The sequence below is a fragment of the Podarcis gaigeae genome, assembly GCF_964106915.1.
Source record: "Podarcis gaigeae genome assembly, chromosome: 6".
Lineage (NCBI taxonomy): Eukaryota > Metazoa > Chordata > Lepidosauria > Squamata > Lacertidae > Podarcis > Podarcis gaigeae.
This window is the reverse complement of record NC_139682.1, coordinates 77,138,120-77,381,912: the sequence shown is the minus strand read 5'-3', so window position 1 is coordinate 77,381,912 and position 243,793 is coordinate 77,138,120. Positions and strand designations below refer to the sequence as shown.

Below are 243,793 nucleotides of genomic sequence, written 5' to 3'. Positions count from 1 at the left end.
GGATATCTTTGGAGTAAATCGGAATCTTTTCATTGCACACTGTGCAAATAATTATCTGTCTTTTTGGAAAGTTGTCTATGAGTTCTCTATGCATTGAGACACCTCTTAAGAGATCCTAACCAAATCTGGCATGGTGGTTCCTGAGACTAAGGAGCAGGTTTTGGTCTATGTCTGGATAGAATCACGCACCATTTTGAATCAAGGTGGTGGGCCAAATCTGTCAAAGGAGCATTGATTTGGACACCTGTTAAGATGCCGTAACCCAATTCTGTATTGTGATTCCTGAGATGAAGAAGCAGGTTTTGGAATATGTTCACCTACCATTGGATACCATTTTGAATCAATATGGAAGACAAAATCTTTCAAAACGGCAGTGATTTTGACACCTGATTTCTGCACTGTTATAACAGGAATGCAAAATCTGGTAATATTAACCAATATAGGTAAAGGTGAAAGGACCCCTGACCGTTAGGTCCAGTCACAGACGACTCTGGGGTTGCGGCGCTCATATCGCTTTACTGGCCAAGGGAGTCGGTGTACAGCTTCCAGGTCATGTGGCCAGCATGACTAAGCTGCTTCTGGAGAACCAGAGCAGCACACGGAAATGCCGTTTAGCTTCCCGCTGGAGTGGTACCTATTTATCTACTTGCACTTTGATGTGCTTTCGAACTGCTAGGTTGGCAGGAGCTGGGACTGAGCAATGGCAGCTCACCCATTGCTGACCTTCTGATCAGCAAGCCCTAGGCTCAGTGGCTTATACCACAGCACCATCCGCGTCCCATTAACCAATATAGAATAGGTCAAATAAGTTCATGTAGAGTTAGATAAATATGTGTTTTGAGTTTTTTAAAAAAGTTCTTTTTGTAAATAAATAATCTATTATTCTGATTTAAATATTTACTTTAAAAAATAGTTGAAAAAACAACTGCATATTTTCCCAGCATTTCTGTGATTGAAAAAGAAAAGAAAAAGAAACCGTTATAACCAAACGCATTTGTATGATCTGAAACTTGGAAAGGTGGAAACTGCTGTCCCAGGATCCCCCAACGTTACCCTTGTTCTCTGCTGCTTCCTTGATAGCACTGTAATTGTATTTGTATAACTGGAACAATTTTGGAATGGCGGGCCAGATCCACATCTGCCCTCGATCTCACTGTCAATCAGCTGGCATCATTCTTGCACCCGGTGATTGACAGGCACCTCATCCACCAGTCAAAGTCCCTTCTACAGTGCTTCCCAATGTTTCAGAAGCATTGTATAAAATGCTGTGCAAGCCCTATGCTCGGTGCTTCCTCAATGCTGAGCATAGGGCTGGCCAAACTGCTTTCTGCAGGGACTGGTTGCCCAATCGAGTTCCCCATGGGGGACTCTGTCACACAGCTGATCTGGTAGCCTTGAAGACATTGCCCATCAGCTGGTGAGTGGTGACTTCAACCCTGCTTCCCGCACAGATCTGTTATGTGATCTGTCATGGTAAACATGAAGCCCAACCCTTAATTTCCAGTCAAGCAAAAAGAGATGCTATCCCTGGCAAAATGTGGAAAGGTTTCCTGTTGGAGGATACTGCAAAACACACAGACAAGACAACCCATTCAATTCCTATCTGAATAAAGTTTGCATAAATTTGGCGTCCTGTTCATGGATAAACAAAGAACCATTCCAGAGATGTCAGTCAATAGTCTTTAAAAATGTTCTTTTATATATGAGAAAGGATCTGTTCTGTCTAGCGAAGGTGAAGATTTGCTTTGTGCCAAGTACTTTTGAGTCAGAGCTTCACCCCATATGACAGGTAGAATTTTCCATCTTATTATCCTCAGCATTATAGAATCCATCAGAGAGAAAGAGATTTGACCTTCACCTCAAATGTGACAAACCCTCAGCCGAATGGGATAAAATGTTATGTAATCTGAATATATATCTTCATTTTTGCTCGACAGATAAATGCCTTTTGTCCTTCCATCCAAGAATAATAATACTACAATCCATGTAAAATAAGATACAGGACTCCACTTTTTGTATTTTTCAACTATTTTTGAGTGCCATTCTTCTGCCGGGAAATATGATAAGTTAATGCCCTGGCAATTACTTATCAACCATGCAATCGTAACTGAATTGATGCCTAGATATTGCTAGACTTCAGCACTCATCAGCACCTGCTAGCATGACCAATGGTCAGGGATGATGGGAGTTGTACTCCACAAACTAAAGAACTCTGTATGTGGTTTACAAAAATTCATTAACAGCAATGTACAAAAATTCAACACCTTCTGATACTTTAGTGTCTGAAATGATATTTACAATGCCAAAATAATGACAAACACAACTCCATATCTCAAAGCCAAACAGTCCAGATATTCCTGCAATGAGTCCAAGAGAATAACTTCCTATGTGTATAATGGAAAAGGTAAACGACCCCTGGATGGTTAAGTCCAGTCAAAGGCGACTATGGTTGTGGCACTCATCTCGTTTCCAGGCTGAGGGAGCCAGCGTTTGTCCATAGACAGCTTTCTGGGTTATGTGGCCAGCATGACTAAACCGCTTCTGGCACAACAGAACACTGTGAGAGAAACCAGAGCACATGGAAATACCGTTTACCTTCCTGCTGCAGTGGTACCTATTTATCTACTCAAAGTAGCATGCTTTCGAACTGCTAGGTTGGCAGGAGATGGGACAGAGCAATGGGAGCTCACCCTGTTGAAGGGATTCGAACCACCAACCTTGTGATCGGCTAAGCCCAAGAGGCTCAGTGGTTTAGACCACAGCTTGTTGCTGGTGCGATTCTGATGGAACTCTGACAATGAGATAACTGGATTTCAATCTCTGTTTCGTGAATCTTCTTCTGGTTGGCCCCTGAACGAACCATGCACTGACAATTCAATGCTCAACCAAATAGGTCAGCTCCAACCATGAAAAGGCACTTCACTCTTTTTGAAAAGGCTTGTGGTCAGGGATGATGGGAATTGTACTCCAGCAGCTGCTGGAAGACCAGAAGTCTCCCATCTCTGGCTATCTCATCACCAGATTTGATTTTGGTCTGTGTTTGGAAACTATGGGACACCATTTTGAATCAATATAGTAGGCCAAACTGTTTCAAGCTCTGCTAGTTTGGATACCTCTTAAGATACTGTAACTGTCATGCCCCTGCTGGAGGGATCATCTTCAAAGGAGGAAAGTAAGACAGAACAGGGGGATTCAGAGCATTTGGGGGTCATGGCACCTCAATCTCCTTCGCAAGACACAGATGGCTTCTGTATGGAATTTTAGGTAGAGGCAGAGAAACACCAGAGTCCGAGGGAGCAGCAGTGCAGGTCCAGTCAACTGCCTGATGATGAAATGTCAATCTGAAGAAAAAGAACTCATTGGGAGTAAGAGGAACCTGCTCATGTGTAGACTAAACTCAGGCAATCCAGCTAGCTTGCAGCTAAGCTCTGAAGGCTCATAGGTAAAACATCAGTTTGGGGAGTGATTTTGAAAATGGCATGGTGGGAAAGGGTGTCCCTCACCAGTGGCGAAGCTGCATGCTCCAGCACTGGGGGCAGAGAGCAGGTGGGGGTATGGCTGGCATGCATCCCGGGGGTGCGGCATGCCGCCCATGGGGCATGGTGAGCATCCCGTGGGCATGGTGTGCCTGTGTGTGTGCGACGCATGTCCAGGGAGGCAGCTGTGATGGTACCCCCCCCCCCGATGGTGCCAGGGGCGATGTGCTCCCCCGCCCCCTGTTCCTCCGCCAGTATCCCTCACTTTCTCTTTCTCTCCCTCACACACACCAAGAGCTTCTTTTTTTAAAAAATGGAAGCCCTCCATCACTGCATTTCATTAAAAGAAAAAAAAGAAAGCATCAATCAATCCTGTCACAGATCTCCCATGTAATGTGTAATCAATGCCTGTATTTGAGCAGAGGTAGATACCTCACAACTCCAATATTTAGTATGGAGTACATCGTAGAATTTATTACTCACTGTCACATCAACTGATCTGTGATCTTTTTACTTAATCTATTTTAGCTGGCTTATGCCCGAAAGATAATAGAATTATAATATACTGAAAAAGGTCAAAGCTAATAAATATTGAATTTAAGTTCTCCAGAAGTGGAAATTCTTAAGTACAAAACACCCAAGCATTGTTTGTTTGTTCACCAGATTTATAGACTGCCCTTCATTGCATAGTCATTGCAAAGTGCTTTCCAACGTAAACATACGAAACGTAATTCAGCCTGAAACCAAGCAATTGCAAATACCAAAGGGGAATCAAATATTAAACCTTTAGACGCAAAAAGGCAGCAGATCAGACACAGCTCAAACTTTAAGCATTGTTTAGAACCAGCGCAGGTTCCATTCAGTGTTGACATACAAGTGTTCTGTACCACTGCACAATGAGTCGTGCCTGATGGTGGGACCATAATAAGGATAGGCCATCCAAATAGATATGCTTTATTTATCCAGAAATGAAGTCAATTTCATGTTCAAAATGGATTAGATTCCACATCAGGTTCATTCCGTGCATTTTCCTGCCGTCCTTTTACCCCTTCCTTGGCATTTTTTAAAAAACCCAACATTCAAATCAACAGAGCCGTATTTCTGAAGGCCTGTAGCAGCTTTCTTGCCAAAAGTTTTTAAGTCTAATGGCTGTTTCCCAGCTGCTGAAAGAATTATCCCACCCCCTGTATTTATAGCCTTGTAAATATGCAGCCCTCTAGCAGACACACACCAAAGAACAATGAAGAGCAATTCACAAGGGCAGATCTACTCATCCTACCAGCCCCATAGGAATTCTTGTTGATGGATTTATCGCAACCATTTGTTAGTGTTGTTTTTGTATAACAACTGCATCTTCATACTAAAGAAACCCTGGAGAACAATACTGTACTGAAGACTACAGAATGAATGTTAATTGAGAGCTACTTATGAAGGTAGGTGTTTTTAATAGATCGGCTCTTTGAACATTTACTATCAATATGTCACATTAGGGGAAAGAATCAACTATAAGAAACATCTTATCATGAAGATCAATATTTCAGCATTTCCCCTCATCAGACTAGGCTTTTGTGATAATTAACATTCCATATGAGAATCTGCTCACTTTTTAGACTGCTGGGGTAGTAAATGAAAGTTGCTCACAAAATTTTGTACATAGGTTATATTTTTGTTGCCTTCTTCAATATGTATTATCCATCTCCTTCGAGTACGCAGACCAGCCAACTATTTGCATCTTGCCTGGTGGTAATGAAGCTACACTCTCTTAAAGCTGTCAAACTACAATTTATTAACAGGCTTGTGACAAAAGATTCCTAATTATCCAGGCTGAGTTAATTAAGAACGATGTGCTGCCCCGTATATCTTTATCTTTGTTCCACCTGTAAGTCAAAAATGAGTTATTTAATCTCGATAATATATGGTTTGAAACTGAGGGAGTTGTAATCCATGTTGAGATGATATAGAAAACAAGGGATCTACAATGTGGCGGGTAGGATAGGAGATGGATGGACTGTTATTGACTGTCGTGCTTTCCCCAACACTGGGATAATCACAATGGGATAAAACTGAGCAGTGGCATGTGGTGAAATCTTTCATAGGGAAATAGGGCTAGAGGCACCAGCTTGCAAGGCTAATTGGACGGGAGAAGCTGGTGTGAGCATCGTGCCCCCCCCAAGCTGGGCAGACCTTCCCTAGCTTAGGAAAGAAGATGCTAGGGGAACATTTAGGGTTCTAGCCTAGTCTGCCTAGTCCACTGACTGCACACCACTGAAACTGAGCATGAAAAACAAATGAGTGTCACTGGTACCTAACTCCTACTAAACTAGCAAAATGTAGAGAACTGTTACAGATACATGTTGGAAGCGTAAAGAGAAGGAAGGCACATTTTACCACATGTGGTGGAAGTGCAAAAAAAAAAGCATATTGGGAAATGATTTATAATGAGTTGAAAACAATGTTTAAAATAACTTTTGTAAAAAAACCTGAAGCTTTCTTACTAGGAATTTTAGGTCCAGAAATACCTAAGGATCAGAAGAGACTATTTATGTATGCTACAACAGCTGCGCGGATGCTACGTGCCCAAAGATGGAAGGAGAACAATTTACCTACAAAAGAAGAATGGCTGATAAAGATGATGGACCATGCCGAACTGGCGAAAATGACTGGGGAAATCAGAGATCAAGAGGACAATAAATTTAATAAAGAATGGGGAAATTTGTTAAGTTACTTGAAAGAACACTGTACTGTAAACAATTGAAAACATTGGCAGGATTTTAAAAACACTTGTAATGAAGTGAGAATTATGATAAAAATTGAGATTTAAGAAAATATGGAGAATATGATACAATGCGGTTTGAAAAGAATATCTGGAGAAACCATGGAGAGGTAGAGGGAAGTTTGGCGATTCCGAGAATGAATTTTTAAAAATTAAAAAGGAAAGGAAAACAAATGAGTGTCTTTTTCCAGTGACACAGTAGTAGTAAATTTGGCAGTGCATGAACACTTCATGACAACATCCCCGCTACCCCGCCAAACAGCCATGCCCCGTTTAAGGCTGCACAGCAATGGGCAGATATGTATAATGCTTTGCCTTCTGTGGATCTGAAGCTGATAGAATTCTAGGCCAGTTTTGCTGGGTTAGGGCAACTAAAGTCATGTGTATACTTCATTACTCTCCACACACATGGCCCAATTTAACAATCTCTGTTTTCATAATGGCTGCCTTTTCCAAATGCTGAGGAAAGAAAGAAAGAAAGAAAGAAAGAAAGAAAGAAAGAAAGAAAGAAAGAAAATGTATTTCTCTCTGTTGCTGCTTTCGAGATGTCACCTACAATCATCGTCCCCTAACTTTGACTTTGCTTTTACAAAATCTTCATAAATAACTAATACCCTTCTGCACATGTTTGCATTGCCTGAAGAAACTTTGTAACTGAAAGCGACACCGCCTTTGTTATGGATTCCTGATAATTATTTTATCAAAGTGCTTCGTCTTTATAATATCGGCTTCTCGCACAATGGAGCACTGCTTGTTGTTTAACATAAATGAGTTCATGAGAGAGGCTGCGGAACAGTGAATGTTCCTCATTCGAAATTCTCTGGCTTGATATGAAAACACTGCAAACTAGTTGAAGACAAAATGAAAAATGCAGATCAGCAGAAGCTGCAGATTACAAAGATCAGGTTAAATAAGAACAATTAAAAAAAACGCTATAAAATTGAAATGTATAAAACTTTGATCTAAGACCCTTGGAATTGTAATTCCCTTTTCACCTGTGGTTCACCCTTCTCCCTTTCACACAAGCACCCCCACGTCAGTGTTTGCCAGCATCTATGATGATTTCACAGCTCTCTCACACAGGTGGGTTGCCCCTTTCACTTCTGCAAGGAGAGGAAGAGCAGTGCCCACATCCCTTCCCACAATTATGATGTCCTCTTCCATGCTGCCATGGAAGCATAGCCCAAGTTGCATAAGGGTGCAATTGCAAGCCCAGGTTGGGTACACTCAGGATTGAGAAAAGCAGGGTGTGCATGGTCAGAATCACAAGAATCAGGTGGGGGGGGGGGAACAGCTCAAAGTCTGGAGGACTGCAAGGGAAAGAGCCCAGCAAATAGGTTCAGAGTTCCCTGGGCTCCTCATCAGGAAGATGAGACACGGAAGGCTTTGACAGGAGAGAAAGAAGGACATCATCAAATTGGATGATACATTCATCACCTCTTCAAAATTCCATGCAGAGTTAGCAAGAACACATTGCATCCTTTGGCAGCTCCTGGTGACCTAAGATCCCAATATAGTCCACCACTCTGTGGAGGCCCACCTGCTTCCCTCCATGTTGGAACAATCATGTTAACTTTCCCAGAATGCCCCAGAACACCACTATACTTGACACATTCTTGGAAATGTAAAAGGTTGCACTGATTGTAATGCTGGCTACTAACTGCTGGAGGACCATCAGAGGATTGTCTCAAACCTGGAGTAGGCCCTGATCCATGCATGGGATTTCCCACTTCCTCACTTGTTTAAACTAACCAGCCCTAGGGAGGGAACCCCCCTCCTCCATTTATGGAACAAAGAAAGATTTTCCTGCTGAAAATCACCCCCCACCACCACCAATTACTTATCCCTGTTATTTGCTGCAAATTCTTCATTGTAAGATTAAATTCAGACTTAGAATAGACCTGTTTGAAATCAGTGGGAATTAATTTATCCCCAGCTAAGTCCAATTCATTTCAGTGGGTCTCGTCTGTATATGAATGCTTGGATCCAAACCATGAAAAATAAATATAGGAAGTCTCTTATATTTCTATGATTATATTGTATATATTAAATAAGTAACTTCAAAGATGCAGTTAGATAGATAGATAGATAGATAGATAGATAGATATGAATCCTCGATACAGGTGCATTTAGCATCATTGCTTAGTGTGACTCTTGGTCCTTGTCCTTGGTTCTTGAGACCCTGGAACGCTGTATATCCTGCCAAACTGGCCTCAGCCTCCATATTCCTTCTGCTCCAGAGTTGTCCTCACATTTCCAATGGGTTTTATTAATTTTTTTAAGGTTTGATTTTGAAGCTGTGTCAACACGTGCACTTTTATTTCTTCTAAAGCAGAAGGGCAACACTAAGTGAACAAATGAGGACACACAGGCCAGATGTGAAGTGGAAGTGAAGGGCAGAGGGAGAGAGCAGAATATTCATTGCGGGTCAAAGCAAGGGACGAGGAGAATTTGTCAAACTGGCCACAGCACGCAGCGGCATAAAACAAATGTGCTCCATCCAGCTGGTCTTTAGAAGAGCCACAAGTGTCGAGTGACAGCTGCTCTTCTGATTGAAGTGCTCGCTTAAAAACGCCAGCTTCCACGCAATCATCCAGAAAAGAGTGGCCGTCAGGACAGAACGAGCCAGGAACTGCCAAACGCTAAACCTAAACTGGTGCCAGCCTGTAAACCCTTTACAGTAATTCCAAAAGGTCTAGTTCAAAACGGAATGTTCCACCTGGAAGCGTTTAGCATCACCTGGGCTGGCGTAATCCCATTGACTGCGCAAGTCGTTAGCTTTTTAAGTAGCGCTGCAGGTGGAAAGTCCGCTGTTTCTTGGACTCCCAGCTAATCAATCACTATAAAGGAAAGGCAATAAATACTGAAAGAGAAATCTTCTTCCCCGGCCCTTACCTACAGTTGAGTAGACGACGGCACACGATCCCTAGGCCTGAAGACAAATGAAGGGGCTGCTTTGACAGAATTACAGCAATACCTCTTTGAAATGGATTTTTCTCTGACCTTGAGAATTTTGGCGTGACTATGTTTTCTTTGTGTGTGTTTTTATTCCATATCAAGACAGGCTTGTCTTAAACCTGTGATACTGAAAGGGGAGGAGAGATAAAAGGCAGTATGAGGCATATTTGAACATTAGAAGTGCGGGGGTGGGGGGAAGCCATTTCTCATGGAAGGAAGGAAGACTGCCAGGATGCGGAACAATCTGGCATCTCTTTGTTTAAATTTTGATGGCATTTGGCACCTTGGGGGGATGTCATCTGCTTTCCTGTGATGATGGCGAAACTGCCTCTCAAAGCTGGGGAGGGTTGTGACTCTTTTTGAAGCTTCTTTCCGCCATGTCCACTCGTTTGAATGGCATCTTGGCATTTAATTATCTTCAGAAGTCGAAATCTCACACCTTGCCTCATTAATCAACAACCTGTGGTGGGTGATAAGAGCTCAGTTCTCCAAAAAGAAGCACCTCTGAGCCCAAGACAAGATCAATAGGTATCCTCCCCTCCCTTGGAAAGCTTTCAGAAGTTATTATGAAAAGTTATCAGCTTTAGCTTCTCATATTAGCAGTTAATTACAACTCACTGGGTGCGGCCTAGGGTTGCCATATTTCAAAAGGCAAAAAGCTGGACACAAAAAGCTGGTGAGCTTTTTTAGGGCAATTGTCTGATAGCCGTGCCGCTGCCACAAAGCCTGAGCCTGAGCCACAGCGTTAGTCACCAGAGCCTGAACCAGAGCCGCCTGTGTGCACGCACACACACACAAATTATAAACCCCAAACCCAGGACATTTGCTTGTAAAATTCCCCCCAGACGGGCATGTAGTACTCCCAAAAGAGGACATGTCCGGGAATTCCCAGACATATGGCGACTCCTAGCAGAATCACTATGCTAGCTTCCCAACAGGTGGGTGTCAAGTACGGGAGTTCGCCTCTCCCTTCTGGTAGCTCACCAAAAAGAATTTTGGTAGATTTATAGTCTTTTTATTACAGTATGATGTTGCGAACACAGATTGGCATCTCTCTCCAAGGATCGGGGTTCCTCACTCTGACTCCTCCCCCCACAGCAAGTAGCACGCCAATGGGATGTCTCTCCTCCCCTGCGTCTCTTTTGTTCTCTGACATGCTCAGACCTCCTAGTTCGGGAGGAGAGGGTTCCCCCCCCACTCTATTGATGTATCGCCCAGCTGCTCCCTCCCTTCTGGTTGCTCAGGAACTATCTCAAAGCTGGGTAACTCTGTGTCTGCCTGCCTCTCTGCTTCTGGAAATGCTGAAAGCAAGGGGGGCGAATAGTCCCCCTCCTCTTCTGTTAGAAGCTGATCTCCCTGCCTTCCCCAATCCCCATCTTCATAGTATTCTCTGACAGCGGGTCACTGTTGCTTACTGGGAAAGATGGGGAGGATTGGTAAGGTGGGTGGGGGAGTTTGGCATGGTGCAAACACTCCAGTGGCACCAATGTGGTGTTCCTGCTGGTTCGTTTGCACCACACTGACCTGCCTGCTACCTGTTAGAATTCCTTCTCCATGATTGCAGTCATGGGATTGTTGTCTTTCACATGACAGTGTATGTTTTGACATAGTGGGAAGTGATGGAGACAGGATGTTTGTGTTGCTGTGTTCTGTGAAGTGGGACTATTGTCCTTTGTCCTTTCTCTTTGCTGTCTGATGCTAGAGAGAGAGGGAGCCATGTTGCAGTGCTCTGTGTGTATTTATATGTGTCAGGGAACTGCCATCAGAGCGAGAAACGGAGGCAGGGCTACCCAGCGATGCCGGAGAGGGGACTAGCAGGGGGGAAGGATTTCAGCGTAACACCCATAGAGAAGAGAGGGAGATGGAGGAATTGGTGACAGGGCTCCAAGACCCTTCACCCGAAACTAGTGGAGAGAGCGCTGGGACGCCCCTGCCTTCCCCTTACTTGCGCAGACGCGTTCCGCGCAGGGAACAGAGGAGGAGACTCGGGGTCAAACAGCTTTTATGCTGGAAGAGGTTCAAGAGACGCCCACTCTCGGATTCTGCAAGTGACTAACAGGTCACGGAGGGCGAGCTCTGACCCTAAGCATGGTTGGGCAAGCAAACTAACTAAACTGAAGGCAATTTACGCACAAGTAACCCCTCACAACCATTACAATATGTAAATAAAGTAGATTAGCCAAAATGCTGAGTTGCTGAGGTCTGTTATGCAAGCTGCAAAGACTCTGCAGATCCCTAAGTGTGCTGATATCAGTTGGCATCGGTCGCTGTGATGTTCGGGCGGAAGAAAGCTTTTGAAGCTCCCAAAAGACCAGGAGGGAGAGAACATGCCAGCCAGCCATGTGACTCTACCAGGGTCCTACTCGGGTGTAGGATGAGCTCCTTGCCCCTCACCCTCCCAATAAGCAACAGCAACCAACCTACCAGGCAACTAGTCTTGTGCAGCCCACCACCTGCTGAGCCTCTTCTGCTTCCATATTTGAAGCAAGTGCAGAGGCAATGGGTTGGATCCAGACTCAATAACACCAAATGTGAAATCAATGGGGCCTAACTTAGTCTAAAACTGTATATATGAGGGGAAAGTGAGCACACAAATGCAAATATTACTGAAAATCGCATGCAAAAGTGCATTATATTAGAGGAAGTTGCTTTCGAAAAATATATTGTGTATGCCAAAGTGCATACACAAATATGCTAGGAGAAATGTGCATTTTTTTCAAAAAATGCTGATTGGTTTTCTTTTCCCCAATCTGTATCTATGTTGAATTTCAAACTGTTTTATACGTTTGCATTGTTGCTTTTTTATGGTTGTTGCATGGGAAGCAATAAATGAATATATATATATATATATATATATATATATATGCAGGTTTTGGTGTCCTCGGGTGTCTTCCCGTGTAAAAGTTGGGGTGTCTAGGCGACGTTTCGACGAGGTCTCACTCGTCATCTTCAGGCTGGTGCTTTCGGCTTCTTGTTACTGGAACAGAGCGGGATCTCAATGTTTGAGTTCCTATAAATACTGTAGAGGGGGTGTGGTGTCTAGCCTCCAATGTTCTGGGCAGAGAGGAAGTTCCCAGGCTAGTGTGCCTTTTCTTCTTTTGTTCCTTAATTACTTGAGAGATACCTTGAGTGATTTCTTGAGTGATATCCTGAGTACCACTTAGGTGGGTCATTAGGTGTGGATTAGTTGCTAAAGTCTTTGTGTCTTGACCTCTTGAACTTTGTGAAGAGTTTTCCTGAGAAGATGGCTGTATTGCACTTAGTTGTGCTTTGGCTTGGCTTCGTGTATAGGGGCGAGCTGTGGTTTTGTGGCTTGTGTCAGCCAGATCTGTGTAGGGATTGCAGGGGGGTGCAGCATCCGGAGGTGCCACCATGGATTGGCTACTGGATGGTGTCAGTAATTCATCTGTGGAGAGGGTCTGGGTTTGGGTCTGGTGTGGTTGATTGGTGTTGGCGTTCTGTGTGCCTCTGGATCTGGTGTCAGTTTTTGTGGGGAGGGCTAATTTCCAGATGTCTGGCAAGCGGGATGTGTCGTCACGCTTGTTCATGTTGTGAGGGTGTTTCTCTATCTCGATGGCTTCCATGATTATTCTCTTGTGGTGATGTTCCGTGTTAAAGAGCAATTTGGAATCTGCAAAATTAATTTCGTGTCCTGTTTCTTTCATGTGTTGGAAAAGAGAGGAAGTTTTTTCTTCTTTTTTGACGGCATTCTTGTGTTCTGCGATACGTGCATTTATTCGTCTGTTTGTTTGTCCAATGTACGTGGCTGGGCAGACTTTGCAGGGTATTTCATAGATCCCTTGGTTTTCCAACTGGATTTTATCCTTGGGGTTTCTGAGGATATTGGCTATTTTTTGGTTGGTGCAAAAGGCTGTTTTGATATTGTGTTTATGGAGGATTTTGCTAATTTTATCTGTAGTGCCCTTGATATAAGGAAGGAGGGCCATGCCATTGTTTTCTTCTGTGTCTTGGTTTTTGGGGGGTGTTTCCTTTTGGATTAGCTTCGTAATCCTGTTTTGCTGGTATCCATTGGCAATTAACACATTTGAGAGATTCTGTAACTCAGTTGTCAAGTGGTCTTTGTCAGCCAGGCGTTTGGTTCTGGAGATGAGAGTCTTGGCTGCGGAGTTTATTTGTGCAGGGTGGTGGTGTGATTGTGCATGTAAGTAGCGGTTGGTGTGTGTTTTTTTCTGGTAGATAGTGTGTCCTAGGGAGCCATCAGGTTTTTTGTAGATTAGGACGTCAAGGAAGGGAAGTTGGTTGTTGGCTTCTATTTCCATAGTGAATTGTATTTTGGGGTGTAAGTTGTTGAGATGTGTGAGGAAGCTATCCAGTTTTTCCTTCCCGTGTGGCCAAATTACAAAGGTGTCGTCAACATATCTGAGCCAAAGTTTGGGTTTGTGTTCTGACTTGTCTAAAGCATTGGTTTCAAAGTGTTCCATGTACAGGTTTGCGATGACCGGTGAGAGGGGTGATCCCATAGGTGCTCCTTCTATCTGTTTGTATCTTTGTCCATTGTGGATGAAGTACGTGTTGGTTAGGCAGTGGTTGGTCAGGTCCAAGATGTATTCGGGGGGATTGTATTTGTTTTGAATAGCTGTCAAGGCTTCATTAATGGGCACTTGTGTGAAGAGAGATACAACATCGAAGCTCACAAGTAGGTCATTAGGATGTAGGTTTTGCTTCTTTATTGTTTCTATGAACTGGAAGGAGTTTGGTACGTGTGAAGAGATGGATTCTGCATAGGGCTGAAGTTGCTTGGCGAGAAATTTAGCGAGATTTTGTAGAGGTGAGCCTATGGAGCTGACTATTGGTCTGAGTGGTGTTCCTTCTTTGTGTATCTTGGGGAGGCCGTAGAGTTTGGGGCATCTGGATGATTTTTCTCTGGGGATGATTCTTAGCTGGATTTCTTCACTGATAGGAGAGGCTTTTATTTTGGATTTGGTGGTTTTTTCCAGATAGGTGGTGGGATCTGTTTTTATAGGTTTGTAGGCAGGATCTTGGAGTAGCTTTGATAGTTTTGCTTGGTAGTCCGATGTGTTCATCACCACTGTGGCATTACCTTTGTCTGCTGGGAGAATGATTATGTTGTTGTCTTTCCTCAGGTTGGTGAGTGCTTTCTGTTCTTCTTTGTGTAAATTGCTTCTGGGTGGTTTGCTGGAGCAGAGGATGTTGGTGACTTCAAGTCTGATTTTATTGGCTTCATCTGGGTTGAATTTGGTTAGGCTAGCTTCGACTCCGCATATGATGTTTTCCGTGGGGATGCGTCTCGGGGCGACTGCAAAGTTGAAACCTTTGGAGAGTACTTTGGTTTCAGTTGTGGTGAGGATCCTGTCTGATATGTTATGTACTGTTTGTTTCATGGGTTGCTGTGGAGGGTGGCCGGGCTTCTGGCGTTTCTCTAGTTTGTGGAGTTTGTTGGTGTGTGTGTCTGTCTTATGTGAGGTCTCCGTTTCAGCTCTCCAGACGGCTAGTTGTTTGCATTTGTCCCAGAGTGCAGGGTGGATTTTGTTACAGAGTTTGAGGTGAAGAGTGAGTAGATCTTTGTTGGTTTGGTCTAGTAGGTATCTTTTCTTGTGTAGTTCGTTTCTGATTAGGGATAGTTCAGTTCGTTTCAGGATCCCTCTACAGTATTTATAGGAACTCAAACATTGAGATCCCGCTCTGTTCCAGTAACAAGAAGCCGAAAGCACCAGCCTGAAGATGACGAGTGAGACCTCATCGAAACGTCGCCTAGACACCCCAACTTTTACACGGGAAGACACCCGAGGACACCAAAACCTGCATTCCTGTACCCGTGAAAATCTACGAAAGCAAATATCTTACCTCTACGGGGAGGAAACCTTCCAGCTGACAAGAACCTACGAGAAACTAGAAGTCCGAAGAGCCACCATCTTATGTGATCTCTTGTTCCTACGCAACTGCCGAGACAACAAATTAATTCCCACATGCTTCCAACTTAAATTCCATTCTAAAACCCCAGCCACCGAAAGGATCCCCGCGTCGCCGGCACAGTAGGACCCAGCCCCTGCCGAGCAGGCTCCCTCCGGAGCTTGGAGGGAGTCCGCCATTCGGCGATGGCGCCAACCCGGAAGTCCCTGGCAGCCTCAAATATATTTAGTCCACCTACTTTATTGGGAGTAAGGCAAGAGGCTAAGGTGGAAACTCCTCTCTGATTCAGCAGGCTGTGGAGTGTGGGAAAGGAAGAGGAGGTTCGGCTTAATAATTTTCTTTCCCCCTCCTCCTCTCTCAAGACTGTTGACTTATCTGGGATCTCCTGAGGGAATTTCAAAGGTGGCTGCCATGACATGTAACTTGAGAATGATACAGATTCACAACACAACTGTCGGTACCATAGCAAGACTGTTGACTGAATCCTTATTTTACTTTCCTTTTTAAAAAAGAAATGCTTAGAAAGTTCTTAACAAAAAGTTCAAAAATCTTCATAAAGCAAACACAAACAAAAATATATCTATCTTTTCTGAAAACTGGACAGTTTTATCAGCCTTAATATTTTGGGTGCACAGCAAGATGATTTATTGGCATACAATGCTAGGAAAGATATGATCTGAATCCTTTTCATTTTGATGAAATTTACTTCCTCGTTGTTTCCTTTTCCATTTGTAAACTTAAATCTGTTTGCTTCCTGCTTACATTGTACAGAAAACATTCCTCACCATTGATACTGCTCATTTATGGTATATACAATCTTTCTCCCCCAAAAAAACCCAAAACAGTTTGATGCAACAATCTCTTAGTTGCATGACTTTTCACTACTCAGACCCTGTAAACTTTTGCGCGTAAACTTTTGCAAAGCTGAAATAGATTGTAACTTCACAGAATTCCCTTCCTCCACCTTCCTTAACAGCAATATTACCAGAGACTTGCAGGGTAGATGAACGATTCCATTTCTTTCATGAGATTGCTTCACCGCAGAGGTAAATTTCCATTTTCAAGCATATGAAGACTTCCTATGCCACTGCCAGAGCTTGCAAAGGTCACTAGTGACACAGGAAAATCCCCAAATGCAGTTAGAAACAATGACTTACCATGAATTAAATGAGAACAAGTGTAGTTCATGTTTAGGGGTGCAAGAAGGAATCCATTTCCATTCCAACCCATGTTCGCTGCATGTAGTGCTGTTTCTGTTCTGCTGCAGTTCTGCTTCCAACAAAAAACCCTGTTATTTGTACTGATGTTTGCTGTGGCAGAATCTTACATAATTAGTTACATAATAACTTTATTACTGTGCATTTCTAGGCAGAGCTGAGTTGACATGAGGCACAAAATGTTGAAGTGGAACCAGCATTTCCTTCCACGTGTTCTATCACCTGAAAAACAGGACTTAAATGTGGACCCAATTACTGTATAGATCAGGGTTTCCCAAACTCCAGCAGTATTTGGGCTACAGTTCCCATTATTCCTGACTACTGGTCCTGTTAGCTAGGGGTGATGGAAGTTATAGTCCAAAAACAGCTGGAGGGCCACCCAAGTTTGGGAACACTGGTCTCAATGGAGATCAGAAAAGGATGACAACATTATCATGTTTGGATAGGAGTCAAGAAAGGAGTAATGAAGACCTTCAAATACCACAATATATTTTCAATACAGTGGTACCCCAGGTTACATATGCTTCAGGTTACATACGCTTCAGGTTACAGACTCCGCTAATCCAGAAATAGTGCTTAAGGTTAAGAACTTTGCTTCAGGATGAGAACAGAAATCGTGCTCCAGCAGCGCGGCAGCAGCAGGAGGCCCCATTAGCTAAAGTGGTGCTTCAGGTTAAGAACAGTTTCAGGTTAAGTACGGACCTCCGGAACGAATTATGTACTTAACCTGAGGTACCACTGTACTGCAAAAGAATGGTTGGCTATCTGCTACCTAGCAAAAAACATAACAAAACAAACATTCCAAACTATCAACCAACACCATCCCAAAACAGACAATACAACCATCTGGTAGTTATTCCTTCCCTGAATCTTAACTGCACTGTTGTGGGGAATCTCTTCATGATACAAAAAGTTCTGCAAGCTTCATAAACAAGACTCAACAGCCCTTGGGAGTGACCCCAAGAGCTAAGCAATAGGTGTTTGTAACCATCAGCAGGCCGGCTATCGAACGCCAGCTCCCTAATTGACACACAGATGTTTTTGCCATCATACTGCCGAATGCCTTATTTCCGGGATCTGCTGAAACAAACGCAATGTTCTGCAGTCACATAGGCAGTAGATACAGGAAGCTTTTTAATGAGGCTCCATTGGACCCTGGGCTTGCTGGTCATTAGGACCAAAATCCCTCATGATCAATACTCTCTCTTCCAGTGTTTGCCTGGAGCTCTCTTGGTGAAGCTTGAGACACAGAAGTCTACTGCAGGACTGAGAAATTTTCATTTGTACATCAAGGGATATTGCCTAAGGATGTGCTTTTCAGTATATGAAGAAAGGCTGAAGACGTAGGGAGGCCTTGTACCAGCAGGAGAGGATACTTGGGACAACAGTTGAACTAAAACCTTCTTAAGAAAACCTGCATCCATTAAATTTATCTCACTGATGTTTCCAGAACGAAGGAAACAATGTGTTGATTTGCTTGCGTTTGGAATTACTTGACTGTTGCTTTCCCTCTTATTTTCAGGTCTATATAATCTATGTGAAACACAAAGAGGCTTCCTTTATACTTCAAGGCAATTATTTTACAACGGAACTACAGAGGAACTGGTCACAGTTATTTATTTCCCCCCACCACATGATGCTTCAAACCGTATTTTGCCACTCCAAAGGGAGATAGCTATATTTAAAATTGTGGCAACCACAGCTAGGAAGTTCCTGCTGCTATTCAAAAGAGCTGCATCCACTATTTCCTTTATTATTACAATACTTGTTGCTACACAGGGCCAGGGATGATTCTCAGGTCCACTTTGATACTGACAACCCCAAAGATTTCATCCAAATATTTGATGCTGGTGAATTTTGATGGCCATGCTAATATCAAAATTAAGAAACTAAACTAATTTACACACTTTCCCCCTCAAAGGTTTCCAGCCAGGGTCATACCTTAACAGAAACTATACCTAGAATTGCCATGTTCTTTACTGCTCTTTACTGCTCTTTACTGCTGCTATTAATCCCTGTGGAAATGAATGGAATTTATGGAAGGGGCAGAAGGAGCTTATCGGCAAAAAGTCTCTAACCAAACCCGATTTATAATTGCAAGCAGGTCTACCCTTGCAGCCATCTAAAGAATATTATTTATTAATTAAGAAATTAATTTTATCTTCCATTCAAAAGGCAATATCATGTTTCTAGATCTAATGAGCATTTTCTTTGCTACTGGCTACACTTTTATATTTCTTTGATGTCCACGTTGCCACTCTCCCACCTCTTCTCCACCTCTGGCAGGTAAATTAAACTTCTTTTTCTGTGTGCTAATCATTTTCATTTCCCTGGTACGAAGATTTCTTTCTCATTGTGTGCTTATTTTAACTACTGACATGTCTCCTTCTACTCATAAACCTCAAGATATTAGCTCTTCCTTGTCCTATCTGCTCCATTTCTCTATCCTTTTAGCTGGTCTAATAAGATTTCCAGTCTATCCGTGCAATAGTTATTTTTCCGTCTCTCTCTCTTTCTCCTCTAGAGATCTCACCCACTTCCTTTTGCCCAAGTTTATGATGAACCTGCTTGCTAGTCATGTGGTCTGCTGTCTTGTCACTAAGCCTTAGTTCCTGTTTTCTTTGTAAAAAAGGATTTCTTATCACGGTTTCAACTTCACTTTGATTTCTTCTTCTTTATGATAAAACTCCCCAAAATAATTTCCTGCTCCCTGCTCATCTTAAAACAAAATGCATAAAGAAACAAGTTCAAAGATATTACAGTGGTACCTTGGGTTACAAACACTTCGGGTTGCAAACTCTGCTAACCAGGAAGTGGTTGCTCCAGGTTAAGAACTTTGCTCCAGGATAAGAATGGAAATTGTGCGCCAGCGGTGCAGCAGCAGCAGGAGGCCCCATTAGCGAAAGCACGCCTCAGGTTAAGAACGGACCTTTGGAATGAATTAAGTTCATAACCCGAGGTACCACTGTAATAGAATAGATTCACTTAGAGCAGGGATGGAAACGCTCTGTGAGCCTATAGATATTGCTGGACTCCAAGCCCCATCAGCCCCTGCCAGCAGAGCAAATAGGAAGAGGTCATGTGACTTCCTATCCAGCTGCATCTGAAGATCCACAACTTCCTCACCCCAAACTGAGATCTTATGCAGTAGGCATTTACACAAATTCTAGTTCTACAGGGCAATGTGCCAAGTGCACATTATGCTAACAATACCATTCACTGTGATTTACTTCCCTATATTAGAGCTTGTTTTCCTCTTAGCGGCCCATGTTCATCCACATCATGGACAGGAACCACATATCTTGACTGGTAGTGACAGCTCCAGGAGTGGCAAGAGTGGCTGGCACAGGGGGTCTCTGCCATGCTGATGGTCCCTGACGGCGGTGGCACCGCCACTAACTGAGATGGGGCAAGATGGTAGCAACATCAAGGCCGTGTGGTCTCCCAATGTGGTATTCCTGCCCATGTGACCACGCAGCTGCAACCCTGTCTCCACCCTGCCCCCTCTATCCTGATAAGTGGCAGCATCGCCACTGTGAGGAGGGCATGTCGCAATGGAGGACATGACCCCGTTACTTTAGCTATATTGCTTAACAATTGGCATTGTTCCCCTTAACATTCATTTTTCAAATATATCTTTCAGTGATTTAAGTGGTTTTATTCAATTTATTTAGAAAAGATCTAGAGCTGGCTTCACCCTGCATTTCTGGACAAGACAGGAAACACCTTGCAAACACACACACTTTTCAACATGGCAGGGTCACCAAGGGAAAACACTTCTGGCCTAGACTATGACTGCTTCCTTCCCCCCCCCCACTTAATAGTTAAAAATAACCCCTCTCAACACCCTGTAGTAATCTGTACAGTGTTATGATGGACCACCCAAGCATATTATTATTATTATTATTATTATTATTATTATTATTATTATTAAAATTGTATACTGACATCTATCTGTAGATCTCAGAAGGGTTCACAACACAAAAATACAAGATAAAAACAACACAAAATACATAACAACAACAACAAGAAACCAGTTATCTGCTCCTAGTGCATGTCTTTCTTTGACACATGTGGATTTTAGGAGTTTTGTGAGCGTTCAAGTAAATATGCTTGCAAAAGTGATGGTCCACACTTGAATGCTTGTGAGCAGGACTGAGATAAGTGGGCTATGTGCTTGCATGCTCCTCAGAATGCCACCAGAAGTGCTTCTTCCTTTCCCTTCCCCAGGGTTCAGTAGCTTACCTTGAGGCATGGGGAAGAGGCAAGGAGGCCCCAGCAGAGCATCATTCCCTTCCGAGGATGCAAATGGGACAACAACTCCCACAGTCCCTCATAGGGAACTGTGTTGCATGTGTCACTTTTACTAGGAGGAGAAAACCAGGGGCCCAATTCTTCACCAGTATTCCAAAAATCCAAAATAACAGTAAACCAGAAGGAGTCTAATTTGACAGACTACTCAGATGGTGTCTATAAAAAGTCTACAATCTATCTTTAAAATATAGGAATACAGTCTGAGACTGGGAATTGTTACAGAATGCCTTTCCTATGGAACGCTCTTGCTTTCTCTTGATAAGATAGAAACTTGCCTTCTTCTGAGACAGGTGGCTCACTCACCTTGAGCTTTTACTTTTCTCCATGTTTCGCTTCTGTGATATTTCAATGCACAGGGGCATCTCAGGGCTTGCAGTTGAAGCAGCTAATCACAGTAGTGTTAAATCCGTTTGGCTTAGATCCTCCAGGTTATATGGAAGAGCCATGGCTCAGGTTCATCCTGTAGCTGTTCCAGGTAGAGCTGATGTCTGAAATCCTGGGAGCTCCTCTAGTCTGTGTAAACAATTTTGCATTGTTTATTCCATCTTGGCATGAAGTAGTGTCTTATGTAGAATAAGTAACCAATACTTTCATCGTTCCCTTAGAAGAAATACTTTATTTCCAGCAGCATTTATACTTTAATCTCCCTTGGCTTTCTTATTCTTTCTTTTTTCCTTACAATTTCTTATATCCCCCCCCCCCCCTTTACAAGGAGATGGTGAGAATTCACATTTAATTTGATTGATATGTGATTTTACTACTTGGGGGTATTTTTTTTTAAAAAAACACAACATTTTTTCAATCCATCATGTGACTCTTCTGGCAAATACAAAGTTAGATAAAACTATATTAGATAATAAGAAACTCACATTCATCATACAGACTGATTTTTCAAAACACTGAGCTCTAACAAAAGCAAGCGCTATCCATCTTTGCCTGCTCTATAAATCTTCTCCCAAACATTGCCTCTCCCAGAGTAATTTTAAATGGAATCTAGCTAATTTCTCTTTCCTATCATCGTAGTGCTCTTATTGTCATGGCAACTAATAAGTGCTCAAACTTCAGGTCAAGGTTGATTGCTGAAGATGCTGTTTTGCAACCTGCTGAGCTGCTTTCCAACAGACTTCAAGTACAGACTCTCCATCTTGTTAATGATGTATGCATTCATTAACCAATATTTGGCAATATTAGTTAATCAAGGAACACATTACCCATGATTAAAGGAGTATCTGAATGTGTTATTATTGATGTGCAGAGTCAAGCCTGTATATCTAAGTTTTATGGAAAACCTTGAGCTAGACTAGACAGACCGCTTCTAAGTACTTAAGATCTTTTCCTTCCCCTCAGGGAAATAATTTGGGTTGCCTTGCCTAGCTAACTCCTAACCAAACTTCTTTCCAGGCTCTGATTTAATCCCTATCTGGCAGTCAAGCCCTGTTTGACAGTTTAACTTGAAATTCTCCACTCTAATTGGATGTTGCACCACCCAGCTATGGTTGGCTTCAGGAGGCTGAGCCAAGGCCCGTCCATCACACCTCAGCTTTTCCTGAGCCCACTTCACTCCTACTTGTTATGTGAATTGGTTACAAGAAGGGGCCAAACTGTGGGTTAAAGGAAGCTCTTGGAAATGGGTCTTGGAGACAGAATAAAGCAATTCTATAAGAACCTCTCCTTGTACCAAGACTGGGTATAATTCACAATTGCTGGGGCAATTCACTAAACAACTATTGATCCACTATTGGGGGGAGGGGTGTCAGTTGAACTGACAGAACAATCTGAACCACCCTGAGACCTTTGGGTATAGGGCAGTATAGAAAACAAACAAACAAACAAACAAACAAACAAACAAACCACAAATAGCGTTTTTTTTAAAAAAAAAATCTTGAAAATTCAAAAAGTACATAATTATATGTTCATTAAACATGGTGAGATGTAAATAAAAGAGAGAGAAAGAAAAGGGGAAACAGAACCAATGTAGAAGGGAAAATAAAGGGGGAAACCCCAAAACTATATTTTACAAGGTTGATGTGACAGGTGTGTGTGTGTGTGTGTGTGTGTGTAGGCTCTGCTTACTCATATTTCATATTAATTTGAGGACAGCGATATTCATTCAATGATAAGTGGTTTCCTAACGCTGCAAAGACAGTTTCTCGGAAGATCACAAACTCAATCATAAAAGCACCTTCTAATGGTCCCTTGTCATGTATCTAGTTGGTGTTTAACGGCCCCAGGAGTGGCCAAAGGAGAAAATACAGAAATAGTGCATTGAAAACAGTCTTGTGGAACAAATTATCTTTTAATTTACTAAGCAAGAGAGATCACAAACAGATAAAGTGGTTTGTAACTGACAGAAAGAAGTTCAAGGCAACTGACTGAGAATTGAGAATAAAAGGAAGTTAGGGTGGGGGAGGACAGAACAGCAAAGGACAAAAAGAACACATCACGTTTCCTTTGGCATCTATCCTTTCCACACTGTTGGTTTTTCTACTCTGTTTAACCTGTACAGACCCAGGAAAATACAAGATAAGATCTCCTTAGCTCTGCGATCATTCTGGCACTGGGGAAGTTTCACTCAGGCTCAGCTTTCCAATCCACACGTAGCTCTGCTGGTGGCTGCTAAGTCTGAAGGCCAATTTGGCCTTAGCCAAAAGCATTTTTGCATTGAACTGTGCAAATTGCTGAAGATGCAAATGGCATCAGCTGAGAAGCTTATCTCTACTGGAATCAGAACAAGTGTGGTAGGAGAATTTAATCCATTCCTCCCCTGTTGTGGTCCTGAAGGAAATCGCTCCCCTGCAGCTGGAATTTGCACTGGAAGCAAATCCCTTGTTGGTACCAGTAGATGATTTTCTTCCAAGGCAAATAACTAGTTTCAGAGGAACAGTTTACCTCAGGACCACACCTGGAAGAGAAAAGGTTAATTTTAGGGTTGCTTTGGGGAGGGGGCAAAGTTGTTGAGTTGTGTTTTTTTTTTAGTTATGGGTTGCTATAAGCCTGGATTTTCCCAGTTATTTCAGTGGCCCGGACACTGTTTTCAACTGTCGTTTCTGGCAACCCTGGTTAATTTACTCCTCCATACCCACTGTGAGCCTCATAATTATCAGCTGGTGCTCTCTGACTTTTCAAAAACTTGAATGTTAAAAGCAAGGATGCATTTTACGTTGTATCTCATTTGGCCCATATTAGCTACAGTTAAACTTTGCCTAAATGATAAATCCATAGGGATTAAAGTGATCTATTTATGGGAAGGGCTAGTGTGAAAATTTGAGCAATTTCATGCTCTAAATTTTATGCATGAACAGTGAACGTGTGGGTGGGGACAGGGGTACAGATGCAAGCCAAACCCACAACATCCTCTTAGGTGTTGCATCTGCCTCCGTTTGTGACCTTTCCTGTGTGGTGCTAGAAAGGTCTGCAGGGGAACTGCATGTGTTTCCTTCCATGTGTAAAGAACTCTAATCTCATTTATGTGAACGTAAGTAGAAGCTGCCTGCAGACCTCCCCTCATTTGCGCTGCACGTCCCTGACCTTTCTTGTGTTGTGCAAGAATGGTCTGCAAGGTGCTTACTCAACACAGGAGAGGAAGAGGACTGAGGTGTGCATGCAGTGTAGATCAGGACATAAGGGGTGGATCCTGCTTGAGCACCCCTGCCCCAGCCCACATTTCCTGCATTCATCTGAAGACATCTAAAGTTTGATGCTAGAATGTGGCTGTCACCAAACTTAGAAAGAATCTCTGAGAGCCCCCCTGACCTGGTTGAGTAGCTTTGGGATTGCAAGCTAGCCACATGCCCCCATACTGAAGCAAAGTTCTTTGGCCATAACTGGCTAGAATACCCTTTTTAAAAAAGGTGCCCATTTATTTCTGTATATTCGTTGCAAAGTTATATTTATACCCATTTTAAGGACTTGAAACACTGCCTTCTTATTCCTCAACCGGCAAATTCTCTGCCCCCACCAGGAGTACATCGTACCAGGGTTTGTTTCAGGGGTCAGCAAACTTTTTCAGCAGGGGGCTGGTCCACTGTCCCTCAGACCTTGTGGGAGGCTGGACTATATTTCTTTTTTTGGGGGGGGGGGAATGAATGAATTCCTATGCCCCACAAATAACCCAGAGATGCATTTTAAATAAAAGGACACATTCTACTCATGTGAAAACACGCTGATTCCCAGACCACCCACGGGCCGGATTTAGAAGGCAATTGGGCCGGATCCGGCCCCCGGGCCTTAGTTTGCCTGCCCATGGTTTATTTCATGAATCCCAGGGCTGAAACTGAAACTAGAGTCCGTCTCCTCCATAAAGGGTTGTGTTCTTTGCAGAATCCCTTGACTTTTTGCTCTTCAGCTATCTGTTGGAGGGAACCAACTCCACAGAAACAGGATATTTACACTGCATTCTTAAACACACTTAGCTGGCGATAACTCTCTCTAAACTCAAGAAGACTTCTGAACAGACAGACATAGGATCATGTTATTAAAGATGGTAAAGGTAAAGGATCCCTGGATGGTTAAGTCCAGTCAAAGGTGACTATGGGGTTGCAGCGCTCATCTCACTTTCAGCCGAGGGAGCCGGCATTTGTCCACAGACAGCTTTCCAAGTCATGTGGCCAGAATGACTAAACCACTTCTGGTGCAACGAAACACCATGACAGAAACCAGAGCGCACGGAAATGCTGTTTACCTTCCCGCAGCAGTACCTATTTATCTACTTGCACTGGTGTGCTTTCAAACTGCTAGGTTGGGACAGAGCAATGGGAGCTCACCCCATCACAGAATTCAAACCACCGACCTGATTAGCAAGCTCAAGAGGCTCAGTGGTTTAGACCACAGTGCCACCCACATCATCAGCATTTCATTCTGTATGGGACAATGACAATAAAGATTATCATATCGTATCATCATCATTATTATAAATGGCACCACACTGGCCACCCCATACACATATACGCAGACACACATTCTGTTTTTCTCTCCATCATGAGCTGTTGGTAGGTGGTTCTCTTGTGAATGCAATACAATATTTTGCAAGTGCTACAAAAACTAAATGGAACTTGGGGATCCCTTGTTTTAGGGTGGTGGCTCCAGGATCTGCTGCAGCTCCTTCCAAAGCTACATGAAGAGTGTTATGATAAAATTGCAGGTTGCAATGCTGACAAGCTAATGCCAACTGGAAGAAAACAAAACCAAGCAAAACTCCGTCCAACTGTGCGGGGGAAATATGTTGCAAAAATAACATCTGGCAACTTGATCTGGCAGGTGTTATGCATGGAGGCGTGAAGCCTTCCAGCTGCTCTACCTCCTGAAATACAACTCAAGACAATTTCTAGCACTGTTTTTAAAAGAAATGTTTGGGTAGTAATTTATGACCCAAGTGTAACAGGAGGGATACTAATTCCGAGATACCCAGGTCATACTTTATTTCCCTCAGGAAAGCAAAACTACTTGGGACATTTTTATGGTATGTCATAATAACTAGTCCGCAACATTAATACATTCTACCTGGCTGGCTTCAAATCATGTTCAATGCTTCATGATTGCGTCTTTATACTGGGCTAAGCCTATTGTTGGCCTCAAAAGGCATACAAAACAGTAAGTAGATTTACCTGGGACTTTTTATTGTGCTGTACTTCACCTAGATCCATTTTTTCTATTTGTGGGCAGTTCCTTATGTGGACGTCAGTCAACTTGACACCCATAATAATACTTGATACTTTGTTAAATTCTCACACGATCCTTTGATTTCTTGCCCACGTCATTCTTCAGACACCTCACCATAATCTTCTTTGCTTGTTTCTGTAACTGCCGTAAGTGGGACTGACTACATATCTTCTGCACTCTGCTTGCAACAGTTAGGACTCAATTGATATTCAAGGGGTTTGCTTTCTTTCACTGCACTGAAATATCGCTATTTAACTATGACATGTGGGAACTGGCTCGTTTTTATTTTTTACTTTACAAAAGCAGGGAACCACCATGCTAATTTACACTGCCTTAACACAAGTTCTTTTTTAAAAAAACTTCGCTCTATTTCTTTGCCATGATAAGTTATTAAAAGCAAGCAAACTCATTTCTCTTCTGTGGCAGAGAAACATGTTAATGTGAAGCTATACTTCATTTGGCTTAAAAGATAATAAGAAACTCACTTCCAAAGCATTTTCTTTCTTTATGTCACAAAACTTCTACGCTCTAACTATGTCATCTTTGTCCTAAAACATCATTAGGCATCCGAGCTAACAGAATGAAAAGAAAGAAAGATGAATTGTTGGGCTGGCATTTTTTGGTGGGTGTGTGTGTGACTAAAAACTAGATTGATTATTCTCAGTAGCAGAAGGCATGGTGTGGCATTCACCTGACCTCCTGACAGCTGAGTCACTGCTACTGAACAGGAAGGAGAGGGGGCGGGTTGAGATAGCAAGGAGCTCAACACAGTGAAAACACATTGCAGGACCACCAGATTGGCTCTACCAGTGTGTTTGCACCATCCTGACTTCCCTGCTGCCCCCTCACTCCCCATCTCCTTCCAGGTCAGCAGCAGTGACTCAGCTATCAGGAGCACTGCCACATCATCATGTCATCTAATACTGGTTCTTCTATCAATGCTAATATGTGAACATAGCCTCTGACCTCGTTGATATACGTAGTTGCTATTTTAGGCCTTCATTCTACATACATCTAACTGACCCGATCAGTGACCACAGAGATTTTAGCAAGGCTTTAAGGTTTATTTTTGGTGTGTATTGGGAGCTAGGTCTAAAACAGTGGCAGAAAACTTAATTAGCATGACTTTCTGAGTTGCCTCGTGCTGCCTGACTGGAATAGGACAAAATCCCCCTTGAATTTCCACAGAAGTCTTTTTAAAAAAATTAAAAAAATGCTATTGCAGGACAAGAGAAGGATCAGTAGCAGCATATTATCTCAAGAACACACTGTAATATTGTCAGATAGGAGTAATGAATTAAACAAATGCATTTGTGACAGCCATACGAAACCCCTGTGGAATGCTGAAAAGTCGTGACTGTATTTAGAGCCTCAGAGAACCCCTCTGCAAATTGCTCATCGTCTTATCCAACTTCTGCTTGCTTTCTGTGAAATTGTTTGGCTAAACTGTAAGAGGCAGTGGAAGACAGGAGTGCCTGGCGTGCTCTGGTTCATGGGGTCACGAAGAGTCGGACACGACTAAACGACTAAACAGCAACAACAAAATTTCACTCAAAGCGAAGCCTCCAGTTTGGAGTTGTGAGGTTTCACTTTTGAGAACAGATATTGTTCCAGGCATCTTCAGCTTTGTCCATCACTTGAGTAGTTTTTGGGGGGAGCTGAATCCCAACATACATTGGAAGGAGGTGTGTTGGAGGTATTTATTCATCTATTTTATTTATAAAAGGTAAAGGTAAAGGGACTCCTGACCATTAGTTCCAGTTGTGACAGACTCTGGGATTGCGGTGCTCATCTCGCTTTATTGGCCAAGGGAGCCGGCGTACAGCTTTCGGGTCATGTGGCCAGCATGACTAAGCCGCTTCTGGCGAACCAGAGCAGTGCACGGAAACACAGTTTACCTTCCCGCCGGAGCGGTACCTATTTATCTACTTGCACTTTGAGGTGCTTTCGAACTGCTAGGTCGGCAGGAGCTCACCCTGTCGCGGGGATTTGAACCGCCGACCTTCTGATTGGCAAGTCCTAGGCTCTGTGGTTTAACCCACAGTGCCACCCGTGTCCCATTTTATTTATATGCTGCCCTTTATCCAAGGTAGTGGGGTTCCACAGACAAACCTTGGCCCTGCACTGACCATGTCCCCCACAACATAACCCAATATCAGGGTCCTGAATGTCCCGCTCCTGCCACACATTGCTTTGGATTACTTAAAAAGGTAAAGGTAAAGGACCCCTGACAGTTAAGTCCAGTCGCGAACGACTCTGGGGTTGCAGCGCTCATCTCATTTTACTGGCTGAGGGAGCCGATGTTTGTCTGCAGACAGTTTTTTCCAGGTCATGTGGCCAGCATGACTAAGCCGCTTCTGGCGAAACCAGAGCAGCACACGGAAATGCCGTCTACCTTCCCGCTGGAGTGGTACCTATTTATCTACTTGCACTTTGACGTGCTTTCGAACTGCTAGGTTGGCAGGAGCTGGATTACTTACACCACTGTAAATTCCACCAGCCTAAGTTCCACCCACTGAGCCCTGATTGAGATAGGGTCAGAAACTTATGCCACCATATTTCTGGCTCATTCAGGGTGAGGGGCTTACATAGGCATAGAATAAATCAGGAAAGCACAAGATCCACCCAATCCAAACTCTCTCATACTCGAAAATCTTGGCTTTGCATTGTGCTGCTGTCCACAGCTGAGAACCACCACTCTGTTTTCACATTGTTTTTGGGAAAGGTTTGTGCAATCAATCTGTTTAATGTGCAAAGCAATGTAGAAAAAGAAACAAAAACGTGTTGATACTGTTCCAGTGCTTAGGCATTTCAATATTCAGTGTTGGCACACAATTGAGATTATCCCAGAATACAATATTTAGTCACAGGATTCCAAAATACATTAATATGAAGATTAACTGAGTTTTCCCAGGCTATTTTCAGAGGGCTGACTTAATTTCTAATGAATTCCTTAAAAGAGCCTTTGTCCACAAGCAAAAATGATCTAAAATGAACTTGGGTGGGGAATGAAGGAGGGAGAATCAAGTTTTGTTTTTGCTTTTTTTTTAAAAAAAAAATCATGATCATTTTTTTGGAGGGAGGCATTTTGAAATGATTTTAAAATAGAGCAGATTTTCATCTATGTTTGGATGGCTCCTAACTCTCTAAACTCTTGTTGTAGAAAGAGACTGCTAAAGAGGTCAAACTGGTGTAACAAGCAGGCTCATGAATGCCCCTTTGTTGGGCCTTTGCATAACTAACATGATGGCCTAGGACAGATGAAGTATTGTCGTAGGAGCTAATGGTTGGAGAGCCTTCTGAAAGACAATATGTCATTCTCCCCACTCCATTCCCTGGCTGGAAGTGATGTCATCAAAGGGGGTCTCTGTGTGAAAGAGGATGAATGAATGACTGGTCGTGTTGGAGCTTGAATCTGAAAGAGACAATTAGGCCTTACTTGCTCTATGGTACTGTTGGTTTTCCATATACAGTGGTACCTCGGGTTACAGACGCTTCAGGTTACAGACTCCGCTAACCCAGAAATAGTACCTCAGGTTAAGAATTTTGCTTCAGGATGAGAACAGAAATCGGGTGGCACGGTGGCAGCAGGAGGCGCCATTAGCTAAAGTGGTACCTCAGGTTAAAAACGGTTCCTAACCCGAGGTACCACTGTGTGTGTGTGTACACATATATACATGGGACAACCTATTAAAACTACTCAGCCTGACAGTGAAAATGTCTGCTAGACCTTCTGCCATGTGTCTTAACCACACGGCAGAAAGTCAAGGAAGAAGGGGCAACTGCGTAGGAAAGTGAATTCCATTCTTTGGACACGTCTAGAGAGAAAACCCTCTCCTGCATCCCAACCAATCATTCCCCCAAGACCGTCAAGCCTCCTCTGAAGATCCTCTGAAGTGAAGTCTCCTCTAAGTGGAGCAAAACATAAAAACAAAATTGTAGCTCTGTATAGCATTTCAAAGTAGCAGCCACCAAGCTTTGCTGCGGCCATCATGATACATGGCGGAAAATTTATTTCAGTTGCACCATTAAAGATATTGAATCTTTTTTATCCCTAATTCAACAAATCCTGGCTGATTCCCCTGGGAAGGAGATAACAGAGTAGCGTGTGAACCTAGAACATGGCACCTAATTAAAAGACCACTGCTCTCAATTCAGCATTAACTGTCAACTTCAGAATGTAATTGGAACCACTGCAGTGTTGACATTATTAAACACAGGCACTTTGATTCCTTTCCTCTGCCCGCTTTAAAAATCAAAGAGAAGAATTAAGCACTAAGACCCACATGAATGTTTAATAGATGGTGTTAATGGTCTTAAGAGTCAGCCAAGGAAAGTGCAGATTGCTCTGAGATGTCAATCCAGGCACCATTATTTAACAGGTTTATTCACAATAAACAGGTTTATTGTTATTTAGCATATTTATTAAGGATCGGGAACAGAGGGACATAGGTGCCTTTATGGGGACAAGTCATAATGTGGACTGCATAGCCAGTTTAAAGGGGTTGTAAAAAGAAGCTCAGGAAAGATGAGGAAGAACTAAGGGAGCAAGGAACAGTCAAACAGACAAGTTGGATTCGGGGACTGTATATTTTTAGGGAAGGTTGGGGCAGAGGAAGGAAAGGAAAGAGAAGACCAAACCTGCAGGTTCAAAGTACACCGTTAAGGTGAAGCACAGCTAATGAGTTCTAAACTGATGCTGTTGACCAACCTGTAAATAGTTACCATATTTTTTGCTCTAGAAGATGCACCAGACCACAAGACGCACCTAATTTTTGGAGGAGGAATACAAGAAAAAAATATATTCTGAATCTCAGAAGCCAGAACAGCAAGAGGGATCGCTTGTGAAAGCAGCAATCCCTCTTGCTGTTCTGGCTTCTGTGATAGCTGCACAGCCTGCATTCGCTCCATAAGATGCACACACATTTCCCCTTAATTTTTAGGAGGGAAAAAGTGAGTCTTACAGAGCAAAAAAATACGGTATTTCCTGTTTCCTTCTGGAGGGTCTGCGGGGAGACTGAAACATAAGAGAGAGCACATTGTCTCAATTACTGCAGGTGTTCTTTCACTGAATACATACCTGGAGACTTCAGGTAGTCTTTGTGTCAGCCAGTAAGAAGTCATGAAGTCATATATCCTTGAGATGAACCATACAGAAAAGCTAAGGGCTGCATCTCACATGGTTGCAATCTCTGCCTACAGATTAGGATGGCTTGACCTAGGCAGACCATTTTAATGGTCAGTTTTTTAAAGGTATTTCACCAGTTGTGCTGGGCCTGGACTCAACATTTGTCATTTCATGTTAGGGATGGAGTTTGATGGTTCATTTTTTATCGTATTATTGTAACGGAAACCCAGTTGCCGTTCGCATTTCATTAAACTTACACGATCTCCACCTGATTACCATTTGTGAAAATAGTGTTATTGTTTTCAATCCTCCTGACAGTGCTGCACTTACCCAGTGGATATGGCTCTTTAAAATACTGCCACTTTTAATCACTGCCCATCACCAAGTTCCTATTTGCATGCCTCCAGGGGTACTGTAATTCGTATGTCTTGTGGTGTCACATTAATGAGGCTTGCATATGCAGCTGAACAAAGTACTGTGTTTTACTGTTTTGCTATTACTCAATCACTACTCCTCAATTGTTTAATAGACATGATAATATCATGACAGTCCCTGCTTCCATGGACAGTCCTGGATTAACAGAAGTCATCCCAGTTTCTGAGTTGATCACAGAATGTCCCTCTTTTCCTTAAAGGTAAAGGGACCCCTGACCGTTAGGTCCAGTTGTGGACGACTCTGGGGTTGCGGCGCTCATCTCGCTTTATTGGCTGAGGGAACCAGCATATAGCTTCCGGGTCATGTGGCCAGCATGACTAAGCTGCTTCTGGCGAACCAGAGCAGCACACGAAACGCTGTTTACCTTCCCGCTGGAGCGGTACCTATTTATCTACTTGCACTTTGACGTGCTTTAAAACTGCTAGGTTGGCAGGAGCAGGGACCGAGCAATGGGAGCTCACCCTGTTGCGGGGATTCGAACCGCCGACCTTCTGATCGGCAAGCCCTAGGCTCTGTGGTTTAGACATCCTTAGAATGTCCCCATTTTCATGGTAGAAATGTTGAACAGTATGGAGTTATGTGACCTCCAAGCCAAGGAGATAACTAACTATATAACCTTTAGAAGACATCTGAAGGCAGCCCTGTATAGTGATGTTCTTTAATATTTAATGTTTTATTATGTTTTATATATGTTGGAAGCTGCCCAGTCAGATGGGTGGGGTATAGATAGATAGATAGATAGATAGATAGATAGATAGATAGATAATTGAATAGGATGTCCCTATTTTCATCGGAAAATTGTTGGAGTGTATAGCATACCGGTGTTAATTAGGAACCAAGGTGAAATTTTGAGAGGAATGCAGATCAGTTTGTTTCTGAACTGGCGGACTTTGTTTCTGAAGCATCACCATGCCCAATTACAAACTTATTCTGCATCCCCGTAAGAATAACACAGAGGTATCTTCCAAGGTTGTTCTGAAGGCAAGAACAATAATTGTTCCAGATGAATGACAGAAATCCTGGAAACAGGTTTCCACATCTGAATTTCCCTGGCCGGAGGCAGTTTCAAAATGTATCTTTGTGATGACTGTATTGAGTGAAGTGGCCATGAGATTATGCTGTTAACCATGGATGAAACAGCCTTAGATGGACAGCTTCAATTTCATGATGGCATTTATAAAATGTAAAACATCAGCTGAAAACACTAGCCATATACTCACGTTAATGTTTTCATTTTCTAGCATGTGGTTTATATTTTAAGAGCCTGGGGGTTTTTTTTAGTGCAGTCAGTTGACTTCTTTTATTCAAAATATATCCCCCACCCATTTGTGTGTGTGTGATGAACTGAAAAATTATTACAAGTCTGTCACAGACTTTACAAAAGGAACCTGCTTTGTGGCATTTAGAAGGAGAAAAAAATATCACCCAGAGATCATTACTGAAGGTGTAAGGCTAGAATCAAGCCGTCTCTTGTCAGATCATTTCAAAACGTGTTTCAAAGTGGCAAAGGGCACTTTCCGCAGGCTTAATGGTACATTATGCAAGAATAAATAATTTAAGAAGAAAATTGGCATTCTATTCTGTAACTAGAAAGTAAAGTTTGAAATGCTGCTAATTTAGACATTAGAGACATGACGGATTCATAAAATAATACTGAAGCGAGTTGGGATGGGAATGTGTTATCTAGATAGCCAGACTTTTCTGATGAAGCCCATTAAAAAAAGGCAGAGCCTATAGGGAGTTTTCTCATTATTATTCCTTTATTTCATATACCAACCCCCTTTTCTTGTTTAAAGATGTTCATTGGGTTTGAGTGAAGATGATTGCGCTTCACTTTTGCTAGCCTCTTTATCTCCCAAACCTATCCCTCATTCTGTGCCGGTGTAATTTAGTCAGGGTCTGTTCTCATGTGAATGAGCTTAGACTCCCTCCCAATGCTTTGTCTAAATAACTCACATGGGGACTGGCAACTTCTTCAATGGGAGGAAATACTTACTGACCTCCAGTCCCCTCTTTAATTAAAAGACATTAATTTTTAGATCTTAGTGGCAGATGGAACAAGCTGGGCTGTTGTTAGGCCAGAAATATATTAATAGACTTGGGGCTTACTGGTTTACTTTTCTGCCTGAATTAAATCCCACAGCTAAGCAAAGCCTAGTTGTTGATTTGGTCTTGTATTAACATGTTTAGTGCTTTAGAAGCCTTTCTTGGCAGAAAAAAAACGGGAGGGACTCCTCAGATTATCACTATCAGTGACTGGAAAATTGCCTGGTTTATTCTTTTAAGTAATGGTTATTTATAGTACACTTCTGTGGTCTGCTAAGAGGGAATCCTAGGACAGGGGAAAACACTCCTCTTCAAATTTGGAGACAGAACTCCTACACTGGAGAAGAGATGTGATGTAAGGTTCTTCACTGAAGCTTCTGTACTCCTTGCCCAACTAATGTTGCAAATCTAGCATTTGTATGGCAAATAACAGGTGTGCACTGGGTGCAATTGGGAAATGTGCCAGGGTGGACCACAAAATGGGGAAAGATCTAAATCAGGAAGAAATTTAGATATGCTTCTTAGCATGTCTAACCCTTTTTCTTCCATTTTCTCCCCATGGTTTCCATTAGGAGGTAAAATGTGTTGTTGTTTATGAATCACTTTCCATGAGGCCTCCTGAAGCATTTTGCAATATAATAGAAGCATATCAACAACCTCAGATACGCAGATGACACAACCTTGATGGCAGAAAGTGAGGAAGAATGAAAGAACCTTTTAATGAGGGTGAAAGAGGAGAGCACAAAATATAGTCTGAAGCTCAACATCAAAAAAACTAAGATCGTAGCCACTGGTCCCATTACCTCCTGGCAAATAGAAGGGGAAGAAATGGAGGCAGTGAGAGGTTTTACTTTCTTGGGTTCCATGATCATTGCAGATGGGGACAGCAGTCACGAAATTAAAAGACGCCTGCTTCTTGGGAGAAAAGCAATGACAAATCTAGACAGCATCTTAAAAAGCAGAGACATCACCTTGCCAACAAAGGTCCGTATAGTTAAAGCTATGGCTCTTCCCGTAGTGATGTATGGAAGTGAGAGCTGGACCATAAAGAAGGCTGATCACTGAAGAATTGATGCTTTTGAATTATGGTGCTAGAGGAGACTCTTGAGAGTGCCATGGACTGCAAGAAGATCAAACCTATCCATTCTTAAGAAAATCAGCCCTGAGTCCTCATTGGAAGGACAGTTCTTGAAGCTGAGGCTCCAATACTTTGGCCACCTCATGAGAAGAGAAGACTCCTTGGAAAAGACCCTGATGTTGGGAAAGATTGAGGGCACAAGGAGAAGGGGATGACAGAGGACGAGATGGTTGGACAGTGTTCTCGAAGCTACCAACATGAGTTTGACCAAGCTGTGGGAGGCAGTGGAAGACAGGAGTGCCTGGCGTGCTCTGGTCCATGGGGTCACAAAGAGTCGGACACGACTAAACGACAGCATGAGCATATGTTTAAAATTTACACACATACTTGTATATAAAAAACAATACACACACATACACATATATACACACATACACAAAAGTGCACACATAAAACCAGTTCAAATCTGATGCAGATGTCAACTGGGATAAAGATCTCCATTTATATGGCTTACTGAAAGAAGACCATCTTTAGCAGGTGCCGGGGGGGGGGGGGGAGAAGGTGTCCATATGTTATGCGGTGGTGGCAGTAGAAGTGGTAACAACAAAACAACAACAGCAAGGAAATGGAAGAAGTCAAGATAGTTTCCTAGCCCTCACTTCTGCACTGCTTGCTGTGCTGGAATTGTGTTGGAAAGTGGAGGCACTCTGGTCAAGAGAAATAAGCTAAAGCAGAAACAATTGTTTCTTTTCTCGCTTTAAGAAAGCACCTTAGGCTAAATCTAGGACCTATTTCTAGGAAATGCAGTAATGTTTGCTTGTAAGCTGCCAGCAGTTTTATCTCTGAACACCTCGTTCCGGGCGACAACAGGACACTTGCTTAACCACAAGGTAAGGGATCAAGCTTGCGGGTGAGCTAGGCATTAAGTAGATTGTGCTAATGACAAGTTACAAGAACAAAAGAAGATAGGGAAAACTAAGTGGGAGCAGAGAGGAGTAATGGAAAGTCCCCCGAATGCATAGGTAAGGTTACTTATAACTACTACAAGTTGGGGGTGGGGACACTTGCCATGGGGTGAAATGGGGGCTGCTAGAATAAGTGACGCAGCTATCAGGCGGCTTGTAGAGAACTATGAAAGTATCTTCTTAACCTGGCTCTTCTCTGCACCATGAGGTGAATAAGACATCAGTCTTTACAAAAATAAATCCTTTTCTTGCTTTGCTACCTGTTGCCTGGTTATTGTTTTCCACTACACAACAAATGTCAAAGTGGCGAGTTCCACAACATTGCTCAAGCCAACGAGGGCTTTGAATCTGATGATTAAACCACCTCCACCTTACCTTACCTCATGACTGCAGCCTTTAGTATTTAACTATACAGTGGTACCTCTGGTTGTGGAAGGGATCTGTTCCAGAGGTCCGGCCGGATCTTGAGATTTTTGCAACTGAAGAGACCACTTCTGCACATGCACGTGTGGCAAAAACCCAGAAAAATACATCCGGTATTTGCAGCTTATGTATCCCAAAGTTTCCATAAGCGGAGGTACCACTGTATCTTGATTGCTTTGAATGGCTTTTTAAAAACAAACAAACAGAAAACAACAGCAGCAACAACTCCAGGTACTGTATTCCTTTTTCATGGAAAGGTGGGATATAAATGTTTTAGGTAAGTAAATAATAAATGAAATAAAGAACTGGGGTCGGCTTGTTCCGGGGCTCTTCACCTCATCAAGAAAGTGGCCCAGCTTGGAAGGTGGCGGGGAAGACTTTTTCAGCAACAGCAGAATCCGAGTGGGCCTTGAAGGCTGCACACTCCTCCCAAGAGCAGTGTTGTCAAAATCTCCCTGCAAAGGTATTGACATTTTTATGTATTCACTCTGATTTGAGCTGTTAGGTCTGCTGTGCTCTTGTACGAAAGCCTGCGGCAGGCGATTTCCCCCCTCTCTTCTCCTCCAACCTGTGTTCAGTTGAATAATTTATTCAAACAGGGACTTGCCCTATTTGGGGGTTCAGATTACTTATGTCCAAACACTCACACCAGGGAGGGTGTGTGTGTTGCCAGTTAGAAACATTTAACATGAAGAATACTGAAAGACATGAAGGAAAAGGCTCTCTTAGCATAAAAGGCTATATCCCCATATCTCCACTAAGACTACCAGACACAATGTACAGGGAAAAAATATGGCTGCCAGCATAAGTAAAGGGGAACAGCCAACTTGTTATCTGTAAAGTTCCTAGGAACAGACTGCAGACCCACCAAGTGTCCCTATTTTCAAGGGACAGTCTCAAATTTACAGAAGCCATCCTGGTTTCTCATTTGATCCTGGAAAGTCCCGCTTTTCCTTAGGACATCCCTATTTTCATCGGAGAAATGTTGGAGGGCATAGAGTTATGTGACCCCCGAGCCAAGGAAATAAGTAACTATACAACTTTTAGAAGACATCTGAAGTCAGCCCTGTACAGGGAAGTTTTTAAAAAAATGTTGCATGTTTTCTTATGATTTTATATATGTTGGAAGCTGTGTAGAGTCGCTGGGGCAACCCAGTTGGGTGGGGTATATAATTACGATGGTGGTGGTAGTGGTGGAATAGGACTCCCCTGTTAACATTAGAGAAATATTGGAGGGTGTGGGACCATAAAGAAGAGAGGTGGACCATAAAGAAGGCTGACTGCCAAAGAATTGATTCTTTTGAATTATGGTGCTGGAGGAGACTCTTGAGAGTCCCATGGACTGCAAGAAGATCAAACCTATCCATTCTGAAGGAAACCAGCCCCGAGTGCTCACTGGAATGACAGATCCTGAAGTTGAGGTTCCAATACTTTGGCCACCTCATGAGAAGAGAAGACTCCCTGAAAAAGACCCTGGTGGTGGGAAAGATTGAGGGCACAAGGAGAAGGAGACGACAGAAGACAAGATGGTTGGACAGTGTTCTCGAAGCTACGAACATGAGTTTGACCAAACTGCGGGAGGCAGTGGAAGACAGGAGTGCCTGGCGTGCTCTGGTCCATGGGGTAACGAAGAGTCGGACATGACTAAACAACAACAACATGGGACTACAGCATACAATCACTTTCTGGTGTATCTTGAAAGAGATTTATTTTTATTTATTTTTTACTGGGTGGCCATGGAGCTGCTCTAAGGAGCTTAACATCTTTAAAGCAAGAAAGAGCTAGCCCTCTGACCACCTCATAAGCACAGTTAATGTGCATCAGTTATTGATCATGCATTTCACCCTGCAGATTTGCATTCTAATCTGTGCATGGCTCGGGGATGGGGAGGGATGCGATGGTTTGTTCCAAAATACAGAGCAGAGTGGAATCCTCCCCAACCCTAAACAATGGAATCACGTTTCACAAAGGGAAAGCATGAGAAACTGAAGGGCCCGTTTCAGCACAACAATAGTGGAAAGCGGGGGTCATATCCTTCTGCAATTCTTCTTTTTCTGCGATTTACAGCTAACTAACTGCTCGCCTTTTGGCTTCTTTACTGCAAACATCCATTAGCTCAAGAGTGGGGAACCTCAGGACTGAATATGCACACCCTCCAGGTGAAACCTGGACTGCCATTTTCCAGGACCACACTCCTGCATGAGTCATGTGACCCGTGTGTGAGAGTGTAACCCCGAAAAAGCACTTTTGGGGGGCACAGCACCCAAAACCACACACTATTGGGTACCGTGTGAGATCATAACCCCCTCCAGCTCTTCTTACAGGGCGAGTGCACGTCTTGAAACCGTGTGAGAGCACAGCATCCAAAATAGTTGCTGTGATCTCACAAGGGAAAACCGGGATGTCCCAGTTTTTCTAGGACAGTTGCAAGGTATGAATATGGCCTCCCATATGTCTCTGTATGGCCCTTGCTAGTCTCCCCAGTCTCTTCATCAGCTTTGCTTCACACCCAAAATGTTTTTGCTTGAATGGAATGTTTCCTTGAACTCCAATAAGAACTTTTGCTCCCCTCAGTAGAGAATACTGAGGCGTGTATGTGTGTATGTGTAGAAACTAGCCTATGGAACGTAAGTAACATTTAGCTACTTCTGCCCATATTGGACTCTGGTCCACCCACTATTGGCATGTGGCCCTCAGAAGGTTCCCTAGAAAGGAATGTTGCCCTCAAGCTGGGACATGTTCCTCATGCCTGCATTAGCAGATAAAACTCCTGGCGTGTCATTGGCAGCGTCAAAGATTCCTGACATGACAGAGAAGATCAGAAAGCAGCTGTCTTTACTGTCTTGGGTAAATGACATCTGATTTTATTTTTATTTATTTTTTAAAAAAATGGGTTTCTGACGGCTGCTGCCTGTTATATTGTGGTTGTATTCTGCCCTTATGTACAGTAATTGTATCTGCATCTGCAACATTCCTAATCTTGGTCTATAGACTGCTGCAGCAGGTCAAACAACCTGTGTTTTGGGCATTGCTTTTAAGAACGTGATTTCAGTCTATGTCAAAAGCCACAGTAGGACATCAACCTGCTCCTTGAACTACAGCAATAGTTCAAATTGAAGGAATGGGTTTCCAAAACCCAAAAACTGACTGTGCAGGCAGTTTTTAACTGCACCAAAATCCCCATTTCTCCTTAGCTAAAATGCATAAACTTCAGCCGTTGAGCAAATGCAAAACAAGAACACAGCTCTCTCCCTTATCAGTTTGACGGCAAGACTGGCCTTGACTCTACCAGTAGAACAGACACAGACATATCTTATGTTCTGAACACAAATGATGCAGAGACCCAAGTCTGGGACTAACGCCAGAGCATGTTCTCGGAAGTAGTGACCTCTTGCTCCAATATAGGAGTAGGAACAGGAATATCCTTTTATGGTCAGGAGTGCAGGAAGGAAGATCCCTTTATGGTTGAGAGTACCAGAGCAGGAACATATGTGATGTCAACCTGTGTACGTACGCCGACGTGGTTGGGCTCCTAGGGGAGGAGTGAGAGGGTGCCTGGAGGATATATAAACTGCATGAAACCTGTCATTTCTTTGTACTTGCTGTGGACTCACCACGCAAGTGCCGTCTGCTATCCGGAGAGCAGAATAAACTCTTTCTTTGAACCAACCTCGGTGTCATTTTGACTTCCTTCCTCCTGTCCCGGAGCAACGCAGACCCAATCGGTGAACTCCAATAAGGCTACAAAATGTCTAGTAATCAGACCAGTATTAAAATAAATGAAAATGTGTTTTAGAAATCCCAGTATTTATGGAAATATCCATATCAGGAGGGCTCAATGTACAACTCAGCAAATTACTACTTTTTAGTTCAAAATCAAACAGCATATTTTTAAGGTCTCTGGGAAATGTCTAAAGCAAACTTCAGACTTCATTTGGGCTGCTTTCTTTCAGTATCAACATCATGATTGTTATGGCTAAGTTAGTTTTGTCCTTGGAAACACCTTACCCTTAGGGCCGTTAGTTTTTCAGGAAGGAGTGTGCTAGACGTCAACGATATTTACATCAATCTAGTGAGTATTTCACTAATACAATAGAAAGGGTGTGGCCTCTCACAAATGTTGGCCTTTCACAAATATAGCCTTGCATGTGGCTACAACGGTTACTTTTAAAAAGCTCCCATCTAGTCTAACCCCCTCTAATGTGGGAATCTCAACCAAGGCATTCATGAGAGATGGCCATCCAACCTTTGCTTAAAAATCTCCAAGTAAGGAGAGTCCACAGCTTCCTGGGGGAGTCCATTCCATTGTCAAACTCTCACTGTCAAAAAGTTCTTCCTGATTTTTAGTTGGAATCTCTTTTCCTTGTAACTTGAATCCATTGGTTCGGGTCCTACCCTCTGGAGCAGGAGAAAACAAACTTGCTCCATCTTCCATGTGAGAGCTCTTTAGATATCTGAGTATGGTTATCATTTCTCCTCTTAGTCTTCTCTTTTCCAGGCTAAACATTCCCAAGTCCCTCAACTGTTCCTCATAAGGTTGGGTTTCCAGATTCTTGATCATCTTGATCACCCTCCTCAACACATGTTCCAGCTTATCAAAATCCTTCTTAAACTGTGGTGCCAGAACTGGACACAGTACTCCAGATGTGGTCTAACCAAGGCAGAATAGAGTAGTACTATGACTTCCCTTGATCTGGACCCTGTACTTCTGTTGTTGCAGCCTTGAATAGCATTAGCTATTTCTGCTGCTGCATCACATTGTTGACTCATGTTTCCTTTTCATATGTACTACTGGCAAGCCAGGTGTCCTCTGTTTTATATTTGTGCAGCTGGTCATTCCTGCCCAAGGAATTTGTCTCTATTTAAATTCATTTTGTTGGTTTGGGCCCAGTTCTCCATCCTGTTACATTCTGTCTTCTGCAGCATTAGCTACCCCTACCAGTTTGATGTCATCTGCAGATTTGATGAGCATCCCCTCAATTCCTTCTTCCTTGTTGTTTATAAAGACTTTGAACAACAGTCTGGCTTGAAAGTCTATAGCAGACACCCACAATAAGGTCACTGTTCTTTCCCTATTCTACAGTTTTCATCCATATACTCTCAATCTGCCCTCCATGATCCAAGTCATGGATCTCCTGACATATTATGCTACTTCTCCCCCATTCCTATTTGGTCTATCCCTCAGTTTCTACATTCTAGTCAGGAGTCTCATCCTACCAGGTTTCAGTAATGCCTATTACATCATATTTGTCACCCTGTATTAAGAGCTCCAATTCATATTGCTTGTTTCCCATACTGTGCGCATTAGTTTAGAGACAACTGAAACCTCCAGCTGCTTTCTTCTTGTAGTTTCTGCCCTTTAGCAGGTTTCCGTAGCACTACCTCAGTTTCCTGTGCATCAATGAAGCTATTATCCCCAGTATCAGGGAGTGAAAAGTAGCGCATATTGTCCCCCCCCCAAAAAAAAAATGTGGCCAGGATGTGATGCACCCATAAGACAAAACAATTTTGCCACAATCCTTAGTACTTTGTCAAGAGTCTGACTGATCAAGACTCAACTGGGCTAAACTTCAGAAACTTGCCTCTTATCCTTGGCCTTATTCAGTTGTCCATTTTGCCCTCTATTCTGTCTTCCTTATCTTATTTACACCGTCACCATCTACTATATACAGTACCAATACACAACTGCATTTTGACTTCACCGTAAGTTTCTTTTGTAGGGATTAAAGTTTGCTTTTGGCTGTAGTGTCCTTATATCCAACGACTTCAAAGAAGATGTCAAAAATGAGCACTGCAACAGGAGGGGAAGATGTGCAATATATATCTATCAGGGAAAGCACGTCATTCAGGAGAGAACCTACTTAAGGTAAGCTGGCTTTTTATTTTTGTCACTCTTAAGACGCTTTTGCAGCATAAAACCTACACCACTAAGACTTGAGGTGGAGAAAGCTCAGATTTCACCTTTATCTAATCCTATTGTCTGCATCATTCAGAGAAACTTGGTTTTCAGTTAAATCATATATTCTCCGACTTCTTTAAATCTTCAGGTATAGATGAATGCCAAAATATTCTTAGCGATTTGCACTGCTGTCCTGCCCACAGTCAGACTGCTTAAATCTCTTTGGACTGAATGGGGATTTAAAAAAAACAGATCAAAGGTGCATAGAAAAAGGGCATCTTTTGTCGAAACAAAAAACTGCAATTGTTGCTCTCCTACCACAAATGATCGATTTTTCTTGTTTGTCATAATGGTATTTCTTAATGAGAATTAAAATTGGACTCAGAAGTATATATTTGTTTTTAGAAGGGCATGTTAGCAAGTCAATTAATTAAGTCCTTCCTCCAATGTATCTTCTATACATATGCAGCATAATAAGGTCTGATATTGAACTATGTGCCCAATTTCAGAAGCATTGCCAGGAATCAACCTTTGAAAAATAGCCTCATGTATTCTTGGGGTTCAAATCTGAATCATGCAATTAACAAAACAAAAGGAGAAGGTTAAGCCAAAAATAATGTACTTTGAGCTTAAAATATGAAACTTGACACACTCCTATATTAATCCATGCTGGACATTTTATATATATATATATATATATATATATATTTGCTTTCGTAGATTATATATATATATATAGATCCCAGTAAGCAATGCCCCCTGGTGGGCATGAGACTAGTAAATATTTGTGGCATACACTTTTGTACCATTCTAATCATAGAATTAATCATAGAATCATAGTTGGAAGGAACCACAAAGGTTATCTAGTCCATTCCTCTGCAATGCAGGAATCTTTTACCCAACATAGGGCTCAAACTCATCAGCCTGAGATTAAGAGTTTCATGCTCTACCAACTGAGAATTCCTCTGTGCTGTGGTTAGTATACAGGAGCTATGTGAGCTGCACAAGCATGATTTACATGAGGATGCTGTGAAGTGGGAGTGTCAATCCAAATTTCAAACTCTGTGTTTATATGTAGCTAGGATTGCAGACTTTATGGTTCAGGGATATGCAACATACCCTCCAACATTTCTCCAATGGAAATAGGGACGTCCCATTCCATTAATGATATTTTTACTACAGTATCTATACCCTACACTTTTTACTGGGATGCCCCAGTCACTCTGGGCAGCTTCCAAAATATATAAAACCATAATAAAACATTAAACATTTTTAAAAAACTTACCTATACAGGATTGCCTTCTGACGGCACGGGGGTTGGAGAACACCATACCCTCCAACATTTCTACAATGAAAATAGGGACATCCTAAGGAACAGCGGCACATTCTGGGATCAAATCAGAAACCAGGATAGTTTCTCTAAAATAGGGACATCTCTGGAAAATAGGGACACTTGGAGGATCTGTTGCAAGCACCCTTCCTGGTCTGCAGAGGCTGTAGCACACTGTCCAGAAAGGACCACCCATTCTACCTCTCATCCCTCTCATCAACCAGTGTTCTGTCCAGCATCACGTCCTGTGGTAGCGGCAGGAGGAGGAGGAGAGTCCAATTGTGGAGTTGAGCAGAGTATAATAATAATAATAATAATAATAATAATTTTATTTATACCCTGCCTGGTGGCTAACGCCATAAAAACATAATGGGGGGGAGGGGGAAAAAATTTAAAATACGGGTTAAATTTAAAATGCAACCTCACTTTAATAGTAGCCCATAGAGCAAAACCATAAGGGGAGAGAAACATAAGGGTCAGACTGAGTCGAAACCAAAGGCCAGGCAGAACAGCTCTGTCTTGCATGCCCTGCGGAAAGATGTCAAGTCCCGCAGGGCCCTAGTCTCTTGTGACAGAGCGTTCCACCAAGCTGGGGCCAGTACTGAAAAGGCCCTGGCCCTAGTTGAGACCAATCTAACCACCTTGGGACCTCCAAAGTGTTGTCATTTGACACAGTTTCAGCAGCCAATGGCTCCTCTGCCTCCTGCTGTGTAAGGGAGGAAGCTGAGCACCAGAGAGAGGGAACCAACAGCCATTGAAGCCACACTGCCACCAGTCCTCATGGCCATTTGTGATTCTTCCTGTTAGTGCCAGTGACCTTCAGGTAATGGGGAGAAATCAGATGATGAGCAGCTCTTTCAAGTTCCTGTTTACAGTATGGACACATTGAACATAAAGAGATAAGAGCCCTGGTGGATGAAGAAGAAGAAGAAGGAGGAGGAGGAGGAGGAGGAGGAGTAGTAGTAGTAGTAGTAGTAGTTTGGATTTGATATCCCGCTTTATCACTACCCTAAGGAGTCTCAAAGCGGCTAACATTCTCCTTTCCCTTCCTCCCCCACAACAAACACTCTGTGAGGTGAGTGGGGCTGAGAGACTTCAGAGAAGTGTGACTGGCCCAAGGTCACCCAGCAGCTGCATGTGGAGGAGTGGAGACGCGAACCCGGTTCACCAGATTACGAGTCTGCTGCTCTTAACCACTACACCACACCGGCTCATCAAGACAAAGGCCGATCCAGTTTAGCGTCCTGTTCTCACAGTGGCCATCCTGATGCCTATGGAAGCCATAATAATAATAATAATAATAATAATAATAATAATAATAATATGCCACCCCAGCCACTCTGGGCAGCTCCCAACAGAATATTAAAACACAATATAACACCAAACGCTAAAAGCCTCCCTATACAGAGTTGCCTTCAGATGTCTTCTAAAAGTCAGATAGCTGTTTATTTCCTTGACATCTGATGGGAGGGTGTTCCACAGGGCGGGTGCCACTACTGAGAAGTCCCTCTGCCTGGTTCCCTGTAACCTCACTTCTCACAGCGAGGGAACCACCAGAAGGCCTTTGGAACTGGACCTCAGAGTCCACTAAACTGAAGCACTTCTAGTGGCCTCAAACATGCAGGTTAGAACATGAGAATGGGATAGAAGGCCACGCTGTCATAGTGTGCCGAGTTTTTGATTTCTGGAAGAAAGACACCATTCCAATCTCTAGCAAATACTTTCAGAGTTGTGTGGCAGTCATTTGACAAACACTTCTGGTTTCAAGTTAGTGCTTGCAGAAACAAGTGGCGATCTAATTAGAAGTCCAGTGTGGTTTTCCATTCTGAATGCTGGGGGGAGGGGCGGCAGTGCATTTTGGACAAGAAAGAACTGGTGGTGTGAAAATAATGTGCCGTACGTCTAGCTTGACGGGATACAAAGAAGTCATAGCAACAGGGTGCCTCTCTTTCTCTTATGAGAAATCTAGATAGTAAACATGCCACACATACTACTATTTCCCTTTTATCTTTGACATATCCCTTCTACTTCTTGCCATCTTCATGACAATGGGATGATTTACTCATTAACTGCTACAGCAACTAGAAACAATGGCAACCCTGTAAGGTGCCTGAACTCTTTTTCTCCTTGCAGATTTTACTTAGAGGCGTCATACTGATTTCCTCCACAAAATGGGAGGTGCCATTGCCTATATGGCAGCTTGAAAAACTGAGCCATTCAAACAGTTGTGGGTCTTTTGTGTCCTTTGCTATGAAACGTTTTCTTTATTCTCATCAAACTGATTTTTGTGCTCAGTTAGATATTGCAACTCTACTGTGTAAACGTAAATTTTGTCTATTCACAGATGAACACATAGATCGTATACACTAGGAACATGTGGCCTTCCAGATGTTGACGAACTACAATACCCAGCATCCCTACCCACTAGACATGCTGGCTTGGGTGGATGGTGGAGTCCAACAACAGCTAAAGGTAAAGGGACCCCTGACCATTAGGTCCAGTCGTGACCAACTCTGGGGTTGCATGCTCATCTCGGTCTATAGGCCGAGGGAGCCGGCGTTTGTCTGCAGACAGCTTCTGGGTCATGTGGCCAGCATGACTAAGCCGCTTCTGGCGAACCAGAGCAGCACACGGAAATGCCGTTTACCTTCCCGCCAGAGTGGTCCCTATTTATCTACTTGCACTTTGACGTGCTTTCAAACTGTTGGTGGGCAGGAGCTGGGACCAAGCAACGGGAGCTCACCCTCTGTGGGTTTAACCCACAGCGCCACCCGCGTCCCTCCAACAACAGCTAGAAGACCACAAATTCACAACCCCAATATACACAGCCCTCAGCTCTTTGGAGAAGACCTCCATCATGATTTGATGGTGTGGTGTGCACAGCAGCCTGACACTCCTTTATAGATGGAAAAGAATTCATTTGGGTTGCATTTTAATACAAACCCACCTAAAGTGCATTTCCTCAATTAACCCATCAATAAAAATTCAGCCATCATTTGCCATTTGTACTCCTATGCATTTCACATTTTAAAAGGTATGTATTAGGAGAAAGGGTATATACCAGTGAAAACAACATACAAAAAGGCACTGTATTATGGACATTAGTTTGGCAAAGAAGAAATTATAGGCTATGAAGGCATACTAATTGTATATATTAGGAGAAATGTTCGCAGAGATGCATGCAAATATTCATGTGGGCTTTTAATCCTCATCCCCACAAGCTGATGTGGAAATGAGGCCAACTGAATGAAAAACTGGGGAAGCAAGTGAGAGATCCCAAAATTTACCTTTTTGTCCCTCCCTACTCTTAATGGGCATATTCTTCCACTCTGAAAGCCAGAGGTTTCCACAGCAACCATAATATGTCTGAATCTTCTCTTTCTCCGCCCATATTTTCAATGGGTACCTATCAATGATTGTGGCTTTTCAGCACTGGGGAAATTCTTCCTCTTACTCCCTAGCTATAATTTGGTCTCAGCGTTCGATGCCAATATAATTTGTTTCCCCCATTGAAAAGGCAGTTGTTGTTTTCTGCCTGATGCATTTATTCTTAAAGGACATGCCTGCAGTAATTGAGAGCCACTGTGTGATGTTAGGCATTTGTAGCATTGTTGAAGATATTTGAAGCAAACACAGCTTCCAATGTTAAATTATGCTGTTATGTGTCCAAGAAAGACTTGCCAGGATGAGGCTATGGTTGTCATCCGTCTGTCTTGGGAGGCAATGGAAGAATATACCTTCAAGAGTGATGTTAAACCTTTGGAGAGTGACAATGTCTGCTGTGGTGTAGAGACTGGACCATGGTGTTTCCTCTTTCTGCCCTCCTCCCAGTGGTCATTCGTCCTCTGATCACTGCTGTGGATACACAGCCTGACTGATTGTCTTCAAGCACTGCAGTCATCTGCAAGGGATTCCCACAGCTTTGTAATGCAGAGTTGGTCTGCCAATGACTCTGGTGCCTGAAGCCAGCTCCCCATAGAGCTCCTTGGCAACATAATGAACCAGGATGTTAGTCTTTATCTGGCTGATGCTAAGGCCAAACTCCATGCAGACTTGGGCAAAATGGCTGATGAGTCTCTGTAGTTTCCTTGGAGTACGCTGTCAATACTACATCATCTGCAAACAACATCTCACACACTTTTTTTCTTGGCGTGGAAAAGTGTCAGGTTGAATAGACCCCATACAACATGATCAACTGCTTTCTCCACCCCATAAACACCTCAGTCATTGCTCCCAAACCATTCTGAAGAGCCCAGTATCCCATTCAAAACTCTACGTTTCAGTTTGAAAATGGACAGTAGCAACACAAAGACAATGTCACTAAGTCCCAAAGCTTTCCTTAGGCATGTGATCTGCCTTGCTATTCCCACATGAGCCAAAACCAAAAGACCCATTAAGCACAATTCACAATTCAAACTGACTTACTCCTGGCAAGCACCCAGCCACATGTATACTTTTATTCCGACTACTCCAGCCCCAGCCAATCACACTGTCTAACTGAATATTCTAAAACTGCACCCACGAATCAAAATATGCATACCTTCTATCTTCCTTTTGCATACTGAGAATTCTAACTCACCTCCACCAGTTAAAGCTCCGCATGACAGTTAAACCGACTTTTGCCTGACCAGAGAGAAAACTTTGCCCATCAAATACACCATGATATACATTACAACACAGGTGTCAGAATGCGTTACCCATTACCCATTAAAGCTCAGTTCAAATAAGCAGGATGTCTTCACTGGGAGTTTCATTAAACTCAAAAGTGGGGGCAACTTTGAGTTTAATGGAACTCCCAGCATACTCAGGCAAAGTGGGGGCACTTGAATAGGCATGTATAAAATTTGCCCTGTATGGAATTATACTGGCGGGCACTAGTAAAAGGAGGGCAGAACTTATCCTCTACCCTTGGGACGCTTCACTATCCCTGGCAAGAGATTTCACAGTGGGTATTAGTACATAGCATCTTTCCAAGGGATGCCTCAATGTAGGATGGTTCAATCTCTGGCAAATTAAGTTTTAAAAGATACTGCAGCAAATGATGCAAAAAAACAACAACAACCCTAAAACAAACTCCTCCTTGCAATTCTGGCGTGCCTCTGATAGCCTGGCCTCAAACTGGACAGTTTCCCATTTTCCCTTCCAATATGCAACTCCTCTTTCCTGACACAGTCTACCTGTCGTAACGGCTGGCATTTTGCCGTGTCACAATAAAATATGCTTCTGAATGCCAGTGCCAAACATTTGAACATATCACTGTTTAAATGCAGGTGCGCCTGCCTCTCCTGATATTCGGGTTTTTATTACTTGGCTGTAAAAACGTCTAGTAAACAAAATCCCATTTTATCAGCAGAAAGGTATATTGACATTGGAGGCTTCTGAAAGCCCTAAAATAGAAAAATACAACAACTTTTAAATAAAGATAAGTATTCTCTTCCTTAATTTGACCTCCCCCCACAAATAAACCCAGCCACTCAAGCATCAAGAAAGATATGTGTTTCTAGAAGGAAAAATCGACAAAACAGGATATATATATAGGGGTTCTGCATGTGGAAAGCAAATGCTAATTTTAATTGAGGGCTGGAAAAATGATAATGAGTTTTGAACTTTGACTTGTGTTTTCTTCCCGTGATGATATTTTCAAGTCTTATTTGCTAAATTATGATGACCAGATAAAAATGTAATTACATGCATAATTTATTTGTGGTTTTTTCATTGCAGTTCATTTTACTGGGACGCTAAAGGGCGGGGGAGAGAGATTTATTGCACATTTAAATGGAACATCGCATAGCAGTTTCTGGCAAATGTATTAGGACATGATTCAGCCAAGGTTAAGCACTTTTAAGTTGCATTGATTTCAGCAGAAAAGATTTAAACATGTACTTAATTCTCCCATTGGAATCAATGGGACTGAAAAGTGCTTAAATTCAGTGAGTTCATCCCCTTAATTTTCATTCTCTCATCAATGCAAAGTTGGAAGACCTTGGAAGATGTTTCCACTATTCTACAGATTTCCCCTTGTAATACATTAGAAGCAGCTCACCAAGTGTGGCAGAGCTCCTATGCTAGTTTTCCAGCAATTCGGTCACTGTTGCTTACTGGTAGGAAGGGGGAAAGGGGCGAGGGGGTGGGAAGGTTGTCATTGGCAGGAATGCCGGATCAGGTGTCTGGTGTGTTTACACCATGCCAACTTCCCCATCACTTTACTCTCCTGGTAAATTAGAGGTTCCACCTGCCAGAAAGCTAGTGCAGCAGCTCTGCCCAACCTGGTAAGAAGAGTTTGGATTTGATATCCCGCTTTATCACTACCCGAAGGAGTCTCAAAGCGGCTAACGTTCTCCTTTCCCTTCCTCCCCCACAACAAACACTCTGTGAGGTGAGTGGGGCTGAGAGACTTCACAGAAGTGTGACTAGCCCAAGGTCACCCAGCAGCTGCATGTGGAGGAGCGGAGATGCGAACCTGGTTCCCCAGATTACGAGTCTAGCGCTCTTAACCACTACACCACACTGGCTCTGGTAAACCACTTTTGTATATCATGTAGGTTTGAAATAGATTGCTTGGAACTACAAGTGGCTGTTGTGATTTGGAGTTGGCTTACAGAGTGTATTATTCATTCTTTCATTTAAAAGATTTATAATACTGGACAAGGCATAACAAAAAGTAAACTACGAAGTAAAAGAACCAACTTTGTACATAAAGAGTAATGCCACACATAAATAAACAGAAATAGAGGCAGCTAAAAAAAAACCCAGTTGGCTCTAACCATTTCAAAGGTGTGGTGTTGCTCTTAATATGCTTGCCCTTGTGCTTGATCACACACCCTGTGATAATCATTTGTAAATAAGCAGATTTTTGCAAAGGCAATACAGTGCCCTGATGGTCCTCTTCCAAAGAAACCACAGTGGTGCCTCGCAAGACGCAAATAATCTGTTCTGTGAGTTTCTTCATCTAGCGGTTTTTTCATCTTGCGAAGCAACCCTATTAGTGGATTAGCGGCTTAGCACTATTAGCGGCTTAGCGGCTATTAAAGGCTTAGCGGCTTAGCGGCCAAAAGGCTATTAGCGGCTTAGAAAAGGGGGGGGGGAGCGAAAAAAATCGCAAGACTCGCAAGGTGTTTTCGTCTTGCAAAGCAAGCCCATAGGGAAATTCATCTTGCGAAGCGCATCGAAAAACGGAAAACCCTTTTGTCTAGCGGGTTTTTCGTCTTGCGAGGCATTCGTCTTGCAGGGCACCACTGTAACACCATAAGGCTGTTGGAGTTTCTTATGTGAGGAATCTGAAAATGTGAAAAAGAAATAATCACTGGGAAAGCCAGGAGATGCCTAACAGTCAGAACCTTCCAAGAGCTTCAAAAGCTGTCCTTTCACACATGCAAAGGCTTACCTGGACACAGAGCATCTTGAATGTGTAATGGCTACGCAATTAAACTGAGGAAAAACTCTGTTCTCACAGATGTTGAAAAACTCCAGGCGAACAATGTTGGTAGAGTAGCTAAATCGTAGTTGGGAAGCCAAATCATGTGCAATGCTGACTCTTTTCTTGAAATTAAAAGAATGTCCAAACACTTGTTAAGATATTCAGAAAGCTTTTGCTTGCGGAACATATAGATAAAGAAGAATATATGCAAAGTCTTTACATCCACATGCTCATCCAAGCATGGGCTTAGCTGAAGATTACAGCTTCTTCCTTAAACATTCAAACAAACTGTGTTTTTCTCTCAGTACTTGCACTCAGCCTTCTGTGAAATACCCAGCTGGGCCATGCAATTCTTTCGGAGAGGTTTCCTTCTCCTTACTGCTTCTTTTGGAGATCATCGACTTTTGTGCTTTTTTCTGCCACATACATTCACACAGAAACATTAGCACTCCTCTCCTCTATTGCATTTAGAGAGAGACTTAACTAACACCGTCTCTTCATCAGTGCTTGTGGAGATGCAGCCATTATGGCCAAGTCACTCACACACAAAACAAAATGGAGAATGTAATAAGATACTTGTCATGTGACCAAAGCTAACCAATCGCGTGAGAGTTACTGGAGAACATTACAGAATTAAACACACAGTAATGCATTTCAGCATTCCCAATTTCAGTAAATTAAATCACTATACTTAACAAGTACTGGAAGCCTTTGGATCATGGCCAGTATGCTACCCAAATGAAAACCATAAGGTGTTTGTGCTTTTCTCTCGCAGGCCCTTGGGCTTTAGGCTCCTCGAGGAACTTTCCTCATTGCATTATGAAACTCCTAATCTCTTCAATTATTAACTGTCACTCCCCTCGCTGAGCATCCTCTTCTACAGATACAGAAGACCTTCCTCGTCACATTCCTTCCCCCTGTCCTTGCTTTTAAATCATTAATCTTTCATCCTCGTTCTGCTGAGTTGGTATAAAATCCCAGCCGTCCGCTCACAGTCGCTTCACCTACTTTATTTTGCCTCTTTGATGCAGAGGACTTGTTTTCCCACGGCTGTTCCCAGAGATGTGTCACCAAGCAGTTGAACCAAACCAGTTCCCCCCCTCAAGCTGTCCTTCGATCTTCCTTCATCAGTGAATGCTCTCTCGAGTCAGTCAATGACCTTGAATGTGCAACATTTCTCTTATGCTGGACCAGCTTTCTCTGTGTGTTCCCATTTCCTGTTGTCTCTGACATGTGTGTGAGTCCCAGGGCTTCCCAGTACCATAGCTGTCAGCTTACAGATTTGAAAATAAGGGACCAGCAGCCTCGAAAATACGGGATCAGCAGCCAAAAGAAGGGATCAACAATTACTTTGATAAAATACATATTTTGTTGTGTGCAAATGGCTTTATATACCTATTAGGTCCATAAATTACCATATAGCATATATTCAACACAAAAAAGCAACAATTTGTTGTTGACAAAGGACAGCTGGACAAAGAAAGGGCCCATTACCTTCAGTAGCTTATTTAAGGGACATCATCAATAAGGGACAGCAGCGGGACATGGCGCTGGGATAAGGGACTGTCCCGCCAAATAAGGGATGCTTGACAGCTATGCCCAGTACTCCCTTTGCTGGTGAATGTAGATCAAGTGTACTTTTGCGATGATGCCACAGAAGTGGGGCTCATTTCCTTGCATCTGATAGTTTTCATAACCTCTTCTTTTGTCCCAACAAGCAAAAAGATATATTCCTCTGAGCCTCCCATTTTTAGAATTAAAGAAGACAGCAGTTATTTCTCCACAATATACCGAAAGTGACATTTCCACTCCTAAGTTTTATAGCAGTACACATTTCTTTCTGATGGCAGTGATAATTTCTGTTTATGTTTTGCTGCTACATCTTACCTAACACCATTGTCTTTGATGTAGTAATGGAAACGATAAGATACATTTAAAAAAAAAAAAAAAAGAAAGAAGATAAAATACTATTATCAGGCAAGCACAAGGTAAGCACACTTAAAGCTGCAGCTTGGAAGTAGTGTTGTACTGATCCCTGTCTGTCAGTTTTCCAACATTTCCCCTCATAAAGGAACATTTTGTTTTTCTGCCTCATTCACAAGGAGCTCTAGAATTTATTTAGAATTTCTGAGGGTGCAGGATTCAGCTTAACTTGTGATGTGGCCAAGGGTTTACGGGCGTTTTTGTTTAATTCTCAGTCATGAATGGAGAGATGGGTGGATTCTGACCTGAACTGGCAACCCTATGAAGATGCTCTAACACATGAGTAGGCAAACTAAGGCCTGGGGGCCAGATCCGGCCCAATCACCTTCTAAATCTGGCCCACGGATGGTCCAGGAATCAGCATGTTTTTACATGAGTAGAATGTGTCCTTTTATTTAAAATGAATCTCTGGGTTATTTGTGGGGCATAGGAATTCGTTCTTTTTATTTTTTCCCCAAAATATAGTCTGGCCCCCCACAAGGTCTGAGGGACAGTGGACCGGCCCCCTGCTGAAAAGGTTTGCTGACCCCTGTTCTAACATCCAAGGTGTTGTGGCTTTAAGTTGTCACAACACTTTCCTATTGCTTCAGCAAGTGTATTATCTTCATAGAGATTGTTACTGAAACAAAAAGAAAATTAAGAAGAAAAGAAAAATAATTCTCATCTTCCTTCTTACAAAGGCACCCCTCCAAAATTTTCTTGAATCAGAGAACTGCCTCCTTTTTATCCAAGTAGTGAGTTTCTCACTGGCCTCACATTAATTCTCCCTCAGCAGAGGACATTTGCTCAGCTGAATTATCTGATGAAGTTACATACATCATACAAATAACATGGTTTATGTATGCCACCTTTCCATAATGGAAACCATGCTCAAGGCGGCAGATAACATGAAAAATACTTAATTAGAAACATAACAGAAGTAGTCGTGAACAATAAATTAAACAACAAATAGTACACAACCAAACTGAACAATATCCACCCTCCCAGGCCAGATGGGAAAGGCCTAAAAAACAGGAAGCAGGACTCACAGTCAAGAAGTTGTGTCCATCCTCTGGTCACCAGGTCTTGGATACTTTGATTTCTGGTTCCTTCTTGGAAGCCAAGGGATAGACTTTGCATTGCCTGTAGCATATCCTGAACTGACTGTGTATCCTTTTCAACCAAAGATAGAATGGGGAAAAGTTTTTTTAAAAAAACTGGATTTAGGGCCCCTGACACTTCCAAGATAAAGATGAATTTGTTGCCATAAGCATCTTGTGGACAGGAGTAGGTCTCAACAAGAAAATCTTGCCAAAAGACCCTTCAAAACATGGAGATGGCCTTGCTGTAATTATAGCCACAAAGTAAAAAGGCAAGTCTGAAGCATTTAAACTGTCCCAGAGCACAATCATTTGGGGATAATCCAGCCATGACTGGAGGGTTCTAAATCTTGATGGTTAATTATAGAACTGAATCCTATAACCCCTAACCAATAAAATGTCTCCCTAGCTAATAAAACAGACTTTTCTTACTTTCCTTCTCTCATCTCCCTCTCTCTCCTTGTCTTACACTTCCCACAAATACTTGCACTTGCCAAAGTTCCCTGGTAACTAACCCAGCAGGGGGACGTGTCACAATGCCAGGCATGTCACTGTTACCATAGCAGTTTTGGTCAACAGTGCACATTGTTCTTCTTCATGCTAATTTTTATAGCTCTCAATAAATTAAATTTTTAAATTATGATTTAAACACATTCTAGAACACTTCATCTAAAGACTTCCAGTGTATTGTCTGTTACAAAAACGCAATGTAACAATGCAGTATCGTTAAGATGACAACAAAATTGAGAGGCAACAACAATACGAAATATTGAAGCAGGCCAGAGGCCGCACAATTCCTGTGCAATTTTTTTAAGTGTAACTTATTGTCAGAAGGAGTGTTGTATATTTGTAATGGATGAGAGGGTAGATTTGAATTACTTAGGATAACTGAAAACACAAAACTGGGCATGAGCCCGGGTTGGAAGTTAAAAACAAACAAACCATGAACAGTAAAGAATTTCCAATGCTTTGATTGCGCTTTGGAAACTGGATAATTAGGCACACTGAAATCTCCAGGGACGGAGAATTTTTTAGAGGGAAATCTTTATCTATAGATGACCATAGGAAGTTTGGAGGGGGTGGGAAGAAGGGTAGGGTGGCGAAACAATTCCGTAAATCTATTCCTTGAGATACCAGGTCATACTAGATATAAAATGTCAAAAGTTTTCTCACTATCACACATTAAAAGAAAGCAATTTTAGCAGGCTCTGAAGAAACACCCGTCAGTAACAGCACTGCAGAGAAAATAGGATTGTGATGCAGTCAGGCTGCAGTAATAATACCCTTGATCTGAAGGATGCAGGTTTGCTAAGCACGCAGCCTTGTTTTTTAATATGGCTAAGTATCTTTGTGAAGGAGCACATTAGAAATAGGGGAATGATAGAAAGTGCAAATGCTTTGCATTCTAGAACATATACATTATAATAAAGGGTTGCCTAAGAGTAATATCAAAACTAGTCAAGGTTGTGTGGATTGGAGTGGGGGGATATTATCAGATAGAAAGTTGGACTAGTAAAGGGTTCCCTGGATTGTAGGGAGAAGCAAATTTAAACTCAACACATATTAAATAAGTGAAAAGGTCAACAGGTTGCACTGAGAACCCAGCATTTTAAAATGAAAATTGTCAACTCGATAAGAATACACCAGACATGTAGCTAGACTAAGGGCGCCTCAACAGTTTTATGTTGCAAATGGATCATTCATCTCTGTTTTTTCTCTGCGCACGATTCATACTCAGTCATCCACAAACTCTGTTTATTAGCTTTAGATTTTTCAGAGGTACTCCAGTTATTCCCCATCCACATCACTGGACAGTCCTTGATGGAATGTTCCTGTCCTGTGTTTTCTGCCTCTCCCATCAATCACTACTCAACTGCCCTCCACTCCCTTTCCCCCAATCTGGACCAAGCACACAGGTATTTCTATACGTCTGCAGGCACATCTTTTAAAATGTTTTCTTCTTCCCCCACAGGAAGGGATACAAGAGTTCAAAAGCATATGTTACCACTACCAGTGTCTAATTATCATGTATCACAAGGGGCAAACAGAGCTTTGTGCTTTTGGAGAGGCTTTTTGAAAACGCCGCCACCAGAAAGTTGTGAAACGTTGATATATAGGCTATTGTGCAAAAATGTATGGGTTTTCCCCCCAACAACCTGGAGCCATTTGTACTCATCCTCAGCATATTCCTTTTAGTCCAGATCCTGCTATCCAGAAGGCTGGGTGTACTTACTTGATACACATTGAAAAACCTCTCCTTGCTTAGGTTATCCCTGCCTTTCCCCTGCCTCCCCCCCCCCTTCACATGCCCCAGGTGAATGATTATTGTGATCTTGGTATATGACCACCCACATCTTTGGTCAGGTATGGATACTGTTAGAATTCCTGCTCCGTGATTGCAGTCATGGGATTTTTGTCTATCACATGATGGTGTATGTTTTGACTCCACAGAGTGGGAAGTGACAAAGACAGAATGTTTGTGTTACTGTGTTCTGTGAAGTGGGACTATTGTCCTTTGTTCTTTCTCTTTGCTGTCTGATGCTAGAGAGAGAGGGAGCCATTTGCAGTGTTCCATGTGTGTTTATATGTAAATAAAGTGGATTGGCCAAAATGCTGAGTTGCTGAGGTCTGTTACACAAGCTGCGCAAACTCTGTGGATCCCTAAGTGTGCCGATGTCTGTTGGAATTGGTCGCTGTAATGTTCGGGCTGAAGAAAGCTTTTGAAGCTCCCGAACGATCGACCAGGAGGGAGGGGACATGCCAGTCAGGCATGTGTCTCTGCCAGGGTCCTACTCAAGAGTAGGATGAGCTCCTGACAGATACAGCCATCATTGCTAGGACCACCTACACCAGTTTTCATCTGTTTTTAAAGAGACACACTGTGGGGTAATGCAGAATCAATCAGCAAAGATCTTTTGCTTTTTGAATGAACCCAGTTTCTCAAGAAGCACTTTTCAGGGGCAGAAAAAAAATGCAATAGATTGAGCTTCTGTGTGGATAACATAGGCTCCATTGGCTCTAGAATAAAATGTTATGTGTGCACAACCTTAGGTATACCAAAATTAAAATAAAGAGGTATTGTGAAAGCCTTTTGCATTTTTATTTCAGTCTGGATGGAATTTCATGGTAATTCTCCACATGCTTTGAGATCTTAAGGGAAAATCTGCTCCATACTGGCTTGTTGAAATCACCTCCCCCCCCCCAAAAAAAAAGTGTTATTGAGCTTCCACACAGCAATGACTCCAGAGGCTTAAGAGTTTTATTTTTACTTAATAGATTTTCTGTAGTAAGAGGAAATCAGGATTTTAAAATTATTATTTAAATTAAGTGTGAGTAGGCATTTTGATGATCACGACATCATGTGGCTGGTATGAAAGGCTTTCCTGCAAGAGCAGCACTGATTCCACAATAAACCTCCATCTGGAAGTACTCCTGTGGTTCACAGCGGATAGCTACCATCGTGTTAGCACCATGATGCTATGATGTGCAAATTTGTTTTGATTTTTACAATTCTCCATCTGTGAAAAGAGGAGGGCCGCTTTGGCATTGTTTGAACACTGGGCAGGTGCAGCACTGAAGTCCATGGGGTGTTCTGGATCAAAATGCTCTAGCAGCTGAAGAACAAGAGTTCTGAAGAAGGTTCCAAATAAGGGCAAAGGGGGGAGAAATTGGCTCCTCTCTTTCCCAGCGTCATCTGATGATTGTGGGTTGGAGAGTGGCATCAGCAATGCTCTAGGACATGCAGATGTAGCTTGTTCAAGTGTCAGGGGCTGGACTGAGGAGGAATGGTGGGGACCGCCTTCCCCCTTCTCCTGAACCTTCCTGAGAACAGGAGAACAGTATAGATTTAGAACAGTGGTTTGCAGAAGGTCATAGTTCAGAAGCTGCAGAGGGGAGAAGCTGGGAAATATTGGGAGAGGAACAGCAGGAAGAAGAATCACCAGGAGAGAGACAGCTGACATTCTCAGTGTCTTTGGAAAGCATTCCTGACCCGCCCCCCTCCCAGGACCAGGCAGGCATTGAAAGTAGTAGAACAGAGAGCTCAGAAGCAGAAAGCTCAGATCAGCCAATGCAGGGATGACCTAGAATACAAGAGACAGAGGGGATGGGACTTTACTCAGAGCAACGCCATTATTTCGTCTCTGTGAATTCCTTCGTCTCTGTGAATACTGAATAAACTCCTTGGTAAGAACTCTTCTTGATTATCTACTTCTTGGCTGTCACCATGGGAGGGATCGGATTCTTTGAATCCTGACATCAAGAGGCAGATCCTGAGCTACTAAACATGCACTTCTCCACTGTTGAGCTAAATTGGCCTGTTGTGTTGGCAGCATTCTGAGAGCTCAGGAACGATCTGGTTCCTGGTCTTCATATTCAAGACTAGCAGTGGCACATGTGGTTGGGCACAGCTGCAGAGCCACCCCCTCACCACTGGTGACACTGTTGCTTACCTGTGTCCATAGCATTATTTGTGTTTGCATGCCATTACCAGTGGGAGTGCTGGATTGATGGTGGTGGTCCTATAGGTAAGTTAAAAAAAAGGTAAAGGACCCCTGGACGGTTAAGTCCAGCTAAAGGCGACTATGGGGTTGTGGCACTCATCTCGCTTCCAGGCCAAGGAGACGGCGTTTGTCCACAGATAGCTTTTCCGGGTCATGTGGCCAGCATGACTAAACCGCTTCGGGCACAACGGAACACTGTGACGGGAACCAGAGTGCATGGAAATGCCGTTTACCTTCCCACCACAGTGGTACCTAATTATCTACTTGCACTGGTGTGCTTTCAAACTGCTAGGTTGGCAGGAGCTGCAACAGGAGATCACCCCATCACGTGGATTTGAAGCACCGGCCTTCTGATCAGCAAGCCACTGAGCCACCTGCTCCCCTAGGTCCTATAGGTACATCCACACTGCTCAGGCTTCTTACCATCCAGGTAAGAAACAATGGCGCCAGGATTGGGAGAGCAGCTCTGTTCTACCACACATGCTGCTGTCATGTTATTGAACCCATGTTACTGAGAAATAGTACAGTGGTACCTCAGGTAAAGAACTTAATTCGTTCTGGAGGTCTGTTCTTAACCTGAAACTGTTCTTAACCTGACGTACCACTTTAGCTAATGGGGCCTCCCACTGCCGCTGCCCAATTTCTGTTCTCATCCTGAAACAAAGTTCTTAACCTGAGGTACTATTTCTGGGTTAGCAGAGTCTGTAACCTGAAGCATCTGTAACCCAAGGTATCATTGTAGATGGTAACCAATGATGCCCCCTCTACTGAATGAAGGCACCCATCAGGGAAACTGGAAGAAGGGCCATTTTCAGGAACATATCCTCCCCGCTGCAGCTCACCAAGCCACCAATCTTTTCCACTATGTGTGTGTAGATACAGTAATGCACATATGTGTATATTGAAATGAATAAGTGGTGTGATGAGTGCCGATGAGTCACACCGAAATACAAACTCCAACTCTTCCATTAGTGCAATGAATATTATTACTGCCACACCAGACTCTTTACAGTCATGCTCTCTCGACAGCTGTAAAGATGACATGTGGGGTCATTCCAGCTGATAAGTTCTTTCATTCAACAATCAAATGGGTATTGCATTCTCTGGGACATTATTGGCCATCAGTCCTTCAGCTATCAATTTCTACGGGGAATGATTGCTAATTGAAGAAGCAGAAATTCTATAGCATGGTGAGAAGCATACAGAACATCCAGAACATTAGCCTTTTCAACCGAATTTTCTTGCTTTAATGATGGCTGCTTGTGAATGTGAATCCTGTATGGATTACAGGAAAAGACCTGTTATTTTGAATAGGAAGGAACATATCCCCTGGGTAGCTGCAGTGGAAGAATCTACTGTAGCTTTTACTTTGCAAAAGCAATACTGGGGAGAGAGAAGAGAAAAACATACACAAGAGTGCAATTTAAAAAAGCATTAGGCGAATTTTCATGCACCCAGAGAATATTCAGAAAATATTTGTCCACTAATTTTTAAAAAGGGGGATTTTGTGGTGAATGTTTTAGGAACTTCAGTTTGAACAGGAAGCACATCTACAGCCTTTGCTAAGTCCAACAGGAAAACCACCCAGTACCATAGATTTCCCACTAGTACTGCTTTGAGTCTAAGGCTAAGATGAGGAAACTATGGCCTTCCCGATCTTTATAGACTCCAACTGCTATCATCCCCAGCCAGCCTGGCCTGTGGTCAGAGAAGATGGGAGCTGTAGTCCAGTAACATCTGAAGGGCAACAGTTTATCCATCCCTTGCTTTCATTGCAGAAGACCTCTCCATGTGATATACCCCCATCTGAAACCCAGGTGGGCTTTTAAGATAGGCAACACGGCATTGGATGGACTAATGACTGGTTCTTGTGTTTTCCTATGAGGAAAAATATTCTGCAATATTTTTTTCCAAGTTGCTGATCTGATATTTCTAAGCTTGTAACTGTGAAAAGAATCCTGTTTACCTGAATTACATCGTAATGGGTATTGTGCAATGTGTTGTGACATGAATTATAATGTACATTGCAATGTGTTTGACGAGGGACATTTTCTGTTGGGTTTGTTGAGAGGTAGTTTAACTGTTACTGTGGGGCAGAGGTGAGTTAGAATTCTCAGTATGCGAAAGAGAGACAGATAATATGCATATTTTGATTGGTGGATGCAGGTTTAGAATGCTCGGTTAGACAATGTGATTGGCTATAGCTGGATTAGTGGGGCCAGAAGAAGTGATGCTGATTGGGTGCTGGTCATCAGAGGAGTATTGGAGTTGGCTAGTTAATTGGAATGAATTAGAGTTGTTGGTTCTTGGTATCTATGGAGTCAGCCAGAAGAAGATGACAGCAGAATACCAGAAGGAAGATTTCCAGGCCAGGACAGGAAGGCAAACTTGCACTGCAGTGGGCCAGCAAAGGGTTGGAACAAGGGGCTTCCAGCATAGTTCTCAGTTATAGCGTTGATGAAACTTAACTGAGACAGAAAGAATAAAAAAGGCAATTTGGTTAAAGGGTTTTAATTAACTGCTTCATTAAAGCTCCTTTAGTATAATAGTATATGCAGATGTTGATGTGTTTTAGTATTGTTTACTGTTAATATTATTATTTTTTGCTATTTTTATTGCCAATTTCAATATATCTTTTAAACCACCTAAACAGTTTACTACCATCAAGCAGTATATAAATTTTGTTAAATAATAAACAGTGACAGTCACAAGTTGATAAAGTGCACACTCATTTAAGGATATATTGCTATTTTAAAGTAGCCAGATAAGCTTACACACTTAATTATCTTGTCATAAATAAATGTAAGCACCATTATTATATATAATATCTGTATCTGACTGACTTTGTACCACTTCTATACCCCACAGTTACCGGGATATTGGAAAGTTAGTGTTTTAAAAGGAAAAAGTGAGATTTAAAGATGGCCCTGACATGGGTTTAGGAAAAGCAGTGGCGTGGAAGTTGGATTTTCTTATTATAGATACTGTAAGTAAATACCTCCCTTACCTTCACATTAGCAGAAGGAATATTTGATTGTATATTTCAGGCTACATTCACACAGCTTCAAAGCAAATGCAACTCAGGATCTGGGAAGAATCAAGCTCTAGTGAGTAACTCTATAAAGAAGAGGTAGCCATTGAGAGGTATTGCTCTCTCTTTTTTAAAATAGTATTTATTAAAGTTTCAAAGGTTGTGGTTTGAGGACCCGACCCCCGCAATGTGGAAAGAATACACAAGGACACGTGATATAAGGTTAATGGGCAAGGAAAGGCCACAACTTTATTGATTACAGCAGTGAAAAGGTATTGGCTTAGGCATTGGATTTCTCAAACAAGTGGGTTTATTCACCAGAAGGTGGAGCCTGTTGATGCTAATCCAACTATAGGCTCTCCCCTGATGTCACCGCGGGTCGTGCCATGGCCTCCCGCCAAGCAGGCATTGGAGAGAATACACGACCGCCAGATTCCTTTAACGGAATACCCAAAAATTGAAGGCATAGGCGATGGCCACACCTAGCCCTTCGACACACCACAACACATTATTCCAATGCCTAACCGCCACCCGAGCCAAAAGGCTCGCCGCCAATACCCTCATGGCTGTAACCAATCCCTAATGCTTACAAAAATAAAAAGGTTATAAATTAAGGTTAAAAAATAAAAAGGTTACAAAAATAAAAAGAAGAAAAAGAAAAAGAAACAAAAAATACAAAATACAGAAAAATAAGAACAATTAAAAACAAATCAGTCTTTCCATGTCTTGTCTTTCATTTGCTTGTTTCCCTGACCTCCTCATACCTCCCTTTTTTGTATTCTAGTTCAATAGTTGTTTCAGCAAGTCCTTACCATTTTTGCTTTTATCTTGATATTTTATCTTAATATATTGTAACTTTACATTTTCACCTGTTAACAATCCATTTTTACATACCCCTTTGTAACATTATTGCTAAAACCACATAACTTCATTCCAGCATCCTTCTAACATTCCTTAATTTTACAGTGTTTCTGTAGATAGTCTTTAAATTTCTTCCAATCTTCTACCGACTCTTCTCCCTGGTCTCGGATTCTGCCAGTCATTTCCGCCAGTTCCATGTAGTCCATCAACTTCATCTGCCATTCTTCCCGGGTGGGTAGATCTTGTGTCTTCCAATACTTTGCGATGAGTATTCTTGCTGCTGTTGTAGCATACATAAAGAATGTTCTATCCTTCTTTGGCACCAATTGACCGACTATGCCCAGGAGAAAGGCCTCTGGTTTCTTCAGGAAGGTATATATAAATACCTTTTTCATTTCATTATAGATCATCTCCCAGAAAGCCTTAATCCTTGGGCACATCCACCAAAGGTGAAAGAATGTACCTTCATTTTCTTTACATTTCCAACACTTATTATCGGGCAAATGATCTATTTTTGCAAGCTTGACCGGTGTCATGTACCACCTGTATATCATTTTCATAATATTCTCTCTTAAGGCATTACATGCCGTAAATTTCATACCTGTGGTCCATAACTGTTCCCAGTCAGCCAGCATAATGTTATGTCCGAGAGGTATTGCTCTCTCAGTGTTGTTGGACTACAACTCCCACTGCCCCTGGCCATTAGTCATGCTGACTGGGGCTGATGGAAGTCCAACAACGTCTTGGGGACACCATGTTGACTATGCCTGCTATAATATATTTACCAGAATGTGTAAGTGAAGTTATTATCTATTCACCCTGATGGAGCTAGGGGGCAATATGCAATTATTATCCACAATCATAAGTAGGCCTTGTGTATACAAAATGGCTGCTGTCACTGAGATTCTCAGCAGTGTGGTGCAAATATACTCCCAGTCAGAGCCTCTGAGTAGCACCAATCAGCTGTCTGAAAGAGGGTGCTGCATTTATTCCTTACCTGCTGCCCCCTGCCTGTCAAACAGCTGGTGTGCTCAGTAGGTGCTCCAGGCAAGGCTTAGCTATGTAGCTTTGAACCAAGGCCATTGGCTGCAGAAGGAGTAAGACGTCCTATCAAGCAGCAAACCAATCATTTGAGAATGCACTGCGCTACCTTTTAATGTAATGAAGCACCATATAACTCTTTCAAAATCTGCTTTGTAGTTGATTCGAGTGCTTCACCCCCCTCCTCATTAAGGCTATCAGTGCGATTTTCTGGGTTTTCCATCAAAACTGCCGAATATGCTTTTAGAAGTATTTGCCTTTCAGAGCCTCACAGGCAAAAACTTCAAGGCGAACTTTAAAAAACCTGATCATAGCAGCAGATGAAGCGATGCAGAAAAGCCCTGGAGCAATCTGCAGGGTTTTGCTGTCAGCAACCTGAGAGAGTGTCAGCAGTGTCCGAGGGGACTTCTAACAAAGCTTTAGTCAAGTTCATGCAGGCTCAAATGGAGGAGCTCCCACTGTAGGAGGAAAGGTTTACTTAGGATAGATGAATTCCCTCGTCAGATCCGGAGTTGAAATGTCAGGTCCAACTACGTTCCATCTGCAGGCTTTTTTTATTCTGCCTTAATCATTAGGAGCACACAAAGCACAACAAGCTGGCTTGCAGGGCTTCCAAGTGTCTAAAGGGCAAATATGAGCAATGCAAAAAAGAAAAAGAGAGAAATCCCCCAAGGGAAATAATTTAAAATGTATTTGCTTTGTAGTTGGCTTAGGCTGCTGTGCCATGCATGCATTGGATGGAACAGACATTAAGGAGATTGTGAGGCCGCTGCTGAAAGTATCTCCCTCCTCCCCCAGTAGTATCTACCGTATTTTTCACTCTATAGGACACACTTTTTCCCCTCCGAAAATGAAGGGGAAATGTGTGTGCATCCTATGGAGCGAATGCAGGCTTCAAGCAGCTATCCGCAAGCCTTCGGAGCGCAGCAGGAGGCCCCGCCGGGCTCCGAAGGCTTGCGAATAGCAGCCTGCAGCCTGAATCCCGGGGAGCACAGCGCCAACTCCCACTGCACACCCCGGGCTTCAGGCAGCTATCCGCAAGCCTTTGGAGCCCAGCGGGAGTTCCCGCCAGGTTCAGAAGGCTTGCGGATAGAAGCAACCTCGCCGCCGCTCCCGGACCCGTTCTGGGGGCTAGGGGCGGGGAAAGCTTCCCTTGCCCCAGCCCCGTGGCTAAAAACGAAGCCAAAACAGCGAGTGGGATCCATCCCGCTTGCTGTCTTGGCTTCTGCCAAAGCCGCACGCAGCCTCTCTCGGCTGGAGAGGTTGCGCGCGGATAAAGAAGAAGCCAAGACAGCCAGCGGGATGGATCTCGCTCGCTGTCTTGGCTTCTTTGCTCTTTAGGGCTGGGGGGGGGAATAATTTTTTTCTTTATTCCCCCCCCTAAAAACTAGGTGCGCCCTATGGTCCGGTGCGCCCTATGGAGCGAAAAATACAGTAATAGAGGGAAATATTGGATACTGTTGCACATGGTAGCCAATGGAGTGGAACTGAGTCAGATTACTTGATACTGGAGGGGCTGGGAGGGAAGAGGAGAAGATATGAAGCTGCTGCTTTTGGTGCAAACCAGTGTATCCCAGACTTAGGTCTCCAGCTGTTTTTGGACTACAATTCCCATCATCCCTGACCACTGGTCTTGCTTAAGTAGGGATGAAGGGAGTTGTAGTCAAAAAAAAACAGCTGGAGACCCAAGTTTGGGAAACACTGGTGTTTGACCAAAACACCTTGTTTCAGCCTTACTTGGAAGAGGGTTTTAATGAAACAAATGCTCTCTCCCCGTCCCCCAATTGCAGATTTCACTATTGGCTAAACCATGTTACGTTTGAGGTCTTGAATCCCCAATGAACCTGTGCTAATTCTCATGATGAAAAAATGTTTCCAGCAAGCACTGTTGCCTTGTCAACAGTAAACGTTCTAAGTAATTGGAACTTTGTTTATTGATTTATTCAGTACATTCAAGGACATAAGACGAGCCCTGCCAGAGCATACCCAAGGCCCATCAGATTTAGCATTCGAACCTTGCAATAGCCAAGTAGTTCAACAGAAGAAATGAATTCAACAGCACCCTTCGTGCTTGAAATCCCCAGGAATTGGTATTCAGAGGCATGTGGATATTGGAGGTAATACAGTGGTACCTCAGGTTAAGTACTTAATTTGTTCTGGAGGTCCATTCCTAACCTGAAACTGTTCTTAACCTGAAGCACCACTTTAGCTAATGGGGCCTCCTGCTGCCACCGCGCCACCAGAGCACGATTTCTGTTCTCATCCTGAAGCAAAGTTCTTAACCCGAGGTACTATTTCTGGGTTAGCGGAGTCTGTAACCTGAAGCGTCTGTAACCCGAAGCGTATGTAACCCGAGGTACCACTGTACAGCCATCATGACTGTAAGCCATTGCTTGCCTTTTCCTCCTAATTAGTCTAATTCCCTCCAAAAGCCATTCAGTTTGGTGGTCATCCTTACATCTTGTGGGAATGAATTCTATAGTTCAGCTATAAAATTGAAGAAGCACTTTCTTTTGCCTTTCCTGAAACTTCCAACATTCAGATTCATTGGATAAGTCCAGATTCTAGTATTTTGAGAGGGAGGAACGCATTTATTTATCCACTTTCGGAGTTACTTTATACGGCTCTACTTTCATCCTCTTCTTTGCCTTTTTAAAAACTGAAACACCCTATACATCTGAATTAGAAATCCTCAAATGTTTCTGGCCAAGCTTTGTAGGAGAGGTTCTCCATTTCAGTCAATTCCCTCCTCCCCATGTTATATGGTGTGTCTTGATCACGTGTGGCAAGCCCTACAATCAGTTTTAAGAAGGGCATTGCAACGCTGAGGTCTGGGCTAAAGATGGATAAATCTGTCCATTTTTGGCTTCCCTCCATTTCTCACTTTTCTAGTCTTCTGTTTGTTCCATTTTTAGATCATGTAGTAGAAATGTTTAATGACTTTCAAAGTCCCCGTAAAAATTCACATACATGTTTGTTTGCATTTCTCCAAACATGCATTTTCACAAACAATTTCCCCTAATATAATGGATTTGCGTACATTATTTTCACTATGCATATTTTGTGCACACTGTCTCCCTAACATATGCTTTTCCTACACTTTTTTTTGTCGGAGAACTGCATTGCAAAATTCATGCAAAGTGCAAATTTCAAATAATACCTGAATTTTCAGTTCGCATACTCATTAAAGAACTAAGTATGTCTGCATTAAAGTGAAGTAAACAAATCTCTCCCTCATCCTTACTCTGAGCTTTGCCCAATCATCTGCTTTTTACTAATGCACATGTTCATTCTACTACAGGCTTATAAATACCACTTACAAAGTTTTATTTTTTATTTTTGTTGTTGCAGGTAAGTGCTTCATTCCTGAAGAAGTCACAGCATCAAAAGAAAAACCCACATTATTAGCGTTATTAACTATGGCAATTAGCAGAATTCAGCCAATTAAGGTTCATGCACTTTCCTGGGGTAAATGAGCCTCGCCATGTGGTAGATAGCATGCTCACAAAATGTCTATAATTGTCTTTTGAGATTTCAGTGCATATTGTCCATTAGAAGGTGCTTTCAGTGTTTGTTTGTTTTTAGTATTGAAGGTCAGGCCAAGGGCTGCCAATGAGATCAATAGGTTGCTTGCTTGTTTAACTTCACTCCAAAATTTGCATTTGTTGCTGACAGACAGCCCTTCCTTACATGATCAGAAAACCAAGGAGAATCTCACTTCATAGTGAACTGAGCACAGCTGAGGTTTCTAGAGAAAATGCAGAATTGTTTTGGAAGAGAATTTCAACATAATAACACAAGAGATGGAAAATTGTTGCCATGCATGTAATTTAAACAAGCTGGCAAGAGGAGCAGGGGCTCACTTAATGCTTTCTTAGATTTAAATCTGCTGTCCTGAACAATTTTAAACAATGTAAATCATGGCTTATGATCCAAGTAAACTCTTTTAACAAAGGATTCCATTAACACTGTTCCCACTGAAAGAACCTGGCGCCACTAAATCAGTTCATAAGTATCAATGCCAACAAGTAATATTTTGTTTCAGCACATCCCATTTTTAATTAGTGTATTTTAATAAATGTATGCCATTTTCCAGAGCAGGTACTGAAGCTCTGGAAAAATGTCAAAAAGCATTGAAGAAAGCCTCCTCAGGGCCTGTTTCTGCAAGAGTTTCCTGTCCTCCCACCCATAGGGGGAGCTGCCATCAACTGTCCTGTGGGATGGATTCCAGGAGAAAATGGGAGGCAAGCAGAGACCATCTCAGAGTCTGCACTACTGGGACTATCCCTTCCCCACCAGAGTGTTATTATTCCACCAACTGCCTTGTGTAAAGGATCCCGGTGGCTTTATTTATGTGGGAAGAGTTTAGAAAATGTGGTTTAGTGTTTCTTGTAAGGTACCATGGAGCTATTTGTATCCTGAAAGGCAGGTTAAAAAGAAGTTTAAGGAATAAATAATAAAATAAGCACGGTCCTGAAACTGCTCACAGTTTTTCACAAATGCTTTTGGCAACACCGATACCTCAGTGCCTTCAAGTTATTAAAATACACTCGTAAAAATATTGATACTCACGAACTGATCTACGGCAATTTAGTGGTGCTATGCTCCTTCTTTTTGACAATTTCCCAGCATTTCACATCTATTCAGGTGCAGAGGTCCCTTCCTGAATTAGCCAATTCATCTTACTGCTGTATGTAGGTTATATATTTTGTCCGATTTTAGCAGCAACCCTTATAAGCATGTACGGTGGAATGAAATGAATTATTTTAAATGATAAACATTATTTTAAAGGTATAAAAATGAGGTTCCATTTTTATAGGTTCTGAAGCAGGGGACTTTTTTCCAGTTTGAAAGCTGTGTTCCCTCGTGGGGAACCAACCAGGGCCACAGGGCAGTGTTGGATCAGGCCACAGGCAAAAGTGGGTGGAATAACTGCAGACCCTCCAAGTGTCCCTGTCTTCCAAGGACACCCCCGGATTTACAGAAGCCACCCCTGTTTCTGATTTGATCCCGGAATTTCCACTTTTCCTTAGGCTGTCCCTATTTTCATCGGATAAATGTTGGAGGGTATGGAGTTATGCTACCCCTGATCCAAAAAGATAACTAACTATACAGACATCTGAAGGCTGCCCTGTATAGGAAAGGTTTTTTATGTTTAACATTTTTTAAATGTTTTTATATAGGCTAAAAGCTGCCCAGAGTCAGATGGGCAGGGTATAAATAATAAAACGGTGATGATGGAATAGGATGTCTCTATTTTCATTGAAGAAATGTTGGAGGGTATGCAATTGCTATGATTCTTACCTTTGCACATTCCAGCCACAGACAAATCTTTGTGTGTGAAAGAGATGGTACAGTACCATCACCTCTCTTTTTTTCTGGCGGCCATTTTGTGCTGGAACCCATGGCAGTTTTAGCACATTATGAGTCCTGGCACCTCATCTTCTTACCATTTCTTTATCTCATACACCCCATACATGCAAACATCTCTCTATCTTTCAGGTCACTTTTCATCAGGCAACAGCACTCAAGGAGAGCGTGGACAAATGTGGCCTGGAGAGACCTAGTACAGCCTGGGAAGAGAGTGTGGTTTAGTGAGGGACCTGAGGGACTAACTGGGAGGTCTGAAGATCCACATTTCACCACGGGAGCTGAGGATCACCGCCCATGTCAGTACGTTGTACAACGAAATTACTTCTAGGAAAAATGTCTTGTAATAATATTGGTAGATAGTTCCATGCAGAAGGCATTTGAAAACTCATAATATGCACGTTCCATTTCTAATTTTGCTTGCCTTTTCTTGTGTGTTCTATAGAATAGTTTTGAAATGTTCTAATTATGTGTTGAATATGTATATAATGGAAATAGGCTAATCAGAAGGCATGTTGGTTCCCACAATTTTATAAGGAAGGAATTCAAAATGGAGCCACAGATGTGCTAAAGGCTTAGCAGCGCTGATAATAATAAAAACCCATATTTATTCTTTGCAGAGACTTTGTGCTTAATTGCACTGACATGAGTTCATTAGAAATGATGTTTTAAATATTTCAACAGTTATGTAAATCTGAATGTTTATGATTTAACCTTGTCTCCTCAGAATTGTTCTTGACTTACTTTATCATTTATTAATTTTTTTGAAGTTAATCAAAAGCCAAAAAAGAATAAAGTGGATATTATGGGCATGAATGACCTGAACATGAATATTAGATTAGGGTATAACCCACCCGCTCTGATTTATGAGGCTATGATCCTAAGCATGTGAAGCTACTGAAAAATAAGCATGTATTCATCACTCCCTTTAGTGGTGAACTCAGGTGGAGAGAGGAAGGGTGGAAATGGTGCCAGCAAAAAGCAAGGGAAAGGAATCAGCATGCCTGGGGGATTACCAAGGTTTGCAAAAGTACTGTCATAGGATTGAGGGGTTGATTTGTATGATGCCTATAGCTTCCAGCCAAGCCTGTGATTTAGTATCTGTAAAATTGTAGTGTGCAGTAAAAGGAGCTGCTGAAATGGTCAGATCACTTTCTTTGTTAAATTAATGGACCCAGCTGGGCCTGTTAAGCACCCTATTTACATGTCTAAAAGGTTGGCCGATGTCAGGGGGTGGGCAGAGGAGGAATGGTGGAGACTGCCTCCCCATCCTGACCCTTCCAGGGAGGAGGAAGAGGAAGGCAGTATAGATTTACAACAGGGCTTTGAGGGAGGTCGCAGCTCAGAGGCAGATGAGGGGGAAAGCTGGGAAATCATGGAAGAGCCAGAGCGACACCTGACTGATACATTGTCATTAGAAAGCATTCCGGACCCTCCACCTCCCAGAACCTGGTGAGCATTAAAAGTAGGAGAGCAAAGAGCTTGAAGACAGAGGACACCTAGCAGCACCTGTAGAGGAGACAAATGAGGAAGTGGGAGAGGCGGGGGGGTGGGATTCACTTGGGACAACACCATTACCCAAGAGGCTGAGTTCTATAGCCTCCCTCTGTAAATATTGAAATAAAAAAGGACTGTAAGAAACTTTTGTCTTTTTAATTTCCTGGGCAACCAGATGGAAGCCTCTGACAGCATCCTGACAACCAATTGGTTGGTGGCTGGTGAGAACAACTGGCTGGTGACCACATCATCTTGTAGGTAGGTAGAGCTAGTCTTGGTTTTTAGTATGGGATGAAGCTGGAAGGGGACACCGAGGCTTGAATCCAAAGCAATTGAAGGACCACCCCATTAGAAACCTAATGGGAAGCAAAAGCTGTTGGAGTGTTAATGCTGTGAGCCCTTCCATCCTGTGCTGTGGTTTATAGTGCATAAAGCCCTATATCCAAAAGACACCACAGTCTCCAATGACCTTCATTCCAAGAAAAGTGAACCCTGGGTAAGCGCTGGTACCCCTGGAGTCTCTTATGGCTTGGAGGTTGGGGTGCATACGACACTACATTAAAAAACAACACACACCTTAAAAATAAAAATAAAGAACAGCCCAATGAGGATAAAAAAAATGGAAAACTCTTGGCTATATCCAACACTGCAGCTCCACTCACTCAGCAGACTTCTATGTGTACAACTTCCTTTCCCCTTCCTTCTCTCCTTTCCCCTCTAGCCCCCTACTGCACCCTCAAAACTAAGCCCTGGGGGACCCTCTAGAGAAGATTTTTGGGGTGTGAGGGGAGAAGAAGTCCCATTACACAAATAGAATTCTGTTTTTGCAGTGTTGGATACAACGCTTTGTGTTTGTGCTCCTTTTAAAGGGATCTTGAGAATCTTTCGGGACTTGACTTCTTTCCACAAGACCTGCAAGACAGAGCTGTTCCACCAGGCCTTTGGTCAGGGCACAGCCTGACTCCCTCCTTTGGCAATCTTCACAGAACTTTAGACTAATGGTTGCCATCAATTTGAGATGAATTAATTTTATAATGAAATGATTTTAGAATATTGTACTATTTTATTGTTGTTAGCCGCCCTGAGCCTGGCTTCGGCTGGGGAGGGTGGGATATAAATAAATTATTATTATTATTATTATTATTATTATTATTATTATTATTATTATTATGCTGTATATGAGATCCCTCAGGCCTTCCCTGTACCACTCCCGGTAACATTTGTAAACTTCCATTCATAGGATTAAGTTAGATTGTTTGTTTAGGTACCATGATAACTGACTACCCCATTTGGAAATGTGTCACTGACATGAGTGCAAAGTGGGGAGTGAGAGAAGGATGGAATGTTGCTGTGTGTCTTATGTGTTGTATGCTGATTGGCTGAGGGTGGAATGTGACACCTGTTTTGTGTGTGTGTGTGTGTGTGTGTGTGTGTGCAATGTGACAGCTGGGTTCTGGAGGGTGATGCTATTTTCCCATGGTAAACTCTGCTCTGTTTGACTCACAATAAAAGTTTATATATAATTCACTGACATAACAAAAAGTCATACAAACCATAGGTGAATGACAACATCTCTTAATAAATGTACAATAGAATGAAGCCATCTACTGATGATGAGGAAGATGATGATAATGAGAAAAATAACAATATTGCCATCTTCGTTGGTGGATTGCATATTTATTAACAAGTGATGTTTTCTTTATACTATTATTTTCATTCTTATAAGTTAGATTCCCTGCCACCCTTCACAACACCACTCCAGGGTGGTTTACAACAATTTAAAAATGCAGTATCAAAAATAAGCAAAACAGGTCTAACCATACAAGAACATATTCGAGGTATCAGAGAAAAAAATACTGCATCTCTGAAACTAAATCTTGATATCAGGATTTCTTGAATGAAGCCAAGCTTCTGTCAATTGACCGCACTGCAAAAGGGAGAATGTGTTTCAAAGCATGACCCAGCCATCATTCAATGGATGAAAAGACAGTACAGTTAAGGTTTAAAGAAAAAGCACTTCTTAGGCCATGAATCTTCCCAGAACTACATTCCATCATCCCGACAAAAAGAAGGATCTGGCTTCCAATTTCAAAACATTCTGCTCTTTGTTATTTAACTTTAAAAAGGTAAAGCAGCCCTGACAGTTAAGTCCAGTTGAGAACGACTCTGGGGTTGCGGCACTCATCTCACTTTACTGGCTGAGGGAGCAGACGTTTGTCCGCAGACAGTTTTTCTGGGTCATGTGGCCAGCATGACTAAGCCGCTTCTGGCGAAACCAGAGCAGCGCACAGAAACGCCGTTTACCTTCCCGCTGGAGCGGTACCTATTTATCTACTTGCACTTTGCTGTGCTTTCGAACTGCTAGGTTGGCAGTAGCTGGGACTGAGCAATGGGAGCTCACTCTATTGTGGGGATTTGAATCACTGACCTTCCGATCAGCAAGCCCTAGGCTCAGTGGTTTAGACCACAGCACCACCCACGCTTTACGTGAACCAAATTGTCATACTTTTTTCTTCTATCACCTTGCCCACAGGGTATTTTACTGTAGCCACCATTACATTTGACTGCTGCTTTTATTCACTACAGTCAATGAGATGTTCTCCCCTGGCTTTAATGTCCTGGTGCAGACATAACATTGCTCAGTTGCTTAACCATCCATGGTTAAGGGATAGGGAGTATCCCATGGGAATGGAGCCTCCCTGGGAACACAAAATGGCCGCTGAAGATGTGGCACAGAAATCGTGCAAGGAATAAATTGTGTGGGCATTTCTCACTCTTTTTCAGTTTTGGAGCTAACTATGGTTACTATAGACAGCATCTTTAAAAGCAGAGACATCACCTTTTAAGATACTAGACAGCATCTTAAAAAGCAGAGATCACCTTGCCAACAAAGGTCCGTATAGTTACTGGTTTTCCCAGTAGTGATGTATGAAAGTGAGAGCTGGACCATAAAGAAGGCTGATCACCAAAGAATTGATGCTTTTGAATTATGGTGCTGGAAGAGACTCTTGAGAGTCCCATGGACTGCAAGAAGATCAAACCTCTCCATTCTTAAGGAAATCAGCTCTGGGTGCTCACTGGAAGGTCAGATCCTGAAGCTGAGGCTCCAATAATTTGGCCACCTCATGAGAAGAGAAGACTGCCTGGAAAAGATCCTGATGTTGGGAAAGATGGAGGGCACAAGGAGAAGGGGACGACAGAGGACGAGATGGTTGGACAGTGTTCTCGAAGCTACGAACATGAGTCTGACCAAACTGTGGGAGGCAGTGGAAGACAGGAGTGCCTGGCGTGCTCTGGTCCATGGGGTCACGAAGTCGGACACGACTAAACGACTAAACAACAACAATGGTTACTATAACACGTGGGCCATTTAACCCCCAAGCAAGGCACAATAGGCAAACCCATTTCAAACCATGGTAGCAGTCTTTCATCTGATCCCAAGGACGCTTGGTGAAAACACAGTGGCACATGTAGTACTAACCCTAGTTTGTTTTCAAACTATTTTGAAATACCTGTGTGACATGATGGGGTGGGGAAACACGTAAGCTCACTGATACCCACAGTCTTATGCATGGTTATCTAAGAAGAAGAAGAAGAAGAAGAAGAAGAAGTTTGGATTTGATATCCCGCTTTATCACTAACTGAAGGAGTCTCAAAGCGGCTAACAATCTCCTTTCCCTTCCTCCCCCACAACAAACACTCTGTGAGGTGAGTGGGGCTGAGAGACTTCAAAGAAGTGGGACTAGCCCAAGGTCACCCAGCGGCTGCATGTGGAGGAGCGGGGAAGCGAACCCTGTTCACCAGATTATGAGTCTACCGCTCTTAACCACTGCACCACACTGGCCTTCTGAAGTGAATGAGAGGCAGGTGGAAGGGATGGTGAGATAATGGCAGAGAGGAAAGGTCGCCACAGGACAGCCACCCTTCCCTACTAAAACAAACAAACATGGAGCGAAGTCAAGAAAGGTGATCTCCAATTAGCACAGAATATTCCTTCTCTCTCTATCTGACCCAACAAAAGGCACAAAACTATGGTTTAAATATGAACGTACAGTGTGTCAGTGTGTGGTGCTGAAAGAGCAGGTGCTTCACTCCTCCCCTGTTTCTTCTGTCACTGCACTGCTAGGGACCAAACCATGGTCTGACACAGCATTAAGTCCAAGCCAAGACTTGTGGATCATTCCCCCCCCAACCAAACCATAGCGATGAGCCAGTGCTCTAAGCTTGTAGTTCATTGGTGACAGAAATAAGCCAGGGGCCAGAGTTAGGACATAATGCAGCAGCAGGAGCAGGGGAGGGGTGAAGCATTCACAAATTAACAGCTAACCCATGGTTAACCATGGTATTTATGGTCTAAAATACACATGACTGTATGAATCACCACGGGAAAATCCACAGGTGTTAAGATGCCCAGTTGGTAGGCTGGGTTGCCTGTAGATGTGGTGGCACAGATGACCTGTTTGCTCTCTCTGACATTAAGTTCTGCACCCCTTGCCCATTCTGGTACCTTAACGTGGCACTGAATTTAAATTAAGGTGCATATCTGACTGTGCTTAGGCCACCTTACTTAAGAGGTCATTAGATGATTAGATGCATAATGCATGAAATGCATAATACATACAATCTAGTTGGGGCTGTATATATTAGACTTTAACTTATCATAAACCGCATTGAAAACTCTTTCAGAATTGAACAATTAATTTAATAACACATGAAGCTCCCTTATACTGAATCAAGAAAGGGATATAAAAGAGGTAGCACCAAAAGACCAGAGGGAACAGAAGAACAGGCAAAACCTCAGAAAGGTGCTGAAAGATATCTCTGTCCGTATCTATAGTCTAAGTGGGAGAAAAGTGCTCAGTACATTTTGGTTGATCAAAACCTGCACCGGAGGCACAAGATTCAGGTTTCTCCTAAGGTTGCAGGACTGTGCTTCCTGCTGTTCTCCAAGCCTCCATCAGGTCTTGGCTGAAGGTGGGGCCCGAATTGCACTATACACTTAAAGCAGCATCAAACAGTTATGGCTTCCCCCAAAGAATCCTGGGAACTATAGCCTGTTAAGGGTGCTGAAAGTTGTTAAGCAGACATAGGCAAACTCAGCCCTCCAGATGTTTTGGGACTACAACTCCCATCACCCCTAGCTAACAGGACCAGTGGTCAGGGATAATGGGAGTTGTAGTCCCTAAACATCCGGAGGTCCGAGTTTGCCTATGCCTGTTGTTGAGAAACCTCTATTCCCCCCCACACACACTGAGCTAAAATTATTACAGTAGTTTAACAATCAATCCCTCTTTCCAGGGAACTCTGATCAGGGGTGTAGCGTGGGGGATGCCAGCGGGCAACCCAGCCAGATGGGCAGGATATTATTATTATTATTATTATTATTATTATTATTATTATTATTATTATACACTTCAATCTCTAATCCTCCTGACCCACAGAATCATGCAGCTCATATGTTCTCATTAGGTAATATTATATTGCATTATTTTCAAGTTTTATACTGGGCCAATATGTTCTAGGTTAACTCTGCCCTAAATATAATTTATTTCAGGTTTGAGAATGAATTTCAGCCAGAGGTCTGAATTCCCTTGTGGCCAGTATCCTAGGGAGAGGGGGGCACATTTCAGTGGTTGGCAGGGCCAGATGCAAAAAAAGTAGATGGAACCAATTGGTGTTGCTCTTACTTTTTTATTCCATCTACTTTTTTTTGCCTCTGGCCCTGCCAGCCACTGACAAAGCAGATGGAACCAATAGGTGTTGCTCTTACCTTTTTATAGTGGTCTACCTTCAGAAATGGATTTTTAACTAAATGAATATTTAATTTTGGCAAAATTAACTGCTATGGTAAGGAATCAGTATAAATCAATTCAAGATTTTGGTCAAGTGGCAGGATTTAAATTGAACAAAACTAAAACTAAGGTTTTAGAGAAAAATTTAAAACCTATTGAAAGGGAGAAGTTTCAGAATGTGACAGGTTTAACTGTGGTTAAGAAAGTGAAATATTTGGGGATTAATATGACAGCTAAAAATCTGAATCTATTTAAAGATAATTATGAAAAATGTTGGACAGAAGTGAAAAAAGATTTAGAAATTTGGTCAAAGTTGAAGCTTTCTTTGTTGGGTCGAATTGCAGCTATAAAGATGAATGTATTGCCGAGAATGTTGTTTTTGTTCCAAACACTGCAAATTATGGATAAGGTGGACTGTTTCAAGAAGTGTCAAAAAGATATTCTTTCTGCTGGTTGAAAGATTGGCTACTTCTTGAGAATACAGACATTTTGGATTTAGAAGGGTTCAACAATACCTTTGGGTGGCATGCATATTTGTGGCATGACAAGGTTAAAGCTCATAAAGCTTTTAAAAATCATATTGTCAGGAAAGCATTGTACAATGTCTGGATCAGGTATAAAGATCTGCTGGAAAATAAAACTCCTAGGTGGTTATCCCCAATGGAGGCAAAGGCTGTGAAAAAACTAAATATGGAGTCTAAATGGCCGAAATATTGGGAAATTGTGGAACAGGAGGGGGATAAATTGAATTTGCAGAGTTATGAGAAATTGAAAGATAAAGTGCGAGATTGGCTTCATTATTATCAAATAATGGAGGTGTTTAAGTCCGATAGGAAAAATGTTTTCAGGTGGAGAAATCGAAATTGGAGACAGAACTGTTAGAACCCAAAACTAAGAACTTGTCAAAAATGTATAACTTGCTGTTGGAATGGAATACACAGGATGAAACAGTTAAATCAGCTATGATCAAGTGGGCACAAGATATTGGTCATAACATTATGTTTGAAGACTGGGAACGGTTATGGACCACCGGTATAAAATTTACGGCATGTAATGCCTTAAAAGAAAATATTATGAAAATGATTTATAGGTGGTACATGACCCCAGTCAAGCTTGCAAAAATATACCACTTGTCTGACAATAAATGTTGGAAATGTAAAGAGACTGAAGGTACTTTTTTTCACCTTTGGTGGACATGCCCAAGGATTAAGGCTTTCTGGGAGAAGATTTATAATGAAATGAAAAAGGTATTTAAATATACCTTCTTAAAGAAACCAGAGGCCTTTCTCCTGGGCATGGTCGGCCAATTGGTGTTAAAGAAGGACAGGACTTTTTTTATGTATGCTACAACAGCAGCAAGAACACTTATCGCAAAGAATTGGAAGACAGAAGAACTACCCACCGTGGAAGAATGGCAGATGAAAGTTATAGACTATATGGGACTGGCAGAGATGACCGGCAGAATCCGAGACCAGGGGAAAGAGAAAGTGGAAGAAGATTGGAAGAAAGTTAAAGATTATCTTAAGAAACATTGTAAAATTACTGAATGTTAAGATGATGCTGATTCTGAAATTAAGGGGTTGCTAGCTGTAATTATTATGTAATATGAAAAGAAATTTTAAGAAATTTAATTAAAATTAAGGGAAGGATTTGTTGAAGATAAATTAATTAGAGAATGGAATGCAGTAAGGAGAGGTATGAGGAGGTCGGGAAAGTTATTTTCACGAATATAAGGGAATGAAGTTATACATGTGATTTTTGTTTGTTGTTTCGATTTTTTCTTTTTTTATATGTATTTTTGATTTTACTTTTTGTGTCTTTTTTGTGTGATTTTTGTGTTTTATAAAACTTGTGAAAATGCTAATAAATATCTTATAAAAAAAAGGAATCAGTATAAATCAAAAATTTAAAAAGGAGTGGAAATGTTTTGATGAATATATGGCAAAATATTGCTCAAAAAACGATACGCTGATATGCCTAGATTAAAATGTGAAGTACTGGATGGAAGAAAATTAGTAAGGAAAGCTAATAAGAACATATAGATGATTTGAGAAGATTGTGGAATGCAAAGATTATTGTAAATTGTATAATGTCGAGGAAATCGAGTGGGGGCGGAGGGAAGTGGGAGAGAGGAGAAAAGAATAATATGATGGATTGAGAAAATATAAATGTAAACGTATGCAGGGATGGGGAAGAAATGGTGTTGGCTTTGGTACATCTGTATTGTCATGTAATATGTGAAAACCAACCAACCAACCAACCAACCAACCAACCAACAAACAAATAAATAAAGAAAGAAAGAAAGAAAGAAAGTGGTCTACCTTCCACCCATGTGAAATTCAGAGGTTCCTGCGTGCGCACACACACATAGCTCTGTATATTCCATCTAGGAAAGCATTATCTCAAAGACATGTTCCAGCCAGATGAAAGCAGCTAAGAAGGGTGGAGACAGGATGAATAAGGGGTGTAGTCTGGAGAGGGGGCTTCACCTAGTGAAAGTCTCAAGCACCAAATACAGAGGTTTGTGGTTGTGGGGCTCACTGGTCCCCCATGCTAGAGTGTCCTGGATTCATTTCTTTATAGATGTTTTGTGATGCCTTTGGATGTTTCAGCGAAGAACTGCCTCCATCGATTAACGCTTCTGTAATGTTCCGAGGGGATCTAGCTTTTATTGGGAAACCACAACACAGAAGAAAACCTAATGGCTTCTTTTAGTGATGCCCATTTCTACTGGTCCTGAAGGACGAACTTAAGTGATGGGAGGAAGACATTTTGGCGGGGGTATATGCTAAAGAATATGATTACTTAATTAGCGGCATCTATTAACTCCCTGCTATATGTAAGCTGATGTGGAGCTTAACAGCGGTGTTATTAATCATGTCTTAATGTAAAAGCGTAACGTACATGCTGCTTTGTAATGTTCTTTCCAAATAGTCCCTGTGGGAATCACAACTTTATTTCATTAAAATGCCTCCCTGCTGTTAATTGATCTTAGGAAAATGTGAACAAATTAACTATGCTTTGAGAGGCTCGGGTGTAAATTTTCTAAGCTCGCGCACTTTGGTGCTGCGGATTAAGAATGCTATGGATCACTCTTCCCCACTGCGATGAACAGCGGGCAGTGCTCTGGCGTTGCTGACCTGGTTTAATTGATAACACTTGGGTAATACGTTTTGCGTGCCAAAGGTTAAAGAAAGGGAAAAGATTGTTTGCAAACCGTAGTGTTTTTCATGCCAGCTGGGACACAGTAGGAATTTGGGTCACGGGCAATTAATTGCAAGTTTTAATGACTCCTCTTGTGTGAAACAAATGCTATTCTTTAGCAGGGATGATTGATGAATATTAAGCTCAGTTGATTTTGGAAAGATTAAAGTGCTCAGTATTTTGTTTAAAAGTGCACAAAAGACCCAGGGTAGTAATATATATAATTTTCTCTCTATATTAACAGATATTATGGGGGGAGGGAACCATATATTTTCTCCCCTTCATGTGGTTTTCTGTGAGTAAGTACATTAAAGAAAGCATCATCAATAAAAGGAGGAAAAAAGATTTGGTCGCATTAAGTAGTTATCGCTATCCTCAGCGAAGTGCATTTGCGTAGTCTGAGAGTACACTTTTTAAACACCTTTTAAGAAACCTCTAACTAGTATAATTATTGGTCAGTTGACACAAAGCAATAAAGTTCACCAATGTAACAAAATAGTATCTAAATTTAAACCCATGACCCTGATTCAGCTATGCTGAGCCTGTTCCTTAGATACCGTAAATGAAAAACGCCATGTGTGGGTCATGCTCAGCCCTGTCTGGCTGTTGGGGCTATGCATATAGAAACCCAGTTATAAAATTAATCATAGCTTCAACCAGCTTTCAGAGGAGAGAATGGGGAAGCAGCACTAATCATTCCTCCCAATTCTTTCCGCCTCCAAGAAGTAGACATGCTATTTGCGTGGGGGGCCAGGGGGCAATGGCCTTGAGCACAAAATTCTGAGGTTGTGCAACCAGGCACCCCCATGCAGGAGCCAGCTTCCATGGCGATGCCTGCCCCACCCTGGCAAAGGTGGCAGAACAGCCCAGGCCCACAGTGAACAAGCGTATACAGAGGTAAGTGGGCAAGGAGCAACCCCAGCACAGCATGGAACAGTGTTCCTCTTTGTGGGCATGGCGGGGATTTGCCCACCAAGGGCTGTGTCAGCTGGCCAGGCTCCCCCCTGCACAGGCAGGCAGGCAGCTGGTGCAGCATGGCCTCACTTGGCTCTTGTGGTGGTGGGGTGCTCCAGTCATGTCAGCAGCCTGCCTGCCCCGGGCACCAGCAACCCATGCTACACTACTGAACATACCCCCCAAATATCCTCAGGTGAAAATAGGGACATTTCTCATCCCCCCCAACTAACCCTCCTTGACTCCCCATTTTTTGCTTCCCCCCTCCACAGAGCATCTCCTATGGAAAGAAGGGTAAGTGCCACGACCACTTCACCAATGGGACACGGCCTGAGAAAACCTCTTAATCCCAAACTTCTTCTATTTTATTCTTTGGTAGAAATACAAAAAAGAAAAACACACACCAAGAAATAAATTGTAGAAAAGGGCAAGATTAGACACAGATGAACAAAGTATTATTTTTTCCCCCATAACCAAGACCCCTTGCACTCTGCTACCCCTTTCCTCCTGCCCCTCAGAGCCAGCGTATCACATAGGGCTGGGTCTTGGTGGCAGGAACCTCTCTTCCTCCTTACCCACTCTCCAGCAGCGGCAGCCATGGAGAGGCAATGGGATGCTTCTTAGCAGTCACATCTGCAGCTCAGAACAAGCACCTCCTCCTCCTCGAGGTTAGTAGTGGCAGCCCTGGCAGGGGAAATAGGGACATTTCAGGATCAAATCAGAAGCTGGGATAGCTTTCATAATTCCAGGACTGTTCCTGGAAAGTCGGGACACTTGGAGAGTATGCAAGTATCTTACTGAGGTTATAAGCATGCAGCTCTTTCTGTTCTTTGCCCTGGAATGGGCATTCCAGTTCTTACCATATGGATGCTAATATAAATCCCAAAAGTGAACAGAGACCATTTCATATAGATTAGATAATGTATCTTTCATACTTCTCTAAATCTAATTAAATTTGTCAATTTCTTTTGTACATAACTGATTCATTTTTATTATTTTTAATTTTTTTGGATTCAAATATGACTCCTGTCCAGACTTCCCCATTTACTAGTCATTTCAATCCTGGCAATCTTATGGTAATAAAACCTGCTACAAGCCCGTGCTTTTCTCCTTTAAGCAATCCCTCATTCCAGTTAAGCAATGCTCAGTTGGTAGAGCGTGAGACTCTTAATCTCAAAGTCATGAGTTCAAGCCCCACGTTGGGCAAAAAGATTTTTGCATGGCAGGGGGTTAGACCAGATGACCCTCACAGTACCTTCAACTCTCCAGTTCTGTGATTCTATGAATGATAGCTCTGGATTTAACAGCATATCATATGACCCAAGGTTAGATTAAACTACGGTGGTTCCTTCCAGAAGATCACAACCTTTACACGTAAGAAATACTTACATATGGGTGTATTAATCACAGAGCTGAAAGAAAAACCTGGGAAAGAAATGCACACACATTCAAATTCACAAACATTCAGCCACAGCATCTCTTTCTCTGAAATAGTCAATTGGAACTGAGTCTTGGCCTTGGTCCAGTGAAACCCAAATCCAACTGTGTGGCTCTAGGCATGTCAGATCAGAATATGATCCCTCCTCCCAATTGTGGCCTCCACCTTTCTAAATTAATTACTTATTACACATCTGTATCTAATCCATCACAAGACACCCCTAAAGACCACAGGGTTGAGTATATCAGCTTATTTAGATTTTTCTTTTTGAGAAGCTGACTGTGCTGTGCAGGTGGCAGGCAAACATTTGCATGGGATGTGCAGGTTGGAAGTGGTACCCTGCTTTCAGTTTAACAGCTAGACCGCTAGATGAAGCAGAGCTGGACAGCCTGTGGCTCTAGGGCCTTCAGCAACCGTCAGCCTAATTTTCTGTAGCCTGCAGCTTAATTTCAAAAGCCTTCTACACGTGATCAGTTCAGACTTGAGGCCAGAGCAGCCTGTGCCTCCTATGGCAAGCTACTGGAAAGGGAAAGAGAGAGAAAGAGAAAGGTGGAGCTGATGGGAACCGTAATCTAACATCATCTGAAAGGCCCTCTATGATTGCTTTACCTGGAATGAAAGCATACTCAAAAGGGTCTTCCATTTTCTGAGAGGCCTCTCAGGTCTGTTCTCACTTCCTGTGCACTCTCAAAACTGCAGTCTGAAGCTCCACACCAGACTCACAGTTCTGACTTTATCTTTCAATGCTCTACAGAATTTTAAAGTCTGCTTTCCTTTCTGTCCATTGCCGACAAGCATACTGCTGCAGGAGTTTCAGTGAAAAAAACAACAATCAATTATGAAGGCCATGGATAAAAGGGTTTTGCATGGTGACAGAACAAACAGATTGGAATAGTTTGCTTTAGACGGAGGGAGGAGAGGAGGAGGAGATGTGATCAAAGTGCACACAAAGCAGCAAATGACATTAAGAAGGTGGATCGGGAACTTTTGATATCGGGGAAAAGCCAACATTAAATAATGTCAAAAGTGTCAGATTCAAAACAGATGAAAGGACATTTTGATTTGAGCCTGTTGTGGCAGTCATCGCCATTGGCCATCCTTTCTGTTTCCCTGACTTCACAGAGCAGAGGGTAAGTCGCGTATTGTTATATGTGTTGTACCTTTTTCAAAAGGTGTTTCAATGGGAACATCACGAAGGCTGATCGTGTTTTGCTGTGGATCTGTCTGTGTCAGTTATGACTACCAATGAACTCATGGGATTTCTTCAGTAAACATGCCACGTGTTTTCACCCTGGTGATATTAACCAACCAATCAAAATTGGGGTAATAAAACCAACCAATACTTCCTCACCTTTACTCTTCTGAAGCCCGGCCTGGTCAGCTGTGTTGTGAGCTTTGCAGAGGGATGAAGAAATCATGCTCTGAGACTTGTTGAATCTGTGACCACTTTAGACTGGGATATGTGTGCTAGAGAATGGAGAACAGAGAATTATGTGGAGCGGTTCATGGGTCTGTTAAAAGAGAAGTATCAAATGCAGCATGAAATAACTCATTCCATCAGCTTGTACAATGGAGCCGGCCCCTCCTGTCCCTGTGTATTCCCCTCTTCAAATCTGCTCTAGAGGACTGGAGCAGGATGGGGGGAATGGACCCAGAACAGATTATGTGGGTGTGCATAGGGAGGAGAAGGGTAAAAAGTGGGTGGATGATGCCCTAACAATCCAGTCTTCACAGACAGTGGCCTTATGAGGATAGTCACTGCAGTCATTCAAGTGGCTAAATTGGCATAGGGTTAAAGCTGCACACCTTCTGACTATTCATGTACGCGACGACAGCAACGAGGATACTACTGGCCCAGAGATGGAAAGAAGACAAGGTTCCAACCAGAGACGAATGGCTAATGAAGATGATGGACTATGCCGAAATGGTGAAATCGACTGCAAAAATCGGAGACCAGGAAGAGAAGAATTTTAAGCAGGAATGGGGGAAATTTATAATGTATTTAAGAGAACACTGTAAACAACTAATAACTTTGGCAGGATTTGAGTCATGCTTGTAATGTATGAAAAACCATGGGAAAATGGATTACTTTTTCTTTCTTTTTTTACAGATTAGCGAAAATAAGATAAGCTGCTGGGGGAAAAGATTGATAATGGTAACTATGGAAGGGCAGAGGGAGGTCAAAGGATTCAGAGAATCCTAAATGAAGAAGTGAATGGTGTGTTTGAATTTAAATTTGTTATGTAAAATTTACACACACACACACACACACACACACACACACATATATATATATATATATATATAAGCTGCACACCTTCCCCCAAAACCTTTCGAAAGCCCTTATTCTTAACTATTCTGGTTCCTGGCACTCAAAGCCCATTCCTGCAAACTGTTCATACCCTTCAACATATGCAAGGCTGGGAGAGAGAAATGATGGCTGCAACAGAACCCCCAGTTTGGCATTGGTTGGATCTCTATGCAAGTGCATGGCTTTCAGTCTTTATGGTCCTCAACCATAAGATCTGCTGTTTCAAAATGGAGGAAGATAAGAATGAGACCATATCTGGGGAGCAGGACAAGGACAAGTAGAGAAGTTGACACCGGGCTGCTTCAACATCCAATGAATATCCAAAGTTTCTCCCAAGATAGTGAGAAGAGGCCAAGAGAAGAAAAACCAACAACAAAAGTAAGTGTGCATAGATTTGCAGATAAATAAAGCCATTGGAATTTTTGGCTGGCTCATGCCTACAAGCAGTAGAAGACTCATGGCAAAGCTGGGAGCAGTGTCTGTATAGAACACCCACCACAGCAATTTCAGAGAAAACACAATAATTAATGTATAATGTCAATGTTACAAGTTTCTTGGGGGGAAATGATGGAAAGCAAAATTAATCTGCTTTCCATGGGTGGTGGGGGGGAATAAACAGAAAGGAGGCAAGTTAGCTCTGTTAGTTTATATTTTCTTCTTTTTTTATCAAACTGCACAAAGTTTGAGGGATTTCTCTCTCTCTTAAAATTAAGTTTGCCATTCTGGGCATCTTCCTATCTGTGGCACATGCTGTTCCTTCTACGGAGAAGCTGGCTCTTTGACTAAAAGAAGGAAGAAGGAAGCCAGGCGGGCTAGCCAAGAGCTTGCAAAGAGCTCTGGCACCTCCAGGCTTTCCACAGCACCGTTAATGTCTTGCTTTCCGCCCAAAAGTGCACTGTAGAGGAAATAAATGTGTAATTATATTTCCAAGACAATCCACTTGTAGGTGAATTTATTGGGTGCAATATAAATCAAAGTGAGCGTCTTTAACAAGCGTTTTCGTTACCGACTTGTGGCTAAAAGAGATAAACAAATATGCTAATGGCCCTTCTGACGTGCATTTTGATCAAATGTTTCTGGAAGCAAAGCATGCGCTCCTCGGATATTGAGCGATCGGCTCCCGTCCTCCATGTGTGGCTGCTGCATTGAAAGGGGTTCAGGAGAAGGTCACGAGACATTCCTGGTGGAGGAAAATGAGGGGGTTTGCCATCTTTTGCTATCCCCTGCAGCAAAACTACTCTGGAAGGTTGTGGGACCATCCAGAAGGGAGGGGCTATAGGGAAAAGGAGGAACTGATTAAAATCACCCCTCCTTCCCTATGACAGGGGCCTCTGCAGGATTTCAGTTCCTTCTCTGAATGAAAGGAACACTGGATCCATCCCATTATCTGTAATAATAATAATAATAATAATAATAATAATAATTTTTTATTTATACCGCGCCCTCCCCAGCCAAGGCCGGGCTCAGAGCGGCTTACAAGCAATAATAAAAACAAGATGAATAATTACAACTTAAAAACAAAAATAAAATACAACATTAAAATAATGGAACATTAAAATATTAAAATGTAGCCTCATCGCAGGAGGAGAAGGAAAAGAAAAAAGAAAGAGAGGGAGGGAGGGAATCAAATTGGCTCCAAGCCAAAGGCCAGGCGGAACAACTCTGTCTTACAGGCCCTGCGGAAAGAAATCAGATCCTACAGGGCCCTGGTCTCATGAGACAGAGCGTTCCACCAGGCCGGAGCCAGAGTTGAAAAGGCCCTGGCTCTGGCTGAAGCCAATCTAACTTCCTTATCTGTAGGAAGGTATTGTTAGCTATTTGTGAGGAACCTTGTTAGGGACACGTCCAGCAGAGAGGAATCTCCAGAGGAAGAGGAATTGGCTGCACCTGAGTCTCCATCTCCAGAGGAGGAGAAATTGGCTGCTGTCAGGTGTGCGTGCAGGAGCCAGGCCCTGTGACCAATAGGACTTTGCAGGACTTTGCAGGAGCTAACTCTTAGGGGCTGAGAGGACTTCAGCCCCCCAATAAAATATCTGAGGGGCCTGGGCTCCCCAAAGTTGGTGGGCATTGCTATTTAAATGGTGTGTGTGCACTGTGTCATGTGATCAGTTATGTGTGGTGGGGCTTACCTGGCCCTACAGAGGGGATGTGGATGGCGCTGAGCTTCTTGGGATTGCCAATCGGAAGGTCGGTGATTCGAATCCATGTGATGGGGTGAGCTCCTGTTGCTCTGTCCCAACTCCTGCCAACCGAGCAGTTCGAAAGCACACCAGTGCAAGTAGATAATTAGGCACCGCTGTGGTGGGAAGGTAAACAGCATTTCCGTGTGCTCTGGTTTCCGTTACAGTGTTCCGTTGTGCCAGAAGCCGTTTAGTCATGCTGGCCACATGAGTCATGCTGGCCACATGACCTGGAAAGCTGTCTGTGGACAAACGCTGGCTCCCTTGGCCTGAAAGCGAGATGAGCACCACAACCCCATAGTCACCTTTGACTGGACATAACCGTCCAGGCGCCCTTTACCTTTTTTTTTAACCTGGGCCTCCCCAATATTTTATTCCTGTTGGCACCCCTGCAACCAACTCCTAAGTGCCAATTGCCAACTGCCCCCTCTTTTCCCTAATGCCATCTATTCTACAGATACTAACAGGTACATGTAGTACTGTTCCTTACGTTTGCCCTCCCAGCATTCTACCTGGTTTCTTAGAGTATTTTTTATTCAGAAAATTTCTCAAAGTTCCTTCCTGCTCCCTCGAGATGTTTGTGCATATTGTATATGTAAGACAACCTACACTGGGGCTCCAATTCATCATTCGTGGCATTCATGTGATGTAGGTATAATTGGTTTAATTAAGGCTAATGATCATCTACCATTGCTGAATAGGTACCCCAGATGGTATATGCCATATGGCATGCCCACACTGAGAGGTGCCTTCAGAAAAACACTAGAGCAGGGACGGAATGGGTTGCCAGGGTGGGGGGAGGTGGCCAAACAAGCCAGAAAACAATTGTGGATTAAACTGGAAAATCCTCGATTCAGAGCAATTGTTGATTATCATAAAACTGGGACGCATGTTGGAAAATAAGAGAGAAGCAACATTTGCTTTGTTTGTTGCATTGCCATTAGTCTCCTATTTTTCGGCTTTCCCTGAAGAGGTTGACAGGGCATTTGGAGCCCCATTCAGCAAGCAAAGCACTTTGCACAACATTAATTAGGATAATTTGACAGTATCCCAGGACCAAAATCTCCTGTAACTGGGTAGCAAAAAAAATTGACAAAAAATATTTATTTTTAATCTACCCAGGTATAACAGAGGATCACATCAGCCTTTGCAGAATTGGAAGGATTTGAAGGAGGTGTAAGTTAGCTGAAATGTTTAAGTCCTCCACGTTGAAACCATCTAGAGTTTGCTATTGATGAGAGACTCTGAGTTTTACAACAGTGTTGGGAGGTAGGCAGGGTTGGGAGAGAATGGGCTAAGTATTCAGGGATAGGACACAAATGAGTGCTGAATGCCCCCCCCCCAATGTATTTAAGGCACCAGAGGATCCTGGGTTCAAACCTACAGACCTTACACCAATAGCAGTGTAGCAGAACTAAGCTGAAATTATTTGCCTTTTTTATTTTTTAGAATCTATTTCCCGACACTGCAAAGTAAGAGAGAGAGGGAGGGAGGGAGAAGGGGGAGGGTCAATTAGGGCCAAAATTCAAGAAGGAAAAGGATGCAGTCACTGGAGATACAACAACCAGGAGAAACACTGTTATTAAATAGGGTTAAAAAGAAATAAAGAAAAGATGAGTATTTGTGCAATTTAAGTGTTACAGTGAAGCATTTCTGTCTCATTAAATATCTATTTTTGATTTGAAAGAACAAATTGAGACACAGAGTATTAGTTTCCTTGAACAAGATGTTTATATATTTGTTAAATTTATAACCTGCCCTTCCCCATATTTAAAACATTTATAAACATTAAGAAGCTCTAACAACAGTTACATACTCTCAGAGTTGATGGTTTCAAGGCTCCCAGGAGCAATCTTTTTCAGCCATTGAAAGCATTGGTGAAAAGAGATGTTTTTAACTTCCTCCTGGCAAGGCATTCCGCAAATGAGGAACCACAACTGAGAAGGCCCTGTCACAGCTCAGCACCAACCAGGGTACTCAGTGGTGGCAATGTAAACTACTATCTCAGGTCAAATTCATACTGTGCATGTTTTATTTGAGCCAAAATTTAGTAACGCTGCACAGCATTAACTATATATAAGCTCTTTCATCCCCAGATTTCAATGCATGTGAATGCTTTATTAGTTTTCTCTCACTTTTATTTGCAGGAATACACAAATTATTCAACATTGCTTGAATTGCAGCTGCCTGATAATTTATGAGCGTTTGGGTCAGAAACATCAATTTCTTCATTTTAGGAATGCTTAGGAAGAATTCTCTTGTCCAGGAGAGTGACTTGATCAATATTAATTGGCTCCGTGAACTGGTTTCTAGAAAGGAAATTCAACGTCCCAGCAGGATTATGGCATTAATTTTCCCTGTGAAAACACACATTGGGTAATATTACTCTAATAAATTCCACACACACACTGTCAGACGTAGCGTGGTCCAAAGAAAAGCTCTAGCACTGTTTTTTATGTCACTAATATTGTAGCGGACCAGGTTCCAATGAGCGGAGGTCAATACAGCATCTGTCTTTTTTTTATCTTTCATACCTACTCATGCATACTGTGGAGCTATTTCAGGAATCTCTGGGGTATAGCATAAGCTGGGATTTAATGGCTTGGAACCTACCATTTCAAGAGATATTTTGACAAGCTGCTAGCCTGTAGCACCTTATTCATCTCCCTCCCCCTCCGTCCTTCACAGAGGGGAACTAAATTGGCAGCAGATTTTACATGCCAACTTAACATCTCTCCTTTGTAGAGATCCTCCAATTGAAAACTGGTGATGTGCATAATTGAGCAACTGTAGACTTTGCAAGAGCCATTCTCCCCTTTTATTGTATTACAGACACCTGCAGCGCTTCCTAATATGAGCTTACAGAACTACAAACAGACATGGAGAGACAGTGGAGAGGCAAGAAGGGACTTTGCTTCCTATAGGTAGCCAGATCTTCACTGTAGTGGTTAGAGTAGCCTTTCTCAACCTGTAGGTCCCCAGATGTTGTTGAACTACAAGTCCCATCACCCCTAGCTAACAAGGCCAGAGCTCAGGGATGATGGGAGTTGTAGTCCAACAACATCTGGGGACCCACAGGTTGAGAACCACTGGGTTAGAATTTTGGACTAGATCCTGGGAGACCAGGGTTCAAATCCCCACTCAGCCATGAAGCTTACCTGAGGCCAGTCACAGTCTCTCAGGATTGTTGTGGGGTTAAGTTATGAGGGGGGAAACTATTTATGCCACCTTGAGCTCCTTAGAGAAAGAAGTGAGATATAAATGCAGCAAAGAAATAAAAGGGGGGGGGAATCAAACTCCTATTTCCAACTAGAACTAACATTGCAGAAACAAAGCAGGAAAAACAGATTTCCTAAGAAAACCGAACTTGGCATATCCAGATTTAATGGTAACCATTCAGCTACATGCAAGGGTTGGAAGCACATATTTTCACAAGAATTCCTACTGTATATAATTCTTTTTTTGTGTGTGTGTCTCCTTGTTTACATCCAGCTTCCTGGAGTTTGAAGGTGGTGCATGGGAGGTGTTTTTGCTCTCGGAAAAATAGTTTATTTAATGTAAGAATAGTGGTTGCATACTGTACACAAACTATGTGTGATTTCAAAACATATTCTCATGTTCTACTTCCTTGCCCCACCCTTCATCCCCGAGAGCCTTCACAAGGGAGCTACTTCCAGAAGAACTCTCTAAGGGGTGTCCTGGCCTTTGGGGTTAAGGTTTTAACAATTGGGGAAGGAGTTACTAGGTACTAATGTCATCAGCCCTGGGGCTATTTAGGGATGCTAACTTACTGGTTATTTTTCCTGACCGATTGGTGAACCTTATGCTTAAATTTTGAGGTATGCTAAATATACTGTTAATTGATGTTAGTGTCCTGTTGTATTGTGTGTCGTCATTGGTAGATAATTTATTTGCAATCAATGGAGACTTATAACATTTTATAACAATTAATATTAATAAAAATGCACATTAATACAAGTGAAACACAGAAATGTATTAATGCTATTTTCTTTAAACTCGGTTCTTCTTTCTCTGGAGGTTAAAGGAACACCAAAAGGCTATTCATAGAATCATAGAATTACAGCGCTGGAAGGGACCGCGAGGGTCAGCTAGTCAAAGCTTATGCAATGTGTAGGGATGATCGCTGGGTGCGGAGCACACTCCCCACCTGCAGGCAGCCTCAGGGGCACATTCCCCCTCCCAGATAAAGCCACAGCTGTCTGAACATCTTGCCCTCTGTCTAACCTTTTGCGGTCTCAGTAGTCTGTGGTGTCCTATCTGTAACCTTTGTCTCTGAGACCTTTGTCTCTGAGACCTTTGTCTCCTTCGTCATACACTGTGCAAGGGGAAAATGACCCGGTGGAAACAGGTGCCAAAATAGCTTTGTACCACCCCACAATCTCGGGGCTGGAAGATGTGTATCTGCCTGGGTTTGCTTATTGTGTCAATAAAAGGAGCCTCCACAGAGCTGTCCGGCAGCTTGCTTGCAGCTCACCTGTGCGCAGCTCAACTGCATTATCAACTCCTGCCTCATGTCCTTCATTTCAGCAATGCAGGAATATTTTGCCCAATGTGGGGCTTGAACCCATGACCCTCAAATTAAGAGTCTCATGCTCTACCAACTGAGCTATTGCCAAATGATCATATGCAGTCTTATTAAACAAGCAGCATCTCACATAGTGCTACTAAATCATATCCTGATGCAGTCTTATTAAACAAGCAGCATCAGGATATGATTTAGTAGCACTATGTGAGAAGGTTTACAACAGAGCACTATGCCATTGTTAATGCCCGCCCACTACCCCACATTTGTAGAAAGAAAGAGAGGTGGGGAAAGCCTCTCCTCCTCACAGAGGGGAGGTATTGTAAGAAGGAACTGTTCCCACGGCAGCCCATTAACCTAAATTCTTGCGTACTTGTCTCTTATTTACCACCACACGGGTTAGGTTCCTCAACTCACAAAACTTGTAAAAAGAAAAAAAGAGAAGAGTTTTGCTGCTAAGAAGCTTCCACTGCTAGCTTTGTTTTGTCCCATGGTAGTGGAGGAAAGATGGCCATTGCTGCATTTGTTTGCAATTGATAACATGATGGGCACTATATTTTCTGGGTGCCTGTCTGTGTTCACCATTTCCCCCCATTTCTCACACATTACTCCCAAGTGACTCAGCCTCTGAAGCATAAAGGGTGATTCCAATCTGGGAGCTGTCCAGCACCTTGGTGCTGAATATTTTTAAAGGTACTGTACTCTTTTAGTTTAAAGGTGGCCCAGATATGGGTATCAAAAGCTGATCCTCCAAGGACATGTAGGTCCTAGCATCTGTGTGAGCATGCCTCACAATCATGCCAGCCCTGTATGTAAGTCTGTCTTTAAAAAATCTAATATAGATGGTTGCGTTTCAGGTTTTCTCTAATAACCAGCAGGTCAGTCATAAAGTCTGCATGTAGTTTTTTCCTCTAATAACAACAGATATGCACAAACCCCAAAAATGTATTATTTTTGCCTCACCTAGCTGTCTAGTCACTGAAATTTTATTTCCCCTTTAAAGTAGCGACATGTCAGAAGAACATACACTCATTCAAACAAGCGTATCAGAAAAGCCTGGGGAAAGAGTGGAGGGAAACCATTTGTAGGAGCAGGGGACATAATGTTCAATATCAAACATAAAAAATAGTCAGAAGCAACCTTGCTTAAGAATTCATCAATGTTTGTCAGCAGGAAAAAGAGGTGATTAATTTTTTTGTTCATTTTGCTAAGAGATGTATATAATTATTTTTTCCCCTTTAGCTTTGCAAGCTCATAAATATCTCCAGGCTGGTTCTCTCCCCGTTTTTGTTTCTAACCCTTTCTGATAGAAGAATTGTTTGTCGAAGCAATGCAAACTTGTGCAAATATGCATGAACTTCAATCATGCTCGTGGGTTTTAGTAAGATTTAACCAACCAAGGGAGAAATGGGTTCACTAGTCTAGAACTCATGTATTTGAAGCTTTGGGGCTTGTGATCTCAAGCCTTTCTTTTCTCAGCCGCACCACACAACTGCACAACCCCACTGTGCCTGAAGCAGGAGAAAAAGGGAAGCGGGAGGGTTACAAAGCGAGAGACAGAAGCAGGCATGGGATGTTCTGGCCAGACATAATTCTCTCCACCTGGAAAGGTGCAGTATGGTTGTAAAGGTAAAGGTACCCCTGACCATTAGGTCCAGTCGTGGACGACTCTGGGGTTGCGGCACTCATCTCACTCTATAGGCCAAGGGAGCCGGCGTTTGTCCACAGACAGCTTCCGGGTCATGTGGCCAGCATGACTAAGCCGCTTCTGGTGAACCAGAACAATGCATGGAAACGCCATTTACCTTCCCGCCGGAGCGGTACCTATTTATCTACTTGCACTTTGATGTGCTTTTGAACTGCTAGGTTGGCAGGAGCTGGGACCGAGCAACAGGAGCTCACCCCATCGAGGGGATTCGACCTTCTGATTGGCAAGCCCTAGGCTCAGTGGTTTAGACTACAGCGCCACCTGCGTCCCTCTAGTATGGTTGTAGGTCTACCTGAAAATAATTGGGGTGTCATCCAACCCAACCTCAAGCCCTGCATCTTCACTCAATGGAAAGGTGTGTTGTAGGATGACATTTGTTGCTCTTAGGGGAAGCTATCCCAATGGCAGCACCACTGCCACTTAACTGGACAGTGCATGGAGGGAGCAGGGTGATGGTTAGTTCAGGGCTATGTCTGTGTGCTTGTGGCAGTGCCAGACTGGCTCTGCGAGTGAACCTGGGCAAGCTTAGATTTGCCACTTTCCCACCACGTCCTTGCAGTGTCAAGGTAAGCAGCAGCAACACCGCTCTTGGGAGGACATCTCCCACCACGCTGCCCACTCTTGAATGAGCCCCACTCCTTCTAAGTAAACGGCTTGTTTTCTTTTCTAGATGTGTTCCTCTTTCTGCATCCCAAACCCTTATTCTCCATCCTCACATAGATGGAAGTTGCTTATTTGAGTAGTGCACTTCTATTTGTTTTAATCTGCTTTCGGTGGTGGCTGGTGCCCTTTGGGACTATAGGGTCAGAAGGTGGAGGCAGAGCCAATGAAAGGCAGAAACTATTTCTAGTTTTGTTCCCATCTTCCTCCTTGCTAAGTGGTACCAGGGCAAGACCTCAGACTAAGGAGAAGGAAGCTGACAGCCATTGTCCCTGCCTGGACTAGTTGTCATTAAGAAGGCAGGCACATGGGGGCTGGCTGAGGCCAGACTGAAGTTGGTGGGGCAGTGCCCCATTTGCCTGAATCAAGAAATCTCCACAGCTTGTTTCCTTACAAAACCTCAAGGAGACCCACCACAAGAACCATAAAATACAACAAAACCACAAGACGAAACAAGAGAGCAGACCAAGAAATAAAAACAATTAAGAAACCAGCAATCAATATTTCCTAAATCATTGCCGTCGTCATTCTCCAAGGGAGTGACAAAAGCCAGGTGGTAAAGTCCAGTCTTTAAGGCCTTTCAAAACAAAAGGTTTTTGGCACCACAATGGAAGGTCAATAAGGGTGAGTCCAAAGTTGAGCAGGTCAACAGAAAAGACCCTCTTCCTCAGACTAACCAGAAATTGGTTCCAATCTGAGAGGACAACCTCCATAGATCATCTTAATATGCTGGCAGCTCATATGGGGTAAGGGTGTCCTTCAAGCCATTAAACTCTTTAAAGGTCAAAACCAGCACTTTGAATTGGGTCCAGAAACAAATAGGTTGTGTTGTTCCAGCCACAAAGTGACATGTTCCTGGTTGAATGGACTATGCCAGGATTAGATTGAAAAACTGTCTTCTGCTCTGCCATTTGGAGCTTGTCATCATTAATTAAATAGCCCAGAAAGCATTTACAAATAACTCATTCTTATTTTGAGGGCAGAAGGAGGAAGTTCTAAATTCAAATAATAGCACAAAAGAAGGAACTTCCAGCCTTTGTTCATCATCCACAGGAAACAATTGTTACCTCAGTTCTTCCAGGGTTTCCCTGGGCCGCCCTTTCACTGCTCTCCTTCCAGCAGGCATCTCTCTGCTGGGTCATCCTTTTCTTGATTCTTGCCAAAACTCATGTGGTTCTTCCTATTATTGTCATCAGTTGAAGCAGCATGGGGATGTCCTTTAAAAGTTAATTTTAGATTTAAATAAACATGTGGTTTAGCACAAAGATATGCTTCAGTTCCTAAAGACCTACAGCTTCCCAGTACTATAATTGATTGTTTGCCCACTTGGGGACCAAAGGTATCATATTTTCCCTTATTGAAGTGCTTTTGTGGGCATTTGTCTTCGATTAAAGCTTGATGCTATCACTTTGCTTCTACATACTTATTAGTTTCAATACAAACTCCTTCCTTGATAGGTCAGACTAGCAGCCTTCAGGTTTGCTTGTGGCTTCAACTTGTGGTGAGCTCCAGAGCTGCACCTTGCAGCATCTATCTAAGGCTCGAGACCGGCCCACCTGTAAGGCAAGGTGAAGTGACTGCCTCAGGTGGCAGGTTCCACACAGGCAGAAGATTCGGCTTCCAAGGAATGCATTACTGTTGTGGTGGCAGTGACAACCGCAATGCCTCCTCGGCAGCTCTCATAATGTCGCCTCTACAGTGGCCTCTCAGTGAATTGGGGGTGCTGTTGCTCACCTCTCACCCCTAGGGAGGAAATAATGGGGGCTGCCCTCAGGGGTCTCCTGGGCTCTGAACCTGCCCAGTGTGTTTCAGAGCTGGCCCTTTCCCCTCCTATGAGAGCGTTTGATTCCCACTGGGAAATCAAGTATGGTGATGTCCTGTGTGTCACACACTGTGTAGCATTAACTATTATGGGATGTCAAGGGGAGAGGAAGAAGAGACACTGGATTTGGCTGCTGCTTCATGTTAGCAGTCATGTGGATCCCAGAATGTCTACCTGCAGTCTTTGAGGGAGAGAATAAATAACTTTTATTTGTTCTCAATTTATCTTCTTTCTTAAATTTTGCATTTGTGCTTTTAAATAAAATAAAAAATACTCTAAACAGGTTGTGGGGTGTGCATGTGGGTGTGTCCATGTCTCTCTATGTGTTCCAGTTCAAATAATAAAATCCTCAGCCCGAGTTTCCTGGTGGGTGGTTCTTCTTCTTCTTCTTCTTCTTCTTCTTCTTCTTCTTCTTCTTCTTCTTCTTCTTCTTCTTCTTCTAGCATCCATCAGTGCCTGCAGCCTGGTGTTACTTACGAGCTGCTTGTGTTTTCTATTGATTTGGAGGTCATTTTTAATTTAACAGAAGAAGAGGAGTCTTTAAAAATTGGCACCACTTAACCAAACTTAAGCACTTTTTAAGTCTAAGCATTTTAGTGGGGGATATTGAAGAAATCTGAAATCAATGGAATAATGTTTACTCAGAAATAAGTCCCATTCAGTTCAATGGGCTTTATTCCCAATTATGCTGGTGTAGTATTTTGGCATGAAATATTTACATCACAACATAATAAGAGCCCTGCTGCATCACTCATCTAATCAATCATCGTTTTCTCATAGTGACCAACCAGATGCATATGGGAAACTCAAAAAGAGCAGGTGAGTGGTCCCAGATTCTAATATTATGAAAGAGGGAGAAAAATTCTGGCACTTTCTTCACAATATGTATAATCATATACCCTTCTAAGATGTCTCCTTTCACTCCACTTTTTCCCCAAACCACAAAGCCTTGAATGTTGTAAGCTTTCCTCATTAGGGATGGTGACAAAGTTCATTAAAGGTAAAGGTAAAGGTACCCCTGCCCGTACGGGCCAGTCTTGACAGACTCTGGGGTTGTGCGCCCATCTCACTCAAGAGGCCAGGGGCCAGCGCTGTCCGGAGACACTTCCGGGTCACGTGGCCAGCGTGACATCGCTGCTCTGGCGAGCCAGAGCCGCACACGGAAACGCCGTTTACCTTCCCGCTGGTAAGCGGTCCCTATTTATCTACTTGCACCCGGAGGTGCTTTCGAACTGCTAGGTTGGCAGGCGCTGGGACCGAGCAGCGGGAGTGCACCCCGCCGCAGGGATTCGAACCGCCGACCTTTCGATCGGCAGTCCTAGGCGCTGAGGCTTTAACCCACAGCGCCACCTGCGTCCCTGACAAAGTTCATTAAAAGTGAGCAAAACAGCAAACTCCATCAAAGCCTGCAGGCTCATGCAGAAACCAATCCCCTGTCTTACATGCAAGGGATCACAGTCTTTGATACCAACCTTTTGATAAACTTTAAATCCTGAACTTATCACTGTTTTCAGTCTCTGAGCTGAAGCTCGCAGCTTGGCTCACTGTCATTGTCTTTGTAGTTTCTCTCCGATCTGATGTGATTAAATGGGTATTTGAACTGCATGCACACTTGGTCTGTTATATTTAGATGATGGTTTTTTATTGCCCTATGCCTGGCCTTGGCATCACACAGCAAACTTAATGAAGATTTATATCATCTATCTATCTATCATCTATCTATCATCTATCTATCTATCTATCTATATCTATCTATCTATCTATCATCTATCTATCTATCATCTATCTATCTATCATCTATCTATCATCTATCTATCTATCTATCTATCTATCTATCTATCTATCTATCTATCTATCTATCATCTATCTATCTATCTATCATCTATCATCTATCTATCTATCTATATCTATCTATCATCTATCTACCTATCATCTCTCTAACTACACATATACATATACATATATTCTCTCTCTCTCCACTCCTGATATGACTGTCAGCAATCAGAAGTATGAACTTCCAAACACAGCAAAGAGAAGAAATAACAATCTTTAATTTCTTATATGAAGATGTCATGATGCCATACATTTATTTCTTCCATTATTCCCATTAACCCACTCAGTGATTTAATCTTAGAAATTAAACAAGCACAATCAAGTTAAAGTGTGTATTCTTGACATTGCCCAGGAGCCAAAGAATTGTGAAACCAGTTCCATGAGTCCAATAAGGCCTTGGATGTGGCAGCAGCCACACACCCCTACAAAATGTTGTGCGGTATGCTCCATGAAACTGGAGAATGCTTCAAAAGCTGTTTGTGAGGTGACAGAGGGCTCCTCTGTTAAACAAAACAAATAAGTTCAAGATGTAATACTCTAATATGAGCCTAAGTAGCTCCTTGCATCCCAGTCATTAGGTTATGTCAGTTTGTAAATGACCTAAGTGTAACATGATTAAGTCCATGTTTCTGGTGGTGTTATTACAGCTGAAAACCTCTAATGCCCTCTATTGTGACTGTAAGCATAACTCACTAGTTTTCCGTTTCCTCACGCATATGACAACTAAGAAGGTATGGAAGCATTCCAACAAATTCCACTAGTAAATCACCTTAGCGCTTTTGCTGAAGTAGGAACCTCTAACATTCAAATTGAATTTTGCTTTCAGGACAATTCAGTGGCAGCCTAAGTTTGAAAACCCACTTTGTTTTCAAACCCTGCCCCCATATTTAGCTTCCTTCATAATTCCTTTGGAATGTTGTCCAGCCAGAACCCTGCAAATTTACCTCAAATTTCATGTTAGGTGGAAATTGATTGCAATCCTAATGGAAGATGATGGATTAATACCCCATATACTCCTTCAGTTCAAGGGCATCTATTATGCTTCATTCTATAACTGGGAAGCCTTATGTGATAGGAAGAGGAAGATAAGTAAGTAAAATATAGGCTTCCTCCTTGTATCAATATTTTATATAGTCTCCCTTCCCACCTAGGCCTTTGTTCTTCTCAGTTGGCCATAAGTTAAAAGTTCCCTCCCCCACCCCCAAATCCGAACTGCTCAGCAACAACGTCTTTCACCTTTCATCTTCCAACCAATCATGTCAAAGCACTGTTGCACACAAAAGTCATCCATTTATGTCACCAACAGATGCTTAACTATTGCCACGGAGAACAAAAAGGAAGAGAAGGGGTAGCGGATTGTATGTTATAGTTTTCTATTGTTTCCAAAAGCCCATCTCTTTTCTATTTTTGCTAAAGTAAAATAAATGTGGGTCAGTGCAAGCAGGAGCTGCTGTAGATATTTCAAGACGTTCCAAAAGAAAACTCAACCTGAAACGGCCCAGTGATCAAAATCCTGCGAGCCAACTTGGTTACATTGATAACCATGTGTGTGCTTCAGATTGATTCATTACTCACAGACTCAGCATCAGTACCTAAAAGTTAGGATGGCAAATACCAAATGCCATGGGTCCTGCAGGGCCCATAGCTGCCAGTGCCAGCCTTCTTCTTGTAATGGTCCAGCATTCCAAAGTAAAGAACCAGGCAAGATGGCAGTGATGCTACCTTGATTTTCCCACAATTCCTCTGGGCCTCTCTTCAGAGTGCCAGACTGTGCACCTCCACCTGTTCTGACTGCTGCTCACTGTAGCGGCACTGCCCACACTGCTGCCACCTGCCATGCCTGGGAGACTCACAAGGGTGGCATTGCCCAGGTTCCCCTCAAAACAGGCACCTGTTGGTAGGTGTGGTTGTTTGTCAGTTTAGCAAGTCAACAATTTGTGTTGATGGCAAGTCACTTGAAGCCCCCTAATTTCAATTAGGTTACTTCTTACATTTTTGTCGTAATAGTCCTTTCTGTGTACTTTACTGTGTACAGTATATATAATTACTAAGATAAGGCCAATTTGGGACAGTTAACCAGGGCAAATGGTTCAGCAGGGGCAAATGAGGCATCATATGCCAGCATGGAACAAGGAGTCTTTCCAGGGGCAAAAACTGGTTGTAAATCAGGAACAATAACAATCAAGAACATTTGGTGGTTCCTTATACATCACAACTGCAGCGTACTGTACCTGCCATGTTTTAGATGTTTCAAGCACTTTACACAAAAGAGTTGAATTGTGTAGTCCCACCTTCTGTTTTGTATCTCAAAGTGGCAGGACTTTTGGCGGGCAACCTGAGAGCAAGTTCTTCTGACATCAGTTGGCTCTGAAAAAATCTAAATGTATCCATTCTCCCCATGTGATTTTAACAAATGCTATTGGACTACTTTTTTTGTTCCTGACTCATTTAACATAGCAGCTCCACAGAAATCAGCAAACACATTTGATTATGGAAGGATGTCACATTCTGTGTTTATTCATCTAATGACAAGCATTTACTATTACAAAAGTAACATTTTCAGATTTCATTCCCAATCTGTGATGCCCCCCTTCTTTGAGAACTGCAGTGGACTGAACCGGTTTGTGTGAAAGCGTAAGGCAGACAGTATATTAGCTTCACTTTTAAATCTATGACCTTGGGCATTTGAGCTAGTGATTAAGTCCCCGCAAATCCAATCAGCTGCACATTAACTCTTATTTATTCATTTTTAATGTATTACGATGATCTTCATCTTCTTATTCAGAAGAAAATAAACTTGCATTGTTAATTCTTTTAAATCACCTGGAAAATGAAAAGAGCCATATTTTAATCATCTGGGTATACAGACCTCATATATAGCCAGAGCAATTTAATAAGCTCATAAAATGAATGCCCCTCTGTAGGTGTAGAAAACTAATAAATGTTTGATGTGTAGTATAAACACATTTTCCTATATTCCATCCATATCAGACACCTCTTACTCTTCCTTTTTCTCTCTTTCTCTGAGTGTCATTTTTTGTTCTCTATCGCCTCTGGATTTTCCCCAAAACTATCTTGAAAGCTCATTTTTGAGTCCCTATCAGCTCCACACCTTCACTGACCAACCTGAGTCCTCTTTGCAGGGTTTATTGCAGTGTGTAGTGTTTTCAAGAGTACTTAGGTCACGGTGCTGTGCCACTAATACAGCTATCATTATTATTACTACCAGTAGTCATTGTAAATAGTATTCAGATCACTATAATTATCATCAGTATTATCATCACTATTGATACAACTAGTAGCATCCTTTTTTGGTTTTTGATAATAATGTTTATTTGTTTTCAATTACAGTCCAATAACAGCCTCATTATAGCAATGCCAAATTATAACACAATTACAAATACCAATCATTCAGATACCAAATTATATAAGGTGACCCCACACACACACACACACGCACACACCGCATCCTAGAATTGATGGTTTGATTATTTTATTTCTGCATTCCAAAATCTTATTCATTTCAATTACACTCCAGTCAAGATAACAATTCCTTATACAACAACTGCAATATTAACAACATCCATTCGTATTAACACATTAAATGATTCACAAAACTACAGGTGAGGCACTCAAACTATATCCTTATTCTTCCTATGTGTGGCAATTATTCTTTCCGTGATCTTTTTTCCTGTCCCTGTAAAATGTTATGTCTATCTTTGTTGCTGTTCTCCATCATACATTAGGCGGAGCTAATATCCCATTGTTGTTCCGAAATTCTCCTTTGCTCTGCCCCATGCTTCTTTGTTTTGCAGCTGCAAAAATCACACTGTTCCAATAAATAACCTGTTTTTGCAATTTCCCCTCTCAGCCTGGAAAGGAGAGTGATCTGTTGAACTGCAAATGACTCAGTAATGAAGTCATTAAACACCCTTAAACCACATGTAATATTTCCATCTTTCTTTTCTTTTATTTCTTTTATTACTTAAAATATTTGTAGACTCCTTCCCCACCTGTTTGAAATGGTGTATGCTATTCAAAGTCAACATATTAAGATAATACAATAGAACAAAACATACAGCATTAGTTATGAAAATGCTCCCCATGCTATTAATGCAATCAAATCCCTGCTGAAATATAGAAAGAAATAGCCCTCATGGAAAATAGACAGAGACGGGCTCCATCTCATGTTGGAAGGCAAGCTGTTCCCAAGCCTGGGGGCCACCGACCTAAACTCTTGCCATTGTTGTTGTTGTTTAATCGTTTAGTCGTGTCCGACTCTTCGTGACCCCATGGACCAGAGCATGCCAGACATTCCTATCTTCTACTGCCTCCCGCACTTTGGTCAAACTCATGCTGGTAGCTTCGAGAACACTATCCAACCATCTTGTCCTTTGTCGTCCCCTTCTCCTTGTGCCCTCCATCTTTCCCAACATCAGGGTCTTTTCCAGGGAGTCTTCTCTTCTCATGAGGTGGCCAAAGTACTGGAGTCTCAGCTTCAGGATCTGTCCTTTCTGTGAGCACTCAGGGCCGATTTCCTTAAGAATGGATAGGTTTGATCTTCTTGCAGTCCACGGGACTCTCAAGAGTCTCCTCCAGCACCTTCATGGATCCCTTCATGGATCACTGCCTTGCCATGGCGAAGGGGCTTGAATAACTCAGAGAAGCTATGAACTATGCCGAGCAGGGCACCCAAGATGGACAGGTCATAGTGGAGAGTTTTGACCAAACATGATCCACCTGGAGCAGGAACCGGCAAGCCACTCCAGTATCCCTGCCAAGAAAACTCCATGGACAAAGACAACAAACTCCTGCTATTAGGTCATACCAAACGAGGCTCAGTCCCTTGGCTGCAATTACATTAAGAGCAGGGCATGCAGAGCAAAGTACAGTCCCTGTTTTAATTTCCATGTATGCTGTGGGAGACAGCACTGCAGAGCCAGTATAGCCATTTCATACCTGATTGCTATGCAAAGTGGCTCTCAGTAGATATCACCCAGGAGACTGCATTCTCCCAGAGGTATGCCTATATGGAGTCATTTGCATCTTCTAGTGCAGTTTTCATCTGTCAATTAAAACATCCAAAGAAAGAGCAAATAACAACAACAATAACAAACCCACTTCCTCCCTGCCCGGCCCCAATCAGCATTCAAAACTCCCAGAAACCCTTCTTTACGGAACAAATTGCAGTTTGTGGTGAAATTGGCGCATTCGTTTACAATTAAATTTAGAAATTTAATAAAAAGATATCTCTTGTTAGGGAGGGAGGAATATTCAGCCCCTGACTGAAGCGTCTGGAAAGCTCAGTTATGAAAAAGGCTGATATTCAGATTCAAATGTATGATCAAAGTGCAGCAATAAATAAGTGCGACAGAAATCATAAGCAGTTCTAATGTACCAACCCTTAAACGAAACAAAAACAAAAATCATTTTAGGATAAAATTAAAGGGCAGGAAATAGATGGCAATGCTGAATTATAAGGCTGCTGGGTGTGATTATGGCATGTATAATTAAATGGATGAGAGATCGTAAAAGGAGAAGAAAATCTAGGTGAAAGAAAATACAAGGAAAAAAGGCTTATTTTTTAAGGGCTTGGAGTCAAATTCAGACCAAGGAGAGAATACTTTGGATAAAACCACACCATACTGTACTAGCTGTATATAGCCAGAAGGCAAAATAAAATGTAGTATATAGGCGGTTGATTAATTTTACTGATTATCATATCTTGACCATTTTGCATACCAGAAATCGAGCTCTTTGCCTTCAGGTAGCACCTTTCCAAGACACAGGCGTTTTGTTACCTAGTAGGGAGAGGCAGGAGCTGCTGGTGTTACAGGCTTCCTTTACCAGTTGAACCACTGAGGTCCAGCACCAAGGGCGTTTCCCTCACTGCAAGAAGTGAGGTTACAGGGAACCAGGCAGAGGGCCTTCTCGGTAGTGGCACCCGCCCTTTGGAACACCCTCCCTTCAGATGTCAAGGAAATCTGACTTTTAGAAGACATCTGAAGGCTGCCCTGTTTAGGGAAGTTTTTAATGTTTGATGTTTTATCGTGTTTTTAATATTCTGTTGGGAGCTCCCCAGAGTGGCTGGGGAAACCCAGCTAGATGAATGGGGTATAAATAATAAATTATTATTATTATAACCACACATGTATCTATGGATGTGGCACTGGCAGTCCCATAGATTTTCAGACATTTTCTCTATATTGCGTCTAAAGAATGAACCGCGTATTGTCTCGCATTGTTTTATTAACAGACTACCTTGGGTAATCTAATTTGGTATGGCAATAAAAAATTTCATTTTATGTCATGTACTTAAAAGAAAAATACATACAAAAAGGTGGCTTTACTGAACTCATTACTTACTAAATCAAATGAGCACTCTTGCCTTATGTTTAATGTTCTCAGAATGTTTTGAAACAGTTCAGTCAACAGGTACTGCCATTTTAGAAAAACCTTTTAAGTCCACGGAAGAAGTTATGAAGCACATCACTCAAACTGAAACCTTGACCTTCTCTTTGTATTATAACGTTATACAATTGAGCCAGAAATGGAATGTTTTCTCCCCAGCTCAGATGATGAGCTTTAAAAGAAGTAGAGAATATATGGGCATAGGGCAGGAATAGCCAACATATTGTCCTTCAGATGTTGGTGAACTGCAACCAGTGGTGGCTGGTACCTATTGAGACTGGTAGAGCCAAAAGCAGGAAGACCAACAGTAGGTAGCACCAGAGCCAATGACTGGCAGAGCCAACTAATTCAGGTTTTGCCTCCAACCTTCTCCCTGCTGAATTCTAATAGGGGCAATTCTGAGATGAAAGAAGAGGAAGATGACAGTGTTGTAAGTAAGCAGGCAGGCATGGTGGGTCTATCTAAGGGCAGACTGAGGTTGGTGGGGCAATGCTCTGTTTGCCCTAATGAACTAGCCTTCACTGGCTACAATTTCCATCGGATTCAGCCATTGTGGCCAAAAGGACAGGGATAATGGAAGCAGGGCCATCTTATCCATAGGCGCTAGAGGTGCAGGGCACCTGGGTGCCAGGCTCTCAGGGGCACCAGGCCGAGTGTCCGCGGCCTGAGAGTTGAGTCTGGGGAAGAGCCTGCCCATTGGTCGGAGCACTGTGATGGGGTCTTCTGCTGCAGGTGGCTCTGCACCGTGAGTTCAGGGGCGACCGAGCCAGTGAGATGCTGAGGTAGCCGGCCAGCTGTGCTCTCCTGTGCACCTGGGACTGGGCAACCTGGGGGGGGGGGATCTTTGCACTCTGGTGCCACATATGCTTAAGGCAGCCCTGAATGGAAGAGGACCCTTCATTGGCCACCCTGGGGAAAGGATTCTGGACTAAATGGACCTTTGGGCTGATCCATCACTGCTCTCTGTATGTTCTGAGGTGATGTAGGAGGAATCCATGTCACAGCGTTTTCCCAGCCCAGCCCTTATGTCAGGAATGAATGGAGAACCTGTGACCCTCCAGTTGTTGCTGGACTATATATCTCATAATCCGTGACCACTGACCATGCCGAGTGGGGCTAATAGGAGTTGACATCCATCAGCATCTGACGTCCCACACATTTCCCATCCCTGCCCTATGCTGTGGTAGAAAAGAGCCACAGCTTGGTCTCTTACAGGCTGCTGCATTAACTAGCAAACATGAAGCCTCTACTCTTCTGTCACTAAAGGAACTCTTGCAAATGAGGGCACACAAATCTGCAGTTATAAGAAGGTAATTTTGCATTCCTATCCACAGTGCGGTCTCCATGCAAAAAAAAAGGAAAAAAAAGAGCTTTTCTTGATATCCATTGCATCAGCAGAACAGGATAATGCAAATAAGCTTCAAGCTATTTCTCATCATAAACAATAACAAGTTGAATTGCTTGTCAATATGCTATTTAGTATTTGGCCTATATGTTCTGCCATTCCTTCATATTTTATACTGAATTTTGGATGATAACATTGGCATTCAGCTTAGTATGATACTCAAAGCCTTCAACACTGCAAAAGCAGCATGCCTAAATGCATATTGTAGCATCCATCAATTAGCTTTGCCACTGAGCAGATGAAAACTGGCTTGGCTTAGAGCATTTGATGGATTTAGGAGCTCCAATATAAAGTGGATCCATACTTTTGTTAGATCTAATTTCCACAAAGGACATTTAGTAGGAGCAAAGGATCAAGAAGCCATTTGGATTTGTGGCTGTGCACATATGTTAAGCAGTCATTTTCACTCCTTTTTAATTAGTTCCCATGGAAGAAATGCTTAAGCAGCTCTGAATCTTCAAACTGCAGCTAATTCAAGGCAAAAACAAACAAACCCATCTTTGATTCTTCTGTTATTTATTTCATGAAAGCCACGGTCCATCAAGGTAAGCTGGGGCATGTAGAACTTCAAAGATGGCAATGACAAAAGCCCAGAAAAATTTGTTAAAATACCCAGCTTTACATGTTCCAAGGAAGTAGAGAGGGGACACAAAGTTGAGCAGAGGTGCTCAGCAACATTAGAATCATTGCAAGCAGAATGGAGGTAAGCACACATGCCACCTCAAGCATGCCACCTCACCTTGATTGTGGGCACACCCATACTTCCGCTTGTCCTGGACTTTCTAGGCATAGGTCTGAGCAGTTTTCCCCTTGCACCACCACCCCTTTCAGCACAAATTTTCAACATCCAGTACTACCTCAATACAGCTGCAAAAATGGCTGCCATCACTGGGCTCCATTGAAAATGGCTTTTCCATGCAAACCAGGAAGTGACCTCTCCAGACAATGGAACAACTTCTTTTCTTACATCTGCAGCTGTGATCTCCTGGGTGGCACAGATGCCGTTGGCAGTCAAATGCACATGTGTACTCTGTCCATTTCCCTCCCTCTCACCCACCACTCTGCACAGTCCCGGACGTGGGCAACCCATGCTATGCCACCATCCAGAATTCTGTTTTTTCTGCAGCCTTGGGGAGTGTTGCAGGGCTGTAGAAGAGCAATTCTTACCAACCATAAGGGAGCCAAATCCATTTCCATGTGTATCTTCGGGTACTTTCTTCCTTCTGTGCTACAGCAGCCTTCCCAACCTGGTGCCCTTTACCTGCTGTGAGACCACAGCTCCCATCAACCCTGACCATTGTCTATGCTGGTTGGGGCTGATGGGAGTTGAAGTCCAAGGCATCTGGGGGACATCAAGTAGAGGAAGGCTGTGCTAGAGGCAAGATGAATGGCTGTCAGCACAACCCTACACGTCTCATTAGGTTTAAGGGAACTTGCTTCCAGGAAAGCAAGTCTGGAATTTGAATCTGAGTATTGAGCATACCTGGATCCTGTGATGTCTAGTCTTTGTTGCCTCTCTCAGCTTCACTGAGCTTTCCTTCCTTCCTTCAGCATCTATTGTGACTGCAGGCATAGATCATCATCACTGAGTGTCAGGTTATGGAAGCTGTTCTGTCTTAATGCTGCTGCGGTTGCCGTTGAAACCCTTGGCTCAGAGCCTGACCTTACCAGAAGCAGCAGCTGCTGCGTCTTAAGCTTCAGTGCATTAACCAAAGAGATGTTAACATCTACACAACAAACTCAGAAACAGCCAAGGCTGGAAGCAGTGAAGTCAGATTTTTGCTGGCAGCGGGTGGCTCCAAGAACCGATGAGGTAAGGGAAGTCAATATCTTGCAAGGCTCCTGGCAGCAGTCAGCCATATGTGCCACAAGCCCCCTATTGGTTAGATTATTGGACACAGGATTGGGAAAGATGGGCTCAATTTCCAATTTATTCATCATATTGTTAAGTATCCATGTGAAAATCATTGCTAGCTACTGTCAGTTCTCCATCTGGAAAATGGTGATTATGACCTACCTCATAGGACTCTTTTCTGAGAACAAATGGCACTGCAGAAAATGGGGGGGGGGGGGACTTTGTAAACTAAAAAAAAGAAGAAGTAACATTGAAGTTGTTCGTAAATCCTAGGAATATGTCCTCTTCAGTTATGAAAGCACTCAACATTTCATGTAATTAGAAGCTTTACACTATTATTTTCCATAATAAATCAGAGGATTCTCTTTTATCTTTTTGATGGCTGTGGCACACTGAGTTGGCATTTGTAAGTTGTGATTGTGCAATGAATCTATTTTGGAACTGGTAATTGCTAATTGAACACCATCCAGCCGAACTCTCCAACATATCAGTTTGTACCAGTTCCCATACCCCTGGCACACATGCAACGGTCATTCTGTTTCAGTCACTAAAACCGGAATGTTGTAAATGTGAACATGGTGCTGATCGTGAGTTCTTCTGTATTTAAAAAATAGAATAGTAGATCTGCATATATAAGTATGTCTCAAAAACACAAAAAGACATTATATCATCAACAAAATAATCTACAGGTCATCTTCTTACATTGAACTATTTTTAAAAATAATAATCCAGATTTCAGTTGCTATTGAATTGCATATTGCAAAATGCAAGGTTTCTGCTACATTTAAATAGCTTGACCAAAAGGATCTACCAATCAAAGTTTTCTGCTTATGAAATTTAGCAGGAACACACCAGTCCACAGCATCTTCCATGGCAGTAAAGCCTCACTCCAAAACAGTGCATGTGACAGCCTAGGAAGAGAGAGATGGAGGCCTTTATGAGAGAAACTTGGCTATTCTGTGAGGCTTACTCCCATGTGATACAGAGTGACTTGCACCTGCCTTGCTAGATTTCCAGAAGAGAAATGAACAAGTAGGTAACACTGATCTCTTCCACCATTGATTCATCTGGTCATCAGCTGCTGCAGCACTTTTTGCAAATAAACCATTTGTCATTTGTTCCAGCAGCTGCTGCTCCCTAATTGGTTGCTGCCCAAGCAAACTACCTGTATCCACTTTGCAAAGATAGCTGCACTGGTGGAGCAGGAGGACCAAACAGAGAATCTCCTTCTTTGAGACCACGCAATGCAATGAAGGTAAATAAGTAAAGCTGGGATCCTATACATGGTTTGATGGGAACAAGTCTCATTGACTAGGGAATGGGTGGGTCCAGTGGCGTAGCATGGGTTGCTCACACCCGAGGCCATGTGTAGAGGGTGGGAAAGAAATGGATGGAGTATGTGCACATGTTGTCTGGAGATGTTACTTATTGGTTCGCATGAAGAAGTAGTTTTCAACGGAGCCCAGCAACAGAAGTACAGTGGTACCTCCAGTTGCGAACAGGATCTGTTCCGGAGCTCCGGTTGCATCCCGAGGAATTCACAACCAGAGGTGCCATTTCTGTGCATGCGCACAGCGCATAGAGTGCTTCTGCGCATGCGCATGCGACGAAACCCGGGAAAATACTTTCAGGTTTGCCACGTACATATCCAGAAAGATACGTAACCGGAGGTGAACGCAAGTAGAGGTACCACTGTATGCATCTGTATTAAGGCAGCAGCAGGTGTTGAAATTTTGTGCCCCCTAACAATTTTGAGAACGGGGTAATCACCCCTGTGAGCCCCCCCCCCCAATGCTACACCACTGGGTGGATCACTGTATTAAGGCCCTATATGCACTGTGAATTTTAAGCAATATAATATCACTTTGAGAGTCATGGCTTCCTCCAAAAAATTCTGAGGACTATAGTTTGTTAAGGGTGCTGAGAATTGTTAGAAGTCTCAGAAGTAAGATCCATTGAGTCTACAGCGGCTTGCTTCCCATAAGTTGGCATAGGATTTGAGCATCAAACATCTTTCTCCCATTTCCATGCTTTCTTAAATGTACAGTGGTACCTCGGGTTAAGAACTTAATTCGTTCTTGAGGTCCATTCTTACCCTGAAACTGTTCTTAACCTGAGGTAACACTTTAGTTAATGGGGCCTCCCACTCCCGCCGCTGCGTGATTTCTTTTCTCATCCTGAAGCAAAGTTCTTAATCCGAGGTAATATTTCTGGGTTAGTGGAGTCTGTAACCTGAAGCGTATGTAACCCGAGGTACCACTGTAGATTTCGTTTTTCCTAAGTACGTTTTATTTTGATTTAACCATTTCTTAGTTGTGTTATTCGATTATTCTCAAGCCTTGACATGTCTCCAAATTTTGTTCTGCTCTGGTCTACACAAAGCAACCTAAAGGAAAATAAGCTCTCATGCAGCTTTATAAAAACTCCTAAATAGATAGCACATCATGCTGAAATTGTCTTTGAAATGAGTTATAGAGTGTAAACGTGCCTGTGGGACTGGCCAATACATGTTGGGAAGCACATAACCTATATTTACACTGACTTTTATCGAAAGAATACACTACTGGAAAAAATTCAAAGACAGCTCCTGAAATGCACTGTTTCAAAAATGCATCATGAAAAATATCATGCTTACCAAGGAGGAGACCTTCAAGTCCCTTTAGGATATTTAAGCTACAATATTTGAAGAACTTGGTGGCTGAAACAGAGAACCATAAGTCAGAAAACAATTATATTTGACCCTAGCGACAGCCTTTTTGTGAGTTGTTATGGAGCAACTGAGAAATTTCATTGCCCTTTGGGAGGATCAATATCTATAAAACAGACACGGTTAAGAGAGACAACAAAAATAGTATACAATTTGTTTCTTTTTATAAAGAATGTGCTTTCCCCTTCCCCCTCCACCCCCACTGAAAGCTTTGGCACTGCACACAAACAGTTTGGGTTTGGTAGTTTTCATAGTTCTCTCTATATAGGCAGCTTTTGGTTAACTGCATGTGGCTGTCAAGATGCGGCAGAGAGTGAGTGACAGAAAGAGAGGGAGACCATTTTGAGTTCTGGCCCCGCCCCCACTGCCAGCATGCAACCCCTGACAGATTAACACTGAGGGAATATGCCCCTCCCCAGAGGGGAAACATGCTTCTTCACTGCTGAGGGAGAAGGGATTATATATTATTGTGCTTAAGGGCCAGATCATACCTCAAAATGAATAGTATTGGATATTTCACCAGTATTTGTTGATACATGACTGGTACAAAACCAAACGCTTACTAAAGAGAAAAGAACATTTTAGTGGGTTTGATGCTTTAATTTGCTGGCAGCCACTGAGAGTAACCAGGGCAACCTGGTCAGATGGGCAGTATATTATTATTATTATTATTATTATTATTATTATTATTATTAATATTATTATTATTATTATTAATTTTGTACATCGGGGAGGGCTGTGTGGAGAGTCTTCCTTTAAATTCCTAGGAGTTTATCTCAGTGAAGACCTTACTTGGAAGATCAATACAACCCAGGTGTTTAAGAAAGCCCAACAGTGACTCCATCTCCTCAGAGTATTGCGAAAGAACGATGTCAATCAACATTTGATGATCTCCTTCTACTGGTCCACAATAGAAAGTGTCCTTTCATACTGCATCATGGTGTGGTATGCTGGTTTGACATCAACTGATAGGAAGTGCCTACAGAGGGTGATGAATACAGCACAAGATATTATGGGCTGTCCCGTGAATCCGCTGGATGACATTGCGGAAGAACGTTGCCTCAGGAGAGTGAGGAAAATTCTCAGGGTTGATTCACACCCTGGCCGGCACTTTCTTGATCTCCTGCCCTCAGGCAGAAGATATAGAAGCATGATTAGTCACACCAACAGGGTAAAGAACAGCTTCTATCTGTGGGCTGTTAGGCTGCTGAATGAAAAGATAACAACATGGCAACTGACTTTCAGGTTTGGTGTGTGGGTGTGTGGGTGGGTGTCAGTAAACAAGGGGAATTAAGACTATGACAGCTGAGTGGGGAGTACTCATGTAATCTCACTGTATACAAGTTGTACAAGTGACAATAAAGTATTTCAATTTCAGTTGTACAAGTGACAATAAAGCATTTCAATTTCAGTTTCCATTTCAATTATTATTATTAATCAAGTGACCTCTTTCCAAGTCTGTAAAAAGAAGATTCCCCCCTTCCCCCATCTCTGCGGTAGAAGGGATATCTTAATACTTGGTTTAAGTCCCCATTCATTCTTGGGTGTTAACAGCATTGGATATTTTGGTACAAAATGAAAAGATTATTAAAAAGAAAAGAAAGCTTCAGTCGAGTGACCTCTTCCCAAGTCTGTCACTAACCTCATTAAGCTACTTGAAAATACAACAGTGACTCTCAACCTTATTCGTTCCCTGCAGGCTTTGAAACATATTGAAGGGAAAATAGTGAAGAACAGCAACTCTGCAGCTCTCAGACAGCAAGCTAATAACAGGTTACTCGTCTGAGGTCAGAGGTACCCAAGCCATCAAAATGCAAGGTGAGTCGAGCAAAGTAGCCCTTCGGAGAAAATTCTATGTGATCTGAGGAGGTGGGACGGATGCCCAGTAAAATGTCAGCTTATGGCCTTTTGCCTCTCTGCCTCCCCCACCATTGAGTGCCATGACAGCTCACCCCTACAGATGAGGAAATATGGTGGAAGTCAGCTTTGAGTCAGTAACACATTCAAGGAAATGGCCGGGCAGCCGCCTTTGTGTTAGAGCAGGCGCAGGTAGGTAATATTAAGAAAAGCCCAAAAGCAAAAGCTCCAAAAAGATGGTATGGAATGCAGTACATTATAATGGTGCCCTTTCGACCTGTTTGCCATAAGTGCTCATCTATAATGCACACTACGAAATGCCCTCATGCTTGACATGCCATCTTCTGCTTCTCTCTCCAAGGAGATGTCTTTGATGGAAATTCAACTGTGTCAAAAGCCAGCTTTTAGCCACAGGAATACAAACAGTTTCATATACACTTCTTTTTTAAAAAAAAGAACTGGCATAATTGGCAAAATATGGGCTGTAAAAAACACATTCATACTGTAAACTTAAGCCAGCCTTCTGGTGTCCTGCAAATGTCTTGGACTGCAATTCCTCTCAGGCCTAGCCAGCATGGGAGCTGAGGTCCAACACATCTAGAGGGCACGAGGTTAGCAAAGGCTGATTAGAGTCCCTGTTAAGTGCAGTGAGATTGACTTCTGAGGAGGCCTGCAGAGAACCCAGCGGCTTATCTGTTTACACTGTCTCTTTGCAACAATAAGTATTTTAGTCATCATTTATACAATTGAATCAAAAGTGGGTGGAGCACAGAGACACTGAGTTGCACCCAACATGGGGGGGGGCGCCGTCATGTGTGTGTGATGTCACATGTGTATGACATCACATACCCATGGCACTGGCACGCTGGGCTCCTCAAAGGGTTGTGCCAGAGTGCTTCTTGTCTTGCACTGGCAGTCTGGGTTCATCAGAAGGTTGCACAAGAGTGCTGGACCTTCAGTGCTCTGGTGTGACCTCTGAGCGTCATGATTTTCTATGTTTGGCTGGCTTGGTCTGGATTTTGCTGGCACAGTCAGTCAACTCAGGCAACTTTTCCTCCTTCCAGGGAAAAAAACACGAACGAATAACATTAAACCCCATTGATTGATGATCTTCTAAAATTAAATGTAGTATGTTCCTCTATTTTAACATAATTCATTGCGTATGGAAAAATCATCTCTGCCCTGATGACCGGTACAATTATATGCTTCATTAAAGTGCCATGTATGTCCTTAAGCACCCGCACTGATTGATCGTGGCAGCAGTAAAGAGCTCATAAACCTTTGTGAGTGTATAGATGCTCTTGGATAAAACCTGGGCACAGTGCGTTGCGGGGGTGGGGGCTTCTCGTCTTCCCACCCATGTTGGAAATAAGCAGTTTTACCATGTCCACATGCATACTTTCGGAACATTTTGCTTTCCAGTCTTCCAGGGAAATGTTAATGCAAAAGCCAATGTCTATAAACATACCACGCTGTTTCTAAGCAAAGCTTTCTTGCGCTTGCACTAGTAAGTATTGCAACAATTTCCTGCAAGTGAGAAGAGAAGACATGAGCTACGGACCTATACAATGGGATCTGTGCAATTCTTTTGAAGCTTATGAAATGCTGGGGATTATGCCAAACTTTTCCAGTTGGGAGAACAGATTGGCAGTGGTCTTCTGTGGCTTCGATTTTTGCTGGGCAGCCAGAAAACTACTGTCTGGCCTGGTTCCAGCTTCTTAATGACTCCACACATGCAGTCATTTCTGGCCAATGAACCTTTGATCTACCTCTATGGTAGATCAGTGTTATTATTCCCAATATTGCAGATGGGGGCTGAAGCTGAGAGGGATTTGCTTACTAGCTAGTTGCTAGGTGCTAGTGAGCTCCTGGAAGTGTTTGATGGGAGCCAGTGTGGTATAGTGGTTAACAGCGGTAGACTCGTAATCTGGGGAACCGGGTTCATGTCTCCGCTCCTCCACATGCAGCTGCTGGGTGCAGTGGCGTAGCATGGGGGTGCAGGGGGGGCCGGCCGCACCAGGCGCAACATCTGGGGGTTAGGGTTAGGGGGCGCAAATCCACGGGTTAGGGGGTGCAAATTACTTGCCTTGCCCTGGGTGCTGACAACCCACGCTACGCCACTGGCTGGGTGACCTTGGGCCAGTCACACTTCTTTGAAGTCTCTCAGCCCCACTCACCTCACAGAGTGTTTGTTGATCAAATCCAAACTCCTCCTCTTCTTCTTCTTCTTCTTCTTCTTCTTCTTCTTCTTCTTGCTTTGAATCAAAGGCTTCCTGAGTCACAGCTCAGTCTCTTAGTTCCTCCTAGATATGAGCACTCAGATGGTTTTGATATGGTCAAATGCTGCTCATTTTTCTCTTTTGACTAACACAGAAAGAGCTGGATACATCCACATTTGCAGAGCATCTGGGCACTACATGCCTCTTTACAAAAAGCCAGCGCAAAAGCTGGCTACTTTTTAAAAAGTGAAGTAGTGTCTATGAATGAAATAGCTAGTTCACTGTAATGAGACGCGATCACACAGTTCCCTTTCATCGCACTTCCTGTTTGCTTAACTTGTGCGAGTTTGCTTGCCTGTAGGACCTCATGCTTAGGCACACACTGAGGGTATTTCATAAGATAGCTGATGTCAGAGAGGAAGTAATCTGCCATCTCTCCCACCACCACCAGGAAAAATAAATAAAGAAGGAGCCAGAGTGGCAGGTGGTATAGAGAAACAAATCCGAGCCAGTGCAATTACTGCAGGACTGAGCTTGCCTTAGGAATGTCGGCTCCGAAGCAGCTATCTGCAAAACAGATTCTAATTTAAATCCTAGTGGGAAACTGAGAAATAGAAATGGTTATCACTGACGCTCTGTCAGAGGATGTCATTTCCACAGGAATTGGGCAGTTGCAGAATTAAGGAGATCACTTGCTTTGAGAATATAAAGTATTTGTATATGCCTGATGCCGAAGGACTGGAGCTCCAAACCCCTCTATAGCCCCATTCCACAAAATGGGAATTTCCTTGGCACAAAACATCAAAATCTTGGCATTGTATGCTTCCTGGCACATTGCTCCTCCATTGTAAACAGAGGTGCAAAGCTTCTGAGTACTGGTTGCTGGAAATGGACACGGGTGGCACTGTGGGTTAAACCACAGAGCCTAGGACTTGCCGATCGGAAGGTCAGCGGTTTGAATCCCCTCGACGGGGTGAGCTCCCATTGCTCGGTCCCTGCTCCTGCCAACCTAGCAGTTCGAAAGCAGATCAAAGTGAAAGTAGATAAATAGGAACCACTCCAGTGGGAAGGTAAACGGCATTTCTGTGTGCTGCTCTGGTTCGCCAGAAGCGGCTTAGTCATGCTGGCCACATGACCCAGAAGCTGTACGCCGGCTCCCTCAGCCAATAAAGCAAGATGAGCGCCGCAACCCCAGAGCCATCCACGACTGGACCTAATGGTCAGTGGTCCCTTTACCTTTACCTTAAGAGTGCTCCTGTGCTCAAATCCTTCCCAATGGCATCTGGTGGGTCACTGTGAGAACAAGATGTGGGACTGGATGGGCCATTGGCCTGATCAAGCAGGCTCTTCTCATGGTGGCCTCTAACTCACATCCATCCCAGCAAGCATAGCCAATGGGCAGGGATAATAGGAGCCTGTACTCCAAAACACTTGGAGGCAAACAAAGTGGAAAAGGCTGCAATAAAGCTATGATTGCCCATGGAATACCCACTCTTTGAAGGGGTATTCAAAGGGAGTGCAGTTGTTTTATTACTTCATTTGTTTCATTGTTATTGTTGTTGTTGTTTTATTTGTACCCTGCCCATCTGACTGGGTTCCCTAGACCAATTTGTTGGAATTGAATTTTTTTCATAACAAATCCTGTTAATTATCCTTATGCACATTGTTTTTTGTTTATGTTTACCATGGATTTCATCAGAGACCCAGCTGCTCTTCTGCTGCCTCTACCTTTTGTGTTTTCCATCCAATTTGGCATGAGATATTCAGGCTCTGCCAAATTTCAGACAGATGGGGGGAAAGCATTCTTGCTTTGTGGGCAATTAAAAGGCCTACGAACACAGCCTGACTCCTATCTAATCTAACAGGGAGAAGGTGGGTTTGGTAGAAACAGTGTAGAATAGATTTAAAATACTTAAAGGAACTGTCAGATGGCTGGGAAGATGGTGTGTGTTTTTGCTGCTGTTCTGCAGAATGGCAAAACACAGAGAAACCTGCATGTGTTCTGTTTCCGAACAGAAAAGAGCAAGCACGGGCAAATGGCGACTCCCTGTCCTTCTCTTTCATGTTTCCACAAGCCCCGCCCCCAGGCCACTGTGATTGGAGGATTCTGCCTGGAAAGAAGACCTGTCAAAATTTTGGACACCTATACTAGAATATATTTAAGTTAAAGATTGGACCACTGACATTATCACTCACCTCCCACGCATACCCCATCACTATATAACTTCAAGATGACCATAAAGAGGATTGAACTCACATGCTTTTGAACCCCTACAAAACATTTTACCTGTGCTCCTGTGGCATGATCAGAAAGATGCATAGGTGGGACAGAAGTCATATAGTGATATCTGTTCCATTGTGTCCCAGCACTGATAGATTCTCCCCCCGCACACAAAATCTCCCCCTAAATAAGGAGACTTGTGAGAGGCTATAGTGTGCCTCTCTAGAGGAGAAAGGGACATTGTTCAGAATGGATGCTGAAGAAGACCAGGAGGCAAGGAGGTTGTGAAGAGGTGAAATAATTCTTCCTCAAACATGTCTTTCAGGATTGCCACAGGTGAAGGAAGACCAGGGCTGAGTCTTATGGGAACAGAAGTTTAGGGTTGCATACTGGGTGGCATTGCCCCTATGAATCATCAGATGAAAAGATACATTGTAGGCCTTTGGTCCTTCAGTCTTTGCTGAGCTAGAACTCCCATCAACCCTAGCAAGCATGACCAATGGCCAGGGATTGTGATGCCTGAAGTTCAGCATCATCTGGAAAGCCAAGGGTTCCCCACCTCTGCTATTGTGCTTCTATCATAACACTTATTTGGGTGGGGTAACTGGAACTATTGATTGTTTCCAGCCTCTGATTGCACTCTGTACTTTTTGGAAGGCCTCCCTTTAAATCAAAACTCAATATGAGTTTCTCTATATGAAATAAACAGTTCCATTCTGCTTCAGCGAAAATGAAATTCTTGTCCCCCGCCCCCATTGTTTCCCAGATCCTCAGAGGCCCATAAACATATTGGCACACTGTTCTGCCATTTCTAAAGCAAAAGCAATAGGACAGGAAGTTGAAATTTGCTTCTCCTTTGTTTTAGCTGTAAGAGAATACAGAGCCACACCTGGGAACTGTGCATAATTTCAAGGAAAAAAACAAAGCCTTACCATTCTCCTGTTGAAAGAATGTGTGTAATACCCAGTAGATTGGGCCATACCAAATAGAGAATACATTCTGAGCTGTAATAGCGTTTCTAGAAATGATCAATAATAAGAAACTTTTTAAAAAACAGCTCCACTTATTGCAATTGTCTCCCAAAAACGCTTATATTTCTAAAATGGGAGAAAGCCTTAAGGCCCATATATCTTTCTTCTTCTTCTATGTTACTTTGGCTAAACTGCATAAGTGTAATAACAGCCTTGCTGTGACAGATGAAGGCCCATCTCATATGACATTAGACTGTCTCCATAATGGCCAGCCAGATACTTCTGAAAAACCAGGAGGAGAATGTATCAGTGAGAGTCATCCTCTCTTGTGCTGATGGGAAAACTGTGGCCCTCTAGATATTGCATTACTAGAACTCCAAACATCCCTGAACCACTGGACACTGCCCCACCACCCTCAATCTGCCTCACTGGGCCTGCCTGTCAGTTTCCTCCTCCTTAGGGAGACGGATGGGGGCAGGTCTAGAATTACTTGATTCAGTTTCTACCTATCATTGGCCCAGGCTCAGGTACCACTGGTTATTGGTCTCCTTGCCTTCAGTCCTACCAACCCCAATGGGCACCAGCCACCAACGAGTCCAAGAACATATGGAAAACCATCACTGCCCGATTGCCCATTGCCTACATCTGAAACACAAAGGTATGCTATCTCCAAACACAAAAGTTTAGAAGTATCTGTTGACCAATCCTTCACAAAGCCATCTAAACAAATTGACATCAGTTATAAACTTTGTGTTGTATATGTTAAAAAAAAAAATACTCCACTTTCTTTTAACCAACAGATGGTGTTTACTGGAAGACATTTTCCTACCCAAAGGCAAATTCAGTGTCTTCAAACAACCTGTGTCTGAGGAAAGGCACTTAGGTTTATTACTGTGGGTCAATTGTGTCTGAAAAAACCACTGGAACTTTTTTTAATAATAAAAAAACCCCCACAGTACTTTCTATTGAGAGAAAAAGTGTTTTGGGATATGTTTTATCCCAGCCTCTTTTTGGTGAAATGTGCTTCCCTATGGAATATTTGTTACATATTTTTGGTGGGGAGTTAACCCAAATAGCTACCTTGATCAGGACAAAAATACTTCAAAACCAGATTCAGTTGGGATTTGAGGTATGTGCCTATGGGTATTTTTTTTGCCTGAGCCTTTTTCTTGTATATAGAAGAGGGCAACTATGGGAAAAGTAAGTAGCTAGATTTTGGGGACATTGTTTACTAGTGACAATATCACGGAACAGAGTTTATCAGTGTGGTGTCCATGCCTGCTCGTGTTACCACAGAGACCTGCTTTGGTGCTCATAGGCTTCGTCTCCTCTTGCTGAGATTAAGCTTGAGAGAAGCAATCAACAGAAGTGGTTGTTGTCTGCGCCTGGCTGTGGCATCTGCATGTGTGTGTCACTCGTGACAGTTCCTCCAGTTTTCAAATGTGCCCATGGGCCCAAAAGGTTATAGACCCCCTGTCCTAGAAGGATTATGTTGTAAGTTTCCTTGCAGTTAAATTCTGCAATGAAATGTCTGCCTGTGGTAGGATTTCATCTCAAGTCACTGTTAACTCTGTATGCAACTTTGAATTCTCTTCAGTGTGGATAAAAATCCCTTCACATACAAAAAGCCAGCATGTTGGCAGGAAAGGCTAAAACAGAGCTCTTCTGCCCAACATCTTCTTGTCTTTGTAAAAGGGATTTCTTTTTTTCCCCAAGAGTATGCAGCTCAGACAAAGGTTTGCCCCTCATCTGGAAGAGCTAAGCCTCTGACTTAACTGTGCCTTAAAATTAGAAAATTAAATTTGAAATCACAGGTGACCTTATCCTCCGCCGTCCCCTTTTACATTCACATTATTCTCCTTAAGGGGATTGTGGGCTTGAGACTCTCCCCCCCCCCTTCAGCTCCAGGCGTTGCACACCGCATGCTCGAGAGGCAGAATAAAATGCAAACTCAGAGGCAGCTCGGACCTTAAGGCCAAGGTCAATAACAATTCACTAGCAAGTTACATTAAATTCCTAATACACATTCGCTGTTGTCATTTCAGCACATTTTTGATGAGGATGTGGAACTGCCTGCTATGAATGTCATTTCTGCTTGTTATCTAATGGCTTGCCTGTCTCTATTTATAGCCCATCAGATCTCGGGGCTTAACGCAGTCTGAAATGAAACCATCTTAATTTAAAAGAAGCATTGTTCTTGCCTTACCTAATAGCTTCAGGCGTTGAGGAGGGAATGCCTACATGATTAAAACGGATTAGAAACACTCTTGCTTAACACATAACTCGCCAGCGGTATCCTTTTGCCAAGGTAGGATGATGTCACAAGCCCAACGGGGATGTAAGGCTGCTTGATCACCTAATCAAAGTGGCCTTGTAGTACATATGCCTTGTCTCCTCCTCCACTCCTGTATGCAAATTCTATGCCCCTTTCCATTTCTCACAGCTAACCATGACCGGTTGTGTAGCTGGCCAGGGTTAATGACAAATGATGGTTCTCAGACACAGGAAGAAGAAGAAGAAGAAGAAGAAGAAGAAGAAGAAGAAGAAGAAGAAGAAGAAGAAGGCTTGTCAAGTGTGGTTTTAGCTAAAGTACTATGCAGAGAGATGGACCATGAAGAAGGCTGATCGCCGAAGAATTGATGTTTTTGAATTATGGTGCTGGAGGAGACTCTTGTGAGTCCCATGGACTGCAAGAAGATCAAACCTATCCATTCTGAAGGAAATCAGCCCTGAGTGCTCACTGGAAGGACAGATCCTGAAGCTGAGGCTCCAGTACTTTGGCCACCTCATGAGAAGAGAAGACTCCCTGGAAAAGAGAGGAGGAACAAAAGGACAAAGGAAAGAAAAAGAGGACTTTGAAAGAGGACTGGATGAATTCATGGATTACCAGCCACAATGGCTATGCGCTACCACCACTGCTGGAGGCCCTTTACTTCTGAATGCCAGTTGCTGTTCTACTCAAGTCCTTCTTGTGTGCTTCTCATAGTCATCCTGTAAGAAATTGTGAAAACAGCATGCTGGACTTGATGGACTTGTCTACCTTCATATGGACAAATCCTGGTTTCAAAGCCTATTAGACTTTGTAGTGTGGGACAGAGAGACCTGTTTCCTTTACCTAACCAATTTGGAATGCAGAGCAAGAGGTGTTGCCTACTGGGCTGCTGACTGGCAACAAGCTACAAAGACCACGACTTGCTTTGAGGTGAAAAGGGGGAAGCTGCCTCCCAGGGTGGTGGAGAGGCAGATTGTCTGGTCTTCACTACTTTCCTGATGGTGGGAGATGTCTGGTGAGACACAATTCAGTTAGAAATTCACAAAACTGAGCCAGGAGTTTGAGCAGAAACTTTGACCATGAAATGGCCAGACTTTATCACAAAGTGCTGGATGTGTCATAGCTGCTTCTCTTCTTCACCTGGCAAACGAGGCGTGCTTAGAAACACGGTCTCCAGCTTGGGAAAGAACGCAGAATAAGGCAAAAGCGAGCTGCTTTGTTTACCTAGCAAACAACCACAGTCATTCTGAATTTCCATTCCAGTGCTCCTTCTGCATAGAAGTGTTAAGAGCAAGATATTTTGCAATCTCCTCCACCACAGGAAGCCCTATAAACACATGTATTTTCATTGAAGAATAGTTCCTGTGCATATTGCCTCAGAATCCTACAAGGGCTAGAGACTTTTAGAAATGAAGGCAGGAATTTTGGGTCAGGCAATGCTGCAAATGGGCACTGGATAGGATGGCTTAAATTCGGGCAAAACCTGTCCAACCCCATAGGTGATGCATGTATCACATGAGTTCACCATCTGCTAGCCACTCCCCCAGCCTTCCAGATTGCAGTGGGGAGTATTTCTGTTGTTCCAACGAGATACACTGGAATCTTATATTTTGCAAATTTTTGTAAACGCCAACAATCACTCCCATCTGTCAGGCTGGCAGTGCAAGTTGCTTGGATTTACTCTTTGAGAGCAACATAAAACAAGAAGAAACTTTGGACTTCTTTTTTTTTTTTAAAGGAATGAAATGGCTGAAAAAATAATTCCATAAAAACTTGTGACAACAGGGGAGAAATCAACCTCAGACGAACAAATTCAGCAGATCCTGGCAGCTATCACACACTCCCTCCATTGCTTAACCAGGGAATAAATACGGAGAGCAGATAATATCCTTTCTTAGTATTCCTCAGCATCCCAATTAGGTGTGATGCAGAATCCCAGACAAGGGAGCTTTCACAGGCTTTCAAGATCCCAGGTTTTGTTTCTGCAGGAGTTCCCTAAAATGCAAGACTCCTGTAGAAATCAGCATCTGTTAAGCACAGATGGAAGAGCACTGTGATATCCCCCAAGTCCTGATTATTGTTTCAACAACAGCAACAGCCTGCTGAAGAATTATTTCCATTGACTTGTGTGGGTATGAGTCCTGTGAGTAAAATATGCAGCTCGAATGTAATATATGTGGATTGGATCTCAGTCTGACTCTCAAAATGCAGTTTTTAAAGTAGAAGAATCTAAGGGCTACCAAAGAGGCAGTAGAGTAGGAATCTTTAGCACAGTAATTACAGATGCTCTTTGGTAAAATAACTTCCTGATTTTTTCCATAATGCTGAAACAACCAAGGATAGATATATATTCTGAAAATGAGTGTTGTTGTTAGAATTCAGTATAGAGCTGATTGGGGCATCTGTTTTTTTACTGGTCTTTTTATTTATTGGTTCATTATAGTATTTTTAGGCTGTCATCCCAAGGCAGATGACAATACTTTTTTTAAAAAAAAGTATCATAAAGGAGACAGAATAAAAACAACTGTTTCAAAACACAACAAACTGACATCTTTTCATTATACCTCAGCTACATGATTCAAACTAATGTCAAAAGCAGCGTCATAAAACCATCAAGAAAAAGGAAATAAGAATGAATGAGGTTTTAAAGTTCCCCTCTTAAAAAAACCAAACCCTCAGATTGAAGGGCCAATCATGTTTTTCTGGCTAAAGAATTCCACAGATGCAGAGCCACCACATTTTCTCTGAATGTGGCTGGTGCCATAAGACCACACCAGGACCCCCTGTTTCTTCCCAACTGTATGCAAACACTTCCCCACATGCATCTTTGAAACTACATTTGGCATTTGCTACCCATTCCAAAACTCTCTCTTCAAAACCCTGCCTGCTCAAAGGAATGCAACTAGACAGGCCCATCAGAAGGAGCCCGGAATGTCAGGCTTCTGACAAATAAACAAAAATGGATATATATATATTAAGGCAGGGATTCTCAAACAGGCCTTTTCATGTGATAAATCTACTTGATCCATGATACATCAAAGCAGCTCTCAGCCTCACTTTTCTCTCTGTCTACAATGCGAGGTTTATGCTAGATGCCATCTGTTGTTCTGGCATACGTATAGAGTAACTGGGGAAGGATAATAAACTTTTGCAAAAGTATCAATATTCTGTAGCAGCATGGAATATCTTTTAATCAGAAACAGAGATTATCACAATAGTTCTCATCTGGTCACTCCACCAGAGCATCTCTTTGCACACAGGGGAAGTCCCTAACTCACCAAGGCTTTGAGACCCACTGAGTACCCTCATCTGGTTTAGTCGGCCAGTTGAAACCATCCCCAAGTTGTGGCTTCATTCTGACAACTTCTGGACCAAAGGTGGACAAGCTACCCCAAAAGGAGCAGGGTTGTGTTCCCCACCTCTCCTCTAACACCCCCTACACCCCAATAACAACAAAACAAAATTAATAAAACCGTGGAATTATATACATTGTATTTCTTGAAATGGGTTTGTTGTGTTGCACATTTAATCTATTTTAACTGTGCAAACTTTAATCTGTGCTTGAATCCCTCCCATTAAATATCATACCCTCCAACATTTCTCCAATGAAAATAGGGATATCCTACATTTCCCTCCAACACTTCTCCAAGGAAAATAGGGGCATCCTAAGGAAAAATGGGACATTCTAGGATCAAATCAGAAGCCCGGATGGCTTCTGTGAACCCACGACTGTCCCTGAAAAATAGGGACACTTGGAGGGTCTGAAATAATGACAATCTAGAGGTGGATCTTCACTTACTAATTTATAGGGTTAACTTCACCCTAGCAGCTGGAGCTTATGAAGAAGCTCTTCAAGTAGTGCTTATTATACCAGCTAATTCTCACCATCTAGACACAAGGAGCTGTCTCAATTGCACGTTGTTTTCCCATTCCATGAGTGCGTGTGGGTTAGAAACCATTTTCCACATCTACAATTCTCACTGCGGTAGGAGGAAGTTATGGACTCTGTAAAAATGTAATAAGAATTGAATACTTTTTAAAAGCACCTGTTAAGACTACTACAACGAAATCTTGGCTCTTGTGGTATTTTAAGCCAATACAGACTCTCCATCTGAACAGCTTTCCCTATTGTGTCCTTATAATTGTTTCTGAACGACACTGGAAAATGAAGGCCTGTATAATAAACTGTTAGGGGTGTATGAACTGTGAGCTTTCTCTTTGTAAAGTCAAAGTTCTCCTGTGATAACCCGATTTCTCTCTGAAGAACTCAGTTCTGCAATCTGTGTGGTAAAAGGTAAAGGTCAAGGATGGTTAAGTCCAATCAAAGGTGACTATGGGGTGTGGTGCTCATCTTGCTTTCAGGCTGAAGGTGCTGGCGTTTGTCCACAGACAGCTTTCCACTTCTGGTACAATGGGACACCGTGATGGAAACCAAAGCACACGGAAACATCATTTACCTTCCTGCTGCAGTGGTACCTATTTATCTACTTGCACTGGTATACTTTTGTACTGCAGCTTAGTAGATAAATACATGTGCTCACTGGACTAAGAAATATGTTTACCAATGGCTGCCTGACTGAGACTGCAGTCCTCTACACACCTGGAAGATAGTCCCATGTGGGGTGCACTTCTAATAGACAAGTGATTGGTTTTTTAGTGCGCTACTGCTAATCACAGGGAAGATTAAGAAGCAATGCAAGGCATAATGGACTATGCAGAACTAGCAAAATTAACAGCAAAATGAAGAGAATCCAACGATGGGTGTTTTATGGCAAAATGGATGCCTTTTTCGGACTATTTAAAGAAATATTGTAGTATGACAAACTTGTGAGCAGGTTTTGAGCTATGAGCAACAAACAGAGATTATTAGATTATAATAATGTGGTTACGATTTAATACATAGAAGATAGAGTGCAGCAGAAGAGGAGGAACAAGAACTCCGTGGAAAATAGGGTGGGAACTTGACAAAAATAAGAGAAAAGATGAAATTGTGTTTTGATGGTATATGTTTAAAAATGTTGAAACTTAATAAAATATACTTGAAAGAAAAGAAGCACTGAAACAGGGGCACCAGCTCCTGGGGACTGAGCCCTTTTGGGACCCCTGAATATTTTGGGGGTGGGAGCTGCCCCTCATGTCCAAAAAGTGTGGAGGCGAAGCATGGAGCCAAGCATGGCACAGCTCTAGTAGCTGGATCTTTCTTCTCCTCCTCTTCCTCCTCCTGCCGGTGGTGGCACCAGGAGGAGAAGGAGGAGCTGTCACCCATTGAAGCCGTGTGGCCACCACTTTCAGCTCTGCCCCTGGTTTCTCCCACTGTCCTGATGTCACATGTGACATCACACACACAACGTTGTCCCCTATCGCCCTGGCAAGCTGGCGCCTCTGCACTGAAACATCTGACACCCAGAAAGATACTGACAACACAATCTTATGTATATTTACTAGGTCCCATCAGGCTTACTGCCAAGAAAGTGTTCACACAATTACACCTTTACTACTGTTAACTCTTTCCTAATAGTATCTTTGCAGGCATATGGATTAGAAGCCCATTTTCACAGTGGCTGCTTTTGCTATTTTGTCATTTTTTTAAAAAAAAGTGTCTTCTTTTTATATCATTTACATTTTCTTCTGCTGTTTTACAAGTTTTATGTAGTCTGCCTTGGATTTTGGAAAGGTGGGATGAAATGTTTTGAACGAACTAACGAATGAATAATTCAGCTCGCCCTACTCATTCAATATGAATTAAACACTAGCTCTTAAAAGGTTCTGCACATGCTCAGACCTTGCTTTTTAACATTAGTAAAAAGCCAACCTTTGTTAGTCCAAGTCCCAGGCACTAATTTCGGCTCAAACAGGGCTAGGCATTCATACCTAAGGGGGATTTTTAAGGCTCTAGGGACAGATGGGCAAGCATCAAAACATTTCTGAGACTTCAGAAAAATGAAACTGCATAGCCTCTGAATTTGTCTTACCAAGTTCTAAGAAGCTCCTCAATCAGAGCAGACAGCTGCGCCTGTAAAAGGTTTCTGTCGGCTCTGCTACAAATGTACCCCCACCCCACTGAAACTGTATTATGCATTTTCCTTCCAGGTCTGTAACTATCATCTCTGGGAATGCCGACATCAGGAAGTGATCTACAGTTTTGTTTTCCAGATATGCCACCAATGAAGGAACAGCTAATTTATCAATTGTAGCTTGCTCCTGGTAGCTTCGAATTCATCGCAACGCTGCCGGAGCATTTTATTTTCAAAGGTGAAGGTATCACCTTGCATAGACAAGGGTGAATGGGAGTCAGAAGGACTGCTTGGGTCATGTTCTGTTCCAATGCCAGATCCCAAAGTGGATGGCCTGGCAAGTTAAGAAAGTAGGGAAAGTTGGGGTGATGCTGTGTTTAGTAAATGAGCAATTAAATGCTGAAGCAAACAGCATATAAGGATCAGGACAAATATCTGCCACCCAGAAATATAATGCCCCATCAACAGCAGATCAAGAAATATTTTAGCACGGACAGGGATAGATAGATGATAGATGATAGATAGATATAGATAGATAGATGATAGATAGATAGATAGATGATAGATAGATGATAGATAGATGATATAGATAGATGGTAGATGATAGATAGATGATATAGATAGATGATAGATGATAGATAGATAGATAGATAGATAGATAGATAGATAGATAGATAGATATAGATGATAGAGATAGATAGATGGTAGATGATAGATAGATAGATGATATAGATAGATGATAGATAGATGATAGATAGATAGATATAGAAAGATAGATAGATATAGATAGATAGATAGATAGATAGATAGATAGATAGATAGATAGATGATAGATAGATAGATATAGATAGATGATAGATGATAGATAGATAGATAGATAGATAGATAGATGATAGATAGATGATAGATAGATAGATAGATAGATAGATAGATAGATGATAGATAGATAGATAGATAGATAGATAGATAGATGATAGATAGATAGATGATAGATAGATAGATAGATAGATAGATAGATAGATAGATAGATAGATGATAGATAGATAGATAGATAGATAGATAGATAGATAGATGATAGATAGATAGATAGATAGATAGATAGATAGATAGATAGATAGATGATAGATAGAGTTAGTTTCTGCTAGCACACGTTTCTGGAATCTTTGACTATCTTGGTTTACAAAAGCAACCGATCAAAGTTTTAAAACCGAAGCAAATCCAAGACAGACTGGATTTAGCTACAGGAAAAGCCTGCTTATGCAAGGCTTTGAATGAGATTGCACTCCAGTGAGATGTCTCTGATGAGAATCAGCCAGTTGCATATCTTTCCCTCATTCCCACCTGACAAGCAATACAGTAGAAGTTCATGCAGTCAGACATGTTGTCAAAGGCTTTATCCAAAGGGGTAGCACATAAACTATCCATGTGTATTGCTGCACACCAACCTGATCTCTGAACGGTGCGAGATTCCAGGGGTTCCGCTTACCTAGGGTTCATGTTTCCTTTTGGAAATGCACATCAGAGACTGTGATGTCCTTGGGAAATATGGTGTGTGTGTGTGTGTGTGTGTGTGTGTGTGTGTGTGTGTGTATACACACAACCTGAGCCTACAATGGAGGGGTTCACAAAGGGTCCTGTTTTCCCCATAGCTACAGCCTTGGATTCAAACAGAAATCAAACATTGTGCGCACTCTCTCTCGCTCTCTCTCTCCAGCTTGCTGCTTCACCTCAACACAGGAAGCTAGCTGGGCTTATATTTTAACGCCTGCTGGATCCAGGAATTAGGAGAATCTCACATGCAGCCTACTTCCCCCCCTCCTCAAACTCCTAACAGTATTTCATGTCAAGCAGTTTCAAAAGCACGCACTAACAGAGCTGACTATGGATCTTATGCCTAAAAATAATTACAGAAATCATTCTCTCTGTCATCTGATGGGCCCTGAATTAACGGAGCTGTCAGAAAACATTCAGTCACGCCTGCCACATGCCCACTTCATGCACAAAATATGGGGCAATTTGATTTGGCTTCCCTTGGGCTGCAGTCTGAGGTGGCAGTTTTCCCGAGGGGCGTGATGCTGTCACCAGGATCGCTGTGCTATTTTGAAAACAGGGAGCCCTCTCTCTTCTCCCACCCCCATAAGCAGAAAGGGGATTTGACTACACGATAGATAGAGCATTAAGGAATTTCTTGTGCACAGTGTTTTTCAATGTGAGATCTGCAGGGTGGGATTTGCTGTAACCCAAGCTTGCCACAATCTTGCATAGCACGGCTTGCTGTTTCTGAAGACGCTCAGTATTTAGCCTGTACTGGTTGCTGCTGCTTGAACAGTTTGTGTCCCAGTAGGCTAAAGACAGCCCAACAGCCATGTCTTACAGGTGTTGGGCATTGCTCCTTGTTTTTTCAGTCCTACGCAGGCAGCAAAAACAGGTGGCAAAAACATACACCATCTGCAGGTGTGTCTTCAGTTAACTGGGTCACAAAAAGGCGAAGACCTGTGCTGCTCTCATTTCAGTGGTGCCCAATTTGTGCACTAAAATACACAAACACCACAAAAGAGCAAGTCTTGAAGAAACGAAGCATGTGTCCACTACTTTATGCTACTTGGAGTTGAGGGTGGGGAAGAAATTCAGTTCTGTTTACATTTAAAGGGGAACTTGCCTAATTTGAACTTTCCAAAATAGTGCAAGACCTGAAAAACAGCAATCCTTCAATGTGAATTTTGTTATATAGTTCTTCAGCCGAGTGATCTCCATGATAGTGCATGTACTAGGACAAAGCATGCATAAAAATGTATATATTGGTGCAAAGAGCATGCAAAAATTACGTGGGGAAAATGGGAAAATTTCATATAAAATTTTGTACATTAGGAGAAATTCACATGTAAAAGCTGGTGAATTTTCATGAGCATTTTAAAAACAAAACTAAATTCACTAATGTGAAGAACAAAACTTATGATTGGAGTCAGCACACTGGGTCATCCCCAAGGGATGCTTGGGGAATCTGATCAGTGGTTGTTAGAGTGTCAGACTAGGACCATGGAGACCAGCGTTCAAATGTGCATTTGGCATTTGAAGTTTACTGGGGCCAGTCACTGCCTCCCAGTCCAACCTACCTCACAGGGTTGTTGTGGGGATTAAATGAGGAGGGGGAGAATTATAAATGCAATAAAATAAAATAAATTCTTGTGTGGGACAATAGTTGTTTTTCTGCACTTCGGTAAACCATTTGGGATTTCCATGAAAGCAGAGCGGTTTACAGTGGTACTTCTGGTTATGTACTTAATTCGTTCCGGAGGTCCGTTCTTAACCTGAAATTGTTCTTAACCTGAAGCACCACTTTAGCTAATGGGGCCTCCTGCTGCTGCCGTGCCACCGGAGCACGATTTCTGTTCTCATCCTGAAGCAAAGTTCTTAACCTGAGGTACTATTTCTGGGTTAGCAGAGTCTGTAACCTGAAGCGTATATAACCTGAACTGTATGTAACCCGAGGTACCACTGTATAAATTCTGAAGTAAAGAAAAAGGTTTGGTGATATCCAATTGAGTTACACTCAGAGTGGATTCATTGAACTCAACAAGTTTAAGTAAGTCATCCAAAGGTGCTGTTCACAGAGTCCTATTTAGTCTAATCCAACCCATTCCTTTGTTGAAATTTTGACCATAGTTACAATCAAACCTTTGCACCTGCCAATGATCTTCACATGTTGGGAAAGTTCTTTCCATGTATCCCCCCACCCCTGTGCTATTGAAATCTGAAGTGCCAGCCCAGTTTGTACCTGCTTATTTTTATACTTCAGAAGGAAAAGATTATCTATGAAGTGGATGGCCACTTGCCGGATGTTTTGAAAATGTAGAATACCCATCATTTTACTCTGGCTTTCCCTCCATTTTGTTAATAGATATAAATAGCCAGACACCTCTTTCTGTCTGTTTTATTGTCAGAGTGTGAACCATATCATTTCCAAAGCAGGTTGTGATTTATATTGAGATTAAGTCCTTTCAGATTTAAGCTTTCATTCTTTAGCAAATTTGTTTGAGGTGCTAATTTTTTTGCTACTTGATGTGAGCAACTGACATTTGGACAGTTCAGTAGCAGATACAGCCTGACATTTGTCAGCATTTGTGTTCGTGGCGATAAATTTGTTATAGCAATTCATGACCAACATTTTGCCTCGGAGGCTAACTATAAATCCCTCACGCTTTGCTAAACATTGTTCTCCGTTCAGCAAGCCCTCTAACAGGGAGGCCATTTTTCCCCCCTTGTTTCAATTTTACTGAGTCCTAATGTTGCTCACAGTCACAGACACAGTCCCATAGATGGCTTGATTCCCTTTCCTACGTTTGTAAACCAATGACTTCATATTTTATCCTCTGTGTATACCATGGACCTACTTCTGGTAGAAATGTTTTTTAGCATTTAGAAAATGTCTAGCACATCCCACCACCCTACCAATATCACATAAAGGTAAAGGTAAAGGACTCCTGGGTGGTTAAGCCCAGTCAAAGGTGGCTCTGGGGTTGTGGCGCTCATCTCACTTTCAGGCTGAGGGACCGGCGTTTGTCCACAGACAGTTTTCCGGGTCATGTGGCCAGCATAGCTAAACTGCTACTGGCGCACGGAGGACTATGACAAGTGCCAGAGCACATGGAAATGCCATTTACCTTCCTGTCATAGTGGTACCTTTAAAAAAAAAATATTGCTCATTTCCACATAACAAATTATCAAATCATATAATCACCTACATAATTCCCCCCTTTTTATTTTCCCCCTACCCTCCCTCCTCCCCCACTGAGGGACTTCCTTCAGCTCCTCTCCCTGATTTCTCTGCACATATTTTTGCTGCATATTATAAAATTGTATATATCCTTACATATCTGTCCATCATGTTATCAACAATAAATTTGTGTATGTTTATTCAAAACCTGCCAAGGAGTCCAGTTCATTCTGTTGTGTTTTTAAATAATTTGTGTAAAGTTCCCATTCCTCCTTGAAGTCACAGTTGTCCTTGTCTCGCAATTTGTATGTCAATTTAGCCAGTTCTGCAGTTAAGTCCACTCAAAGGCAAGTATGGGGGGGGTGCGGAGCTCATCTTGCTTTTCAGGCCGAGGGAGCCAGTGTTTGTCCACAGACAGCTTTCCGGGTCATGTGGCCAGCATGACTAAGCCGCTTCTGGCACAACGGATCACCATGACAGAAACCAGAGTGCATGGAAACGTCGTTTACCTTCCCACTGGAGCGGTACCTATTAATCTACTTGCACTGACATGCTTTCGAACTGCTAGGTTGGCAGGAGCTTGGACTGAGCAATGGGAGCTCACCCCATTACAGGGATTCGAATCACCGACCTTCCGATCAGCAAGCCCAAGAGGCTCAGTGGTTTAGACCACAGCACCACCCGCATCCCTTTACCTTTGCCAGTATTACATAGCACTATAAAACTGGAAAGATACTGCAGAAATCTATTTGCTTAATGCAGGAACATTTTGATCAGTTTTCTACTACAGGTCTGGGAAGAGGAGGGGTGGGGAGGCCCCTCAATCTTCAGCGTCAAGTTAGCTGATGTGTCTTAGGCTGCTAAGACATCTTCTTTTGCATTTCAAAAAACCTGCCCATTTTACAGGCTATCTCATGCTGGCTCTGGCTCCATGAATTCACGGCACTATAAGGATGGTGGAGAATTTCATTTGCCTGCATTTTGAAGTGAACCAGCCTAATCAGCACCTCCCATACTAATACATGTACTTGAAACCAATTATTCCTTGGACATTGCACTTCTCTGAATTTTGTAAATTTTGAGCTGATACATTCATCAGCTCAAAAATACACCCCCCCCAAAAAAAAACCCAACCCCAACAACTACAAAATGTGTATTTTGGGATAAAATTGGTTTAGAAAGGCATACATTGTGCTAAAAGACTTGCATTTTGTGTTAAAATTCACTTTCAAATGCATTATTTAGTATGAATTTTCACACTGCTTAATGCAGGGAATGGATTTATGAAAGAAATACAAGAGAAATTGATACAGACCGGAAATAGACTGATCTACCCAACCTCACCGACTTGAAATGTACTTTGATTAATCCGCACTTTACTATAGGAAGGTAAGTACTAGTCACCCCCTTAAGACTGTGATACGTTTGTGGTGAAGAAACTTATCACTTTCGAGTGTGCTGACTTTTCCAACAGAGAGAGTAGCAAATCCATTAAGCAAAGTTCTCTTCGTTTTCTCTAAAGCTTGATAAATCAGCATGAATAGCAGGAAGATAACATTAGCAGGTTATTACTTCCATACTTCACTGTTGCAAATTGGTCACTTACTCTTTTCTTTCAATAGCTTTACTCTTTCCATTCGATAGCTTGGCTGTAATAGCCCACATGAAGGAAACACAAGAAACACCAGCAAAATGACAGTTGCTATTAAACAAGAGAAGTACTGATATATACCAAAGTAGAATAATTGAAAATTTCAAGTGTCTTTCTCCTTTGCCAGTTAACTGTTTCAGGGCTGGTGTCCCTTTTGAATAGAAACTACCCAAACTCATTCAAGACATAGATTGAACACTTCCTCAGCAACCAATGTCAACTGGGATGTCCTGGGTTTTTTATATATATACTGCTTGGTTGTAGAATATTGCCTAGGACCGCAATACCTCAAGGACTGCCTTTCCCCATATAAACCAGGCCCTGTGTTCATCATCACAGGCCCACGTGAGGTTTGGAGGGTGACAACACAAGAACTGGCCGTTTCTATAGTGGCTCCCCATTTGTGAGACGCTCTCCTCAAGGAGGTTCGCCTGGTGCCTTCACTATATATATTTTAGGTGCCAGGTGAAATCAGCCTTTGGCTGATTAATATCCTACGACCTTTTAGATGTATCCGTAGGAAGGGGGGTATTGTTTTGCTGTTTTGGTTTAATTATTTACTATGTTTTATCTTTTATTTTATTATGTGAACCGCCCTGAGATCTTTTGATGAAGGGCGGTCTATAAATTTAATAAATAATAAAATAATAATAATAACTGTCTATTCAGTTCAAGGAGTCAAAACACATTCCTGTGCTCAGGGTTTCCCAGTTTTCAATCTATGTCTTTTGCAGCTTGCTCCAGTTGGTGGAGCTCAAGGTTGTAATAAAACACAAACCAGATCCTGCAAGTGTGAAGTTTGTCCACCCAGCAGCGTAGCTCACCGCTTGGGTGCTGGGTGCAGTGCAAGCGTCCTGCAGCCGGGGGCGGGGTGTGCCACCCATGGTGGCGGGCAGGGTGCACTGCATGGGCCTCTCCGCCACCTCCCCCTCAGTTGTAGGGTGGCTGAGGGAGAGGCGGATGGCAGACGCAAGTCCCATGCTGCCGTTTCAAGCAGCACGGAGCCTGCAGGCACCCAAGCCACCACATCATTCCCAGGAGAGATGCGTGCCTCAGGCACACTTCAGGCCCTACGGTAAGTGCCAGCCCCCACGGTGTGGCACCCAGTGCCAGCCGCATTTCGTTACATTTGATGACTGAACTAAACAGTTTTGTGAGCCCAATATTATTATTTTCAACTCATATTTTTGTCATTTTGTCATCCCCCTCATTGATGACACCTGAGGTGGTCCATGCCGCCTGCACCCCCTTCCTCCTCCGCCACTGTGTCCACCCTTTATTTGGGGGGGGGGGTTGGAATAGTAGTAATAGCAGCAGAGTGACGCAGGTGGCGCTGTGGGTTAAAGCCTCAGCGCCTAGGACTTGCCGATCGAAAGGTCGGTGGTTCGAATCCCTGTGGCGGGGTGCGCTCCCGCTGCTCGGTCCCAGCGCCTGCCAACCTAGCAGTTCAAAAGCACCTCCGGGTGCAAGTAGATAAATAGGGACCGCTTACCAGCGGGAAGATAAACAGTGTTTCCGTGTGCGGCTCTGGCTCACCAGAGCAGCGATGTCACGCTGGCCACGTGACCCGGAAGTGTCTCCGGACAGCGCTGGCCCCTGGCCTCTTAAGTGAGATGGGCGCACAACCCCAGAGTCTGTCAAGACTGGCCCGTACGGGCAGGGGTACCTTTACCTTTACTTAATAGCAGCAGAGTAGTGTCCAGTGCTTTTCCTCCACTGATGGAAGATATCTGTCAGTGAAACAAGAGAGAATTTATTGATTATCCTCCCTCTCCTTTACCCTCCTTGCATGCTAACTCCAAATCTGCTCCAAAGGACCCTCCAAAGCATCAGAGCAGATTTTGAGGAGCCATTGGGAGCTTCTGTTGCAAGGAGGAATTGTGGGAAATGGCCTCCTTCCCTTGTTCCCCTGACATCACAGAACCATTGAATACCACTCATTTAAAAATTCTATTGAGTTCAATGGCATTTACTGCCAAGTAAGTCTGCATAGAGTTGCATTCTCAATTAGCTAGTTCTTTACTACTAATGAAGGTTAATAATCAACCGATTGAGAATTTAATCTTTTTGGAGTCTGCGGGTCATTATTCCTCCCAATCTCTAAATGGCTAACGAATTTATGCAGTTAATGAATGCTGGGGACTGTTTTAAAGTGTGTTAAAAAGGGGAGAAACTGTGTCACACTCCCAGGCATCTCCTGCTTGGATTTCATCTACTGAATGCAGGGCGGGAGGGGGGGGGAACCCGTGGAAATAAGGAGAATGACTATCTGGCATTGTCATGAAGAATTGATAGGCTTCCAAAAGATGCAATCAACTGTAACCGCTACTATAGTCTTCCTTTAATTAGATTATGAATACGGGCAAACATCATTTTTAGAAATAAAATATGAGTATTATGGATAATTTATGTAAATTGACATGAAGGCTGTAGCAATCAGCTTGACATTTGAGCTGTATGTGACAGCGGAGGACTTTCTCAGCTGATCTGCTAAGCTGGAAAGCAATCACATTGAGCAGGCCTCCACGTTCAGCTTGACTGGCTCATTCTTTGATAAGAACCTTTCTGTATCATTTTCCCCTATGATGACTCTTATGATCATTTCTTAATAATATATTGAAACCCAATTTTATTCAAGGCATCTTAAAAGCTTTTTATGACTTAAGTGGGCTCCCTGTTCTACATTTTCTAACTGGAGGAGGATTTCCAGATTCCGTGGAAATCCTCATCCTAGAGTGTTTTGGGAAGTGTGCGAGTTTTTCTGATGCTGCCACTAAGGATGGAGGGAAAAAATGGTTCAGCACATGTTTTAACACAAGCTACCTAATTTGTTCTTCCCTAAATAATGCATGCACAGCTATCCTTTGGAATTCTGAGTTTTGTGAGGCAGTTCTCTAACAAAAATCTATATATTAGGGGAATGTGCAGATAAAAAAATGCATATACAAGTGAAAATAACATACAGAAATGTGTTATAACGGCAGGGAATTGCTTGCAGGAATATGTGAAATAAAATGTACAATAAGTAAAATTGTGCAATATGTACAATAAGTAAAACTGCATACAAAAATAGGTATAGGAGAAAGGCATGCTAAAGACAAATTGGTGTTATTACGTAAATATTCATTTTTATTTAGTCTTACCTACCACAGTGGTACCTCGGGTTACATACACTTCAGGTTACATACGCTTCAGGTTACAGACTCCGCTAAACCAAGAAATACTGCTTCAGGTTAAGAACTTTGCTTCAGGTTGAGAACAGAAATCGTGCTCCGACGGTGCAGCGGCAGCAGGAGGCCCCATTGGCTAAAGTGGTGCTTCAGGTTAAGAACAGTTTCAGGTTAAGAACAGACCTCCGGAACGAATTAAGTACTTAACCCGAGGTACCACTGTACTTACTTACTTCACCAAACCTTTATTATGCATTACAAGTATAAGGTAAAGGTAAAGGGACCCCTGACCATTAGGTCCAGTCGTGGCCGACTCTGGGGTTGCGGCGCTCATCTTGCTTTATTGGCTGAGGGATATAAAATCATTTTTGCTCTGTAGTCAAAATCCTATCTTTATTTTTAAAAATTCTCCTCTACTATACCTTAGTTTTGATAGTTACTTTTTCAAGGACAGCTATGGACCATAAGTCCTTATTGTACCCCAGGAAGGTGAGTATGGGATGGAGACCTCAATACACTATTCATCCCCACGTGTAAACAATCCGCAATGCAAGGCCTATCAGGGTCTGGTTCCCAATAGTTTGCCTTGTGGGGCAAAGGCACAGAGATAGCCTCTTGGCCGCAGAGTTGCTCCACTTAGCAGAGGGGCAAAGAGATGGAGGCAAGGTCAGTATTGCATTGGTGCATTGGCAAAGTCAATCCAGCAGTCCGGCTTGGGTAGACATGCAGCTGCAACCTCACCACCACCTTACACATCTCGCTGTCCATAAATGACAGCAATTCTGTGCTGCTGGGAGCCTACTGCCATGGCTCCACCCTGCCAAGCTGTTTTCAGAAGTCCTCCCAGGTGAATGTTACTCAAGTCTGAGCAGTCAACTCCATGAAACAAGGGGTCATATGTAAAGGCAAAATAGTGACTCAAATGCATATTCCCAATATAGTGTCTACACCAAGGAACTAGAAACTGAATAAAATAACTCTGGAGATTTGGAGTGCATGGCAACATATCACTGGGCCAATTGCACAGGAATTATGGCAGGGTGGGGGGCGGGAGTCAGTGACAGAAAAATTGCAGACAACTAAAAAAGGTCAGTGTTAGGATCCATTAACATAATTGCTAATGACTTGGAAGAAGGAAGATGAATTTCAGCGCACAGCCTATGTGCAAATATTGAGCCAGGCACTGTGGGAAGATGGCTATGTAATTTAGCCATGACAGGGTTTGCTTCCTCTATTGAAATAATGTATTATGCTAGTTAGTGGTAGCACAGAATTTTGTGAGTGTTTCACAAGTTAAGTGCAAGGCCAAGACCATATAACACTGGTCCTGAAAGACCTACATGGGCTCCCAGTACATTTCCAAGCACAATTCAGAATCTTGGTGCTGACCTTTAAACCCTAAAAGGCCTCGGCTCAGTATACATGAAGGAACATCTCCACCCACATGGTTCAGCCTGGTCACTGAGGTCCAGCTCCAAAGGCCTTCTGGCGGTTCCCTCCCTGCGAGAAGTGAGGTGACATGGAACCAGGCAGAGGGCCTTCTCAGTGGTGGCGCCTGCCCTGTGGAACGCCCTCCCATCAGATGTCAAGGAAATAAACAACTATCTGACTTTTAGAAGACATATGAAAGCAGCTCTGTTTAGGAAAGTTTTTAATGTTTGATCTTTTACTGTGTTTTTAATGTTCTGTTGGGAGCCGCCCAGAGTGGCTGGGAAATATTATTATTATTATTATTATTATTATTATTATTATTATTATTAGTTCTACTCAAGGATCTTGATGTGATTTTACCACTAGTGTAGTGAGCAGCAGTTAAGGAGGTGGTGGCAGGTGTTTAAAATTACCTCTGTGTTTTAAACAGAATCACATATCTCTCTGGCTCCTATCAGGAGCAGTACCTTAACAGTGCAGTACATTTGACAATGGTTTCACCGGTTGGCCAACCATGTATTTAAATAACCCACCAGCTAGAGAGAACCAGTACAGTGTAATAGATAAAATGTTGTACCTGAGCCAGTTGAGTTGAAATCGGTCCTTAGTCATGAAACTTAACTGTGGGTAGGAATGTCACAGAATTCTGCTGGAAATAGGGTTGAGAATTGCTGATGTTGCTTATTTGTCCCATATCTGGAATGGAAATAAATCCAGAAAATATAACCAGTATTCCCTGTGGGTGGTGCGGGTGACTTTGGTGCACAAACTATGGACCAAACTGATTGCTCCCTCTCCATTTGAATTGTGTTTCCTTTGAACTGAAATGAATGGAGTGGAATGGCATAATAATAAAAGGAAAACCGGTAATTACATATGCAAAATCCTGCCACAGCAGACAGCGAGACAAATAGCCCAGTTTTTGTCAGAAGCTGAACTGCAGTGGAACAGAAACAGCACTGCATACAGTGAACACAAGTTAGAATGGAAACTGATGCCTTCTGACAGCCCTAACCATGGGGGCAGCCATTGTTTCTAGCCCAAAGTAACACGCTATATGCTGCTCAAAGAAGAGGCAAAATAAAAAGTGATAAAGAAACCCAGCACTTCAATAATGAACCATTAATCTTTAATAGTTACAGGTAGGTAGCTGTGTTGGTCTGACATAGTCGAAACAAATTTTTTAAAAATGGTCTCTAAGTTGCTACTGGAAGGGATTTTTAAAATTTTATTTCATTAATCTTTAAATCAGAGATGAGGTACAACCTCACTCAGGAGCCCAATGAGACCCTCAATACCTCTCTGTGTTGACCTGTGAAAGTTCCCCCTGGCCATATCAGCTGACTTTGTCCTTGAATTCAGAGGTATTCCTTGCTTGCCTGGGCCTCCACAGAGGGGTGTTTTGTGTGTCTGCAGAAATTAGCTTACCATACAAAGGTAGCATTTCCATTCCTTGCTTCACCCGCTCAGCACTGACATGTGGCTCCCAGAGAGTTGGTCTGATGGAAATGTGGCCCTTGGTTTGAAATATATATATATATTTCTGCATTAAATCATCCTATGGATGTTTCTGGTACATGCTGGTTTCACATGTGTTCAGTCAGAAGCCCATGCCATCCTCTTTTCTGCATTTTTTAAACAAAAAAGCTTCACACACAAAAAATGCTTTTCAACTGTATGCATTTCCCCGCTAAAATATGCATTATTTTGAGCCAAAGCAGTGCATCATACAATTTAGAGAAGTATGCCATCTGAAGGGTGATAGCATATAAGTTGCAGAAGTGCAAATGAGGTTGCTTTGCTTAAAAAATGCTGACTGAACAAAACCCCCCTCCATCCCTGCAAAGGACCCAAAGGTATCTGTGAGCCAGTGCCCCTCTTTCTCATCAGTAGCTCCATTGGTCTGGGGAAGATGAACAGGCGTGCCATTTCAGGTTTCGATGAAGCAAGGATCACAGCGTGGTTCAGAAGGGATATTCTCTCGAGTGCATTCAGAACGAAATTGAAGCCGTATATTTGAAAAGAAGCTGTATATTTGGAAAAAAAGATATTTATTGTCGCCATATTTTAATATCTCATCAGGAGGTTCTGAAGTAACTATCAGGCATTAATCTAATAACAGAATTATTCTGAGTGGCTTCCCCCATCATAGTATTGTAGTCAAAGACACTGAAGCTTGCCATTATATGTTCTGAACGTTCCCAGAAAGCACCACACTCTTTTCTGCCATGCAGGAATCTTGAAGTTATAAATCAAATATAAAGCTTGTTAAAAAATAATTAGCCGAAGGAACAGTCACACTGTTGCTAAGCACAGTAATTTATGGCATGAGTGTGTGTGTGTGCGCGCGCACGCACGTGCATGTGTGTACTCATATACAGTGGTACCTCAAGTTAAGAACTTCATTCATTCTGGAGGTCCATTCTTAACCTGAAACTGTTCTTAACCTGAGGTACCACTTTGGCTAATGGGGCCACCGCACGATTTCTGTTCTCATCCTGAAGCAAAGTTCTTAACCCAAGGTACTATTTCTGGGTTAGTGGAGTCACACCCTCTCCTTCCACTGCGCACCCTAAATTTGTTCTCGGGGTTCCCTAACACTCTGAAGCAGAATTGAAGTAGGTATGAGGCACATGCAAGGGGAGTAGAGGGGGACGTCCTGTTGCATAAGCAGAAATCATTGCACTGACGTGATGCTTTTTAGATGGATGGGTTCCACCCATGGCGGTGGTGTTGAGGGTTCTTGCACCTGATTTGGGGCTGTTGGAGTTTGGTAAAAATATTGCAGCAATGTGCAGAGAGAAATAGTCTGGCAAGACTTCCAGGTGAAGGGATGAAGAAAACATAAGGTTTATTACTCATGGAACACAAAGTCCATTTTGAGTACAGGTTTCACCTGTGGCCAAGATGGAGTCAAGAAGTAAACATGCTAGCTCATACTGATACTGAGAAAAGAAGCAGGAAGGAAGGAAAGCCTGGAAGGAAGTGGTCTACTTAACAAGGAGGAACAAATGAGGAGATTCCAGACCAGCATTTCGAAAGACAAATGCTTCAAAAGTGACATAATCCAGAGTAGGCAACGGTTTTCAGCCAAGCTACACTGGATTCTCACAATTTGAAAAAAGGCTGTGCCCCATATGTTAATTTTCCTGAGGGTAAGCAGCTGTTGCAGCAGGTCACACAGGAGCTTCTGCAGCTGAAAATAGCAGGAAAATGTCACGGAAAAGTCATTGTTGATGGATGAATAGTCTTCATTTGCCAAGCAAAAATAAATGGGATATTCCCCTCTCTCTCTAGAATCAGAGCCGTATGATGCACACAGGCACAGCTCATCAACTACAATGCCAATAAAGCAGGCTGGTTATGGCTAAAGCGCTTCCTAGAGCACAGACTGAAATATCAGAACCCAACAATAAACTAACCATGCTTTTCTTTGTATGATTACTTTGTGTGATTACTAAGAACCACAGTGAAGTGTCACTCAAAGCTTCACATTGTGATGTATTGAAAGTGAGATCACATGGTGCCCTGCCTATCTAGGGGTGATTTTCCCATGCCACCAGCACCTGCCACAATAATCCACTGGAAAGTATCAGTGTCAGTAGGATGACTTCCAGATGTTTAGCCTTCCACACATTATGAACATGGGGTGCAATTGGGGTAGTGCATTTTTTCTAGCTGTGACAACCCTGCCAGCATAACCTATGAACTGCATCTCACAGTGAACCTACCAAGGTGGCAGAGTATAAGATTTTGCCAGATATCCCCTCTTTCTTCTTCATTGTGCCTGTTCTGCTGCTCCTATCAAATTTCCATTTTTATCTAGCACATTCACATCCAGCCTTTCTTCCATCATCGTATTCAAGATGGCATACATTGAGCTCCTAGATCCATCCAGGCTCTCAATAGCCCCCAACCTGTTAAGCTTCAGTATGATGGCTACCTCATGTGCTCTTAAATCATGTCTTGGAGCAGGTTTAAGAGAACCTTCGGCTCTCCAGAGGATGCTGAACTCCCATGAACCCCAGCAAATGTGGCCAATGGCCATGGTTGATCAGAGTTTTAGTCCTATACCCTCCAACATGCCACGGAAGAAAATTGAGACTCGTGGCTTTGAGGGGCATGCATCCTTTGGCGCCATGCTCTCATGGGAGCCAGGTGACTCGCACAAGAGCACCCCCCAAAAATACAAAAAGGCATCTTTTGGAGCCATGCTCCTCTGGGAGTCAAAACAGGATATCCTGGGATCCAATCAGGGGCCAGGATGGCTTCTGTAATTCCCAGATGTCCTGATCAGTTTGGGACAGTTTATGGACATGCAGTTCAGCAACATCTGGTCAAAGGTTTCTCTTGACTGTCTGAGATTGCAGGTTTGTGCAGGAAAGATTAAATTATTATTATTGTTATTGTTATTATTGTTGTTGTTGTTGTTAGTGACTTGTAAAATTTCGCACAGCTTTTGCAATGTATTTAATATTCAGTCTCACCAGAGAGGTTCTACTTAAAAACAAAGCATCCAGTCTGAAAATCTGTTTGCATACCTGCGAGTTAATGGATCAATGTCAGCTTTAGGATACCAGCCAAATAATCTTGTCCTGTTTCATCAACTGAATACATGTAATGAATAAACCTCTGCTACCAAGCCATCTATGGAAATCCAGCTGATATGTGTTCTTACAACATAAATTTCCTCCATAAAAAAAAAATTTAAACCATAGAGAAATGTGATTTCTTCCTTCTCCTTTTAAAGTCTGACGGCTGACCTTTCACTTGCAATATTTTAGCTTAAACTCCAGCTTCCTAAATAATAAAGATATGTTTTTATAATAGTGACATATCGGTCAAACAGTCTCTTTAGGCCTCTAGAAGTCTAGATGGCAATCTGGAAAAATTATTTGACTCCTGGAACAAATGCATAAATTCATGTTAGAAGCACTTAAGCAGCCACCAGGCAATGAATGCGTACTGAATAAGTCAGAACAAAAGTTGGAAATATGTGTATGTGTGTAAATTTGACCTTCCCCTTTTCTCCAATAAATGCACACACTCTCTGTATCTGGAATGTGTGTACACGCAAACCCAGACATGTATCCATGCAAAGATAAATGTAGTAATAGCTATCATTCAGCATCATCTTCAGATTATACAGTGAGAGTATGTGTCCATACTAATTTACAAAACTGTAAAATCTCACTATAGTGTATATGGAGATTTTTTAAAATCATAATATAAATAATGTTTAAAACATTAAAAATGTTGTCATAAGGGGCCCTGGGTCCAAATATAATTATGAACAATGATGAGTGCTCAGCCCAATGCAATAAATGTGGACATACATACTTATTTGCATTCAAATGGGGGTGAAAATATGCTTTCTTCTCAATACAGTGGTACGTTGGTTCTCAAACGCCTTGGTTCCCAAATGCTGCAAACGCGGAAGTAAGTGTTCCGGTTTTCGAATGTTTTTCAGAAGGCAAACGTCCAATGCAGCTGTCGACTATTGTTTTCGGGGTGCCTGCACCAATCAGAAGGTGTGCCTTGGTTTTCAAACATTTCAGAAGTCAAACGGACTTCCGGAACGGATTAAGTTTGGCGCTTTTGTTTTTGCTTTTTATTTTGAGTTGTTTGTTTTTGAGGCTTTTTAGGTTAATTTGCTTTTGTGACTGTGTGGAACCCAGTTCAGCTACTGGTTGATTGATTGTGTGACTGCGGAAATGGATAAAAGCCCCCCATCCAAACAATTACTATCATCAGTGCAGGTAAGGAAAAAATTAATTGTAATTTTTATCTACAATACTGTCTTATTTATTTTGTAGTACAGTATATTGATTATTGCTTTCATTTTATGCATCAATGGATGTTAAATTGCTGTTTTAGGGGTTGTTTTTAAAAATCTGGAACAGATAAATCTGTTTTGCATTACTTTCTATGGGAAAGCACGCCTTGGTTTTGGAATGGACTTTTGGAAAGGATTAAGTTTGAGAACCAAGGTACCACTCTATAGCAAATGAGAGGCACTGGATGCCTAACCAATAAACATTTGTCACAAGGCAGGTGCATACCTGGATCCACACCATGTAATCCCAATCCAGAATGAAAATCCATGTATGGCCACATATCAGCCTTACCACTTCAACGTGAATGTTTATTAATAAGTCAAGGTTAACATTCTAGAGAACCTAGCACTCCATCAATCAAATAACAGTTAAATACAGCATGCAGCAGCAATGCTAACATTATTAGGACAAGACACCTAGAAGTATTGTTTTCATGAAATTTATCACATTGTTGTTATAAGTTTTTGGCAGGACGCAAGTGATGCAATATTCATTATTTTCATAGTCTCTCTTTTTATGGTCGGAATTTTATTAAAAACCACATGTAATTCAAAAAGAGAAAAAGTAATCCTGTGGGGAAAATGGCTCCCCTCTTCTCCATGTGCCACCCATAGGCCCCTAAACTTGTTCCAGGTTTTCCCCCAACGCTTCAGAGCAGATTTTGGGGGCACAGAAGGCACGGGGGGTGGAGTGTTGGGATCTCTGCTTGGCCAAGCTGATAAAGCTCATCTTACGGAATCACCCTCCCGACGAATAATTAATGACCTGAGCCTTTGATAAGGCTCCAAGGCACATTCCCATTAAGCAGTGGTTCCAAAACAGCAAGTGGAAGTGATGAGATTTACGGCTACATTGCTATTCTTTATTACTAGGCTACGCAGACAGCAAAATACATCCTCTCTCTATGAGAGCAGAGAGCAACTCAACAACAAAGGAACAAAGGAACAGGAAACCACTAACGTCACATCTGTCTCTCGTCTCCCATGAGACTTCCAACAGCCTGGAAGGTCTCTGGAATGTAAACAGAGTCCTGTGACTCTAAGAAGCTGCCCAGTGGGAAACAGAAACTAACACAGAGTACAAGAGGAGGAAGTCCTGTTGTGCAAGCAGATTTCATTTTGTTCATGCAACTTAGCAACTATCCTTCCTAAATTTCAGTTCCAGTGCGATGAGACCCAGCTTCAGGTCCTCATTCATCCATGAAGTTGATTGGGTGGCCTTTGGCTGGTCACTTCATCTCCTAGTCTAGTTTGCAGAGGGTGAAAGTGGGGAAACTCCCACATGTTTGGTCTTGAGCTCCTTGGAGGAGTGTTGGATGAGAAATTTAACAAGCAAATTTTTACCTGTTGACTACTGAGAGGAAAAACTGAACTGCACTAACTTGACTTAAAATGTGCCTGCTTTGTTCATCTTTTACTCGGCAGGTAATAATTATATCAACCAGCCTGTCGAGATCTGTGGACAATGGCAACATTGCTCTGTTATGTTTGTTATATTTGGTATGTGAAGAGACTAGGACTACACGTTCCCAAACCAGCATTTGCTAAGGTAACACAAGTGCAAGAGAATGTGTGGGAGGCAATTGGTAGGCAAGTGGGACAGAGGGGTGTTTAACATCTCCCTTGTCAACCGAACCTTCTCTACAAATGCACCATAGGCCAATTTTCCCCACCCACAGATTCTCCTGCACAAATACTGCCCCCTCCCATCCTGCATTATGTAATAGGATGGAAACATGAGGTTGAATGCTCTGTGGTTACCTATTACTATGCATGTCCTGCCTCAGAGATAGATAAAGCAGCACAAAACTTTGGGTTGAGCACTTGGAGTACAGAAAGATATCACCGTCCTCTTTCCACCCTCCTCTCCCCCCCCCCACTTGTGTAAACTTAGTGATTTGCAACACTTTCCTGCAAAGACTAATGGGATGTGATCATCACAATTCTCCTTTGGTAAATTCTCAAGAGTTGGAAGCAATTGGAGTTAGAGATCCATCAGGAATTTGAAGTGATTTTTCGGCCTTCATTACAATCAGTAATAGACTCACCTATTCTGTGCTCACAAACCACTTCATCAAACACCTCTAGATTTCCTTCTTTGGATTGATTCATCCCAGGGCACTTTGTTTTCCAAAAGGAACACAGAAGAAGAAAAAATGAAATAAGATTCTCATTTCAAATCATACTAAAGTAAAAAAAAAAAAATTAAATGGCTCATTTCCCCAAGCTATTTTTTGTGATCAAGAATATCACAAGAACATAAACCCATGTTCAACATTCACTCATGCTGCAAATGGCATCTAGGCAATCTAAAAGATTTCTGAGGGTGTTGCCTTGTTTTATCTTTAAAAAAATATTTTCGTACATTTACCTACTGATTCTCCATATGTTTTCAAGAAGTATTGACATTACAGTGATGTGTTAATCATTAGTGCAAATGCATTTGCCATCGGGTTGCTGATACCTTTGGCAAATGTAACATCTGGAGCAGCTCCCCAGATGAATATAACTGACTCCCCGGGATATGTATATTGGTGGAGGTGCCAGGTCAAAATAATGTTGTGTCTGCAGTTTGATCTGTAGTGGCTCTTTTCACTAATGCAAGTCATGCCTTGATTTTGCAGTTAGCAAGCAATTACAAAAGTAAAAGAGTAGCAGCTAGGAGGCAGAGCTAAGAATCGGGAAGCCACCTGTTCAGATCTTGCCTTTGCTATAAACTCATTGGTAGACTTATTTTTCTCACCCCCACCTCATCTGCAATAGGTTGTCATAGCTGGGCAGAGGAAGAAGAGTGAGGGAGACTGCCTCCTCATCCTGACCCTTCCAGGGAGGAGGAAGACAGTATAAATTGACAACAGTGGTTTGTGGGAGGTCACAGCTCAGAGGCAGATGAGGAGGAAAGTTGGGAAATAATGGGAGAGGAGGAACAGGCAGAGTCAGAACAGCAGCTGGCTGACATGTTATCACTAGAAAGCATTCCAGACCCATCATCTCCCAGAACCTGGCAAGCCTTAGAAGTAGGAGAGCAAAGAGCTCAAAGACAGAGGGCACCTAGCAGCACCTGTAGAGGAGGTGATGAGGATGATGAATGAGGAAGGGGGAAAGATGTGGGGTGGAGATTCACTGGGGACAACGCCATTATCCAAGAGGCTGGGTTCTATAGTCTCTCTCTGTAAAATCTGGAATAAAAAAGGACTGTATTTTTTTTTTCTTGTCTTTATACTTTCCTGGGCAACCAGCCAGGGTCCACTGACAGCATCTTGACACAGGGGTATATTATGATACTGACTGACTTCACGGTGTTGTTGAAAAAAATTGTAGCAAGGCAATGTAGGTGAGGAGGTTCAAACACTCAGGAATGCCATGCTACATATTGTTAACATTTGTGGTAAGGTGTGGACTGCACCTGAGGGATTCTCTGCTAGCCGCCTTAGCATAGATTTCCCCCTGTCTTACTGAAAGGGCTAACAGGGGTCATTTCCATCTGAGGGGTGAAAGGACGGAAAGCAAATTTCAGAAAATGACAGAGGGACAATGAACACAGAGAGTTGGTTCCTTTCAGTAGTGGGGAAAGTTCTGATTGTGGAGTGTTAATTATAAAGGTTTAATTCACACAGAAATGAAAGATGTAAATGTATCAATGAAGGTTTTAAAATGCAAAATGGCTAAATGTGCCTTGCTAACACTGGGGTTTTCCCACAAGAGTTTTTCTGAAGGACTCTGAACTCTTTGAACAGTTAATGAGTAACTAACTGATTGTTGTTCTCTGGTGGCTAACACGTGAGGGTTATAAACCTGGACAGCACAAAATATTGTATGGATATTTTTGATGTTTAAATTCTGTTTTGAAGAAAGTTCTGCCAGTAAAAGTTTAAATAATATTTCATGGGTCTGGACAATGCTTCATTTGCAAAGGAGTCATTTTTTGCTACCAGTCGCTTCAAACTGCGCAATATTTAATATCTGCTGCATGGAGTGTACAGTAGGATACATAAAATCCCAGTTAATTCATAATATCCCCACTCATTCCACGTTGCTCATTATAACTGAGGGTTGCATCTAAGGACGTTGTTCCATTCATACAAAGACTTCCAGTTGTGCAACTGATTTCCCCTCCCTCTCTCCCACCCCATGTTCTAGGTTTCCTCAAAAAACAACTAGAGTAGATTGGGGTAAAAGGCTCAGGGGGCATGTAGAGAGATGAGAGGGAAGAACGGAACTACTTTGTTGGATACAAATAGGGTCTACTTGTTAGTAGTCAGAGGTCAGTATGTGGTACAGTGAGGCAAACACTGTTGCTGCCAGGCCCACTTTCATGGTATTCACCCAACGGTTTGGCTTGCCGGAATTGTAACTGGCAAGGATGAAGAACAGATGTTGACTGCAGCTCTGAGCTGGCTGCCGAAACTTGCTAGGCCTGCCTTCTTAATGGTGCTGGATCAGACCCAGCCTGCATACATACATAAAGGATGGGGTGATTAAGATGGCAGAGTCTGAGCCTGTGTGCTTGGCCTGGATCTCAAATCAGCACCAAGGGTGAGACACCAGTGCTGCTGCCTCTATGGGGCAGGTAGAGATACTGCCCACCAGCGGTGGGTAGTGGAAGTGCAGCCTGGCACTCATCAGAGCTGGGGGCTGCATGCCCAAATGTTTTAGTCCCATCATTTCAATTCTGCTATTGTTAGTAGCAGACTATGTCAGGGGTGGGGCTGCCATCATTAAGACAGCAGGGCTATCGTGCAGTTGCAATCAGCAGGCACCTTGGAGGGTCCACTGAAAGTAGCATGTCCAATTTCCACCACCCCCCATACAAAAAATACCCCCAAACCCTTGGGGACTAGGTCTGCTTGTTCAGTCTTTTGAAACTAGTGCATCATGGATGGGAGAACTTTTGCAGTGCTGGACAGTTTTATGCAAATATGATAAGCATACTGAACACTCACTTCCTTGATATATTTATTATTTTTACTTGAGTTCATATCCCTCTTTTAAAAAAATCCACATAGCAGCCTCAACTCTTTAGACAAAGAGGTGTTGTGGCAGATTTTTATTGTTTGCCAATTCATTGCTTTTGGATGTCAGCTTCAGAATTTAGGCACTGCTGAATCTTATTCCTGGTATTATTCTATTCAGTTCAGTGGTTTGCATGCTTACTTTTTAGGGCAGCTGCTTTGGCTTGGGTTTTCAGAGTGTAGTGGATGCCTTGATGAATTACAAACAAGGATCGTGGTGGGTTTTCAGCAATTTCCCATGATCCTTGGGCCCTGGAAGTAAGATGCAGGATTAATCAATATTTTTAATCAAAGGCTGTCATAGTACATTGACACACTTGTTTCTGAGAAGCGCTAGGTCTCTGGGCTGTTGAAACCTGCTTTGTTGCCATTTCATCATACTACTGCCACACAGATTAACAGGGGGCTGCTTTTTAGACAATATTCCATATATACTGCATGTCACTTCAGATATCAGGTAATATTTATCTTACTTCAGTGAAAGTACAATGAGGGTTGGGGGTTTTTTTAGGGGGGAGAATGTGTAGCAAATGCTGAAAAATAAGAAAATAAGAAAAATGCAGAAAAAAGCCAGCAAAGGTTTCCAGTGACAGAGAATTGCGTTTAAAAGGAAAAAGATCATAGGTTCAAAAAGGTCTGGAGCAGAGTTTCCCAAACTTATTTGGCCTACCACCCCCTCTTCAGAAAAAAAAACAAATACTCAGTGCCCACTTGGAAATCTACCTTCTTTAAACAAACAAACAAACAAAAAGATACAGTGACAAATTTGCATTCTTTTATGTAAAGTCGTACCTTGGAAGTCGAACGGAATCCGTTCCCAAAGTCTGTTCAACTTCCAAAACATTTGGAAACCAAGGCATGGCTCCTGCAGCCAATCAGAAGCCATGGAACCCACACTGGACGTTCGGGTTCCAAAGAATGTTCACAAACTGGAACACTCACTACAGTGGTACCTCGGGTTAAGAGCTTAATTCGTTCTGGAGGTCCGTTCTTAAGCTGAAACTGTTCTTAACCTGAAGCGCATTTTAGCTAATGGGGGCCTCCTGCTGCTGCCATGCTGCCAGAACACAATTTCTGTTCTCATCCTGAAGCAAAGTTCTTAACCCGAGGTACTATTTCTGGGTTAGCGGAGTCTGTTACTTGAAGCGTATGTAACCTGAAGTGTAGGTATCTGTAATCGTAGGTACCACTGTAAGACCCCTTGAAGCTTGAAATTATAAATAGGCACTTCCCAGGTCTGGGTGAAGCCGAAAAGGTTCACCGGAGCCCAAGGAACCCTCGCCTGCAGCACAACCTCCAGATCCAGGGGAGGTGGTGTTGCCATCCTGCAATGGTGCCCAAACTAGCGGTAAATGTCATTACACAACAGTTTTCAAAAAATTCTTCTCTTAATCACAAGCAGGAGATTAAGAACTGCGTGGAAATGAATTACTGATCAAAGAGAGGACTGGTGGGAACGTCGGATGGAAAGAAAGCTTTGTGACGCAGTTTCAAATGGAGATTTGTTAAGACAGGCCTGCCCACAGGAGGACGAGGGGGAGGAGGACCACGGTCATCGGAATGTGAATGTATGGTTATCGGAATGAGGATTTGACCTGGCAGGGCCCCCTGAGATACAGATTCGCAGGCCTGTGGAAATCAACGGACAGACTGTAGGAATGTTCTTTGCGGAGGTGTGGAAATGGCGTCTGTCCTTTATGTGATATGGCTCTTGGAGAGTGTAAAATCCACACAGGATATGTTTGTTTTCAACCCGCTTGTGAAGATTATCAGAGATCACAAAGAAAGGAATATATGATAACAACAAGAAGATGAGGAAAATAACAAAGAGACTATCTGGACAGAACTGGACAGAACTGTGTAATTAAAGCAGCAACAAGAGTGATGTTTGGATCCCTTTCGGAGCTCGAAGTATGGGTACCCCCAATAAAATTTTAAAAATTTGGAATTAATGTGATTTGATTGGCCTGTTAATAAAAAATATTTTTTTAAAAAACAAAAAATTCTTCTCTTATTTCTTCTTCCACTGCCCCCTTATTTTTATTCAATGCCCCCCAATTGTACCTGAGGCTACTACCGCCCCCTGGAATGTTCCAGCCCCCCCCCCAGGGGGTGGTATTGTCTACTTTGGGAAACACTGATCTAGAGCTAGTGGAATAGCATTCCAGTTAAGATACGAGAGGTCCCCACTATCTGGAATATATTTTTGTTTCAACAGGCTTTCTCACCTGGATAAGTGGGTTTTGCTGTGAACATCTACCTCATATGGTTTCCATTTTGTTTTTAATGTATTTGCTGGTTTTTGTGTGTGTGTGTTTTCACTGTTTTTAATTATCTTCAGTGAAGGTCAACCTGAGATGGTTGTTTAGAATGTAATAAATCATCAACAACAACTATCATGATGATAGAAAACCTGGTGATTAAAATACTCTTAGCTAGGGGAATGAGAAAGAAAGATAAATTTGACATGGGGTGGATAGACTTCATCTTAGCATGTTGCCAAATCTGATAATGATGCAACACCACCATCATGATACATGAACATTTGGATTTCCTGAATTTGTTTTGACATTTGTGACTGTTTTGAAAGCATGTAATATACACCTTTGAATGCAAAGATCATGTTAAATAATGTTCAGCCTTTGTAATAGTAGTGTTTCTTTTCTTTTCTTTGGTTCTTATATATTTAAATATAAAATCTGGGATTCTTTTTTCAACTGGAACTCACCGGAACTCAGTTCCAATGCCTCTCAGGTGGGCACCATTTCCATTATAAGAGAAAAAAGGTGTTCCTGGTGAGTTCTTGCACCTCTTTTTTAGAAAAATAGCATTGTGTAGCATATAAAAGGCAAGGCTTTTCAATGTATTTTTCTATTTTTTATTTTGGTAAGTCTGCTTACCTTTTCTGGTGGGCAATTAGGCATTGGGTAAGCCTTTGTTCAGGGACGCGGGTGGCGCTGTGGGTTAAACCACAGAGCCTAGGGCTTGCTGATCAGAAGGTCGCCGGTTCGAATCCCGGTGACAGGGTAAGCTCCCATTGCTCAGTCCCTGCTCCTGCCAACTTAGCAGTTTGAAAGCACATCAAAGTGCAAGTAGATAAATAGGTACTGCTCCAGCAGGAAGGTAAACAGCATTTCCATGTGCTGCTCTGGTTCACCAGAAGCGGCTTTGTCATGCTGGCCACATGACCTGGAAGCTGTATGGCGGCTCCCTCGGCCAGTAAAGCGAGAAGAGCGCCGCAACCCCAGAGTCAGTCACGACTGGACCAAGTGGTCAGGGTTCCCTTTACCTTTACCTAAGCCTTTGTTCAGATGGAGGGGAGGCTGTAGCCTCCGCCTGCCCCTCCTCATTAAGGGTATCCTGTTAAAGGGATCTGGGGGTGTGAATTCTGTCTGATGCCCGGACGCGGGCGAGGGCCATGCCATGACCCCAACAGGGACCCCTTGGGATGCCCCTATTTGATGTAAGTCACAGGGTTCCCCCTATTGGTGGCTTACCCTTAGTTGGACTCCTTGCAGTTGGCGGGAAGTCGAGATATAGTCTGGCTTCACCCAATGCCTAAGCCAGGGGTCAGCAAGGTTTATCTCACCTGGGCCGGTTCACTCCAGCAGAGATCACTCTGTGGGCTGGATCGCGTATGCGCAGGAGCATTCACACCTTCCATTTCCTGTGTCTGTGTCTACGCAGACGCAATTTCCTGCATCTGCGTCTGTGCAGATGCGATTTCTGGCGCCGCAGAAGCGAGTCCCCACAGCATGCTGCACCGGTTAAGTACAGCACACGGGGACTCACTGAGCAGGCCGCTCAGTTTGGGGGCGGCTTGTGGGTCAGTTAAACGACCCCCATGGGCCGCTTGTAGCCTATGGGCCTTAGGTTGCCGACCCCTGGTCTAAGCCAAACCGCTCACATCTATAACCAATAAAGTTGTGGCCTATTCAAACCCATAAAACAAAATCCATTCATCCGTGTGTTTATTTATCTAGTAGAGAACTGTGGGTCATGGGGCCTTGACATGCAACTCTGCAACCCTTGGAAGGGCACAAGTCCAAAGGGACTTACTGCCAAGGGATTGGGTATAGGATTGCAGGCTAAGCTTATTTCCCTAGCATTTTTTAATTATTTTTTTTGCCCATTAGAACTTTGATTTAGTCCAGAATAGGTCTGTCGGTAGGAAAAGAGTACATTTGTGCAAATTGCCAGTTTAAATAAGAATATAGGAGGACTTCCTGAATATTGGGTATCATTAATGCCCATTGCAGTAAGAGGGGATATCTGAATACTCACTAGACATGGCACAATATCAAGGCTGCATAATTATGCTCAGTGTGTCAGTTCTAATTTGGATGCTTTTTAGGTTTCTGTTTTCCTTTCCTGACTTGTAAGAACTTGTGGATGCACAAAAGCAAATAGTGGCTGCAAAACTGAAGGGATTCAAATTATTTTAGAGTACAGGATGCATTTGGACATGTTGAAATGGAATCATTCCAGAAGGTGCCACTAAACTAATTGATACTTCCTGAATTTTTTACAAATTGAAGGACCAGGGGAAAGGATGCATGAAATCTACAGGAAATAACATAAATAACAAAATGTACTTTACATGGATTTTCTACAAGGTCCCGTAACTGAGATACCCTGAATTCAGGTAAAGAATACCGATGGCGGAGAAGGGGTGATTCAGGGCCACTATACATGATTGCATCTAACTTGGTGGTTCATACATTGTGCAGAACTAATTTAAGCAGATGCTAACATGGGTGCCCAATCAGGCTAGAAAAACCAAAAGACTTCCCTATGAAAAGTCAGTATAGTGGTTGGAATGTTGGACTAGAAGCTGGGAGACCTGAGTTCAAATCCCCACTCAATCATGAAGCTCATGAACTGACTTTGAAACAGTCGCTGTTTCTCAGTCTAACCTACCTTGCAGGGATGCTTTGAGGATAAGGATGAGGGGGGGGGGACCATGCATGCCATCTTGAACCCCTTCGGGAGAAGGTGGGATATTAATGTAATCAAATAAAATAGATAGACATAGAACACAAGAAGGAATAGCTGGCAGGCAACGGTTAAATTCGTACACCAGAATCAGTGAAGGGCTAATCTGATGGGTAGCAGCCCATTTTGAGACAGGAAATTACCATGCCATACCCACTTCAAGGATCCTAACATTTCAAGAAACGCATAAAATTTTTAATATGTTTTAAACCTTTTAATATGTTTACAATAAATATTCCTTTTTGTGCTTATGCAACAACCGAGAAGTAAAAATATAAATTAAATAAAGTGCAAGATCAGAAAGTCTAATTTCATTACCAATACAATGCTATCATTTGGCCACAAAGAATTGCACAACAAAAACCTGCATTTTCAAAGCAATGCAAATCATTTATTGAGTAATAACAGCTGGACATAATAGCCTTTTCAGTTTTCCATAATATAGTTTAAAGCACCGTGCATATTAAAGAAAGGCATGCATAAATAGCATTGATTTAAAATATCAAAAGCATGGACTGTAGAGGAATGGACATGGTCAAATAATTGACTCCAGGGGACAGAAAAAGGCAGGTTTGTAATCTCTAACAGAACAGAAGAAGAAACAAGAAATGGTTGGTTAATGCAGGACAGAAATTAACATGATGAGAATAAATTCCATCACTATTGTTTCTAATCTACTGTTTCTTTTTGTATTGGTTCTTTGCCTCCTTTTTCTGACATCTGCACATGGCAAAAAGATGACAAAATGCTTTAAATCAATTGTTCAAAAGGTACTTTAGGACAACTCAGGTTGTCACATATTGACAACCAAAACCTGGAGCAGATAAAGATGATGATGATAATGATTTATTTTTTTGTATTCCACCCATCTGACTGGGTTGCCCCAGTCACTCTGGGCAGCTTGCAGCAGAATATACAAAAACAGAACAAAATACCACACATTAAAAGCTTTCCAATATAGGGCTGTTTTCAGATGTGTACAGAAGGTCGTATAATCATTTGTCTCTTTGATAGGTGGTATATCAAATCCAAACTCCTTCTTCTTCTTCTCAGAAGAAGCTTCTAAGCAAATTCAAGGGAAATGAAGTCAGTTTCATTGGAACACAGGATGGGCTTTAAAATCAGTCAGACCTTTCTTCAGCTGATCCTGCCCCGTACAGTGGTACCTCGGGTTACATACACTTCAGGTTACATACACTTCAGGTTACAGACTCCGCTAACCCAGAAATAGTGCTTCAGGTTAAGAACTTTGCTTCAGGATAAGAACAGAAATCGTGCTCCAGCGGCGCGGCAGCAGCAGAAGGCCCCATTAGCTAAAGTGGTGCTTCAGGTTAAGAACAGTTTCAGGTTAAGAACGGACCTCTGGAACGAATTAAGTACTTAACCCAAGGTACCACTGTACTGCCAAAATTGACCAGCCATAGCTCTTCAGGGTCTCAGACAGAAATCTTTCCCAGGGACTGAATCTGTGACTTTCTCCATACAAAACATTGCTCTAAAAGGGAGCTACAGTGGTACCTCAGGTTAAGAACTTAATTTGTTCTGGAGGTCTGTTCTTAACCTGAAACTGTTCTTTAACTAATGGGGCCTCCTGCTGCTGCTGTGCCGCGATTTCTGTTCTCATCCTGAAACAAAATTCTTAACCTGAGGTAGCATTTCTGGGTTAGCGGAGTCTGTAACCTGAAGCATCTGTAAACCGAGGTACCACTGTATAGCCTCCTCCTTAATTGTACGTTGGACTTCGCTCATTGAGACTTCTTCAATCCAATCCAAGGATGGACTCTTACAAAATACCATCCAATAACAGTGTTGGGAGAGAGGAATATACACTGTGTTCTGTTTCCTGTGTCTGTCTTCATGAGCAGTTTGTCTGATGTGTCTGCCAATAAGTCTTGTGGGATAAATGTATCATATCAAAAACTTTGGGCAGTCAGCCAGCCCCAGGCAGGCAGGGAAACAGTGGCAGAGAGAGGCAGGCAGGCAGACAAGCAGGAAAAATACCCTTGCCAGGCTGGCACAAGCAGACCATATGTGGTGGTTGTGAAACAGCAAGGAGAATTGAGCTATGGAGGTCCCATCTGCACTATGTATTTAAAGCAGGATGGCACCACTTTAAATAGTCATGGCTTGCCTCAAAGAATCACGGGGTGTGTAGTTTGTTAATGACTTTAGCCTTTGTTAAGAGATTCCTATCCCCACCCCCAAGAACTACAATTCTTGGAGTCGTTGAACAATCAACCCCTCTTCCCAGGGAACTCTGGGAATTGTAGCTCTTTCTTGGAAGTCATTATTTAAAGTGGTATGATACAGCTTTAAATGTATAATGCAGATGGGGCCTTAAACACAACAGAACAGGCCAAATAGGAGCATGGGAACTGACAAGACTGATCACTCAACTTACTTTGTAAAAAGAATTCACTTTTTTGGGGTGGGTGGAGACATTTTAAAGAGAACCAACACAAACCTCCCAGGATCTACGTGTCTAAAATTTGGCATAGTTATTCTTCTCTTAGTGGCTATCATACCTCCACATTTCATGTGTCTATATGAAAAAGTAAAAACTCTGTGGTGATTTTGTTTCCCAATGCAAATGAAATGGCATACCAAAGTTTTGTGTTTCTGAATGCTTTGTGTCAGATGGTGGCTGGATCCAAATTACTGAACTGGGCCCAAAATCAGATTGAGGGATCTTGCACAGCTCTCTTGCAGATCTTTGAACACAGGTGGAAGATGCTGACATAATCTCACTCTTGTCAATCATTATGATGCAGCATCCTTCACTAACTGCATTAGTTGAACTTACAGGAAAACATATTATGCAAAGCAAAAAACAAAACAAAAAAAGACATGCAGATCATCATTTGATAATATCTCTTTTCCTATATATTGGCTGTGGCAATATATTGAAGTGAAACTTATATGACTTGTAAACAGATGTGATTACAACTGGTTTTATAGTCTTCCCCATGGGAATTATTAGTGCCATATTTTTTTAAACGTGCCATCTAACCTTCTGCTAATTTACACATGTAAAATTTTCTCACTTAATTTGTACAATGATTATAGAACAAAGCTGACACTTTCATTAGATAGCTCGTGAGAACTGCCCTGAAGAGTGCTCTTGGCACAGTAATGAATGGCATTTAAAACAAAGATTCCTAAGGTCAGCCTTGGTTTAACAGAGAAATAAATTAAGTTACATTGACAGATCTCTGAGCAGTCAGTAAAGGTAACCCCAGTGGTAATTAGAAAGAGGTCAGAATCACTGAGGTCCCCTCATTGATTTTGCATTTTGCAGAGGCTCAGCAAACCTTTGAAACAAATAATCACTATAACTGTCTTAATAAATATGTGGTTAGAATGCTTTATGTAGGAAGCTCCCTTTTGGCTCCATCCCTTAGATCTGAAGATTAAATCCTGTAATAAAACTTATAGGCAGCAAAATCCTATGCCCATCGCAGTAGAAAGTTTTCACTGACTTCAGCTGCACAGGTGAGAATCACAAGCACTTTCGTGGGGTATCAGCAGGCAGCACAGAGTTTAAATTGGAAAAGAGGAGGTTGGTTTTTTTATTTGCCTCCTTCTCTGTTATTCTGATGAAATAGTCACCACCGATAAGAAAACCCTTTCTTTGGATGTGCATACTCCAAAAAACGGCTTCTGATGATGTCAACACCGGGTGTTGTATCAGACATTCAGAGACCAAAGCTTTTCAGGACCCTGGACAGAGATCCAGACTTAAGTTCTAAAGCCCTCTTGCCTATGGCAATTGAGTTACCATTCATGTATCTTCCAAGGTGTGAAGAAGGTGTTTCTCCTTCTCACCCATCTGCTTCATCCCCAGACCTGTTTTTGTTGTTGTTGTGGCCACGGTGAGAATGCAGCTGTTGGTACATAGCGTGCTTCCCAAACAACACCAATGAAATATGGGACCAGGAGCCCAATGCTAGGGAAACATTTTGCTTGTTTAAAGGGCTAGGTTACTATGAAACAGATCTGATGAAAGGGCTCCCCCTGTCACCCAATCTCTATTTCCAGCAACGAGAGAGGAGGATATTATTTTGGCTTTCCACAGAATGATAACAAAGGTACGCCAAAATGAAATAAAAGGAAAAGAACTCAACAATAAAACCATTACACATAACATGATTTATACTGCAAAACACAAAAGTCATATCGAAAGTCAAGGTCCTTGCACAGAAGTAATGAGGTATAAAATTTATAAATCTGTTTTAACAGAAGAGCACAGTCGCCTGGCACATGCTGTCAAGGAAATAGATGGGAAGAAAGGGAAACATTGCAAATGTCGCAAATGTCAAATCCTGATAATACTACTCCACCTAATCCTAAACCAGCAAATATACACATGCAGATCCAAAGCTGATGCAGAGTGTATTATTGCTGTCCTCTCCCCAGCATGTGGACACACACACACACACACACACACGTTTCAGGTACATAAATACCTGCTCTATTTCACCACTCTTCTTTGACAAGGATACAATTATTTCAGTCAATACACCTGCAATACATTTTTTTTGTTTAGTTTTGCAGAGCTTAATTAGTTAAGTTAGCACTTTCATATTATAATTGTTGACACTAATGTCCTGCAAATCATAAGTGCCTTTCTGTATTGTCCCCCTTCTCCTCCTGAGTACTGGTTTGGGTGGAACGTGTGCCACTACAAAGCTAGGAGAGCAGGAATCTGCTTCTATGGTTTTAAACTTTTCTGTCCGTTTTACTATGGTTGTTTTATTCTTTATGTATTCTTGTTTTTGTGATTTTGAATTGTTTTAATATTCTTGGATGTCACTCAGAGAATGACAGTTTTGGGGTGACTAATAAGAAGATTAAATAAATAGGTAAAGCAAACACAACATGGCCTTTGGAGAATCTACAACCTTTCATTTAGGAGCAAGTGTCCACATTAAAACAACAGCAGCAACAATAAAAAATTCTATCCTGTAAGAATGTCTTGATGAGAGCATCACCTACAGAACATCAGTGGATGTGACATTGACAACCATTGCAACAACCCCATCCTTCAACTCCAACCTATTTACAGGCCCACCAATTGAAGTTCATCTGTGAGTTGAGTACACCAAGCAGAAACCTGCACTCATGTACAATACATCTTTGTGAGCATATTTTATGCACATTCCCACCATTTGCAACATATTTGTCTTGAGGTACAATTGCCAAAAGAGGTTGATCACATGAAATCAGGTCATACATTTCAACTGTTTTCTATCCCAGGGTCATAACTTGCTCTTTCCTTTAAGTGGGGTTTCATTGACTACATTATGTATCTGATACTTTGTTTACATTCAGAGCATGCTTTCCTCTTCCTAGTTGCAAAATATTTTTGGTTATCTCTTTGAAGAGCATCCCTTTGAATCAAAGGCAAAACTGCATTGATTTTAAAGGAGCTAGGATGCTGCTCAATTTCTAAGGAAGAACTGAGGCTTTCGGATGTCAATATACCAAAATTAAATATTCCTAAATGGATGCACCTCTGATGAAGTGAACTGCATTCTATGAAAGCTTATTTCATAATAAATGTGTTAGTCTTTAACACAGCTACTGTTAAAAGTGCAACAGCAGGGATAATTCATTGTGCACCTTAATGGTTAGCTCTGTTAATGTTAAAGTCAACTATTTTGAATGGGCAGAAATTTTAGGGACTACAACTTTATCTATTGCCACCTGCATCCATTGTGGTCCTCCAAATGTTGCTGGACTTTAACTCCACCATCCCTGCCTATTGGGCATCCTGGCTGTGGTTGATGGGAGGGTGACCTCCCTATATCTGGGGGCAGGTCACTGATTCCCCGCTCTTGACCTACAGTTTTGTTTCAAGAAAAAGATGGAGAGTTGACATTTCTTATGCTCATAACAGCCCCCAGGTGTCACCATTGACTCCTAGCATCAAGTAGGTAGGTGTGGGCAGCCTGCTTGCCACAAGTATTGAGATTGGCTTACACAACAAACTGGAATTGGGGGGTGGGAGTCAGAAACCAAACTGAAAGCAAGAAAACAATACAACTCCATCAGTGGGTTGTCTGTAAACCATGGATAACTCCAATAATTTGCTCATGAGCTCGGAACTCTCAAATGATCTAGGATGCTTTCAAGATAAGACATAGGACTTCCATTTTATCCAAACATTTATGCACCTGAATCTTTACTCTGAATCATTGAGTTTATTCTCAAGACAGATGTTTTGGATGCATACAAAATGTATTTGCCTCACCATACAGGAACCACAGGGGTAGGTGGGTGTCCCTAGAAGTGGTAGTGTTAAAGCTCAATTCCCTCTCCAATCACTGGATCTCTTTGACTTGTCTTCTGCAGAAAATCTTCAGAAGAAAGGGAACAGTCTGAGGATTTGTCCCCTGTCTGCATCATTCACTCTCATTTAAGAAGACTCAGTCTAGGATTAAAGATTTGCAAGTAACTTGAGCATCTGATTCGTGTGCTGGTTACTGGGCAACGTATGGGAAACAGGTCATTATCATCATCAACAACTCAATTAAGTAAATAATTACTCACCAGACATTGTACAAAGTAAAGCATGGAAATATGAAGCTCCAGAAGGATTCTCAGAGATAGTCACATTCTGTAACTAATTGCCTAGGCTCTGTATTGTGTTAGTTTTTTATCACCCTGCATGCAGTTTTTCATTATTTTAACTGCACCAGAAGAAATACTCTATGGATGCCTCCAGACAGTCACTATTTTCTGGGAGAAAGCTAAGCACCTCCTGGAACTTTAAGCATCTGCAGTCGAAGTGGATTAACATATAACACAAGAAACCCACTTCTTCTTTTTGAAAAAAAAAAACTTTTTGCAGTTTGGAAAGTGATGGGGAATTTCATTTTTTTAGGGAGCTTAAGTAATTTGGAGATTGTATGCACTTTCTAGCTTAAGGTCTACCTAATATTAGCTGTTCTTCCATTTTCTTTCCTCGTTATCTATAAACTTGTTTCTTCAACACTCTTTCTAATCATTGTACTTAACAACTGCTAAAAGACTTTGATCCCACCAAATTATTTGATCCCACCTCCATAACTTCTTGAAATAATTAACCAGGTCACCAATTTGCTTTATGATATTAGGTGTAAAGTCTCTCTGACTTAATTTTTAATCTGCAACTATTACATCTCCACTTCATAGCATGCTCCAATGCTATTCAAATAATTTTATCCTCCTGGGGATCAAAATTTTGCATCAAGATGAGGAACTGATTCAATTACTCCTACCAGGCCATACATTCTGCTTTCTCTGTGTGATGAATGAACTGTAAATAATCATCAGCAATCTGTTCCTTGTGAAAATGATTGCCCAAATAAGGAAAAATACTCCCTGGGAAAGATGTAAGGTTGTGTCTCCAAAAAAAGTAAAATAAAATAAAATAGAGAGAGTGTGTCCATAGAATCATAAATATGCAGTGTCAATCTCACGCCTGCATATCAGAGAACAAATTAAATGATCAGCAGTTTCTGCATTTTACTAGCTATTCTGACCTGGAAATAAACCAGGAAAACTTGAAAACCTTCAGATGCTGTTGGATTATTACTCCCATCAGCCCAATTCAATGGAATAAATAGTCAAGGATGACGTTGTTTAGTCGTTTAGTCATGTCCGATTCTTCGTGACCCCATGGACCAGAGCACGCCAGGCACTCCTGTCTTCCACTGCCCCCCACAGTTTGGTCAGACTCATGTTTGTAGCTTTGAGAACACTGTCCAACCATCTCGTCCTCTGTCACCCCCTTCTTCTTGTGCCCTCAATCTTTCCCAACATCAGGGTCTTTTCCAGGGAGTCTTCTCTTCTCACGAGGTGGCCAAAGTATTGGAGCTTCAGCTTCAGGATCTGTCCTTCCAGTGAGCACTCAGGGCTGATTTCCTTAAGAATGGATACGTTTGATCTTCTTGCAGTCCATGGGACTCTCAAGAGTCTCCTCCAGCACCATAATTCAAAAGCATCAGTTCTTCAGCGATGAGTCTTCTTTATGGTCCAGCTCTCACTTCCATACATCACTACTGGGAAAACCATAGCTTTAAGTATACGGTCAAGGATGATAGAAGTTAAGTTATATATAGTCCCGTAATATCTGGAAGGACTCAGGTTCCCCCTCCCTGAAATAGAGCATTGTTAAAGTGCACTGAGTCAACCTTGGGGGGGGGGGGGAGTGGAGTGTACTCATGTAGAACATTTCCTCACATGCAGTGCTATTTTTCTAAAAACACACTCACACACACAAAATAGGTGCCAGAATTCACAATGAATGCCTCCCTTTGTCTCTTACAATGGCAATGGCGCCCACCTGAAGGTGTCAATGAGTTCTGGCAAGTTCCAGCTGAAAAAAAGCCCTGCTCACATGTATTCTTAAGTGAATCCATCAATCAATCCATCAGCCAGAGCTACTCATACACAGGCTTGGTTAGAAACTCTGACATTAATAGCATAGGAGGGCCAGCGTGGTGTATTGACTACTGTTAGCCTAGAACCAGGAAAACCCAGATTCAAATCCTTGCTCAACCATGAAGCTCATTGGGCAACCTTGGGTCTAATTTACATCACAGGGTTGTTGTGAGGATCAAAGGAGGGGAGAATCATGGCATGCTCCCTGATTTCCTTGGAAGAAAAATGGAATACAAAAGCAGGGATGGGGGACCTGTGGTCCTCCACATGTTCTTGGACTATAGTTCTCATCTTCCCTGACTATTGGTCATGCTGGCTAAAGCTGATGTGAACTGGAGTCCAACATTATGTGAAGGTCACTAGCTTCCTGTCCTTGGTGTAGTTGTTAAGAGTTTTCAACTGGTACCAGGAAGACTTGGGCTCATATCCCCATTCAGTCATGAAGTTCACTGGCTTAACTTGGGCCACTCACCATCTCTCAAGCTACGTATCTCACAGGGCTGTTTTGAAGAAAAATGGAGGAGAGGAACCATGTCTTAGGCTGTCTATGCGATATACCTTTAAAGCACATTCAAAGCACATTTTCTCCCTCAAAGCATTCTGGGCACCATAGTTTGTTAAAAGTGCTGGGAAGTGTGAGGGGGAAACTGAAGTTTCTTTCAAGGGATGGGTGGGAAATGTTCACTGAATGTGCTTTAAAGATATCATGCGTATACAGCCAAAACCCCTTGAAGCAAGGGTAGGATTTAAATGTAATATATAAATAAGAATAATACTGAATAATACAAATAATAATAATTTACTGAATAGCCTTGTGGCCAGTAATGTGATGGCCCAACCCAATCTGATCCTCATTTCCACTTAATAAGAGAAATTTTAAGCTTCATAGCAACTTCCAAGTTTACCTTTTCAGCTTTTTTTTTTTTAAGGACCACAAAGATGACATGAGTTACAATACAATTCCAGGCTTTCCCCAAGTAGATTAGAGCTGGAAACAATCGCAAGACTGAGCCTGTCAGTTTTCAGAATAGATTGTGTCTTTCAAATTCACCTCCAAATCGTCAAGTGGATTATTGGCAACACAAGCCAGAGTATCTATTTTCACAAAGGAGAATATTTGTACAGAGTAATGGCTACTGAGAAGATAGAGGTCACAAGACCTTTAGCGGAATATATGAATTGTCGCTTTTTACCAACAGTTATCTGTGTGACATTTTATAGTATGCTACTTCAGGAAGAAATGCTTGGCTGTTTTGTTTGATTCGACCCCCACCGCTCTATCCCATCAAACATAGGTTAGATAAAGTGGCAAGGTACTACGACTCTCAGGGGAATGCTGATAACATTACAAATTTGTTTAAAAGCTTGTGAGGGTAGATGAGATAAGAACTATAAAGTGCTTTGCACACCGAAAAGAACTATGGAAATGATGAATTAGAAATGCCATTCATGGTCATAAGAAGCCGAGGCTTCCCTCATACCCCAGTTTTAAAACCAATGCTAATGATGAAATCTCTCTATATCTCCCTGTTTCTCTGTGCTAGCCATAATCTATGGTGATGCTCAGTATATAACTTGATAATTTCAGGAGAATGAAGATTTAGCAGATTAAACATTAGTGCCCCTCAATATCAAGTGGGTTGTTTTTTAATTGGATGAATATACTATAACAAGAAACATTAGTCGTATGTCAAAATAAGAAGCGAATGTAACCCTCGTAATTTTGTCTTGATTGCCATCCAAAATGAAGTATTTTGATTTCTCTAGGGTTTCCATAGAAACACTATAATGAAATCGGGGGGGAAACATGTATTTCCCCCCCAAGAAAACTTTACAAAAAATAAAATAAAAATCTCATCAGACTGTGGGCCTGAAGTTGCAACGTAATGTGACTGGTGAATTTGCAGCAGCGCAGAGGCTAACATGTTAGGATAGATGGTGAGGCTCTCCGTAGATGTTTTGACTTAATACCCTTTGCCACTGGGGATTCCTGGAGCTCAAAGTAATAGTGTCTTCTACATCAATGTGCAGTGAAGTGAATGTGGCATTAATCTTCATAGAAAGTTCAATTCTCTCAAGACTTTTGTAAAGATAATATAACCCACATTAATAGAAGGAACGAGGCAGGTAACTAGGCCTGCCTGCCTACCTATAATCACATGATTAAAGGAAGATTTAAAAGTTGGTGTCCTTGCAATTTGTCACAATGAGCTATAAGTACTTCAGTATTGTCATGATGAGCACATATAAACTGTAAAACAAAACTGTGTGTTGAAGCGCAGCTAATGAGAACCTATAGGTCGAATCCAATGAAGTAATTGAGTGAGCCGAATGACTTCTGCTCCTGCAATCAAATTCCCCACCCTTCCCCATTTGTCCCAGTTCTGCTCCAAAGTGTTGGGGGGGGGACCCCAGAGCAGAGCTGTGTGTGTTTGCGTGCGTGCACATGCATGCATGTGCATGCACTGAAGTTATGTGTACAATAACTTCACGGGATACAGGTTTTTAAGAAAACACAAAATCAACAACAAAGTGTTACCATATGTCAAAGGCTCCTTTGCCTGATGTGCAGAGCGTTCAGTCCTGTTTCTGCAGGAATTCACTGCAGGGGCAGCTGATCAAGCTGCATCTCTACCTGTTACACACATCACCCCAGGGGTGATGCTCCATATGGGTCCATACCTGACTAAGGGATCAGAGGAGGAACGGACTCAAGTCTGCTGTGCTACGAGGATGGTGCAGGGATCAGAGTTGGCCAGGGCCGAGGTGAGGGAGTCAAATACCATCTGAAAATTGACATGCATCTTTTGGTGCTGAGGGTTGCTGGTGGTGCTGTGGTCTAAACCACAGAGCCTAGGACTTGCCGATCAGAAGGTCGGCGGTTCAAATCCCCACGACGGGGTGAGCTCCCGTTGTTTGGTCCCTGTTCCTGCCAACCTAGCAGTTCGAAAGCACGTCAAAGTGCAAGTAGATAAATAGGTACCACTCTGGCGGGAAGGTAAACGGTGTTTCCATGTGCTGCTCTGGTTTTGCCAGAAGCGGCTTAGTCATGCTGGCCACATGACCCAAAAAAACTGTCTGCGGACAAACGTTGGCTCCCTCAGTAAAGTGAGATGAGCTCCACAATCCCAGAGTCATCTGTGACTGGACAACGGTCAGGGGCCCTTTACCTTTGGTGCCAGGAGCCAAAAGACAGGTATCCCAATTTTCATCAGCCAAATGTTGGAGGGTATGCACTTAGAATCATAGAATTGTAGAGCTGGAAGCAACCACAAGGTCACCTAGTTCAACCCCTTGCAATGCAGGAATCTTTTGCCCAATGTGGGACTTGAAACCACAACCCTGAGAGTCTCATGCTCTGCCAAATGAGGTATTTAAGGGTTATATGCCTAGATATTCCTGCCTGTTCTCTAAGCTCCCATTGCCTCTCTTCTCCCTTTTGGAGGCTCTTTGTAATCTCCAGGTTTCCCCAGCCTTCATTCCCTGCAGCTGTACACCTTCCCTTGGGCAAGAGGACCCTGCCCCACTCCTTCAAGCACAGGCAGAGTGTTCAGGCATTGCTCATATATGTTCCTTTTAGGAGCCACTGCCTGGTTGGTGCTTGGAAGTGACGATCAGCCTCTACTGAAAGGTCAAGTGCTAGCAAGCCCCTGCAGCACATCAAAGACAGGGCAAATGAGGCAGCCAGCCAACCTAATTTGGCCTGCAGCCTGTACATTCCCCACCCAACCCCTGATCTAAGCAAATAGTCAATTATCACTCTAGATTAAGATGAGACCTGTGAAGTACATTAGGCTGAGAGCTGGTGACTGGCTCTAAGCATGATGGGAATTGTGGTTTAGCAACATCTGGAGAGTCATAGCATACCCTCCAATATTTCTCTGATGAAAATAGGGACATCCTATTTTCAACAACAACTTTATTATTTATACCCTGCCCATCTGACAGGGTTGCCCCAGTCACTTTGGGTGGCTCCCAACATATATAAAAACTTAATAAAACATTAAACCCCATACCCTCCAACATTTCTATGATGAAAATAGGGTTGTCCTAAGGAAAAGAGGGACATTATAGGATCAAATCAGCAACCAGGATGGCTTCTGTAAATCCGGGACTATTCCTGGAAAACAGGGGCACTTGGAAGGTCTGTCATAGGTTTCCCATCCCTGTCTTAGGTGAACAGGACATTGCTTTTTAAGCAAAAATATCCTATTAAAATTCCCCAAAGTGTGGTGGTTATTGTAGGAAGCAGGTGAGAGTTTCACATTCCACTGTGCTTGGTTTACTTAGAAGCTGAGGTTACCAGAGTGCAGGGTCAGTGCACTGGCCGGCCAGGCAATATGCTTTACTGGATGTGTGTCTTAATATAAATATCCCAGCATGTATCTGGCAGGGGCTATGAACTGTCAGAAGCATTTTCTGCACAAGCAGCTAGGCCTCATGATAGGTCCTCCACTCTCCTTCTATTAAGGTCAGCCCTTCTGCACACTTTGGCGAGGCAACACTTTGGGGTGGCTGAAGGAGTTTTCACAACAAACCCTGCCAGAAATATGTGTGGTCATTGGGCTGAACATAATGAGACTGACTGTGCCTCTGCAATAATGAGGACTTTACGTCTCCCCAAATTGCCTTCCTTTCACTCCCAGGAGAGGAGTTTGCATTACTGATCACTGTGCAAAACCTTTGCGTTCCTCCTGGGAATGGTTCTATATCCAATATCATATTCCCATCAAGATTTCCTGTATTGCCTTCCTAACTGTCCTTTCCTATTTGCCAAGGGTTTTGCAGGACCAGATTTCGAGTTCATTGTAAGAAGTGGACACATAAATTACATGGCTTCTTGTTTGTGTTATGTGGCTGAACATCAATTGTGTGACCTGGGAAGACCAATTTCTTAAAAAAGCAGAAATAGGGTGAAAGTGGAGCCTGATCTCATTTGTGAAGAGGCTCAATCTAATTCACCATAATGCCAGGTCACTTCCAGGTCACTTGTTTAGTGAGCATTCATCCTGATTTCTTTGCACAGTGTTTGCTGGGAGGTTAGATGATGCCTGCTATTTACTGAGCATTCATACATCTTCATTCTCATAACACTAAACTATGGTTTAGCATTTCGTCCAAACCAGTCTCCTATCCAATAGAAGGGACACAGGTGGCACTGTGGTCTAAACCACAGAGCCTCTTGGGATTGCCAATTGCAAGTTTGGGAGTTTGTGTTTCTGCTGCTCTGTCCCAGCTCCTGCCAACCCAGCAGCTTGAAAGCATACCAGCACAAGTAGATAAATAGGTACTGCTGCAGCAGGAAGGTAAACAGCATTTTCCATGCTCTGGCTTCTGTCACAGTATCCTGTTGTGCCAGTCATGCTGGCCACATGTCCTGGAAAGCTGTTTGCAGACAAATGCCAGCTCCCTCAGCTTGAAAGAGGAGGAGAGTGCTGCACCCCATAGTTGCCTTTGACTGGACTCAGCCATCAAGGAATCCTTTACCTTTTACCCTAACCTATAGAGATGTTAGAAGTCCAAGTCCCAACAGGGCTTACATACACATTTGCAAAGACATGTTGGGATATGTATACAGATGTTTCTAAAACTCTCATGCAAAATTCAAAGCTAACTTGATTTGATCATATATGTGATATGGTTGTATCAAGATTCTTTAAATGTGGTATTTATAAAGAGTGAAGGAATGCATGCATGCACCAGTAACACTCAGCACAAAAAGTATATTGATACAAAAATGCATGCAATTACATAGACAGAATGCTTTCTTGTCCTGTTTTATCAGTGCACACATGCTCATTCCTAAACGGTGCAAATGAACTGAAAGTTGTTGCAATGTGCACATGCTCCAGATCTGGAATTAATGCGAGGAATTTCTCACAGCCTGGAATTCAGGGGGAATATAGGACAGAGTATACAAAGGGAACAAGAAACGAATGGAATAGACGTCTTCTCATGCTTAGTCCTAACCCGTGCCTGCCCATTCACACACAGTAAAAAAAAAAAAGGTAGTACGTACATGTAGTAAAAGAAATATGTGATATTATGTCACATTAGCTTTGAATTTTGCATGAGGGTTTTAGAAACATTAAGCAATTAAAAGACACCTGCTTCTTGGGAGAAAAGCAATGACAAACCTAGACAGCATCTTAAAATTAGAGACATCACCTTGCCAACAAAGGTCTGTATAGTTAAAGCTATGGTTTTCCCAGTAGTGATGTATGGAAGTGAGAGTTGGACCATAAAGAAGGCTCATCGCTGAAGAATTGATGCTTTTGAATTATGGTGCTGGAGGAGACTCTTGAGAGTCCCATGGACTGCAAGAAGATCAAACGTATCCATTCTTAAGGAAATCAGCCCTGAGTGCTCACTGGAAGGACAGATCCTGAAGCTGAGACTCCAAAACTTTAGCCACCTCATGAGAAGAGAAGACTCCCTGGAAAAGGAGAGTTTTTCCCTGTTGGGAAAGATGGAGGGCACAAGGAGAAGGGGACGACAGAGGGCGAGATGGTTGGATAGTGTTCTCGAAGCTATCAGCATGATTTTGACCAAACTGTGGGGGGCAGTGGAAGACAGGAGTGCCTGGCGTGCTCTGGTCCATGGGGTCATGAAGAGTCAGACACGACTAAACGATTAAACAACAACAACAAATGTCATGTCCAGTGCTCCTTATCGAAACTCCAGCTTTTTTTGCAAGTGTTAGGGAAATACCAAATGTCCTAGTGATGTTTGCCATGTATATCGTCTATCAGTTGTAAATATAGAGTTGTCTTCCCCAACCCGGTGCCCTGTCAGATGTTTTGGCCTACAGCACCTATCTATGCCAGCATGTACAGAGCTCGCTGTGACTGATGGGAAATGTAGCCCTGAACATCTGGAGGGTACCAAATTGGAGAAGGCTGATCTAGGGAGGAACTGCATGTGGGTGATGGAGATGGCCACACTACCTCCCTAATGTCTGGCTTGGTCCTCAGTGGTTCCTCTTGCTTAACTGGAATTCTCTTTTGCCCAATGCCGTGTTCTGTGTTTTTTATAGGTTAATTATTATTTTTTGAAAATATTAATTTTATATACCACTTTTCCTCCAATGACATCACCTACTCCTCCCCATTTTATCTTCCCAACAACCATGTGATGTACGTAGGGCTCCCCCCCCCCAGTGGAACTCAGTTCCAGCACCTCTCAGGTGGGTGCCATTGCCAATGTAAGAGAACATGGGAAGCATTCACAATGAGATCTGGCACCTCTTTTTCTAGAGAAATAGCACTGGTAGGCTGAAAGACAGTGACTAGAGAATGGCTACCCAGTGAGCTTCACTTATTGAGTGGAGATTTGAGTTTCCTGGGTCCTAGTCTGGCTTCTAACTCCTATGCCACACTTCTAAGATGGGTCTATGGAAGTCTAAGGTACAACTTAAAGTGCATGAGAGTGATATGGTGATATGGGTGTTTGAAAAAAGAAAAGTGACATATGGAACCCCAACTTCTGCCTATGAAGCTCCTAAACAACAAAAAACCAAAAGGAAAAACACACACACACAACACAACACAAAGGATCCTTTTTATATAAAAGAGATTAAGCCACAGTAGCCTTAGGCAGTGGTAATTTATATTCAGGAGTTTATGAGTGCTTTACTGACTTCATTATTCAGAAAGGAAAATCCATACTTATTATTATTTCAGCTGCTGCGTTGACACACACTCTAGGTATTTTCAAAGCTCAGAGCATCAGTGCAGTGAATTTGTATGCACTTTTTATGCGAATTACCAGAGAGAGCCTAATGGGGTTAGGCCTCGTGTATATGCAAAATACGGCTTCCCGAGACTCACTCTTTAATGCAATTTAGAAGCAGAAAACCTTAAAGGCAGACAGAAAGAGAAAGCAGCATAATATGAAAGACAGGCCACCCTTTCAAAGAGACGCAACTTTCATCTACCTCACACATCCCCACAAGAACAAAACCAAATGGTCCTGCTGTGAGACTATAATTCCCATCATCCCTCTTCACTGGCCATGCTGGCTGGGCCTTATGAGAGCTGAAGTCCAGCAACATCTGTAAGTGGTATTGATTTTTTATTATTATTTTTTTATTTTTTTAGGGAATGGTTCTTGGTGCATCCATTGCAATTGGTTGGTTTATTTATAGCAGCATTTCTATACCACTGCATCATAAAATATCAAGATGGTGGGCACTGCTAAAACATAAAACTTTGTCATCATCATTTTATTTTATTTTTTAAAAAAGAAATACATGACATTTAAAAAGTACATGTAACCGTTAGGTCATTAGCTAATCAAAATGATTTTCTCTTTTGTAGACACTGTAGACATTTTTCTTTGTTTTGTTTTACTTATTTACATGTTTTCATCCTCTATCTTTTTCTGTGAACTGCCCTAAAATCTCATGATGAAGGGCGGTATATTAATCAATCAATCAATCAAACAAACAAACAAACAAACAAAATGTCATGAGCCACTTTGAATAGCTGAATTGACAAATTGCATACAACTCTAACAAATAATGAAATATTTTCTACTTCTGAAAATCCTCCCAGCACACACAGTCCAGGGGCTCCTTTTGGGGTATGCGGGTCACACTGATGTCCAGGATTGTATGGACCACTTCTGCTTGCACAACTGGACTTCCTCCCCACCCTGCAGACCCACCTAAGTTGGCTCTGAGATCTTCATCTGGAACTGTTTTTCAGACTACAGTTCCCTTCATCCCTGACCACTGGTCTTGCTAGCTAGGGTTGATGGGAGTTGCAGTCCGAAAACAGCTGGAGACTCTGCAGTTTGGGAAACAGTGCTATGAAGAGATGAGTGGGGCTTGCCAGGGCACCTCAGGGAAGAAGATAGAGGGAGGGTCCATTGTGTGAGCTGAAGAATATAAGAATGAACCCTGGCCAACGTTGGAAGCCCACAAACAGAATCTGAGCATAGCAGCGAGCTCCCCAAAGGTTGGCTGCATGCTATCTTTGAAGGAAATATTGAAATTATGGAATACCAGTGGTGCAACCTTAGCAACAAGAGAAAAATATATATAGCATACCTGATGTTCTGAGAACCCAAGAAGAGTCTACTGGATCAGACCCAAGATCCATGTAGTCCAGTATCTTGTTCTTGCAATGCCAACCAGCTACATATGAGAAGCCTGCAACAGGACTCTCCCCAGTTGTGATTCCCAGCATTCAAAGGCATTCTTCCCCCAACAGTAGCCACTGATCCTGAGTGATGAGCATGTATGTGTGAACCAGATTCGCTGCACATTTCCTGTCCATTCATTTCCATTTGCAATGCAGGCTTTTTGCAGAATAGGAATAGGGGAAGAACTATAATGGCAATTCACAGCAGTACATTGAAAACATCTCAAGCCACAACTATCACCAAAGCCATTTACAATGTCACAGGCAATTCAGAGCCTTACAAAAGAATATGCAGACAAATAGATTTTTAAAACATATATATATAAACAGCCTGGTTTTCAGCCAAAGTGCTCGCAGGCAGGAAAATGATACTTGATCTTTCTCTGTCTCTCCTCTAGTCTCTCTCTCTCTTTCCCCTGTCAGTTTCAATTACAGTCACAAGGTGGAAAAACCTGGAATTTATAGGAAGAGTATGCAATTTTAGGAATCAGTAGTCACAAGAAATTTACATCAATGGCTGCAAGGCTAGAATAAGTTTGTTTACATGTGCTGTTGAAAACACAAAGGAGACAATACAGAAAAACAGTAGAACAGAAAAGCAGGAAAGCTTGACAAGAGAATAGCTCTGATGCGTATGATATGTAAAAGGGATCTAATCGAACTTACATGAAGTTAACCTTTAACAAGAAATATTTCATGAGCAACACAGAGGAAGCAAGGCAGTAACTTGCAATGGACAAATAAGACTTTGAAAAACCAGAAGGTGAGCTTTTGAGGAATACAGTCTTGAGGTATCTGACAGCACAATCCTTTACAAATCTACTACAAAATAAGTCCCATTTTGTTCAGTAGAGATCATGCCCAGGTAAACTAAGAAATTAAAAGAATACCTTGCCTGTTCATAATGTGGTAGATTATGTCCAATCTGGTCCAGCCCTTTTCAATATGATATTTATTAGAGATAATGAAAAGAATATAAAACCAGTCCTTTTATTTTCCTGGAAGACCTTGGTGAACAGGATGATGAATAAACTGAATTAACTGAAAGAAAGAGGGGAGCCTAGGCCAAAACATGTGAAAGAGGCCTTACTGGGCATTTGGAAAAGTACAGATCTACTGCCAGTCCAAGTCTCTTTTCTGCTCTTCATCATAACATTGGCTTATATAAACACAATGCTTGGTATGACATCATCACCCCCTGCCTTCCCTCAGCATTAGCTATCTGTTGCGTGTTGAGGTCCCCAATCCACCCCCCAAAATAACTCACAACGGACACGTAATTTTTGTTTAAGATTTTTGGCATGATTTTGGCCACAACTTTATTAAAATACAAACTGTGAGTGGTTGTTTAGGCATTGGTTAAGACTATCTGTCCCCCCGCCTGGGGACAGAACTGACTTCCGGGCACCACCGAAAGACAGTGCGGGGGAAAGCAACTCAGGGAAGAATTGGAGCTGAGACACAGACCCTCAACTCTCACCCGCCTGCTCCCCGAAGGCTTGCCGGCCCTAGTCCCATTCCAGGGATTGGACGAAAAGATGGCAAGCCCCAGGATTCCTTTAACGGAATTCCCTTTCCGCAGCAACCATGGAGGGGCAGGGCCAGCCTATCCTGAACCCCTCCATGGAGGGGTAGGCCCAGCCTATCCTAAACTCCTCCTCCACCAGATTTATAACCAATGCCTAACCACAACCTTACAAGTTGTGACGATTTGCTACACAGTAGGCAAAAACCACCCAGCCAGCCAATTTGCCAGGTGGAAAAATTCCTACCAGGCCCCTGCTCAAAGGCAGACGACCCCATGACAGGCATAGCAAGGTCAACGCAACAAACCCCTTATTCTAGGGCGGGTGGGCGGGTGATCCGTTGCAGGCAGTAAAATAGAAAGTACAAGGCTGCGTGCAGAGTATTTAAACCTTTTACCCCTCCCACCAAAATTGCAACATAACTTTTGCCCCAGCAACTCGGCAATCCAATCAATGCCCCCTGGCCATCTTGGAGAACTTACCCAGCAACAAAGGGGTGGCTCAGTAGACCCCACCACAACACGTGCTCTCCCTGAAGGAGAACACACTTTATGAGAGCAATGCACAGCAAGATAACATCATGTCATGCACTGTGAGGCCTATTAGGCTGAGGGCAAAAGGGGCAAGGAGTGGTGGTAGCTTTGTTGGGATACTGCCAGGCAGACGAAGCCATCAGGCAGGCCCCAATAATCTCCGGATGATCCCTGGTCTCCCATGGAACAGCTTCAGTCAATTAGCGACATGAGCCTCAGAGACATTCCAAGACTTGTGTGCACCCTTTCTGCAGAGTCTCCACAACGAAAGATTCAGACAGGAGAGCATATTTACAGCTTTATTCAACGTAGATCAGAACAAAGGAAAAACATGACTGCTTGCCTCCGTGTCCAGGAAAACAGCCAGAACAAAAGCTATATACAACGGAAGTTCTCAGCGAGAAGCTGGAAGTCAACAGGCATGTGATACACAACAGCCTGTTCCCTTTTTTTGAAGGTGGAATGGAACTATATCCTAACAAGCTCAACATCTCACACATTTAGGCCTAGTCCTCACTGCGTATAGCAGTGTCCTTGCAAGTGATAGGGAAACTGTGGACCTCCAGATGTTGCACTACAACTCCCATCATCCCTGACTTCTGGTGTTGATGGTTGAGGCGGTTGGAGGATGGATGGCGGCTAACAGATTGCGGTTGAATCCTGACAAGACTGAAGTACTGTTTTGGGGGGACAGGGAGCGGGCAGGTGTGGGGGACTCCCTCGTGCTGACCAGGGGTAACTGTGCCCCTGAAGGACCAGGTGCGCAGCCTGGGAGTCATTTTGGACTCACAGCTGTCCATGGAGGCGCAGGTTAATTCTGTGCCCAGGGCGGCTGTCTACCAGCTCCATCTGGTACGCAGGCTGAGACCCTACCTGCCTGCGGACTGTCTCGCCAGAGTGGTGCATGCTCTAGTTATCTCCCGCTTGGACTACTGCAATGCACTCTACATGGGGCTACCTTTGAAGGTGACCCGGAAACTGCAATTAATCCAGAATGCGGCAGCTAGACTGGTGACTGGGAGTGGCCACCGGGACCACATAACACCAGTCCTGAGAGATCTGCATTGGCTCCCAGTACGTTTCCGAGCACAATTCAAAGTGTTGGTGCTGACCTTTAAAGCCCTAAACAGCCTCGGTCCTGTATATCTGAAGGAGCGTCTCCACCCCCATCGTTCAGCTCGGACACTGAGATCCAGCACCGAGGGCCTTCTGGTGGTTCCATCATTGCGAGAAGTGAGGTTACAGGGAACCAGACAGAGGGCCTTCTTGGTAGTGGTGCCCGCCCTGCGGAACACCCTCCCTTCAGATGTGAAGGAAATAAGCAGCTATCTTCTTTTTAAAAGACATCTGAAGGCAGCCCTGTTTAGGGAAGTTTTTAATATTTAATGCTGTATTGTTTTTAACACTTGATTAGAAGCCGTCCAGAGTGCCTGGGGAAACTCAGCAAGATGGGTGGGGTATAAATAAATTATTATTATTATTATTATTAATTACTACTACTACTACTACTACTACTACTACTACTACTATTGGATTTGGAATCTAACATCTGAAGGCTCAGAGGTTCCCCATCCCTGGTATTGATAATATGACCTCAGACTGTAGGTGGGGTCTGACATGGTTCGAATTTCCCTCTGAGTACATGTAGGAGATGACTGGAGGAGGGTTCTAGCCTAGTCTAGACACTCTTTTTTCCATGTTCAAGTATTCTCCCCTCCCCACACGACCTTTGTATGGAGGCGCATGAAGCCATGGAAGTCCCCACCTGCAATGAAGTGCAGTGTTCGCTCTTCAGTGGAAACTATGCCTAAGTTAAACCCTAAATGAAGCTACTGAGAGAATGGAAGTTGCCTTTGGGTTATATACCACCTGTGAGCTAGCTTCAGCATATTTTCTCTAACCTGTACTGGACATATTTTGATACTGGGTATATTTTGACAATATATACATTTCTCTCTCTCACACACACACACACCAGGGGGGGATTAATGGAAAGCACTTTCCAACAGTCACATGTCATTCTGAGTGTCAAATGGATTACTTCCATGGTTGTCTTCCTGAACTGTGTTACATTTAGGTCATTGTCCCTGTTCAATAGTCTATTCCTTCCCCAAACCTCCTCACGTTCTTAAATGGTTGAAATAACACACAGGGCTGGTACGCAGTAGGAAACATTCCTTATTACTATTTTCAACAGCAGAAGCAAGTGGTAAATAACACTGTCATTGCAAAAGCTGGTGATGAAGCTAAAATCTCTGTGTTCAATACAAGTGTCTGTTTATTGAATGTCTCCTCTGTAGGTATCACCACTAATGGTCCATAAGTGAGAGGGAAAAGTCAATAGTCTTCAATGATAACCCAAGAAGACAAATGCTTCTTTCGTTTCACCTACTCCATTGCATCCAATTTAGAAGACCCAGAATGAAAAACCATAGAAAGTACTAAAGGATTGCAAAAGGCAGGGCTCTATGTCTCCTAATGGCTTTGCATTTTCATATTCTTTCAGCATTTTTGGGGAGGGAGGTATTTGATGTCAGTCTGCAGAACATGGCAGTTCAACATGGCAGAAATCTCCATTTCTTAAGTAGTGAAAAACTAAATAAGGAGAAAGCCATTGTCCGTCCACTTCTGACAGATTTACAGAGCTTATTAAGTGTATTTTTTGCCTTCTCTTTGCAATAGTAAACCACTTTCATATTTCGATAATGCAGCGGCGTAACGTGGGTTGCCAGTACCTAGGGCCGTACAGAGGGGGTGGTGGGAGGGAAGAAAATGGATAGAATACGCACATGCATTCAGCTGCCTAATGCTGTCCCACATCACCCGGGATATTGCAGCTGCAGAGATAAGAAAAGATGAGTTGTTCTGTTTCCTGAAGAGTTCACTTCCTGGTCCGCATAGAGAAGCAGTTTTCAATAGAGCTCAGCAACAGAAGCAAGCAGCTGCATTGTGGAAGCACTGGGTGCTAACAATTTTGTGCTGGGGCAACTGCCCCGTACACACACACACACACACACACACACACACACACACATGCTATGCCACTGGGATAGGGTAGAGATAAAAATGAAAGCTGTTAGGGACCGACACCTTGAGAAAACATTTGTGCTGGTATGACCTCTCTCGCCCTGACCTAGCCACTGTGATCCATGCGACAGTCACCTCCAGACTGGATTATTGTAACTCGCTCTACGTGGGGCTGCCCCTGAGATGACCCAGAAACTCCAGCGGGTGCAGAATGCCACGGCAAGACTCCTTACGGGGTCCTCGCTCTGAGATCACATTCACCCAGTGCTATATCAGCTTCACTGGCTCTCAGTGGGGTACAGGATCAGGTTTAAGGTACTGGTTTTAACCTTTAAAGCCCTATACAGCCTAGGGCCCTGGTACCTATGGGACCGCCTCTCCTGGTTTGTCCCACAGAGGAACTCACAGTCTTCAAACAAAAACATCCTGAAGGTCCCAGGCCACAGAGAGGTTAGGCTGGCCTCAACTAGAGCCAGGGATTTTTCGGCTGTGGCTCCAATCTGGTGGAACGCTCTGTCACAAGAGACTAGGGCCCTGCAGGACTTGACATCTTTCCACAGGGCCTGCAAGACAGAGCTGTTCCACCAGGCCTTTGGTCAGGGCACAGCCTGACTCCCTCCTTTGGCAATCTTCACAAAACTTTAGCTTAATGGTTGCCATCAATTTGAGTTGAATTAATTTTATAATGAAATGATTTTAGAATGTTGTACTATTTTATTCTTGTTAGCCGCCCTGAGCCCGGCTTCGGTTGGGGAGGGCGGGATATATATATATGTGTGTATATATATATGTGTGTGTGTGTGTGTGTGTATATATATATATGAGCAACCAGATTCTGCTTCTTTCTCAGGGTAGCTGTAAATCTCGGGGGGGGGGGATTAGAAGTGGAAGAAAAATAAACGATTGTGTTCAGAAATTGAGAGAAGACAGCATATTATTTCATTTTTTATTTTTTATTTATGTCTTGGGCAAATTCTAAGAGAAATGCTCTCAAAATGGTGGGCCGCCAGGTGGTGGGGATGGAAAGGTCATTTCATTTCAATCATAAAAGCCTTTAAAAGACAAAGCATGATTATATTAATCCATTCAGGTTGGTAATCTGGTGATTATACCATGTTCTGTATTTAATGCAGCTTTGATTAATGCTTTCTGCCTTTTCGCCACAATGCAGATGTTACAGGGAAAGAATATTTTCTTTCACTTTATTTTCCCCAGCCTTAGACTGAGATGACCCTCAGTCTGATCATAGATCTTCCATCTCACATGATGGTTTGGCAAGCAAAGAACCAGCAGGGCCATTTTCCTGACGCTGATACTTCTGGCAACAGCCTAGTCAAGTTGCCAGTAGTTATTTGGGCCTTGTTTATAGTAGTCAGACAATTTACCCTATTCTCTAAGTCTCACAGAGACCATTTTGGGTTACTGGGAGCACAGAGTCCAAGGCAAACAAAAGAGGATTGCATTTCTGAGAGTTATTTTTACAAAGATTATTCAGCTTCCTGAAAGAAATGGGCATTGTGCCGATGGCTGCTAATCCATTATAAAGCCAAATCATTTTGTATGTTCATTTAAGTGAGTTTATTCTTGTAGCTTTCTCCCTGGATATCCATGCCCATGTAGGAAGATTAGTGCATAGAACATCTGTCTCCTGTTAACTGAGTCTGTATTTTTTTAAAAAAGCTTTCATTTTTAAGAAGCCCATGATCCTTATGAACTTGAATCTTTCCATGCTAGTGATCTGCTTTATTTTTGTTTCTACTTGGGAAGAGATTTTTGGAAATTTGTACCTTGCCCATCTGACTGGTTGCCCCAGCCACTCTGGATGGCTTCCAGCATATACTAATACTATAGATATATATATATATATATATATATATATATATATATATATATATACCTTCCCTATATGGGCCTGTCTTCAGATGTCTTCTAAAGGTTGCATAGTTACTATCAGCTGTCATGTCATCAAAGAGAGAAAATGGAAAGCAGGACCGTTACATCATTTCCTTTGGTCTCGTCCTCCGCACCTTAAGTCTGCTCCATCCAGCTATTACACAATTTTTCGTAAGAATTTGTCTACACGTCTCCTTTCAATTAGTGGCACATTCAGGACATGGGACACAGAATATGCAAAGCATATTTCGATGTGAGTGAGTTGTACTGCACTTGCTAAGATCACTGAAAGAAAAATGAACATACCGTATTTTTCCGTGTATAAGACGCCCCCATGTGTAAGACGACCCCTATTTTTTTTAACCCAAATTTAAGAAATGAAGTTGTTTAGCTTTTTTGGGGGGTGGGGGAGGTCACTTCCACCAATCGCTCACCCGCCTGCCCACCACTGCCGATCGCACACCTCGCCGCAGCTGCCAATCGCCTGCCCAATTGCTGCAGCCACAGCCAATCACCAGCAGGCCTTGCCGCAGCCACCAATCACTCATCCAGTCGCCGCTGCCAATTTCCTGCTTGCTGCTGCCATTAATCACATGTCTTCCCCCACCCCGCATTCACTATCTGTCTATAGATGACACCCAATTTTTGACTTTTTTTTTTTTTTTAGCAAAAAGCATTGTCTTATACACAGGGAAATATGGTACATGACAGGAGCCCAGCAATGGGGGAGTGAGTACAGGGGGAGCTCCTTGCTTGGAGGGCACTTGCCCCCCTGCTGCTGCCACAACCATTGCTGCTCTGTCTTTTTCCCTTTCCCTTGTACTGCTTTTTCTTTTAGATAGCAAGCAGGGACTGTCTTGTTACTGGTCTTCAGCGCAAAACTAGAGGTCAGGCAAAAGAGTTCTAGTTTAGCCTTCACCTTGAAGCTAAACTGTTCTAGCGAACTTTTCTACTGTCCTTCGAATCACTCTAGTCTTCAGTATTTTTAAGTGAATTTTTATCTAATGTGTCAGGGAATCATTCTGCAAAGAAACAAGTAGAAGTTTCTGAGAAGGTTCCAGAGTTTTTTCCCTTAAATTTGGGAGTGGCACTCTGAGCTTCATTTGGATCAGCTGGAAGTGCTAATAAAAAGACCACTTGGCTCTCGTTTGCTGATGTTTGGTGGCAGATGTCTGACCAAAGGGTGCTGCCTGTGAAGGACTGCTGCTGTCATTTACAACGTGCTGGAGATATGACTTTCGTTTGATAGCGTACTCTTTATGTTAACAGTCAAAATATATTTTTTTTGCAACCTTAATGCTTGTACCCGGTCTGGGAATAAAATGTCTTGGCCAAGACTTCACAGTTTGGTGAGTCATCTTTAAAACAACTTCATCATCGCTCACCACTTCCGTGAGAGAGAAAGAAACAGTTTAGAAAGAGGTTTACCTAACCACCGGTATCTGCAAAGCAAAAGTGTGTGGCCAGTAACCTGTAGTATAATGTTCGCACATCCACCAAAATATACAGGACAATCAGTTGCCATATTCCAGACTGAGATTGTGAAAATCAAATGTAATGGAATAAATAGCAAGGCTATTGTCTTGATCTTTTTAGCAGACTGAAGACTAGAGCTTCTGTTTTTCATGCATGACAGACATTATTCGCACTTCTCAAGTCTGTGACATTTTTATTCACCATTTTCAAATCTGAGAAGTATGTTTTTGAAGGAGTTACTTAGTTTTTAATTTACCAGTTTTAGACATTCCAGGTTTGACATATATTCCACTACACAGCTTTGTTAACTCTCTAACATTGCCAGTTAAGCCAAAATGCAGCATATAAAATCTGGGTAGTATATTTTTCTATGTTGTTACATAAGTGAATGCCTTGAATTTCAAGATAAATGGTGAAAGTAAGGGCAATAGTACATATAAGTACTATACATATTAATTTTATATAAAATAAAAATAAAAATCAGTTTTGCAGTAATTTAAAGATTTTATTTATTAAGTCACACTCAACACAATTTGCTGCGCAGAAATCTCAAGCCAAAGCAGAGCTACTTAAGGCAGTTTTTGTTCCCTCTCTCTCTCTCACACACACACACACACAGAGCACTTTCAAGAAATAGAAAAAGAGACAGCTGTTCTCTATGGATCTCTCGGGAACAACAAAGTAAGCAAAAAGAAATATGACCCATAATAGTTCACTCTGTGACGCATTTTCTCTTCAGAATGTAAAACATACACAAATCCCCCATGTCTCTCATGTAGCCATTCTTCATCAGAGATATTCCCAGGGCACGGCCTCAAGGCATAGAATGCTGGGTCCTTGCAAAGGATAAGCCACGAGTACTTGATAAAGCTGAGGGTGCCAGCTAGATTAAGGCAATGGAAGGATGCAAGAGAAATTTGATTCATTCATGTGTAAAGGCAAATAAAACTATTCTGCACTTTCTGAAACAGAGGTTGGACGGCCATCTTTTCGTGGATGCTTCAGTTAAGATTCCTGCATTGTAATGCGTTTGGGTCGCTTCCAGCTCTACAGTTCTATGATCAAGGTCTTGTCAGTTTATAGATACTGCCAAATGAAATCATATTTAGGGAAGCTTTTAATATTTAATAGGTTATTGTATTTTAATATTCTGCTGAAAGCCGCCCAGAGTGGCTGGAGAAATCCAGCCAGATGGGCGGGGTATAAATAAATTATTATTATTATTATTATTATTATTATTATTATTATTATTATTATTTGAGGGGATTTGCCACATGGGTGATTGTGTTGTCATATAGCCCCCAAGCAGAGCTAAAGTAAGAAGAATCAGCATCACCCCTAGCCTTACGAAGATTATGGGTCAGTTTCTCTGAGATAGCAGTGGACATAACTTTCTTGAACCAGTTATCTAGGGTATAACATGAGTCATCTTTCCATCCTTGAAGGATTACTAATTGAGGGGCTACCAGGAGATATACAATTAGCTGTTTACCCATAACAGCCACATTACCTTGATTAAAAAGAGATGAAATACATGGTCTAGGATCCAAGATCATATTTTTACCGATAAGTATACTAGCTTTTGTAATCACTTATTTCCAGAATTTATGAACTTTGTCACAGCTCCAACACATATGCCAATAGGATCTCCACTCCCTCTAGATCCACCAGTGCAAAGGCGAACCTGATCTTGTAATATAAGCCAGACCTACTTGGGTAAAATATCACCAATGGATGACTTTTAAAGAATTATCCCTTGTGCTTGCAGAAACTGGTCTTAAAAGGGTGAGTGGACCAGAGCTTTGTCCACTGAGACACATCAGGTTGGTCCTCAAGCTCTGACCCCCATACCTACCTAAGTCAATCGTAGGATGAAAATTGCAAATGTAAAAGTAGGGAGTATATTATCAATATTATTCCCCTCTGGGCACCCTGCTTAGCAAAGGTGAACAATTTTATAACTATCTTTATAACTCTGCTTCCTTTTATTATCTGTCGAGCCCTTAACCAGTTCAATATGCCGTGCAAATGAGGCAGAGGAGCCAGAAGTCTCTCTCACAGCAGAAGAAAACTTTTGAGAAAGTTTTGTCACGTTGGAAATTGTTTCGGAATCAGAGGAGCCCAATGCAAATCTTTTTAGGATTTGCAGACACAGAAACAAATAGCTACCTAATAAGAAATAAGTCCCAGTTACAGGCAGGGAATAAAGCAGCTCCATACTTAGAAATACATTTTGTGTTGAAATACCATCTGTCTCTTAAGAGTTGTCATTTGCCCAGGTAGAATTTATTCGCGGTGTAAGAACATATTGTTTAGCTATTTTGCTCCGGGTCTGAAGCAGGCACATTCTACAGAGATCTATTTTAAACCATTGAGCCTCCTGTACCCCACTCATTCAGTCATGGATGTGACTAAGGGAGTTGTCATGCTTATTCTCTGTACCAGATGCAGAAGCTCAAATTGAACCATTGAGCTCATTAGAACACACACAAAGCAAGGGATATTATCCAACAGTCATGGCAACAAATTACTGGGATCCTGGCAGAGGAGTTAGCTGGCTGAAAATTCTAAGCAAAACAGCAACAGTCAGCCGCAAAGCAATCATTTCTAGCAAGCCCAGAAGCAAAGCAAGACACTGAGATGGGTGAAAGATGCAGAGTTGTCAGGAGGGCCAGAGAAGAGTGCCAGCTTTGCTTCTTGACAAATTGAAGATAAAAATAACTATTAATGAGAAACTGGAGGGGGGGGAATGCATGGGATAGGCAGGGGTCTGACAGTAATGCAAACTGAGGCAAATCCATCTGCAATTGCAGAGTACAGTCCCATAAGCTCCAATGTCACGTCACTCCATATATATCGAGCCCTGCAGTATATCTTCTACCTTCCTTATAAAAACTCTAATTATGCTGTCTGAAGAGGATCGGACAGCAATCTTCTCCTATCTCATCATACCCACACTTTCTCTTCCTGGAAGGGAAAAGGGGTCAAATCCCAATTCCCTGAAACGCAGAATAACTGAGTGAGAAACACACAAGTTGATTCAAATCTGTGTTCTTTTGGGTTTACACCGACATCGACTCTCACACATTTGATTGGAAGCAATCCAGTCTAGAATGAGAAGAGTAAGTCAGGCCTAGAGCCTGGGACACCAGACTTCATTTCAACATCAGATCTGTCCTCTCGCAAGACCTTTCCCTCTGAGTATCGCATCCACAAGCGTGAGACACTATACTTAATTCTCCTGCTGTACTGTACACTGTAGGAAACTGCGTTATTTGTTCACTTGGAAACCTTGCTCTGCCTTGCTTGTTTTGCAAACCGAAAGGTGATAAAGCAATATTGATTAGCCCTTGCTTTTCAACTGCAATGCTGAATGCGCCCTGAAATTTCTTGCTTTCCTGTTTTACATACACACACCATGTTAAGAGTTGGGTTTCCTCTACTATCTGCATTGCACGAATGCAGGAGGAGACCATGTTTGTTTAGGGGCAGCCTCCGATTGTGTGTTTCAGATCGCAAGTGATTATTCTTCAGGTGCACCTGTATTTCTGACAGCTCCAAGCTTTAAATGCTTAACTGGTTGGCATGATTGGCGCTGAATCTGGGCCAGCCCTACCATGAGGCAAGGGGGCACTTTAGGCAGCCAATTCTGGATGTCATGAAAGTATGACAAGATCGTTATAGGGTTGTTGTTGTTTTCTCCCAGAGAAGAGGAGAGGCCTTTGTGGGGCTCTTGTCATAGGTGCAAAATATAAAGGCTAATACACCTTGACTTTGCTGCTCCACCTCAGGCAGAAGAATAATAGAATTGTAGAGTTGGAAGGAACCCTGAGGATCATCTAGTCCAACCCCCTGCAATGCAGGAATACACAGCTGACCCATACAGGGATCAAACCTTTGACCTTGGCATTATCAGCACCGTGCTCTAACCAATTGAACCAGCCCAGCCTCCCCAATGAATTCCATTCAAAGGCCAGGTCCCTACCTAGAAATGAGCAAAAATATGTTGCTGAACCAGCATGTGTTGGACAAATACTGCCCACCCCCCCACCCCCGGTGGAAATACACAATGCTGATTTTGTTATTAAAAGGATACCCAAATCATTTATTTTATTGATCACTTTCTTTCTTTGGGCCATTTACCATTCAACCAAGTAGTCAGCAGATCAAAGGGTCCTATTTGGCTTCATTATTTTTGAGCAAGGAAATCAATGCTGACAAAAGAAAGCCTGCTGTTTCAGCAAAGAGCCAAAATATCAAGCGAGATTCCACTAATAGAAAGAAACCTATTCACCTCTGCCATCTTTAGACAATGACTGCCCTAGGATTAATCGAGAGGTCACAACAAAGAACATTGCGCAATAGTGCATGGCTTATGTGCCTTTGGAGGGTTGATTATTACAACCACCTCCAGTAAAGTCGTTTGAGGACCTCTGCACAAAGTGCATTGCAAGCCCTGCACAACTGATTCAACAGGCTCTGGTTCTCCCGTTCACCAGGCTTGCCTTTTTCAGGCATTGATTGTGTGAGTGAGTTCCCTGTGAAGAGCTCACTTGCACAGCCAATCAATTAGGCCTCAGTTTTGCCATCCATCAGCCAATGGGCAGGATGTTAAGGAATGCAGCTAATGGGTTACTTCTCCATGAGTCAGCAGAGATGACAAAAAATGCACCTGCAGGCATCTTGTGGCTCTCTTATCTGTGTTACTGGGCAGATTTGGCAAGTAACTTTGCGTATTAAAGAGTTTGGGTTCCAGCATGATGTGTGGGTCATTGTAGGAGATTGCATGAATCTTTAGAGGTCATCTGTTGGAACTGTGGATCTGAGTGAAGACTTTTTGAAAAGATTGACTGAGGAGGGAGTTGGTAAATTGCCAGAAGTCAGAGAACTCTATCAGTTGCAAGACTTTGCAAGCTACTAAACTAAGGACCTGGTTGTGGACTTTAACACAGCAAGAACTTTGAAACAAAGCCCAGCTGGTAGAACAAGAGACTCTGAGTCTCAATAGTTGTGGGTTCAAGTCCCATTATCCTAGTAGTTCCTTCCAACTCTATGATTCTACAAATCTAACCCTCTCTGGGCTCAGAGAGAGAAGACTACTTATAATATCTGTAAAATAGTGTCTGTATGTATTGTGTTGTGTGTTTGTGTTGGCCTACTAAAGACAACTCTGCTAAATGGCTGGGTTCTTTTGTGGTGAGCTCAACTGCTAGACTAAGTTTCCATGGTGCATACACCCAACAACCCAACAGAGGTGAGCCAAAGTCCCTTGGCAATACGCTATTGGGTACACACTTCAAAGCTCCCCAGTATGCATTGCCATCCACATTTCTACCTGTACTGCACCTGATGTTACATATGGCATCAGGTAAGGAGCAGAACATTTGTACGAATATTTTGTACAAAGATTACCATAATAAAAGACAAAAATGGAAAGGACCTAACAGAAGCAGAAGACATCAAGAAGAGGTGGCAAGAATACACAGAGGAACTATACCAGAAAGAAATGGATGTCTCATATACCCCAGGTAGTGTGGTTGCTGACCTTGAGCCAGACATCCTGGAGAGTGAAGTCAAATGGGCCTTAGAAAGCACTGCTAATAACAAGGCCAGTGGAAGTGATGATATTCCAGCTGAACTATTTAAAATTTTAAAAGATGATGCTGTTAAGGTGCTACACTCAATATGCCAGCAAATTTGGAAAACTCAGCAGTGGCCAGAGGATTGGAGAAAATCAGTCTACATCCCAATCCCAAAGAAGGGCAGTGCCAAAGAATGCTCCAACTACCGCACAATTGCACTCATTTCACACGCTAGCAAGGTTATGCTTAAAATTCTACAAGGAAGGCTCAGGCAGTATGTGGACCGGGAACTCCCAGAAGTGCAAGCCGGATTTCGAAGGGGCAGAGGAACCAGAGACCAAATTGCAAACATGCGCTGGATTATGGAGAAAGGCAGAGAGTTCCAGAAAGACATCTACTTCTGTTTCATTGACTATGCAAAAGCCTTTGACTGTGTCAACCACAGCAAACTATGGCAAGTTCTTAAAGAAATGGGAGTGCCTGATCACCTCATCTGTCTCCTGAGAAATCTCTATGTGGGACAAAAAGCTACAGTTAGAACTGGATATGGAACAACTGATTGGTTCAAAATTGGGAAAGGAGTACGGCAAGGCTGTATATTGTCTCCCTGCTTATTTAACTTATATGCAGAATTCATCATGCGAAAGGCTGGGCTGGATGAATCCCAAGCCGGAATTAAGATTGCCGGAAGAAATATCAACAACCTCAGATATGCAGATGACACAACCTTGATGGCAGAAAGTGAAGAGGAATTAAAGAACCTTTTAATGAGGGTGAAAGAGGAGAGTGCAAAATATGGTCTGAAGCTCAACATCAAAAAAATGAAGATCATGGCCACTGGGCCCATCACCTCCTGGCAAATAGAAGGGGAAGAAATGGAGGCAGTGAGAGATTTTACTTTCTTGGGCTCCATAATCACTGCAGATGCTGACAGCAGTCACGAAATTAAAAGACGCCTGCTCCTTGGGAGAAAGGCGATGGCAAACCTAGACAGCATCTTAAAAAGCAGAGACATCACCTTGTCAACAAAGGTCCGTATAGTTAAAGCCATGGTTTTCCCAGTAGTGATGTATGGAAGTGAGAGCTGGACCATAAAGAAGGCTGATCGCCGAAGAATTGATGCTTTTGAATTATGGTGCTGGAGGAGACTCTTGAGAGTCCCATGGACTGCAAGAAGGTCAAGCCTCTACATTCTGAAGGAAATCAGCCCTGAGTGCTCACTGGAAGGACAGATCCTGAAATCAAGACTCTAATACTTTGGCTACCTCATGAGAAGAGAAGACTCCCTGGAAAAGACCCTGATGTTGGGAAAGATGGAGGGCACAAGGAGAAGGGGACGACAGAGGACGAGATGGTTGGATAGTGTTCTCGAAGCCACAAACATGAGTCTGACCAAACTGCAGGAGACAGTGGAAGACAGGAGTGCCTGGTGTGCTCTGGTCCATGGGCTCATGAAGAGTCGGACACGACTAAACAACTAAACAACAAAGGAGCAGATGGGAGTGGTTTGGGGAAGTCAAATTATGAATCAAATTTAAGCCTCTGGTGGGCCAAATCTGGTCCTCAGACAAGAGATGCTCACCTCTTGTGTAGATTATATTGCATTGGATGGAGCATCTGTTTGACTCAGTATAGGGTAGCTTCCTATGCCTCATTGAAGGTTCCCCTCCTCTATTATAAAACCTAGTTGCCTTAAGATGACTCCAAAGTGCTCAAAATAAAGGTCCATCTGGTTCAGCATTCTGTTTCCAACAATGCCACCAAAAACTGTAACAGCAGGATGTACCAGCAATGGATTTTTCCTGCTGTTAATAATAATGATGATGATGATGATGATGATGATTTATTTATACACCATCCATCTTGGAGGGTTTCCCCAGCCACTCTGGCTGGCTCCCAACATTATCAGAATCGGAATCAGCAACAAAACATCAGACATTAAAAACTTCCCTAAACAGGGCTGCCTTCATATGTTTTCTAAAAGTCAGATAAACAACTATTTCCTTGACATCTGATGGGAGGGCATTCCATAGGACGGGTGCCACTACCAAGAAGACCCTCTCCCTGGTTCCCTGTAGCTTCACTTTTCGCAGTGAGGGTACCGCCAGAAGGCCCTCGGAGCTGGACTTCAGTGTCCAGGCTGAAAGATGGGGGTGGAGGCACTCCTTTAGATATACTAGGCCAAAGCCGTTTAGGGCTTTAAAGGTCAGCATCAACACTTTGAATTGTGCTCGGAAACGTACTGGGAGCCAATGTTAACCCCTCAACATCCGGAATCTCCATGTTCAGAAAAGGAAGCATATCTGTGGAATCCACAGATATTTTTCTTCTGAATATGGAGAATCAGAGTCTTGCTAGGAAGATTATTATTGTTCATTGGTCCACCCATAACAAAAAGATAGTGTAATAGCACTGTGAATGAGCAATTTTGCACAGGCTATTTTTATTTAGACAAAACCCATCTTTTCTTTTTTCTTTTTTTTATTAATTTTTATTAATTTTCACCACAAATTAAAAACAAGACAACACACATACAAAAAGAAAATACATACAAGAAAAAGAAAAAAAATCCAAAAAAGAAAACACAAATAAATGCATACCCATATTACAGATTACAACATTACATTAAGGACTTCCCTCCATCACGGTTCAAACTCTATTTTAACCTTATCTCCCTGCGGTTTCTTTTCCCATCTATATCAATACCTCTCAGGTTTTATATTGTACCTACTGTAATTTTAATGTTTCCTATGTTTTTTTCTATATATGTAAAGAATTTATTCTAATCGTTAATAAACTTGACATTTTTCTGATGCCTGATCTTCTGTGTCATCCTTGCTAGCTCTATATACTCAAATAACTTGGATTGCCACTCTCTAATAGTTGGGATATTGGGGGTTTTCCAATTTTGCGCTAAGAGTAGCCTGGCTGCTGCCGTTGCATATTGGAACATGGTTTGGTCTTCTCGTCTTATCTCCTCCCCTACCATTCCTAAGAGAAAAGCTTCAGGTTTTTAAGGGAAATTGTATTTCAAAATTTGTTTTATTTCATCATAGATAAGTCCCCAAAACCTTTTCACTTCTCCACAGGCCCACCACATGTGAAAGAAGTCGCCCTCTTTTGATTTGCATTTCCAGCAGGTTTTTTCCCCGGTCTTATACATTTTTTCCAATTTCACAGGGGTTATGTACCACCTGTACATCATTTTTTCTCGAAGTCCCATACATGCTGTAAATTTCATGTCCTTGTTCCAGAGTTTCTCCCACCTTTCGAATTCTAGGTTATATCCAAGGTCCCTGGCCCATTTGATCATAACTTCCTTCACTTCTTCATCCCTGGTGTCCCAATCTAATAGTTGATTATACATTTTAGATAGGAGTTTGGAGTTTCCTTCTATTATTTCCACCTGATATCTGGACTTTTTCTCACTCATTCCAATTTTTTTTATGCTCATTCCATAATGCATTAATTTGATAGTATTGCAACCATGTCGTCAATTTATCTTTTATTTCCTCATAAGGTTTAAGTCTCCACCCTTTGTCTGATCTTGTCAATAATTCCTCATAAGTCCATCTTTGACCTTCCATGTTAGTTTTTTTAATTGTGATGATATCAATTGGCGACAGCCACCATGGGGTGTCCTTTTCCAAAAATCTCTTATTTCTGTTCCATACCTCTAATAGTGGTCCCCTAAAGACATGGTTGGTAAATCCTTTATGTGTTCTCTCCTTATCCTGCCACAGATACGCATGCCAACCAAGTCTAGCATCGAATCCCTCCAAATCCAACAAATCAGTATTTTTCAGCGCAATCCAGTCCTTAATCCAACACAAACACGCGGCCTCATAGTATAATTTCAGGTTCGGGACCGCGAACCCTCCCCTATCTTTACGGTCTGTGAGTAATTTAAATTTAATTCTTGCTCTTTTACCCTGCCAGATATATCTGGATAGGGTTTTCTGCCAATCTTTAAACAGCTTCGTACCCCTAATTACCGGGATATTTTGAAATAAAAACAGCAGCCTGGGAAGGATGCTCATCTTAATTACTGCCATCCTCCCTGACCAGGAGAGTTTTAGCCGGCTCCAGGTCTCCAAATCTTTTTTTATTTCTTTCCAGGTTTTTATGTAATTATCTTCCACTAGATTTATATTTTTCGCAGTTATCCAAATACCCAAGTATTTCACCTTTTTCACCACTTTAATTCCCGTTTTTTGCTCAAGCTGGTTTCTTTGGTCTTCAGATATATTCTTTGTTAGCATCTTGGTTTTAGCCTTGTTCAGTTTAAAGCCAGCCAGTTTCCCAAATTCTTCCAAATTCTTCCAACAGCTCCATGACCTTATCCATACGCTCTACCGGGTCTCTTAATGATATTACCAAGTCGTCTGCATAGGCTTTTAGTTTGTATTCTTTCCCTCCAATATTAATTCCTTTTATTTCCGGGGTTTCCCTTATTTTATTTGTAATTGTTTCTAATTGTTTCTAACACCATAATAAACAAGAGGGGAGACAGGGGGCAACCCTGTCTTGTACCCTTCGAAATCTCAAACGAATTGGTTAAGTTGTTATTGATAATCAACTTGGCTTTCAGACCCGAGTAGATTGCCCTTATGCCTTCCATAAATGGTCCCTCCAAAACCCATCTTTTCTAAAAGGGTCAGCATCTAAGGATTAGTATGTATATATGTTGGGTTTTATGAAACTATGATATACAGATATAGATGTATACCCAGAAATGCCCAGTACAGGCTACTGTTCTTCAAAAGTGATGTGAATTGTCATCACAGATTTCTGTAAGAGGATAAAGCAATAAATTGAGGCACGTTGCTGTCAGCCCATTAAGCTTAACACAAGCATCCCAGGTTAAGTACTTTCGTAAGTCACAACTGTACAACAGAGCAGACCATAATTAGAATTTTCAACATGCTGCGTAAGAGTCTCCTGGCATTTGTTGTGTCATTAGATGAGTGGGACATATAATTTAAAAGCAAAAGTTATAAAAATTAGGCATTTGCTAATTCATAACCCATTTACATTGTGACAGGCTATAATAGTTTTTAGATTGCTATGAAGACCTCCTTCGTGCTTCTTTGCCCTATAATGGCTCTGAAATTATTAGCGCTTGACAGCTCTAAATAAAGTTAAAATAATGGGGTTTGGCATCTCAGTGCAACTTACCCCTTTCTCATCACTGTTGCTGCAATAATTGACAATGTCAGGTAAAAATAATTGCAAGTTGCAGAGATCTGTGACTTACAACTGAAGAAGTGTGAGTGCAAGGGTGAGGCGGAAGAGATGGAGATGCTGTACACAATCCATTCATATCTGACTCCCATTGAAAGATTAATCACGTTCAAAATGGCAGGTTGCCAACAGTGTTCATTTTGTACCTGTGTCCCGCTGAGGCATGCGTTGTGTTCTGATTCAGGAATCAGAAACATTTCTATATTCTTAACACAACATTGCATAGGGGATCTTTCTGGTACATCGCCATCTCAGCAAAACGATCCTGCTGAACAGAGGTGCCATTTCAGAATTGGGGACACAAACATTTCATTGGGGTGAACAAACCACACAGAAAAATGCAAAGTTCTTGGATATATTAGTCAACTTAATATTATTATTTAAATAGGAAAAGGGGTTATGTTTGTTATTCTAAAGCAGCAATGCTGCAGCAAGCAAAGGCTCTAGCAGCTCAGTCTGCTGCTTGTGGCTGGAAAGCCAAACAGGAAGTATGTGACTGTTGCCATGAAAACGAAGGGGCAGTCCATTCTCCTTATTGAGCACAAGATGTGAGCTCAGGATGTGTCATATGACCTGTACAGGATGTACGTGGGTGGAGTTTGGAGTTTCTCTCTGTTTGTTGAAGAGAGCAGACATCTTTTACTGTATGACTGCTAAAGACAGGAATAAAAGAATGTAGTAACATTTCTGTCTGTGTCTGATTCCCCTCCCTGGGGATATGCAGGGAGGAGGAGAAGGAGGAGAAGCAGTTGGTGTGTTTTTCTCACAGCCTGAGGAAAATCGCCGGAACGGACCTCGTATGTTTTTCCTGCCGGGAGTCGCCGGAGGGAGGTCTAAGGAATTCAGCCGGTGCCTGAACAGATAGGCACATACCTCTGACCGGGCTAGAATTCTAACAGTGGTATCAGAGCTGATGGTTTCTACGATCCATGGAAGTCTGCAGAAATAGTGGCAGAGCTGCTGTATTCATTGCTCCATGGAGGCCTGAGGTGTGAAAGCTGATTCTCTGCAGCCAGAAGCTGACCAGAAGAAGCTGAAAGCCAAGCTACGGAGCCCAGGTATGAGATTTTCGGGCTTAGACGTGTGAATGCAGATTGATTCATTCTCTGCTTCAAGGGAGCAACGTTTGGGAAAAACAGCTCCGAGAGAGAAGAGCTCTGCATTCCAAACATTCCTGTGGTTAATCCTGTCCAAGGAAAGGAATGCTGTTGCTTAGCAACGAAGGCCAGTTTCACGAGAGGGCTGGAAGTCAGGCCTTGCCTCAGAGAGGCAAAAACAGCCTATGTTTTGACTTAGGCCCAAAGGAACTGTTGGAAAGGGACTTTCCAAAGCGGCCAGTGTTATAGCTGCCAGGTGCACAGAGTGTAAACAAGCCAGCTTTTGGATTTTAGAGGCTTGTGTTTCAGAGTCAATGCAAGGACTCAAAATGGATGCCAAGAAGGGGGGAGGCCTGCCTTCTCCATACCTCCTGACCAGTGACAATTATGCATCTTGGTCTATTAAGATGAAGGCCTTGCTGCAGAATCAGAGACTGTTTGGGGTGATTGAGAACCCCATCCCTGCAGCACCAACGCATGCTTGGGAGTCACAGGATGTGAAGGCCAGAACAGCTATAATTCTGTGCGTGTCAGACTCGCAGCTTATTCACATACAGCATTTAGAGCACGCGAAAGATGTTTGGAACACGCTGAGAAGGACACATCAGAGAGATGCAGGTTCTTCAGCGTTGCTGTATTTTGAGAAGCTGACCAACCTGAGGCTTGCGCCTGATGGAGATGTTCAAGCGCACCTGACGGAAATGAAATTTCTGCGTCAGCAGATGGTGGAACGGAATTTCCGTCTGCAGGAAGAAGTGTTTTGCTTCATGGTGATCAACAGCCTGAATCGGACTTACAAAACAGTTGCCAGTCAGCTGGGGTCCCTCCCAGCAGCTGATCTAACGTCGGACAGGGTCTTTGCCGTCGTTCTGAATGAACATGACAGACTTGCCGCCCTGGAAGTCAAGGACAGGGGGAGACAAGAACGGAGTTCTGACACCCCCACTGCTGTAGCTACTGAAGGAGACGCTGTAGCTTTAAATGTTGTCCGATGCTACAATTGTGGGCAAACTGGGCATCTTCAGCGGTACTGTAAGAAGCCACGTCAGCAGAAAGGAGCCAAGGGAAGCTCCACAAAGTCTGAGGCGTCAGACAAAGGTCACACCAAGCCAAAGGCAAAGACTGCAAAGGCTTTGATGTCCCTAAAAGCCACACCAGAAGTGGGGAATTCTTTCGTTTTGGACACGGGAGCGACAGTTCACATGACAGGACACAGAGGACTATTTTTTACGTTTAAGAAGCAAAGCTTCGCGGTACAACAGGCCAACGGTCAAGAGCTGGAAGCCACCGGAATTGGGACTGTGTATCTTGAAAGTCTGAACTTGACTATAAACAATGTATATTTGGTTCCAGAGGTGAAGTACAATCTGCTCAGTGTTTCGCAGATTGCCAAGAAGGGACTAAAACTGTCCTATGATGATCAACACTGCGAGATCTACAAAGATGGAGAGTTGTATCTTTCTGCCAAAGAGAAAGATGGACTGTATTTGTTGACTTTTGATCAAAGTGATTACATGGAATGTAATTCTTGTGATTCTAACATGATTTCTTTTGCAGGTGTAGCCAAGGAGAACACCAAGAAGGTGACCTCGAGGGTCAACAAGGCATTTCAGCGGGTGTATGCTGATGTGATTGGTCCTTTAGCACCATCTAGAGGCAATGCAAAGTATTACCTAATATGTGTTGATTCTTTTACAGGTTTTGTCTGGATTTATCTTTTGGAGAGACCGCAAGAAGCCTTAGAAAGGTTTAAAGAGTTTTGTGACAAGGTTAAAAATATGCATGATGCTGACATAGATTGTCTTTGCACAGATGAGAAGCCAATTTTTCTTTCACAGGATTTCCAGAGGTTCCTGAAGAAGAAAGGGATAAGACACAAAATTGCTAGTTCCGAAGAAGCTTGGAACAGATGTGTCTGTGTTAGGGTGAACAAAGAATTGCCAAAGGGAATGGAAGCGCAATTGCTTAGTTCACATCTGTCACATGAGTACTGGGCTGAGTCGCTAATGTCATTTTGTTATACGTGGTTGAGAAAGTTTTCAAAAGAGTTGGGAAGTTCTCCTTTTGAGAAACTGTTCCACAGAAAACCTTCTGTTGCCCATTTCAAGGTGTTTGGGTCTCATGTGAGGACAGAAGCTCCGGGTGGAGTAAAGAATGCCAGAGGCATTTTTGTGGGTTATGAAAAGGGTCTCTACAGAGTAATTTTGTCTGAATCTGGTAAGGTGATTCTCACAAAATTTCTAGAGAGTGCTCCTGAACAGGAGAGAGTGATTGTTCACACATTTCCCACAGGAAGTGATGATGATTCTGATGATGATGATGATGTTGATTTTATTGAGTTCAGTAGTACTGATGATGACAGCGATAGCTCAGACAGCTCAGTTGTCACAGTCATTGAGAGGAAATCTCACATAATGACTAGACCCTCAGAAGAGGAGGATGAACCACTGTTTACAATTGGTACTGGTTCTCCAAAGAGTCCAAAGGTTGAACCAGAAAGCAAAGAAGAGCAGCACCTCTTACGTAGGTCTGAGAGAGCAACGAAGGGTGTACCACCCAAAAGGTATTCACAAGAGTTTGCTAACTTAGCTGTTGCTGTTGTAAACGACCAAGGTATAATTGAAGCTGTGTCTGAGTCAGAGACAAAGGCACAACAGAGAGTTGTTAACCAAGGGAATAAAGAAGCACTCATTCCTTGGAAGTCACACAACCAGAGAGGTACATTGGTAAAACCAGTGGCGGGTAGTTCCAAGGGTGGAACTGAAACAACAGGGGGATGTTATAAGTATAACAACTGTTTGTTTTCTTCTCTGGATGACGCTTTGCTCGCAGCACGCATTGATACTTTAGGGGGAGTATTTTATTCTAAAGCAGCAATGCTGCAGCAAGCAAAGGCTCTAGCAGCTCAGTCTGCTGCTTGTGGCTGGAAAGCCAAACAGGAAGTATGTGACTGTTGCCATGAAAACGAAGGGGCAGTCCATTCTCCTTATTGAGCACAAGATGTGAGCTCAGGATGTGTCGTATGACCTGTACAGGATGTACGTGGGTGGAGTTTGGAGTTTTTCTCTGTTTGTTGAAGAGAGCAGACATCTTTTACTGTATGACTGCTAAAGACAGGAATAAAAGAATGTAGTAACATTTCTGTCTGTGTCTGATTCCCCTCCCTGGGGATATGCAGGGAGGAGGAGAAGGAGGAGAAGCAGTTGGTGTGTTTTTCTCACAGCCTGAGGAAAATCGCCGGAACGGACCTCGTATGTTTTTCCTGCCGGGAGTCGCCGGAGGGAGGTCTAAGGAATTCAGCCGGTGCCTGAACAGATAGGCACATACCTCTGACCGGGCTAGAATTCTAACAATGTTAAGAGTGCGTGCTGTTGATGCATTTTGTTTATACCTCCAGAAATATAAAAGTTCCCGCCAGATAACAAAAGTGTCTGAAACATTTCAAGAAAGGCACAAATGTTTCCATCAGCCATCCCTAAATGCTGCTGCTCTGCTGCTGAAACAAATCCATGATTGTAGATCAGTCACTCTCAGTCTATCTTACCCCCTGGGGTTGCTGTGAGATTTTTTGGAGGAAAAACAGATGATCAGAGTTATAAATAAACAAATACCACACCAACCAGTGGTACTGTATTTTAAGTTCCCCTTTTAACAATGATAGAGGGACACGGGTGGCGCTGTGGGTTAAACCACAGAGCCTAGGACTTGCCGATCAGAAGGTCAGCAGTTCAAATCCCCGCCACGGGGTGAGCTCCCATTGCTCCTGCCAAACTAGCAGTTTGAAAGCACATCAAGATGCAAGTAGATAAATAGGTACCACTGCTCTGGCTTAGTCATGCTAGCCACATGACCCAGAAGCTGTACGCTGGCTGGCTCCCTTGGCCAGTAAAATGAGATGAGCGCTGCAACCCCAGAGTCAACCACAACTGTACCTAATGGTCAGGGGTCCCTTTACCTTTACCTTTAACAATGCAATCCTATAAAAACCCACTCAGAAGAGAAAAGTATCAGTGAGTTCAATGGAGCATATGCCTGTGGCTGGGGAGGTGGGATATAAGTAAGAAATTATTATTAATAATAATAATAATAATAATAATAATAATAATAATAATAATAATAATAATTTTAATAGGTATGGGACTGCGAGACATGGGTGGCGGTGTGGTCTAAACCACAGAGCCTAGGGCTTGCCCATCAGAAGGTTGGCGGTTCGAATCCCTGCAACGGGGTAATCTCCCTTTGCTCGGTCCCAGCTCCAGCCAACCTAGCACTTTGAAAGCACATCAAAGTGCAAGTAGATAAATAGGTACCGCTCCAGCAGGAAGATAAACGGTGTTTCCATGTGCTGCTCTGGTTCACCAGAAGTGGCTTAGTCATGCTGGCCACATGACCCAGAAGCTGTACGCTGGCTCCCTCGGCCAGTAAAGTGAGATGAGCGCCGCAACCCCAGTCGTCCGAGACTGGACTTAATGGTCAGGGGTCCCTTTACCTTTAGGTATGGGACTGCAGTCTCAGGTAGAGCATGATTTTAAGCCAGAACAATATTTACCTTGCCTAAAGGTCACAAATGAGGACAAAAGGGCCTTCCTCATGAGGGAAGGGTTCACACCCAGGCAAACATGTTGTAATTTGCAGTTACTGACTCACACTTGTGTCCACGAAAGGGTTAAGCTGAGCACAGGTTGCAAGTGGCTGTGACTTAGCAGTCTCTCAGCAGCCTCTGCTCCCTCACCTTCTCAGTCTTTTTCTCTTCCTGCTTCCTGGAGTAAGCAAAGAAGGAGCCATGCGGCCAATGGCTCCCAGCTGCAAGAAAAACTAAATGAACTGAATCTGTTCTAAAAGGAGGTTTTAAAGCCTGCATCTTTGCTAACCTAAAGATGGCATGGTTCCTTTTGCAAGAAAACCAAGCTCTTCTTCTCCTTGTCTGTAATCTTCTTACATCTTTGTTTTAATGCCAATGGAAGGAGACCTGTTTGATGTAACTTCTGGAAACTCTGTGTGTAAAATCTCCACTTATTTGGAAAGCTAAGTGCCTGTGAGTTATTCTAGCCTTAGTATTTACATGAGGAACATTTGTTTAAGGGTGGATGAGGCCAGATGTAAATCTAACCAAGTTTTAATGTGCTTGGAGCAATCACCATTGTGCCAACTCTGCTACAGGAGAATAAGAATCTCTCTTCCACATTTTTTCCTACAACAGCCTGTCCATAAGAGGCAAACATTTTAAATTCAGTCTTGGGGAAAATTCAAGTTTGAAAACAGAATGGCAATTTACGTTTCAGCAATTTTCCTAGATGAACTAGGAGACTTCTATTTAATTGTCATGCAGTTAAGGCCTCATTGCATTTCTTAACAGTCATGCCCCTCCTATGTTGTTAGCATTGATCTTTTCTAATTCTTAATAGAATATACCTGCTTATTATTATCACCATGACGTCTACTAATACAACATTTCAGGCAATATTAAGTAACCTAATTCTTCTCCGTTCTCAAGAAAAGAATCCTTTTTAATCACCATAAGTCTTAAAATGCTTTTTAAAATTATGCAACTTTTCCGCCTACTAACTTTCCAGGCCTCCATTTTTTTCCTCTCATCTTCATTCCCTGAGGCTCCTTGGAATATGTATGAAATCCCATCAATTCAAGAGAATATGACAAATGCATCATCAGAGCAATAGAGATTTAATGAGCTATGTTATAATACTTCATCAAAACATCACTGATGGCCTTCAGCTGATGTATTGTATTCAGGTTGTATCAGCCAGTTGTCCTGTATGGAAGAAGTGGAGGTCAAACTGCAGGGTGGAAGCAAGGATAACGTGAACGAGGAAAAGGAGCCACTAAGCTTTCTTTACCTCAAAGGAATCTAGGGTATTTGTTCAATTTGGATTTTGCACCACTGATAAATGTCTTTTGCTGTCTCTCTGTTAACAAACATACTAGAGAATAAAAACACTCTTGCCTTTTCTTTATGTGGCAAAATGCGAATTTCTGAACAAATAAGCCACCAGGCTCACTCCCACCCAGTGCTTTTTTTCCTAAAAAAATGTTTAGGGGTACTCTCATTTTCCTACTCATATTGAAATACTGCCCTTCAGTGAGGCCAAACTTAGATTCACAAAATGTTTAGGGGTATGCATACCCCTGCGTCCCTCCCTCCCCAGAATAGAAGCACTGCTCTCACCTTTTGTACAACCATGTGTTGTGCTGTGGTGTGTGTGTGTGTGTGTGTGTGTGTGTGTGTGTGTGTGTGTGAAAAGAGAACACTGACATCAATCTCCTAAGGGGAAAAGTCCAGATACAGGTCTGTTTCAGACACTAACAGTTTGCCTGTTGCAATTGGAGGATGTAAGAGAAGACATGAGTCCACAGAGACCTCTCTTTTTTGCTCTCTGTGTTCCAACATGTGGAAGGGGACCTGGGAATCGCTTCACATTTCATCCCACAGAGTGTCAGAGAAAGAAAGCATCACATGAGAAAAAGATGGAACATACCGTGGTACCTCGGGTTACAAACACTTCGAGTTACAGACACCACTAACCTGGAAGTAGTATCTCGGGTTAAGAACTTTACCTCAGAATGAGGACAGAAATTGTGCACCGGCGGCACAGCAGCAGTGGGAGGCCCCATTAGCTAAAGTGGTACCTCAGCTTAAGAATGGTTTCAGGTTAAGAACGGACCTCCGGAATGAATTAAGTTCATAACCAGTGGTACCACTGTACTTTGAATTTAAGGCTGTGTGTTAGATTCAGGTGAATTCCAAATCCTTAGCTGAAGCTTGCTGCTCATGAAAGATTTGGGCTTGTCTGAACCAAAATGGTATCATCCTGAAAACCTCAGAGGGAAAATAATGTACCACAGAAAGAATTTGGGATGCTTAGAGATGTGGATGCTAAAAAAAACACTGCAGCCAATGTTTTTGCCAAAAGCGAATCCTTTATTCTTAAGTTTGGAAGGGTGTGGAAAGGGGTTTTGTGGTGGGGGTGGCTGGCAGGTCTCGCTTCTAATCTGAGGAAATGAATAGAATTGGGCTCTCCAGGCTCAGTGCTTTGAGGAAGGGATTCTGAAGTAGTGTATCGTGTTGTCCCTATGTGTTCTGTGCATGTGACCATTGCTAGGTCTGCTAATGGTGCTTGCTGGATATTCAAACCCTTCTGTCACTGTAACCCATGTCCACACACCCACTCCTGTCAGTTCAGCTTTGCACTTTCTGTGGCATTTGGTGCCAACTGAGCAGAAAATGAGCCTGAATAATTTCTTCATTAATTGCTATTTGCTAGTCCCTACAGCCATCCTTCTGAAATTTCTCAGGTTGCTTTCCTAGGGGCACCTCTACAATATATGTATATCTTTTCCTACTGAAATCATTGCTCATAAAACAACAGGGAGGGAATTCCTCTACCCAAAATCAGCTTTATCTAGAGCAACAACCGTCCCTGCTGCACCTATCCTTCTGGAATTTGTTATATTCAGAAGAACTCAGAAAGGAATGCCAAAACTTGACTGTGACACACCTGCGCTCTTTCGCAGCTCCAAGGAATGCCAAAACTTGACTGTGACACACCTGCGCTCTTTCGCAGCACTAACACAGCATGGAAAAAAGAGTTCAAGAACACACTCCAGAGTCTCTCCCTTTACAGTACGGTATATCATGTCCTGACTCAAGGGTCAAAACACTTCAGTCTCAATAGAATAGAATCAATAGAAGCTTAAAATAAAGAGGAAGCCAAGAGCAGTTCCCCTGAAATACTGTATTTTTCCGTGTATAAGATGATGTTTTTTTCTTTAAAAATTTTGTCAAAAATCGGGGGTCGTCTTATACACACATGCTGAATGCACAGGGGAGAAGAAGAAGAAGAAGAAGAAGAAGAAGAAGAAGAAGAAGAAGAAGAAGAAGAAGAAGAAGAGGAGGAGGAGGAGGAGGAGGAGGAGGAGGAGGAGGAGGAGGAGGAGGAGGAGGAGCTTACCTTCCTGTGGCTGCTGTGGTTCCACCAACCATTGCTGGCTGGCTGCCAGTTGTTGTTTTCCCCATTTTTTAGCAAATGTCCAGGTTTGGGGGGGATGCAGTTTGCCCATTCAACCCAAAAAAGCTTGACAATTTTGAGAGAACAATTGCCCCCCAAAAGCTCAAGAATAAAATAAAATAAGGGGTTGTCTTATACATGGAAAAATACGGTATACTCTCCCTAGGAAGCAGTCTATTTTATCCCCAAAAGTTCACACCATGGCTGTTACTATCTTGGATCACAGGGGTCTCTACACCATGGATAGCTAACCTCATTCCTTTCCTGTGTTGCTGGGTTACAATTGCCATCAACTCCAGTGATCAAGGATGATGGGAGTTGTAGTTCAACAACATTTGGAGAGCATTACATTACTTACTACTGAAGATAATGTAGATCAGGAGTGACTTCCTCAAATAAAATCATATGGATTTGCCCACCCAGAGACACAGGCATACAAGTGGCCGACTTGAAAGCTTCCTGGACATTCTTGCTCTGTGGATACTGCTACTAAAACAGGCACAAGCAAATTTAGACCAGTAGGTGGTGGGGAAACTGATAGCAGCAACAGTGAAAACTAGAGAAGTGACTCATTTAATAATAATAATAATAATAATAATAATAATAATAATAATAATTTATATACCACCCTATACCTGGAGGTCTCAGGGAAGTTCACAGAATAAAAGCAAGATATAAAACCACAAAATACATAATAAAAATAAAAACAGCAACGAGATAGCTCCCGGCCCCCCGGAAACTCATTTTAAAAGGGCATAGGATGTAAATCAGATCAACCAAAGGCCTGGTTAAAAAGGAATGTTTTTGTCTGGTGTCTAAAGGTGTATAATGAAAGTGCCAGGCGAACTTCCCTGGGGAGAACATTCCACAGACAGGGAGCCACTATAGAAAAGGCCCGTTCTTGTGTTGCCACCCTCTGCACCTCTCAAGGAGGAGGCACATGAAGGAAGGTGTCAGGGAACTGACATCGGAGCCAGAAGTGGAGGCAGGGCTCCCAAGCGATGCTGGAGAAGGGCCAAGCAGGGAGAGAGGGGACTCATCAGCTGGGGAAGGAAATCAGCGTAACACCAGGGATAAAGGGGGGCGGATGGGGGAATCAGAGAGAGGGCTCCAGGACTCTTCGCCGGAGACCAGCGGGGAGAGCACAGGTCCTCCGCTACCCACACCCACCCTGCACAGAAGACTTCCGTGCAGGGAAAGTAGGCGTAGACCTGGCGTCAAAGAACTTCTTTGCTGGAAGAAGTTCAAGAAACGCCCACTGACGGATTCTGCTAGCGACTGAACAGCCACGAAGTGAAGGGCTGTCCAGCCAGGAAAGGTTTAACCAGGCCACCTAGCCAGGAGTGGCGGCAACGTACGCACGAGCAACCCCGTATAACCATTACAGAAGGCCTCAGAAGATGATCTCAGAGTCCAGGTAGGTTCATATGGAAAGAGGCAGTCCTTGAGATATTGCAATCCTGAGCTGCTTAATAGGTCAAAACCAGCACTTTGAATTGGGCCCAGAGCCCAATCCTGAGCTGCTTAATAGGTCAAAACCAGCACTTTGAATTGGGCCCAGAGCCCAATCCTGAGCTGCTTAATAGGTCAAAACCAGCACTTTGAATTGGGCCCAGAAATTAATTGGTAGCCAGTGCATTCGATCCAGAATCAGTGTACTATGCTTAAACTGTCTTGCTCCGGTGAGCAACCTGGCTGCTGAATTCTGCACCAGCTAAAGTTTCCAAACCGTCTCCAGAGGCAGCCCTTATAAAGTCCATAATCATCACCTTGCATGCATCAGATCAGGATGCAGAGGCATATGCTTTTGTCTGAGGAAATCCACAGCCCTCACGCAGGATAATATAGAACAAGGGATAGATCTCCCAACCCCAAATCTCTATTGTGCTCAGTCTTTGGTTGCCTCATTTGGGGGCCTGGCAAGCAGAAGTCACTAATATTTCATTGTTTCTACAACCCCATTGGAGGATGGCAGTAGGGAAAAAAGAATTATTTTGTAAAATGAAGCAGAACAGTTAAAAGATCAGCTTTCCAAATGGTTTGCGTTGGCGAAACAATGCTTCCGCTTCAGAATTTGATGCCCAAATCCAACATCTCAAAAATTGGCTATAACCCCAGCTTTGATTGCTCTGATCATTGATCTCATCCAAACAAAAGCTATCTCATGAACTGTAAGAGTACTGTTGCATCCAGCCAGCAGTAAGATCAGAAAGTGTCGTCCAAAAAAAAAACCCCAAGGGTGGTGGGGTGTACTTTTCCCCCTTTTTCTTTTTGCTCACACAACTGTTGATGCTCCTGAATAATTAAAGTCGAACATCATTAAGGTTGTAACCTCCATTAAGAACCCATTGTATTTGCAAAGGAACCCTTGTCACTAATTGCTTCTCCAGCTATTCTCTCAATGTCGTTTGTGTACGAGGACCAAGGCTCTGGCACTCGCCCAGAGTTGAGTATGGGCAATTTCCTTTAAATGATGAGCTGAATCTATTTTTTACTCACGTTGCCTTTTGTATTGTACAACCTCCCCCCCCCCCATTTTTTATTGTTGTTCATGGGGGGCCGTTTATAACACTTAAGCAAGGAGCTTGTCACATTTCGCTGTAACTATCTATATGTTCAGTCATTAAAATGGCTCAGAGTGGCAACTGATTCTGAATATTTTAAACAAAGAAAACTCCCTAAAGGCACCATTATAGCTGAGGTCTGCTCAAGCATTTACCCTACACACATAGTTCAAAAATGTTCTCTGGCATGCCCAGTAATTGAATTAGGAATGGAATCATGCTTTTGGAACATTCTTCACAACACACACGGACCGTTGGAGTTCAACAATATCTGGAGGGCCACGCTACCCCATTGTGTTTAGGTTTAATCATGTAGGTGTGTGTTCCATCTCAAGAAGAAAATGTGAACTTAATGGCTGAATTTGTTTTTTTAAAAAAATAATTTTTATTAACCGACCAATCAAATCAAATCAAATCACATCACATAAATTCCAAATTACAAAGCCGAATTTTAAATTTTTGATGGGGGTACCCATATTTCAAGTTCCGAATGGGATCCAATCATCTTGCTGCTGCTTTAATGTCCACAAATCTGTCCAAATAATGTTCACAATTGTATCCAGTCCTTTCTTACTGTTTTCCACATCTCATCTTGTTATTTTCATATATTTTTCCTTTCTCTTTGTGACCTCTTCTGATAGTCTCCATAAGCGGGTCAAGACAAATTGTAATCCTGTGTGGATTTTTCCGTTCGTCCAATAGCCATATCCAGATGGTTTCCGTATATCATCGCTTCCATAAATAGAAGCACTCTTACCATCATTAATCTTCACAAATCTGTCACCTTTCTTAGTCGTCTGAGGAGGTTCACCAGCAATATGAAAACAAATCCATTCCTGCTCCCGGTCATAAATCTTTTGACAGAACTTGCCAACATGGCAACTCTGTTTTTTACTACGTCATCCCAAAAGCTCTTGTTCTTTTCTCGATCTCCATAAAACATGCTTTTGGTTAGAATTCATTTCCACACAGTCTTAAATCATCCAGCTTAGGTCATTTAAGTAACAGTTCTGACTTGTGGGAGGGGATTATTGGTTAATCACATAGAAGAAAGTAAAGGAAGTCCCCCCCATCCAGTCCCGCTGCCGACATACCGAGCCTTGAAATATCTTCTCATGATATATTCTCTGTGGAAAAAGTGGTAGTCTCTGTGGAAAAAGAAGAGATGAGGAAGGTGCTGAAGGGAATCAACCCAAGGAAGGCCACAGGGCCAGATGGGGTAGCTGGAAGGGTACTGAGAGACTGTGCAGATCAACTAGCAGGAGTTTTCACTGGGATTTTAAATCGATCCCTAGCCCAGGCTATTGTTCCATCCTGCCTAAAGTCCTCTACTATCGTTCCAATAGCAAAAAAATCTAACCCGGAAGATCTGAATGACTTTCGTCCAGTAGCACTCACACCTATAATCATGAAGTGCTTTGAAAAGCTGGTACGAAATTATGTCATTGCCTGTTTACCAGAGGGACTGGACACATTCCAATTTGCTTATAAAACGAAAAGATCGACAGAGGACGCTGTGGCGATTGCCCTCCATGCCGTTCTTGCACATTTGGAGCAGCGGGGGGGGGGGGGTATGCCAGACTGCTTTTTTTAGATTTCAGCTCGGCATTTAATACCATTCTACCACAACGTCTGGTGTCTAAACTGGAAGATCTGGGGCTCCCGTTATCACTTTGTGGGTGGATATTGGACTTTCTGTCAGACCGCACCCAGAGGGTTTGGTTGGGCCCTTATACCTCTAATACACTTAAGACTAACACAGGAACACCACAGGGATGCGTACTTAGTCCGCTCCTTTATATTCTCTACACGTACGATTGTGTCGCTGCTCACCCTAGTAATAGGGTTGTCAAATTTGCAGATGACACAACCGTGATTGGGCTCATCTCTGAAAGGGAGGGTGAAACGGACTATAGAGATGAGGTGGAGCGGCTGACAGAGTGGTGCAGAGCTAACAACTTGCTCATAAATACAAGGAAGACAAAGGAGCTTGTGGTGGACTTCAGGAGACAGAAGAGCAATGTCCAGCCACTTTTGATTGATGTGGAGAGGGTAACAACGTTCAGATTTTTGGGTATTGAATTACAAGAGGATCTGTCCTGGAGTGTCAACACAAGGGGGCTTGTGAAGAAGGCGCAGCAGAGACTGTACTTTTTAAGAATCCTAAGGAAAAACCATCTTCCGCAGAAACTGCTGCTTGCCTTCTATCACTGTGCCATTGAGAGCGTGCTCACTTATGGCTTATGTGTGTGGTACGGAAGCTGTACTACCCAGGACAGGATGGCGTTGTGCAGAGTTGTTAAGGCAGCAGAGAGCATTGTTGGCTGCCCACTCTCCACCTTAGAGCAGATTTATGCCACAAGGTGCCATAGGAAGGCACTGGACATAGTAAAAGATCCATCGCATCCTGGTCACTGTCTCTTCAAGCTCCTGCCGTCGGGACGGAGATACAGGACGATGATGGCAAGAACGAGCCGTCTCAAGAACAGCTTCTTCTCCAGAGCGATCTCGGCCCTGAATGGGAAACCTGGACTTTGAAAGTCATCTAATCTTCCTTGCTGTATTATATTATATTGTTTTAATTAGTGTTTTTATAGTTGTTCTGATTTTGAGTGGAGTGCCCTACCTGGGTGGATGGAGCAGCCAAGTAATTTCGTTGTCCCTGAGAGGGGGCAATGACAATAAAGATATTATTATTATTATTATTATTATTATTATTATTATTATTATTATTATATTCCTGTTGATCCAACCAGTCGCTCTTCTTTCACAGAGGTCCCTTCAATTAGCAGTCTTTACTCCCCATTCTTCACTTGAAATATGTGCATTTGCTTCTTTCTAATTGTTTATTTCCAATTTGCTGCAGCTAGTGTGCAATCAGAGAGTGTCCAGGAGAACCGGAGTACACACAAGGGCATTCTGCCAAGTGCCCTCACCCCCTTCTTTCGAGTCCGGGGGTGATTTATGGGCACAGCAGGCAAGGGCAGTGTTCCCCATTTCCTTGGGGCAACAAGGGAGGCTGCATACTCCCATATCAGCCTCTTAATTACCTCGTGTGGGCCGGAGAGATGTTATTGTCGGCCATCTTCCAATGCGCCCCTAGTGGCCTCCCTTAATGGCTGAATTTGATACACTGGACCCCAAATAAAGGCCCTAGAAACACCATGAAATGCTGTAGATGCAACAGCAAAGTTCATTCAGTTTGCAATGTAAGAGTTAATTCTGTTAGTGTTACGGTCAACTAGCCAAGATGTGGGCAAGCAGATGTGTTGCTTAGCAACCAAGCAAATTAGCACAATCTTCACTGAGGTGGCACATGCTTTAATTGGCTGTGTAGTTCTGAGGGAGTTTTTTCTCTGTATGTTTGGTCTTATGTCTCCTTGCTAAGCAGAAAGACAAAAGTGTTATTAGAACTTTTGTCTCTGAGCAGCATTATTTGAGTGACTTCGCTAACATGAAGGGCAACACATTCCTTCATGGAAGTCCTAAGAGACTGGCTCAATCTATTTTGCCATCCCAGTTAAAAATCAATGTTGTGTCTCTTAACCATTGTATTTTGTTTTATTTGGGAGTAGGCAGAAGAGTATTAGAAATGTTTTCCCTTCCTAAATGGTGTATTCCACAGAGGCAAATGCACTATGTTGGTCGGGAGGGAAGAGTCAGTTGCTCATTCTGTCCTCTCTTATGGTAAGGGAAGCTGAAGGATTTCAAAACAACAAATATATACAGTGTGTGTGTGTGCGTGCGCGCTTGCATATGAACATTGGACACATGGAATCAGTAATCTGTGATGGAGCAAAATGTCCTTCAGATGTTATTGAACTTCAGACCCCACCATTCCTGACCATTGGCCATTCTGACTGGGTCTGATGGACCTTGCTTAGATACTCAAGGGCAGGATCCACCAAAAATAGTGGTAATTAATTAATTAAAGACTATTGATTTCAGTGGGTCTACTCTGAATATGGCTTAGACGGATGCCACTCATTGTATAGAATATGGCAAACATTCAATGTAGGAAGTCCAAAAATGCCTCAAGTATCTGCTGTAATCCTTCTCAACTCGTATATATCCATAAGTCTCTATTAGTCTGTCAAAATTTGCTGTAATTAATAAACTAAACTCTAAAACCTTTCATGCGGTGACTGTCTATCCTTCATTATTATAATTGTAGAGGATTACATGATATATTTAATCACCGTCAGTTATATATAGAATATTTCTTAATTATATAAAGTGGTCAGCAACTTATTTGAGGGGTTTCCATCCTTATACTTCATTATTATTTGGAACACCCTACTCTCCCCACTCAGCCATTTTTGACCAGTGTGGTGACAAGATCAAGGTCTGATTCCATGGTGAATTACCACATGGCTTCCTCGCCACAAACTGCATATAGGAACGCTCTAGTTTTGGTTGGGAGTGGGGATACAAAGCAGCTCATCACGGGCAAAGTGCTCATGATCATTAGCCCTAATTTAGTCACATGGGTACTGTTCCCTCTCGGGCGCTTTTATTATCTCCTGAAGTTGATAGAACTTCAACTGACTGGGGATCATTCGCCTAATTATTAGTCTATAGATTATCATTGGCACTTAGACAGGGACAGAAGGTTCGATCTATGTAATGCATTCATTACCTCACCGCCATAGAATTACAGATCAGAAGTTCTCAGGGAAATGAACCTCTTAGCCAGAGAAATGGCAAGCTTCTTTGTGGCATTTCTGTTGCCAGTTCACACATACATGTTCATAGCTAGGGCACCACATGTAGGGCACCATACTGTTTCTTACATCTCCTTTCATTTATCAGTCCTATTCTTTTCCTGCACTAAACACCAATTACAAATATATATATATATATATATATATATATATATATATATATGCAGGTTTTGGTGTCCTCGGGTGTCTTCCCGTGTAAAAGTTGGGGTGTCTAGGCGACGTTTCGACGAGGTCTCACTCGTCATCTTCAGGCTGGTGCTTTCGGCTTCTTGTTACTGGAACAGAGCGGGATCTGAATGTTTGAGTTCCTATAAATACTGTAGAGGGGGTGTGGTGTCTAGCCTCCAATGTTCTGGGCAGAGAGGAAGTTCCCAGGCTAGTGTGCCTTTTCTTCTTTTGTTCCTTAATTACTTGAGAGATACCTTGAGTGATTTCTTGAGTGATATCCTGAGTACCACTTAGGTGGGTCATTAGGTGTGGATTAGTTGCTAAAGTCTTTGTGTCTTGACCTCTTGAACTTTGTGAAGAGTTTTCCTGAGAAGATGGCTGTATTGCACTTAGTTGTGCTTTGGCTTGGCTTCGTGTATAGGGGCGAGCTGTGGTTTTGTGGCTTGTGTCAGCCAGATCTGTGTAGGGATTGCAGGGGGGTGCAGCATCCGGAGGTGCCACCATGGATTGGCTACTGGATGGTGTCAGTAATTCATCTGTGGAGAGGGTCTGGGTTTGGGTCTGGTGTGGTTGATTGGTGTTGGCGTTCTGTGTGCCTCTGGATCTGGTGTCAGTTTTTGTGGAGAGGGCTAATTTCCAGATGTCTGGCAAGCGGGATGTGTCGTCACGCTTGTTCATGTTGTGAGGGTGTTTCTCTATCTCGATGGCTTCCATGATTATTCTCTTGTGGTGATGTTCCGTGTTAAAGAGCAATTTGGAATCTGCAAAATTAATTTCGTGTCCTGTTTCTTTCATGTGTTGGAAAAGAGAGGAAGTTTTTTCTTCTTTTTTGACGGCATTCTTGTGTTCTGCGATACGTGCATTTATTCGTCTGTTTGTTTGTCCAATGTACGTGGCTGGGCAGACTTTGCAGGGTATTTCATAGATCCCTTGGTTTTCCAACTGGATTTTATCCTTGGGGTTTCTGAGGATATTGGCTATTTTTTGGTTGGTGCAAAAGGCTGTTTTGATATTGTGTTTATGGAGGATTTTGCTAATTTTATCTGTAGTGCCCTTGATATAAGGAAGGAGGGCCATGCCATTGTTTTCTTCTGTGTTTTGGTTTTTGGGGGGTGTTTCCTTTTGGATTAGCTTCGTAATCCTGTTTTGCTGGTATCCATTGGCAATTAACACATTTGAGAGATTCTGTAACTCAGTTGTCAAGTGGTCTTTGTCAGCCAGGCGTTTGGTTCTGGAGATGAGAGTCTTGGCTACGGAGTTTATTTGTGCAGGGTGGTGGTGTGATTGTGCATGTAAGTAGCGGTTGGTGTGTGTTTTTTTTCTGGTAGATAGTGTGTCCTAGGGAGCCATCAGGTTTTTTGTAGATTAGGACGTCAAGGAAGGGAAGTTGGTTGTTGGCTTCTATTTCCATAGTGAATTGTATTTTGGGGTGTAAGTTGTTGAGATGTGTGAGGAAGCTATCCAGTTTTTCCTTCCCGTGTGGCCAAATTACAAAGGTGTCATCAACATATCTGAGCCAAAGTTTGGGTTTGTGTTCTGACTTGTCTAAAGCATTGGTTTCAAAGTGTTCCATGTACAGGTTTGCGATGACCGGTGAGAGGGGTGATCCCATAGGTGCTCCTTCTATCTGTTTGTATCTTTGTCCATTGTGGATGAAGTACGTGTTGGTTAGGCAGTGGTTGGTCAGGTCCAAGATGTATTCGGGGGGATTGTATTTGTTTTGAATAGCTGTCAAGGCTTCATTAATGGGCACTTGTGTGAAGAGAGATACAACATCGAAGCTCACAAGTAGGTCATTAGGATGTAGGTTTTGCTTCTTTATTGTTTCTATGAACTGGAAGGAGTTTGGTACGTGTGAAGAGATGGATTCTGCATAGGGCTGAAGTTGCTTGGCGAGAAATTTAGCGAGATTTTGTAGAGGTGAGCCTATGGAGCTGACTATTGGTCTGAGTGGTGTTCCTTCTTTGTGTATCTTGGGGAGGCCGTAGAGTTTGGGGCATCTGGATGATTTTTCTCTGGGGATGATTCTTAGCTGGATTTCTTCACTGATAGGAGAGGCTTTTATTTTGGATTTGGTGGTTTTTTCCAGATAGGTGGTGGGATCTGTTTTTATAGGTTTGTAGGCAGGATCTTGGAGTAGCTTTGATAGTTTTGCTTGGTAGTCCGATGTGTTCATCACCACTGTGGCATTACCTTTGTCTGCTGGGAGAATGATTATGTTGTTGTCTTTCCTCAGGTTGGTGAGTGCTTTCTGTTCTTCTTTGTGTAAATTGCTTCTGGGTGGTTTGCTGGAGCAGAGGATGTTGGTGACTTCAAGTCTGATTTTATTGGCTTCAAGTCTGATTTTATTGGCTTCACACCTAATGACCCACCTAAGTGGTACTCAGGATATCACTCAAGAAATCACTCAAGGTATCTCTCAAGTAATTAAGGAACAAAAGAAGAAAAGGCACACTAGCCTGGGAACTTCCTCTCTGCCCAGAACATTGGAGGCTAGACACCACACCCCCTCTACAGTATTTATAGGAACTCAAACATTCAGATCCCGCTCTGTTCCAGTAACAAGAAGCCGAAAGCACCAGCCTGAAGATGACGAGTGAGACCTCGTCGAAACGTCGCCTAGACACCCCAACTTTTACACGGGAAGACACCCGAGGACACCAAAACCTGCATTCCTGTACCCGTGAAAATCTACGAAAGCATATATATATATATATATATATATATATAAAATTTCTATGCATTTTTTATATTTTAATGCAAGTCAGTGCATATATTAATGTATGCCTGTGCATTTTTTCATTGTGAACCACATCACATAATGTGATATCTGACAGATTTCTGTAATAAATTCCACACCATACTTTTCAAGGGAGCAAATCAGTTTGGCCCACATCAAAATGTAGATCAAATGAAATCCTTCAGCTTCCCTTACCATAAGAGAGGACGTGTTGTGCTCCATTAGCACCTACTCAAAGTCAGTATGTGTTACCGTCTCGGCTGCCTGGTGGGAAATCAGTTTCCGCAATAGCAGACATTCCACAAATACTTCCTGGAGTCAAAGTTTCAGTTGTGAGTACTGTAAGGGTGCTTGAATGAATGAATGAATGAATGAATAAAAACCTCCAATGAAATCCCTAAGAGTGTCCAGAATTACCACCTAAGGAAATAAAGAGTGCTGCCACCAAATAGCACCAGAAATCATTCTAATCAACACATTTGACATTAAAAAAAAATCCAGCTGATGGATGGATATAGCAAATATCTTCCTATCAGCAAATATCTTCTTATCGTCAAGTTGGATCATTTGATCCAACTTGAATTGCTGTGACGAAGATGAGGACTCCATGGGTTCAGGTGAAGAACACGGCCAAAAGTAAAAGGTCAGGCAGTGGGAAAATATATTTTAAAGCTCTCATCTAGTCTGCCTGACTGACAGGGCTGGTACAGCTGCAGGTCAGCATGGAGACCCAGAGACGAGCAGTAAAGTTGATTCTTTATTCAAGGAAACAGAATACTAACAGAGGGAGCCCTGAGACCTCTGGGCTCATTGTTCTGCTACATGCAAAAGACTCTGAGTCCTTGGAGACAAGGGGAGAGGGGAGCTGAATACAGTAGGACTGCCAGGCTCCTGTGAAATCTGTTGCAGCCTCAGCCCTCACCTCCTCAGCTGCCTGGCCTTCATCTGCAGTGCTTTCTGCTGCTTCTTCCTCTCTCTCACTCAAGCCTGTTGCTTATTCAGCATCCAGCCATTCTCCCTCCTCTGACTTATCTTCCATGTCACACCACCATCTCCTGGCTCAGAGCCACCCTCTTCTGAGGCTTTCCTAGGTGGTTTCCCAGCCTCTCCGACCTGTCCCTGACATCGCCTCTCTTCTAGTTTGTCCTTCCTAGCTTATCTTCCATTTTCTCTCATGCCTCCTCATCTTTGTCCATATTTTAACATTCTGAAATGCTCTGTGAGGTGAGGCTACTTAAATGATGGAAATTCCTGATACCTTGAAATTAAGACAAACCCACCCACGAGGATGTTACCAACATTTTCTCTCCTCTTTAATAATTTCCAAACACCATTTCCAAACACAAATTATTCTCGTTATCTTTTGTAGAATAATAAAAAGGCAGAATAAATGTTTGGTACATGAAACATACTCGGAGTTGCATGTTGATTTCATGCTATTTATTTCAGCTCATGGTAAACAGTGAGTGAGTGTGTTTCCCCCCAAAACCTCTGGCTATATATACATTATTTACACAATGGGTCCCATGTGATTGGCTGATTCAACTCCCCTCCTGGAGCCTGATTGGGCTGCTCCTGCAGGCCAATCAGATTGCTGATTCATTTCCTCCTGGAGCCAGATTGGGCGGCTCCTGCAGACCAATCAGGTTGCTGCCTTCTAGGATCCTACCTGCCTATTGTTCTAGGATCCAGGCTCAGTACATAACAGTACAACAGCTTACCAGCATACCTAGTGTCATGTTGCCCTAACACTGCCCAGGGATGCATCTGTGCCCAAGGAGATCTCATGTGGCACTCACAGGGTCCCCCTACCCCTGCTGCAATTATGCCTGAAGGACAGGGGGGCCAGCTTGAAAAAAATATTGGGGGGAGGGGCAAGTAAGCCCCATCCCACGTAATCAATCACAAAACACAGTGCGCACGCACCATTTGAATAGCAATGCCCATCAATTCTGAGGAAGCCCAGATCTCTCAAATATTTGATAGGGGGGTGCGAAGGGACCTCGGCTGCTAGGAGTTGGCTCCTATGCTGACAGAGATATTCTATTGTGGCCAATAAAGTAAGTTCAGATGTGCACTTAGTTGTGGTGTTGATGGGTGTAGTATCCACAGAATTTTCACCCGTTTGCAAATGTGCCCCTGGCCTGAAAAGTTTGGCAACCGCTGTTTTAACACATTCCTGCCTGCTAAGTCCTGAGGGGCATCTGTTTGGAAACAGAATGGGCCTTCGTTCTGATCCAGAAAGACTAGTCCCAACGTATGGAACTGCAGGTGTGTTTCCTAAACACGGCAGCAGCATGCTTTGCAACTGAATTTTCTCTGAAAGGAAAGTATGCCTCTAAACCTATTCCCTTTATTTCTGGAACTGTTAATTTGCATCAGGTTGTTTTCCATGTCTCCTGACTGATTGGCTGAGAACAGTAAGATATGAGCCTTGCCCCCGCTTATTGTCCAGAGGCTGCAAAAAAGTTCATTTGTATGAAAGACTTCTTCATCCGTTGTTTTTTTAAAAAAGGACTACCTTGCAGAAGACTTTCTGTGCAAATTAGAGGCATTGTCTGAATACTGTCAAGTGCGCTCTTAATTTAATAACAGGGTGTCATGAGAAAATGCATAATGCTGAAACGGGGCAATTAGAGGAACATAATTATTTGAGGCTTTAAAATCCCTAAAGAATGGGATTGTGAACAAGCACAGAAGGGCAGTGTTCAACTGTGTGGTGGTTTTTTTGTGTGTGTGTTTTTTTTGATAGAAGCAAAGCTATGTCTATTCCACAGTTCTTCAGCCCTGCTGCACAGAGAGGGGAGTACAAGTCTGGTGTGGCGTTCAGCATCTTCAGAATCCCATCACTGGTGTAAGTTTCCAGCTTCTAAGATTGAAGAGATAAGCATGAGAGTGAGCAATACCTGGTGAAATCTCAAAAGAAGGGAAGTGTTGTGACTTCCATGGAGATGTCTTGCTAGGATCGGTCAGAGGGGGAAGAGGATTGGGATTGGGATGAGAATCTGGAAGCGGAGGATTTGATCCTGAGGAGAGACCTAGAGGCATTGAGCCAGACCCAGGGGAAAGAAAGAGCCAAGTGTCGGGGCAAAGCCTGTCTCAGTGCCACTTGAACGTTGCCTCTTGCCAGCAAAGAATCTTCGCGCACACATTCAGGAAGTTGCTTGGAGATGGATAAGACAGTGAACTGATTCCATTGACTCCATCAACTCCAACACCATGGCCTTTCCATGAGTGTTCCTCCCTTGGGCAGCTAGTAGCGGCTGTTGCAGAGTGGGAGAAGAAAAGGAGGAGCTGCAGCCCAGGCCTATGTGATGTGCCAGCTCTGAGGGGCAGGCAGAGGGCAGTGCCACCCTGAATGGGGAGAAAGGGGAAACAGAGTGGAAAACTTGATTTAAAAAAAAGCTTTGTGCATCCGCATCTAATTTTGCTGCTTTCTAAAATTTATTTATTGTTATCTGTTTTTCTTTTTTGTAAATCTACCAAAGAATAAAATGAAATGAAATCAGGATTAATGGGTCTTCTCAGGACAGTGGAGGATATGTGTGCTGTGTCCCCTTAGAGCAGTGGCGGTGGCATTCACTGTGCTTGGGGGACACACACAAAAATGGTTTGTTTTTTTAGTGTAGGTGGGTTCCCACGAGGCAAGATGCAGTGATAACTGCAAGAACCTTTATTGAATTAACAGAACTGAACAACAGGGGCAAAGCAACTGCTTACATACATTTCTGAAGTCCTGGGCCACTCCCACTCCCAAGCTGATTGGCTGTCTAAACTTCCAAGCTGCGAATCATGACTCAGAGCTACGGGGCCCATGGCAGAGGCCCAAATCCTGAAATGTTCTGTGATTGGATATCATGCACCAAATCAGAACACAGGGGCTCAGAATCCTTGGTCCAGGCTCAAGCACAGGCCAACACAGACCACTGAATACATAATGGGGGTCAATGAGGGTCAGTTATGGGGGGAGCTGGAAATGTCCTTATTTTCATCTGAGGAATGTTGTGGGGTATATTAAAAGACTTTGGCAAAAACTGAGTCAGGAGTTGAAATACTACATCCACCTACAAAGGCCAGGACAGGGGGCAGTGACTGAGTAGCACATAACACAGGAATCTGTATTCAACTGAGTCAGACCATTCATCTATTTAACTCACTATTGCCTACTCTCTCCGGCAGCTGCTCTCAGATAGGGGTCTGCTCCAGTTTGTCCTGGAGATCCAGTGTGGTGCAGTGGTTAAGAGCAGTGGACTCATAATCTGGTGAACCGGGTTCACATCTCTGCTCCTCCACATGCAGCTGGTGGGTGACCTTGGGCCAGTCACACTTCTTTGAAGTCTCTCAGCCCCACTTAACTCGCAGAGTGTTTGTTGTGGGTGAGGAAGGGAAAGGAGAATGTTAGCTGTTTTGAGACCCCTTCAGGTAGTGATAAAGTGGGATATCAAATCCAAACTCTTCCTCCTCCTCCTCCTCCTCCTCCTCCTCCTCCTCCTCCTCTTCTTCTTCAGTTTTCACCTGGGACCTTTTCCATGAAAACACAACCCTTCCTTAGCATTTTTAGTGACTGGGGCAAGAGGTGTAGTTAACCAGCGGAGAGATCATAGCTTAGCAGTGGAGCACATTTTGCGTGCAAAGGGCCGCCAGTACAGTCCCTGGTATCTCCAGCTATGAGGTGATGTTGGACACCTTCTGCTGGAGGACCTAGAAATCTGTTCCCTGTCACAGTAGGCAGTTTTCTGCTAGAAAGACAGATCTGTTAAAAACGGTTTCTCTAGTTATTAGATTTCCAGAGTTTTCTGCACAGGAGCAAAAAGGGCAGAAAAAGATTTATGTAAGATAAGCAAATACATGCACCAAGTTTGCTTGACTGCATAATTTTTTAAAAGCGGGATTCTTGTGGGGGGTGTTGGTGTAGGATTTCGATGCACTAATTTATTTTTAGCATGGACTCTACACAGCCCCCAAATATAATGAATGCATCAAGGCTGCTGCAGGCGAGAAAATCATAAGAGCTGAGATTAGCTTAATAGACACAAGGCAGATCATGGTGATGCAAAATGCGCAGTCTTGATTCCATGGACTAGCTAAATACTTTGGGAGGAAAAGTAGACTCAGTTCCTTAATGGGATTTGGGAATATCTGTCCCTCCTTCTTATCTGTGCCAGAGAATGAGACAGGCTGCCATTCAACATTCTAGTGGAGCATTCAGTAAATAAATGAAGTAAAATCCGAGTTCTAGGAATCAAAAACCAAGCAAGCAAGTAACAAAAAACCTGGTTGACATGTCACAAACAGATTTATCTGTAAGGACACTTGTCCTGTTGTACTTGGTACTATTTAAGGTAAAGAGACCCCTGACCATTAGGTCCAGTCGTGACCGACTCTGGGGTTGCACGCTCATCTCGCTTTATTGGCTGAGGGAGCCGGCGTACAGCTTCCGGGTCATGCGGCCAGCATGACTAAGCCGCTTCTGGCGAACCAGAGCAGCGCACAGAAACGCTGTTTACCTTCCCACCAGAGTGGTACCTATTTATCTACTTGCACTTTGACGTGCTTTCGAACTGCTAGGTTGACAGGAGCAGGGACCGAGCAATGGGAGCTCACCCCGTCACGGGGATTCGAACTGCTGACCTTCTGATCGGCAAGTCCTAAGCTCTGTGGTTTAACCCACAGTGCCACCCACGTCCCTATTTACTTATGAGTAAAACATGCTCATAAGGGACGCGGGTGGCGCTGTGGGTAACACCTCAGTGCCTAGGACTTGCTGATCGTAAGGTTGGCGGTTCGAATCCCCGCGGCGGGGTAAGCTCCCGCCGTTCGGTCCCAGCTCCTGCCCACCTAGCAGTTTGAAAGCAACCCTAAGTGCAAGTAGATAAATAGGTACCGCTTTATAGTGGGAAGGTAAATGGCGTTTTGGTGTGCGGCACTGGTGCTGGCTTGCCAGTTGCAGCTTCGTCACGCTGGCCATGTGACCTGGAAGTGTCTTCGGACGGCGCCGGCTCCCGGCCTCTTGAGCGAGATGAGCACGCAACCCTACAGTCGGTCACGACTGGCCTGTACGGGCAGGGGTACCTTTACCTTTACCTTTACCTTTACTTTAAAACATGCTTGCGATTTAGCTGTAGAATGTTTTGTGGAATGTCATTGCAAAATGAAGGAAGAGGTGGGACTTGATTCTGTAATGTCTTGCCCCCTATGGGCCCATGCAAGAGCGTAGGTAAATGACATTATACTCAGAACAGTCATCGCTCGCAGATGAACCAATTGATGTTCACATCATACCTCATACAGAAACTGTCAAGAGTTTGGCATATATTGATTATCGTCAGGGAAAAAGGCAGGGTATAAAAACATGAAGTTACTTATGAAGAAATTTGTGAGGAAAGAATAGGCTGTCTTTCACCCTGACTGGTTTGTGTAACTTATTGTAAGTGTTGCTGCTTGACTCCCAACAGAAACAACATCTATACACAAGTCTTTTCCAAGACTTTACATCAAGAAAACTAGTTCAGTTTAGTGTATGGAGTGCTAAGGTTCAAGGTGGGTTGTCATCATCAGATAAAATGAGACAACCATATACCAGAGGTGAGGATATTACAGCCCTTCAGATGCTACTGGACTCCAACTCCCATCAGCTGCAGTCAGCATGGCTAACAGTCAGAGGTGATGGAAGTTGTAGTCCAACAACACCTGGAAGTATACGGTTTCTGCAATATACACAATCTTGGATGGAAGGTTGAGATGCAAATATAATAGATCCATAACTAAACCAAACCTACTCAGAGATTTAACTAATGGAAAACAGGGGAACCTCAGGTACTCAACACAGTTAACCTGAGAGAATGACGATATCTAGCTCTATAATTGTATGTAGCATAGTAAAAATGTCTTGCAGGAAATTTAAAATCAATACAGTATTGAATGCATTTAGCCAGACTACCTAATTATATCCCAGTGATTTAAAAGCAATGATCATACATTTTAAAAACACTGCTTCCATTGTATAACTCTAGACACATTTCCCCCAGTAGCTATGAATCTAGTGATGTTACAGAACTTGTCCAGACTCCCAAGGAGGTCAATGAGTCTTTCCATTGACTTCATAGCTTTAGACCGGTCCCCTAATGAACAGTGTATAATTCATGTACAGAGCATTACACAATATATTCCATCTTCCCTTGTCATATTACTGTAATGGATCATACCTTATTAATCCTGCCTGCATTCCACTTGATGATCCTAATGGATAGCCTTTTAAGTCATGTTGCCAATTTTACCTTTCTCCGCTGGGCAATGGTTCAGAACGATGCAAGCAACAACTGCGAGGGTTTTTAGTCTATACCAGGAGATTCCAAAACAGGGTGGACTTCAGGGTCCCAGGCAGGTTCTATATCTCACAGGGCTACTGTGAGAATTAAATAGGAGTTGGCAGGCCTCATTGCCCTGTACCCTTCATATTATTGGTCAGAGAAGAGAACAATATACAAGTCCTTTCAAAAAAATATCAGTGTATGCTAACCAATGAGAATATTTTAGAAAACTGTATAGTGAAATGCTCTTGGACCTGTATTATCATGCCTGAAGTCATAACTTTCTGTAGGGATGTAAGCAGCTCAATTTTTCACATGTATGAATTGTTGTGGATAATGGAACAACTCAGGGAAGCAAAGGAGGGACTTTTAGCACAGTAATATAGAAGAGCAAGAAACTGGCAGATGATGTTGAATTTGAAGCACCCAGACAAACCACAAAACAGGGGGGAAAGTGCCAACCAACCCACAGAAGAGTTCTCCCTGCAGTCCTCTACATTCCCTATTTGGGTTTGCTTAGGTCTTGTTTCTGGGAAGAAGACCAACCTGTTTACAGTTTGCTGAAACTACCAGGATGTACCACCCTGATGCGCTTTCAAGGCTGTGCCAATTTTCTTCAAGAATTTTGCAAATTTCACAGAATTCTGGAGTTGAAAGGGATCCTGAGGATCATCTCATCCAACTCCCTGCAATGCAGGAATATGCAGTTGTCCCATGAGGGGATCAAACCTGTGACCTTGGCATTATCAGCACCATGCTCTAAGCGACTGAGCTATCCAGTATTTGAAAGCTTTGGAGAAGGATCTGTTGCTTGGCATGAGTTGTGGCCAAAAATACCAAATAAATACAGCCATGATTGTGTGACATATGCAAGGAGAACCTTACTGAACTATTGGAACACACCCAATTGTTTCCTGCTACTTTCCCACTGTTACAGCACTTTCACTTCCAGCTACAACATGCATAATTGAACGGTGCTTTAGCACTTTGTACAGGGTGAAGACATGGCCCTGCTCAACAATGAACAGAGATTGATTGTCTAGCTTGTGTTTCTTGAGTGCCCGTGGAGAAAAGTTGATGGCCTATCCTATGGGGAAATTTATAAAAGACATGATTGACCGTTCAGACCAAGACCCTCAACGATTCCAGTTCTTGTTTAAAGAATGATCCACATCATACCATACTTTCCTTTATGTTACAAATAAGCAAGCATTAGCAAAAATGTCTGGCATTCACTACATACAAAGCCGATTCTGTGTAAAAGGTATGAAACCTATCCTTGAGGTTTTCTAAATTAGGTTTAGGGACCTCCAATATTGTTCAGTGGACAAATTGAAGCTGTATGTCTTTCTTGTGGTTTACTCTGTTATGGTTAAATGGGCAAATAAGACAATTTGCTAGGAGTTGGTCCTGAAAGGTGTAATCCCACATAATACAGTAAATCACAAATAGGCACAGCCCAATAACATTTCTCATTGCTTCTCATCAGCACCATGTTATGTTGTGTGCGGCTGAGTCATAGAAAGAGTAAACATGCCATAACCCTTCCATCCCACCCACCAAAATTATTTCTGCAGACACACATTGGCAGAGATAAGGGTGACAAATTGGGTGCGCTTGTTGCAGAAAGATGAGGCAGAAACAGTGGCATAGCGTGGGTTGTCAGCACCCGGGGCAAGGCAAGTAATTTGCACCGCCTAACCCATGGATTTGCACCCCCTAACCTGTGGATTTGTGCCCCCTAACCCCCAAATGTTGCGCCCGGTGCGACCGGCCCCCCCCTGCACCCCCCACGCTACGCCACTGGGCAGAAACCCATGCAATTAATTCTTTAATAAGAAAGCGGAATGGGAGAAGGGGAACGAGGTCTGAATGTGGGGAAATGTTGCACAAACATTAGGTTTCCTTTTGGTTGCAGAGCAGGGCATGGGGTGATGATTACAAGAGTCAGTCAAAGGCTTCATAGAAAGATGGGTTTTAAAGAAGAAAGAGGCAAAACAGACCAGAGGCAAAACAAATAAATCTGTGGCATTCTGGTATGTCTTTATTAGTCTTGTTAACAAGAGAGACCAGTATTTGAGACTTCTGATTCAGACGGGGAAGTCATGATTTCATATTCATAGCAGGTTTGTGTTACAAGGTTTGTTTTGCCACTCAGAACATCCGCAGGCAACATTGATCCTTGGTAAACTCTGATGAACACCTGAGAAAGAGAGAGTCAGAGAGAAAGAGAGAGAGGGAGAAACAGAGATCTGCATTGGCACAGTAATGCATTACGCACATTGTCTAACCTTTTATTCTGTGATATATCTGCATCTGCTGCTTTGTATAGCATGTTATTTTTCTTTGTGGTGGTTTCTGTCATTATTAAATAAAATAAAAGGGGAGGCAGGACCAGGTATAAAGAAAAGAGAAGAAGGAAGGGAAGGAGGGAGATGGGGGACAGGAAGACAGGGGGGGTTGGCAGAGTTATTGATGACCATGGACATAGCCAGGGGGCAGAGGGGGGGCTGCTCCTCCCCATCAAGTAAATAAATAAAAATACTTCATTAATAGTAGAAATTGTAGAAAGATTTTGACAGATTTTTCTGAGCACTTGGGGTCCAAAGAAAGTAATTTAAAACAACTGTTGCCGAGACATTTCATTCCAAATCTGCTAGACAGAGCCAGACAGAGGATGGCATTAGGTGTCCTCCCCCTCTAACATAAACCCTGGCTGCACCCATGTTTATGGCAAGAGGAGTGTAGTTAACATCCACACCCACAGACCCAATACTCTACTTGTTATTGCAATGTAATGCTAGAACAAAGACAGCACATAAAGTATAAGTATCTGGAATTGGGATAGACCTACCCCGCACCTTTACTCTAAAGATGTAATACACACATACTATGTGAGCTCTCTCTTCTTCCTCACTGTTGTTGATGAGACTGCTTCGATTCCAGTGCCGAGTATGAAATCCGCCTTGAATCCCTTAGGTCTCTGTATTTCTGCTTCTTAACAGTAGGGGGGAAAGAGGAGATGAGTGATTTTCACAAATGTTTTCGCATTTGTAGTTTGAGAGAGATTTGTTGGGGGGGGGGGAGAAGGAAGGGGAGATTGTGTGAGAGAAAATGAGAGAGAAAAGCGTAGGTATGTTCTGAGCTTTAACAAGTTTCTTTTTAGGCTGCATGTCACTTTGATATTTTTGAAATAGTAAGTGGTATACAGTCGTACCTCTTTTTGCAGACGGGATCTGTTCCAGAGCCCCGGCTGCTAGCCGAAAAGGATGCAGGGCAAAGATCCACATCTGCACATGCGCGCGGAGCGGTTTGCACTTCTGCACATGCGTGAGTGGCAAACCCGGAAGTAACCCATTCTGGTACTTTCGGGTTTGCTGTGGACATTCGCCAGAATGGACGCTAGACAAAGCGGACATTCGCAGAGGTATCACCTTATACAGAATTTTTTTTCCAGCAAGAACTCACCTGAACTCAGTTCCAGCACCTCTCAGGTGGGAGTCATTGCCATTATAAGAGAACAAGGGAGGTGTTCATGGTGAGTTCCGGCACCTCTTTCTCTAGAAAAATGGCACTGAGCATATAAATGCTTTAAAATAAAGTGATTAAGTAAACAAAAACCATTATTTTAAAATCTGGAGAGAGTGTGCATGAAATCCCAGTTCTTGCAAGAGACTTGCTTTTTGGCTATCTCTATAAATGGGATGCAGGTGGCGCTGTGGGTTAAAGCCTCAGCGCCTAGGACTTGCCGATCAAAAGGTCGGCGGTTCGAATCCCTGCGGCGGGGTGCGCTCCCGCTGCTCGGTTCCAGCGCCTGCCAACCTAGCAGTTCGAAAGCACCTCCGGGTGCAAGTAGATAAATAGGGACCGCTTACCAGCGGGAAGGTAAATGGCGTTTCCGTGTGCAGCTCTGGCTCGCCAGAGCAGCGATGTCACGCTGGCCACGTGACCCGGAAGTGTCTCCGGACAGCGCTGGCCCCTGGCCTCTTGAGTGAGATGGGCGCACAACCCCAGAGTCTGTCAAGACTGGCCCGTACGGGCAGGGGTACCTTTACCTTTACTATAAATGGGATGAGACTCATGCGCCCAGCTGTACGTTCTCATTTATGTTGTATTGCATTCCTTCTTCCAAAGAGCTTAGGGTGCCTAAATGAGGATATTCTATTTTATCCTGAGCCTTATAAAGTAGAATCAGACTTGGGTTGTCCGAGGCATCACAGCCAAGTCACATTTGATGCCCTCTCCATTATACCAGCTTTGCTATTTCACATAAGCTTGAAGAAGTGGAGTGAGATTCTCTGAGAGAAGTAAGTCTCTAGCAGCAGGGAGTCTTTCCTTTGCAATGAATTGCTTCCTTCCGTGTAGTTTGCCTGCTCCTCTAATCAACTCAGGTGTGGGAGGGTGCTCTGTGCCTTATCCCTCCCTCCTCCCTCCCCCATTCTGCCATTCTCTTGCAGGACAGAAGAAAACTAAAGCAGCACGTAGATGATCAGGTATATCCCCTAATTAAGCCTTGCAGCCACAGTGCTTTTCTGGCAGTGCTCTCATATCCATGCCTCGCTCTACATGTTGCTTGAAAGCCCACTCTGTCCTTGTCTGCGATACACTCCCTGTCTGTATTAATATATTTTCATCTTTCACCTTACACGAACTGAGGAGGACAATGTGCTCTGCTTTCTGTTTCATCCTTTCTTTTCTGAATCCTGTACACGGCTTCTTTTCTTGACAGAGGACTGAACTTTTCTAACTGTGAAACTATATCACACGCATTATTAAATTCCTTCTGGAATATTACAGAAGAGTAGCCATTTTAGGACCTGTTCTTGTGTTAGACTGGCGGAATAGTCTCTACTGACAGCAAAAACCTCTGAGTCTACTGTATGCTGGAGGCAGCAGGAGGGATGCCTAGTTGCTTTCTTGGTCTGCTTTTAGGTGTGTAACCCAGGTTCCAGAGACCTGGTATAATCCAGATGTTGGTGGACTCCCATCAGCCCATTGACTGTTGTCAGGGAACTGCCATCGGAGCCAGAGGCAGAGGCAAGGCTCCCAAGCGATGCTGGAGAAGGGCCCAGCAGGGAGAGAGGCAACTCATCAGCTGGGGAAGGAAATCAGCATAACACCAGGGATAAAGGGGGGCAGATGGGGGAATCGGCAAGGGGGCTCCAGGACTCCTCGCCGGAGACCAGTGGAGAGAGCACGGGTCCTCCGCTGCCCACACCCACCCTGCGCAGAAGACTTCCGCGCAGGGAGAGTAGGCGGAGACTTGGCGTCAAAGAACCTCTTTGCTGGAAGAGGTTCAAGAAACGCCCACTGACGGATTCTGCTAGCGACTGAAACAGCCACGAAGTGAAGGGCTGTCCAGACAGAAAAGGTTTAACCAGGCAACCTAGCCAAGAGTGGCGGCAACTTATGCACGAGCAACCCCTATAGCCATTACAACTGTGCCAAGGGTGCTAACTTGAATAAAATATTGGGGGGACCAGGTAAACCCTTCCCCACATAATCAATCACAATATGCAGTACACACACACCATTTGAATGGCACCATTTGAAGGTGCCCCCTCAAATATTTCATTGGGGTGTGTGTGAAGGGACCTCAGACCCTAGGAGTCCCAAATGCTGCCACCTTTCTTCATAGCTGAGTTGTTCCACCCTCTTGATCATGTTGGTTTCCTGGACCTTTTCCAACTCTACAATATCCTTTTCAATAGTGAATCAAAGGTCCATCTAGGCTAGCATTGTGTCCCCAGTCCTAACTAGTTACACTGGTTTGGGCAATCTGGCACCCACCAGAAATTTTTGTAGCACAAAACGCACCAGCCCCAGCTAGCACGTTCCATAGGAGCCAACTCCTAGGGGCTGAGGTCCCCACCCCCCCAATAAAATATTTGAGAGGGCCGAGCCCTGCCCCCGCCAAGTTGATGAGTATTGCCATTCAGTTGGTGTGCATGTGCCACATCTTGTGATTGATTATGCAGGGCGGGGCTTCCCTGGGCCCCCTCAATATTTTATTCAAGTTGGCACCCCTGCCTAGAACACAGCTCCCTGGATGGTTTAAAACAGGCATAGGCAAACTCGGCCCTCCAGATGTTTTGGGACTACAACTCCCATCATCCCTAGCTAACAGGACCAGTGGTCAGGGATGATGGGAGTTGTAGTCCCAAAACATCTGGATGGCTGAGTTTGCCTATGCCTGGTTTAAAATCCCATTCAATTACAATAAAAACCACAATTTAAGCAATGATAGAAAAATATATCAACCCAGCATGGGCATTGTAGCTCAACCAACGTATTCCCAGCAGAGGAATAATAAGTCTCCATGGGCATGCTGGTTGTCAAGATAAAATGAAAACGCCTTGTCTTCTGAGCAGCTTAGGTAGTTGTACCAGAAATTTTGAAGACCCTTCTTTGACACAGACAACACAATTGTTGATTTAAAAAAAAACACACACACACACAAAAAAAACTGGATAGCTGTAAATGTGTTTTCCTGTTTTCTGGCCATAAAAGAAGAAAACATGGTAATCCACAAGCAAACCAGAAGGATGGTCCTCAATGCAATAAAAGTTTTAAGAACCACTGTTCTAACCTAAATGTGAAGGCACTAAAACATAATGTGCACACAAGCTCTAAGTTTTTACAAGACATTCACAAATTACTTTTTTAACCACAGGGCATGGGGCCTTCTCTGACCCAGAAGGACCATTTTCTGAAGTACATCTTGAACAGGAGCTGATAAGATAATTACACATATTCATTACCTCGCCTGCCTGAATGCGATAATTACCTGCAAGCAACATTTTCCATTAATATGTACTGTATTCATCATATCTCAAGAATTAAAAAAGAAGAAACCTAATCATTTTACCAAACCTCCATGAATTTGTTTAAAATAAATATTATTAACGTTCACCCAGTGTCAACAGTGTGATAGCATGATTGTTACTTACTGGGCTAGATCTCAGCACATAATTACTACAATGAGTAATTCTGGGTTCTAGCCTGCCTGTCACTCATCCCCTATCCTCTGACAGATTCCTGGCCCTGGGATTGATGTTATTTCTCAGTTATCTTTTGTTTCCTTTTCTAATGAGGCCTCAAAGGTGATGTACATACGGTAAGTTCTAGGTCAGGGATAGTTAACCTGTAGTTTCTTTTCTTTAAAGAGCATCATGACCACCACCACCACCAAGTCCTACTCAACAGACTGCCCAAAATAAATGTGCGCATGATCAGGCTTTCCAAATCTTAAAATGAAGAGCAAGAGTAATTACCTGAGATGTGCTTGGGGTAGAATGAGGTGACAAAATGGACTGTACCACTTTGAGAGGAGGCCACATTTTCAAATACTTGACTATGATCACAACTCCTTGCAAATAGGAAATGTTCCCAGCCAAAAAGGGGAGTGGGATAGAGAACATCTCCCTTGTGTGCTAGATTTCTAGTTGCATGCAAGGACTTTTTAAATATGAGGGTACTTTAAAAAACAAAAAAACCCCGGTATCTCTCTCTCCACGCCAGTGGTCAGAAATGGTGCAGCCCATTCTTCTGCTTCCTTCTCCTATCTGTGTTGGCCCAACCTGAGATATTTGCTATCAGATGGGGGTGAGATTTCTGCAGCTACTTAAATCATTGGAAGCCTACCTGTCAGTATGATTAATTGGTTATCGGAATTGCATGGAAACGCTGAGACTAGCCAAAAGCTATAAGGATCCCTGCCTCCAATCTCAAAGCTCTAGCTTTCCTTTATAATTAGTTCAGCTTTCACAAAGTACCAGTTGTAAGAAGAAGAAGGGAGCTTCTCGCAGGGTTAGTCTACATCAGAAGCTGTACATTTCTCTGCCAGGGATATCAACTCATTCATCTTTTCTCCTATTGTTTGAGATTTGTGTCTGCGAGGTCAGTTCAAAATAGGATATCAGATTTTAATTAGCATCATGAGCAGCAGACAAAAGGCACTTTTCCTCATCAGGCCTGTGACTGTTACACTGATGTCATGTGAAAATTGCCCAGTGGCTTCTCATCAAGACATCAAAAGCAAAGCTTTCTCACAGAGCTCTTCACCACCGGATCATAAATCTTCATTTATTACATAAGAAACCCAGGTGAATGAATATTCTCAGACCTGGTCTTGTGGGAAAGAGTTCTGCCCACATTAAATTGTCTATGTTGTTGTTGTTGTTTATTCAATTTATACTCTGCCTATTCACTCCAAGGAGCTCAGTGTTAATTGCTTGTGTAGCCTGCATACCTACCAATGTTGTGGTTTGTTGGTGTCAGGGCTGCCTCTAGGTCCCAGCTCACAGAGGACCAACGCCAGGTTGATGTAATGTACAAAAGTCTTTATTGAAGTTTGGTTTCCATTCCAACGCCAGAGCGTGCAGCCCTACGTCTTAACCTTAGATTGGCGTAGTCCCGTCTGACTCATCACCCCTTCCGCACCAGTTTAAGATCCTAGCCCTACTCCACCTCTTCCGTTGTTCTTTCCTCCTCTGGGTCCTCCTGCCCCCTGGGGTTTCCTCCTTTCTGGACTCTTCTGACGCTGACCCCCCTGAGTCTTGCCCCTCCTTCCGGCGGGCTTTAGGACCTGGCTCCCTATCCGGGCTACCTGCTGTGCCGCTCGCCTGTATATTTGAACTTGGCGCGCGCGCCCAGCCGGTAACCTTCCTCCTGACCGTTTCCCCGCTCTCCGATGGAGGCGTGGTCAATCCTGACTCATCTCCTCTCGCTGGTAGTGAGAACAGTGGTCCTGATTCCTGGGACTCCTCCCCCCCACTGCGCTCTGGTGGGGAAGCTGGTCCTGATTTCCAACTGCTGCTCTGGGAGTCCCCGCTGGCCCCTTCCTTCTGGGGTTTCCCCCTTGGCACCCCCCTTGCCCTGGCCATCGGCGCTCCCTTCTGTGAATCTTCCGATTCGCTGGAGAGGCTCGTGGAATCCCTCTGACCGCTGTCACTGCCTCCACCCCCCTCGGATTCCTCCTCCTCGCTCTCCATCTCCGCCCACTCCTGTGCCTCTGCTCCTGAACCCCTGACAGTTGGTTTGTTTGTTTGTTGATTTGATTTGATTTGATTTCTATACTGCCCTTTATCAAAAGATCTGAGTCGGGTACAGCACTAAAAACATATTTTACAGAACGTAGTAGTCAAAACATAAAACGAAGCATAGAAAGATACTATAACATATTTTTAAAATAAAAAGAGAATGTATGTACTGTGCGATGAAAATAAGTCTCCAAGCAGTTTATATCATTTTAAAAAATAAACTATAATTAAGAAAACACTTCTTTAGACAACTTATATACCATACAATAAAAAAGTTTCCAAATAAGTACTTCACAGAGTTACAAAAAGAAGTACAGAGCGAGAGAGAGAGAGAGAGAACACACCATTTCAAAACAGCAAAGGTTTGTGCAAGCTTAAATTTCCAGATGGTTATCTATTTACGCTGCTTGGCCTTCTAAGGGTTAAGTTACAGAGACAGCGTCCTAGAGAGGTAAGGTGTTTTTGGTTGTTGTTTTTTGAGGGGGGGGGGAGGCAGCTTGGTTCTCCAGAGCAGAGGTGCCTCCCCATGTTAGCTTTATTAAATTGGAATAGACTGCTGGACTGGATGGGCATTTGGGCTGATCCAACAGGCTATTCTAACCCTCTTTAATGGTGTTTAAAAGGTAACGGTAAAGGTACCCCTGCCCGTACGGGCCAGTCTTGACAGACTCTAGGGTTGTGCGCTCATCTCACTCTAGAGGCCGGGAGCCAGGGCTGTCCGCAGACACTTCCAGGTCACGTGGCCAGCGTGACGAAGCTGCTCCGGCGAACTGGCACCAGAGCAGCACACGGAAATGCCATTTACCTTCCCGCTGTAAAGCGGTACCTATTTATCTACTTGCACTTAGAGGTGCTTTCGAACTGCTAGGTGGGCAGGAGCTGGGACTGAACGATGGGAGCTCACCCCACCAGGGTAATCGAACCGCCGACCATGCGATCGGCAAGTCCTAGGCGATGAGGTTTTACCCACAGCGCCACCTGCGTCCCTTTTCTTAATGGTGTTTACTTCCCATTAAATGTGTACAGAATTGTAGCCCAGTTCTGTTTCCTAGTCTTCTAAATCTCTACTTCATTTGATGGCAAAAGATGGACTCTGCTGTCAGCTAAGGCTGCGTTACCTGCCTCTGAAAAAGCCCAGAATGGTTTTACAAATATGGAATGGGCAGTTTGGGACTCCAGTTGTGCCATTAAAATGTACCTATGAAACTCTCAGGAAAAAGTCAATGGGGTGTATGTGTTGTGGCCAGAAGATGGATTTGATGCATTTAGGAAATGCAGCAAGGGTTAAGGACATTTCACCTTTTAATACTCAGAATAAAAAAGAGAGAATTGTGCCCAGCCTGCTGACTGAAATCTCCAGTAGCAACTGTCAGGGGTTCAGAAGGAGAGACACAGGAGGGGGAGCAAATGGAGAGTGAGGAGGAGGAGTACGAGGGGGGCGCAGGCAGTGACAGTGGCCAGAGTTATTCCACAAGCCTCTCTAGCGAATCGGAGGACTCACAGAAGGGAGCGCCGGTGGCCAGAGCAAGGGAGATTCCAAGGGAGAAACCTCAAGAGGGAGGGGCCAGCGGGGAGTCCCTGAACAGCAGCTGGAGATCAGGGCCAGCGTCTCCACCAGAGCGCAGTGGGGAGGGGGAGTCCCAGGAGTCGGGACCAGTGTCCTCACCACCAGAGGGAGGAGAGGAGTCAGGTTTGGCAACACCCACATCAGGAAGCGGGGAAACGGTCAGAAGGAAAGTCACCGGCTGGGCGCGCGCGCCAAGTTCAAATGTACAGGAGCGCGGCACAGCGGGGAGCCCGGGAAGGGAGCCAGGTCCTAAAGCCCGCCGGAGGGAGGGGCAAGACTCAGGAGGCTCCGCGTCAGAGGAGTCCAGGAAGGAGGGAACCCCAGAGGGCAGAAGGACCCAATGCAGGAAAGAGCAGCGCAAGAGGTGGAGCCGGGCTAGAATCTTAAACTGGTGTGGGTGGAGCAGTGAGTCAGAGGGGACTTAGCCGGTCTAGCGTTAAGACGTGGGCCTGCGCGCCCAGAGCTTGGAAATGGAAACTAAACTTCAATAAAGACTTTTGTATATAATATCCACTGGGCGTTGGTCCTCTGTGAGCTGGGACCTAGCGGCAGTCCTGACAGTAAGTCCCCTCACCATTTTCACCAATTTTGCAACCTCGTGGAGTGCGGGAAAGCAGCGAGGGGTGAAGATTGGTGCTTCACGAGCTCACGAAAAACAGGGAAATGACTACCGAAGAGAGGATAGCGAGTTTGCAAAACGCAGTGACGCAGTTGACTGCAGAAATTGCGGCTTCCAGAAAGAAAGAACAGGAAGCAGCTGCTGCCTGCCAGGATCTGCGAACCAGGTTAGAAGTGCTAAGTACACAGAGGCTACCCGCCACCAGACCAGAAGGGATTGGGCTGGGAAACAGAGGAGGGAGCCTGGTATCTCACTTCAATGGGGACCTGCAGGAGTATCCTAACTTCAGAGCAGATGTGATTTATGCATTGCAGCTGCTTGACCAAGACTTTAAAAATGAGGAAGAGAGAGTGGGATTTATTATTTCGCATTTACGGGGGGAGGCAAAATCGTGGCTGCGCAATCTATGGAGAGACAAGGATCCAGCCCTCCAAAATGCGACTGCCTTCATTAAAGTGATGGATGCGTGTTTTTTATCTGAGATTGATGTGGATATCGCTAGGAGGGAGATTCACGGACTAAGACAAGGTAAAGCCACTGTGAGGCAATATCATTCACGTTTTTTCGGATTGGTGAATGTACTAGCCTGGGAGAAAGAATCGCCTGCCGTCAGAGACTTGTTCTGGGAGGGGTTGAGCGGAGCTGTGAAAGACGAGATCGCAAGGGGGGGAAGACCCCAAACCACCAAGGAAGTGGTGGAACGGGCACTCTCCATTGGGGTTCGGTTGGAAGGACGCCCTTGGGGCAGGGAGGAAGGGCATTTGGGACGCACGCCAGCGAGAGGACTGCCTCCCTTCCCCAAGGAGGCGGCGCGCGCTCGATCCATGCCTCCGCTGGGAGGGGGAGAGGAGCCGATGGAGATAGGTGGTGCTAAGGCTCACTCCACAGTCGGAGCCCTAACTCCGGGAGCAGTCAAGATGAAGCCTCCTAGAGGAACCAGGAAGTGCTACATCTGCGACAGTGCTCAGCATATGGCAAAAGAGTGTCCCCAGCGGTTTCACAAGCATACTGCAGCCGCAGCGACAGTAACAGACGCAATTCAGCAGAGGGAGTCGCAGCAGGAAAACTCCACTGTCTGGCTGGAGATGGCGTCTCTGGGGACCAGCCAGACAAGTCAGTGAAGCAATCCCCAGGGATCTTACAGCCCACCGACCCCCTCCCACCCAAACCAGTAGTGCAGCTCACCGCATCCCTTCAGCTCCCCAATGGGCTACTTGTGGAAATTCCCATCACCATCGACTCGGGGAGCAATGCAGATTTTATAGACATGCAGTTCCTCCAGCAACATGGCATAGCCCTTCTGCCAGCGGCGGTACCTCTGAAAGTCGTCACAGTGGACGGCAGGGAGCTACTGGGAGGGCAAGTGCTACAGCAGACGCCGCCAATGGTGATGCGCATTGGAAACCACCGTGAGGTCATCAGCTTCAACGTCACCCGCCTGTCAGACACGCCCATAGTGTTGGGAATGAGTTGGCTGGATAGGCACAGCCCGGCATTAGCTTGGTACCAGCGGCAACTGACCTTCGGCTCCTCTTACTGCGCAGAACACTGCATCCTGGCGGACTTGGAAGATGAGGGGCACGAGGATGGACCACAGCTGAACTTGGGCATGTTGCAAGCGGTGCCTAACAAATACAAGGAGTTTTTGGAGGTCTTCTGCGAGAAAGAGGCGGATAAGCTGCCACCCCACAGACCCTACGACTGCAAGATCGACCTCCTGCCCGGGGCGACGCTCCCGACGGGGAAACTGTACTCCATGTCTGAGGATGAATTGCAAGAGCTCAGGGAGTTCATAGATCACAACCTGAAGCGGGGATTCATCCGGGAGTCCAAGGCGGCAGGAGGCAGTCCAGTGTTCTTTGTAAAGAAGCGGGACACGCCCCAAAAGAGGCTGGTCGTTGATTTCCGCTTCTTGAACCTCAAGACCAAGCCCTCAGCCTTCCCTATGCCCAAGATCGATGACCTGCTGGCGACGGTGAGGAAGGGTCGCATCTTTACCAAGTTGGATCTGCGCGGAGCGTACAATCTCATTCGCGTACGGGAAGGCGACGAGTGGAAAACAACCATGTTTACGCCGCTGGGCACTTATGAATACAGATTTATGCCTTTTGGATTAAAAAATGGTTCCCACTGCTTTCAAGCCTTCATGCATCATGTCTTGGCGGGTCTCCTCTACAAGAAGTGCGTCTGCTTCCTGGATGACATCCTAATCTTCTCGGAATCGCCGGAGGCTCACGAGAGAGATGTTAGGGAAGTTCTGCAGAGGCTGCGGGAGCACAGGCTGTACGCCAAGCTGGAGAAGTGCCAGTTCGACAAGACGGAGGTGGATTTCTTGGGCTACAAACTGTCCGACAAGGGACTGGCTATGGACGGTGCCAAGGTACGTGCAGTACTGGATTGGAAGAGCCCACGCAATAGGAAGGAAGTACAGAGGTTTGTCGGTTTTGCCAACTTTTATCGCAAGTTCATCAAGGGTTTCGCCATGCAGACAGCGGCCATCACCGACACCCTCAGTTCCAAGAAGAAGAGGTTCATCTGGACGGAGCAGGCAGAGCAGTCCTTTCAGAAGCTCAAGCAGCTCTTCGCTTCCGAAGAGAACCTACTGCACGTAAATCCCAGCAGGCCCATGAGAGTGGAGACGGACGCCTCAGACAGGGCCGTGGGAGCCGTTCTGTTGCAGCAAGACCACCAGGGGGACTGGAAGCCGTGCGCTTTCTACTCCAGAAAACTCAGCAAAGCGGAGCAGAACTACACCATTTGGGACAGGGAGTTGCTGGCCATACATGCAGCCTTCAAGGCGTGGCGGCACTTCCTCGTCGGAGCCAAGCACACGGTGCAGGTCCGCACAGACCATAAGAACTTGGAGTACTGGCGCACGGCGAGGTTCCTGAACCAGCGACACATCCGCTGGGCGGAGTTCTTTGCAGATTTCGACTTCAGAATTGAGTACATCCCAGGAAACAGCAACGTCTTGGCGGACGCGCTGTCCAGAAAACCGCAGTATCTGGAGGCAGAGGCACCGGCGGCGGCCAAGCACATTTTCACACCACAGGCGTGGGCATGCGCGTCAGCCACGGTGGACCTGGACGCGGTGCGCCGCGCGCTGCAAACGGACTCGTTCGCCCGAGCCAAGATGGAGGAGGTGTGCAGTGGCAAGGCGAGGGGCGACGAATTCCAAGTGCGCGACGGTCTGCTCCTACGCAAGGGAGTCCTCTACGTACCAGGAGACAGCCTCCGCGCGAAGGTCCTGCAACAGCTGCACGACGCGCCCAGCGCGGGGCACTTCGGCAAGGAGAAGACGGTGGACTTAGTAGCCAGAGACTTTTGGTGGCCTAAGATGCGGGGGGATGTCGCGGACTATGTCAATAGGTGCGACACCTGCCAAAGGGCTAAGCCTGTGCACCAGCCGCCGGCGGGCCTGTTGGAACCGCTACAGACACCGTTCGTACCGTGGGAGAGGGTGGCCCTGGACTTTGTCACAGATCTACCCAGCTCAAGGGGCAAGACGGCAGTGCTCGTGGTAGTGGACCTGTTCACCAAGATGGCCCACTTCATTCCGTGCGCGAAGGTGGCCACGGCCGAGCAGACCGCTAAGATGTTCATAGACCACGTGTTCAAGGTGCACGGCCTACCACGGTCTATTTTGTCCGACCGGGGGCGCCAGTTCATCTCCAACTTCTGGCAAAAGCTGATGGGATTCCTGAACGTCAAGGTCAGCCTGGCGTCGGCGAGACACCCGCAAACTAACGGGCAGGCGGAAAGGGTCAACGCCATCATGCAGCAGTACCTGAGATGCTACGCGAACCAGCAGCCATCGACCTGGGTGGACTATCTACCGTTGGCCGAGTTTGCCTACAACAACACGAAGCACGGGTCCACGGGGGTGACCCCATTTTTCGCCAACTACGGGAGGCATCCCAGAACCTTCCCGGGTCTGGACACAGTGCGGGAGGGGGAGCCACAGGGAGCAGAGGAAGTGGCAGCGGAGTTGCAGGAGATCCACGAGCAGCTCAGGAGGCAGTTAGAGTTGGCAAAACAGGCTTACAAAGTGCAGGCAGATCGACACAGGAGGGTTGGGGAGGACATCCAGGTGGGAGACTGGGTCTGGTTGGCAGCACAAGCAGTTCCAGCCAGATCGTTAGCCAAGAAGAAACTAGGGCACAAGCAGCTAGGGCCTTACCAAGTAGAGGCGCAGATCAACCCAGTGGCCTTCCGGTTGACACTCCCGGAGGGTTCCAGAATGCACCCGGTCTTTCATAGATCAGTGCTCACGCCCTACAGAGAGCCCCACAGGTTTCAAGCACCGGGGAAGGCGCCAGACCCGCTCAGAGAAGCGCCCAAAAAAGGGGGGTCGCCGAAAGGGGAGCCACTTAATGAAGCCACTGAGATTTTAGACTCAAGGTGGGGGGAGGACGGGATTGAATATCTTCTCGCCACAGAGGACACCCCGGCCAGCGCCAACAGGTGGGTGCCGGATTACGCAGTGGAAGAGCAGTTGCTCAAGGAAGAATTCCACACACTTTTCCCGCACAAGCCGATGCCGGCGGGCTTTTTCGAGGATTGTTTGTTCACACCCACACTCTCGGCCAGCACTTTCCGGGGTTTCTCGTCAGCTGAGGACTCGGCTCCGGGAGGCAGCTCTCCGGAGGGATCACTTTCAGGTTTTGGCACGGGGGGATCTTATTGGTGGGAGGACCAACCCGAAGTGGGCTGGCGCAGAGACATGCCGAAGGGGCCCTGGGAGGTGGACCCCCATCAAGCAACAGGGGGAGGAGGGCTCTTGGGTGATTTGGGGTCGAGCGCAGATTTTGAGCACACCGCGCAGGAGATGGAAGCGGAGGAGGTCGTCGTCGACGAGCCCATGGGGGACTTCCCGGACTTATCTCGATGGTTGCAAGCCTCAGGGGACGAGCTGTATCCTGGACTCACCCCTACAACAATGGAGCACCCGGAACCCGCACCTGAAGAGGGGGAGGGGGGAAGGGGGGGCTTTGAGGGGGGGATGGATGTCAGGGGTTCAGAAGGAGAGACACAGGAGGGGGAGCAAATGGAGAGTGAAGAGGAGGAGTACGAGGGGGGCGCAGGCAGTGACAGTGGCCAGAGTTATTCCACAAGCCTCTCTAGCGAATCGGAGGACTCACAGAAGGGAGCGCCGGTGGCCAGAGCAAGGGAGATTCCAAGGGAGAAACCTCAAGAGGGAGGGGCCAGCGGGGAGTCCCTGAACAGCAGCTGGAGATCAGGGCCAGCGTCTCCACCAGAGCGCAGTGGGGAGGGGGAGTCCCAGGAGTCGGGACCAGTGTCCTCACCACCAGAGGGAGGAGAGGAGTCAGGTTTGGCAACACCCACATCAGGAAGCGGGGAAACGGTCAGAAGGAAAGTCACCGGCTGGGCGCGCGCGCCAAGTTCAAATGTACAGGAGCGCGGCACAGCGGGGAGCCCGGGAAGGGAGCCAGGTCCTAAAGCCCGCCGGAGGGAGGGGCAAGACTCAGGAGGCTCCGCGTCAGAGGAGTCCAGGAAGGAGGGAACCCCAGAGGGCAGAAGGACCCAACGCAGGAAAGAGCAGCGCAAGAGGTGGAGCCGGGCTAGAATCTTAAACTGGTGTGGGTGGAGCAGTGAGTCAGAGGGGACTTAGCCGGTCTAGCGTTAAGACGTGGGCCTGCGCGCCCAGAGCTTGGAAATGGAAACTAAACTTCAATAAAGACTTTTGTATATAATATCCACTGGGCGTTGGTCCTCTGTGAGCTGGGACCTAGCGGCAGTCCTGACAGCAACTATGAAAAAGTGGCTGTTTGCTAACTTTCACTGAAGCAAAGACATACACTCGCAGAAATTTAAAAGGCAACCTTCTTACTGACTCATTACTTGGTCAGATATGCAAGGACAATACAAGGTGACTGACTCCTTAACACAAGATAATGCTGCATATTGAAAGAGAGTTTACACTACACACCTGGCTCCCCTCTTTAAATTAATCCTGGAAGACGCCTTATATAATAATGGCCTGCATAACTTCAAATCTTGTAAGACAGCTAGGCAACTCCAGCTGGTCCACTGTGTAGCTCCCTGGTGATCAATTGGAATAGTACACCACAAATAAATTGTACCAGGAGGTTTAAAACAACTTCACTGGTTGTGAGCCCCAATTCAAGGAGCTGGTTTTAAGTAAGCCTGACCCACACTTTTGAACTGCCAAAATCTCCTGCCAGAAGCAGTCTGCTTTCCCCCCACTATGTCATTTTCGGAGGGGAAATGGCAATGGCATTAAAAAAAAAAAGACTGCCGGTGAGAGGCAGCCCTTTCATTCAGTAAAAAGCCATCACTGCACAAGGGGCCTTAAAGTTGGCCATCAGCACTTAAACACATCCACACCATACATTTAAAGCAATCTTATACCACTTTAATGGTCATGGCTTCTGCCAAAGGATTCTGGGAACTGTAGTTTGTTAAGGATATTGAGAGTTGTTGTGAGACTTCTCACAGGGCTACAGCTCTTAGCACACTTAGTTCCCAAGATTCCTTGGGAGGTGCCATGGCTGCTAAAATCGTATACAAGTTCTTTAAAACTATGGTGTGGATGTGACACAAGTCGCCTGTTGACGGTTTCCCAAGTAAGGTGAGATGTATTGTTTTTTACTGTTTATAGTAATTACAGTCATACCTCAGATTACAGATGCTTCAGGTTGCGTTTTATTGGGTTACGGGTCGCCAAAACCCAGAAGTACCAGAACAGGTTACTTCTGGGTTTCGGCGCTCACGCATGCGCAGAAGCGCTAAATCGCACTTTGTGCATGCGCAGAAGCGCCGAATTGCAACCCGCAGGTGCGCAGACGTGGGTTGCGAACGCTGCGGGTTGCGAACGTGGATCCCACACAGATCACGTTTGCAACCCGAGCATCCACTGTATTTCTAAATGCGTGTCTATGAATATCAATTGCTGCATGCAAATATAATGCAAATCCACTATCGTTTTTTGTCCTATTTTATCCTCTTTTTAGGGCATCAGTGACCACCTTAATTCGGGAATTTGGGTACAGTCCATCTGCATTGTCCCATTTCCTTCTACACCTTCCCAACGTTTGGTGGCTGTTTCCTTAGTGATTGGAATTTCCTTTGGAATGAATATAGGCCATGGCTCCTTTCCTTTAACCAATGCTGTGGATCAAGCCATAAGGGAAAGCATTTGGAACATCTTAGATTTAACAATAAGGGGAGAAGGGCTTGTACATCTTTGAGCAGTTGGAAGGCATGTAATCAAACAGACTTTACAGCACCAGAGGGCCACTTCCTCTGTCCTTTTTCGATGAATTATGCATCTTGCGCCTGAGAGTACTAGGAAGGGGAAGCTCACTGCATTACATGACTCTTTTAAAAGATGGGGAAAGGGGGGGGAGAGAATTGTGCCACACGCAATTTGATATTACTTCAAAGTAACCACTTGTGAAATATGGAGAGGAATTATGGCATAGATAATATTCCTTCAGTAGGAGTTCAGTAAATGTGTTGTAAAAGTCTCAGACTTGAAATCTGAGAGACAGTGTTATGTAGTGGTTAGAGTGTTGTGGGCAGGGTAGGAGTCACAAATTGAAATATAATGCTCATAGACTCAGTGAAACACTCCACTCCAACATCACTTAGAGCCAGCTGCTTGCTTCCTTTGAAAAGTTAGTTCTTACTTTCAAATACCCTCCAACATTTCTCCGATAGAAATACAGACGCCCTGTTCCATACTAATAGAAATAATAATTTTATTATTTATATGCTACCCATTAAACATTTAAAAACATCCCTATACAAGGCTGCCTTCAGATGTCTTCTAAAGGTTGTATAGTTACGTATTTCCTTGGCTCAGGACTCCATGTTGTTGTTGTTGTTTAGTCGTTTAATCATGTCCAACTCTTCGTGATCTCATGGACCAGCGAACATCAGGCACTCCTGTCTTCCACTGCCTCCCGCAGTTTGGTCAAACTCATGCTGGTAGCTTCGAGAACACTATCCAACCATCTCGTCCTCTGTCGTCCCCTTCTCCTTGTGCCCTCCATCTTTCCCAACATCAGGATCTTTTCCAGGGAATATTCTCTTCTCATGAGGTGGCCAAAGTATTGGAGCTTCAGGATCTGTCCTTCCAGTGAGCACTCAGGGCTGATTTCCTTAAGAATGGAGAGGTCTGATCTTCTTGCAGTCCATGGGACTCTCAAGAGTCTCCTCCAGCACCATAATTCAAAAGCATCAATTCTTCGGTGATCAGCCTTCTTTATGGTCCACTACTGGGAAAACCATAGCTTTTACTATACAGACCTTCGTTGTCTCTACTTTTTAAGATGCTGTAGGTTTGTGGGACGCAGGTGGAGCTGTGGGTTAAAGCCTCAGCGCCTAGGACTTGCCGATCGAAAGGTCGGCGGTTCGAATCCCTGCGGCGGGGTGCGCTCCCGCTGCTCGGTCCCAGCGCCTGCCAACCTAGCAGTTCGAAAGCACCTCCGGGTGCAAGTAGATAAATAGGGACCGCTTTCTAGCGGGAAGGTAAACGGCGTTTCCGTGTGCGGCGATGTCACGCTGGCCACGTGACCCGGAAGTGTCTCCGGACAGCGCTGGCCCCTGGCCTCTTGAGTGAGATGGGCGCACAACCCCAGAGTCTGTCAAGACTGGCCCGTACGGGCAGGGGTACCTTTACCTTTACCTTTTTACCTAGGTTTGTCATTGCTTTTCTCCCAAGAAGCAGGCATCCCAAGAAACATAACTCCATACCCTCCAACATTTCTCCAATGAAAATAGGGACTTCCTAAGGAAAAGTGGGACATTCCGGGGTCAAATCAGAAACAGGACTGGCTTCTGTAAATCTGGGACTGTCCCTGGAAAATGGAGACACTTGGAGGCAGGGTGGATTTGATTAAAATCAAACTGATTTAAATCACAATCTAAATCACTAGTCAGTAAGACTTGATTTAAATCACTAGTCAGTAAAGCTTGATTTAAATCATTAATTTACAGAAAGACACATTCTTGCTGGTATAATCCTAATATTTACAACCAGATGAAGGTTTCATTTTTGGAATAATAAATTTTCAGAGTAGTTTTTACAGTTAGATGAAAAATTACTGATTTGGTCATACTATTAGAAATACATTGACAGATAATTACGGAATTATTGTGAGGTTTAATAACTGTTGGACGCAGGTGGCGCTGTGGGTTAAAGCCTCAGCGCCTAGGACTTGCTGATCGAAAGGTCGGCGGTTCGAATCCCTGCGGCGGGGTGCGCTCCCGCTGCTCGGTCCCAGCGCCTGCCAACCTAGCAGTTCGAAAGCACCTCCGGGTGCAAGTAGATAAATAGGGACTGCTTACCAGCAGGAAGGTAAACGGCGTTTCCGTGTGCGGCTCTGGGTCGCCAGAGCAGCGATGTCACGCTGGCCACGTGACCCGGAAGTGTCTCCAGACAGCGCTGGCCCTTGACCTCTTAAGTGAGATGGGCGCACAACCCCAGAGTCTGTCAAGACTGGCCCGTACGGGCAGGGGTACCTTTACCTTTACCTTTACCTTAATAACTGTTAACTGTTTATATTTGCACAACTTTTCTGCTGTACTTTATTGGAACCAGAAAAATAATCATTTCCTTAATAACAAGTTAAACAATTTATTTAACTAAAGCAATAACATTATAGCACATGTATCCATGTTTGTTAACTCATGTGGTTAAACGATTTAAAAAAACAAAAAAACCTTAGACTGAGTTTTAGCACACATGAAAAACTTAAAACAAATCCTTATTTCCTGATGAATAGCCTTCAGACTATAATGTAACTTAAATAGAAAACTATCTTTAGAAAGAATTTCCCTACAAAAGAATTTTATTTTAAAAATCCAATTTAAATTTTAAAAAATCAGATTTAAATAAATAAAAAATCCGATTTTCTTTATTTATTTTTATTTAAATCATTGATTTTTTTCCACCTTGCTTGGAGGGTCTGCTTTCAGGGAGCTGGTTTTTATTCAGGATGAGGCAGGAACAGAATTACTTCTGTTCTTTTACAGGACTCTGTTGGGTAGCCACAACCAGTGATCCCTCCTTCTTTTGTAAGGATAGTGAAGGTCATGAGGGGAATAATATTTTTCGTACTTTCCACCAGCAAGCAGTGTGGCTGTTTCCACCACTCTGGGTAATGCTTCAGTGCAATTTTAATGTGGGAAATTCTTGAGCCTGCAGTGAAGCATGTGTGAAAAAGTGCTGTAAGATGTAATGAAGTTATCACACTCTGGCAGCAGCTTAGACATGAGAAGCAAAAAAAAAAAAAAAGTCAATTCCACATCCTAGTCAATGAGCAAAAGAAGAAGAAGAAGATAAAAGCACCAGGAGCCAGGAGGGGAAAGAATTGTACTGAGACAGTCTATATATATGAGCTTCCCTATATAGGGCAGGCTTTTCTTGTTCACAAGGTGGTTAATGAATTGCAGAACGAGACCAGGATGCAAACTAAGTCATTCGATGTTGCAAAATGAGCCATTCTGGAAAAGAGAAATATGCAAAAAAAAGTGTTTATTATTATTATTATTATTAATGTATACATTGCCTTTTCCATGTGTGTAATAATTTACTATTTATACCCTGCCCATCTGGCTGGGTTTCCCCAGCTATTCTGGGCGGTTCCCAACAGATAAAAAAAGAATAAAACATCAAACATTAAAAACTTCCCTAAACAGGGCTGCCTTCAGATGTCCTCTAAACGTGAGATAGTTGCTTATGTCTTTGACATCTGATGGGAGGGCATTCCACAGGGCAGGCACCACTACCGAGAAGGCCGTCTGCCTGGTTTCCTGTAACTTGACTTCTCAGAGTGAGGGATCCACCAGAAGGGCTTTAACGGTCAGTACCAACACTTTGAATTGTGCTCGGAAACAAACACGGACCGGTGTCATGTGGTCCCGGCGGCCAGTCCCAGTCACCAGTCTAGTTGCTGCATTCTGGATTAATTGCAGTTTCCGGGTCATCTTCAAAGGTAGCCCCACGTAGAGCGCATTGCAGTAGTCCAAGCGGGAGATAACTAGAGCAATCAGTAACCAAAATTATCCAAAACAGTCAAGCATCCATCATAAAAAACTTCCCTATATAGGGCTGCCAGTATTAAAGCTCATACAGGTACTTAAAGGTATGAAGTCAGACCAGTGTCGTCAACTACTCTAAATGGCAGGCTTGCGTCCTAGTCTCATGGCTTTAAAGGTCAGCACCAACACTGGGAGACAATGTAGGTCTTTCAGGACAAAAATAACTGAAGATGGGTTTAAAAACCATATCAAATGAACTTCTAAGGCAAAGACCTTTTCATCTAGCTGGGTGCTTCAGTTTTGGAAGGGATGAAGAAGTCAGGTCCTCCACATGTTGTTGGCCACCAGCTGCCTTCAGCCCCAGCCACCATGGCCTATGATCAAGGATGATAGGATGTGTGGTTCACCAACTGGAGGTCAAAGGTTTCCCCATTCTAAATTTGGGGTGAACAGCACTAGGGATGGAAGGAACTGCTAATTTCAGTTCTCTCTGATTCCTATTTTTCCACTCAGATAGTTGTTCATTTCCTTAACATCTGATGGGAGGGCGTTCCACATATATAACACATTATACTTGTGGAATTGTCCTGCCCTATCCAGTTTTGAAAGGAGCAAGTTCTTCTTTTGCATCTGATCACCTTGCTTTTAATTTCAACAAGGGATGCTTTGGGGTGCAATGCAAATTCCTGAATGGAACAACCTGATCTTCACCTTTCAGACTGAAGCTGATTTTCAGAGCCTACAAAAGTTTTCACTCTTCTCCAAATCTTGAGGTGCCATTCTCAGAGGTTTAAACCTTTCAAAGTATGCATGCAAATATGTGTTTTGGGGGGAGAAATGCAGCTTTAAGCCCACCTCCCACAAGGAAATGCATATATTTTAAATATGTGTTTGGGGAGGTTTTGTTTTTTGAAGTTCTCAGATGAATGCAGAAGTATGATGGACTAGGACTATAGCTAAAAACTGGTTTAGATGGCACAGATAAAGAAACAGGTCAATTCCTCCATCCCTAATCTTAACCCTGAAATTAACATGTTAAAATTCACCATCATTCCCAATGAAAAATAAGAAATCCTCATTTGGGGACTTTGTTCCATTGGCTATAAATTTTCTTCTCTTATAAACTGCCACTTCAACAGCAAGTAAAAGCAAGGTAGTTAATTGCCTCCAGACCCCCTGCCAGACTTCTTCAACACAAGCAAAAAACAGGCAATCTCCTTCCTTGATCTCAGATAGGAGTAAAGCACCCCTACCTTCTGTAGCATTTACCAGATATGCACCCCAACCAACTCTGCCTTGTTTCCTAGCTAACAAAAGGATAGTACTTTAGTCACATATATCTGTGAAAAACCAAGGGTAATTACAAAACTGTGAACAATCAAGCTGAGAGAGACATTTTAACATAGATTGGGGCTGCCAACATTGGGGCTGTCTTTCCTGACTGTCCACAAAGCCTCTGAATACACACACACACACACACACACACACACACACACTGCCTGTTGGTCATGAGATGGATCCCTTCTGCATCTTTGAAAAACACATTGAGCTGATCACATTCCAGTGGTACCTTGGGTTACAGGTGCTTTGGGTTACAGATGCTTCAGGTTACAGACTCCGCTAACCTAGAAATAGTACCTCAGGTTAAGAACTTTACTTCAGGATGAGAACAGAAATCGCGTGGTTGCAGCGGGAGGCCCCATTACCTAAAGTGGTACCTCAGGTTAAGAACAGTTTCAGGTTAAGAATGGACCTCCAGAATGAATCAAGTTCTTAACCCGAGGTACCCCTGTACTTTGGGGGGAAGTAATGACCAGAAGGGGTGTTACCCCCAAATCCAAACGTGTTTACGGGCCTAAAAAAGCTGGTGACCTCCAAACATAGATGATTCACAGACCACTGGACCCTATTTTGTTCGTTAGCTTTTTTGTCTGAGCTGTTGGGCTGCTAGAGAAAACCTAGGAAACTTACACGTAGCATATTAATCCCTATCAACCAGTTGGCAAAAGATTTTCTCCTTACTATTCAAAAAGGAAACTGTCAGAAAGAATCTCTTTCAAGAACCTTTCCCCAGGGGAATTATACAGTGAGCAATATAATACAAAAGGGCAGGTTTGTGGCCTTCATGACTAGGTGAGAGATTATCTTTAGGAATTGTGGAGCGGGGGGGGGGGGTTCTCCACAGTCTAATCAGAAGCAACCTTTTGTTCTTTGGAGGTTCTGAAATCACAAGGCAGAAATGGACATTACAGGAACATAGGAAGCTGGCTTTTACTCAATCCATCTAGCTCAATATTGCCTACACAGAGTGGTTTCAGACAGGACCTCTTCTTAATCCAACCCAGAGACACCAAGAATTGAACCTGGCACCTACTGCATGCATAGTGAAAGCTCTTGCAACCCAAGAAAAACAGCAGCCATGGGTCCATCTTTCTTGCTCCATCCACTCCTTGTAGGGTCTACCTATAACACATATGAGATGATGTCACTGCACTGCCCATGTTGTTGCTTTGCATAACTGGCTAGCAGGAGAAGGAGGATTATAGCATTTTAATGTCACATCACATGGAGAAAGGGGGGGGGGGAATATGGTGGTGCAGCTATGTTTCATGTCTTTTTTTTAGTTCACATTTTTATTAAACCATTTTTCCTACTAGTTCCTACAAGTTTCCTACAGTGTTCCCCATTTAATCTTCACAATACTGGTGAGATAGGCCAGCTGAGAGATGATTCTAGCCCAAGATCATCCCCTAAGATTTATGAGTAAGTTGGGAATCAAATCCAAGTTTAACCAAACTGAAGTTCAACACTCTATCCAAGATGCCACACTGTCTAGCTCTATCCTAAGTTTGCTCACAGGGGATCCATGACCTTGTTTAAATCAAAGCTGCCAACATTGCCTCCGGCTTGAGTACTGGGTGTAATTTTTGCATTGCAAAAAAGTTGACAGAATCAGAAAAGTTGTCTAGGGCTATATAGCTGAGAAGTCATGAGGTTTTCCAGCTTCTTCTTTCAAACCCATTTTTACACAAGTTTATCTAAAAGTATATCCACTGCCCAGTGATCTTCGGTTGAAAGGTGGTATCTAAATTTAATCAACAACAACAATATCAAGGTGCTCAGGTAGGTGGCAGAAGAGGGGACAACACTCTTGTATCATTATAAGTTGTGTCCTGCTGAAATCCTCTCTTCTGTCCAACTATTGACGGTACAGGAGCCCTGCCCAATTTTGAATCTGGCCATGTTGTGGGAAAGATGCCCCCACCTCATTGCCTCAGCCCACTGAGAGCCTATGCTGCTGTAAGGTAGCTTTGTATCAGATGAACGTCAACAGAGGGGAAAGAGCTGGTTGGTACATGGAACTGGGTAGACCTTGCTTTTTAAGAGTTGAGGCCAACTTCAGGGGGCCCTGGGTGCCTGGGCATCCACAATTTTTCACTGTGGGTGCCTGGCCTCCACACGCCACCTTTGCCTCTGCCCGCTGCCTTACCACAACACATGGCAACGTGATGTCATGATGTCATGTCGTGTGAACGTGCCACCGAGCAGCCACAGTCTGGGGCTGAAGTCGGTGCCTCTGGTTGAAGGTTGCAGTCTAGAACAGAGCCACCTGTGCCCATGGTGTATGAGTGTGGGGTGAGCGGGTGTAGCACAAAAGGTGATGGCTCTGTCAAGCTCTTGTTGTCTCTAGTCTCAGACTCAGTTTTATTGTAGCTGCAACAGAAAATGTCAGTGCTAATACCCAACCATTGTGATGCGTTTGCCAACCAACCTGTAAGGAAAACATAGCCCATGCTTCTGTTGTTCCTCCATCTGTATTAATCAGTAGGTTGACATTTTCACAGCACAGAGAAAAGCATGATCAGTTGATAATGGGACGTGGGTGACGCTGTAGTCTAAACCACTGAGCCTCTTGGGCTTGCTGAACAGAAGGTGGTTCGAATACCTGCAATGAAGTGAGCTCCCATTGCTCTGTCCCAGCTTCTGCCAACCTAGCAGTTCAAAAGCACACCAGTGCAAGTAGATAAATAGGTACCACTGTGATGGGAAGGTAAACAACATTTCTGTGCACTCTGGTTTCCATCACAGTGTCCCGTTGTGCCAGAAGCAATTTAGTCATGTTGGCCATGTGACCTGGAAAAGCTGTCTGTGGACAAACACCAGCGAGATGACTGCCACAACCCCATGGTCGCCTTTGACTGGACTTAACCATCCAGGGGTCCTTTACCTTTACCTTTACCTTTACCTTTACCTTTACCTTTACCTTAATGTTTGCAGCTCAAGTGACTGTTAAAGGCACAGGTGCAGGGACTGCTGACCAGTAAAAAGAAAGGTTGGCAATCCTGCACAGAGATGGTGCTTACTGGTTGCTGTCCAGTCATTCATAGCTGTAAATAGTTTTGCTAAGTTTTTTTTCCCTACACAGTCAGGCAGAGATGAGCAGAATGTGAGCTTCCGCCTCTTCAATTACAGATCGTAAAAACCAACTCTTCTGTTCAATTGTCTTTCACTTCCCACATAGCGCTTGAAAACAGTTTTCTTAAATTAAACATTGCTTCCTCCTCCACACAGTTGTCTGCTTCCTGCTCACATTATTCTCTCTCTCTTTTCTGCTTTATGGATTCAAATTGGCTACTTTGTCTACCTCATTATCATCGTTCCCTGCACCCCTCTGCACAGTCAACCAGGGTAAGTTTCCGTCAGAAGCATGAGGCTCCTTGGATTTGCCATCTGTCTCTCTCCATCTGACATTATGCTCTTTTTTATGCGACTAATATTTTTCGAAAGGTCACCGCACAGGGATGAATCCGGGGGACATTTAGTGTTACAGTGAAAGATATTTGGGAGTCCAGTTTAAAGATTCAAACTCAAGTCTCTCTCCTCTGAGAAGGCCACATGCAGAAAGAAAGAACGAATCCTTATCCTATGACTGGAGATGCTGTTGAAATTCTATGTAGTTCTTCAAGATTCAGGAACATACGTTATACTGCGTCAGACTACGAGTCTAGTCCAACCTCCTGCAATGTATTAATCTTTTGTTCAGCGTGGGACTTGAACTCATTACCCTGAGATTGAGAGTCTCCTGCTCTACTAATTTTAAACTACAGAAAAGTTATTACTGAAGCAATACTGTGGCAGCTTTCAAAAGTTTAAGGCATTACTGTGGCAGCTTTGACACAACTGATCTGGTTAGATCTGAATTGCTTTATGCAAAACTTAGGTAGCCAATCCAGAGTTTACCTCTTTCTTCTGTTTATCCCAATGGTCTTATATTTAACAACATTTTTTTCTCTCTTTTAGATTTACTGAGGGGAAGAGGAGGAAAAAACACACCACCGTTGCAATATATCATCACGACATTAAGATATGAAGATGCCACACAATAGCATCCCTGTCGAATCAGTTTATTTTTCCTCCAGAATGATAAAGTTGCTAAAAACAGCATTGGCTTGAAAACATTCTTGGGTCAATCTAATCAGCTGAAGTGGTTTTTGGAAGAAGCCAAGATAGAGCTGATCCTATTGGAAGTTAACACATTCACTTCCGTGATCCCGTAACAATGTGTCTCTTTCCCATATGCCCACTCATATTTATATGGATTCAGGAGAAGTATGGCTTCCAATCAAAGTGACATCCAAACAAATCTTTCATCGCAAGTGGGAACAAAATGTTTCTTACCAGTGCTTGTGATTTCCCCCTGCAGCATCAGGCAGCCAAAGACAGAGCGACAGGCTACGGAGATCATTATTACAACACAGGAATGGAAAATTTGGCAGTGGTTGTGACCCACAAAGTAATGCTACCTGGGACTACCACATTTTTTAATCAAGGTGATGATGATGATTTAAAATTGTATGCCACCCTACACTCGCTGGTCTCGGGGTGGTTCACAACATAAAAACACAATATAAAAACACAAAATGCGTAATAAAAATAAGGACAAGAACAACCAACTAACCCCCCCCCCCTCCTCAACACATTTTAAAAGGGCATTGGGTGTCAATCAGCCAAAGGCCTAGTTAAAGGGGAATGTTTCTGCCTGGTGCCTAAAGGTGTATAATGAGGGCACCTGGTGAACTTCCCTGGGGAAATGGGGAGCCACTACGGAAAAGCCCCAGTCTCATTTTGCCACCCGCTGGACCTCTCATGAAAAAGCCACACGAGGAGGGCCTCAGAAGATGATCTCAGGGTCCAGGTAGGTTCATATGGAAAGAGGCAGTCCTTGAGGTATTGCAGTCCTGAAACTAAAATGAAAGAACCACACAGTAATTGTGGTGAGCTTCAAGTCTTACTATTATGCTCTTGACCTATGAGCTATATCCCCATTTGAGAAGACTTATCCCACATGTTGATTTTATATGTAATGCCTTAGTTACAACTGATGACCCAAACCTCTTTTTTATATATCGGGAGTTGTAGCCAAATAAATTAAAGGGACCTACTGAAATGAATGGACCTAAGTTAGTCATAGGGACATGGGTGGTGCTGTGGTCT

The 243,793-nt window shown here is 43.2% G+C and overlaps 3 long non-coding RNA genes across 8 annotated transcripts; 2 read left to right on the top strand and 1 right to left on the bottom strand.

The window, feature by feature from the left end:
* Positions 1 to 4,281: 4,281 nt before the first annotated feature.
* On the bottom strand, positions 4,282 to 86,418 carry LOC310846678. 3 transcript variants are annotated; one of them, XR_014565454.1, is made up of 5 exons: positions 86,202 to 86,418; positions 83,113 to 83,228; positions 54,021 to 54,144; positions 20,930 to 21,143; positions 4,282 to 7,095 (listed from the first exon to the last, which is right to left on the bottom strand). It is a non-coding gene; the product is annotated as an uncharacterized lncRNA (long non-coding RNA). The 3 variants fall into 3 exon arrangements; XR_014565455.1 differs by lacking the exons at positions 83,113 to 83,228; positions 86,202 to 86,418 and adding an exon at positions 82,371 to 82,414; XR_014565456.1 differs by lacking the exons at positions 83,113 to 83,228; positions 86,202 to 86,418 and adding an exon at positions 54,495 to 54,572.
* On the top strand, positions 61,446 to 69,491 carry LOC310846705. Its single transcript, XR_014565493.1, has 2 exons — positions 61,446 to 61,680; positions 69,009 to 69,491. It is a non-coding gene; the product is annotated as an uncharacterized lncRNA (long non-coding RNA).
* Positions 86,419 to 86,647: 229 nt separating the features above from the next.
* Positions 86,648 to 242,631, top strand: LOC310846684. Of its 4 annotated transcripts, XR_014565466.1 has the most exons (5): positions 86,648 to 86,719; positions 87,375 to 87,428; positions 110,896 to 111,014; positions 210,483 to 210,584; positions 242,600 to 242,631. It is a non-coding gene; the product is annotated as an uncharacterized lncRNA (long non-coding RNA). The 4 variants fall into 4 exon arrangements; XR_014565467.1 differs by lacking the exons at positions 210,483 to 210,584; positions 242,600 to 242,631 and adding an exon at positions 124,827 to 125,133; XR_014565469.1 differs by lacking the exons at positions 210,483 to 210,584; positions 242,600 to 242,631 and adding an exon at positions 116,992 to 117,110.
* Positions 242,632 to 243,793: the final 1,162 nt, after the last annotated feature.